We start from the raw sequence: 253,035 nt of genomic DNA, 5'->3' as shown, positions 1-253,035 counted from the left end.
ACTGGTGATACAAAATGCAAAGCTTGAACTGTGCATAATTTCTCCAATCACAGCCACGTAAGCCTATAACTTCTGGGTTGTCTGGGTGTCTTGATGGCTTTCCTCACTCTTCTTCTTCTTGCACACTCACTCAGTTTTTCAGAACTGTTCATGCAGATTTACCATAGAGTGCCATATTGTTTGTATTCTTCATAATTGATGTAAATAAAGTCCAAACCATTCAGTGGCAGCTTTACCCTCAGAGAGCCTCATCCACAACCACCACAAAAGACAGGCAGTACATGGTATTAAGAAGAGGGGTATGTAATCTTTTGATCAGGTTAATTTGAGTAGTTTGTGTTGTCATTATGATTTGAAAAGAGTAAACACTGTTGTTTGCCGGTAAATGGCTTCACCCAACCATGAACCATGAGCGAAAAAAAAGTTTTTGTGTTATTGTTCATATTCTCTGAAAAATGGCCAAAAAAAAACTAAACTTCTGCCAGGGTATGTAAACTTTTGGCCCCACCTGTATACATATAGATTCCAATTAAATAATTATTAAGAAGACTGCACATACGGCTGAGGGTATTTTATGATATCGGGGTTTATGTTCTATAATATCAAAGCTTATGGTCAGATTAGTAGCATTACTTAATTTGCATTGTACATGGAATATTTGATAAAATTTAATTTTACCTCCAGAGAACCTTTTTATTTGGGGATTAAACATTAATTTAAATTAATAATTTTGTATTTTTGTATATTTTTTTCATCGTGAATTTCCTCAGGAAATTTATTGATTGTAATATGTTTGTGTTAAACTGTTCAGTTTCGCTAACTGACTAATCTGACTGTCTTCAAATCTGCGATTAAAAACTTCCATAGGAATTTTTTCAGGGAATTTATTGATAGTAATGTTTGTGTTAAAACTGTCCACAGTTTTGCTCTTAAGTATGACTTTTATTAACTGTATGTAGATGTCTAAAAGATTGTTGTAGTTTTTGTTTCAAGTGGTGATTTATGTTTAAGTTCAATTTATTTTTGCTCCTAAAATGTGTATTATTGGTTGTATGTAGATAAATAGATGAATTATTATTATTATTTTTTTTAAGGTTTCATTATTAATTCTAGAAGAGTTATTCTTATATCTGAACATTTTTTTGGAGTAGCGTTTGTGGTTTACCGCTTAAGAAATGTTTTGTAACGTTGAAAATTTTTCATTTTATGTGCTTTTTGAGCAATGATGTTTAATTCTGTAAAGATGAATTCCTTTATCAATTAAGTGATTTCAAAAGTTTGTCCATTACTTATTTTATATGTTCCACAATATAATTCCACATTGCAAGTCACTATTGAAATAAAACCTATTGAATTTTAAAACATTTATAAAGTTTGTTTTACTTATTTTTTTTTTTAGTTCTCAATAGGAACAATCACAAAAATTGTAGGTAATTGAGCAAGAACATTGCACGAACATCATATGAACAAAGAATGAGGACAGGTAATGTTCGCATGCGAACACTCTACAAATGTTCATTTAATGTTCTGCTGCAACTGTTCATTTGGTGTTTGTGAACACTTGTGAACGTTTGTATAATGTTCATTGAATGTTCGCATGGGCTTTGAGGGTACTGCAGGTGAACTGTGCTAAGTCATGTAAAATAAATTATGTCTTAGATTTGTAATAGTAATAACAGTAGGGCGGCATGGTGGCTTAGTGGTTAACACTGTCATCTCACAACAAGAAGGTCCTGGGATTGCTTCCCACCTGGTCCTTCCTGTGTCAAGGTTGGATGTTTTCCCCATATTTGCATGGTCCCTCTGGGTGCTCCACTGTCCTCCCACATCCAGAGATAGGCAGTTTAAGTAAATTGGTGACTCAAATTGATTGTAGGTGTGACTATGTGTTTGTCTATGAGTGGGTGCATCCTGCCTTTAGACCTACTAGTGCAGTGCCCGTAGACAGGGGTGGGACAAAGTCAGCATCAAGTCACTCTCAAGTCATGAATCAGCAAGTCTCAAGTCATAATGACCACCAATTGTTTGCAAGCTAACTTGAGACTTGACTTGGGACTTGCAGATTGATGACATGAGAATGACTTTACAGTGACTTACTCTCACCTCTGCCCATAGGAAGTATGTATTCCTATCGAAAACTGGGAGCTTTGCTGACAGTCTTTGTTGAAGCTGGTGCGTGATAACGTTCCCCTTGTCTATAAAGCATGAAACATCTTTGTGTCTGTCTGTGTGTCTGCGGCACGTATATCAGACTGTTTGTGTAGTATTTATTTCTTCCATCTCTCCCCGTGAACGCGTTACAGACAGGCATCTGTTTAAGCCAGAGAGTGACTCATCTTTGTCGACGATCTTTGTTGAAGCTGGTGTGTGTGAGAACGTTCGGCCTTGTGCAAATAACGATGGTGATGACTTCAAAATAAAGCTATTGAAAATTAATCCCAAAAATTTAAATAACAAAAGATGTACATCATCGTGCCATGTGCAAGCCATATCCGAAAGCTGAGGCCGATCTGACAGTCAGAGAGACGTGGAGACACACACACAGACGCATCTTGCCTTATAGACAGGCATGCACATAAATGCCACTCATGGTGCTTATGCATGCTAAAAATAAATGACGCGCAGCAGAAAACACAAGGGAAGCGGTTCATAAGAGGAAAGCAACGAATGACTGTAAGAAGTGTTTCCTTCTGCTGTGCATCAATGATGTTTCATACACACAAGCACCATGAGTACCAGTTATGTGCACCCCTGCTTATAGATAGATAACGTGTATTATATTAAACATACTGTACCATATACATGAAGAGTAACTGGGAATTTTTATGCCATGTGTGTTATTTTGCCTCTGATTCACTGTTCTCATGGCATCCTTCAGTCTCGTGAGACGATGGTAGCACTCTGGGGCTTGTCATGGCAGGAGGCAGCATCGGGAGTGGCTTAATAGCCCAATCCTGGCATGGCAATCCCAACTGCAGTTGGTACACATGTAAGTTGAAGGTTCTGGGCTTGTTGCTGTCTCCTGGCCTCTACTTGTTTGTTTTGTTTTGCAAAAAGAACAATTGAAAGGTTCACTGGAAACACTCTCTGCAGTAACACTGCTGTCGCCTATGTAGGGGAAACCGGGGCACAGTGGATCAGAAATGTTGTTTTGTGGCAGCATAAACACATTATGCATAGGTTTATGCTATTCTATTGTGGATTTAATACAGCAAGATATTGTTTATAAGGCTGTGTTATTTATTTCTCCCCAAGTGTAAATTACAGATGTTTAAAATTAATTTTAAAATTTTTGATTCACTGTGCCCTGGACACTAATTAAATATATGTTGATGCATATACAAACTGTAATCCAGCAAACCCGCTATGTAATGTGTGAGTGTCTTATATAGTGATATAAGTCCTTTAGAAACTATTAAAAATACAACTGCCATAATTTCTGTTCAAACGTGAAAACACTTTTTTATATACACAGATTATAGAAATAATTCATGGAAAAATAAATGTATAAGCTTTAACAAGTAATATTTGTCATCCACTTGATACTGGGTCTTAGTAGATCACTTTCTAGACTGATTCACTGTGGCCCGATTCACTAGGCCCCATGTGCATGTGACACACGAGTCATGTTATCAAATAGCTGATAGTCTGGAGAAGACATAACACATACTCATCAGTTAGATGGGGTAGTCTTCTAACTAATAACAATTTTTTGGGCCACCTTTCCTCTGTTGTGAGAAATAAATACAAAGACACTGACATCCACAAAATTTACTTTTGATAGGAAAAAACTGACTTCACTTGCCACTTAGTTTTACCCTTATATTTTGCCCTGGTTTCCCTATACTTGTGTGCTTTAAGTCCTTTTACTGTATTGCATTTAAATCCAGCTCAACATGAGTCTGCAAGATTTTTGTTTCTTTTTGACAGTTTTTGTCTGTAATGTAGTGTACACATTCGCTGGAGGAGCTATGGTATGTGACATGTCATCAGTAATGTATGATGAATCTGCTGACAGATGATTCCCACCAGTTTGAGAAGCCTGTTGTCCTGCCACAGCTGTCCCTGTTAAAATCTGCCCCAATATTCAGTACTGCGGATGCGCACCCAACCAAATTTCACGAGAGTGCACGGAGAGTTGCCCGATCACTCATTTTGATTCATTTGATGGTTTTCAAGGTGACACAAATCTTGGAACACAGCATAGGAACCGGAGTTTACATTTTCTTGCTCAAGTAAGTACAACTGAGTGTTTGCTTTGGATAGGGAGAACTTTTACTTCGCTACATGATTGACAGAGGACTCAGGAGGACGACTCTGGCAGCGTTCAAAGCTGTTTGGCAGTGTTGAAAGCTTTGTGAGATCTCAGAGGGACTAACTGAGCACAACACCATATGGGCGTAACACCGGGAGCTGATTTTATTGTGTATTTTATCATAGCACCGTGTACTGTTGTGTATGTCAAACTTGCCTTCAGATACATAAATTCTACCTCCATAGCAACTCATTTAAAAAGGAAAGAAAAAAATGTCAGGTTGCTTGTATTTCGAATGAAAAATCATTGTTATTTTGCTGACAAACATAATTTAGACCTTCCAGGGGGAAAAAAAAAAAAATATATATATATATATCAATTCAATTCAATCAATTTTTTTTTTTATATAGCGCCAAATCACAACAAACAGTTTCCCCAAGGCGCTTTATATTGTAAGGCAAGGCCATACAATATATATATATTGTTTATATACAATATAAACAAGGCAAAGAACTGAGAAAAATACAAAAAATTGGTGGTAGCGATTACGCGGATCAACAGAGGGAAGTCGTGCTAGGAGCCTACATGTGGAACACACTTCTTAACTTGCTAGTTTGCTGAGTTTTCCCTCATTTGTATTTTTGGGAGATGCTCTTTATGCATTTACTTGACAACTATTTACCCAGTCCTTTCCGCAAGGAGCCTCCTACCATCGTTAAAACATAGCTTTTTGCAGTGGGTTTGGGAGACAGTATGTACTGTGTGCTAGGAAGCTAGGTTTAGAAAGCTAGCAACCATTGAAGGCTAATAAACTAGCTCCTTCAATTCAGTTGACTGCCAATTCAATTTATTTCATTTATATTGCACCAAATAATATATATATATATATATATATATATATATATATATATATATATATATATATATATATATATATATATATATATATCCAAGGTTGGGTAGGATTACTTTGAAATGTAATCCAAAAGTAATCAGATTACAAGTAATCCAAATGTATGTACATGCACACATGTAATCCACATGTATTCTTTCAAAGTAATCCTATCCACACATGCGAGTTCACCGAAAAAATCTTTTGAATATCATGGAAAAAGTTCAGGATTTTTGTCAGTTATGTCAAAAAGTTACATTTTTATATATTCCAGACTCGCATATAAACTAAGCTTATTTTTTAAATCTTAACTTGTATAATTATGGCCTTCAGCTAAGAAAAAAGAAATGAAAAAAAAAATGTATCTGAAAATTTTACAGTATTTTATAAAATCAAAGGATTGAAAATACAGAAATGTGAAACTTGTGCAAAGTACGAGTATGTTCCTTCATGCATTCACCATTGGTTGGGCAACAGTGGCTCCTAAAAAAATTCTCAGGAGGGGCAATTTTTCTGATGACAAAGGTGACCCATTCAGTAAATACATTCAGTAAGACAGTCGTGTGGATTTGCTGAGCAATTCATACAGCAATATCTCCACTAGATGGCAGCATACAACAGAAAGCTGTGGAAGAAAGTTGCATCCAGGAACGTTCACAGGCAAAATGCTCATCAAAATGAACCACAATAAATTAACCTACTTATTCACACTGAGAGCAACTGGGGATTAAGGACCTTGTCCAAGGGCCCTTAGTGATTTTCAGGCAGTTAAGCGCTGTATAGATTTGTGTGCGTGTGTGTGTGTGAGAGAGAGAGAGAAAATTAAGGTAAAATTAAGGTAATATTTCGCATGAACATTACTGAGTGGAATGGAGGCAAAATAAAGAAGCTAGAATAACTTAAATAATTTGGCAAACTAATAACACCAAAACATTTCAATTAAATTGGTTGAAATGAATTAACAGTGTAGAGGACAAAGCAAATTAAGCATGCAAAACCACTTAATTAAATGCTTTGCTAAACTTGAGTTAGTCTGACTATAACTGTCTTGTGTGTACTCATAGTCCAGTCATTTTATGGAGAAAAAAAAGGGGTCAACCTGGAACAAATTGCAACAGAAATGATTTTGGTGGCATTTGAACCCTGAAACTGTTTTATAAAACATACTAAAAGTCTAGAAAGATAAAAAAAAATCAGGAACACTCCCAAAATCCAAGATGCAAAAATTTAGTTTTTCCAAAATAAATATTTAAGCACATAAATGTATGGATGTTAAATATAAACTTGGGATTGTGGACATTTTGACACCAAAATTAGGTCTCTATCTGTAACGGTTCTTGAGATACAGCCTATATGTAGTTTACATACACTCAAGGATGGCAATTTGGTTTGTGTCCTATTACGTTAAAAATATTGCAGTTAAGGCCCATAAATATATTGAAGTTGAATATAAACTTGTGCATTGTGGACATTTTGGCACCAAAAAAATAGCTGTAGCTATTACAGTTTTTAAGATATGGTATAAAAATATATCTACATTCGACAAAAATTGATGAAATTGAGCATTGTTATGTTGAAAACTAAGTACCATTTCTGAAATGTTCATCTAAAGAAGGTAATAATAATCTTTTTGAGTCAATATTTCACTGGAATATGAATAGAGAAGTTACTCATATATTATGTATCAGAGTGGATGTCAATGCACAACCAAGGCACACTGGTGACACCACTGCTGGGTGGACAACCTGGAGAAAGCCTCAATTCTCTCAGATACAGGCGCTTTTGTGATAAGGTTGCAACAAAGACAACTCATGTGCAGCCACAGTGTTTGCCACCACTTCAGCAGCTGCCAAGTTTCATAGTCTGAGAGTTTACTTGCAAGTTCAGGAATGGAAAGGTGAAGATGAAGGTGACAACATGCCATTGCAAGAATGGGGATGGAAAGTTTCTGATAGTCAGATTGTCCCAATCATGACTGACTTGCAAGCAGCACCAGATTCTCTTCTGCATGCTGTGAGATGTAACCGCAGTACTGACTGTAGTACATTGTGATGTACATGTCGTAAACTTGACTTAGATTGCTCAGCAGCGTGTGGCAACTGCAGAGGTACAGGGTGTACAAATGCAGGCCAACTCAATGATAACCAGGATGATGAGACTGAAATTTGAACAAGTAAAATTTCAAGTGTCATGATGTACACAACAGGGGCGTAGGCAGAAATCATAAAACGGGTGGACCTAGAAAAAATCAGACGGGCCCAACCTTTGGGGTTGTAGGTAATACACCGTTTGAAAAAGTGTGCCTCGTTTGGACATCGCAAGCAACGTTATCACTTAGCCTACAGCACTGGCAAAGTGAGCACACAGACGCAACACGTCAGACACAAGTACTCTTCATGGATAATGCAAGCTGCAGTGCAGCGCCACACACACACACACACACACATTCAGTGCAAGTCTGGTAGCCTGCTTGGCTCGGCCTAAACCCAAAACGTCAATAGGTATTTAAATAAGGCATTGTTTCAAAAATGAATTCCAAGTTTAATGATGAACACATCTCAGCCAACTGCACAGATGCTGTGTGCACAGTTACACAGACACAAAGTGTCAGACACAAGCACCCCAAGGACAATGCAAGCAGCAACGCAATTCTTAGTCATGTAAAGTCCTTTAAAATAAAAATTCAAAATATATCCGCAACATGAAAACAGGTTGGCTGGGCGGCCAAATTATGAAATTGATAAACAATGGAAACCATGGCTCGGCGGCCAAATTAAAAACCATCAGAACGGACACCAACATGATTCGTGGCAGTTGCAATATAATATTAACAATTAGGCCCATTTAGAAGAAAAAAGTAATTAATGGTCTCACACTTACATTTGATCCCACCCCTGCCACATTTCTCCATGTAATGTGGAGTTGCGTCAGGAAGGGCATCTGGCGTAAAACCTGTGCTAAATCAACATGCAGATCCACCTTGGATTTGCTGTGGCGACCCCGACTGCAAACAAGGGAGCAGCCGAAGGGACTTACTTACTTACATTTGATGAATCCTTTTAATGTATGCTACAGCAAGAGACGACGGGTTTTTTGTTGAACTCTCTTACCACGTCATCATAGTCCAATGATTCAGTTTTCTTTCAAGGGAAAGCATGGAGAGTGCATTAAGTCTGTGAGTCAACATGGATGTTCTGGTGGACGTTTTTATCCATTTAACAGTAGAAAACAGACGTTCGACGGTGCATGTTGTTATTGGCATTGTGATGAGGGCCCGCAGAAGACTATTTATTTGAGGAAAAATGTGCTCCCTCGTTTATCGCGGGAGTTACATTCAAAAATAACCCGCGATAAACGAAATCCGGCGAAGTAGTCAGCGTTAGTTTTTACAATTATTCTAGATGTTTTAAGGCTGTAAAACCCCTCACTACACACTTTATACACTTTTCTCAAACAGGCATTAACATTTTCTCACTTTTCTCTCCTGTGTAAACACTCTCTTTTTTCTTCTGGGCGAGAAGATTATAAACAGACACACGCAGAACACAATGCGCGTGCTTTCCCTTCGCTCACTGGAGGTACGGATGCGGGACCCGCAAAGAATCCAAGTCCTCTCTCGGTGGTCACGGAGCTCTGCGGCTGCGATCAACATCCGGATCAAAACAGCGAGTGTATCTCTGGACCTGTTGCCAGATTTGGCGCAATTCCGCACACAGACAGGAGAAGGTGTCCCGCTGCTGCGTTTACCGAGCCCGCAGAAAGCGCATCGGAGGCAGTGAGAGCAATCGCGGTGATGCCGACCAGTGCCGCGAACGGCCCGCCTGATAAGGACACAGAACACAATGCGCCGTTAAAAAAAAAAAAAAAAAAAAGCATGCAAAATTAAACAATCTGCGAAACTTCGAGGCCACGAAAGGTGAACTGCGTTATAGCGAGGGACCGCTGTACTCTGAAAATGAATTAATAAAAATCACAGAAGATGAATCAGATTTTTTTTGACAAAATGTATTAATTGTTGCTCAGTGCTAATGCAATACCATATCATAGGAATACAATGAGGCAACAGGAAACTGTCGAGTGTTGACTCAGCCTTCTCATTGGATGGGACGGGCCTGGCTGACAAGTGGGCGGGCCCAGGCCCACCCTTGGCTACGTGTAAGGTACACAATACTGATTTCAGCTGAACTTTTATTATTATCATGCTTCATTGGTTTTACTGTAAAATTAGTGCGTGATTACATCTGTGTCATTAAAAAAGTTAGTGCTGCTGACAAGCACTAAGAATATTATTACATTCTTTAAATGAACATTTCAGAACAGTTACTTCAACATAACAATTTCACCATTTTTAGCCAAGTGTAGATGGCTTATGTGCTGTACCTCAAAAACTGTAAGAGCTACAGCCATTCTTTTGGTGCTAAAATGTCCACAAATCACAAGTTTATATTCAACTTCAATACATTTCTGGGCCTTAACTGCAATATTTTAACGTAATAGGACACAAACCAAATTGCCATCCTTGAGTGTATGTAAACTACGTATAGGCTCTATCTCAAGAACCGTTACAGATAGAGACTTAATTTTGGTGTCAAAATGTCCACAATACCCAAGTTTATATTTAACATCAATACATTTATGTGCTTAAATATTGATATTTTTTGAGTTATTTGGGGAAAAACAAATTTTTGCATGTTTTCGGGTGGCCATCTTGGATTTTGGGAGTGTTCCCGATTTTTTATCTTTCTAGACTTTTAGTATGTTTTATAAAACAGTTTCACGGTTCAAATGCCACCAAAATCATTTCTGTTGCAATTTGTTCTGGGTCAAACCATAAAATGACTGGACTATCAGTAGTGGCTGAGTTTGAATTTCTTTAAAAAAAAAAAAAAAAACATGCAAATTGCTATTTTAGGTTTTTCTTTTTAAAATTTCTTTTTAAACTGAGCAAATTCATTTTAGACTATGGAATATTCCAAAGATTATTTCACTTCTGTGGACTGATCCTCATTACATGTAAACTGAAATCAAGGTGAAACTACTCCAGTATTTTATGACCAAAACGCCACCATGGATGCAGCTTTGAACACTTTTACAAACAGCCCTGGTCTCCCCTATTACCGTTATAACTAGTCCACTGTACCAATAAAGATCACAGTTTTGACCCCCTAAAACAAATAAACAAACATCACTCATTCGTTTTATCTTAAATTTTCATCCTCATTTCCACACCAGGAGTAAATCCTAACAGCTCATGAGCTCACCTGAGCTGAAGTGGGATCCAAAGGCAAACCACAGAGACATAATGACCAGGAGGAGCAGAATCGTAAACTCCCAAAGTTCTTCAACTTACTCCAGAAAAACACACGGAGACAAAAAAAACAAACAAACAAACAAACACTAAATATGACTCAAATGTCGGAGGGGTTTCTGTTTCTGTCAAAAACAGCAGCACTTTGATAAATCCACGGGCGACCCAAGCCATTAAATTTGGCGATGCTGATTGGCCAAATATTTATTATATTAACTTAGCAACCGCACACAATTGGTCCATTGGCGCTAATTCTCTCGCCCACAAGATATTACATTTGGCTATGCTGATTGGCCAAATATTTATTATTTTCCTTAGCAACATACACAGTTAGTCATTTCGCTGCACCCCAAAGAGCTGTTGAGTGATCGCCCAAGAAGAGAAATGATCTTCTGTCGGTGGAAATGCACTGTTGAATGGGAGTCAGTTGGTGGAAATGTTGTTTTAATAATTCAGATTACATGTAGGCACATACTATTAAGTAAAACACATTGATAATACCTTTTAAAAAATGTATATTTTATCATTTTTCCCTCCACATCTGAGAGGGCGGCTCCCCCTATGGGCCAGCCGCCAATGCTTCCAGCAACACTAAAACTCCACTTGGAGTACTTGTTGCTGGGATTGCCAGCAGCAACCGGAACTCGCCCACCCGACCTCTCCTGCCAGAAGTCCAGAAGAGGCTGGAAGCGTGTCAACTTAGAGTCCCTCATGTATTGTAGCACCAACTGGCGGCTCCGTGACTCTGTATCGCCTCTGCCCGCATCAGTTTTTTATCTATCTATTTATTTATTTATTTATTTTGGCAATTTTCTGGGGGGGGGGGGGGGGGGGGGGGGGGGAGCAAAGTTTACCCAGCCAGGCTCGGAACTTGCCGCTTGTTGTCACTGATTACGTTTACATGCCATTAATATTCGGGTTAGGACAATATTCCGGTTTCAGAATCATTAGGAATAACCTGTTTACATGCTTAAGGAGACAGAGTTACTCCTGTATACATGGTCACTGGTATCATTTGGAATATCACCACCTAAACAGCGACGCATGGACAACGTCCAGACGCACAGAGAACGTCATAATGCAAATGTGCGTCATTTCCGTTTCTTCTATCTCTTTATACCGTCAATAAAAGACATTATATTCATGTCTTTCGCGATACTAATGGAGTCTTCGGTTTCCTCCTTGCTCCAAAAGTGTGGTGCTGTGCTGCCGCTTCTGGATTTCGCCATACTTGTTTACCTCTGATTCTGTGGTGTCCGGTGGGTTGCGCGTGCCACATACAAATAGTTGCCGTACTCAAAAGACTAAGAGTCCTTGCGGATAGGACATGCACAGAACACAAAATAATGTTACTTTCTATGGGGATATTCCGATGCGCGTTTATATGACCTGATATTCGGGTTAGAAAATGAGTAACCCAGTATGAGTATTCGGATTTTTAAAAACCAGAATATGAGCATATTCGGGTTTTTGCAGGTGTTTACATGGCTGTGCGCAACCGGGTTATTGCTATTATCATATACCTATAAATGATACACCAATATGATTGGATAAAACACTAAAGAATAAATAGCAATACACCCTTTTTGCAGACAGGTAATATTTTTCATACCACCCGAGTAATCAGCCAATCCGGACAGCGGAGTGGCGCCACAATGAAGAGGCGCGGTCAGAGGAACTGTGAAATACTGGTGAGTCACTATTAATAATTTCTTACGTGTCCAACCTCGTAGGTTGATCGTTAAAATTAAATTCGTTAGTTCTAAAAGCCATCATAATTATTTATAGGAAAATGTTCTTTTTTTTTTCTACTAAGGCTTGAACTTTGAGTGTTTACACAGGAGAGAAAAGTGAGAAAGTGTTAATGCCTGTTTGAGAAAAGTGTATCAAGTGTGTAATGAGGGGTTTTACAGCCTTAAAACATCTTTAATAATTGTAAAAAATAACGCTGACTACTTCGCGGATTTCGCCTATCACAGGTTGTTTTTAGAATGTAACTCCCTTTCGCAGCCTCACAGTTTCGCAGATTTTTTTAGTGCAATTTTTCATGCTTGTTCTTTTTTTTTTTTTTTTTTTTTTTAACAGCGCATTGTGTTCTGTTGCTGCACCGGTCGGCATCACCGCGATTGCTCTCACTGCCTCCGATTCGCTTACTGAGTCTGCGGGCTCGGTAAGCGCCGCAGTGGGCCACTCACACCGCCCCCCTGTCTGCTGTGCTGAGCTGCATGCAGCAACAGGTACAGAGACTACGCTCGCTGTTTTGATGCGCAGCGCCCGCTGCATTGTCTCAGTAACCGCAGCCCCAGAGCTCCGTGGCCATGACTTGGATTCTTTGCGGGTCCCGCATCCGTACCCCCGGAGGCAGTGAGTGAAGGGAGAGCACGCGCAGCATTCGGCCTCAGGGTGTATGGTTTTCTTCAGGGTGTATAAAGCCATATTCATTGGTGAACAACTTGATAACTGATAATATTCCGGTTATGAAAGGGTTATTGGCTGCACGTAAACATACTCACTGACAACCAAACACACAAGGACGATGCCATTTATCGTGATACAGATTACCGATAAGACCAAGAAGCTGAAGCCAAGGTACGGGGGTGAGCGTTCCCTTGAGGCGACGATGAGAGATATTTACAGCCAGTATACATGTGGTATGCTGGACAATGGAGGTAGCTTGGACGCTAAGTACAACTGTTGCAAGCTGAGTTTTTCCTCGCGGGCTTCTTCTTCTTCTCATGAGTTCCGGCTGCTGGCTCACCACTTAGAGTATTTTTGTGGCTTTTAATCAAATGGCAGAGCTGTGAGGCTGGTTTTGTCATATACTGAAAAAATAGTGGCTTTTAAGTTGAACCAACTTTAAAAAAGTCTTACAACTGGTAAAACATGAATGAATGAAGTTGTTTGAACTTAAGTTTGTAAGTGAGATCAACTTTAGATCAACTCTAACTTCCAAACTTAAGTTCAAACAACTTAATTCATTCAGGTTTTAGCAACTGTAATTTTTTTTTTTTTTTTAAGTTGGTTCTTTTTCAGTGTAGTTCTAACATGTATATGTAGCGGACATGAATGAGTGAAGCTCGTCAGCATCTCACCATGTCATTTAGGTCCTTCAGACTTTATTTTGAGTAAATGCTTCAGGGGAGCATTGGCATGGCAAAAACCTTTCAGCTTCTGAGGGGGCTCCCCCCCCCCCCCCCCCCCCCCCCCCCCCCCCCCCGCCTTTTTAAGCATTTTTATTTATTTGCCTCTCACATGCCTGGAAAAGCTCCTCGCCATCTAACCATGTCCTTTAGGTCCTTCAGACTTTTATCAGTAAATTGGTTCTTGAGGGCATTAGCATGATTAGACCTTTCAGCTTCTGGTGGAGGGGGGCGGCTGTCCCCCCAGACCCCCCACCTTTCAAGCATTTTCCTTATGTTGCCTTTCAGCTTCTGGAGGAGCTCTGCCCCCCATGCTCCACTCTTTCTTTTTTTTTTTTTTTTGCTTTTCAGCTGACCACCCTATTGACAGCCCTCTTAACCTCCTGCCACTTTAAGCATTTTTTTTTTAATGTAGATGTAAATTAATATTCAAAGTTTTCAGCTAGTTGTAGTTGTACAATAAGGCCAAATTATCAGATCTCAATATTGTCATATAAATTGTCATGTAAATGTCACTTATATACATGCTGTCCATATTCTTGGGCCGCTTAGGTGGGTAGGGAGAGTTCCCATGGGATAAAAAAGCTTTTCAAACTAAAATCCCTGGTTCTCAATACCAGGCACCTAAATGGCTCTACTCTCTCTCTCTCTCTCTCTCTCTCTCTCTCTCTCTCTCTCTCAAGATATTTAGGTGTGCTTTAGTAAACATTAGTAGAGTTCCACCTTGAATGTATAATAGAAGATATACCTTACTGAATTTTCATATCAGTATGATATATAATATGACTATGATTTGACACAAAGTGCAGCAACAGTGAAAATTAAACATTCTTAAACAAAACAGTAATACCACACTCATTTTGGACTCATCATAAGGTTAGGATACTGTGCCCTCCAAAAGTGGAATTTCACACATTTTAATTTGTTTATGCCATTTTAAATACAAGTAGTACAAACAAATAAAGAATTAAAATTTCTAAAATTATCTTCCTCAAACTCAAACTGAAAGCAAATCTCTAAAACTTGATAAAACCTGTAAATAATAATCAGTTTTATTGCCAGTTTTCTTTAGACAAGTCAGGGGATGGAAACATAAACATTTCCAAGTCACTGAATATGTCTTGGACTTTATTTACATCAATTATGAAGAAATACAAAAGTTTCTTTCACCAAAACATCAAATCTAGGCTTTCATCTCAAATGTAACGGAACTTTCAGGTCTTCTTTTTAAGAAAATCCTTCTCTACACCACTTCATCAGGAAGCTGGATTTTATATTTTTAATTAATTTATATCAAGTTGTTGAGATTTGCTTTCAGTTTGAGTTAAGGAAGATAATTTTAGAAAATAAAATGTATTTGAATTGGAATAAACAAATTAAATGTGTGAAATACCAAGTGTTCCAATACTTTTGAGGGCAATTGAGAAACACTGAGAAGCAGCATCTTACATCTCATATATCATGCAGCAGAAAAGGGAATATTTAGAGTGGAATCCTGCAAATGGTGATACAAACATCAAATTTGGCACAAATAATTCACAGACATTAACACTTTAAAAAAACTGATTGGTCACTGGAATTTTCAATAGGCAGCCAGGTAGGGGGTCAATTGAAGAATTACACAGGGGTCAAAATCAGGGGTGGGCAACTTGTTCCAGAAAGGGCCAAGAGGGTGCAGGTTTTCTTTGCAGCCACTGACTCCATCAGGTGATTTCACTCATTAATATCATCTTGAGCAGATGGAATCAGTTAATGAGTAGAGTGAAATCACCTGGTGTTACAGTTCACTCCTGTAACATAGATCAGAACTTTTTTCAGCAGTTCACTCAAAAAATAAGAAAGTGTCACTGTGTCTTCTTGGTAGAACTCCAGTCTGTGTGCGTCAGGATGGTACCTGGCACAAAGATGACCAAACTCTGCATACTGTGTTTGTGACAGTTTCCTGGTAAGCGTCTGCTGAAGCCTAAATGTTCTTTAAGCCCTGGTCAAAGGTCACTGTGACATTTTGTTAAAAAAAAAAAAAAAATCCACTTAGCTGCAGATGTATTTGAATCAGATGAAAAACACACACACACACACACACATACATTTTAGTTATTTCTTAAAATTTATTTGAAAACAACAGTGAAACACACATCATAAAGTTATAAAAGTGCTTTTCTTATATGTACATTTTATTCATATACTATTTATATAAAAACAATAATAAAAATAGATTTTTTTTTTGGATGGTTTATGTTGTCAGGGAGGTGTGGCGTTTAAAATATCCCGTGCCGCTGACGTAACTGTCCACGAGCTGTGAGGAGACAGAAGGACAACAAAGAGAAAGGTGTCAGTGCATTTCTATAACGAAGCTGAAACACTGATCACACATGAAGCTTCACGTGAACAATCAGGTGCAGTAAAAAGCGCTGACAGGCCCTGGTACCACCACACCACATCTGTCACATCTGATCCTTTTTTTTTACTATTATTATTATTATTTTTGCAGTGTACAGTGACTTTTTGTGTGAGTATTTTATGTGTTTTTATGAGCCAGTTGAAGAAGAATTTCTGTGACCTTTTTGAGACACACAGTAAAGTTTATTCTATTGTATCTGCTCAGGCTGCCTGAAGTGACTCAGTGTGCACGTCGCTGACAAACTGGAATCACTGTCAGTGTGACTGAGCAGCTCGCTTCAGCAAACTCCTGCATCTTATTCATGATCATTTATTCAAGATAAATTAAGATCATTCATGTTTGTCAAACTGCAAACATCAGATGTTGATGTTTGACTCAAACACATGGATGTATATTTTCATATGAATTCACACAAATTCAAAGGACATTTTTACTAAACAGCATTTTTAAAGCTTGACAGTGTTCACTTCTTTTTGTTTTCACATCGTGTGGAATAAAAACATCCCAAATGAGATCTAATCGGACTAATAACACGTGTTGTCACGCGTACAGAGAACAGATGTGGCCGTGGGAAACCCAAAGTCTGATTTCAGATTCAGAATCACATTAAAAGCATCGTGTAAACGCAGCCTGTGGATACATCGAGCACTCACCTTTCGCACGCACACGTTGACCACCAAGTCAACGGGAGGGACTGATGTGTTACAGGCTGGACACTTGTGCTGCTCCGAATCCAGGAGAATGTCACTGATACCTGCAAAAGGAGGAAAAAGAAAAAGTTCCAGCTGAAGTCTGAAGTGTGACGATTCACGAGTACGCTGAGGATCAAAGAGTGTCTGCAGTCAAACACACATCAAAGTGCTGATTTTCACACCACACATGACGTCGGCAGCTTTTACTGCTCCGTTATTTTCATGCAAACTGTTTTTGGTTTGGTGATGTTTACAATGACTCGAAAACGATGATGACATCGTATGTTGTGTGTGTTTGAGCTCCAGTGTTGGAATCATCGATTTCTATTTACTCACTAGATGGAGGACCGGGGCGATCTGCTCATTCGCTGGATGTTGCCAGAGCGCCGCCATCTTGGTTAGCGTTTAATAACCAGACATAAATAAAAATCAGTGGACATGATCAATGTTTACAAGAGAGAGTTTCACCATAAATCTGCATTTTCTGTGCTGTGACTTCGCTGTTACATTTATTCAAACTCAGTCCCACATTTGTACAGCCAATATTTGTCAAAACAAATACAGAAGATCAGACTATTTATATAATAGATTTGAATGAATTTGTTGATCCCAGTCCAGATAGAAAATAATACCATCAGTTTGTCAAACACATTATGTCTGCCACGACACCAGATACTAGTCTGATCCTTAATTAATTTCATTATGAAGTTAAAGATGGGAATTAATCACGCTCGAATCATATTAAAGATATTAATATTAAAGACTGATCTTAACACACCTGCCACACCACTTTTACGGAGCGCTTCTCCGTGAAAATATCAAATTAAATTAAACAGCCGTCAGCCAGGGTGAAAGTAAGATTATTCAACCATTTCTGGACCAAGCTGAAAGAAATGTGAAAACGCTACACTGTTTACACGGAGTATATCACAGAGGAATTAATCTCATTCATGTATATTCTTATATTAGTAGAATATACAATGTCAAAGTGACTGCCATGTGACCCACCAAACTGAGAGAAAAAACATTTCCATTCTATGAATTTGATCTTACAGAATATAAAACCTGATGTGAAGAAAAAAAAAAAACAGGCTAACTAAAAAGGGATAAATTGAGACTTATGAAAGTGAGACTTCTAATTGAATCACTATACGAATGGGGAGATATTTATCACGACAAAGCATTCAGGCAGTAAAACTGAAGTCACTACTTTACAGAATACAGATCAACACAAAAAATAAATCATTTTCTAACCTTTATTCACCAATTTTAGTTGTTTCTCCACATCATTAATATTATATATAATACACACTTATGAAAGCTCACTCAACAAATTATTATTATTTATTTTTAATTTATTTAACATTTATTAAACCAGCGGGCAGCACGGTCGCTTAGTGGTTAGCACTGTTGCCTCACAGCGAGGAGGTCATGGGTTCGATTCCCACCTGTGACCTTTCTGTGTGGAGTTTGTGTGTTCTCCCCGTGTTTGCGTGGGTTCTCTCCAGGTGCTCCGACTTCCTCCCACATCCAAAGACACGCAGGTGAAGTGGATTGATAACTTTAAATTGTCCCTAGGTGTGCGTGCAGGTGTGGCTGTGTTTGTTTGTCTATATGTGGCCCTGCGACAGACTGGCGTCCTGTCCAGGGTGTACCTGCCTTGCGCTGTATTACTGCTGGGATAGGCTCCAACCCGCCCCCCCCCCCGGCCCATGCCACCCTTAATCGGACTAAGCAGTTGAAGATGAGTGTGTGTGTGTGTACTGCTGCAAACACTCACATTGGTCACAGAAGCTGTTTCCACAGCACGGAGCGATCACAGCCTCTCGAAGCAGCTCCTGACAGATGGGACAACAGACGACCTCAGGTATCGGCTCCTCCTTCTTTGTGGTGGTGGGTGGGTCCTGTGGAAGGAATGGGGGCCTCTCCTTCTTCTGACATCTGTACGCCTCACTGCAGAGACACACACACACACACACACACACGTTTTATCCCACACTCGTCATCAGATCCACTTTTACAGCATCAGATGATGGTTTGACTGAATGTGACGACGAGCGAACACGTGACATTTGATGTGACGACCTCGCCGATTTCTGTCTGTGTGTTTGTGCAGAATCAGAGCAGAACTACTGACTGCTGACAAACATTTGGGCCAAAGATTGTCTCTGGTCTCCAGAAAGCAGATAAAGGAGCACCTTGAAGACATTCTGCTTCTGATTTAGAGTTTAAATCTGTCTGTCGTCAGTGAGAACAGATTCAATCTACTCCAACCAGTTCAAATCAAACAAAAATTAACAAATGTTCACATGAAGGAACATTTAACTGTTTGAAATTGTTTCTGAATAAATAATTAATCAATTAACAAAACAGTCAGTGATTGTTTTGATGCTGTTTGACAAATTCTTTCAGCTCCAGGAAGTTTTCCATCAAACAGAAGAAACAGTGATTTGCACACACAAACACACATCCTGACTCTTTTGTTGTCACTCACGCATCTATGGTGGAAATCACAAATTCCCCCGTGGCGGTCACCATGGCTCCTTCCATACTAGGATCATCCACCTCCATCATGAAGGAACGAGGTATACCTGAGCTCCTCTTCATCCTCTTCAGCGGCCGAAAACTTTCATCCTGCTCCAAGAGAACACAAACAGGGCGTGGCTTCAATGCTCAGCATGAACGTGTGAAACATCAATCCATAGTATGTTTATTGGATGAATCGCTGCACAGCAGCACTTTGGAGCCACTTATCAGAATGACCACAGGATGAGAATTACTGTGGAATATTGTAAATTTCAGATTTTTCGCTGATAAACAACTTGCACATTTGGTGGAGCTGAGGATGAATTTGTGTGACGGGCACTGACTCTGTTCTTACCTGATGGGTGGGACAGTCCCTGATGTGGTGACCGCCTTGTCCACAGCGATAACACACGTAATTTTCTGGCAGGCGACGATCATCCAACTGGTAACTATGGAGGTGAAGAAAAGAGCAAAGGTCAAAGGTGAATTGTGTTAATTTCATCAGATGAGACAAAATATCTTTGTCAACAACCATTTTTTTTTCATGACAAAGACGAGACGAGGACGAAATGACGTCAGTGTTCAAAAACACGAAGACAAAGTTAATATGTGTTATTGTTGATGACAAAAGACGAGACTAAAATGTTTAAAATGAAATAAAAACTGAAATAAAAACCACACAACTTAAAAAAATTAGAAAAAGAATAAACATGCTGCAGAGTAAATCCATCCATCACCAATCACAAACTTTTAATGAAGAAAGGGTTTAGATTTACACTCTGTCTCACAGTGTTAAAGTATCTGATCAGCTCTCAGGCTCAGATTAAAGTTACTGTGTATTAGTTTACATTTACACTCTGTCTCAGTGTTAAAGTGTCTAATCAGCTCTCTGAGGCTCAGATTAAAGTTACTGTGTGTTAGTTTACATTTACACTCTGTCTCAGTGTTAAAGTGTCTAATCAGCTCTCTGAGGCTCAGATTAAAGTTACTGTGTGTTAGTTTACATTTACACTCTGTCTCACAGTGTTAAAGTGTCTGATCAGCTCACTGAGGCTCAGATTAAAGATACTGTGTGTTAGTTTACATTTACACTCTGTCTCACAGTGTTAAAGTGTCTGATCAGCTCACTGAGGCTCAGATTAAAGATACTGTGTGTTAGTTTACATTTACACTCTGTCTCAGTGTTAAAGTGTCTAATCAGCTCTCTGAGGCTCAGATTAAAGTTACTGTGTGTTAGTTTACATTTACACTCTGTCTCAGTGTTAAAGTGTCTGATCAGCTCTCTGAGGCTCAGATTAAAGATACTGTGTGTTAGTTTACATTTACACTCTGTCTCAGTGTTAAAGTGTCTGATCAGCTCTCTGAGGCTCAGATTAAAGATACTGTGTGTTAGTTTACATTTACACTCTGTCTCACAGTGTTAAAGTGTCTAATCAGCTCTCTGAGGCTCAGATTAAAGTTACTGTGTGTTAGTTTACATTTACACTCTGTCTCACAGTGTTAAAGTGTCTGATCAGCTCTCTGAGGCTCAGATTAAAGTTACTGTGTGTTAGTTTACATTTACACTCTGTCTCACAGTGTTAAAGTGTCTGATCAGATCACTGAGGCTCAGATTAAAGTTACTGTGTGTTAGTTTACATTTACACTCTGTCTCACAGTGTTAAAGTGTCTGATCAGCTCTCTGAGGCTCAGATTAAAGTTACTGTGTGTTAGTTTACATTTACACTCTGTCTCAGTGTTAAAGTGTCTGATCAGCTCTCTGAGGCTCAGATTAAAGTTACTGTGTGTTAGTTTACATTTACACTCTGTCTCACAGTGTTAAAGTGTCTGATCAGCTCACTGAGGCTCAGATTAAAGTTACTGTGTGTTAGTTTACATTTACACTCTGTCTCAGTGTTAAAGTGTCTAATCAGCTCTCTGAGGCTCAGATTAAAGTTACTGTGTGTTAGTTTACATTTACACTCTGTCTCACAGTGTTAAAGTGTCTGATCAGCTCAGAGGCTCAGATTAAAGTTACTGTGTGTTAGTTTACATTTACACTCTGTCTCAGTGTTAAAGTGTCTAATCAGCTCTCTGAGGCTCAGATTAAAGTTACTGTGTGTTAGTTTACATTTACACTCGGTCTCACAGTGTTAAAGTGTCTGATCAGCTCTCTGAGGCTCAGATTAAAGTTACTGTGTGTTAGTTTACATTTACACTCTGTCTCACAGTGTTAAAGTGTCTGATCAGCTCACTGAGGCTCAGATTAAAGATACTGTGTGTAGATTTTTGAGTGCAGCAGCAGATGCTACATCCATCATATAGGAATTTGTTTTTAACATTATTTTTGACTAATATGGAAAATGGACTGCATTTATATAGCGCGTTTCCATCTGCATCAGAAGCTCAAAGCACTTTTACAATGATGCCTCACATTCACCCATACGCACTCACACACCAATGTCAGCGTGCTGCCATGCAAGGGGGGGTCACGATGCACCGGGAGCAACGAGCGATTAAGAACCTTACCCAAGGGCCCTTAGTGATTTTCCGGTCTGGGTGGGTTTTGAACCACGGATCCTCTGGTCTGAAGCTCAATGCTTAACTGGAAGACCAACACCTCCCAAATGACATATAACAATATATACTGTATGTTGATATGTAACAAATTGCATTAAATGTAAAAAAATAATGATGAAATATGAAGTGTGCATCATATCTGTATTATAATACCCAAGTTTCGTCTGTGTGCGTGCACGTGTACGACTTTGATCACAGCAAAACCGCAGAGAGCTGACATTTGCCGTTTGGTATGCTTATGTATTTTGGGTCAAGGATGGATGCTGGTCTAATTGTATCTGACAGGAAGCCTTGTGGATTTCAAATATCAGGGGAAAAAACACAAACCTTCAGCAATTCAACAAGTGTATTTTGTCAGGTCATGACAACATTCAGTATTTCAGATGTGTGAAACACTGTGTTAAATGAAATGATAATCAGAAATAATGTAATAATGTGTGTTTTATCAAAAAGACTAAAATGACTCAACTGAAATGAGACTAAAATCCATTCAGTTCTCTAACAGAATAAAAACATATGTGCATCACTAAATATGACTAAAACTAAGAAGAACAAAGGACTAAATTCAAAACAGGTGACGACATTAACATTAAAGGTGACAAAGTTTAGTCCACCAGCGTGGTGCTGAGATGAAAGAATGAATATACAGGATGTGTGAAAGTGAAAAAGCAGGGACAGAGTTCCAACACACAGCTGTGGATGAAGGACGAGACGTGAAATTTTGACAGAAGTGACTCACTGTGTGGAACCGTAGCAGGAATACGACACAACGGCTTTGATTTTTTCCTCCTCCGTCATGTCGTCAGTCAGTTTCTGAAAAAGAACACATGAATGTTCACTTCATAACAAACAAATATTCAACTTCTAATTCAAAAAAATCAGCAGTGGTGCATGAAAAAAGGTGCGGTGGGACTGGGTTTGGTTCCGTACTGGTTCAAAGGGTCCGAGCGGTTCCAGGATTTTTTCAGCTTCGCTGTTTGCACTGAAACACACAAAAACAAAGAAATAATTTATGACCGGGAGGCTTCATGGTTATTTAACACTGAAACACACAAATAAGGAAATCTTTCCATGTTTTAAAGAGTCGACACTGAATATCAACAAAAGAAACAAACGCAGAAAATCCAAATATTAAAACAGTCACAGAATGCTGGCAGAGAAACTCTAAAGTCTGCTCAGAGTTCACCAAACTGATCAATATCCTCATCATATTGATTCTGAATACATTTATAAGAACTGACATTGCTTCAGTGTCCAGTCACAAGTCCTCATCATCCAGTCAATAAATCATTCATTCATTCATTCATTCATTCATCTTCAACCACTTTTCTGGGTTCGGGTCATGGGGGCAACAGCTCCAGTGGGGGACCCCGACTTCCCTTTCCCGTGCCAGTTAGCTTAACTACAGGCTGCTTACTTTTATCTACATCCAACAAAGTTTAATGGTTAAAAAGGAAACAACAGCAAATAAATGAAAACATTAGTTACGTGTTGCGGCGCTTCCTGTCTGAGGAGGCGTGGCCTTTGACAGTGTGTCTGAAAGTCATTGTGGAACTTGAAAAGATCAGGCTGTTGTTTGTGGAGGCTGAAAAAGACAAAGATAGAAAGTGTTTCAATACATTTCAGGATGATATTAATCAATGGATCAGTTCAATGTAAAACATGAACATTATTGTAATTATAACATAAGGAGCTCCCCCAGCTATTATCAACATAAAAGTTAATTCTGTGAAAAGATTTCCACAAACACTGACTTAACAGCAACTTCATTAGTTACACAGGTATTTATTATATTTATATAATTTTAAAGTTATTGCAATCGGTTACAAGCATTGTGATTAATTAATCTAAATTAATCGCATGTATGATTTTTTTTGTAAATGTCACTTCAAATTGCAAGGTGCAAACAGCGTGCAAATATCAGAAATTAAAAAAAAAACAGTGAACAAAAAAATGTTAGTATTTCTTTATTATTAAAAGTAATTACAGAAATGATTTAATGTATCAAAATAAATTGTTGCAATTTCTAAACTTTGCAAAAATGGTGCTTCACGAACACACTGAGCGTAACTTATTGTGGCACTACAAAGAATATTTTCAAAATGTTTATCACTATAATTAAAGTGGTGTTGTGTCTGTGATAAGACACTTTCAAAACCATTAACTATATTAAAACAAACACTTCTGTTAAGTGTTGTTAAACAGTTTGTCACAGACATTTAGCATGCAGGTCTACAATAAATCACTTTAAAACATTTATTAGTTCAGCAAAGCCATGATTTGGGCAAAGTGAAGCCAATATATTTTGTGTTTTCTGAACTTTAAAGATTAACTGACAAGTGATGTTAGCTTAAAAAGCAATTAGCTAAAAATGAATAAATAAAATGGCTCTTACAAGATCAGTACACAGAAATAAAGCTGTTTTTCTCAGACAAAAATAATTTCAGACTTAATTTAAGACCAACTTTCCCTCAACTAACAAACAGCTCCTGCAGCTCCTTGATCCAAACACGATGTGGCGCTGTTGCTATGATACGACGCAATGACGTAGCAGCACCTAACGTTTTTTTTTTTTTCAGAGAGGGGAGGGCCCGCAGGAGAGGCAGCACGAGATTGGCGGCCATATTGGTAAGGGAACTGGGTCCTGCTGTGACGCCATATTGTTCTGTTGAAACACATACAAAAAATATAGATGTAGATATTTATAAAACAAACGTAAAGTCAAATTCATTAATATTTACAAATGTAATTGAGTTCTTTAGTAAAGATTGAAGCCTTTATAAACACACTTTGCAAAATAAAGTTAAACAGACCTCAGATATCCATTATAATCTGAACTCTCCATTTCTGCTAGGACATTAAATTACTGCTCAAAATTTTAATTTAAATTTTCAAAAGTGCTGAAATAACTATCACTGATTTTTCATGACAAACAGTTACAGAATGTTCATGTCTGTGAATCACTTTGATAAATTTGTTAATGAAGTAAAACCGTTACAGTGTACAATGTATTTCACGCAGTTATATGCAATATTGCTTTTTTACTTTGCCCCCATAACACACAACAAACTCACTGCATTCTGCACAATCCCTCTGCATGCCACATTTTCACCATGATGGTTACTTTGATGCCAGCAGACAGAATTATTGACCTTATTGTGATGCTGTGCTGCTTGTTAATCATCTTGTTTGTGGTGAAAACATTCAAATAAGAATTTCTTTGCACTGCGGACACCTGTTCAATGCTTACGCAGACAGGGTGTTGGGTTGTGGAAACCAGTGTCTTGGATGCTTTTGTTAATTCACATCATAATTAACACAGACACAAGTAAAAACTTTGATTTTAATTCAAACGTCATATAAAGTTATATATAATTATAATTATAAAATACTCTGTTATGTGAGAAGATTAATTTGTTCAATAAAATATGACTTTTTCTTAATTTTACAGAAACTTGAGAAACAATCACTGAGCATGGTTTTGTTCATTGTGGATCAGCGGTTTGCTCGGTCATTGTGTACTTGACGTTTTTCCCAGAGAGGGGGCACTATATCTTTGGATTCAAGAAGGATTCAAGATGTATACTGCCACCTGCTGGATTGCAGTGTTCATTAAACTTGCATAAAGCCTCAGAAAACAAATAAATAAATAGCATGTGTTTAGGTTTAGCGTAACATATCCAGACACAGGTCAGTGAGACCAATATTAGAGTAGGAGCCATTAAGTACTGGTTCTGGATCAAGGTTTCCACGTTCAGCTTCTGGTCACCCAATTTCAAGGATTGAGACAGATCAAAGCAACACTGGGCTATGTGACTGGTTCATGCCCTCATTTTCCTGATCCAGATCATCTGTCTCCTGTCAACTTTAAACTCTTGAATAGTGTTGGGGAAAAAACACCTTCCTACAAAAATAACCTTTACTCAAAACATAGAAAATCTCAGGTTTCCCCTCATGAGTCTGTGGGCAGTGCAAATAGAATACACAGACAACAATAATTTAAATTCAGTTAATCCTACCAGGTTTATTAAAACAGCAGAGCAGATCAGTCATCAAAAATCATTCATCTTTGTGCAAAAATGGGTTCAGAATGCATACACATCTTTAATGCCACAAAAACTTCTTTTCAAAAACAGAGTTTTTAAGCTTGCAGTTCAGAAATCTGTCCGGGCGGGGCGCTCAGTCCCACATGTCCTCGGCCTCATGTAAATATGTAACTCCATGAAGTCCATAAAGCAGGCATTGTTGTTAATTCTTAATGTCCAACGTTGTGATGGGAACTGATTTGATAAGTGCCCTGGGTGCCGAGGTTTACCAGTACATACACCCCCACTTTCTACCTTTTGCGGCAAAGTGTAACTAATTAACTAAGGAATCACTGTTTTCTTGTTTTCAGCTCCATATGAGAACAGGTCCATGTGTTCAGTTCAGTGGCATTAATGTCTCTACAGACACTTTCAAGGTTGCCTCCCCGATAACACATAATCCAGTCATTGTTCTTCCCTGTGGAAACAAAGTTCTTTCACAATCAAAATATGAAATCACTCACATTTTACAGAATGCAGAAGCAGCAATTAATTTTGAACAATACAGTCATTCAACTGTTCATTATTGATCAGCATGGTTCAAACATAAATGTGCACACCATTTGATTACAAACAGAGGCAACAACAATATTATTTGCAGTACACATCTTGACCTCATGACCTTTGAACATATCATGAAACATCATGTCAGGCATTAGTCATGACTTTATTAAAATGGTCAATGTCTGACATGTTTTAAACCAACATGTTACACCCTACTTAAGCATATGTTATTTATGAAAACCTTAAACCAAAACACTTTACTGATTTGAGAGTCAACACACCTGTGGCAGCAGTTCAACATGTTCAATACAATTCATCATAAGCACATATTTCAATCATTAATCAAACAGTATAATATTGTATCATTTCAAAACCATCATAAATCAGTTGAACACCTATCAAAGCATAGGCATACACATTTTCATTCATTTGACATCATGATAAAACCCTTAAACACATTATGGCACAAGTATACACTCTATTCAACTTCATTCATTCAATACAATATCTAGTTCATTTAAACCTGCATGGTGTACATACTTCTAAACATTTGTTACTTTTTGTAAATAATGAACACAAAACCTTTTATTTTGTTTGGTAACTTTTAGCATTGTTAGCATGCAAAGCTAATTATAAGTAAAATAGCATATATTTTCATTTATTCTTAACAATAGACAAGATAAACAGCTGATATGATCCAAGCAGTCAAGATCATCAAGGAACAAGATGTACTCTGATGGAACATGTGGAGTTATTGTCTGGTTATGTGAGGGTCAGTGTCACACTCTGTCCTTGAGTCAGAGTAATGAATCTGAAAAAACACTGGACTGTGTGTGGGTTAAAACTCAGCTGTGCAAAGATGACAAGCCAGTTCAGATCCATTAGTGTAAAAAAACAAACAAAAAAACAGTGTGACTTTACATTTTCAGCCTCTGAGTTTCACAGCATGAAGCCTTCACAGCAGGAACCTTTGGAGGAACTAAGCCCTTCCCACTGGGCCACACCAACTCATCTTTTGAGACAAATAAGGAGAAAATCTTTGATATAAAGATACCTGAGATTAAAAAAAACACATTAAAATACACATTCAAAAGAGATGATCCATGATGCTTCTGTCATCCATAGTTCACAGACAATGTTTTTCTCCAGTTTGTGCACCGAATCAAACTATCTGAAGAACTTTATGGGACAGAAGCCACACACACACACACACACACACACACACACAAATGAAAAATTAACATAAATACTTTAATGTTGCTGAAACATTTGGCATCACAAAACTTAAATAAACACAAACACAACAACTGGGACATTTGTTCACTGGCTGCTGGAAGGTTGCACTACGAATACAGGAACTTTGATCGCCTTTCTTTTTGTCTGGGAAACTTTTCACTGACTTTCTGACTGAAGTCAGTCATCTCAGTCAGCAGCTTTTTGTCCATTCAACCTCTCCTGGGTCCCGGTGTTTCTCCAAAATGTTTGTATTGTTTTTAATGTTGAGAAGCTCCTCTGAGATTCTGTAGAGTCTCGACAACAAAAGCTCCTCATCACCACACTCATGAGGTCATGGGTGTGGTGATGAAGACCTTTAGGAGTGTGACAGTCTCTTGAAACAGATCCACAGCACCACCACACGATCTGAAGTCTTCCTTGCTGACAATAAGACTAAACTCTGAGCTTCGGATTCACTTTTCAGTTGCTGCTCAGTGCATCCTCGTGGAAAACCAGGTTGTTCTCAACAAAACCGTTCACCCTGCAGCAAGATGGAGCTGACGAGGTGGTTTGTGAAGGAGACGCGTTCCTCAGTGTGTCCCAGTGTGGTATCACAGACGGACAAAGAGAAAGACAAAAATAAGATGATGTTGAGATGAAATGTTCAGATCACATCACCACATATTATATACAGGCAGCATTTCACTTTCTAAATATAAAACAAGACATTCTACTCAGGAAGAAAAGAATATTAGCTCATACAAGCCCAAATTAGAAAAAGTTGGGATGATATGGAAAATGGAAAAAAAAGAAAACAAACGCAGTGATCCTGACATTTACTTTGACTTCTGTTTCTTTGCACACAGGATGAACCCAACATATTTCATGTTGTGTGGTCAACTTTCATTTGTCAGCAGATCTCCCACTGCAGAGTCTTGGCCCTGGATGATGACACCGGTCTAAATATGAAGCAATCAGGCCTCATCACCCTCAGCTGTTGGCAGAAATCCTGTGTCATCCAAATGGAACCGACCACCGCCGATCACACCAGAGGGTGAACCAGGGCCACCATTGGCGCTGGTGCGTGCACCACACTGCCCATCAACCCAGTCTGACTACACAGTCACTGTCTCTGTCTAAGGTCAGTCCCATCGTCAGGTCACTGACCTCACCATTTCCACATAGGCATTTCTGCAGGGGCCCAAATGTCCGTCACACTGTGGTACGTCACAACTGGTGAGTGAATCCACCTGCACAGCACATGAACATCAACATGCAGCTGTCCCACTGCCATGTTGGACTATAAGACTATACAACACCTGCATGTGGCTGCAGTTTCAGTTTCGGGTGGCCAGAACCACCTCAGGATTTGTACCATCAACATGTGAGTGACTTGCAGAATCAATGTATACTCTGACTGCAGAGAAGCTGAGTGAGGTTTTGGAGCGTCTGGGGTTGTGACTCCTCCTGGGTCATGTGTCACGGAGATGTTGAACAAGCTGTTACATAAATTCATCTTAAATCAGGAGAACATCTGTGAAAAGACTCATAGAACTGTGATTTTGTGCAATGCGACCCCTTTAATAATTATCTTATTGGTTCCAAGACATTGGTTCTTCACCCAAAGCGATCAAATGGATTAATGTGATTATTAACTGTCAGATAACAAGGTAAAACCTTTTAAATCATTCTAAAGTCAGTTTTAAGCAGAAATCAGGCGATAAATCAGTGAGTCACTACTGACGCTTTGAAATCACGGAGGCGCAGGGAATGCAGCACTGGGAGCTCGTGCTGCTGCCACGCTCTGATTGCTTCCACCAGAGTGGCCTTTTATCGTGGGCAGTCTAAGGCACACCTGTGCACTAATCATGGTGTCTAATCAGCATCTTGATATGGCACACCTGTGAGGTGGGATGGATTATCTCAGCAAAGGAGAAGTGCTCACTATCACAGATTTAGACTGGTTTGTGAACAATATTTGAGGGAAATGGTGATATTGTGTATGTGGAAAAAGTTTTAGATCTTTGAGTTCATCTCATACAAAATGGGAGCAAAACCAAAAGTGTTGCGTTTATATTTTTGTTGAGTGTAGAAACCAGACCGTGTGGGATTACCTTTCACAAGTAAGATTGAACAATAATATGTCATCGTAACAAACGGTACTTACGTGTAACCAGGGTTGGGTAGGATTACTTTGAAATGTAATCCAAAAGTAATCAGATTACAAGTAATCCAAATGTATGTACATACATATATGTAATCCACATGTACTCCTTCAAAGTAATCCTCCCCAACCTTGCGTGTAACATTATTACAGCAGGACGTGGTATTCTCCCTCATTAGCTGTGTTTCCGCAACTCTTAAGTGAATTTTTGTTAATGCGGAAAAAGGAAGAGTGTATTTGTGTGCATTTCCATCCACTTGTTATGCGCTTTTGTTTCACGGGATAAGCCCTAGGTACCGTTAGGTGTTGCTATCTGCTGTTTCTAACAAACCAAACCGGGGGAAAATCAGGTAAAAATTCAAGGAGTTACGGATTATTGCAATTGGGGATACACTTTCCGCAGTACAAATAAATGTACTGGGGGCGCAATAGGGACCTATCCAAGATGGCGGACGCACTGATACGTCAGCTCTAGTAGGCAGCGGCAGTCCATGAGGAGTCTATGTATAAAATGTCTATGGTAAATCAGGGACAAAGTGTCAAGCTTGTATGACCAACACTTTCAACATGCTTTACATACGGGCTCCCATTGCTGTCACAGGAAAGCTGCAATAGTCTCCTGTTTATACCATCAAAGGTGCAAGTTTTGCACATCTGCTGAGTACATTAAAAAATTGCAAAAAGCCTTTAAGTGTGTCTCACTACATTCGATATGAGGACACACATAATAAGACATATCTTTTTGGTCAAGCCTACCACCAACAGTCTGGGTGAGTACATAGACACTGTCACTTCATATATCAGCTTCTGTGAGGACTACTGCATTCCATCAGGAACCACAGTGCGGTATAACGACAAACCCTGGTTCAGTCGTGGAGGCAAAAGTAGGAGGCTTTCAAGAGTCTAAGTAGACGTTTGGGAAGCCAGTCGGGGAGGTTAAGTGGCTCTGCTCTGAGAAAATCCAGCTTCCGTCCTCAACCAACAACTCCACTTCTGTCAGGAAAAGTCTCAAGACATCACCAACCACAAATCAAACCTCTCCCCCCAAAAAATCAATTGAATGAGTTTTACTGCAAATTTGAAAGACAATGGGAGTCTTACCACCATCCCCAACGACAACCAACAGCTCCAACACAGGATTCTGTTTTTGGGGTTCAGCTCTGCTTTCAACAGAATCATCCCAGCCCTGCTGCAGAACAAGCTTTCAGCTTGGCGTGAACGACTCCACCTACAGGTGGATCACTGACTTCCTGTCCAACAGAAGGCAGCATGTGAAGCTGGAAGAGCACATCTCCAATACACGGTGCATCAGTACCAGATCCCCCCAGGGCTATGTTCTTTCCCCTCTACTCGTCTCCCTGTACACCAACAGCTGCACCACCAGCCACCAGTCTGTAAAGCTCCTTAAGTTTGTGGACAACCAGAGGTGTCAAGTAACGAAGTACAAATACTTCGTTACTGTACTTAAGTACACTTTTTAGGTATCTATACTTTACTCCTTTACTTATTTTTCTGCCTACTTCTGACTTCTACTCATTACATTTTCACACAAGTATCTGTACTTTCTATTCCTTACATTTTTAAAACAAACAGCCTCGTTACTCTTGGCTTCAGTTTAATGTTTATATATATATATATATATATATATATATATATATATATATATATATATATATATATATATATATGCGCCTGTAATCAACTTTTCTGCAGCACGGCTTTGCTTTGAACCGTGAACCAATCCAAGCAGTGGTTCGCAGATTGAAGCAATGCTTCGACCTATTGCTTCGTTTATTCTTTCTTTCGCTTAATTTTCCTCCGCTAAAACCCTAAAGAGCATACTTCTGTGAGTATTATTTACCTTTTCTATGTTAAACCGACCTGTTATGGTCTTCTGAAACAGTTGATAGATGTATTTTATAACTTAAAAACGGGAGCGATGCTAACGCGTTAGCATGTCTATGGTATTTTCAATGTTAAAAGTTAGCATTAAGCAATTGCAGCTCTCATAACGTTCGGGTGCATTTGTTTTCAAATTGTAATATTTGTTAAATTTATTTTTGTTTATATATTAATAATCTGATGATTATTATATACAATTTTAGAGAAAGAGGCAAAAAGAACCTGAATAGAAACACAACAGAAAATATAGAAGCAACTAACAATGAACATACATAAATAAATACATACATACATAAGTGTTTCCTGTGAACACCTAGTGACTCTTACACCTCCACTTCATCCCTGTCTTATTTAATGACAGTTTGTTTCGGTCAAACCATATTTTCAGTTTGTTAATTTCTTCAGTGATTTCCTCCAGAACTATCTGCCAAACTAGAAAACGGCTGCATCCTAGTAAGAGCAGAATACTACTGGAATGAATTTGAATAAGGAAAGTTGGGTTTTTTCCTCACTAAATGGATGCTGCACTCACTGCAGTTTATTGTCTGGAATAGTCCCAGATTGCATTTCAGAGCTTCTAGAATTGAAACATTTTCATGCAGGTGGTGTTGGGGGGTAATTTGGGTTTTGGGTCTTGGGCCACATGTAGAACAAATCAGTTTTTAAATTAAGCTTTCAATTCATATAGTGGCATCTACCTTTTTTTTAAGGGTTACTTTATACTTTTATACTTTAAGTAGGTTTTGGAGCACATACTTTTTCACTTTTACTTGAGTAAAGAGGTCAAGTTGATACTTCAACTTTTACCAGTGTTTTTAAACTGCAGTATCTATACTTCTACTTAAGTAACAAATGTGTATACTTTTGACAACACTGTGGACAACACATCCCTCATCAGACTCATCTCTGATGGGGACCAATCTGCCTATAGATGGGAGACAGATCACCTTAAGAGAACAATCTGGAGCTCAATGCCCTTAAGACAGTGGAGATGGCTGTTGACTTCTGTAAGAACCCCTGCCAACCCAATCACCCTGTGCGACTCCCCAGTCACCATTGTAGAGTCCTTCCATTACCTGGGGATCATCATCACCCAGGACCTCAAGTGGGAGCTGAATCTCGGCTCTCACAAACAGTGCACAACAGAGGATGTACTTTCTCCAGCAGCTAAGGAAATTCAACCTGTCAAAAATGATGAACTCCAACATGGCCATAATCTCCTCCATCAGCATCTGGTACGCTGCTGCCACTGCCAATAGGACTGAAATGTAGCGGATCCACGCAGCAGAAAAGGTGATCGATCGACTGCAATCTGCCATCCCTTCAAGACTTGTACACCTAACGAGCCCTGAGGCGAGCAAGGAAGATAGTGACCAATCCCTCTCACCCAGGAAACAACCTTTTTGTCACCCTCCCCTCTGACAGATGGCTGAGGTCCATCAGGACTAAAACCTCAAGACACAAAAACAGCTTCTTTCGGTCCACAGCTAGACTTATAAAGCCCCCCCCCCCCCAAAGTACAGACTGAGCCTCCCTGTACTGTTCATCTGCATGCCTGCACAGCCCCATTCCACTATATCTGACAGTAAGCTTAGCATTTCCCATTTGTCTCCATAAGTATTTTTTTTCTTTTTATTGTCATCTGTGTACTATTATTTTTTACATAAGTAATTTATTTTATTGTTTATGCACCAATGACATCAAATTGCTTGTATGTGAGAACTTGCTTGGTAGTAAATTCAATTCTGACTGACTGAAATGACTAAAAGGTTCCAGAGCTGCAGAAATGTTCATTTGGACATAGACCACTATACTTCAGCTCCAGCAGAAACGGTGAGTTTGAACCAAATCGTGTGACATATAGAGAAAATTCTTAAGACAGAACCATTTTAAAGCAATCTTTGAACGGAGCTCATAGAAAAGTCAAAGGCCTGTGGTTCTAAAAATCCACATTGAACAAACTATTGTGCCCACTTCACATTAACCCTGTAAATAGAGGCGTGGCTGCAGTCCAAGAGTACCACAAATACATTTGTAAATGAGTTACATACATGAGTTCTTTAATTTTGCCTGTGTATAGGCAGGATTAAAACGACAATGCAGAAACAATTTACCGACCATCTTTATTTACTGACAGAGGTCCAATAGCAGGGCTGGAATTCACACATTTCTAAAGCATTTAGCTGTTCCACACAATCAACAGCTGTATTTATTTCAGAGCAATTATGCAGCGGTGCTTCAGTGGAAGCTACAGGGCATGTCAACATTGGAGGAAAACATGAGCACAAGACCGGTTTCAGAAACAAATGTAAGTTGAATTCAAGTACACACCAGTGTCAGGAGTGTGTAAAATGATTTAACTCTACGCCTGGTGCTGGAGAGCACCGGGCCAGCATATTTCAGCTTGCCCCTCTCCACCAAAAGCTAATGAACTCAGAAGACACCACCTGTTACGAATGAGGCGTGGGTAGATAGCACATATTCCTGACAGGCGCTCAAAAGGGACCAAGTTCGAGATCCCCAGAGTAAACAGTCCGAGAAGGCCTCACAGTTTACAGAATGCAGTCACGTCTCAAAGGTGTCAGAACATTTCCTCTGGACGATTCCTCAAAATAAAACCAAGGCATTAATTACAATGGTTGGTAATCAAAGATGTAATGAACAAGGAGATAGACACTTTATTGCACCCCCAATGCAATTAGGGTGCCTTAAAACCAATCCATGTGACAAGGCATCTCAGGATCAATAAAATTTTGAGTAATTACATTACGTTCCTCCCACGATTAGCCAGCTTTCCCACTTTCAAGCTATTCAGTACAAAATAGCTGCAGCCACCGTTTCATGAATACATCCAAATTTAGGCAGCATCACTTGACCAAAGTACAAGATGTGCCCTGTTTGCACCATGTTAAAGTCTTTTAAAGAATTTATGAAAATAGTTCAGATTTACAGACTGAAGATGTCTCCTATACAAAATATAAAAAGCCAACCCAGTGTAAAAGAAAAACAACCCATAAATCTCAACAAGTGACCTAACCTCATTCCAAATACTTTTTTTAATAGAGCTTAAGAGTTTGTACTGGAGCTGTACAGCTTCCATTTTAAAAAGCAAGCAAGCAATGACACAAACCAAGCTGGAGACAACTCCTCATATGCTTAGAATTAGGAAATGCATACATTCAAGCAGCAATTACAAAAAATGTATCAATGCACAATGCAAACGCATAACCTCTGAAAAAAATACTGTATGAAAACATCCCTGCTACTTTGTTTCCAAGTACAAAACCTCTACCAATAAGTTGCTCCAGAGTAGCAAGAAGTCCTTTTGTATTTTTTGTGTTTTTTTCCCCTGTGGATTTTTAAAATTTTTTTCCATCCTTGTTTTGTTTTATTGGGTAAAACTCAGTCTTCAAGTTGAGGTTCATTGTTAATGGCAGTCTTCATCATTTCACTTTGCTGAAGAATCCAGGAACATGTGAGCCTCATAGTGGAGGTGCTCAGGAGGCTCCTGTAAACCTGAAGGACAGCAGCTGGGCTCAAGCCAGTGCCGGGAAGGCCTCTGGGTCGTCCACATTGGGCACAGATGCAGATGACTGAAAGGACAAACAGCGTAGGAATTAGCTTGACCTCTTAAAAGTCAGTCACAACCAACCAAAACAATAAGGCATTTAAAAAGGACATTTTAAATGGCAAAATGCTGAGAACTCCTCAGGTCTTGAAGTGGTCATCTTCATCTGAGCACTTATGCGTTGAAAAAGTACAAAAGCATTGGGATGAAACGATTAATCGAGTAACTCGAATGATTTGATTACAAAAAATGTTCAAGGCAAATTCTGTGCCTCAAAGTTTTGTTTAACATTGTAGTACATATGCCAGGCCTGTGTGTGGCGCTGTAACGTCCCCAGAAAAGACGACGACTAGAGCATGTGCATATGATGTGTAAACACTAATGAATTTAGCGCAAAAAGGATACAGCTTTCCAATGTGACACAGAGTAAAATAAAGCCTTTTAAGAGAAAGATTGCCCACGCTGATCATCTAAATTAGCTTACTGCACATTTAAAGTGAAGCAGTGCATTTGTCTGTAAAAAAAAAAACAAACAAAAAAAAAAAACAAACAAAAAAAAACACACGGTCCACGCTACGTGGGCAGTGACTATTAACCCAGCAGCCAGCTGTTGTCTCTCTCTGCCTGGTGTGAGGGGCTCAGCACTCCACTCACACCAGGTGAGTCATAGCTCCGTCCCCGGCCACACTGACAAACAGTCTCTGAAAGAGGATCCACTCAGCAAAAGTTCGCTCTTTCTTCTGTGTTTTGCTCAGACTCGCAGTGTTTCACTTTTTTTGGGCAACACACTACGCTTCACAGACACTAACTTAAACAAAATAATGATAATAATGATAAAAACTGACTGTGAGGCTTGGATGTTCAACCTTCATCTGCTTAATTGCAGAGAAAGAGGGATATACAGTTGTGCTCAAAAGTTTACATACCCTGGCAGAATTTTTGTTTTTTGGCCATTTTTAAGGGAATATGAATGACAACACAAAAACTTTCTTTTCACTCATGGTTAGTGGTTGGGTGAAGCCATTTATTGTCAAACAACTGTGTTTCCTACTTGTATTTTTAAATCAAAATGACAAGAGAACTACCCAAATGAACCTGATCCAAATTTTACATACCCCTGTTCTTAATACTGTATATCTATATATATCTATATATATCTATATATATCTATATATATATATATATATATATATATATATATATATATATATCAATCACACAGGGACACAGCCCAGAAGATCATGGGTTCAAATCCCCGCCTGACTGGAAAACCACTAAGGGCCCTTGGGCAAGGCCTTTAATCCCCTATTGCTCCCGGTGTGTAGAGCGCCTTGTATGGCAGCACCCTGACATCGGGGTGAATGTGAGGCATGACTGTAAAGCACTTTGAGCGTCTGATGCAGATGGAAAAGCGCTACATAAATGCAGTCCATTTACCATTTTACCATTTACCTTAAAAAAAAACAAAAAAACAACACAACTCAAAAATGGTTAAATTTTCCAAGTTGGGGAAAAACCAAAACCAAACAGAAAGCCACATCCCCTCACCATTTCAGAAAAATGTCAAGACCTTGGTGCAGCACCATTGTGCCATTGCTTAGGGAGAGTCCTGGACTATTGATGTTTAACCAAACATTTGAGGGCAATGTGCCAGTCATCAACAAGTACAACATAAAAATCTTTTTTTTTTTTTTTGGTTTTCTTACTGCCAAATCATTGCACACAAAATGTTCATGACTTGTGGCAACTACGAGGTCTGTCAATAAAGTATAGGTCCTTTTTATTTTTTTCAAAAACTATATGGATTTCATTCATATGTTTTTACGTCAGACATGCTTGAACCCTCGTGCGCATGCGTGAGTTTTTCCACGCCTGTCAGTGACGTCATTCGCCTGTGAGCACTCCTTGTGGGAGGAGTCGTCCAGCCCCTCGTCGGAATTCCTTTGTCTGAGAAGTTGCTGAGAGACTGGCGCTTTGTTTGATCAGAATTTTTTCTAAACCTGTGAGACACATCGAAGTGGACACGGTTCGAAAAATTAAGCTGGTTTTCAGTGAAAATTTTAACGGCTGATGAGAGATTTTGAGGTGATACTGTCGCTTTAAGAACTTCCCACGGTGCGAGATGTCGCACAGCACTCTCAGGCGCTATCGTCAGCCTGCTTCAAGCTGAAAACCTCCACATTTCAGGCTCTCTTGATCCAGGACGTCGTGAGAGAACAGAGAAGTTTCAGAAGAAGTCGGTTTCAGCATTTTATCTGGATATTCCACTGTTAAAGGAGATTTTTTTAATGAAAGACGTGCGGACGGATTGCAGCGTCGGCTCACACCGCGACGCTCCGCCACAGGAAAAACACCTCTGTTGGAAGCCTTAAGGACAAGTTGAAACATGTCCAGCTGTTAAACAAAATTTCTCATATACTCACTCCACTGAAAGCCATCAAAAGCCGCCTGGATTTTACAAATGGTTATCAACACGGAGGTGTTTTTCCTGTGCCGCCGCACCGCGCCGGCTGCGTCCCGACGAGCGGACCCGTCTGCACGTCTTTCATTAAAAAAATCTCCTTTAACAGTGGAATATCCGGATAAAATGCTGAAACCGACTTCTTCTGAAACGTCTCTGTTCTCTCACGACGTCCTGGATCAATAGAGCCTGAAATGTGGAGGTTTTCAGCTTGAAACAGGCTGACGACGGCGCCTGGGACCGCTGCGCGACGTCTCGCTCTGTGGGAAGTCCTTAAAGCGACAGTATCACCTCAAAATCTCTCATCAGCCGTTAAAATTTTCACTGAAAACCAGCTTAATTTTTCGAACTGTGTCCACTTCGATGTGTCTCACAGGTTTAGAAAAAATTTTGATCAAACAAAGCGCCAGTCTCTCAGCAACTTCTCAGACAAAGGAATTCCGACGAGGGGCTGGACGACTCCTCCCACAAGGAGTGCTCACAGGCGAATGACGTCACCGACAGGCGTGGAAAAACTCACGCATGCGCACGAGGGTTCAAGCATGTCTGACGTAAAAACATATGAATGAAATCCATATAGTTTTTGAAAAAATAAAAAGGACCTATACTTTATTGACAGACCTCGTATACTCAACAAAAATATAAACGCAACACTTTTGGTTTTACTCCCATTTTGTATGAGATAAACTCAAAGATCTAAAACTTTTTCCACATACACAATATCACCATTTCCCTCAAATATTGTTCACAAACCAGTCTAAATCTGTGATAGTGAGCACTTCTCCTTTGCTGAGATAATCCATCCCACCTCACAGGTGTGCCATATCAAGATGCTCATTAGACACCATGATTAGTGCACAGGTGTGCCTTAGACTGCCCACAATAAAAGGCCACTCTGAAAGGTGCAGTTTTGTTTTATTGGGGGGGGATACCAGTCAGTATCTGGTGTGACCACCATTTGCCTCATGCAGTGCAACACATCTCCTTCGCATAGAGTTGATCAGGTTGTCAATTGTGGCCTGTGGAATGTTGGTCCACTCCTCTTCAATGGCTGTGCGAAGTTGCTGGATATTGGCAGGAACTGGTACACGCCGTCGTATACGCCGGTCCAGAGCATCCCAAACATGCTCAATGGGTGACATGTCCAGTGAGTATGCCGGCCATGCAAGAACTGGGACATTTTCAGCTTCCAAGAATTGTGTACAGATCCTTGCAACATGGAGCCGTGCATTATCCTGCTGCAACATGAGGTGATGTTCTTGCATGGCACAACAATGGGCCTCAGGATCTCGTCACGGTATCTCTGTGCATTCAAAATGCCATCAATAAAATGCACCTGTGTTCTTCGTCCATAACAGACTCCTGCCCATACCATAACCCCACCGCCACCATGGGCCACTTGATCCACAACATTGACATCAGAAAACCGCTCACCCACACACGCTGTCTGCCATCTGCCGTGGACAATGTGAACCGGGATTCATCCGTGAAGAGAACCCCTCTCCAACGTGCCAAACGCCAGCGAATGTGAGCATTTGCCCACTCAAGTCGGGTACGATGACGAACTGGAGTCAGGTCGAGACCCCGATGAGGACGACAAGCATGCAGATGAGCTTCCCTGAGACGGTTTCTGACAGTTTGTGCAGAAATTCTTTGGTTATGCAAACTGATTGTTTCAGCAGCTGTCCGAGTGGCTGGTCTCAGACGATCTTGGAGGTGAACATGCTGGATGTGGAGGTCCTGGGCTGGTGTGGTTACACGTGGTCTGCGGTTGTGAGGCTGGTTGGATGTACTGCCAAATTCTCTGAAACGCCTGTGGAGACGGCTTATGGCAGAGAAATGAACATTCAATACACGAGCAACAGCTCTGGTTGACTTTCCTGCTGTCAGCATGCCAATTGCACGCTCCCTCAAATCTTGTGACATCTGTGGCATTGTGCTGTGTGATAAAACTGCAACTTTCAGAGTGGCCTTTTATTGTGGGCAGTCTAAGGCATTGACAACCTAATCAGCTCTATGCGAAGGAGATGTGCTGCACTGCATGAGGCAAATGGTGGTCACACCAGATACTGACTGGTATCCCCCCCCCCAATAAAACAAAACTGCACCTTTCAGAGTGGCCTTTTGTTGTGGGCAGTCTAAGGCACACCTGTGCACTAATCATGGTGTCTAATGAGCATCTTGATATGGCACACTTGTGAGGTGGGATGGATTATCTCAGCAAAGGAGAAGTGCTCACTATCACAGATTTAGACTGGTTTGTGAACAATATTTGAGGGAAATGGTGATACTGTGTATGTGGAAAAAGTTTTAGATCTTTGAGTTCATCTCATACAAAATGGGAGTAAAACCAAAAGTGTTGCGTTTATATTTTTGTTGAGTGTATGTTCCCTCTCTTAAGTTTTACAGGGGTTGTGTTTAAGATTTGTGTGACAGGTACCTTTTCAGACCTGCCTCCGCGTGGTGTCCTGGCAGGTTCACCACGACCACGTCCACCCCTGCCACCACGCGGTCCGCCACGTCCACGGCCTGGACGACCCAAGTCTCCAAAGTTAATCTCCAGCTGGGATGTGATGTCATTGGCTGGCTTCCTGAAGTGATGCTCATCCTCTCCATGCTTTGAAGAGTGGCAGGGGGGAAAAGTTGTGAGTTACTTCCTTTATTTCGTTTTCATACATACACTCACCAGCCTCTTTATTAGATACACCTGTTCAAATTGCTTGTTAAAAGAAATCGCCAATCAGACAATCACATGGCAGAAACTCAATGCATTTAGGCATTGAGACATGGTGAAAACAAGCTGCTGAAGTTCAAATAAAGAAACCAAGCATCAGAATGGGGAAGAAAGGGGGTTTAAATGACTCTGAATGTGTTGTTGGGATACTGCGTGATTTTATCATGTCAATATGGATCAACATCTCTGAAGACTGTTACCAACACATGCTTCAATCTGTGCCACAAATAATTAAGAAAGGTCTGAAGGGAAAGGGGGTACAACTCAGGACTAGCAAGTAATAGTGGCTGGTGAATGTAAATTTGAGTTCATACAATGACAGTGAGCAGTGTATGAAACAAGGAAAAAAGAATATTACCTTGGACTCTTCACCCTCAGATTCAATCAGAACCCCTTTCTTATCCTATGACAGACAAATACAAAAAACATTAATACAGCTTAACCCAATGCAATTCCACTGTGATACTGCAGACTTACACACAAGATTGCTGCAACACACTACACACACACACACACACACACACACACACACACACACACACACACACACACACACACACACACACACACACACACACACATAATACTAGAGCAAAAGTGTGCACACACCAATCTGAAAGAAGCCCAGTCATGCAATGTGGACTATAGCAGTCTTTGAAATAGCATGCCAGGTCAAGTCGAGGAGCATCCACTAGTACTTTGTACTGCCAAATGCACGACACTACAGAACCATCTTTGGTTCTAAATGGCCACCATTCAGGCAGACAACTGGTCCACCCCCACCTTCTATTTGTCACAGCCAAGTAGAAAATGGGCATCCCATTGGTCTTCTCCAGCCACTGGGGTCCTTAACGCTGATTCAGCCACAACACAAGTGACACTGCTTATCAGAGTCTCCCCAAATAACGGCTCATTTGACAAGTCATTCCAGCAGTACCCAAGGATCCTCCAAAGATATCCAGTCCTGCCCAATAGAACCCTCAAAATCTAAGGATCTCTTTTCCTCCTTCAGGTAATTAATCAGTGTAAATATGATTTAGAATAGCTTTCTCAAGACTTAACCCAATAAAGACCCCTGTCCATGATTAAGAATTTTAATATGCTGAAGTGACAGTATAATTTAAAAATGGCTGTGTCCCTAAGCCTTTCAAATATTAACTACTTTTCCACTGCTAAAAGAGGAACACCTCCCTCAGTTCCTCATGTGACCAATAGATGGCTCCCATTGTCATTGATCTCAGAGGGAAGTTCAAAATTGTGGCCAGGAGAGTCTGATGTGTTTAATTTGTTGAGTTTCAGAGACATTCTGACCAGTATGTTTAATGTAAGTCAGACATGTTACTGAATTATTAACTTTATTGACATCGGTACTGAAAAAACTCACATCAGTGTAGAGGCACAAATAGAATAGCTGTTAGCAAAAACATACAAAAAATAAATAAATAAAAACACATGGCTTACTCATGGTAAGTGTTTTTCCAAGTTTTTGTCAGTGCTGTTTATGGTCCTCAAGATTTCTCTCTGACCAAGATATAAAGCAATCTGCTAAAGTTACAATTTTCATGATAAATGCACTGTTTAACTGTGGAATACCATGGTACTGACTCTACATCAACATTAATTGATTTTGCATTAATATAAGAGATGAATATTGGTCATATTCATACAAGGTCTGTTAGAAAAGTATCGGACCTTTTTTGTTTTGTTTTTTTTTGCAAAAACCTGATGGATTTGAATCACGTGTGCTTGCATGAGCAAACCTTGAACCTTCATGCGCATGCGTGAATTTTTTCACACCTGTCGATTGCATCATTTGCTGGCAAACAGCCTTTGTGTGAGGACGTGTGTAGTGCTCTCGGTGGATTTTCATTGCAAGGAAAAAGACGGAACGACTGGAGCAGCGCTACTGCATCAAATTTTGCCAGAAACTGGGCGACAGCCAGGTGGAAACCATTCAGAAGATTCAGACGGCTTTCGGTGACTTTTCAGTCGTGTGACTATCTGAGAAATTGTATAAGAGGTGGGCATGTCACAGCATGTCCTGTGAGACCTCAACACGAAGGTGCTTTTGCTCCGCCGTTAGCAGCTTCGCATGAATTTCACCACCACTCTTTTCATGGCCAAATCTTCTGTCACAATGGAATGTGCCGAAAAGGTGCTGATGTCCACCTCTTCCGCAATTTTTCGGATAGTCACACGACGGTCCCGGTGAAATTCATGCAAAGCTGCTAATGGCGGAGCAAAAGCACCTTCGTGCTGAAGTCTCACAGGACATGCTGTGACATGTCCACCTCTTAGACAATTTCTCGGATAGTCACACGACTGAAAAGTCACCAAAAGCCATCTGAATCTTCTAAATGGTTTCCAACTGGCTGCTGCCCAGTTTCTGGCAAAATCTGATGCAGTAGTGCTGCTCCAGTCGTTCCATCTTTTTCCTTGCAATGAAAATCCGCAGAGAGCACTACACACGTCCTCACACAAAGGCTGCTTGCCAGCAAATGACGCAATCAACAGGCGTGAAAAAATTCACGCATGTGCACGAAGGTTCAAGGTTGGCTCATGCAAGCACACGTGATTCAAATCCATCAGGTTTTTTTTGGGGGGGGGAGGTCCTATACTTTTCTAACAGACCTCGTATATAGGAAAATTTTCAATTACTGTAAAACACTTTTTGGCTGTGAAGCCAGACTGCTCTGGTTGCTGAACAGCAAATGACAGACGGAATTCTGTGAAAAATAATCCTTGGATGTACCTCCCCCGGTACCAACCGCAGTATAAAACAACAACAACAAAAAAAAAAACCCTGTAGTTGGTATAATCCAGGCGACCACAACAATTCAATATGACAGAATATTATTTTTAACCTCCATTGAGTCAAGGTTGGTAAGATTGTGCCAAATTTTCCATTGCACAACTACCATTTCTTTGACAGGATGCAACTATAATCTTCCCCTGACACTCTTCATACATTCCAGCAAAGTCCCCAGAAAAATAAGGAGCAAAGGTTTGTTGAGAACTCACGTTTTCTGTCTTGGATTTGTGCAAAACAAATCCTTTCATCCATTCAGCTCCCTCATTGGCCTTACGGATGTTAAAGTCAACCTTGGTCCGGTCCTTGTCCTGCATGGCTTTCCATTCATCTAGGGTCATCTCCTTTGGGCCTTCATCCTTTACTTCCTCCACCTCATTCTCCCTTCAAAACACAGAAAGGTGCACAGCACTAGAATTGCATCATGTAGCAACCCATACTGTCCTACAATATATATTTTACTACAAAAATGAAGGTTATCTTCATAGTTTTGTGGTCAGAACTTCAGGCTACACCAGAAACCCCATCAGATTAAAATGACATCCTTAAAAGTCTTCTTCCTTTGGCTGCTCCCGTTAGGGGTCGCCACAGCTGATCAGTCCTTTCCATCCAACCTGTCCTCTGTATCTTCCTCTGTCACACCAACCACCCGCATGTCTTCTCTAACCACATCCATAAAACTCGTCTTTGGCCTCCCTCTTCTCTCTTGGCTGGTGGCTCCATCCTCAGCATCCTTCACCCTATATACCCTGTGTCCATCCTCTGCACATGTCCAAACCATCTCAATCTCACCTACCTGACTTTGTCTCCAAACCGTCCCACCTGAGCTGTCCCTCTGATATGTTCATTCTCATCACTCCCACAGAGAATTCCAACATCTTCAGCTCTGCCACCTGTCTTTTTGTTAGCGCCACCGTCTCTAAGCCATACTACATAGCTGGTCTCACTACTGTCTTGTATACTTTCTCCTTCACGCTTGCTGACTTTCTTTGGTCACAAATCACTCCTGCAAACTTTCTCCACCCTGTCTGCACTCTCTTCTTTACCTTTCTACCACACTCTCCATTACTTTTGACATTTGACCCCAAGTATTTAAACTCATCTACTTTCATCAATTCTACTCTTTGTAACTGCACTATTCCACTGAGATCACTCTCATTCACACACGAGTACTCAGTCTTGTTCCTACTGACTTTCATTCCCCTGCTCTCTAGAGTATATCTCCACCTCTCCAGGCTAGACTCAACCTGCTCTCTACTCTCACGACAGATCACAATGTCGTCTGCAAACATCACAGTCCATGCAGACTCCTGTCTGATCTCATCCGTCAACCTGTCCATCACCAATGCTAACAAGAAAGGACTCAGAGCTTATCTTTGGTGAAATCCCACCTCCACATTGAATGAGTCTGTCATTCTTACTGCACATCTCAAAGGTGTCACACGATCCTTGTCCATGTCCTGCATTACCCTCACATAGTTCTCTGCCACTCCAGACTTCTTCATACAATACCACAATTCTTCTATTGGCACCCTGTCATAAGCTTTCTCTAAATTCACAAACACAATGTAACTCCTTCTGGCCTTCTCGGAACTTCTCCATCAATATTCTCAGAGCAAGCATTGCACCTGTAGTGCTTTTTCTCTGCATGAAACCATATTGCTGCTCACAGATCTTCACCGGTTTTCTAAGCCTACCTTCTACTGTTTCCCATAACTTCATGCTGTGGCTAACCAATTTTATGCCTCTGCAGTTACTGCAGCTCTGCACATCACCCTTGTTCTTAAAAATAGGAACCAGCATACTTCGTCTCTACTCTTCAGGCATCCTCTCACTTTCCAATTTTCCAATTATTAAACAATATGGCTAGAAACTCCTCTGCCATCTCTCCTAGACATTTCCATGCCTCCACTGGAATGTCATCTGGTCCAACTTCCTTTCCACTCTTCATACCTGCCTTCACTTCATCCTTACTAATGTACTTCCTGATTTACTCTCTCCACATCATCCAGCTTTTGCTCTCTCTCATTTTCTCCATTCATCAACTCACCAAAATATTCCCTCCACCTTCTCCTCACTTGTCAACACTTTACCATCTGGATTTATTACCACCCTAACCTGCTGCACATCCTTTCCAGCTCTGTCTCTTTGTCTGGCCAATCAGTACAAGTTCTTTTCTCCTTCCTTACTATTCAACTTCTTGTACAGGTCATTACATGCCTCTTCCTTAGCTTTTCCACTTCTCTTTTCTTGCGTCACATCTCCTTACTCTTGCCTTTCTTCATTTCTCTGACTTGCCCAATTCTTTTTTGCCAACCTCTTTCTCCTTATGCTTTTCTGGATATTTCTGTTCCACCACCAAGTCTCTTTGTCTTCCTTCAGCTGTCCAGATGTCACACCCAGTACCTTCCTAGCTGTCTCCCTCACCAAATCTGCAGTACTTTTCTAGTTGTCCAAAAACTGAGTCTTGTAAAATCCAAAATTTTATTTTTTATTTACTTTTACTTCATTTGTGCTTTTACAGACTAAGCGATTGCCCCCCATGTAGTGTACACCTTCAGCCCTGATTACCAATCAAACTATCAAAGTACACATGGCTGGCATAAACAAAGCACTTTGGGATGAGCAGTAAGAAAACAAAATCTAAACACCCCCCCCCCCCCCCCCCCCAAAACAACAACCCTCACCACTGTCCATTGTGATATACTTTTGACTACTGACAAATTTATTCATAACCTTTCATCACATTTATGCACCATTTCAATTCACTTGTAACTTTAAGAACTGAAACATCTCATAAAATGCCTAAGCTTTTAATCTTAAAAGGTACAGGGCCCCCAGGTTTTTATAAGATTTAAGACATAAAAAGAATTTTCACTGACACCACTATAATTTTATGTGTTAGCCTTTAAATAGGGGGTTCATAATTGATATTGCCAATGTGATCAAAATTTGCACTGTCTAGAAAAAAATTTAATATCAAGTTCCCCTGACCCTAACCCTGAAGAAGAAAATTTCAGAAGAAAAGACCCCCATGAACTACTTATAGTAAGGACACATACAATTTATGATAACGACCACAGCGACATCACAGACCACATGGGAGCTTCCCCAGACTTGTGGAAGGAGGGACATGGGGAAGCTGTACTAGCCAATCACAGTAGAGATGCACAGCAATATCTGCTGGCTGTTTTCTCTCTGGCTGCTAATCTAACATGGCAGAAAATGCACCAAAACCGCTGTTTCTGTATAAATCTAACACATTTCTCATATATTACGTAAAAGCTAGCAAGAAATAAACACTTGTAAATCCAAAATGCTGTTTTTGTAACCAGACCACACCTCAAATGATTTACAAGACAGCTGAAACATCACTGTGCCCGCTACATTCAAGGTCAAAGGTAATTACAGGTCTTTTAAAAGCTCATGGACTTGCACACGTACTAACAGCCAGTGTTAAAAGGAAAATAAAACATTAGTTATGGAATTCCCCCGGGTAAATATGTTAGCTTCATTAACATGAGCTGTAATTTTACAAAATCTTTCTTAAAATAAACCTACATTAGAATTCTTGGATTTCAATAAACTAAATTTAGTCCGTTTGGTGACATTTGGGTGGCCCTACAGCTTTAAAAGATTATTATTGAGTAAATTAAAAGCCAAATTTCTTACAAATTAACATGCACAAGGCAGGGCATTCTTACTTGTTCTCAGAGTCAACAGGTGGGTGCTCGTCTCCTTCAGGGTTCTCTTCAGTGACGTTTGACTGGTCAAGCTCACTATGAAAAGAAAAGCAACAAGCATCACTCTAACATCTCAGACAAAAGCTCTGTTCTGTTTCCAAGTCTGCATGTTCTTGTGCTACAACATCTGAATTGTGTATTGCAAAAGTAAAAACAATTATTGTTACACACACACACTGAACAAAAATATAAACACAAAACTTATGTTTTTGCGCTGAACTCAAAGATCTAGAACATTTTCTATGTACACAAAAGACCTATTTCTCTCAAATACTGTTCACAAATATCTCTAAATCTGATGTAGTTTTGCACCTTAATAAATTTTTTTGCACAAACTTCTGTGTTGCACCAGCATTTCTCCTTCTCTTCAAATTTGTCCTGACCTGGTTGGACTGAAATTTTGTGCTTGGCAGAAGCATAGAGAACTTTTCCTTTTTTGCATGTCTAAATCTGTTGGTGAGCACTTCTCCTTTGCTGAGATAGTCAAGCCCACCTCAGAGGTGTGACATATCAAGATGCTGATTAGACAGCAGCATTAAGCTGGCCACAATAAAAGGCCACTCTAAAGTGTCAGTTTTATCACACAGCATAATGACACAGATGTCTCAAGTTTTGAGGGAGTGCGCAATTGGCATGCTGAGTGCAAGAATGTCCACCAGAGCTGTTACCTGTGAACTGAATGTTCATTTCTCTACCATAACCTCATCAAAATGAGAACACTGTCACATGAAATAGTTTTGTTAGCCTCAAACAATTTCTCATGATTGGACTGATGAATCCAAGCGGCTTCTCTTTGGACTGTGCCCGACAACACGACCCAACGTCAAGCATAAGGGTGCTCGGAAGAACATTAACGAGATCAAAGATGACCTGAAACTCCTTAATGACTGCACCCAGAACATTCCTAGGTTTGTTTCCCAGCAACTACATCCACACTGGGTTCCACATGGGCGGCACAAATGGGGCCAATGCAGTTTTGCCCAGGGGCACCACCTGGGGCCCAGCTGGTTGGAGGCGGGATTAGACTAGTCCAGTTGGCTACCCACATGGGGCTCAACAGGGCTAGCTTGACTTGGGCTGTATGATCGGTGCCATATGCAGAGAAATTACTGTATTTTCTGCACCATAAGGCGCACCGGATTATAAAGCATGCCCTCAATTAGCGGGTACTTAACCCTTACAAAAGGCGCACCGGATTATAAAGCGCGGCCTCAATTAGCGGGTACTTAACCCTTACAAAAGGCGCACGCTAAAACATATAGTCTACAAAAAAAAAAAAAAAAAAGGTCACGGAAGCAAAACGGTGAGTTTATTTGAACTTTTTAACAACTTTGAACTACCGGTATTTAACAATATGGTACTCACATTATTTTTTATTACGGTTCTGTCACAAATCCATTGAAGTCTTCATCTTCTGTGTCTGAATTGAACAGCTGGTCTTCTAGCTGTGGCCACCTCGCTTTGTTTCTGCAGAAACTCCGTTTGGTCTTTTTAACTTGGCGCAGTTCATTTTCTTGTTTCCTCTCACAGCTGCTCTATTCCCATGAACAACCGCGTAACTGATAGCCTGCAGTTTGAATTGTGCCTCGTAAGCATGTCTCTTCGCTGGCGCCATTTTCGGGGGTCCTTAGACAAACAAATGTTTTGCAGGATACCTGTAGTATACGGTAACTACCGGAGGAGTGGCGGAGGTAAGTGTACGTAGCACGGACTCTTCGCTGATTGGTTTATCGCTGGCAGTGTACGTACTCTACGCTACCAGCGTACGTACTTTACGTATTACGTAATGTTCTCCGATTGGTTTATCGCTGCCAGGGTACGTACTCTACGCTGACAGCATACATACTTTACGTATTACGTCCTTGTGTCAGCGGGAAATGGTCCGATATTCCGACGGTCAAAGACAACGTCGGTCGTTTTTACAGATTTTGGAATTCAGTGCGCACATAAGGCGCACCGGATTATAGGGCGCACGGCCGATTTTTGTGAAAATTTAAGGCTTTTAGGTGCGCCTTATGGTGCAGAAAATACGGTAAGTAATAAACATAGGGAAATTATCATTTCACCTTCCTATTAAATGCTCAGAAACCTCAAGCTGTGAGGAATATGAATTTTGGTGACATCATTTCAAGCCATGCCCCTAAAATGAATGGAAGGAAGTGTAATATCTTTACAGTGTGAAATCAGTGTTTTTTGTGGACTTTGACAGTAAATATGTCAAATCTGTTAAAATGTTTACTTTGCAAGGATGTACTCACATGACTAGCACTGCTTATTAAGTGGACAGACTTTCCAAAGATAATATTTTGAAAAAAGTGAGGATTTTTTTTTTTTTCTTTCAGTGCATCTCATACAAACAGCATAGGTGAAGCCCAGCACAGCCTGAGAATGGTTCTCAAAACATGATGGATCTAACCACTGATTTTATCTTTTCACGTGGCCAGGAGAAAATTCTTAAAGTGCGTTTCCTCTCACAAAAGCGTGGAACCGACCATGTTTGTGTTTTGTACTGCAGCATCGCACCATGCTCAAACTAAGCCGTTACATGAGAGAGACAGGCCAGTCTCGCTGACGAAGACACTTCTGTAATCATGGAGTCAGACAGAAAGACAACGAGTGGCTGCTCTTAAAAGGACAGTCATGATACGAAGCAGCTCCCAGCCCCTTACTAGCTAAGCTGAGCTAAAGTGATGGCTAAGCTAAGCACTACCGGGAGCCCCACTGTCAGTGAGGCCGGATCTACCATCTGGGGAAGGCTGACGCTTTTCTGTGGAGCATCAGACAGCGGAACAAAAATTCTACAGGGTGGTGTAAGCATAGCAAGAGTGAAATCAAAGACACCACTTTCACATACGTAACAATTATTATTCAGTCTTACTGTTGCTCTTAGTTTTTTGTGAATACACCGCAGGTTACAAAGAGACGAGACAGACATTTGCTGACTGCAAAACACAAGAATTTGATTTGAAAGCCCTATTGCATTTGGAGACCAAAAAACAAACAGCTCAGATTGACTGCGTGCACTGGAGTAAGTCATGAAGTGGACACAGGTGGAGTGACATTCGGCAGCTAAGAGTCAGCACCTTAGGTTAAGTCACTAAACTGTGTGCATTTTTTTCAGATGTTTAATTTTTTTTTTTTTTTCTTTTTTAAAATCAGCTACATCAGGACTCACACAAGATAAAGAGTTGGAAGTAATGATTCATAATCTGGTATATTATTTTTTAAGTAGTGTTAATAGGAGTGTGATATGCCTTTTAATGTGACATGCCGTGATAGCACGAGACTGCAGCTGTACTCTGGAATCTCATGTATAGATGTGTATGCAGACTGAGTCATCCAACAGCATAATTCCAACATTAGTGAACGCTGCAGTGTGTGCAACCAGGCTTACCTCGACACTATGGAAGCACTGGCATTCTAATCTATATGTAAATATTTGAACATCTTCCTACTGTGGATTTCTGATTGTTTTTGCTCTATTTCTTGTATTTCTCTGTTTCTATTGTGCTATGGACCTTGTGATGAATAAAAGCATTGCAACACAAGTAAAGACTCACCTCCATCCACAATTTTTGCACTCTGGGTGCTGTGCTCAATTTGATCTATGGAGAAATACTTATCTCCTGACCCGTCTGTTTTTAATGCGTGTTTGAAACAGAAGTGACAGCACTTTATACTCAGATGACTACAATTCATTGTGCCCTCTGCTCAATGAAAGTGGTACTGCCTGTCCATCTCATTTGAACCAGCAATTGAATTTGAATTATACTGATGCTGAACTTCAAATATTCACAACAGAAAAATAAAAATATTGCAATGTTCTATGAGATCCGCCCTCCCCCCAAACACACACCTACTATCTATCCCTTAAGTGTGATTCGTTAAGAAAAAAATTAAGATGCATACCTTCAATATTTAATAAGAAAATATTAAGAGTTCTGCCTAACAACTTACTTCAGTTCATCCTTGACAGTACCCCAGTTGTGAGAACCACTTCCTCCCCGCTTTTCTTCACCTTTCAGACTACTGAAACAACAACAGTTTTAGCCAGGATCTTAACATGTACACCATTTGAAAAGCTACACAACAAATCTCAACCCCTTTTACATGCACAGTCAAGTCAGAAAGAGTTCCTGCCCTTGACTGGAACCACGGGATAAACATATGAACTTATGTATGAAGTGGAAAACCAAATTAGATGATGCTACTTTTGTCTCATCAGACCACAAACTCAGTAACATCGAACATCTAATCAAATATTTTTCAACCTGCATTTATACAGCAGGACACATGGAGTTCACAGTGATGCTTAGGAGTGCTACAGAGCCCCCCCCCCCCCCCCCCACAAAAATAATAATCATCTTACGCTTTGGATCAGATCATGGTTTTGTGTGAGAGATAAGATCATTTTTCCGGATCAGAGGTTACGCACACCTCTGAAATTAAGAACTTAATTTTATAACTGCTGTATGACGGAAAAAGCACTTACGATCGGTCACTGCCACTGTGTCTGTCAAATTCCCGTTTTCCTCTGGAATCAAAACCGTCACCTCGACCCATTCCACGTCCTCTGCCTCCACGCCCGCCTCTACCACCGCCACGTCCCCTCATTGGCCTGTCACCAAGAGGCCTAAAGAGAAACAGAAAAATTCCATTGAAACCACAATCACGGGTTTTCTTTTACACTACTAAAACCTATTCACCGATAGGCTAGAGGCAAAGCTACAGCTGCAGTATATATACAATGGGTAACTTTAAAAGCAACTCATGAATGATTAAGTGCAAATTACCTGAAATCCTCTGGACACCTAAAGCCAGGAGCGACTTGTTCATAAGGGCAACACACTGCCAAATGGGAAAAGGAGGGATTTTTTTTCCCTGTCTGAATCTATCCTTTACAGTGGTTATGAGTGCTCCAGACCATTTGATGTGCCTCTGAATGTCACTGCTAAGTCAGGTCTCACCCATTCTGGTGTGATTTCAGTCAGGTTGAAAAATCGCTCCACACATTTCTCACAGACTCATGTAAATCAATATTATTCACATGTTACATGTTTACATCTGTGAAAAGCACAGGCTGTGGCATCCATCAATGCTGTGTTCAAAAACCCAGAGAAGCTCAGACTCAGAGCTTAAATAGATTTACTGACGAGATGGGTGGGGGATTTTTTTCCCCCCACTCTGCTGGACATTTCTGCCATCGTTGAGTGTGTTACCGCCATGCAAACCATTTGTTATTTATTCATTTTGTTTAATTACGTTACGGTTGACAAAAAAGCATTTGTTTACATTAATCAATTACAATTACAGCACCTATAACGGGTTCCTTTAACAGGTTCCACAGTTTAAACAACAGCACCAGATCAGAAGTATCCAAAAAAAAAAAAATAAATAAAAAATAATGGCAGCAATAAAATCACGCGATCAGTGCATGAGTAGTTAAACCAGCCTCGTTAATGTTTCCTCCTGCTTAGCAAGACACGAAGGTCAAGTACATGTTAAATACTTTTCATACCAAAGTTAACTTGCTTTAGCAACTATTGTTATTTTGTCTCATATGGGAGTTTGTTTACCAACGCGTCTGCTTTAACATTCGTTAATTAACAGCTACAACACGCTCCGACAATTTAAAAATGTTTGATTCATGGTGCTTTTCATCCAGATTTTAATGTTCAACGGACAAATTTAAAAACGCAATGGTCTACCTCGCTTGGCCAGATGCTTTTTCTCTCCCTTGCTTCCTCTGACATTATTATTATTTTTTTTTTTTTTCGCTGGCTCCGACATGATTATGAACAATGTAAGAAATAAATTCTTCGTTGGCTTGTTCTTATAGCTGCTAACTCGCTGATGCCTCCATAAGGGTGCATGTGTTGTCGTAGTGCCGTGAAGCAGTCAGTGTTTCTCACGAGACTCAAGATTCTCATTCAAAGGACAGCGGATCAGCATCCCTGAAATTGCAAGCCTGGCTTTTCTACTACAAGACCCTTTGTGGGAAGGAGAGAGTTCCCCAATCTCCCCAGAACAAGTCATTTAACAATTACAGTTACTCCCAAACTGTGAAATTAAGGTAAAAATGTAGCACAGTTCCCCTTTAAAGCATCTCACAGTCAGTAATAATACTCACGTCTCCACAGAGAAATCGCTTCCTTCAGGCTTCTCACCACCTTCACCAGCAGGCCTTTCAAAACGACGAGGAGGCCGTCTATCTGCAGGCCGTCTGTCTACGGGGGTGCGCCCGTCTCCCTGGCCGCCCTGTGGTCTTGGAGCATCAGCCTCTGGCTTGCGGCCTACTCTCCTCATGCCGGGACCTACCAGTGATAATAACCAGAGGATTAGCAGACCGATGACACCCGTTTTGATGCATAATTTGATCAAAAATTGACTAAGATCACTATGAGAAACATTACAATTGCAATCATAAATGTATAATATTGCAATGCTGCAGTCAGCACCCCAAGTATTTGGACAGTGACAATTTTACAACATTACATCACACTCTGGCTGTTTCCACAGCCCGAAAAAAGTTGTGTGATCGCCATCTTGGATTTGCGATTTGCGCATGTAGAACCACGAAAAAGCTTTTAAAAAAATGGCAGTAGAACGATTCTCCCATTACCCTTTTTTTTTTAAGCTACTTTTCGGAGCGACGCCGAGCCAAGGCAGGAACGACGACTTGGTGGGATATCAATCAAACTGCGACAGCGGGCCAACTCTCATGGAACAGCCGTGGTTCAGGTCTCATTTCTGGGCAGACCGAAGCAGGCAGTCAGGGTGATGGAACAGACCCACTCAGTCTGAAATTCCTCACTTTGGGATGTATAAAAACACCCAGTTTAAGCAACGGAGGTTACTTCTACAAATTTGTCTGACATAAAATAATTTAAGAATAAATTGTGATGTGCACTTCTGAAGGTTTAATGTTAAGCTAACGTTAGCTTAGCCTTTTAGCTGCAGAATCACAGTCAGTTGAGTGAATCTTTTAACTTGTAAAATAATTCTTTAACCAAATAAAGTTGCAGCTTTTTGGTTCATTCTGAGACCACAAAAACTCAACTTTAACATTTTTATTTTTTTTTAATTATTATTATTATCTGTTTAGTGTTTCTTTATATTTTAAAATATCTTTTTTTAATCACTCAATTTTGTGGCTGAACTTTGGACTTCACCAACATGTTTCATGATCCATTAATTTAATGTTAAAATATACCATGAAACAGCTTTATAAAAATAATAAAATAGTTGATTTTTTTTTTAGAAGCAGGTGTTGTTTTGCTGGACTCTCAGGCCATTTCATTTAACCAGATGAAAGTCATAACACAATTATGACAGAGTTTGAGGGGAGAGCGAGCAGCGGCACTGCAGCAGCAGCGGCAGCGCGCAAACAGGACAGGAGGTCCTCAAACTTGGTCCCGGAGAGACGGAAGCACCACTGAAAGCGCCCGTCATCCAGATGCAGCTCCTGCAGCAAATAATGAAACTCACAGAATTGGGAACGCCTCATGAAGATGTTGTAAACCCAGGGACGGTGCCGCTGGCGACGTTTGTCAGCTTTCCACAACAAATACAGCACAGCAACTCGCTCAGTGTGATCAAGGTCCGCTATGTTGACTTGACTGACAACCAGAGCCAGCGAGCGGAATGGAAGCTCCTCCTATTTGATGCCGCATTGGGACGAATTTTCACAGCGAAAGCAGAGCAACACACCAGGCAATGGTGGCGCATCCCGAATTTGTGGCGTCGCGTGTTGTCCGGTGTGAATGCGGCATAAAGCTAAAAATAGCTCCTAGTGACTTTTTTCTAAGAAAAATCTTAGAATTCTTACACATTTCTTAAAATTTTCCCTTGGTAAGATGAAAGTTGTCTGCAAAGGACCTTAGGCCTTAAAAGAGCTCCTAAGGTGCCAAACTTTTAAGAGTAGAGAGGAAGACTTAAGAAGCCTAAGAGTGTCTTAAGCAGACAAGATGGTGGAAAAGAGAGGAAAGAGATATTCTCCATATGTAGGTTGACAGTGAGTTTGTAACAGGCTACCAGCTTGATCTATGTAATTACATTAATTTACAGCCTTAATGTATTTATAACTTGTTTAGGTTATCATATTCACACATTAATATTATTTTTATTATCAGTATTATTAATATTTCATTTTTAAATGGACAATGGAAATAAGTGTTTTCACTTTTTGTGTCATGCATTCATTTTAATGTATTTACAATTATATTATGTACTTACATTGAACTTATTAATAAACTCACGCACCCATGCACACTTTTAATATGAAGGTAATCGGCATGTGAATGAGATATGTTCAAACATCTTCAAGCTGTTTAACAATTCATTTTGTGGTGAACTGTGTGGAATAATGAAAGACAAGCAAGAGCTTTTGTCTATTTGGCACTCTGCCACTAGGAGGCACTCATTTTTAAGATAAAACAACAACGGCATCAAACACGATACAGTTTTCACTTATGGTGACAACATGGTGACACTTAACTCACTAAACCAATTGAACTACAAAAACACAATAAATCAATAATACTGTTAAACTAACATGAACCAAAATAGCAACACTGAAAACCCCAAAACCCAGAACTACCATAATGTATTGCACCACAACAATTTACATGTTTAGCAACCAGCCCGGCAAAAGCTCCAATTTAATTTTGTTGAGTATCATCATCATGACATTAAATTATTTTCATGATTACGCATTTCTTAATGCAGTTATATGATCAGGTGATTTTACTGTTCATTCATATGTAGGAGCACAGAGCACATTTATTTTTTAAATTTCCCTTTCCCTTTCTGTGACAAGCAACCACAGCTCTTACAGGACCACATACCTAGCAACGAGGTCAACCCCGCCCCCCTCTAAGACAGGAGTTTCTGTCAACTCCTTGCCCAAAATTGCTCTCAGACATCTCTTGAGTCTCTGAGGCTCGGAGTCCTTGCCAAGAAATTTTAGGCTAAGTTAGGAGCTCTTTGAGAGGGCTTTGAGATGTGCAGAGGATATGGGCCAAGGATGCCCTGAAGTTGTGCTATTTCCAGTGGCAGAAATCACATAATGAAGGAGAAGACCACACATTGCAGGGCTCGAAGTAGTACATGCATGTGCTAGTTTGTGCACTTAATTTTATACTGCACTAGCACTGGTGCAAGTAAATTTATCCAAGTTTTATCAACTATAAGCACCAGTAAAATGAACCAATAAAGGAATAAATAAGGAAAAAACAATTTCCAGTGTGTTGTCTTCCTCTTCCCTGCGTTTTATGACTCAGGCACATGGAGCGAGTTGCTGTGCCTATTTGTTGTGTTCACGCGCGCACATGTAAACAAAGAAAAGGGGAAAAAAAAAAACTGTCTGCAGTTCCTCTCTCTCTCTGCTCTCAAAGTCTGTCATCATTGCATTATAAACCAGTCACCATTTGTTTTATTATACATCTGTGTAGTTAATAAAATTATCTTTATGGACGATTAGTTTGCGCGCGCACATGGAAAAAAACAAAAAACAAAACTGGCGGCCGCTGCAGTTCCTTTACGGAGCCGGGAGACGTCACTTAAAGTGATATTTTTTTCTGGCCATAATTTGTGCGCACGTTTTCCTTTAATTGAGCCCACAAATTAATAAAACGTGCGCACAATATCATAAAATGAGCGCACATTCTCTCCACATGCAAAACATTTTGCGATGGCACTTCCAGGGCTCCGTAGTTTCTCGCTCTCTCTCTCTATTTTGCGATGGCACTTCCAGGGCTCCGTAGTCTCTCTCTCTCTCTCTCTGTCCCGAAACTCTGTCATAATTGTGTTATAAACCAGTCACCATTTGTTTTATTACACATCTGTGTAGTTAATAAATAAATTAATCTTCACGGACTATTCGCTCACGCGAGCACGTGACAGCAGGGGAGAAAAAAAAAAAAACTGTCCTGCCGCCGCTGCTGCTCTCCCCTCAAACTCTCCCCAGAGAGGAAGACTCTGACACATCAGAGGAGTTTTAAGGTTGATATAAGACTGACTTTTGGTTGTGCAAGTAACTTTTTCTTGGTGCAAGTAATTTCTTTGTTACTAGCACCAGTGCAAGTAGGTTAAAAAATGTATTTTGACCTCTGTATTGTAAGGAGTCAATTGTGGGGTGCCGCAAAAAAAAAAAAAAAAAAAAAAAAAAAAAATCTATTCACGTCTGAATCGCGATTCTTATTTATTAAGATTCTGAATCGATCCAAAATGTCCAAGAACTGATTTTTAAAAAGCATGTGTTTAAACATTTTCTTACTTACCCGCTACTGTTTGTCAGGCAACGGCCTCCGTACTACAGCATCCCCGCTAGGGGAGGGTCCGGAGTGCTTCAACATTGAACTGCAGCTTAGCATGTCGGATGAAGAGCTAATTCAGCCAGCACCGTCTTTGCTGAAGGCAAATGTTTGGGCGCATTTTGGATTTTATTATTTGCTGCATAAGGAGCTTGACATGACTTTGCAATGTGCATAATTTGCAAAATGAAAGTCAAGTACTTTGGAAACACTTCAAATCCGCAAGCCTACATGCTACGCCATCACCCGGAGCTGAAAGAAGCGGAGCAGCGGTCTCTGCCGATTACTGACTAGTGCACACTCCATCACTTCACTAAACTGCCAACCAACTATGAACGAGCAAAGCAGATAAGTAAATTTACATCTTTAGAATCACTTGATTAACCTTGTAAAGCTGCGTTTTCTTAAACATAAACATTTTTTAATAACTTTTTCTCAGAGCTCTTTCAATCGAAAATCGATTCTGAATCGAATCGTGAGTTGTTGTAAGATTCACATCCCTCGTCAATTGTATTAATTGTATCCTGTAATAGGGATACTTCCTGTGACGTCATGAATCTGGTGGGTTTGTTGACTAGCGTGGAAGGCAAAAAGCCACTGCGTGACAATAGTTTTAACAGGCATTGCAAAGTTGTACAATATTAATTGATTTACACCATATATTTACATCCATTCTTGAAAAATGTATGCGGGCTGTTCAAGGCAATGATGAGCTCATCTGTCTATTTAGACAATTAAATTTATGTCCAACTTAAAAATTAAACATGAATCCATCAAAAAGCCAAGGTATCCCCATTTTGCACCAGCATTTAAGCGCAGCACATTTTCCTGAGGTACGTGGAACTGAACATTGTAAAAAGGGTATTTAAACTTCCAGCAACCTGATCTATGCATAAATATTCATCTGTAAATAAATACAAAATGATGCCACAATTTATCTTTTTAAGAACACATTTAAAAGAGGCCGCCAAATTGTTTTCTGAACTCGCACCACGGTTTCTCTCTTTCGTGGTTCTCTATTTACATGCGTTCTTGCCAATCACGTCAATGGGTATGCTTGGATGTGACGTCAATGTTTGTAAACAAGACGTATCCCTATACAGTGCGCGCACAGAACGCCAATTTGACTTAACAAAACTAATCGTTGTCTTTACAAGGAACACAAGTTGTTGTTACAACTGCTTGCTGCCAATGAGTAAAACACTTGCATGAAATTAATCCCCGCACTGCTGTGCAATTAGTCATGCCGATGCAACCTGCTTTGTGCTGCTGGACACCACGTTATGTAATTCATTCATTCATCTTCTACCGCTTAGTCCATTTAAGGGTCGCGGGGGGCTGGAGCCTATCTCAGCAGCCATAGAGGGCGAGGCGGGGTACACCCAGGACAGGACGCCAGTCTGTCGCAGGGCCACAAGCAAACAAACAGACACACCCACACACACACCTACGGACAATTTAAAGATTCCAATCCACCTAACCCGCATGTCTTTGGATGTGGGAGGAAACCGGAGCACCCGGAGGAAACCCACGCAAACTCCACAGAAAGGCCACGGGAATTGAACCCACAACCTTCTCGCTGTGAGGCAACAGTGCTAACCACTAAACCAGCGTGCTGCCCGTTATATAATTGTATCTGTAAAATTATGTTTACTGTGGATGTAACATCTCATCATAAACGTTAAGATGTGCTGTGCTGCGACAGTGAGATGCACTGACTCGCAGTGATACACAGTTCATAGTGACATCACCCACTGCGAACTCAGCCCAGTCCAGGTGAAGTCACCCCACTCTAGTAACACAATATTTAAATTCTGAATTGTTCATGTTATAAATTATTTATATACAACATTGGCATAATATACTGTTCTTACTCAAGTTTTTTTAAGTGAGACAATGTTTTAAGGTAGGGGAATGTAACTGTCAGGTAAAAAGCCCACTGATGGGAGAAGTAGGGCACACTGCCCAGTTCTATACAACATACTGGCAGGTCCTTAACTTTAGTCATTCTACCACCTGCCTCATTTTGGCTTGTCAGTATCTCACAAATAAAAAGTGAAATTTCCCATCAATGGGATATACAGGCTTAGAAGAGGTTAAGCAAATAAGCATGAATAGCTGGAGTGGGGTGACTTCACCTGGGGCAAGTTTGCAGTGAGGTGACTTCACTCGCTACCTGACACACAGCGTTTTTGAATCGAATGCGCAATGTTCACGTCTAGTTCACAAGATTAATGCATGGCAGGGATTTTGAACATTTCAAAGTTTTCTTTGCGCATCTGCACCCTGTTCATGCATAGTTTACTCTCCCGGGGATCAAATTTGTGCAAGCGTCAAGGCACCTTAAGATGAAAACCCATTGGTCCCTCTGAATTGGAGCTCATTTTAAAACTTTACAGCATGCCACGAACATGGCATTAGCAACAGGTCTCCACAAACTCTTATTTGACCCAAGTTTCTAAGTTGAAGCACTAACTTTCAATAGCTTTTGAACGTAGATCTTTGAAAAGTCAAAAATCTGTTATGAATTGTCAGGAACATAAGTTTCGCCAGCAGTCGACCTTCCATGGCAATATTGCCGCATAGCTGACTGCCTCAAATCCCTCCCACCCACTAAAATAGACGGGCTTCTTGACACTCCAGCAGCTGGGTGCACTATGTTCTGCGCACCTGTCTCATCATCTCTCAGACACACACAAGTCCACTTGGCAGAATGACATGTTGATAATGGCCGACTGTCATACGGGATGCTTCGATCCTTAGCATTTAAACTGAAAGCTCAAATAAGTGTAATTGCAAGTTAAATGGAGGCAACAGCTTTTTGCAGATGTTATCATGTTTAGTTCGTGTGCTGTGCGCCGCCAAAAGGGAAGAAACAGCATGTGGCGGCTTTAACACGCTTCACCGTTCAGCCATGAGGCTTATCACTATCACACACTGCTGCTCTGAAAAACCCAACAAATTATTAACTCAAATCTACGTTTGCACGTCAGATTTCATTCAGCCTCGCGTCAAGTACCTTAAGTAAATAAACAAACACTTGTGCTCTCGTCAATTCTGTGAAGCAGATTAATGACAACACCAAATAGTCGGCAAAAGTGGTTTGCACCGATCCGTGGCATTTATCCAGCAGCAGCTAAAACGAGGTGACTATAAAGGATCCGTTTAAAGTCCCAACAAAAGCAACCACGAGGTTCGCACGAAAAGCGCTAGCTAGCGCACAAGCTACTTAGCCGGTTAGCTTCCAGTCTGAAAACAGCGAGCTGCAACAAAACAACATTTTACCATCTTTCTTAAGCGGGACGGGCGCTTGGATCTCCTCCTTCTTATCGGCCAACGGGGCCTTTCTATCTTTTTGAGACTCCTTTTTGGGCTGTTTGGCAGCCTGGGCAGCAGACTTGGCGGCACCAGGAGCAGAAGCCTCCTTCTTCTTCTTCTCCTCGGCCTGCTTTAGCAGCTCAAACGGATCCGACTCGTCGTCAAATAACTGGTCGAATCGATTGGTTATGGCACAGCCAAAACCTTCTTGCATTTGTCCGGGCATGATGACGCCCCTTCAGCAGGATTTTCCTCCGATTCTACGGGGATTAGTGTGCGCACTTCGATAGATGAAGCCACAAGATGGCTGTGAAAGGAGCTTCTTCTCTTCCGGCGCGATAAACATCCGGGACCTCTGCTTTGGCGCGGATGGGTCGTGTAGTCCTTTAAAAATGAGCGGCAATTACTTTAAAAATGGAATCAACTTCTGAGAAACTACATTACCCACAATTTCGGTGCAAGCGTGGATACCTCCACACATTTCATGCTGTTGTTTTGAGTGCTGGAAAAAAAAATCCCGTTAACACAGTTTTCATTCTCAAAAGGTACAAATGCTGTAATAGATGGTTTATACACAGAATACTTATGGAATTACAGAATCATGGTATATAAATTACAAAAACACGGGGTATATCAGTTATGAGAATTCAGAAGGCAGCAGGTTAAACTTAAAGGACAAATCCGCTTTTTTAAAAATAACTATATAATTTTTTTGTAAATTGCCTTCAAAGGAAACATAAGTATCAAGCACTAAAGTAGCTCAGAACAGTGTTTGGTTTGTTTTTTGCTACTTGTGTGATGTAGTTAGGACCACATTCTTGCATTTTATTATTACTTAGAACATAGTGATATTTGTTTATTTAAGATAGAAAAGTTCTTGTGTGCTGCATGATTCCAGGGGCGGCTCTAGTGGCCAGGTAGGTAGGTGGGGGGGGGGGGGGGGACTTGGTTGGATTTTGTCAGCATAGAAAATAAAAAAAAATCTATAGCCTTTTCCCTTCATTTTAAGGCAATGTGAAACTAAATATGGACTTTCTAGTTTTCAACAAATAATTTTTTATTCTAAACAGTGGAAATCTAATTCTGCATGCAGCAGATTTCATCTGTCAGCCTTTATTTATACAAGATCTTTCCCATGTTTTGTCACACTTTGATCTGGGGCTTGCAAAGTCTGCCCTTAGAGTCAGAGGTGGGAGTAAGTCACCATCAAGTCACTCTCAAGTCATGAATCAGCAAGTCCCAAGTCAAGTCTCAAATCGTAACGACCACCAAGTGTTTGACAGCTGACTTGAGACTTGACTTGGGACTTGCAGATTGATGACTTGACAGTGCCTTACTCCCACCTCTGCCTAGAGTTCCTTTATAGTCGCGACATAAAAAGCTTAAAAAAAAAAAAGCTCACGTGACTCATGGTGCCATCTTGGGGCCAGAATAGCATTCACATTTAAGTTGTCTGCATGTAAATCAATCTTATTTATTATAATTATTTATTTGTTGAAAATCCCGGGTTATTGTACATTTGGGTGCACAAAGAGACACAACAAGAGGTTCAAGTTGTACATATTCCCTTTAGATCTGAACAGAAAGAAAGGGAAAATAAAATCAGCCATATGGGATGGAAGCAACTTCATCAAAGTATTGCGACTTAGGTAAATTTAGTGTTCAGTCTCATGTACTGTAAAACTCGCCTAAACCATCATCATATAAGCCGACTGTTTTTGTATGGTTTGTATGTAATAAACACTGTATATAACATATTTTGTAGAACAGATTTTCACTCATGTCAGTTAAAATGTCCTGTCCAATCACAATGTATTTCAATTAAAAACCCCTCGAATGTACTGGACAGAGCAGTCTGGATGTGCACTTGTTAAATTAGACACCGCAAAAGACTGTGATTTGACACTTTTCTGGTTTCACTTTTTCCTCTCATATTTTAATAGTGTTTGCAGTGCACACGCTGATAGCATAATGGATCAAATTTTGGCAGAAAAGTCTACAAATTTACAATGAGTCAGAAAAAGAGGAAATTGTACACTGTAGCGATCAGGCTACATCTTTGAGACATAAATTCACTACAAAAACCTTTCAGTCACCAAGCACAAAATCAGATGTGATTTCACTGTGTTGTTTCGGCCTGCAGCAATATCCTAAATTAATGTATGTCGACAGAACTTGCGCTTCATATATGCTAATGCCTTTTCATGTCTGACCAGGTGTTAACACGCTGAGAGGCAACACCTTACCTTTGAATTGGAAGTTGATTAGAAAGAAAAGCTTGTTGAGGGACAAATTAATCCAGAATAAAGTATAATCCAGTGACAGAGGATGTTAAAACTGTCACACATGTCAATGTCACATCATTGAATGACACAGAGTTACAGCTGCAGAAGCATAAATCAGGCTTTAAATTAATTAAATAAATCGTCATAAATTCAAAATTTATGTAAGATTAACTATTTTTATATTTATTTTGATAGTACTTGTACCTGGATGTGTTGCTGTATGTGGATAACCTATAATAAAAAAAATGTTGAAAACATAAAAGCTTAGTTCAGTAGTTCAGCACAATTGGCCCCAAAATGGCACCGTGTTCTCAGTTGTCACTCCTCTCTGAATAAAGGACATCCAACCCCCCCACATCCAACCCCAGATACAGTTGGGGGAATTTAAAAAAAAAACAACGAATTTCTTTTCACATTTTATGCCATTAACATACCAGCAAGTCAAAAAGTAGATTGCTGGTATTACAGCTTTACTATTTTCAGCATTTTGTTGCCATGTTCCCTTCCAAGGATTAACTTCTGAAACTAAATTTTCAAAAAAGGATTTCTCTGAAACAAAGCGTTCGTCTTGAGTACAGCACTGAAGAGGCCTGACAGCTAACAATGGGATGGTACAAAAACCACTTGTATGAACAAGTGAATTTGTAAGTGGCTGACTTCGATGATTTAGGAGATTTCCTACATTAACCAATTTTCTTGTATTATGTGTTTTCTTGTTGGTGTAATATACAAATAATGAATGAATGAATGTCTATGCTGGAAGAACGCATGCTCAACAAGAACATGGTGTCTGCAGAGGAATTTAAAGGGCATATCTCAGTACAGTCAATAGTTTTAAAAAATTTCAATACCAAAATATAAATGATTTCTTGAGAGTCTTTAACTTGTGCGGGCACTGATATATCTGATAAGAATAAAAATATAATGCAATGCTAAAATACCCTTAGCCATAGGAGCATTGTCTTCTTTATAATTGCAGTTGTTTAACTGGTATCCCAGTGCAAAGTATATATATATATATATATATATATATATATATATATATATATATATATATATATATATATATATAAAGTGTGTGCGCAATTATTTAATTATTAATTATTTACATTAATTATTAAGACCCTATTGTCTTATAAACAATATTTACGTTTTAACGGCATCTGCAGGAGGGTGTGTGTGCGCATACACGAGCTTTTGACATGAGCGGACGTTAGAGTGAAAAATGGAACAGAATGAAACAGAATGTGACTTTAACCTCTTAAATTAACTCTTAAAATAGGTCAAAGTTAGCCATCTTTGAACTTGTCCAAGGTCTGAGTCACCAGGAATGTTCCCTGTGAATTTGAAGACCCTGGCAGCAATAGGACTGGTTCTTATGGTGAGTACCCAAATACCCGATGGCCATATTGAATGAATGAATGAATGAATTTATTCGGCACACACAGATCCAAAACAACAAAACATACAAAGAAAGAAAGAAAGTAATCCAATAATGCACGCATGTGCCTGAAAGGGTGTAGGCAGAAGCAAAAGCTTGTAAACGTCCACACCTTTAGCCAAAGATAAAAATCATACATATGTATATAAAATTATACATTTACCTAATACAAGTATAAATTGATCCCTGAAATACAATTTCAAAACACAAACTTGCAAGCACCAGTACACCAAAAACAAGGTAGCCAGCGGTCTATAAACTTATTAAACATAATTAAAGTACGGTAATAAAAGTGTAGCAGGTTCTAATCTTATATGACATGTCTCTTGTTGATGCAGCTTCAGTGTGCCCTTCTGTTAGGGCACACTAAATGGGGAGGTGAGGGTCTAGTGGTTAAGCGTTGGGCTTGAGACCAGAGGATCCTCGGTTCGAATCCCAGCCTGACTGGAAAATCACTAACGGCCCTTGCAAGGCTCTAAATCCCCTAGTCTGTGCCGGCGCCAGGAAATTTTTGTTGGGGAGGCTGAGGGGGGGCTGGGGTAAAAGTTGGAGGGGCGCCAAAAAATGTCATCGAAATGAAGAATATATAGTAATTGTTTTATAAATACAAAGGTATACGTTTTAGTCACCCATGCTCCTCTAACATGTAGTATCAATGCACATACACATCACTTAGAATGACTGCAAGTTCAGTAAACGTGCACATAGGTATACAAACTGAATTCAATGTAATGGTGCTCAAGACAATGCATGGAATCAACTTTACACAAATCGTCTATATCAAAGATTTATTGCCAATTCACATTACTGGCAGAATTATTGGGGGGGGGGGCTGAGGGGGAGCTTGGCTCATTATTGGGGAGGCTTAAGCCCACCCCAAGCCCCCCCCCCCCCCGGCGCCGCCACTGCCCCTAGTTGCTCCCAGGGTGTAGTGAGCACCTTGTATGGCAGCACCCTCACATTAGGGTGAATGTGAGGCATTATTGTAAAGCGCTTTGAGCATCTGATGCAGATGGAAAAGCGCTACATAAATACAGTCCATTTACCATTTTTCTGGAATCAGCTTTGTTTGTGAAAAATATTACACACAAAAAGTACATGCAGTGTTTGTCAGTGTACACATATTGAATTGTTGTGGACTCCCCCCCCCCCCCCGCCCGCCCCATAAAAAAGATAAAAATGAAGTAACATTTTGGGCTTCCAAATTTAAACGTCTGATCAGAAATAATAAGCAAGTTTTGCTTTATTCTTCATGTTTTTATGACTCACATGGGAATTGCAATATATATATATATATATATATATATATATATATATATATATATATATATATATATATATATATATATATATATATATATATATATATATATATATATATATATATATATATATATATATATATCACCGCAACCAAGCATCATTTGGCGTGATGAGATCATTGATTTACGATCACAAACAAAGAAATGGACATCTCGCGTTGCTGAACTTGGCAGCGATGATGCCACATGACGCGGGTCAGTGCGCACTGACAGCTCGTCCTGAACGCGCCCCCGGGAGTCCGTCCGTCCGTCCCCGCCCTGAAACATGACATCCGCCGTCACCAAAGCCATGATCGAGGCCTACGCGCTCATGGTCATGGTCATGGGCACGTTTTTCCTCTATTTCTGCGGCATGGTGTGGGCTTTTTGTAACCCGAAGCTGAGCGAAGCGGAGGAGGAGGGCGCGGCGGCGCACGGAGACGACCGCTGGCTTTGCGGCGCGCATCCAGGGGAGAGGAATGTGACGCGTGCAGGTACGCAGTGCAGCGCAGAGGAACTCACACACACAACCTATGTCAACTTTTGGGAAGACACCGACAGCCTGCTGTCACACTGCACTGGAGTTTGCCGTGAGGACTTTGGAACAATCAGTCGCAGCGCGGACGACTGAAAACTTATCACGTCACCAATCACAGTTGGGGGGGGGGGGGGGGGGAGAAACTAAACAGAAATTCACATTTTATTGTAGACGCGTCTACAAATCGCAAGAGGGCAGAAACTGCGCCTTCCAGACAAAGCACCCCTGATGAGAAAAGTTAAAACAGAGACAAGCATCATATCATGGATGTTCTTGCTTTTCCTTCAAGTTCTTCCTCACTTCATCCTCAAGTTGCAGCAATTTTTCATAAAAAGCTTCCGAAGTGTCCAACTCAATGTCCATCTGCAAAGACACAATACAAACTGTAAATGTCACTGTGCTGGCTGTCGATAATTTGCAGTATACCTTGCAGTGTACCTTGCGTGGCTGTGTGTAGTTGTTGCCAAGTCCAGATGTTAAGCTGTGGTACTTGGCTCGAGGGTCCAGTGATTCAGGATTTTGTCTGAACAGCCAGAGCTGCAGGATGAATGGAATTTGTGAGTGAGTATCTGCCTCTGCAAATGTCAAATTTGTTCAGTGTTTTTTTTAACTGACCAGTGCTTCAGCTCCATTATAAGGTGTCAGGGTGAAGGTATTGGTGAACACTCTTATCTATCATGAGGGGAAAATAACAAAAATCAAAACATCCATTCAGAAGCAAGCAACATAATTGCAGTCCTTTTTTTAAAGTCTGGAGGCCTGTTTCTAAGTTTTCACCAATAATGGAAAAAAGACAAGTCACAATTAAAGGTGTTATATTGTGCAAAACCTGTGTGTGTCATCAACCTTCTGCAGTTTCATATGGTTGGTATTTTATATGGAAAATATCCAAAATTACACACTTCTCTGATGTCCAATATCTCCTGCTGCAAGAAAAGTTTAGGTCTGAAACAGTTTGTTTCAGGTTTATGTGACATATGTCGAGGAAACTCATATCTACACTCCTGTGTAATCTGTGAGACTCTCTCACTGATGAGATTGTGCTGTTTACGGTGCGTTCCATTTTGACTCGGAGGTTGAAATGTCCCTGAAATTGCATTAGATTTGATAGAACTTTATTAATCCCTTGGGAAGACTCCCTCAGGGACATTGAGGTTTCAGCAACATTGTATAGCAGCACACAGGGTAAGAAGCACACAGAGCATCAAAAGTAAAAGTAAAAAACAATTTGCAAAATGTAAATACAAATATAAATACCAGAAATACTGCTCGCTACTGGTTTACTGGCGACTATTGTTCCTCTCCTTCCCGTCCTGTCTTCCTGTTACTTCTCCTTCCCTGTAATTCCAACTCATTTGAACTCCACATATTCAGAGTTCATATTCCAAGTCATAGCTTCCTGTAGCAGTTATAGCTATCTCCAGCAGCAACAACAGTGAAGGCTATAGTTTTTAATGTTTTTTTTTTTTTTACAGCTGGCTTTTTTGTGTTCAATTTAATAAATCATGCACATAGTTCTGTTGTGCTGTCAGTAGACATGTTGTTGTAGCACTTTTATGCATGAAATACTGCGTAATATGTTGTTTAACAACTGGCACAGCTAATACTGGATAACACGGTAGATGTAGTGAACAAGACTGTCTACACCGTGCTACAAACCAAGCAGCAAATTAAAACATTAATGAAACTTATGAGTCATCTGTTCTCTTCCATGAGGTCTCTTTGGTGGACTGAATATTTTTTGCAACCTTCTATAGTCCAAAATCTTGGAAGCGTCCATATTATTTTCTGACTTGTGGTACTGTGTGGAAAATGAACACATTTACTTCAGTTCTGATGTTGTTCCCAGTTGCGACTTAATTATGACTTCCAAGGTAACTGGAATGCAGCATTAAATTATACAGAAAGTCTGTGGTAGAGAGGTTCACTTCCTCTTCTAAACACCGCTCATTAAAAAAGTGTCTATATCCAAGCATGTTTGTTGATTGTGAAGAACTGAACTTGCCATCTTGCTCTTGACCTTACTATCAGGCGCTGATTGGCTCAGAGCTCCTACGTTACCATAGTGACCTTGTTGTTGCAAAAGCAGGGGGGCCTTGGCTCAGAGCTCCTACGTTACCATAGTGACCTTGTTGTTGCAAAAGCAGGGGGGCCTTGGTGGAGAAAATTATTTTGGGGCTGATAAAGCAAGACTCCATCACCCAATACCATATGATTTAAAATAAAAGTCAACTCAAATGCTGATATCTTCAGTCACAACACAACTGCATTTCCACAGCACCCTCTGATGGTCATAAATTAAAAAGACGTGTGGGTGGGTTTCCATTACCGTCCAAATTGAGCAATTTGAAGTAGGGAATTTAAAGCACGTTTAATGGAAACAAGTGTATTTTGTAAACACTGCCCCCCCCCCCCCAAAACCATTAAAATATCACAGGTCTTTATGCTCGCATGTGGTGGTTTTCCCAGGCAAATCAAAGAAGCCTTATTTAGCATAAGTGCAACAGAAACAGTTTTTTTTCCTGTTAATAAAACAACTAAATGGCAGTATTTTGTGGGTTTCTGTCCCCATGACTACTGTAATTACAGTTCTGAAGAGAGCCTTACTGAAATGAGGACAAAACCCAGCAGTCACATTCCATCACTCAATAAAAATGCTGTCATTTTGCATTATATAATGCCTGGATAGGTCCTTGTCATTTGATTGGTGGTTTGTATGTCACGTCATATTGATCATTCTTTCCATTTGCCATTGTACTCCATTTACCGTACAATTTTGGTTCCATTTAGCGTGCAAATTTGGTTCCATGTTTTGTATCATTGCATTCTGTGACCACTGCGTGCGCACACTAGTGGCTACGGCGCTTAGCAGCTTATTGATGCTGCTTGTTCTTATAACACAAAAGAAAAGGAAATCTAGTATGCCATAAGCCATCTGGAGGCTTTTGCAATATTTGCTGGGACGAATCTAGCAAAAGTACAACCCCAATGAAGTTGGGATGTTGTGTAAAATGTCAATACAAACAGAATACAATGGGGGGGGGGGGGGGTGCTCTAGTCTGAATATTGTGCTCTGCAGAAAACACTCCACTTAACTTATAGGCTTTTGCATAATGGCATATTGCCATATCATGATGGCAATGCACCAGTAGCGCACCTGACCACACCTTATTTTAAGATCAACACACCCATGGGTGCATAGAATGGTGCAAGTACATTTGCTCGTTAAACACCATTAGCGCTGCAAATGAAAAATGAAAGATCAAGTACAAACTAATAATTTATGTTGCGCTGTGCCCTGCCATGTTTCTTTGTGAACCTAAAAGTACGAACATGTACTACTACTTACACAAAATTATTAGGTATGTGTGAGTCGAAGAATTGTAAAGTGACTCTCAAGTTCCACAAATGGCTGTCATTAAATTCAAATGACAGCAGTATCTTCCAGTAACACCTGGCCAGCAGAGCTTAGCAAGATTATTTACTTTATCAATGATTTTAACTGAAGATACCCATATTGTTGTGTTTTATTATTTTATTTGGAACACACTTAATGGTCCATCAGTAAAATTCCTCCAGGCACAAACTTCCTTTTCGTGGTGATTGTACATCTGTTGTGTTGTGGTGATTTGCAGTGTGTGTGTGTGTGTGTGCTATGTGAATTTGCTGCAGACACGTTACCCATTGAAATTGTTGCACATGTTGTAGGTTATATTTGTTTTCTCTGTGTTTTGCAAGCAATTTCTCATTTTGCAAGAATTTTTTTGGATGCAGGTATTTTGAATTGGGAAATGCTTTTGTGCATTTACGAGTGTTGTGACGTCTCAGCTTCTTCCACCTCTGCAGAAACAGCCAACAGCCAGTGCATTCTGCTCAATTTATGTCATAAAAATAGACATGATTAAAAACATTGTATTTCAATACAAGTGCTCTTACAAGCCAAAAGATGGGCATGAGCAGAGTCCACAGGAAGGTTGGGAAGGAGGGCAGGATGCGATAGGTCATATTAGTCATCACAAAACCCGGACAAATCACAGATGAGTACAAACCCTAAAAAGCACAAGATCATAAGATAAAAGAAAAAGTTAATCTCATGGATTTGTGAAGTTGTAGCCCAGGGTCCGGTTTCATAAAGTGGTCTAATCTTGTTTAGTCAACTCAACTCACTTCCTCGACTAATCTTTTGACTTTAGAATTTGCACAAAGCGCTTAGTCGGCTAAAGTTTCTCATTAGCCAACTAAAGTTTTTAGTCTGCTACAGAGGAGGCTAATCTTATTTTAGTTGACATAACTTCAGTGTCGTACCTCAAAAAATGGCAGCTATCATGTACCACCACTTGATGGAGCAGGAAAGAAGGGGAGCCTTGTGGCGGGAGTGGGTGTTCTGGGACCTGAATAATCCACTGGAGATGTTTACGGACGCCGAAGCCAGGAGTGCTTCTCCTCGGGGTCTGGTTCTGGCCATGATTGTAGAAAACGACCAACCCGGAACAAAACAAAGCTCTCGCGCGTTGGAGACATTTCTTGGCAACAGCACTGGCGAGGCTGCTTATGCTCATGAAAATCGTTGACTAGCGTTAGATGGCTAATCTACAAGTTTAGCCGTCAATGTGAAACAGAGATTAGAAGGCTAATGATGACTAAGAAATTTTGGAGACTAAAAGATCAGGCTGCTTTATGAAACTGAGCCCAGATTGTGATGGGTGTAGCAGGTGTTTCAGAGGTCACCTGTCGGTTGTAGCGAGTGTTCAGTGCCAGGCTGAGAAGGTCAGTAGCGTACTTGGACGAGCTGTACGGCTGAGTGCCTTTCCGGTGCTGAAAATCTTCAAGCTGAAACGCTGAACGGTGAGCATTACTGGAAGAAGTCCAGATCAGCTGGGAGGTCTGGTCTGCACGGCACAGGACTGACTCCAGCTCCCGAACCTGAAAAACCGCAGTATCAGAGAACATAATTTTTAAATAATGTGTAAGGTCAATCCATGTTCAAAATAGAAGAAAATAATTCTGAAAGCTCATTAAAAGTGCAGAAGCTTTCAAACAAGAGGATCATTGTTACCTTTTATGCTACTTTGTATTTAAACTCTGATATGATTTGGAGGAATATGTTGCTAAATGCCATTGCAGTTAAACAATTAAATCATAAAAATAAATAAATAAATAAATAAACAAATAAAATCACACTTTTCCACTGGGAAAGTTCATCTGTAGTGCGGATCCACTTTAAAGAAACACCACGGAACACAAAATCTAATTTAGAAAAACACAAACTGACAAAACTCTCCACTTAAAAACCAGAGTTCGATAAGGCCCCCTTTATACAGGACGGTGGCAGTTTTGAGTGTGTTGTGTGACTTAAAACATGCCAGATCCGCAGAGGTGCATACGAAAATACCTTTCTGTGTAACCGCTCTAGCGACCCTAGTGCATTTTGTGCTCACATGGTGTGCGCTACAGATGACGTCACATTTCCACAGAAATCTGCCACTTTTTTTTTACATATTTGCTGGATTTTGAGCCGTTTCCCATCATATTTCCTCAATGTTTGTATGCACTGAAAGAGAGAGAGAGAGCGACAGAGACTGAGATTAATAGAGAGAGCGGACAAAACAAGCTAAATATTAAACAGTTAATTTTTCATGCTCATCATTTTGGAATTATCTCATGTGCGTTCTGCAGAAAAATTACATCACTGTATAATTAACACCTTTCACTGGAATTTTTATGGCTGGAAAACAATTTAGCCATGAAAAATATAAACAGTTCTTTTTAAACCACTGCAGGGACTAAAAAAGTCACATGACTGTTCTCACTTTTTTTGTCCTCCTCTGACTGGAGCTCCATACTGAACTCTATGAGTCAAACTCTGGATTATACAATTGATGGAAAAAAGGACAAAACTGTGGCGAGTCCACAGTGAACTTAATGTACCCAATTATATATTAAAATGTTCCACACAAGGTGTTTTCATGCAGGTGTTGTCAGTCACGCACGGCAGTGGAAAAAAAAAAACCCTGCACATGCACACATACAGTAATCCAAACTGAATGTTTTGACTTCCATGGTGACCGTTTTTTAGTTAGTTTGTGCTACAGGCTGACATCATAGCAGTAATCGGGGCACAGATTACTTGTCTGATGTGTGACGTGACACATCCTTTTGGTGACAGTTGAGCTACATGTCCGCTTGTGAGGAATTTACAATAGAGCATTCTGAATCCCAGGATGAACCATCAGCTGCAGGAAAAGTAGAAGACAAAGCTCTCCGCCTGATCTCTAGTCAAGGTTTTTAACATGCACAAAAGTTTCTGATGAACTCCGCGGACATCAGCTAACAAGGAACTAATTAAGCGCTTTATAAATTGAACTTTATTCATAAGAATGACAGCACTCGATCATTGCATGCCTGTTGGCTGTGATATTGAAATGATATTGCTCTTTTTTTTCCTGAGTTTATGTCCAATCTCACGTCACTCCGGTCATGTTACAGTCGATGATCTGCTGTTGCCACGGCAAAAATGCGGCGGTCATTGTGCGCCTGTCGGGTGGTCATGCTGTGGTCTGATAGGTGTTTTTGTGTGGCCTGTGTGATATTTGTGTGTCTTTTGGGTGACTCTTCTGTGGAAATCAGGTTGCGATCATTGCGATCATTGCGATCATTGCGGTTTGTGAGCATATACCCAGCGGACCTTGTAAGGTCCTGACGGCAGCTGAACACCTCTTTGGTGTGATGCAGCATTCAATGCAATTTCATGACCGCACAAGCACCGCTGGATAGACCCCGTCCCTGTGTAAAGGGTATTCAACCAGCCCTGGTGTGTGCTGTGGAATCTGCTCATATTCAAATCAATTATTCAAAACACATTCAGAGTGCAGATGGTGGTTCAGGGACTACCACTGTTGCCTCACAGCAAGAAGGCCATTGGATCACTTCCCACCTGGGGCCTTTCTGTGTGGAGTGTGCATGTTCTCCCTGTGTTTGTGTGGGTGGGTTCCCTCTGAGTGCTTCGGCTTCCTCCACCTTCCACCAACATACAGCTAAGGTGAACTAAAAGCTTCTTGGAGTCACTATGTGTAATACATGTACCGTGTTTGGTGACAGTCGGGCCAGTACAACTGAAGTAATCTTGCTCACAAGTGAAATGTGAAATGCCACTCCTGTAGTTCAATAGGTTTAGTCAGTTTAGTTAAGTGTCATGTTGCTGTTACCATGAGTGAAACGTGTAGTGCCTTTGATGTCTTCTGCCACCATCTCTGTTTGTGGGTGTGTAAAAATAAAAGCATCTGCTTGTGGCAGAATGCAGAAAAGACAAAAAGCTCTGCATGCATGTGTGTGTGCGTGTGTATAACTTCAATCATGGACAAACTGGGGAGAGCTGGCATTTGCCATTTGGTATGCTTATGTATTTTGGGTTAAGGATGAATGTCACCAAAATGGAACGTTGGTAGTACTAATAATTTTTGGAGAAACTACCAATATTAGCTAACAACACTGAATAATCGAGGTTGATAATTACATTCTTGACTCACACGCCATTCCAGCAGGGGGTGGTAAATCATGTATATATTAAAAGCATGCATGGATGATTTTATTTAGTAAGCTCAATGGAAGTACATAATATAATTGTAAATACACTAAAATGCATGGATAACACAAGAAAGTCAAAAGACTTATTTCCACTATGGTCCATTTATAAATCAAATAATAATGATAATAATAATAGTGTATATGATAACAAGAACCTAAACAATTTCTAAATACATTAAGACAGTAAATTATGAAAAAATGACGTAATTATCAGGAAATAAAAGGGTTGAGTTCTTCTTCTTAAAACTGTTGAGATCTAAGGTTCTAAAAACATTCTGGACTCACACGTGGTTGCAACTCATTACGGAAATTTTGCATAATTTATTACCACCCTTGAAAAATGTCAGCTACCTAATTTATAAACAATACCCAATCCAGAGCCTGTGGATCCCCACGGGCAATGCGCCAGTATACATATACACACATACACTTTGTCCAATTACTTTTGCTACTTTGAATACAGTAGGTATGGTTGCAATTGTATTTGTAAAAATAATTTATTTAAATGTAAACACCCTGATATTAAAGTCGTTTTACTGCATCCTCATATGTACATTCAGACAGGTAAAGTAAGCAGACTGTACTGTCCGCAGTCACCTTGCAGCTCGGCCTGTGTGCACTGTTAATTTTTAATGGGTATCGTTGCTTGGTGACAGAGGGATCCAGTATCACCTCCCTTTTATGTCACCATGGTGAAGCAGTCAAGGAGAATTTACTGCAGCAGACGTAACAATACAAGCTGGTGTGCTATGATGTGTGTTTGTGTTGACAAAAGAGTAAATCATTTGGGAGGGAAAATGATCAGTGACTCACAAAAAGGAAGTGACCAAAGAGGTTGGTTGCAAAAACTTCTTGCAAGCCGTCAGGAGTGACGCTGTCCTTCTGCATCAGAATCCCCTCACCGGTGGCAAACATGGTGATGACACTGCTGCAGAATTGGCATGAAGGAAATGTGAGAAGTGAACACAACGTGTAGGAACGAGACTGATCAGGAAAGCAGGTAGAGGAGTTCAGAGTATACCTGGAGAACAGGCCAATGAAAAAGGCTTTGACATCCAACTGTGGGCTTGGCATGATGCCCGCATTCAGGTAGAGGCAGTCCAACTGGTTGTACCTGCAATCGACACACAAAGCCACATATGAACGTACCTTTTCATTAAGAAATACACTTCAACTCAATCTGACATTTCCTCTGTCCTATGTTAATGACTGCTTCAGTATTTGAGTGTGATTTTGGGGTGTGTGCCGCCGTGACCTGTGCTTGAGCTCCTCTGCGGCGCTGATGACTGATGTGATGCTGCTGGTGTCCATCTGCAACAAGGACACCTGGGCAGTAGGGTGAGAGGTGAGGAGCGCGTAGCGAGCAGCCTGGGCCCGCCGCAGGTTCCTGCAAGCCAGACAGAGCTGGAGACCCCCTGTGTTCTCTGACAGGAGACGTTCACAGAGCGCCAGGCCAATCCCACTGCAGGGACACACACCAACACATACACTGCACTCTAACTTTGAAAACAGGCTGTTTTTGTTGCAGTTTGTCTGTCTGTTAGACAGCCAGCATGACGTCTCAAAAAGACACAAACACATTTAAAAGAAAAGTGGTGGAGTGGTAGTCCAGGGATCATGGAAGACCTGACTAAATTTTGTTGGGGATCAAGAATAAGATGAACTTTATTATCCCAAAGGAAATTATTTTGCCAGAGTACCAAACATTTTTTTATACAATAGGTACAACAAATTTATGACTGAAGACATTTTTACAAGATGTTTGCCAATACTGCACGTAACTCAGTAACTGAATACGCCTGAATAACTCTGTTTGTTTGGTATTCATCTTGCAAAAGGGGGAGGAATTACAGAGTCTGATTTCCACAGGTAGGAAAAAACTCATGTGGCATTCTATGGTGCACCTCAATGGTCTCATTCTTATGGCTGACAGGACATCAGCGTGGCATGCAGGGAGTGGGAGGTGTTGTCCTGGATGCTGCGCAGTTTCCTCAACATCCTCCTCTCTGACCCCTCCACCATCAACTCCAGTGGTGGTCATCAAGGTAGCGGTATCAAGGAGGGGATCTTCCTTTTGTTCTTTGATCCTGATTCTTTTGATCCAGATCATGCCATTCACGTTTGATTGTGGTTGCTGAACTAGTAAAACTGTAGGATTGAAGCAAGACAGCCAGCAAGACGGATTCTACTAAAAACACGTCCTTTGTGGCGAAGTTCAAAAATCAAAACTGAGTGATCAAGAGCAAAGTTGAGCACTCAGAATCTATGATCAGGACAAGAAAAGAGTGATCAGAATTAAAGGCCAAGCATTTAGGATCAAAGATCACTGAAATCCAGTTTCACTGTTAATGGTTAGTTTTGTTTTATCAGACCACCTCATTCATCTGTGTGTGTCTGCAGGGGAACTTTATTTGGTGGATGACTTGTGTTTTGTGGTGTTCTCTGTGTAATGAAAAGATTAAAAGATAAAAATAAGATCGCCAATCAAAGATGATTAATCAGAAACAAGGATCCAGATTAAATGTCAGCAACAGAAATAGAACAACGTTAGAGAGCAGATCAAAGGAATAATCCTCTCAGAATGGAAAAGAGCTAAAATGGAAATGTCAACTGGGGCATAAGCAAAAGATATAATGAACCTAAAAAAAATGGATTTTAATATTTACTAAGAAACAAAGGCTTGACCCTCAAATCCCTCTTCGTTTGGGCATTTTTACACCTCCAGGGGATATTGTCCTCACCCCGGCAGTTGGGCGGGCGGTATCAAGAACTGATTGTTAGTATGATTAATCTGGAATGGAGAGGGTTCAGGTCAAGGTCACAGGCCAAATTTCAGATTTTCTCATTAGCACGATTGCTCTGGGGTGGATAGGACTTGGGCCACCACACTTAAAGGAAAAGTGAATCAGGTCAATACCTCAGGCAAGTTCAAAAATGGATGACCTTGACGTCAAGGTCACAGGCCTAAAGGTCTTGCTAACACCACAGGAATTCTACCACCCACGGATTTCACAGCTTTGTAGGCTGTGGGGTATCACTGACAGCAGCCAGTATTTTTAACTTTGCAACCGCTGATCTATTCAGGTCTGCATGTTGAACAAGGTTTTACTGCTCCTACTAATTTACAAGAAAGCCATAAATAATACAACTTTTACTTATTTTTGTTTGTTACTTAAGTATTTTTATGAACTCAAACACTGCAGCGTTACCTTGGTTATGTTTTCTCTCCTGTTTGTTTGTTTGTGAACAGCCCGGAGCCCACAATTTTTCATATATCATTATTAATTTTTTACTTAAGATTCATATCCTGATAGGCAAGAACTGATTCAATTTTCAAGGTCAAAGGTCAAAGTCAGGAAAAATCCCTATCTTTAACGTTGAACAAATTTTCAAAAATTCATAACTCTGTCAGCAAAGATCAAATTTCTTGCATATTTGATAGCGTTATGTAGGATGGTATCCTTTATCGACTGACTAAGTTTGATCCGGATCTGATCCAGATTACAGATTTTGTGGCCATTTTAATTTAGCTTTGAAACAGCTTTGAAACATTCAGCTCTGAAGCTTTGAAACATTCCAGAACAGCGTTGGGTATTTGCTATGTCTAATTTTTCTGTGCCGCTGAAATGTTTTGTGGTCGTCTCCAGCCACAAGTTCAATCCATTTTTTGATCCAGGTCTTACTTTCCCACTCTGTTGTACGTATATTTTACTTTATTATATGGTATGGGATTTTGCCAACTTCTGATTGGCCCATTCCCCACTTTCTGAGCTGTACCACATGCCGAGTTGACCGCTGGTGGAGCCGAGTACACCTCGCGTGCAGCGTAGCGCTAGCTAATCGAGCGACACCTTCTATCGATAATGACCAATTAGATAACGCGATACAACACCTACTCTGGCTGTCAGTTTGTTGACAAGATGGCAGAAGACAGGTTTGCGTCTGTTAGCGACGCTGACTTAAAGCAAATTTTACATGAAAAACATGCGAAGAACACCCGCAGAAATACACAGTCAGCAGCCAACCTGTTTCGCAAGTATGTCACTGAAAAGGGACATGCGCCCAACTTCAAAACCTATGACAGACGGATGCTTGATGGATTACTTGGTCGATTTTATGCGGAAGCTAGACAGGCGAATTCGGAACTTTATAAGAAAACAAGCCTGATGACTCTTCGTCACGGTCTTAACAGTGATCTCCAGTCGATCGATGGAATGTCAGTTGGTGCAGTATGACAGTAATAATAAAGAGTTGAAACTTGAGATTGATTTTTCAGTTTTATTATGTTTGACAAACTCCCAGTTTTCTTTTTTACCATATAATAAAGCAGTTATAGACTTTTGATTTCAGTGTACCCATGATTATACAGACCTGGTCAGGATGGGGTTCACCGAGGCCATCAAAAGCCTATAATTGCATAGTGTATTTGTGCACATAGTGGGCCTTATTTATTCTCCCAGTGGTTTCTATCTGGTGGAGCAGGTGAGTGGAACACTTCTATGAACACATGAAGTGTCCAGCAGGTGACAGACAAACCACAGAGAAATTCAGCCACAACAGTTCTTAATTTTCTACGACTCATCCAGCATTTACTAACCATCCAGCAGGTGGCAGACATATCTCGGGGATATTACATAGGTAAAAAAAAAAAACAAAGTTTACCATAGTTGAAAGGGTTTGTCCTCATGATAAAGATATCCCTTGGTGATGAAATACTGCCATCTAGTGGTCAGCCTCTTGCATTAATCGCATAGTGGTGTCATTTTTGTGAATTTTATGCAGATGCTTTCCAGTCCGACGTCTTTAGAAATATAATGAAATGTGTCATGACTGTGTTGCTACCACCAGATATTTACTTACTTTATACTAACACTGTATATAATAATACCATTCTCCTATTTGATCGAGACTCTACTGAAAAATATATTTTGCATACAATATATTTCCAATGACGTTGCCAGCAATGGTTAAATAAACAATATATTTGTAAAATACTACTACTACTACTAATACCTTGGAAATTTGTTGAAAGATCATTTCATTTAAGAAACGAATCATTTATCAAGTTCTTTGCCAGTGTACTTACTGTCTGGCACATGACAACAAAGATATATTTGTAAAAGATGGATTAAATTGCAAACTGATTTTGGGAAAAATTTCAGAAACCAAATGAAAAATATTCACATTTCATTTTACGCATGTATATTTTATTATACATTTTATGTGTTTCGCAGCTTTTCATTCCGTAAAATGCTCTCCTGGGATTCAGCACATGGAAATAACAAATAAATACATTTTTTACCTGTTAGCTCCAGTTACTACGACCACTCTGTCCATTTTTCTACACCCAAACTACACAAAGAATAACTTACAAAGTCAATTTTCACAGGAAACGCGATCTGCCTATGATTCCTTTTCCGTGGAGTCATGTTCTGCAGCCCGCCTGTGCACCGTGATTGGACGCTGCGGCAACACTTAACCAATAAGATCACGAGGTCAGTCAGCTGAGTTTTTTTTTAAGGTCAGCCCACACCACGCTTTTTTAAAAAAAGGGTTAAAAATTAATTGAGTCGTCTACAACGTACAATACATGGAATTAACAATGTAATACTTATAGAACAAGAAGAATCAAAATAAAAATGTTTTTTCCCTGTCTACTTTATGTAATAGTAAATAATGCTTCTTTTTTGCAAGTCCGACAAAGCATTTCAAATGCACATCTTCTATCCAGAAGAATTTAACATAAATATAATTGTGAAACAAATCTACATTTGTTTCTGTGTCAGTATTACGAGTCAGGCAAATCAGTTCTAAATGTCCTGAAATAGTTGTAGTTTGTTTGAGGACAGCATGGTGAGCACCGTTGCCTCACAACAAGAAGGTCATAGGATCAATTCCCTCCTGTGGCCTTTCTGTGTGGAGTCTGTATGTTCTCCCTGTGTTTGCGTGGGTTCACTCCAGGCACTCCAGCTTCCTTCCACATCCAAAGACATGCAGTTCAGGTGGATTGGAAACTATAAATTGTCCGTATAGTGGTGCTGCTTAGCTAAAATTTCCATAGCAGTTGTTTGTTTTGTGACTAAAGCACCAAATTTGACTAAATTAAGTAATATTCATTTTCAGAAAATGGTATACCTTTCAATATGACTGGAACAAACTGAGACAATCTGTTAATACACAGTGTAAAATATTTGCTGATGATACAAAGGTTTACCACCCTGTATTATCTCTAGTCTAGTTGATTATAATAATTTACAAATGGACTTAAATAATTTAATTGATTGGTCACTTGAATGGTTAATTGGTTTTAATAGTACAAAATGCAAAGTTATGCACTTTGGTTCCAAGAACCCTTGTTATCAATATAAAATGAGGGGAGTTACTTTAAATACTGTAAGTGAAGAAAAAGACCTTGGAATCTTAATTACGAATAATTTGTCATTTTTAAATTTACTTCTTCATTGACCCCTGTAGGTCATGGGAGGTCAGCTCCAGGATGCCACCACATCTGAAAATAAGTATTAGTTAATTTAGAATATGTGTACCAAATTTCATGCTTTAGCCACAAAATGCACACTCATTTTGTGCACTAGCACGGCTGCGTGATATATATATTTTTGTCTATATGTGGCCCTGCAACAGACTGGTGTCCTGTACAATGTGTACCCCGTCTCACACCCTATGATGCTGTTTCAAGGCATTTGGGGGCCCCAAGCAAAATGGACTTGGAGGCCCACCTACGCCTCACCACCTGCTCCGTCTGCCTAAAGCCTACACAAACCATAGCATAGACACACCATTTAAGCTCACATGTTTTATCAATAAAATATTTCACCATCCCATAATAGCCAACATATAAAGAGAGTGCAAATTATGTAGTGACTTGTTTGTTTAAAGATGTTTTTCAGTGTATTGGTCCATACATTGCTGAACTTGTGAATGCTTCTCTATCAAGTGGCTGTTTTCCGTCAGCTCTTAAACATGCTGTAGTCCAGCTGCTCATCAAAAAGAACAATCTTGACCCAAATGTGTTGTCCAACTATAGACCGATCTCTAAATTGCCATTTGTGTCTAAAGTCTTAGAGAAAGCTGTCTATGACCAATTGCAGGCTTATCTGGATCTTAATGAAATACGGGAGAAGTTTCAATCTGGTTTCAAATTAAGACACAGTACTGAAACAACCCTTTTAAAAGTTTTTAATGACCTTCTTTTAACTGTTGATGCTGGGAACTCTGCGGTTCTTCTGCTTTTAGATTTATCTGCAGCCAGAGGTGTCAAGTAACGAAGTACAAATACTTCGTTACTGTACTTAAGTACACTTTTTAGGTATCTATACTTTACTCCTTTACTTATTTTTCTGCCTACTTCTGACTTCTACTCATTACATTTTCACACAAGTATCTGTACTTTCTATTCCTTACATTTTTAAAACAAACAGCCTCGTTACTCTTGGCTTCAGTTTAATGTTTAATGTTTATATATATATATATATATATATATATATATATATATATATATATATATATATATATATATATATATATATATATATATATATATATATGCGCCTGTAATCAACTTTTCTGCAGCACGGCTTTGCTTTGAACCGTGAACCAATCCAAGCAGTGGTTCGCAGATTGAAGCAATGCTTCGACCTATTGCTTCGTTTATTCTTTCTTTCGCTTAATTTTCCCCCGCTAAAACCCTAAAGAGCATACTTCTGTGAGTATTATTTACCTTTTCTATGTTAAACCGACCTGTTATGGTCTTCTGAAACAGTTGATAGATGTATTTTATAACTTAAAAACGGGAGCGATGCTAACGCGTTAGCATGTCTATGGTATTTTCAATGTTAAAAGTTAGCATTAAGCAATTGCAGCTCTCATAACTTTCGGGTGCATTTGTTTTCAAATTGTAATATTTGTTAAATTTATTTTTGTTTATATATTAATAATCTGATGATTATTATATACAATTTTAGAGAAAGAGGCAAAAAGAACCTGAATAGAAACACAACAGAAAATATAGAAGCAACTAACAATGAACATACATAAATAAATACATACATACATAAGTGTTTCCTGTGAACACCTAGTGACTCTTACACCTCCACTTCATCCCTGTCTTATTTAATGACAGTTTGTTTCGGTCAAACCATATTTTCAGTTTGTTAATTTCTTCAGTGATTTCCTCCAGAACTATCTGCCAAACTAGAAAACTGCTGCATCCTAGTAAGAGCAGAATACTACTGGAATGAATTTGAATAAGGAAAGTTGGGTTTTTTCCTCACTAAATGGATGCTGCACTCACTGCAGTTTATTGTCTGGAATAGTCCCAGATTGCATTTCAGAGCTTCTAGAATTGAAACATTTTCATGCAGGTGGTGTTGGGGGGTAATTTGGGTTTTGGGTCTTGGGCCACATGTAGAACAAATCAGTTTTTAAATTAAGCTTTCAATTCATATAGTGGCATCTACCTTTTTTTAAGGGTTACTTTATACTTTTATACTTTAAGTAGGTTTTGGAGCACATACTTTTTCACTTTTACTTGAGTAAAGAGGTCAAGTTGATACTTCAACTTTTACCAGAGTGTTTTTAAACTGCAGTATCTATACTTCTACTTAAGTAACAAATGTGTGTACTTTTGACACCACTGTCTGCAGCCTTTGACACAGTGGACCACAGTGTCCTTGTGACTCGCCTCGAGATGCACATAGGTATTAGGGTTCAGCACTAAATTGGTTTCGGTCCTATCTTTCTAACAGAAGTTTTTCTGTTAATGTAGGATAGTACTCTTCCTCTGTTTTAGCACCACTTCTCTTTGCTTTGTTCATGATCCCTCTTGGGTCTGTTTTTAAACAGCACGTCTACTTTCATTGTTTTGCAGACGACATTGAGGTTTACCTTCCTGTAATTTCCTGTGATACCCAGGCTGCTGTAAAAATACTACAGGACTGTCTGAATGATGTACAAGTCTGGATGAGAGCTAATTTTCTGAATCTTAATAAAAATAAAACTGAGATTTTAGTGTTCGGGCAAAGTAACCCTCTACAAGGACAAGACAGTGTTATTGGTCCTCTGTCCACTTTTTGCCACCCTTTTGTAAAAAATCTAGGGGTGATAGTTGACCCATTGTTCAGGTTTGATAATCACATCAGCTCTGTCATCACGGCCAGCTTCTTTCAGCTGAGGACTCTTTCCAAGATTAAATCTTATTTTACTCGAGTTGATTTTGAAAGAGCTATCCATACATTTATAACATCACGTCTGGATTACTGTAATGCTCTCTACATTGGGCTGGACCAGCGCTCCCTACAGCGCCTGCAGAGTGTACAGAATGCTGCAGCCCGCCTTTTGACTAAAACAAAGAAGCATGAGCACATCACCCCTGTGCTCTGCACCTTACACTGGCTCCCTGTCGGCTTTTGTGTTAAATATAAAGTTTTGCTGATTGTTTTGTTGTGTGGGCTGCTGAAGAGGAGGTACTGCTGGCCCACCACCACAAGATGGCGCCCTGCTTGAAGTGCGGGCTTCAAGCACGAGAGGGCGTCGGAGCAACCAGGAGTGACAGCTGTCACTCATCATCCGTACCAGCTGTCACTCATCCACTACTCATCACCACCACCATAAAGGCCGGACTGCAACTCCACCTCCCCGCCGAGAAATCAGCTACCATTCAGGTAACTTTCTCTGCTGACTCAAATCATTGAGTGATAACCTGAACTTCTTTTGCAGCCGTTATCCTGTGGTGTTCTGCCTTATCTGTGGGATTGGCGTTTGGTGTGATCAGCGACGGCTTTGCCTCACACCCCAAACCAAGATAAGTGGTTAAACAGGAGCTGCACGAGTGTGTGATTGGAGGTGGAGGTTCTCCCTCCTTTACTGAACACTGACTGTGGGAGTACTGAGTGTGCGAACTCACACTCATCAGGACTGTCTCTGTTTTCTGCCATCAGTACCGGGTCTGACTGCTGAAGACAGCGGCCACCTGGGGCGCAGGGCTTGGCGGCTCCGGTGTTCTTCAGCTCCGTTGGTGGTGGAAGCTGTGTGGGGATCCAGCTCTTCTCTCGCCAGGCGTCTTCTATCGTCGAGCCTGCCCACACGTCACCTGGTGTATGATTGACAGTCCACCATATTGTTATTGTCTGTACGTCGTTGTGCGATTCACAACATTAAATTGTTACTTTTGGCTTATCCATTGTCCGTTCATTACCGCCCCCTGTTGTGGGTCCGTGTCACGTCACTTTCACAACAGGATTTCTCGGCCAGCGTCATGGATCCCGAGGGGCGTCAACCATCGCTTGAACAGCAAATGGAAGAGCGAGGTGCACAGGCGCCAGCAGGAGGCGTGTTGGGTGAGCTGCAGCACATCTTAACCGCCTTTACCGCTCGGTTGGACTTAGTTACCAAGCAGAGCAGTGTTCTAAATCATAGGATAGAGGCTCTCACCGCCCAGGTGGAAGCGCGTGCTCAGGGCGCTGCTGCAGCACCTCCTCCTGCTGACCGTGTGCCAGAAACAGACATTCCGCTGGTCGTTCAACGAACCCCCCCACCGTCCCCTGAAGCATACATAAGCCCTCCGGAGCCGTACGGAGGCTGTGTGGAGACATGCGCGGACTTCTTGATGCAGTGCTCGCTCGTCTTTTCACAGCGTCCCGTCATGTACGCGTCAGACACTAGCCGGGTGGCTTACCTTATAAATTTGCTTCGAGGAGAGGCACGCGCCTGGGCTACAGCGCTTTGGGAGCAGAATTCACGGCTCCTAACGGTTTATACTGAGTTTGTGAGGGAGTTCCGACAGGTGTTCGACCACCCTCATAGAGGCGAGACCGCTTCAAGTGTGCTGCTGTCGATACGGCAGGGGCGTCGGAGCGCAGTGAAGTATGCAGTCGACTTCCGCAGCGCGAGCCGGCTGGAATGCTGTTGCGCTCCGCACCGCCTTTGTAAACGGACTGTCTCTGGTCCTTAAGGAGCACCTGGTGGCGAAGGACGAGCCGCGGGATTTAGATGGGCTTATCGACCTGGTTATACGGTTAGACAACCGATTAACGGAACACCGACGGCAGCGAGACGAGAGGCGTGGTCAGGTACACGCTGTCCCTCTTCCTCCCGGGTCTGAAAGGGAGCCGACTTCCCCACGCTCCACTGCCAGGGCTCTCCACGTGACAACAGCTCCCCCTGCTGACGTTGCTATGGAGACGAGCAGGGCCAAAAAACGATCAGATCAGAGACAAAGGAGGCTGATCCGTGGAGAGTGTTTTCTCTGCAGCTCTACTGAGCACACACAGAGAGAATGCCCCAAACGGTCAAAACAGCAGCACTCGTCCTTAGAGACTGGGCTAAGGGTGGGTCACAACACCCACGTGGGGAAACCCCGACGATCTGCACGAATCCCAGTCACGATCCTGAGTGGGGATCTAACCCTTCACGCCCCAGCACTGGTGGACACGGGGTCGGAGGGGAATCTGCTGGATAGCAGATGGGCAAAGGAGGTTGGGCTCCCTCTAGTGGCCTTACCGTCACCATTGTTGGTGCGGGCACTAGATGGCACCCTTCTTCCACTAATCACACACCAGACTCAGCCAGTGACATTGGTGGTGTCTGGGAATCACAGGGAGGAGATTGTGTTTTATGTAACACCTTCTACCTCCCGAGTGATTTTGGGTTTTCCATGGGTGTTAAAACACAATCCCTGGATTGATTGGCCGTCTGGGGTTGTGGTTCAGTGGAGCGAAACCTGCCACCGGGAGTGTTTAGGATCCTCGGTTCCACCCGGTGTGACAGCTAAGGAGGAGGTTTTAGTCCCCCCCAATCTGGCGGCGGTGCCGGCTGAGTACCACGAACTTGCTGACGTCTTCAGCAAGGATCTGGCACTCACGCTGCCCCCGCACCGTCCGTACGATTGTGCCATTGATTTGATACCGGGCGCTGAGTACCCGTCCAGCAGGCTGTACAACCTCTCACGTCCGGAACGCGAATCAATGGAGACCTACATCCGGGACTCGTTAGCTGCCGGGTTGATCCGGAACTCCACCTCCCCGATGGGTGCTGGTTTCTTTTTTGTGGGCAAGAAGGACGGCGGACTCCATCCATGCATTGATTACAGAGGGCTGAACGAGATCACGGTTCGCAACCGATACCCTTTACCTCTGTTGGATTCAGTGTTCACGCCCCTGCATGGAGCCCAAATTTTCACGAAATTGGATCTTAGGAATGCTTATCACCTGGTTCGGATCCGGGAGGGAGACGAGTGGAAGACGGCATTTAACACCCCGTTAGGTCACTTTGAGTACCTGGTCATGCCGTTCGGCCTCACCAATGCGCCCGCGACGTTCCAAGCATTGGTTAATGACGTCTTGCGGGACTTCCTGCATCGGTTTGTCTTCGTATATCGAGAAGATATACTCATCTTTTCTCCGGATCCTGAGACCCATGTCAAGCATGTACGTCAGGTCCTACAGCGGTTGTTGGAGAACTGGCTGTTTGTGAAGGGCGAGAAGTGTGAGTTCCACCGCACGTCTTTGTCCTTCTTGGGGTTCATCATCTCCTCCAACTCCGTCGCCCCTGATCCGGCCAAGGTTGCGGCGGTGAGAGATTGGCCCCAACCAACGAACCGTAGGAAACTACAACAGTTCCTCGGTTTTGCACATTTCTACCGGAGGTTCATCAAGGGCTACAGTCAGGTAGTTAGCCCCCTGACAGCCCTGACCTCCACAAAAGTCCCCTTCACCTGGTCGGATCGGTGCGAAGCCGCGTTTAGGGAGTTGAAACGCCGGTTCTCGACTGCACCGGTTCTGGTGCAGCCCGATCCCAAGCGCCAGTTTGTTGTTGAAGTGGATGTCTCTGACTCAGGGATAGGAGCCGTGCTATCCCAGAGCGGGGAGTCCGACAAGGTTCTCCATCCATGTGCCTACTTTTCCCGCAGGTTAACCCCAGCTGAACGGAACTATGACGTCGGCAATCGGGAACTTCTTGCGGTGAAGGAGGCTCTTGAGGAGTGGAGACACCTGTTGGAGGGAGCATCGGTACCATTTACGGTTTTCACGGACCATCGGAACCTGGAGTACATTCGGACCGCGAAGCGTCTGAACCCCAGGCAAGCCCGCTGGTCGCTGTTCTTCGGGCGTTTTGACTTCCGGATCACCTACCGCCCCGGGACAAAGAACCAACAATCTGACGCCCTGTCCCGGGTGCACGAAGAGAAGGTCAAGACCGAGCTGTCAGACCCCCCTGAAACCATCATCCCCGAGTCCACTGTCGTGGCCGCCCTTACCTGGGACGTGGAGAAGACCGTCCGGGAGGCCCTGACACAGAGCCCGGACCCGGGGACCGGTCCGAAGAACAAACTGTACGTCCCACCAGAGGCCAGGGCTGCGGTCCTTGACTTCTGTCACGGTTCCAAGCTCTCCTGTCACCCAGGGGTGCGAAGGACCGTGGCAGTGGTCCGGCAGCGCTTCTGGTGGGCGTCTATGGAAGCCGACGTCCGGGAGTATGTCCAGGCCTGCACCACCTGTGCCAGGGGCAAAGCCGACCACCACAAGGCCCAAGGCCTCCTCCAGCCTCTGCCTGTGCCTCATCGCCCCTGGTCTCATATCAGCCTGGACTTTGTCACGGGCCTCCCGCCGTCCCAGGGAAACACCACCATCTTAACGATAGTGGACCGGTTCTCCAAGGCGGCCCACTTCGTGGCCCTCCCGAAGCTCCCGACGGCCCAGGAGACTGCAGACCTCCTGGTCCACCACGTCGTGCGTCTGCATGGGATTCCATCAGACATTGTCTCGGATCGTGGTCCTCAGTTCTCCTCCCAGGTCTGGCGGAGTTTCTGCAGGGAACTGGGGGCCACCTCTCGTCTGGGTACCACCCCCAGACGAACGGGCAGGCAGAGCGGACTAACCAGGAACTGGAGCAGGCCCTCCGTTGCGTGACCTCCGCGCACCCGACGGACTGGAGTGACCATCTGGCCTGGATTGAGTACGCTCATAACAGCCAAGTCTCGTCAGAGGACAGATACATTGGACCTTTCCCCATCCTCAAAGTCCTCAGTCCAGCCGCAGTGAAGCTGAAGCTGCCAGCTTCACTGAGGATCCACCCGGTTTTCCATGTGTCACACATCAAACCTCACCACGTTTCACCCCTCTGTACCCCCGGACCGGCGCCGCCTCCTGCCCGGATCATCGACGGGGAGCCGGCTTGGACCGTGCGCCGGCTCCTGGATGTCCGTCGGAAGGGCCGGGGGTTCCAGTATTTGGTGGACTGGGAGGGGTATGGACCCGAAGAACGCTCCTGGGTGAAGAGGAGCTTCATCCTGGACCCGGCCCTCCTGGCCGACTTCTACCGGCAGCACCCGGACAAGCCTGGTCGGGCGCCAGGAGGCGCCCGTTGATGGGGGGGTCCTGTTGTGTGGGCCGCTGAAGAGGAGGTACTGCTGGCCCACCACCACAAGATGGCGCCCTGCTTGAAGTGCGGGCTTCAAGCACGAGAGGGCGTCGGAGCAACCAGGAGTGACAGCTGTCACTCATCATCCGTACCAGCTGTCACTCATCCACTACTCATCACCACCACCATAAAGGCCGGACTGCAACTCCACCTCCCCGCCGGGAAATCAGCTACCATTCAGGTAACTTTCTCTGCTGACTCAAATCATTGAGTGATGACCTGAACTTCTTTTGCAGCCGTTATCCTGTGGTGTTCTGCCTTATCTGTGGGATTGGCGTTTGGTGTGATCAGCGACGGCTTTGCCTCACACCCCAAACCAAGATAAGTGGTTAAACAGGAGCTGCACGAGTGTGTGATTGGAGGTGGAGGTCCTCCCTCCTTTACTGAACACTGACTGTGGGAGTACTGAGTGTGCGACCTCACACTCATCAGGACTGTCTCTGTTTTCTGCCAGCAGTACCGGGTGTGACTGCTGAAGACAGCAGCCACCTGGGGCGCAGGGCTTGGCGGCTCCGGTGTTCTTCAGCTCCGTTGGTGGTGGAAGCTGTGTGGGGATCCAGCTCTTCTCTCGCCAGGCGTCTTCTATTGTCGAGCCTGCCCACACGTCACCTGGTGTATGATTGACAATCCACCATATTGTTATTGTCTGTACGTCGTTGTGCGATTCACAACATTAAATTGTTACTTTTGGCTTATCCATTGTCCGTTCATTACCGCCCCCTGTTGTGGGTCCGTGTCACGTCACTTTCACAACATGTTTTTAAGTGTCTAAACTGTATAGGCCCAATGTATCTGAGTGAGCTCCTGCAGCTGTACACTCCACATAGGGCTCTGAGGTCAGCTGACCAGTTTCTCCTGGCTGTTCCTAAAGCCAGGCTTAAATCCAGAGGTGACAGAGCCTTTTCTTTGGCAGCGCCACAACTCTGGAACAATCTTCCACTGACTGTCAGGTCCTCAGAGTCTGTGGGACAGTTTAAGTCCAGACTGAAAACCTATCTCTTCTCCCTGGCTTTCAGCACTGGCTAAGTGGTGTATGCTTTGCTCTGTATTTTAGATTTTTTATTTATTTTTATTCTTTTCCTTTGTTAATATTTTACACTTTTGTATTGCTATTATTGTGAAGCACTTTGGTTAGCTGCAGCTGTGTTTTAAATGTGCCATATAAATAAACTTGAATTGAATAGTGACTACAAAAATCCAAAATACTTAGAAAAATGTGCACAGTAACTAAATCAAACATACCTTAAAATGGTATTAAAAAATACGTTAAAAATTTAAATTAAAATAACTAAATGTGAACAGGTGAAAGTTGTTAACTTAAGGGGGGATGTGGTACTGTAGCTATTATGTTTGTATGCCTACATGAGTCCTTGGGTGTTATGCTCATAAGAGTCCAGCAGAGGGTGATGTGAGACCGTTTAGTTGCCAAGTGTACATTGCCGAGGAAGTTGTCTGAAGGAGGTTCAGTAGATTACTTTTTGGGAAACTCAGTTCACAAGTGGACATTAATCATTTATGAAGATGCAACACTGTTAATATAACACAGCCAGGCAGGTTGCTAATATGAACATTGTATTTTATTAACACATAGGTCTAAATTATCCAGTGTAAATTTTCGCTTACCACTCTCCTGTTTTTTCTTTTCTTCCTCTTCCTTTCTCTTCTTTCTTTTCTGGTTTCCTGACAGATAACTCTGCTTCGTAATTACTGAAGTTTTATATTTTGCCAGTGTCCCGAGTCCCGTTGAAATGAACTCGTACCCGTCGAGATGAGCGCCAGCGTGCAACTGCACTGTGCATCTCTTTCTACCCCAGACTTTACACTAGAGGTGGGCGGATCGATCCTAATATCGATAATATCGATACTAGTGCTGGTATTGATTGAACGATCCTTGTGTAAAAAGATCGATACTCAAGCTTTTTTTCTCTCCTGCACGCACTGACTGCTGCGCACGCAGATTCATCAAAGTCTACTCTCTGTCTGTAAGAGCAGTGCTGCGCTGTGTCACACAACACGGAGCAGAGCACCCTTGTATTGTGGTTTGTCAGCCGTCTACCTGTGAAATTTTTTTAAACAAAAATGTTGAGTGTGATAATAAAGTATTTTGTTGTCACGTACAATGTTTGACGAAATTCTATCCTAGGTCTTTTGGATCCTTTGGATCTCTGAAGCTTAAATATGAAAAAGCAATGTTGAGAAGATGGAAAGGAAAATGTCTGTTCGAATTCGGAAGTGGCTCGGCGTTCGACCTTGTTTGACGAATGTGAGTTTTTACGGTCACAAGACAAAGCTGCTACTGCCCTTGTCAGCCCTAACCGAAGAATTCAAAGTCGAGAAATGCTGCTTGTTCATGACTCTGTCCATGGATGCCTTGACGCTAAGATTCTTGGTAGGGTCCGTGTATGACATGTTACCATCACCACACAATCTATGCAAGTGGAAGAAGATTGAGAGCGATAAGTGTTCGTGCGGCAAAGTGGGATCACTAAGGCATATACTATCTGGTTGTAATAAGAGCCTTGTTGAAGGGAAGTATACTTGGCGACACAATCAAGTATTTCGAGTTATTTCGAATGCGCTGAAAGCTGAGGTTATGCGTGTGAACAGTTGTGAGGATAGTATTGTTGGTGTGAAGAATGGTATATGTTTTATAAAGGAAGATCAGAAAAAGACGTCAAGTTCAGAGCGAGCGTCACCGCGTGGTCTTTTGTCAAGCGCCTTGGAATGGAAATGCGAGGTTGACCTCGATGAGAAGCTGATATTTCCCGCAGAGATCTCAGCAATGAACTTGCACCCCAATATCCTGATATGGTCAAGATCGAGTAAAACACTACTGATAGCGGAGCTCACTGTACCCTGGGAAGAAAATGTAGAGAGTGCCTGTGAGTTAAAGATGAGGAAATACGCTGAGTTAGTGGAAGATTGTAAGAGAGCAGGCTGGAAAGCCCACATGTTTACTGTCGAGGTTGGGTGCCGAGGGTTTGCCGGGAAATCACTGGGTTATTTCCTGCACAAGATCGGTATGTCTTGTAGGAAGAAGGTGAAGATTGTTGAAGAAGTGTCAACGGCTGCATTACTTGCTTCGTTATCAATCTGGCAGCGTTTCAAGGCTGACCGGGGTTGTGTCTGACGAGACACTGCTGGCCCCACTCACCCATTTGGTCGTTCTAGGTTAAGGGGCCGAAACGACCGGGTGAGATTCCTAGCTGATGCCGGTCAGTGAAAGCGCAATAACATCTTGCGTTTCGATTCTTCTACGCTAGGTTAAGGGGCCGAAACGAACGGGTGAGATTCCTAGCTGATGCCGGTCAGTGAAAGCGCAATAACATCTTGTGTTTCGATTCTTCTTCTGAAAAAGTGTCGGTATCGATATCAGCGATACTGGGTCTGTATTTACTTGGTATCGGATCAATACAAAAACTCCCGGTATCGCCCACCTCTACTTTACACCTCACCCGTCAAGTTGAGCTGCATCACGTAGCTGACTGCTGTGGGTGGGGCCCCCTTGAGGGGGATTCCGATAACAGTGTCGCTGCACTTTCCTACATTGACTGTCACAAATTTTAAAGGCGTGCTCACACAGTTTGTCGTTGCATAAAATTCACAACAAGTTGTTGCCTGGGGCCCCAGGTCAGGTCGGGGCCCCCAGGCAATTGATTGTTCTGCTTGCCTTTTTGTAATGAGCCTGACTGCTGGGATAGGCTTCAGCCCTGTGTGACCCTTAATTGGAGTAAGTGGTTGAAGATAAGTGAGTGAGAAGTTTGTTGGATGAATTAAATGAACAGTTTGAAAATAAACTTTATTCACTTGCAAACTAAATATCTGTTGTTGTGCAAAGGAACGTTAATGCTTTGCTACAACAGGAAATGTAAATGTGGAATTGCTTCCGGACTGCAAAGTAGTGTTGAGGTTGAGCACACCCAGGACAACACTCCATGTGACTGACAGACTACCAATACATCTGAAGATGCTTTTCACTTCATTCACCTTAAGTGGCTGTAGCCTTGCCCAGGAAGGGTTGTTGTCATCAGGCGGTACCCATCGTTCATTGGGTGTTTCAACCCTCATCCACAACACCCTCCCAATGGTGGGTCGGCAGTGGTGGCAGAGTCACTACCCATCTTCCCCTCCTGGTTTCCAGCTTACCTCCTCTCTCCTGCTCCATAACTAGCAAGATGTTCTTTCTGCTGCCTCCCCCATCCTGTGAGCTGTTGTCCTCCTTTCCTTCCCTGTCATTCCAATGGCTGTGAAATAACATTTTTGAGGTATTGCTTTTGAGATAGATGCATAATAAGGGATCTAATGGAAAAGAGACAAAATATTAGGTGCGAATGTAGATAGAAGTGGTCTGTGAGTTCAGTTAATTCTTCACAGCAAGATTATATACAGTATATTAAACTCACCACAAAATGTTACACCACTGTTAAATGTCTTTGTCTTGTTTGAAATATTGGCTACTCTGCTCCGGATGATTACCGGTGGTGCTTTTCTGTTTCATCCGTATCTATAGTTTATCAGAAAATAAACACAAATATGGATAAAATGGATGCAGTGTTGCAAGTAAAGTAAAATAAAGGCTTAAGAAGAAACCTGGATTGTGTAGATCCAAAAGTGTGCTCTGGAAGCCTTGATGTAATGCTTTATATATTTTCCACCCCGCTCTTAAAACCAACAAAGAACTGTTGGATATGTAGTATATGCACGGAGTGGTGTGATGCATTTCCGTTAAAATCTCTGATTGCTGTGTCGTTTCCGGTTATGGCGGATGCCAGTGTTTGATTCTGTTGGATATCTGAAAACAATCAATTTGCATAATTTCTAGTATTTTTTTTTTTTTTTTGTCATTGTTCTTATTTTTGTGGTGTTCTTGACATTTTCTGCCTTCTGATGTGATCCAGCCGTCAACCACAGGTGTGCTATTTTTTAAAAAAAAGGAGCCACCCCCATTCTTTTCGAGTGGAACAACTACTCCATTCCTGCCCCTCGTCCTGGCGTTTGGGAGCAAAGAGAGCGACCAAACCATCTCACTGATCATCTGGAGGAACCAGCGATGGAGGTAACTTTGCCTGACCACGACTACTGCTCTTCTACGGCACCAGCTGCAGTGGATCTGGCGTTTGACGAGACCGAAGCACTCCAGTCAGAGGTCGATGAAAATTAATGTTTCAAAAATATGTTAGCATAGTAGAGCAATACAATGCAAATAAATAGCGAACACCATTGACAGTCGACAACGATTCTATATGTGTATGCAGCCCTATTTTTTTTTTTGTATTTATATACCGCTATTGATTATTATAGTGACGATTAACTATTAAGGTAATAATCCATAATGGTAGTGACTTTGGGCAGACTTTGGGAAGCTCCAGTTAATACAGTGGCTTGCAAAAGTATTCAGCCCCTTGGTATTTCATGCATTTTAATTTGTTTATGGCGTTTCAAATACAAAAAGTAAATCAGGCTTCTCAATATAAGAATTTCTAAAATTATCTTCCTTAGACTCAAACTGAAAACAAATCTCTACAACTGCATATAAATTCATTAAAAATATAAAAGCCAAGATGATGGGTTGTAATCAGTAATCAGCCCCTTTGGTATAATACCTGTAAATAATCAGTTTAATTGCCAGTTTTCTTCAGACAAGTCAGGAAATGGATACATGAACATTTCCAAGTCACTGAATATGTCTTGAACTTAATAAAACTGATTGGGCCCATTACTTATGCAACCCATCATCTTGGCTTTTATATTTTTACTTAATTTATATCAAGCTGAAGAAATTTACTTTGAGTTTGAGTTTAAGGAAGATCATTTTAGAAATTTTTATAATGAGAAACCTGGTTTACATTTTGTATTAGAAATGTCATAAAGAAATTAAAATGTGTGAAATACCAAGAGGCTGAATACTTTTGCAAGGCACTGTAGCAAGTAAACTCAGAGGACTCAGCCATATTCACAGCACAGTGCCCTCCGCTATAGTGTCCCCCGCACTGGACGTTCGGGTGCCATCAGGCATAGAATGCGGAACTAATGCGTGCATATAGTCCACAGGCTACTGAATCTACAGGTATACCCATAAATCCTGCCAAATATTCCACAGTTATCTCTTAAAAGTGCAAACTATGCATTCAGAAGAATTGAAAAGTAAATCACTTTTTGAAATCTTCTGGAGTTGATCCTGTTTAAAGAGGCACTCCTATGTAAACTGTTGACCCACTGTAAATCTGACATACTGAACATAAAGTGAAATAAATGTATCTTGTAACTATTATTTTAAAACAGCTGTACATAAAAAAGCAGACATTTGACACAGTGGCATATGTGCAGTTAGGTAAAATCGTGTTTGAATGTTTTAGCCAAGGTGTATCTAAACTTATGTCGGCAACTGTAGGGCAAAACGGAAAGAAAAGGAGTAGAAATAATCCAGCATATATGAATAAAATGAAGGCGCTTTGCTATTGACACGGGAACATTTCCGTGATTCTAGTGGATTTATTATTTGTCTGGAAAATGATTTCCGTACCCATACCGATAGTACCATACCTACCAGCGATGCAATTGGCTTGTATGAAGCCAAATGAGAGATGTTTCTCACTTATGGACAGGTACGGGAGACCACATTATTACCCATACTAACACTAAAATCCTCTTGCTGTACCTTTTATTCACGCTCTGAAGGTACGGGAAAATATGCTGTATCTTTAAGTTATTGCCAGTTGGTACAGGAATTGTTCTGTACCTATTATCTTGATGCACATGATTTTTCTCCTGTTACGCCCCGATCGCAGCTTCCAATTCACTTAATGTGCCAAACTTCGCCTTCACTTCTAAACAAGGTGCCATCATGTGCAAATATTCGTGTAGCATGAAATTTGAAAGTTGCCACATGACTGCGCATGTGCCAATATTCCCATGGCCTTTCGCGTAAGTGGTATTGATACGGTAACATGACTGCGCATCGCAAACATTCCCGTAGCATGAAATTTGAAAATATTCCTGTATCATGTAGGGATGGTGGCCAAGTGGTTAATGCACTTGGTTTCAGTGCGGAAGGTTCCCGGTTCGAATCCCACCCCTACCACATTTCTCCATGTAATGTGGAGTTGCGCTAGGAAGGGCATCCGGTGTAAAATTTGTGCCAATTCAACATGCAGATCCACCTTGGATTTGCTGTGGCGACCCCGAGTACAAAACAAGGGAGCAGCTGAAGGGACTTACTATGAGTAGCATGAAATTTGAAAATATTCCCGTAGCATGAGTAGCATGAAATCTGAAAATATTCCCATAGCATGAGTAGCATGAAATCTGAAAATATTCCCGTACCATGAGTAGCATGAAATCTGAAAATATTCCCGTAGCATGAGTAGCATGAAATCTGAAAATATTCCCGTAGCATGAGTAGCATGAAATTTGAAAATATTCCCGTAGCATGAAATTTGAAAATATTCCTGTAGCATGAGTAGCATGAAATTTGAAAATATTCCCGTAGCATGAAATTTGAAAATATTCCTGTAGCATGAGTAGCATGAAATCTGAAAATATTCCCGTAGCATGAGTAGCATGAAATTTGAAAATATTCCCATAGCATGAGTAGCATGAAATCTGAAAATATTCCCGTACCATGAGTAGCATGAAATTTGAAAATATTCCCGTAGCATGAAATTTGAAAATATTCCTGTAGCATGAGTAGCATGAAATTTGAAAATATTCCCGTAGCATGAAATTTGAAAATATTCCTGTAGCATGAGTAGCATGAAATCTGAAAATATTCCCGTAGCATGAGTAGCATGAAATTTGAAAATATTCCCGTACCATGAGTAGCATGAAATTTGAAAATATTCCCGTAGCATGAGTAGCATGAAATCTGAAAATATTCCCGTAGCATGAGTAGCATGAAATTTGAAAATATTCCCGTAGCATGAGTAGCATGAAATCTGAAAATATTCCCGTAGCATGAGTAGCATGAAATCTGAAAATATTCCCATAGCATGAGTAGCATGAAATTTGAAAATATTCCCGTAGCATGAAATTTGAAAATATTCCTGTAGCATGAGTAGCATGAAATTTGAAAATATTCCCGTAGCATGAAATTTGAAAGTTGTCACATGACTCCTGTAGTATTTCACGGAAGTGGTATTGATATGGTACTGTATCAATAATTACCGTTCCTATTGGGCCGGTACTGTCCCTATAGACACTCCGTAAAATTAAAGAGAGCAAGAAAATATACTGGCATGAACAAAAATCTGAAAAGAGTATATATTTGTATTACTTTTCCTGAAAAATGAAATAATACAAACCACTGAGGAAGAAGCACCAATCCAGTCACACAATTTAATATAACTATTCCAAGTTTATCTACATTTGTGATTAAAACAGCTTTTTAGTTTCACTTTCAATGGAGACACAACAATCAGTAACATCTGTCCACTGATGCAGACGGAGTACAGTCAAAAACACAATTTGGTTTCTTCACCGCTACACTGCAACATCTGATAAACCATCAGTGTCGTGCTAAATTATTGATGCATTTGTGCACTTATAATAACAGGGTTTTCCCTCCTGAAGCAATTTGGTGTAAAATGGCTATATGAAATAAAACATGATACACCAAAGTTCAACATGAAGAGAATATTCATTCATACATACTGTATATCAACAAAACATGAAAAGAATAAAAATTTATACACATATAAATACTCATACAAAATAACATTTGAGATTTAGAATACTGAAAATACACACTCATGTATGGTTGAAATTGCTGTCTGAAAACTGCAGGAAGATAGTTATTATGCTAAATTATATAAAAAACCAAACAATATTTGTATTTGTTTGAAAAAAAAAATCCCAGAGTTTCAGAAACGGAGATGAAAGTTTGTTACAAATAAGTGTGACAGTGATATTTTGCTGCACTTTTCCCCTCTGACACTCAAGCAATCTCTCAAAAGAAAACAAAAGTTATTAAATCTGCTATCACTACTTCTGACATGGGTAACTGAATGTCATTAAACATTACATTAAGATTATATTAATAAGTTCACCTTTTTTACAACCCTGTTAAACCATTAACAATTTGGCCACTGAAAGTGATTTACTGACCTTTATAGAAATCTTTATATATATATATATATATATATATATATATATATATATATATATATATATATATATATATATATATATATAATTTCATTTGGGAAGGAATTAATTTAATGAACAGGGCAGTTTCCATGGAAATCATGAAAATCAACAGCATGCTTAAAATTGCAATGTAGTAATGTTAGCAACCTACTTTTTAATCATTAATATCTATAATATCGTTATATTTTTTCTAATATACTACAAGTAGTTTGCTCTTCAGCCACAAAGTGCTCCTTCCCAAGTAGCCATCAGACTGTACTACTCCTCACTCAGGGGGAGGAGTAGTAACAGGAAGACAGGGGATGGGAAGGAGAGGAACAGTAGTAGCCAGTAAACCAGTATTGATCAGTATGTCTGATATTTATATTGTGTATTTATAATTAGATTTGCAAACTGTTTTTCTTTTTTTTCACTTTGATACTCTGTGTGCTTCTTACCCCATGTGCTGCTAAACAATGCTGCTGCATGAAACATCAATTTCCCTGAGGGAGTCTTCCTAAAGGATCAACAAAGTTCTGTCTAATCTAACCTAATTGAATCTAATCTAACCTAATCTAATCTGCTGTATATTAAATAAAGTGTAAAATGGAGCAAAACCACAATCAGGCAAAAATAAATAACACGTAAAACACAAAATATACTGTAAACCTCAGAGGTGGTTGTAGCTTGCATGATGTCCTGGGGGAACCCCCTTCTCAGCGTACACCCCCAACTCCAACACAGACACACACCCACAGACACACACACACGTTAATATGTTATGAAAAATGTAGTAAAATTGAATTGTTCATGATGTCTGTTTTGAACTGAATAGGCCATATAGGCTAAAAGAGTTGAGTTGAGACGGCCGGTACATTAATGCATTGCATTTGCATTAGAAAAGCCAAATCAACATGTGGAAAATGAAAATCCAGTGCGATCAACAGAGCAAGCAGAGGCCCCATGCAAATAGAGGGTGTGCCCTTTCCCCGCCAGATTGTCTCGACGTGCAAATAAATGATAGAAAACCAGTTTATGCAAATGAAAACAGATTTTTTTTGTTTGTTTGTTTTTGTGCCACCCCCTGTAATATGCTACCCTGAGCAGGTATATAAAGATCAGCCTCTGGTAAACCAGTTTTTCCTTTGCCACTGTTGCTCTGGGGGTTAGTAAGGTTAGACTTTACTTGTGTGAAGCACCTTGAGGCAACTCTGTTGTGATTTGGCGCTATATAAATGAAAATAAATTGAAATTGAAATTGAAAAAAAAAAAAATTGAACCAGCTACCACACAGCTCCCCTATTGCCAGAGTTTACTGAACAATGAAAAAGAAGGGCAGTAATGTACCTATAGAACTTTAAAGCTGTTGGTACAGCCTGTGGGTTTTGTAATAAGTCATAAGGGATTCATAATATGATGTATTGCCAGTATAATCAAAATGGAAACAATTTAAAATTTCTTTCCCTGAAAGGGAGAATTTCAAGCGATTAATTGCCAAGTCGAATATTATGTAGCGACATCATAGACTGTGTTGTGGCTATGCTTTGGCTTCCCTGATATGCGTGAGGGATACTGGTAAGCACACGGCGACAACCAATTGGAGTAAAGAAAGGCAGCATGACATCAGCTAGCTGTTCGCTGGAACAAAATAAACCAAGATGGTCAAAAATCATCTGAAACAGCTTATTTCTGTATGAATCTAATATACTTCTCATATATTTTGTAAAAGTTGTAAAAGGAGAAATACACTTGTCAAAGGTAACTAAAATTGTCAAAGGTCAGTAGAGTTCTCAGAGGCTTTATTGTGAACAATTTTTTAATACGACTAAGGCTGTAAACAAGGGAACATCCTTTAGAAAGTGCCAAATTGTTTTGCTACATTAAATTTTGGTTTACACAACACATAAAACCATAGGTCATGTCGTTTGGTGATTACAGTCCCTTAAAGCAACGTTTTAATATGTGCATGCCAACACAACATGTTTCCCTGCCACACACTCCAAATGTCTCTGGTAGCCCATAAGTTTAGTGTGTACGTCCGTGAAACAGTGTTTCTCAAATCATGGCTTGGAGTCTCGCATTGTCTTGGCTGGAGATAGCTTAAACCTGGATTGCAAAGGAAACACTGTGTTGTTATGTACAACGTCTATCAGAGATGAACAGACTGGGAATAATCATAGTCGATTTTGCCCAGTTTAAGACGGTCTTTCCAGGAGGGCTCTGTGTATTTCCTGGAAGGATGGTCGTTCCTTTGTGTTCCTCCTCCAGCAACCCAGCATGAGCTTGTACAGCGAGTCTGGACACAGCATTGGCTGAGGCAGGTAGATCTGCACCACAGGGAGCAACAAATGAGGAACGTGTCGATTTTTAACTGCAAGAAGAAGTGTTTGTAATGTAGCCTACCTGTCTTTTCTGGTCCCTGAAAAACTCCCCTGTGTTCTCGATCACTTGCTCATCAGTGAGCTGAGAGTACGGCTGCTCCTTGCAGAAGGTCAGTATTTCCCACAGGGTTACTCCAAACGCCCATACATCACTAGCTGTAGTAAACTTTCCCTGCATAGAAAAAGATGTTAACAGTGAAAAGCATCTTTCTAGTCTCTACCTGCAAGTATATGCACACAGTGCACAAATAGTCCTTGGCCTTGGGGGTGTTTTGTTATCTTGTGAGACCAAAACAAATGGCATACGGACCTTACGCACTTCTATTGTAGATAATGGATTAGAGTTTTATGACATACTTCCGATTTCAATTAATGCTGCTTGGATTGTTTCCCGTCTAGCTCTTGCCAATAGTATTTATGCTATTTCAGCATAAATCTCAGGAAAAAAATTTAAAACACATTTTCAAAAACAGGAGAAGAATACTCCGAGCATTGCTGTGTCCCACTTTGTTCAGCTTCATCCAAATTTAACTGAATACTAAGTTTTTATGGCTTTCTGACAAGTCAACACACACTGGCAACATTTTTAGCAGCAGCACGTAGTTTCTCTCCCTGGTCAAACAGCCTGTTAGGCCCCATAAAAAAAACATAAGTTTATCATCCTCGTCTGCATGCCGAAATCGGCCCGCATCAATTTTTTTATATGTTTTTTGGTGGGTGAATTTCATTGTCAGGCAGCGGTACAGGTGGTGCAAGAACCAGCACCTCCGTTTAGGTGGCAAGTATGCTTTGGCCAAAGTCGGCCCAAATTTACCAAGTCAGGCCCGGAACTTGCTTGTTGTCATTGACATCCACACACATGAGAATGATGCCATTTATCATGATACAGATTGCTGATAAGGCCAAGAAGCTGAAGCCATGTTTTCCTATGGGGCCTTAGCTTCAGCACATATACTCAACAAAAATATAAACGCAACACTTTTGGTTTTGCTCCCATTTTGTATGAGATGAACTCAAAGATCTAAAACTTTTTCCACATACACAATATCACCATTTCCCTCAAATATTGTTCACAAACCAGTCGAAATCTGTGATAGTGAGCACTTCTCCTTTGCTGAGATAATCCATCCCACCTCACAGGTGTGCCATATCAGGATACTGATTAGACACCATGGTTAGTGCACAGGTGTGCCTTAGACTGCCCACAATAAAAGGCCACTCTGAAAGGTGCAGTTTTGTTTTATTGGGGGGGGGGGGGGGATACCAGTCAGTATCTGGTGTGACCACCATTTGCCTCATGCAGTGCAACACATCTCCTTCGCATCATCCGTGAAAGAGAACACCTCTCCAACGTGCCAAACGCCAGCGAATGTGAGCATTTGCCCACTCAAGTCGGTTACGTCGACGAACTGGAGTCAGGTCGAGACCCCGATGAGGACGACGAGCATGCAGATGAGCTTCCCTGAGACGGTTTCTGACAGTTTGTGCAGAAATTCTTTGGTTATGCAAACCGATTGTTTCAGCAGCTGTCCGAGTGGCTGGTCTCAGACGACCTTGGAGGTGAACATGCTGGATGTGGAGGTCCTGGGCTGGTGTGGTTACACGTGGTCTGCAGTTGTGAGGCTGGTTGGATGTACTGCCAAATTCTCTGAAACGACTTTGGAGACGGCTTATGGTAGAGACATGAACATTCAATACATGAGCAACAGCTCTGGTTGACATTCCTGCTGTCAGCATGCCAACTGCATGCTCCCTCAAATCTTGCGACATCTGTGGCATTGTGCTGTGTGATAAAACTGCACCTTTCAGAGTGGCCTTTTATTGTGGGCAGTCTAAGGCACACCTGTGCACTAATCATGGTGTCTAATCAGCATCTTGATATGGCACACCTGTGAGGTGGGATGGATTATCTCAGCAAAGGAGAAGTGCTCACTATCACAGATTTAGACTGGTTTGTGAACAATATTTGAGAAAAATGGTGATATTGTGTATGTGGAAGAAGTTTTAGATCTTTGAGTTAATCTCATACAAAATGGGAGCAAAACCAAAAGTGTTGCGTTTATATTTTTGTTGAGTGTAGCTTGTCTTCCCTGTCAAACAGTCTGTTAGCTTTAGCACATAGCTTTTCTCTCTGGTCAAACAGCCTGTTAGCTTTAGCCCATAGCTTTTCTCCCTGGTCAGCCTGTTAGCTTCAGCACATAGCTTCTCTCCCCGGTCAAATAGCCTGTTAGTGTTTTCTTAACTTCGTAGTTGTGTATAGGGTTCTAACTAGGACCATTTTAGTGCCGGGTAAATTATGTAATCGCGGCTCATAGCGGACCCTGCAGACCACTGAAGCTATAGGGGTTTTATACCACTAAAACATTATTGGCAAGCCCTATATTAACTAATACTGGGTGGTTTTAGATGCATTGAAAGCAAGAATAATAATAATAAAAAAAAATTCTATTTATGTTGCAATATGTGTAAGATCAAAGTTCGTTTTTGGATGTTTCTGTCAAAGTCTAGGTTAATAAATTAAACAATGTTGAAAATGTAAAAAAACATTAATATTTTATAGACACAGCATTCACTCTCTTCTTTAAAAATGACAAACAGTAGATTTTAATCCAGTGAAGCAGGCATTTTTTTTCTGTTATCATGACAGGTTTTTTTTGGGGTGGGGGTTCAACATTTTTGAGTGGACTGTGTTAATTTTTCTTTTTAAACAATGTAACACCTAATTGCCTTGTTTGAACAAGAGCTGAACCTGGACTGATTTGTCAATCCTGGTCTTTCAAATGAAAAACTTTGTGAATCAGTTCACTTTCCTCTTACTGATGCTGTGCCCCTCCTCCTCTCCACTCCTCCTCCTTCTCTCTCTCTCTCTCTCTCTCTCTCTCTCTCTCTCTCTCTCTCTCTCTCTCTCTCTCTCCTCCCCTCTCTCTCTGATCACTCACTCTGTCTGCTGTTTTTCAAACTCTGAGCTTTTTGGAAACACGAAGCCTTTCAACTGTAAAATAAACTGTAAATTTCTAAATGTGTCATCAAATACGGACACAGAAGGACCTCTGAATTTTTTTAATGTAGAATTTTCATGGCGGGGTTTTTTTTTTCTTCAGCTCAGAGCAGAGACGCTGTTTTCAGCTGCTGCCCTTCACAGCGTGGTGGACACAGAACATGCTGACTCTCTGATCTCTGCTGTTTGCGATTTGATACGAAGAAAATGAGAAATATATTTCTTATTACTTTAATTATTGGTTTAAAATAGCAAAACTACAACTCTATAAGCTTGAAATATAATCGAATTGGTACATTTTCAGCAACATTTCAGTTAATTTTTCAGAAATTCTGTGCAGGGCGGCACAGCCAATTTGAACCCGAGAGCCAGGGGGAAATTTGCAGTACCGGGCGGAGCCTACTGTGGCTAGAACCCTGGTTGTGTATATATAGCAAAACAAAATTTAAATTCTTTATGTAATTTGCTTGGGCTTTCATCAACCTGTAAAACAGATGAACACTGGTGATGATCAGTTTTGGGAGCTCTTGCAGGCAGCAGGTGTTGAACTTTGCCATTGTTGGACCCAAATCAGTGGAGCAGTTGTTAAAAGATTGTGCAAGAAGCCCAGTATTGGCCAAAGGGTATAAAGGCTGTTCTATAGTGCACAAACGTTTTTGGCGTGACAGTGGTAGATGCAAAAGATAGGGTGAGATGGAAACGGTTGATCTGCTGTGGAATCTACCGATTCCCTGTCCCTGTACCCAACTCACTTTATCTTCCTTTTTCTTTACTTTCAGCCTCCTGCAGCAGCTGTACTACAGGCTGAAATGTAGGTGTGATGATGGGGGCTGAGTCCAGATAATCTCTTACAGTATAATCAGACAATTTGGGTTACTGGGCTGTTAGCAGCCTGTCCCAGTCTGAGCAGGGCCATTGGAATGCCTGATTTGACTATGACCCTGGGGGATGATTTTCAGGTGAAATAGTTTTAGGATGGCACACTGCACTGTGGATTGAAACAGGTGGCCATCACTAACAATCAGCTGGTCTCCCTTCACAACAAACTGTGTATCATTTTGCCAAAGAGCCACCTGGAAATGATTTGTGAGGCAGCTCATCATAATCCCATGGCAGGACCCTTGGATATGTAAAATCATTTTGGGGAATAGAAAATCATTATCTTTTGGCATCCATGGAGGTGGAGGCATATGGAGGTGGTGGACCACCTCTCTGAAGTATCAGCTGGTGAATCCTCTTTTTGTGTCCCAAGTGCTGTTACACTCTGTCCCTTTGATGGATGTCCCATGGAAGTGCATTGTACAACCCCAATTCCAATGAAGTTGGGACGTTGTGTAAAATGTATATAAAAACAGAATTGCAGATTTGCAAATCCTCTTCAACCTATATTCAATTGAATACACCACAAAGACAAGATATTTAATGTTCAAACTGATAAACTTTGTTGTTTTTGTGCAAATATTTGGTCATTTTGAAATGGATACCTGCAACACATTTCAAAAAAGTTGGGACGGGGCAACATAAGACTGGGAAAGTTGATGAATGTTCAAAGAACACCTGTTTGGAAACATGTGAATGTCATGATTAGGTATCAAAGGAGCATCCCCAAAAGGCTCAGCTATTCACAAGCAAAGATGAGGCAAGGATCACCACTTTGTGAACACTGCATGAAAAAAATAGTCCAACAGAATTTAGGAATTCCATCATCTACAGTCCATAATATAATCAGAAGATTCAGAGAATCTGGAGAACGTTCTACACATGAGCGGCAAGGCCAAAAACCAACATTGAATGCCCATGACTTTCGATCCCTCAGGTGGCACTGCATTACTAACCAACATCATTGTGTGAAGGATCTTACCGCATGGGCTCAGGAACACTTCAGAAAACCAATGTTAGTTAACACAGTTCATCGCTACATCTACAAGTGCAAGTTAAAACTCTACCATGCAAAGTGAAAGCCATACATCAACAACATCCAGAAATGCCGCCGCCTTCTCTGGGCCCGAGCTCATTTGAAATGAACAGATGCAAAGTGGAAAAGTGTGCTGTGGTCTGATGAGTCCACATTTAAAATTGTTTTTGGAAATCATGGACATCATGACAAAAGAGGAAAAAGACCATTCAGATTGTTACCAGTGCAAAGTTCAAAAGCCAGCATCTGTGATGGTATGGGCGTGTGTTAGTGCCCATGGCATGGACAACTTACACATCTGTGATGGCACCATCAATGCTGAAAGGTACATCCAGGTTTTGGAGCAACACATGCTGCCATCCAAGCAACGTCTTTTTCAGGTACGTCCCTGTGATTTCAACAAGACAATGCCAAGCCACATTCTACATGTGTTACAACAGCGTGGCTTCGTAGTAAAAGAGTGCAGGTACTAGACTGGCCTGCCTGCAGTCCAGACCTGTCCCCCATTGAAAATGTGTGGTGCATTATGAAGTGCAAAACATGCCAATGGAGACCCCGGACTGGTGAACAACTGATGTCGTACATCAAGCAAGAATAGGAAAGAATTCCACCTACAAAGCTTCAACAATTAGTGTCCTGAGTTCCCAAACGCTTACTGAGTGTTGTTAGAAGGAAAGGTGATGTAACACAGTGATAAACATACCACTGTCCCAGCTTTTTTGAAATGTGTTGCAGGTATCCATTTCAAAATGAGCAAATATTTGCACAAAAACAATAAAGTTTATCAGTTTAAAGATTAAATATCTTGTCTTTGTGGTGTATTAAATTGAATATAGGTTGAAGAGGATTTGCAAATCATTGTATTCTGTTTTTATTTACATTTTTCACAACGTCCCAACTTCATTGGAATTGGGGTTGTACATGGGAAGTAATTAATGCTTGTTCTTGTGGATTGCAGCTTGCAAGGAGTGGAGCTGTGTAACATTTCAGTGATGTACAGATGGGGAACATGGTGGCTTAGTGGTTAGCACTATTGCTTCACAGTGAGAAGGTCCAAGAAGTTTCTTCTGACCTAGTTCTTAGTGTGGATTTTGCATGTTCTCCCCGTGTTTGTGTGGGCTCCCTCAGGATGCTCCGGCTTTCTCCCAGTTCCAGACACATGCAGGTCAATTGGTGACTATAATTTAACTGCAGGTGTGAATGCATTTGTCTGTCTATATGCATTGGCCGTGTAACAGACCGGCGGCCTGTCCGGGGTGTACTGCACCTTTGGCCCATTGACAGCTGCGATAGGCTCGTTTCCCTGTGACCCTCAGCTGGAAGAAGCAGGTTTTAGAAAGTGGATGGATGGATGGATGTTGAACAGGCTCTGTTTGGTGTTGTGTCCTGGGTAGGAATGCCAAAGGAAATTCGATAGCTCAAGGCAAGTAATTTATGTGACTTATGGTGTCAGAGCTATGTAAGCTCCTGACAATGCACTCCATAAAAACCAGAGTCTGTCAATGGCAGATGGACGGTCTTGCCATATGGTCACATAGCAAATGAGCTATTGAGGGACAGCTATAGCTGAGGGAATAGCTATTGACACCATTTTTTCTACAAGAAGGTCAGGACCGGGGGATCCTACCTGCCCAAATGGAACGTATCCTGCGGGCTATGTCCTCGACCCCTGGGGGTCTTGGCGTGTTGCATGCTTGGTGCCTTTCTCCGTTGAGGACGTTGAGGATTTATTCATTTTTGGACTCATGGCAGCAGGGCTGGTACTTTTTGGCTTATGTGCTGCCCTGATCTACCGGAAAATTGGCAAGACGGTGGCATCAAGAACCACGGGCCCTCGCTTGTCCGTCATGATTAACGAGGTTGGCAAGGCAGTGCATTCTCAGACTGCATTCACTCTTGAACTCAGACGCAAATTGGATGACACCTTGGAGCTGATGCGTGCCTTGCAGTTGAAGCTGAAGGTTTCGGAGGCTGGTGAATATTCTTAATTCATAATTGGGAATATTCTTAATTCATAATTGGGATTTGGTTATTCAAGTGGAACTGTTAAAAGTGTTTTTCACTGCTCAGCTACAACACTCCAGGCTTATCTAGCCTCAAATTGTCCACTGTTTACCTCCAGAGGAATTTATTCAGGCCTTGGTGAGATTATTCGGCTCTACTCTTATCTCAACCCACAAAGACAATAAACTGACTTACACATGGACTGAAGCATGCTCCAGCTTTTCCTTTTACCTCCCTTCCTGCCCCCCCCCCCCCCTCCTGTGGCAGGCCCCCTTTATTCCCAAGCTGGCAGGCGGCGCGACTCCAGTTGCAGCGGCTACCACACACACACATCGCCTCAATTTGGAAAACAGACTGTTTCAGGTTTAGTGGACATAAACTATGTCAAATGTATATGTGTTGTCTTAATTCTGATGTGTGCCATTATTACGGTAAACAATAATTGTGGATTAATTGCTGTTTGCCTGTGGAATGTGAGTGCGGAAATCTCGTTGTTGTAATGACAATGATAATAAAAGCTATCCATCCATTCCGTAGAGACATTCAAGTCCAGACTAAAGACGCATCTATTCTCTCTCTCGTATAAGGAGCATACCGGTGTAGTATGGAATTATGTATCCTGTCTTTTTAATTCATATTATGAACAACAGAATGGGCCTCAGTCTCACTACATCAAATTCTGGGTCTGAAGTGCAGGGCTAGCTGCTGGTGACCACCTTAGTAATTCACTCTGCTTCTCTACTGATTTACTGCTGGTAAATTAATGTCTTAGGTGCAGTTATTTCTGACTGACTGATTCTGCTCTTTTTCTCTCTGTCCCAGGCACTGACAAGACCTTTAACAGATGCGAGCCCTACACCCCAGGGTGTTGGACTGACCAGAAGAGTCACTACAATTACAAAAATGACCTATTCAACCACCTGAAGACCCATGATGGATTGCTTTTTAAATTTCAATTAAGGACTCTGTTTTGGTTGCTTTTCTGTTTCTTCTGTTTCTAAGGGAATTCTTGTAAAATTTGTAAAAACCTTGTAACTGTTAGAATGGCCTAAGCAGTGGGTCACCCCTCTGAGTCTGGTGTGCTTGAGGTTTGTTCCTCATTAGCATCAGGAAGTGGTAAACAGTTTTTCCTTACCACTGTTGCCCGTGTGCTCGCTCAGGGGGTTGTAAGTAGACCTTTAGGCAGGGACTTTCTTTCTGCCTGCACCGCCACTGTTCTTGGTGTTTTTTTTCCTTTTTCTTGGCTAATTTGTCCCTCAACAAGCTCCACTTCTTTAAACAATCATCAACCCCCAAACCAACGTTACGTGTAATTTCCCTTCATGAATTGCAGGTAATTTGAGCGGTTTTATAGTTTTTGGACTCAGTGCAGGCCCGGCGCCAGAAAAAAATATTAAGGGGGCGATGAGTTTATCACAGGGGGCGGGGTCGCCCCCCCCCACAAAAAAAGTGCACACCGGAGGGTACCTGCCTCTGAGCGTGCATAATGAATTGGGTGCGCTCCTAGAAAGCTCGTGTATTTAGGCTACACCGTTGTAAGAGACTGACTGACTAAGAGTAAAGAGTGATGACAGTATTTTTTAATTATTATTTGAACGTATAGACCCTCGGTCCAGTGATCTCCTGCATACCACAAAACCAAACCAACAACTGATCTGAGAAACGACACGAGACAGTAGATTAACCCCACATACAGCCCTCCATCACAAGCGCAAACACAGCGCAATTGGGCAAGACAGTCACACATCGGGTCAAAGATAAACCTTTCATGTAGATATACAGTGGTCCCTCGTTTATCGCGGGAGTTACGTTCTAAAAATAGCCTGCAATAGGCGAAATCCGCAAAGTAGACAGTTATTTTTTTATAATTATTATAGACGTTTTAAGGCTGTAAAACCCCTCACTACACACTTTATACACTTTTCTCAAACAGGCATTAACATTTTCTCACTTTTCTCTCGTGTGTAAACACTCTCAAAGTTCAAACCTTAGTAGAAAAATAAGACCAACCTGTTTTCAGGCCCAAACATTTGTTTGAGAAATAAAAATAGAATGTTTTCCTATAAATAATTATGATGGCTTTTAGAACTAACAAATTTAATTTTAACGATCAACCTACGAGGTTCGACACATAAGAAATTATTAATAGTGACTGACCAGTATTTCACAGTTCCTCTGATCGCGCCTCGTCGTCCTGGCGCCGCGCCACTGTCGTGCCTTTTTCCACTCACACCTCACTGCAGGTGTCTTTTTCCGAGTGAAGAACACAGTTATGGGTAGTTGTTGGCGCTCGTTTTTCTTCTGGGCGAGAAGATTCTTATAAACAGACACGCAGAACACAATGCGCGTACTCTCCCTTCGCGGTGCCGCAACAGGTGTCCCGTCATCTCGACAGAACACTGGCCTGCTTGATGAGGACGCAGAGCACAATGCGGTTAAAAAAAAACAAAAAACATGCAAAATTGGACTAAAAAAATCAGCGAAACTGCGAGGTGCTATATTTTCCAGTATTTCTTAATCTTTCTTTTTTATTTTTATTTTTGATAACTCTCACATCCGAGGGGGCGAGGTTGATGACGTGAGGGGGCGTCGCCCCCAAACGCCCCCTTGTGGCGCCAGGTCCGACTCAGTGTTGTAAAGTTAGTCATATTTGTGGACTTTTCTGCCAAACATTCTTTTATTTGATCCATGATCAAAACGTAATAGGTGTGCAAACTGCATAAACTTATGAATATGACGGGAGAGGAAGGAGTGAAACCGGAAACGTGACCAATTACAGCCCTTGCGGTCTGCATTGTTTTGACATGTATTTTAAGTTTTTGGAGGTGCACGTCAGTCTACGAAGAGAGGCTCGGAGAGGGTACGCAGTGACGCACAGGGCTCTACATCACTACGGAGCTGGACAAGTATGAATCAGGCTTTGCTCATGTGAAGTGCCTTGAGGCAGTGATGTTGTGTTTTGGCGCTATATAAATAAAATAACTGAATTGAACTACAGGGTATGTCCACTATGCCGGCTTGTTGGAGGCAGCTGTCAAGGTTGTTAGGCGACTGGGTATAGGCAGGATAAGCTAATGACACAATTGTAAAATGTTCCATGGAATAGACATCTCATTTCAGAATAGTAAGTTCAGCATCCGCAGTCTCTGATGGCCAGATCTTCGTAGAATGCAGCCTTCAAAGGTTGCAGCCCTTGAATTGAGATACAGCCAGAGCGTGAATGTGTTCATCTGTCTGTACGTTCACCCCTGCAATAGACTGGGGCCTGTCCAGAGTGTACCCCACTTTTTGCTCAGTGACCACTGGGATAGGCTCCAGTCCCTCTGTGAACAGGCCATAGCTGGTTCAGAAAATGAATGAATGAATGACATAATCTGACAAGTGTTTTGTTGGTAGACTGCAGACAGAATGCCTGTATTTGCTTGTGTTGCTTAATGACTCTTACAGATGCACGCATGACATAAACACATCTATTTCCAAACCCCACAACTGTCCTCACAATTGTTGCTATTTAACTGTTGCCCCTGAGAGGTAATAACAGCTGAGTGGGCAAGTAGACTCAACTAATATCAATATGAGTAGTTGTCCTCACCAGCAGGATGCTCTCCCAGGACATCCAGCGTATTGGCAGCACAGCTCTGCCTTGGATTCTGTAGTAGTCACCGCTGTACAGGTTTCTGCTCATGCCAAAGTCTGCTATCTTTATAGTGTAGTTTTTGCCCACTAGGCAATTCCTTGTGGCCAAATCTCGATGAACAAAGTTTAGAAAGGAGAGGTACTTCATCCCGGATGCTATCTGATTGGCCATGTAACACAGGTTATTATAGCTGCAGAGGAGAAGGGACACAGCTGTCAAGCATCGGGAAAAGACAAACGCACAAAAACACGGTATTTCGTAATTGCTCACCTGACAGTAGGTGCATTGCTGAGCAGAGCGAGTTGTCCCTCTGGTTCATGACGGGACAGAAATTGGTTGAGATCTCCATTCTCCATGTATTCTGTGATCATACAGAGAGGGTCGCTGTAGATGCACACAGCTAGCAGCCGAATTATATTGGGGTCCTTCAGGCGTGACATAATCTTTATTTCTTTCAAGAAGTCATTCCTGCAATGCAAAAAAAAAAAAAAAAGATGCACAAACAAGCCAGAATCATAGTAAGGCATTTGTTTTAACGTTCAAGTGCAAGTGCTGGTGACCGTGTTCATACCTTGCATTCTTATCAGCATCTGAGCGGAGCATCTTGACAGCTACTAAAACTGGCTGGTCCTCTGGAATGTCAAATACAAACTCTTTATTCATGAACTCCTGCATTCCCTCTGCCTCGCACAGGTGTACCTGACAGGGAGAGGAAGACAAATGGTTGAAGAAGAGCAGAGGCCTATGCATGAATAATGCAGTCAAGCCTTTAATGCTGATAGAGTGGAAAAGTGCACGCACCTCTCCAAACTGGCCCTCTCCAAGCTTTTCTTTGAATGCCAGCAGTTTCCGTGGGAACTCCTCTATGGCAACATCCTTCCCTGACAGCAGGTCCATAGTGACTGCAGGCACAGCATATGTGTTGCTTCCGGTCACACCTTGCAGGTTTACAATGTCGGCCTCTGCGTAGTGAGGGACGCCATCTTGGACCACAGGAGCTGTGGTGGATTTAGAAGTTGCAGTGCTGGTATTAGCTGAAACAGAATAGAATGTACAGTTCAGTCCAAAAGTATTTGGACACTTGGTGTTTCACACATTTTAAATTGTTCATGCCATTTTAAATACAAAAATCACCAAAACAAATTCTAAAATCATCATCCTTAAACTCAAACTCAAAGTAAATCTCTACAACTTGATATGAATGAATTAAAAATATAAAAGCCAAGATGATGGGTTGCACAAGTAATAGAACCCTTTGATATAATACCTGTAAATAATCAGTTTTATTGCCAGTGCTCTTCAGACAAGTCAGGGGATGGATACATGAACATTTCCAAGTCACTGAATATGTCTTAGACTTTATTTACATCAATTACAAAGAAATACAAACAGTATGGCACTCTGTGGTACAACATCTATGACAGAATTACAATTATGACAGTGATTCATTAAGACTGCCAATGTTTATACATACTGTATGTAGTACGGCGTGTGCCCACCTACCCGGCTCTTCGGAGTTGTGTGCAAACTCTGGCAGCTTGCATATTAGTCGCGAAGGCTCCTGATAGTCTGGGCCAAGGGGGAAGATGCGCTCGTAGGTGGAGTTTGACTCCTGTTCGTTAGTGGTGCCCGACTGGTTGTGGGTGTGGTTGTAGGCAAACGTCTCACTCTGTATTGACAAACTAACAGTTAGTTCATCATCCAGCATCCGGCGAGTGGCCTGGAATGAAGCATGCCATGGTGAAGATACCAAACCAAAGGGAAAATGTTCTCAAAAAAAAAAAAAAAAAAGCAGCACAACAGTGGACTCAGTCAATCAGTGCTGAGCTCACCTTCTCCAGCATCTTCTGCCACACCTGCCTCCACAAGATAATGATAATAATGGCCACAAGGATGAAGATGATAGCCACTAAACAGCCAATCAGAATCCTTGTGTTGCTGTCATCCACTTTGTGGGTGGGGTCATCTTCTGGGGAGGGAAAATGAATCGATAACTTTTGTGGAATACTGTGAACTATTGGGTAAATGTGTGTCCACAATTTGAGCTCCACCTGAAACAGTCACAAATTCAATTCAGTTTCAGTTCCAAATCACAACAAAGCTGCCTCAAGGTGCTTCACACAAGTAAGGTTTAACCTTACCAACCCCTACAGCAAGCACACAGGCAACAGTGGTCAGGAAAAACTCCCTCTGATGATTTCAGGAAGAAACCTCAAGCAGACAAGACTCAGAGTGGTGACCCTCTGCTTGGGCCAAGACACCCAAGCATTGATCATTTGATCAATTGAGCATTTGATCGTTCTAACAATAAGACTTGAGGTCATATTTGAATGGAATGTAAAACATTAGCTCATTCAGGGTTTTCATGTATCCCATAATCCCTTTCGCGCCAGAGAGTCGTTGAGTCAAAACAACATAGAGAATCCACATGATGACAATTGTAAATGAATATTATACTACAAAATGTATTTTTATGCTTTTCATCACGTTAATAAGAGACTGCTGCATGATACCCTGAAAACCTGCTAAAACAATTATAACAAATAATCCGTGTCTGCTACGTTTAATATGCATGGAATTTAATAAACGCAAACCAAATTTCAGACATATTATATACACTCAACAAAAATATAAACGCAACACTTTTGGTTTTGCTCCCATTTTGTATGAGATGAACTCAAAGATCTAAAACTTTTTCCACATACACAATATCACCATTTCCCTCAAATATTGTTCACAAACCAGTCTAAATCTGTCATAGTGAGCACTTCTCCTTTGCTGAGATAATCCATCCCACCTCACAGGTGTGCCATATCAAGATGCTGATTAGACACCATGATTAGTGCACAGGTGTGCCTTAGACTGCCCACAATAAAAGGCCACTCTGAAAGGTGCAGTTTTATCACACAGCACAATGCCACAGATGTCGCAAGATTTGAGGGAGCGTGGAATTGGCATGCTGACAGCAGGAATGGCAACCAGAGCTGTTGCTCGTGTATTGAATGTTCATTTCTCTACCATAAGCCATCTCCAAAGGCGTTTCAGAGAATTTGGCAGTACATCCAACCAGCCTCACAACCGCAGACCATGTGTAACCACACCAGCCCAGGACCTCCACATCCAGCATGTTCACCTCCAAGATCGTCTGAGACCAGCCACTCGGACAGCTGCTGAAACAATCGGTTTGCATAACCAAAGAATTTCTGCACAAACTGTCAGAAACCGTCTCAGGGAAGCTCATCTGCATGCTCGTCGTCCTCATCGGGGTCTCGACCTGACTCCAGTTCGTCGTCGTAACCGACTTGAGTGGGCAAATGCTCACATTCGCTGGCGTTTGGCACGTTGGAGAGGTGTTCTCTTCACGGATGATGCGAAGGAGATGTGTTGCACTGCATGAGGCAAATGGTGGTCACACCAGATACTGACTGGTATCCCCCCCCCCCCCAATAAAACAAAACTTCACCTTTCAGAGTGGCCTTTTATTGTGGGCAGTCTAAGGCACACCTGTGCACTAATCATGGTGTCTAATCAGCATCTTGATATGGCACACCTGTGAGGTGGGATGGATTATCTCAGCAAAGGAGAAGTGCTCACTATCACAGATTTCGACTGGTTTGTGAACAATATTTGAGGGAAATGGTGATATTGTGTATGTTGAAAAAGTTTTAGATCTTTGAGTTCATCTCATACAAAATGGGAGCAAAACCAAAAGTGTTGCGTTTATATTTTTGTTGAGTATATATTAGCCTGGAACAAAGAGGACAAACAGTGTTGTAAAGAACAATAATCAAGATGTTAAAGAGCAAACTTGACTTTCCCCCAGAACGACAGGATCAGGAAGCGATCTCCCATTGAAAATAACAGAGAGACAGCCTGTGATTCTCGCATGTTTACATAAAACAAACGCAATAACGACGTCTATAAACCCAGAAAATATATTCATGAGAGTTTTAGGCACAATATAAAAATAGTTTTATGTTGCGATGTTAATGGTGTTGTCCGTGTGCAGCGGTTAAAGTGCAGCATGATCAGAGCATCTCAATGCAGTTTTCAATGTTACTGAGATCTCGCAGCGCAGCAAACTCTTCAAAGTTTTGCGGGATTTGAAACCTGAAAAGGGTGGATGAGTGCAGGGATTGTATGTCATATGGCACTAAATCTTGTTTCTCTTCAAGTTTTTGCCATGTTCCTTTGGGGTTAATATGTTGGATGGACAGCTTTGAGATTGTCTTGCTCAGCTATGCAGCCAAACTAGTAATGAACTAGAAGAACATTCAAAAAGCATATACGTCTGTATTCAGGTGTAATCTGCACTATCTGGCTGTAATTGGTATGCTGTATTATGATGCACAAATTTGGAGTGCAGTTGGGCTTGATTTTCTTATTTCTGGAGTTGAGAAGCTAATCGGTGCCACAAATCAGCAATGAAACACCGTCTTAAAGCACTTTCAACATGTTCGCAATATTTATAGGTTGGATGTAGCAACAAGTTTCTGTGCTCAACTTGAATTGTCCAAAATTGTGACTTTATTACTTTTATTACACAGGTTTCTAATTTTCATCTGTTATACATCTGTCGTCTCTTTTCTTTCCAATAACATGGTGTGAAGAAAATTAACAGAAAAACATGGTAAAGCTCTTACAGAACTGAGAAATAACTTGTATGTTGTTACTCTGTGTTGATTGATGTCAGTAGCGGGCACAGTTCCACTAATCCGCAAATGTTTTCGTTAGCGGATTAGCTTTCTAGATAACTTTGAAAACCATCAGCGGACCATTTAGCTTCCAATAAATTTAGTTCTGATAAGTTTTAGACTGCTAACATATTTTTGCAGACATAGTGAATAAAGCTTAACAGTTAAAAACATTTGTGAAGTCTGAAATCAAAGATTTTAGTGCCCATTTGTTATTTGTTTTGTAGCAGACAGACAGCCATGAATGGTAGAGCTCTATCCTCTGCAGGCAGAAGAGAGCTGATTACCAGAGAGTAAGGAAGAGATAGGGAAAGGGAAAAAAAGATCATTTCTCTTCACATCATACAGATCTGCCGGTCATTTCACTGGAGTCTTGCACAGGCAGACAGTTTTGACTTATGATTAGAATTTTAAACAAACTAATTCCGGACAAGTTATTGAAATCAATCATCACGTCTGTCATATTACAAAGTGAAAATCTCAGCTATATGTTTTAGTTTTAAAGTAATGCACTACTTTTGAAGGTTTTAGCATTTAGACACACATGCCGCAATGCATTGTGAGTACATTAGTTTCCTGACGTCAGTGGTTGGCCGGTCGGGATAACACACAGTTACTGAAACGTGTGGTGGGTTTTACAAATAAATATGTATTTATAAATATGTCTTTTTTTTTCATTTGTAAAAAAAAGGCAATTTTTTCAAATTGAAAATTATGTTTGTTAAGTGATTCATCACTTTTAGCGAACGAGTGGCACACTGCCAGGAACACTGCCATCTATTTCCAGTAGATGACAGTGTGAGTGTGATATTCTTACTGTTTTGTTTAAGAATGTTTAATTTTCACTGTTGCTGTACTTTGTGTAAAATCATAGTCATATTGTATATCATATCGATATGACAATATTGCGATATGATAATTTGACCATATTGTAGGCAAAAAAAAGAAAAATGCCTAAAAAGGTGGGGGGATCTGAAAGCTGAAAGGGTGGAAAAAATGAAAAGGCAGGGGGTCTTGGGGGTGGGGGGTGGGTGGGCAAAGCCTCCCCAGAAGCTGAAAGGGTTTAGCCATGCTAATGCTCCACCGAAGTGTTTACTCAAAAAAAAGTCTGAAGAACCTAAATGACATGGTGAGATGCTGAAGACTTTCGTCCGTCATGTCCGCGACATACAAGTATACATGTTAGCAAGCATACCAATAATTTGTTTATTGCAACGAATCAATGAAAATTTAAGGATCTTGTCGACTGAAAAATTACACTTATTATGTGGAAAGCTAAGCAAAGAACTTTGCTCGATGATTTATTTAGTTTTGTTCCACAGGCCGTTTGCCATAGAAGAAAAATAGAATTTTTCGGACTATGTTCGCACGAACAACTATGAAATAGAAGTTATGCTTTGGAATGCACTGAATGAAGAAATTGTTGTACAAATGTTTATAAATGAAAAAAAAATGTATCAGGACAAAATTATGAGAATATAAAAAATGAGAAGAAAAATGAATGTAACTGCTGAAGTTTAAGACAATCATATTACTGTGAATGATGTTTACATGATGCTTGGTGACTTCACAAGGAGATGGTGCTGGGGTTGGAATCGAAACAAATGGATTTCTTTCTTTTTAAAAAAAAATTCTATAAGGAGCAGAGAATACAAGATTTATCTTCTTTCTGTCTCTTTTTGTTCCTGAAAAATGCTTATGTAAGATGGCAGTGAATGAATGAAATGAATAAATAAAGAAATATTTCTGTAGTACTAGTGTGTGTGTGTGTGTGTGTTGTTACTGACCTGGTTGCACGTTGGTCGGTAGTCTGGGTTTGGGTGGAGCCAGTGTTGTGTTGTACATAGCTGTATCTGAAAGGGAAAATCCAAAAGAAGTGACCACAAATTTCTATTTAATTGTTTCTTTTTTGTTGCTATGATACTGTAAATGTGTCAAAACGTAGAGTTCCAGGGCCCTATCTTGACAACCTACGGTGCACAGTTTGAAGTGCATAACATTTGGTGCATGTCCCACTCCACTTTGGTATTTCCACAGAATATAATCTGAGAACAAGATAAGGTTCACAGTGAAAAGGAGCCATATTTAGTCACTTAGTGAGTTATGGACATGTTTTGGGTGTAACATGAAATAGATTGTCATCTATCATTCCTGCTATGTTCACACTGCAGACTTTAATGCTCAATTTTGATCCACTGCTCAGATACGATTTTTTGTTGTCTTGTTCACATTATTCTTTTTAATGTGGCCAATATCAGATTCCAGTCTGAACTATTCATTGTTCTGAACATTGTCCTTGACTGTATGTTTTTTTCCTTTCTTTTTTATTGGCTGAGTTACTGTCTGCAGCATCTCACTGAAAGTGCACCTGCTGTTGAATGTTTGATCAACTTCAGAATAAAGATATACAGTAGTGTTCAGAATAATAGTAGTGCTATGTGACTAAAAAGATTAATCCAGGTTTTGAGTATATTTCTTATTGTTACATGAGAAACAAGGTACCAGTAGATTTAGTAGATTCTCACAAATCCAACAAGACCAAGCATTCATGATATACACACTTTTAAGGCTATGAAATTGGGCTATTAGTAAAAAAGTAGAAAAGGGGGTGTTCACAAAAATAGTAGCATCTGCTGTTGACGCTACAAACTCAAAACTATTATATTCAAACTGCTTTTTTAGCAATCCTGTGAATCACTAAACTAGTATTTAGTTGTATAACCACTGTTTTTCATGATTTCTTCACATCTGCGAGGCATTAACTTTGTTGGTTTGGAACCAAGATTTTGCTCGTTTACTAGTGTGCTTGGGGTCATTGTCTTGTTGAAACACCCATTTCAAGGGCATGTCCTCTTCAGCATAAGGCAACATGACCTCTTCAAGTATTTTGACATATCCAAACTGATCCATGATACCTGGTATGTGATATATAGGCCCAACACCATAGTAGGAGAAACATACCCATATCATGATGCTTGCACCACCATGCTTCACTGTGAACTGTGGCTTGAATTCAGAGTTTGGGGGTCATCTCACAAACTGTCTGCGGCCCTTGGACCCAAAAAGAACAATTTTACTGTCATCAGTCCACAAAATATTCCTCCATTTCTCTTTAAGCCAGTTGATGTGTTCTTTGGCAAATTGTAACCTCTTCTGCACATGTCTTTTATTTAACAGAGGGACTTTGCGGGGGGATTCTTGCAAATAAATTAGCTTTACACAGGAGTCTTGTAACTGTCACAGCACTTACAGGTAACTCCAGACTGTCTTTGATCATCCTGGAGCTGATCAATGGGTGAGCCTTTGCCATTCTGGCTATTCTTCTGTCCATTTTGATGGTGGCTTTCCGTTTTCTTCCACGTGTCTCTGGTTTTTTTTGTCCATTTTAAAGCATTGGAGATCATTGTAGATGAACAGCCTATAATTTTTTGCACCTGTGTATAAGTTTTCCCCTCTCCAATCAACTTTTTAATCAAACTACGCTGTTCTTCTGAACAATGTCTTGAATGTCCCATTTTCCTCAGGCTTTCAAAGAGAAAAGCATGTTCAACAGGTGCTGGCTTCATCCTTAAATAGGGGACACCTGATTCACACCTGTTTGTTCCACAAAACTGACGAACTCACTGACTGAATGCCACACTACTATTATTGTGAACACCCCCTTTTCTACTTTTTTTTAGCCCAATAGCCCAATTTCATAGCCTTAAGAGTTTGCATATCATGAATGCTTGGTCTTGTTGGATTTGTGAGAATCTACTGGTACCTTGTTTCCCATGTAACAATAAGAAATGTACTCAAAACCTGGATTAATCTTTTTAGTCACATAGTACTACTATTATTCTGAACACTACTGTATAATTACATACTCGCCATCATCATTATTATTCTCGCCATGTGAGTCACTGTTCTCCTTGTGAGGTTAGTAAAAGGGCAGAGCAGAAAATGTGACTTTCTTGCAGTCAACAGCAGTCATATGACTGTTTGCAATCACTCAAATGGTTTAAAAAATGGTATTCAAAAATTTAAGTTTAATCATTTCTATAGTGCCAATTCACGATGAGATCGCCTCAAGGCGCTTTACACAACACAATACCGAAAACAGAAAAAAATTGAATAAAAAGTTTAAAACACAATAAAAAGACAAAACATGAAAGAGCACAAGAATAAAAACACATAATAACACAATAAAAGTAATGATAAAACAAGGAAAACAAATGGGTTTTCAGACTTGATTTAAAAGTCTCCACATTATCCGACTGCCGTATATGTGCCGGGAGATCATTCCATAGAGCTGGGGCACGGTAGGAGAAAGCTCAGTGACCGGCAGACTTTTTATTCACTCTGGGAACGCACAAAAGTCCTGCAGCCTGCGAGCGGAGGGCTCGAGCCGGTACGTAGGGCTTGACCAGGTCAGCCAGATAGGGAGGTGCAAGTCCATGAATAATTTTAAAAGCCAATAACAGAACCTTAAAATCTGATCTTGCAGCAACAGGAAGCAGTGAAGGGATGCCAAAATGGTGTAATATGGTCAAACTTTCTGGTATTGATATTTCCACGTGTGTGACTTCATTCACTGTCATAGACAGTCCAGTGAAAGGTGTTAATTATTTAACGTTAATGTATGATGATGGATGATGTGATCAGACACAAAAGTAGGGGAAACATGCAGGAGTGCAGACAAGGCTCCCAACCCGACCAATCCGACGGATCTGTCAGTTATGGTAGCCAGTGTTCGATCACTGGACAATAAATTGGACCATATCAGATTTATACAAGCTTCACAACGGAAGTTGAGAGACTGCTACGTCTTTGTGTTTACTGAGGCGTGGCTTAACGACAGCATTCCAAACACTGCGATCCAGCTGGAGGGGCCACAACTAGAGCGGACAGGGTAGCCTCGCTATCTGGTAAGCTTCGTGGATCTGGCTTGGCTGTATATGCAAACAGAGCATGGTGCCAGGACACACAGGTTGTTTCCAAACTTTGTTCCACCCATCCAGAGTTCGTGATTGTAAAATTCAAACTTGCCGTGGGAACTAAGTGTTTTTTGTCATCGCGGGAGATTTCAACCAGGCATGTCTCAAGTCTGTTCTTCCAAGATTCTACCAGCATTTGAACTTCCCAACAAGAAAAAAGAACATTCTAGACTTAATTTACACAAATATGAAGAACTCCTACAAGGAAATATCCCTCTCCCATATTGGCATCTCTGATCATCCTCCTGTTATGGTAATGCCAGTGTACAGACCAAGAGTGAAACAAGGAAAACTGGTTCTCACAGAAGTGAAACTGCTTTGAAATTACACCATGGGATGTGTTCAGTAATGTTGCCACATATGATGACATCATTGACTTGGAGGAGTACTGAGTTTGTCTTGGACTATATTCACAAGTGCTTCCAAGAGGTGACAATAGTGAAAACTTTCAATTCAGTTTAATTTAATTTCAATTTATTTCATTTATATAGTGCCAAATCACACAAGTTGGGTCTAACCTCACCAACCCCTAAGCACACAGGTGACAGTGGTAACAAAAAAACTCCCTATGATGATTTGAGGAAGAAACCTCAAGCAGACCAGACTCAAAGGGGTGACCCTCTGCTTGGGCCATGCTACCGACACAGTTGACAATATGAATATACAGGAGATTTTTGGAGTCCATGCTGGTACATAGGATGGGATTCCTGCAGAAGAAGACACCCACTACCACCTCTGGATGGAGCCGCACCTCAAACAGAGAAAAAAACAGAATCAGGTGGCAGAAAGACAACAAATACAGTATCTGAAAACTTGCGAGACTGCTGGGAGACTTCAAGTCTTGGATCAATCAGAAATCCTGACTAACCAGAGTAGTCAATGGACTGCTAAAGGCTAAATCCTGCATAATTATTGTACTCATCAAGCAATGAGCCAGCTTACAGGATGGAAGTGCAGTGGCTGGCAGAGTGGTGCAACAAACACAATCTCTTCCTGAACATCGACAAGACTGAAGAAATGGTCATAGACTTCAGGATGGCCTGTGCTGAGTAAATGGTAAATGGACTGCATTTATATAGCGCTTTTCCATCTGCATCAGACGCTCAAAGCATTTTAAACATCAATGCCTCACCTTCACCCCGATGTCAAGGTGCTGCAATACAAGGTATTCACTACACAATGGGAGCAACTAGGGGATTAAGGACCTTGCCCAAGGGACCTTAGTGATTTTCCGGTCAGGTTGGGATTTGAACCAAGGAGCCTCTGGTCTCAAGCCCAACGTTTAATCACTAGACCATCACCTCCCCAAAGCCTCCCTGAGCACCACCTCCTGCTGACCATTTGTGGCATGTTGTGGAGAGGGTCAACATCAAATTCGTGGGTGTACACTTAGTGGATGACCTGTCAACATCAGTCAACACCATACCCATCATTAACAAGGTGCAACAATGGCTACACCCCACCAGAGGCTCAAGCAGGCTAGGCTACCCATCTCAGCCCTCACCACCTTCTACAGGGGCACCATGGACAGTGTTCTGACCTACTACATCACCGCCTGGTTTGGATCCTGAAAAGTACAGCTAGACAAGCTTGTGAGAACAGCAGGAAAGATCACTGGTGCTCCCGTCCCATCTCTGCTGGAAATCCTCAACCAGTGCCTCATCCTTAGAGCTTCAAACATCATCAAAGACCTCTCCAACCCTTTACATGAACTGTCTTCATGTTTGAATCCCCTGTCACAGCTCTCCTCCCACTCTTGTTATATATAATGACACTGATATTTCCCACTCCTCCACTGAGCTCCACTAGTGCACTACGTAACTCTCATACTGCACAGGGCACTTTACACTCCTCCAGTGCAAGTCTCACGTACTGCTGTTTGCACCTTATGTCTGCTTCAGGATGTTTGCTGCGCATGTGTGAATGCGTGTGACTTGAATATGTGTGTGTCTTTTTTGAAGCTATTTTCTTTTTATTATTACTTAAGGACACTGCTTGTGCTAGGAAGAATGACTGTACAGACTGCAGGTAACAAGGGACAATAATTATATCTTGGAGTGCGAACAGCTCCCCGAGTGATGAGACGAGCGGAAATTCTGATCACTTGCTGTGGTCGGAGTCGGGAGTGATGGAATCGTGAACTGAGCTTGATTTTGTAAGAGTGTTCCATGATGTATATCAGAAAATAGCTGACGCACATCCAAAATGTCCTTGTAACTATCTGATCTTAACCTAACTGCTTTTCAAAATGGCTGACACACAAAATGTCCTTGTATTTGGTAAAACTACCTGGTCTTTTTGCAGCTGTCTAATTGATAAAACCATCTGAACTCTTCATAAATGTTTAATTGACAAAACCAAAGTATTCACGTCTATTTGGAAAACAATCAGCATGATGGAACACTAATTTATTGCACAAACACGCACACACAAACACTAGAAGATTTTACATAACAACCTTGAACGCAACGTGAGCAGATACCCGCCTATAACCACCTAGTACATTTTTGCAGCCAATCAAATAGTCGCTGATTCACAGTAGGCTATGGACCGCCCAGATGGGGCTGGCTGGAGGAACAAAAGTTAGTGTAGAGGGAAAATCTGGGCTCTTTGTCCAGATGTTTGCATGTGATCTGGTCCTAGACCCCAGCGCTGTTAGATGACTCTGTGTATCAGGGTTTGAACTTTTTTCAGTAGAACAACTAAACTTTGAAGTCTTCCTGTCCAATTCTTTTTGAGGTCACTCACCACAATAAATGAACCTAACAATTTCATCCACAGTTTCAGGATGTCAAGGGCATGGACAGATATTTATGCGGAGATATCGCACTGCAAAAAAACAGACCTGTATCTGACTCTGGACCATATATGGAAAATTACATTCAGACTGCATGTCAAATGTGGCTCAAATCTGTTTTTTTTTTTTTTGCTCGTATAGAGCACTGATCACTATATAATACTGGATGGCTCATTGGCCAATATTTCTGAAGCAAATCGGCCTGAACGCTCTTTTCTATTGATCTTTAACCACATCGGCTTTGCCTCGTTCAATGGTACGTTCCATCTTTCACCTCATGAAATATTCGTACCATTGAACTCATAAACTCATGATTTGTATATTATATTTTAGATTATGAAAAGCCACGTCTAACAGGACTTTGATCTTGAAAATTTTTTCCAAGGTAAAAATTTGTGGACTTGGAAACTAGTATTGGGGGAAGTTTGCACTCTGTGGGCGCGGTGCGCTAGTTCTCTCAGTCATCGTGCATTAAGTGGACCTAACAGATGAAGCTACAGACAGCTGCATTTCTAGCATATCACAATAGTTAGTGTGGGCATTGCACTCGACCGTACCACACTGTACGAACAATAGATCCATGAGCTCACAAATGAGCACAATTGTACTCTATATGTTACACTGGTTTACAGCCAAAATGCTTCTGAAATAAAGATAGTCAAACTTTACTAATTTTGGGCTACGGAGAATGAAAATGTTTGAAATTGTTGATTGGCTGTAGTTTTAAGAAATGCTACTACTGTGCTACTAAGGATTGATATATAACCCTTTTGCTGATTTTTAAAGTGTTTCAAAAAGAGAACAGGTGAAATATACACAGTCAGAGAAACAAAAAATACCTATATTTATGATTTTTCATGAAAACTCTACTGTTAACACAATATAATTATGTAGACGCAAAATGTAAAACATTGTATATCTTGGAAAAAGCAGCTAATTAGCCATTATTATTGTCATATTTGAATTCAATACGCCAAAATCCATATAATAAATAGCTCATTTTATTTCTGAAGCAAACAACTTTTAAATATTTGGATACTAGCGTTATCCATCATGGCTGCTGGACATGAAAAAGACAACTCTGTTGCGTGAATGTGAGTATTGGCCTGTGAGGTGCACTGTGCGCTGTTTTATGCCGATTGGAAGATAGGGCCCTCAACATTTATTAGAAAATATGTTTCCAGATTGACAAATCATAACAGTGGTTGGATTTGCTTCAATTTGCAAAAGTGCATAAAGCACCAAGGGTGAAGAGAACTAAATATGTAACATTTGTACCAAACATGTGATATTTGTCCACAAATGATTTGTAAGTCTACCTGATTGAAAGGTGATTTCACTGAACAACATCCAGGCATCAGAGAAGTAGAACTGGCACTTGATGGCACTGGCCATTTGATTGGCCAAGTTGACTGTGACAAATCGGACACTCGGGTTCTTCTCATCCACCACAGGGCTGAAGCGAAGGGGCGTGGTCTCCCAATCCAGGTCAGACCTGAAGTAACACGTGACTTGGCGGAAGGCTTTGACGTGCCGCGAGAACATGTTATTACAGTGGACCTGCACATTGATAAGGACACACAGGGAGAATTTTTAGCCCCACTGAGCTGTAACAGAGACTCACAAACTGAAACACTGCTGACAAGTGACCTCACCTTCATGGTGGTAAAGTTACGAGTGCGGTCGAACTCAAACATGATTTCCACATATCCACCGGGGAAACTGTTGTTGCTCCAGCCCACATAGTCGTATCCTGGCCACACATTGTAGACGTGACTGTGTGTAAAATCATCTAGACCGCACATGCCGTCAGTCAGTTGACCCAAACCCTCCGTCATACTAACAGAGAGAGATTGTGGGGAGAAAAAAAAGATGTACAGAAGCAGAGAAAATACAAACTGCCAATGCAATTTTGACCACTCATCCAAGCTCCTGTCAAAAGGTTTTATGGAATTATTATTTTTCCCACTAGGTGGCAGCAAAGGAAAATCAGTTTCTTACATCTGCTTTTGTCTTTGATGCTTTAATGTGGGCCATTTTCTTTTTCTTCTGCACCCATTCCTCTACAGAGACATGTCATGGAGGAAAGTATTCACCCAAAACCATAAACCAAATAAATACCAGCATCAACAATGGGCTGTGATTGGCTCAATCCAGTCCTCAAACTTTGTTCGAATGGTTATAGTCAGTTATTCCCACGAGGTATTGCAGTAAACAAGTATGACCCACGGCCACGGTCCCTCTTTGTTTTCACCATGGTGACCAGGCAACGACAAAGTGAGGGGAAAACACCGATTGCAGCAGTGCTGGCACGCACTGTGGTGTGTGTGTTTGTGTGTGAGAAAAGAAAGAGTGAAGACTGTACAACGGTCACCTGTAGGTGATGGCTCCATCATAGACGGAGTCGTTAAGATAAACAGGAAAACCGGGCAGGTTCATCTGTTCTCCTGCTGGAGCGTTATACGACACCAGGCCATCTACAAAACACACGCAAACATTTTTAATCACAACATTAATACCCTCAGCTGAATATTTGACTCTATTATTCCAAACACACAAGAACAGACTTATTATGCAACTGGTAATAAAGCCAGAAAATTGCAATTTTTCCTTTTTTTTTGGTTGCTTGCATTTTTATTTGATGTTCTATTTGACTGGTTCTCATTTAAAAATAAATCTTGCATTTTAACAGCCACAAATAGTTTTCACAAATACATTATTAGACTTTAACCCCTTAAGCCCTAGAGCCTATTTCACCAAAATCACATACCCATACATTATGATTTATTTCTCAACTTGTACAAGGTCAAAAATGCAAAAGTTTGGATCATCTAAAAGACAGACCCTAGGGGATGTTGTGGATGCAAAAAAAATGAAAGTAAATAATACTTGGTAGGAGTAAATGTGTTTTTTCCCCCCAAAATGAATTCTGATTTATGTCTTTATTTGCTTGGTGTTTCAGCTGTGGTTATTTGATATGTGATTGAAGTGGATACTTTTGTAGAGGAGACTTCACTTGACATTTTGATGTATAATAAGTGTATGTTGGTGTCAGCATTGGTTAGTTATGTGTTCAAATGTTCCAAAACAGGGCAAGTCCCCAAATTTGGGGACTCTAGTGTTTAAGAGGATCACACACAAAAAAAAATGCACTGAAATTAGTTTCAGTGGTTCTCAAGTTTTTTTTTTTCTACCACATTCCTGCTGTGCAGTGGCTGGGAAGTGCAAACTGAATTTACATGTTGGAAAAAAAAAAAACTAGTTTGTTGCTCGTGGGGATCCACAGGTTCTAGAATGGAAATTAGGAAATTAAAATGAGAACATTTTGTGAGTAATTGGAGTTATTATTTGTCACATTTAGCTGATGTTATGTTTTGCAACTGGCAAGGTTGACATATTTCTTTTATTCAGAGCTTGTCTGGTTACCAGTGTTGTATAGTAAAGAAGTAAAAATACTTCACTACTGTACTTAAGTACGTTTTGGGAGACTTTGCACTTTACTTGAGTTTTTTTTAATTCAGCTTACTTTCACTTTTACTTCACTACATTTCCTACTCCGATACATTTTCTATGCGCCATGCCGTTACAAAAAACAAAAAAACAACAACAAAAAAACACAAACACACACACACACACACACACGAAAAAAGTCGAGTTTTCACCCAGAGACTTCACTGATTATAGTGACTGCAACGAAGTCAGACCGATTTGTCATGAGGCATGTCCGGTAGACTTTTTTGCAGTTGTGCACTTGGGGGTGTTTATCAGGAAAATGATTATTTCTCTACATTGATGACAGACCTGCAGTGGGTCTGTAATCAACTTTTCTGCAGCGCAGCTTTGCTTTGAACCTTGAACCAATTGAAGCAGTGATTCGCAGGTCGAAGCAGTGCTTTGATGAACGATTTGTGGATTTTATATTGCTTTATCCTAATTTTTTTCCTGCTAAAACCCTGAAGAGCATATGTCTGTGAGTAATATTTAATATTTTTATGTTAAACCGACCTGTTATGCTCTTCTGAAACAGTTGATAGATGTATTTTATAACTTAAAAATGGGACCGATGTGCGTTAGCATGTCTATGGCGTTTTCAGTGTTGAAGTTAACATTAAGCTGTTCGCATCAACACATTTGTGTTGATTTGTTTTCTGTATAATTAATGGCTCAGCATTCGTTGTCGTAAAAGAGTCAAATTGTAATTTTTTTAATTTATATTTATTCATATATTATAGCAACAATAGTCTACATAATAGACAATAATAGACAATAATAATAGACTAATAATGTTACAATACAATACAATACAATACTACCAGTCATTTACAAGCCTAGATAAACTTTTATTAAAAAATCAGTCCGTTTTTGATTATAAACATTTACTTGTACTTTTACTTTCAATACTTAAGTACATTTAGTTGTACATTACTTGTCATACTTAAGTACAATAAATACTAGATACTTTAAGACTTTTACTTGAGTAGCATTTCAATCAGTGACTTGAACTTCTGCCAAAGTAATTTTTTTAATGGGTAGCTTTACTTTTACTTAAGTGTGATTTTACGGTACTTTATACAACACTGCTGGTTACCATGGACTGATTAATGGTGATAAAATGCCCATTGTTCACTGTTGTTACCTAATATCCCTAATCTCTCCAAAAATATTAGTCCTATCAACGTTCTGTTTTGATGGCGTTAATCCTTGACCCAAAATTCCTAAGCATACCCAACAGCAAATGCCAACTCTCCCCAGTTTCTTGGTGATCAAAGTTACACGCACACAGAGCCCACGTGGCTTTTAATATATAAATTTGATAAAGTTGTTGCTTGCAGCTGCTCCTGTTCAGGGTCACCACAGCAGATCTGTATTGGGATTTTTCCAGTGTATTTGTATTGTCAATTGCGTTGGTAGCATAGCCCAAGCAGTGGGTCACCCCTTTGAGTCTGGTCTGCTGGAGGTTTCTTCCTCAAATCATCAGAGGGCGTTTTTCCTTACCACTGTCACCTGTGTGCTTGTTCTAGGGGTTGGCAACATTAGACCTACTTGTGTAAAGTGCCTTGAAGCAACTTTGTTGTGATTTGGTGCTATATAAATGAAATAAATTGGTTTGAAATAAATAAATTGAATTTGGCACACATTTTATGTCCTTTCTGATATAATTCCAGTTTTAAACCCCCCCACACACACGGCCTTTGAAAATGTTCTTCCATCCAAATACTAACCAGGACCCACTCTGTTTAGCTTCTGAGAGGTCTGACAGGACCAGGCTTACACAGAGCTGGCTGGCTGCCTGAATTTCAAAAGTAAAAACCAATTTACATTTGTTTTTCAATATATTTTCAGCCTGTACATTTGTTTTCTAAATGTAAATTTAGTTTTACTTTTGCAAATGTGTTTCTCAACTTGTAAATTTGCTTACTAACACATAAATGTGTTTTTACTTTTGTATACATGTTTCTCAAATCTGTTTTCTAAATGTAAATATTTTCATGTGTGCTCTGACTTCCAAAGACATGCAGTTTAGGTGAGCTGGTGACTCTAATTTGACTATGTCTCTGTATGGCCCTGTGTTCAGCTGGCATCCTGTCCAAGGTACAGTGCCCTCCAAAGGTATTGGGTCCCTTGGTATTTCATACATTTTAATTTATTTATGCCATTTCAAATACAAAAAGTAAATTGGGCTTCTCAACATAAACATTTCTAAAATTATCTTCCTTAAACTCAAACTAAAAGTAAATCTCTATAACCTGATATAGATTAATTAAAAATCTAAAAGCCAAGATGATTATTTGCATAAGTAATAAGCCCCTGTGGTATAATATCTATAAATAATCAGTTTTACTGCCAGTTTTCTTCAGACAAGTCAGGGGATGGATACATGAACATTTCCAAGTTACTGAATATGTCTTGGATGTTATTTACATTAGTTATGAAGAAATACAAACACTACGGGACTCTATGGTAAATCTGTGCGGAACAGAAAGTTCTCCAAAATTGAGTGACTGTGCAAGAAGGAAAAGCGTGAGGAAAGCCAAGAAGTTCTAGGCTTCTGTGGCTGTGAATGGAGAAATTGTGCATATAGTGCATGTTTTGCATTTTATATCCCGAGTCCCCTGTTTCTTTTAAAGAAAATTTTCACATGTTACAGCCTTATTCTAAAATGGACAAAAATCATTTTTTTCCCCCTTAAAATTCTACACCCAATACTGTATAATACATGTTTGTTAGGGTTTGGGGTAGTTTGTTTTAAGATTTTTGCAAATTAAAAAAAAACCCTCAAAAAAACCAACAACTAATAAATCACCTGTACATCAGTATTCGCAGTCTTTGCCATAAACCTCAAAATCGAGTTCAGGGGCATCCTGTTTTCACTGATCATCCTTGACATATTTTTACAGCCTAATTGGAGTCCACCAGTCTAACCCTCAATTCAATTGATTGGGCATGACTTGGAAAGGCACACACCTGTCTACATACTCATACTACATACTCATACTCACTCTGGTCTGATAAGACAAAGATTGAACTGTTTGGCATGAATGCCAGGTGTCATGTTTAGAGGAAACCAAGCACCATCCTTTCAGTGAAGCATGGTGGTGGCAGCATCATGCTGTGGGGATGTTTTTAAGTGGCAGGAACTGGGAGACTAGTCAGGATTGAGAGAAAGATGAATGCAGTAATATACTGAGACATCCTGCATGAAAACCTGCTCCAGAGTGCTCTTGACCTCAGGCTGGGGTGATGGTTCGTCTTTCAGCAGGACAATGACTCTCAGCACACAGCCAAGATGTCAAAGGAGTGGCTTCAGGACAACTCTGTGGATGTCCTTGAGTGCCCCAGGCAGAGCTCAGACCTGAATCTGATTGAACATCTCTGGAGAGATCTGAAAGTGGCTGAGCACCAACGCTCCCCATTCAACTTGATGGAGCTTGAGAGGTGTTGCAAAGAGGAAAGGACAAAAGTGCCGAAAGATAGGTGCACCAAGCTTGTGGCATCATATTCAAAAAGACTTGAGGCAGTAATTGCTGCCAAAAGTGCATCAACAAAGTATTGAGCAAAAGGTGTGAATACTTATGAACATATGTTTTCTTTGTTTTTTTTTTTTTTTTATCAATTTGCACAAAATTTCAACAAAACTCTTTCATGTTGTCATTATGGGGTGCAGTTAATAGAATTTTGAGTGGAAAAACATGAATTTCATCCATTTTGGAATAAGGCTGTAACATACAATGTGGAACAAGTAAAGCACTGTGAATACAACCACAAGTTATAATTATGAAGACTGGCTCATTGCAGCTCATATTCTCAGGAAAATAATAAAAATATGAGGGTGAATACAGCTCTTACCCAGCCATTCACAGCCGTAAAGCTCCACTCTCATGCAGACGTTCATGGAGTGGTCTGTGACAGGCATGAAGCGGACAAAACGAGCAATGATGGGTGGCTCCAGGTCCTTGAGTACAATGTCATATGTGTTCCTGTTTCCGTCAATCACCTGCACACACAGACAAAAAAAAAAAGAAACAGGCCAGTGAGTGAAACTAATGTACATATAAATTACATCAATACGATATGATGTATATTATGTATGTATACATGTATACATACATAATACATATACATATGTATACATGTATATTATGTATATGTATATCGTATATGAAGAATATGAAGGACATCAGGGGGCTGATGCATACCCTGTGCACTGCAGACACCACAATATAAATGTACAAGTAAATATACTGTAATGGTGACTAAAGGTCAGAGCCGACTGTGCTTCCTCAGGAGTCTCAGATCTTTCAATGTCTGTAGAAATATGTTGCAGATGTTATGGTCTCCACCGTCATCTTCTATGCTGTAGTGTGCTGGGACAGCAAGCTGAGGGCAGCTGACATGAACAGATTCAACAAGCTCATTGGGAAAGCTGGCTCTGTTTTGGGGGTTGAGGTAGAGTCTGTGGTAGAGGTGTCAGAGAGGAAGATGTTGAGGAAACTGCTCAGCCTCCTGGACAGCACCTCCCACCCCTGAATGCCACACTGACATCCTGTCAGAGCATCTTCTGCCAGACTGAGACCACCGAGGTGCACCACAGAATGCCACAGGAGGTCTTTCCTACCTGTGGCAGTCAGACTGTATAATTCCTCCCCCTTCTGCAGGATGAATGCATAATGAACAGAGCTATTAAGAGTTATTTAGTTACTCAGAGTTATGTGCAATATTGTTCAACATCTTGTGCAAATGTTTTAAAAAAGATTGTTCACTGTTTTCTGTTACTGGTTTGGTACTCAAGCAAAATAATTTCTTTCAGGATAAATAAAGTTATCGTATCCTTATTCTTATTATGTATAACTTCATCATATGACTTCTGTGCAACATCATTATGAAGTCATTCATACCAATCGATCACAAATATTTTGCCGAAGCATAGATGCATTACATCAGGGGTGGCCAAGTTCGGTCCTCGAGAGCCACATTCCTGACACTCTTAGTTGTCTCCCTGCTCCAACACACCTGAATCCAATGAAAGACTCGTTAGTAGACTTTTAATGAGCCTTTCATTGGATTCAGGTGTGCTGGAGCAGGGAGACAACTAAGAGTGTCAGGAATGTGGCTTTTGAGGACCGAACTTGGCCACCCCTGCATTAGATCATCCATCTAATCCATCTTAGTTGTTGAGATAATACAAAAAAGGTGTTAATTTGCACAATATTTTCCTTGAACTATACCAAAAACTATCACCTCGAGATATCTATCCAATTAATATTCCATTGAGGTTTGATTCATTTGGGCTTCTTGGTTGTTGTGACACACCACACACACACACACACACACACACACGTTTGCACAGTAGTCTTGGATCAAGATTAAGATCCAGGCTTCCAACCCCTTCCTGGACTCGGCCATCGGAAGTCACTCGGCTAATATAATAGTCATCATTTTGGATGTTACCTATTACTTCAGATCAGGGGAACCCTGCAGTTTGGTTTCAGGGATCATCGAAATATACACTGACAATTGTAAAACATAGATCTCATCATCACAACTGATTCAAAAAGCTGTCTTGCCTGCTTGCCCTGCCTGTTCCTCCAGGAGATCCAGCGGCTCCCGTCACGGCTGTATTTAATCTTATACATTTGGGCAAACTCATTGCCGATGCCTCCTGCATGACGACCCTGGGTGCCCACAAGGGTGATGAAATGGAGCGAGCGCAGGTCAATCTGGAGGAACTCGTTCAGGTTGTCAGGCTCAACGGTTATCTCCGGACACCACGCTCCATCGCCCTCCTCGAAGTCCAACCTGGGAGAAAGACACGAGCCAAGGGAGGAAGAGACACAGAGAGAAAACATGAAATCACAGGGGTGGATGTTCATGGTAAATGAGGAGAGAAAGTAAGACAGGGCGGTGAGGGAAAGGTAAGAGTGAAGTTGGCGTGAGCACGGTGGCAGATTTCAGTTCTAACAGCTTCTTATAAAAACACCTCAGTGGCAGGGACTGAAACCACAGCCAGGCTACAGGGAGAAATTGTGTTACATCATTATCCTGATACTGAAGGCCACCCAGGTTCTCCCACAAACAGCAGCACCTTAGTGCTGTGGTTCTAAGTACATACAGCTGATAGCCCACTTTGTGGTTTAGTGCAAATAAACCAGTACAGGTACTTTACAAGATAAACCGCTCACACATGTTCATCATCAGGGTAAACACGAAGCACCGCTGTGACTGCGTGTCAGGCCTACCTGCCATATCTGGCAGCGGTGGATTCAGACCACTGGCTGGAAGCTGAGATGTCCTCATCCTGTATTTGTCCTCCTGACATGCCCAGAGGATACCGACACACACCTGACACACAACGACAACAACAACAATGACAAGGGAGTGTGTCACTGACAGCTGGAAGAACAAAACATTCAGTAAATAAATGCAGATCAGTGGAGGCCAACAAAACATCTGTCCAATGTGATGGTTCTCTGATAAAATAGTCATCCTGTAATTACAAGAAGTGATGGAAACAACATAACTGTAATTAAGTACTTTTCCCCTTTATACATGTTTTGTGAGAAAGATCTGAAATCAGTGATGGAATTTTTCAAAAAGTACTTGATTTTTTTTTTTTAAATCTCTCCCAAGGTAGTTGATTATTATCATTATTATTATTATTATTATTATTGAATGAACGAATGAGTTTATTTGGCACACACACATAACAAAAAATCTCTTGAAACAAAAAACTCAAACAATTTCACAGTTTTGTGCGGCCAAAATGGTGTAGGCAGAAGCAAAAGCTTATATATATATATATATATATATATATATATATATATATATATATATATATATATATATATATATATATATATATATATATATATATACACACACACACACACACACACACACACACACACACACACACACACACACACACACACACACACACACACACACAGAGGAAAATAAGTATTTGAATACCCTGTGGTTTTGCAAGTCTCCCACTTAGAAATCATGGAGGGGTCTGAAATTTTCATCTTAGGTGGATTACGTCAAAACTACTTCACGGATTCCCAATTTTGCACCACAGGTAGATATTAGGGCATGGAAGACTCCACTGAATGTTGGAGGTGATCTGGAGGGGCGGATGCCAGAAATCTTCATTTGCTCTTGTTCAAAGTGGTTTTTGGGAGGGTTTGGTTTAATATCTGTGCTCATTTGTAATTCAAAAAAGTGTTTTTTGACAGCCTGAAAAGGGACTATTTTGTATAAGGTCAATCTACTGCGAAATAATAAAGACCTGAATTCCCTTAAACCACATTTACAGTACATTGAAGTAAGTCACTATTGCTCTGACAAATCTTTGAAAGAACTTCTTTTTGTACTTTTAATCAGGATATTACTGCTGCTCCCCCTTTGGTATTATCACACTCATTCCTGCTTCATGGGGCCTTGCTCTCAGGCCAAGCAGATCGTTGTTTGGCATTGAAAATTCAAAACCACATTCCAACATTCACCAGACATTCTCAGCACTTTCTGCTTAACCCTCCAGGATTTGTGGAAAGACGTGAAAAATGTGATGGCTGATGCAGGGTGAAGGGGGTGAAGGGGTGAATGGGTGCAAGTGCAGCTTTATTCAGAGCGTGTGGTTATTTTATTGAAATAATAAGCCGGATCCCTTCAGTGTCTCTGCCAGTCCAAACAGCACCGCTATCAGGCACGTGCAGCCGTTTCAGCAGCACACGTATCTGCCCCCACCGTGCGGTCAATACCGCCAATATACCCTCTGTTTCCTGTCAGCTACTCCGCCCTTTCATCTTCTCATCTGTCTCCTCTTGTGTGGTCTCCCTTACTCACTCCTGTTTCTGTCCACTTCAATGATGAGAGGTGATTAAAGTTAATAACGTGCTTTAGAAAATTTTCATCTCATTAAGGATCAGTGGGTAAGTGGATAACTGAGCGTGACACAGTGGACATGGTATCTATTAAGTTTACAAGGCTCCAAATGGATTTTCTTGATTTCTCTCTTTGAGGACAAAAATAAAGTTTCCATCCAGACTTCAGGGACCTTAAACTGGCCAGGACGTCCTCTCCTATTGGACTATCATGATAAGACTGTACTGCATTGGGATCTGAATGCAACAGCTGCCTGTTGCATTCAGTTCTCCATAACATATTGGCAAAAAAATTACCCAGAATGCACGGCAAAATTTTGCCAGTCAGCTAAACCTCCAGTTGACATATACAAATAATGAATGTTTATGAGTTCAATGGCACAAATATTCTTCACCTCGTTGAATGGTATGTTCCAGGTTTCACCAAATTAAATATTCGTTCCATTGAAAGAATGTAAAAACATTCATTATTTGTTTTATATAACAGCTAAAATAGATGCTTGTCATTTTATATTATATTAATTTACCTCCTCAGTGCAGTGAAAAAAATGTCCTGCACCTCAGCTGGAGAACACACACTGCACATGTGTGTGCAGGCGCTCATGCCCTCATGAGGACTGGCCAGCGTCTGAGCGCGCGGCATGGTGTGAAGTCGGCCGGTCGGCCGGCTGATTTCTCTTCCACCACATAAATTGCAGTTTACATGACAGACAAAAAGAGTAGAAATTAAATCAAACAAATAAGGGTGACAAAGGCGTGAACTCATTTTTATATGATCGCTTTGCTTTGGACACTAGCGCCCGTCAGCTGACCGCCAGCTGACTGACAGCTGGACGTGACCATGCTAGCAAGGTGTTAAATTACAACACAGACAAAAATACGCTGTAACAAACACCGTTTTGTCAGTTATTATGGCGCTTTTTTCTCTCTCTCTTTTTAAAAAAAAATATGTTTATCTCCTTCTTGATTTTAGGCATTTTATGCTTCTGTTAGAAACAGTGATTGTAGTGCAGTGGTAAAGTTTCCGTCTGGTAATCTGAGCTTTTGTAAATCGCAGGTTCAAATCCTGCAAGTGGCATTTATTTTTTATTTAACAGGGGTTATTTAACCGCAGGGTTCTGTATTACATCTCCTTTTATTTACTATTGATTTCAACACAACAAAACCCAACAGTTTTTAGCAAACCAACATTGACTGGTTTGCTAAAAACTGCCATTTAAGAAATAAGTTGTTTACTGTCACCGCTACATGTGGATTTACTCAGGTCATTAATAGGTACGTAGGTAGACCTGGACCCATAGTGATATTCAAGAGGTCATATAAAATGTTTAATGATGTGAAATTTGTTGATGATGTGAAAGCTATTCGTTGGTCTGAGGTGTTATCTATTCATAATCCTAAAATTGCACTTGCAAGATTTAATAGTTTATTCATGCCTTTCGTTGAAATTTATGCTCCTTTGAGGAAGTTTACTGTCAGGAACATTGTCACACCCTGGTTGGATGATGAAATTAAAGACTAAAATTAAAGATTAAAATGAGAGATCAGATGAAAAAATGGCAATTATAGCAGGAAATAAATCTGACTGGGATCTTGATCGTAAAATGAGGAACTGTCACTAAACTTAATAGAAAGGTAACAAAAATGTTTTTTGTGGATCAAGTTCAGAAAGCAGGAACTGATAGCAAAAAGATATGGAATGTTTTAAATCAGCTGACCGGTAAGAAAAATAGAATCAAGTTGTCCTTTCTTGAGGTAAATAATAAATTCATATCAAAGCCAGTAGATATTGCTAATTATATTAATGATTACTTTATAAGCAAAGTCAATAAATTAAGAGAAACTATGCCTAATTTGAGCAATGTTAAATCCTATCTATTGATAAGAAATATGAAGAATAAAAACATCAGGTTTAAATTTGAAGAAGTAAGTATTAATAAGGTAAAGGAATATTTGAAATCCTGTAAAGACAAGCCCCTGGGTGTTGACGGTCTTGACAGTAGGCTTCTCAGACTAGCAGCCGTCGCTCCTGTTCTTGCTCATATAATAAACCCCAGTTTTGCTTGCAACACATGTCCACAAGAGTGGAAACAGGCTAAAATTATTCCACTACCGAAAAACAAGAAAATTCAGTTCTTGACTTTAAACAGTCAACCCATAAGTATTCTACCTGTGTTAGGAACAATTATGGAGTCTATTGTATATGAGCAAAATAGTAACTATTTTTCGTCAAATAATTTATTCACGGATTTCCAGCATGCATATAGAAAGAGTCACTCCACTGCCATGGCATTGAAAAGAAGAATATAGCTGGTACTGTGTTTCTTGATTTCTCTGCTGCGTTTGATATCATTGATCATGATTTGCTATTGGAAAAACTCGCTGGTTATGGTTTTGAGCTATCAGCTCTTACTTGGTTTTATAGTTATCTATCTAACAGGACACAGACAGTGTTTTTAATGGCTGTTTCTCTAGCACCAGGAGCGTAGTATGTGGAGTGCCACAAGGGAGTTGCCTCGGTCCACTATTATTTACAATTTTCACAAATGATTTACCATATATTTTTGATAAAGTTTGTAGGGGTGGTGGTCAAGTGGTTAATGCACTTGGTTTCAGTGCGGAAGGTTCCGGGTTTGAATCCCACCCCTACCACATTACATTTCTCCATGTAATGTGGAGTTGATGTATGCAGCTGATTCAACTGTTTATACATCAGCAAGCTCACACAATGATTTAGAAGCTGTTTTAAATGTGGAACTGCACAAGGTAGTTGACTGGGTTAAGTCCAATAAGCCAGTGTTGAATATAGTAAAGACTAACTGCATGATTATTGGCTTTAGTTGTGTTATTATGAAAAAGCCCGTATTAAACACTAAAATGAATAATATGAGAATAAATCAAGTACAGGAGACTAAGCTGCTGGGTGTAACAGGTAGATTCAAAATTATCGTGGAAAAAACATATAAATAATATTTTTGGAAAAATGAGCAGGGGTGTATTGATTATGAGAAGACATGCAAGGTTTTTAAGTTGTACAACATTGAATTACGCTAATAAAGCATTATTATTAGTATACCTTCATTATTGTCGAGCAGTTTGGTCAAATGCTTCTGGTGAAATGATCAATAAATTACAGATTATTCGAAATAGGGCTGCTTGTGTAGCACTTAAATGCAGTTATAGGACTAACATTATTACAATGTACAAAAGTTTAAACTGGCTGTTAGTCAAAGACAGACTTTTATATTCACTAGTTAAATGCAGTTATAGGACTAACATTATTACAATGTACAAAAGTTTAAACTGGCTGTTAGTCAAAGACAGACTTTTATATTCACTAGTTATTTTCACTAGTAAGATTATTGTCACTAAGTTACCTCGTATTTTGTTTAGGAATTTCTCCTTCAGAATGTTGGGATGGTGTCGTAACACGGACCCACAACAGGGGGTGCAAAAGAACGGACAATGGATAAGAAAAGGAGTAACAATTTAATGTTGTGAAGGCACACAACGGAATACAGACAGAAATAATGGATGCCAATTGTACACAAGAGGACTGTGGGCAGGCTCGAAGATAGGAGACCTCTGATGATCGAAGAGCCGGGGCCCACACCGCTTCCACCACCAACGGCCTGAAGAACACCGGAGCCGCCAAGTCCCGAGTCCCCAGGTGGTCTCTGTCCTCCGTTGTCGGCCCTGGTACTGCTGGCAGACAAGAAACAGATGATGGTGAGTGTGAGTCCTCACACCCAGCAACCTTTACACACAATTCCTCCGGGAGGGCAAACCTCCAACTCCAGATACGTTTTCACTCGTGCAGCTCCTGTTTGTCCCTCTTCTGGATGGAGTGAGAGACGATGACCGTCGTCTTCTCACTATCCGCCAATCCAATCTCCAAACTCAATCTACAGGAATGCGGCTGCACACAGAACAATATTAGACAATGATAATTCAGCAGAGAAGGTTACCTTTAGTGGTAGATGATTTCTCGGCGAGGAGGTGGAGTTGTAATCCGCTTCTTATGAGGTGGTTGATGAGAGACAGCTGGTGTGGTTGACAAGTGACAGCTGTCACTTCCAATGGCTCCGGCGCCCTCTCATGCTTGAAGCCCGCACTCCAAGCAGGGCGCCGACTGGTGGTGGTGGGCCAGCAGTACCTCCTCTTCAGCGGCTCACACAACAGGACCCCCCCCTCAACGGGCACCCCCTGGCGCCCGACCAGGCTTGTCCGGGTGTCGGCGGTAGAAATCGACCAGGAGGGCCGGGTCCAGGATGAAGCTCCTCTTCACCCAGGAGCGTTCTTCGGGTCCGTACCCCTCCCAGTCCACCAAGTACTGAAAACCCCGGCCCTTCCGACGGACGTCCAGGAGCCGACGAACAGTCCATGCCGGCTCCCCGTCGATGATTCGGGCAGGAGGTGGCTCGGGTCCAGGGGTGCAGAGTGGTGAGGCGTGGTATGGCTTGAGTCTAGAGACATGAAAAACCGGGTGGATCCGCAGTGAAGCCGGGAGTGTCAGCTTCACTGCGGCCGGACTGAGGATCTTGGCGATGGGGAATGGTCCAATGAAACGGTCCTTCAGTTTCTGGGATGTCACTTGGAGCGGGATGTCCTTGGTGGATAACCACACCTCCTGCCCTGGTTGGTATGCAGGGGCCGGGGATCGCCGGCGATCTGCATGGGTCTTGGCCCTCGTCCGGGCCCGCAACAGGGCAGAACGGGCGGTCCGCCACACCCGGCGGCACCTCCGCAGGTGGGCCTGGACCGAGGGTACCCCGACCTCTCCCTCCACAAGTGGGAACAATGGGGGCTGGTAGCCCAGACACGCTTCAAAAGGGGAGAGGCCGGTGGCAGATGACACTTGGCTGTTGTGAGCGTACTCGATCCAGGCCAGATGGTTATTCCAGGCCGCCGGATGCGCGGAGGTTACACAGCGAAGGGCCTGTTCTAAGTCCTGGTTCGCCCGCTCTGCCTGGCCGTTCGTCTGTGGGTGATACCCGGACGAGAGACGTACGGTGGCCCCCAGCTCCTTACAAAAACTCCTCCAGACCTGCGAGGAGAACTGGGGACCACGATCCGAGACGATGTCCGATGGTATCCCATGCAGACGCACGACGTGGTGGACCAGGAGGTCTGCTGTCTCCTGGGCCATTGGGAGCTTCGGGAGGGCCACGAAGTGGGCCGCCTTGGAGAACCGGTCCACTATTGTCAGTATGGCGGTGTTGCCCTGGGACGGCGGGAGGCCTGTGACGAAGTCCAGGCCGATGTGGGACCAGGGGCGATGAAGCACAGGCAGGGGTTGGAGGAGACCCCTGGTCTTGTGATGGTCCGCCTTGCCCCTGGCACAGGTGGTACAGGCCTGGACGTAGTCCCGGACGTCGGCTTCCAGTGACGCCCACCAGAAGCGCTGCTGGACTACTGCCACGGTCCTACGCACTCCGGGATGACAGGAGAACTTGGATCCGTGGCAGAAGTCCAAGACAGCAGCCCTAGCCTCTGGTGGGACGTAAAGTTTGTTCTTCGGACCGTCTCCCGGGTCCGGGTTCCTTGCCAGGGCCTCCCGGACGGTTTCCTCCACGTCCCAGGTGAGGGTGGCCACGACAGTGGACTCGGGAAGGATGGTTTCAATGGGGTCCGACAACTCAGCCCTGGCCTCCTCTTCGTGCACCCGGGACAGCACATCGGACCGTTGATTCCTAGTCCTGGGGCGGTAGGTGATCCGGAAGTCAAAGCGTCCGAAGAACAGGGACCAGCGGGCTTGCCTGGGGTTCAGCCGCTTGGCAGTCCGGATGTACTCCAGGTTCCGGTGGTCCGTGAAAACCGTGAAAGGCTCCGTAGCTCCCTCCAACAGGTGTCTCCACTCTTCCAGAGCCTCCTTCACCGTGAGGAGTTCTCGATTGCCCACGTCATAATTCCGCTCAGCGGGGGTCAACCTGCGGGAAAAGTAGGCACAAGGATGGAGAACCTTATCGGACTCCCCGCTCTGGGACAGCACGGCTCCTATCCCTGAGTCTGAGGCGTCCACCTCCACTACAAACTGGCGAGTAGGATCAGGCTGCACCAGAACTGGCGCAGACGAAAACCGGCGTTTCATCTCCCTAAATGCGGCCTCGCACCGGTCCGACCAGGTGAAGGGGACTTTAGTGGAGGTCAGGGCAGACAGGGGGCTAACAACCTGACTGTAACCCTTAATGAACCTCCTGTAGAAGTTTGCAAAGCCGAGGAACTGTTGCAGCTTCCTACGGCTTTTTGGTTGGGGCCAATCCCTCACCGCCGCAACCTTGGCCGGATCCGGGGCGACGGAGTTGGAGGAGATGATAAACCCCAGGAAGGACAAAGAAGTGCGGTGAAACTCACACTTCTCGCCCTTCACAAACAACCGGTTTTCTAACAACCGCTGTAGGACCTGACGTACATGCTGGACATGAGTCTCAGGGTCCAGAGAAAAGATGAGTATATCATCCAGATATACGAAGACAAACCGATGGAGGAAGTCCCGCAAGACGTCGTTAACCAATGCTTGGAACGTCGCGGGCGCATTGGTGAGACCAAACGGCATGACCAGGTACTCAAAATGACCTAACGGGGTGTTAAATGCCGTCTTCCATTCGTCTCCCTTCCGGATCCGAACCAGGTGGTACGCATTCCTAAGATCAAGTTTGGTGAATATTTGAGCTCCATGCAAGGGTGTGAACACCGAATCCAAGAGGGGCAATGGGTATCGATTGCGAACCGTGATCTCGTTCAACCCCCTGTAATCGATGCATGGACGGAGTCCGCCGTCTTTCTTACCCACAAAAAAGAAGCCCGCACCCATCGGGGAGGTGGAGTTCCGGATCAATCCGGCGGCTAAGGAGTCCCGGATGTAGGTCTCCATTGATTCGCGTTCCGGACGTGAGAGGTTGTACAGTCTACTGGACGGGTACTCAACGTCCGGAATCAAATCAATGGCACAATCGTACGGTCGGTGCGGGGGAAGAGTGAGTGCCAGATCTTTGCTGAAAACATCAGCCAGATCATGGTACTCCACAGGCACCGCCGTGAGATTGGGAGGGACTTTAACCTCCTCCTTAGCCGTGATCCCGGGTGGAACCGAGGATCCTAAACACTCCCGGTGGCAGGCTTCGCTCCACTGCACCACTACCCCAGACGGCCAATCGATCCGGGGATTGTGCTTCACCATCCAAGGAAAACCCAAAATCACTTGGGAGGTAGAAGGTGTCACGTAAAACACGATCTCCTCCCTGTGATTCCCAGACACAACCAGAGTCACGGGCTGTGTCCGGTGTGTGATTAACGGGAGTAGGGTGCCATCTAGTGCCCGTACCTTCAAAGGCGAAGGCAGAGCCACTAGAGGGAGCCCTACTTCTTTTGCCCATCTGCTATCCAACAGATTCCCTTCGGACCCCGTGTCCACCAGTGCTGGGGCATGAAGGGTTAAATCCCCACTCAGGATTATCACTGGGATTCGTGCTGATCTGCGGGGTCTCCCCGTGTACATGTTATGGCCCACCCTTAGCCCAGTTTCTAAGGACGGGCGTTGGTGTTTGACCGTTTGGGGCAGTCTTTTAACATGTGCTCACATGAGCCACAGTAAAAACACTCCCCGCGGGCCAGCCTCCTTTGTCTGACGTCAGATCTCACTTTGGCCCTGCTCGTCTCCATAGCTTCGTCAGCAGGGGGAGCTGTTGCCACACGGAGCCCTCTGGCAATGGAACGTGGGGACGACGTCGCCCTTTCGGACCCGGAAGAGAGAGGGACGGCTTGTGCCCGGCCACGCCCCCCAGCCTGCTCCCGACGGTGTTCATTTAAGCGGTTGTCTAAGCGTATAACCAGATTGACAAGCCCGTCGAAATCCTGCGGTTCGTCCTTAGCCAGTAAATGCTCCTTCAGTACTGGAGACAGTCCGCTTATGAAGGCAGCGCGGAGCGCAACGTCATTCCAGCCAGACCTCGCAGCTGCGATGCGGAAGTCGACAGCGTAATCAGCTGCGCTCCGACGCCCCTGTCTCATTGACAGCAGCACGGTCGAGGCAGTCTCGCCTCTATTGGGATGATCAAACACTTGTTTGAATTCCCGTATAAACCCAGCGTATGATGTCAGAAGCCATGAATCCTGTTCCCAGAGCACTGTAGCCCAAGCGCGTGCCTCACCTCGAAGCAGATTAATTACATAAGCCACCCGGGTGGCGTCTGATGCGTACATAACCGGACGCTGTGCAAAAATGAGCGAACACTGCATTAGGAAGTCTGCGCACGTTTCAACACAGCCTCCGTACGGTTCGGGAGGGCTTATGTAAGCTTCAGGGGACGGTGGGGGGGGTTGTTGAACGGCCAGTGGAACGTCTGTATTAGGCCCCGGGCCAGCAGGAGGAGACACTGCAGCGACGCTCGACTCGCGTGCTTCCACTCTGGCGGTGAGAGCCTCCATCCTCCGATTGAGGATTGCATTTTGCTCGGTTACCAGATGTAACTGAGCAGTGAAAGCGGTAAGGATTTGCTGCAGATCACTTACCACGCCTCCTGCTGACGCCTGCGCTCCTTGTTCTCCCATTGGCTGTTCAAGCTGTGGTTGACGCCCCTCGGGATCCATGACGAATGGCCGAGAAATCCTGTTGGGATGGTGTCGTAACACGGACCCACAACAGGGGGCGCAAAAGGACGGACAATGGATAAGAAAAGGAGTAACAATTTAATGTTGTGAAGGCACACAACGGAATACAGACAGAAATAATGGATGCCAATTGTACACAAGAGGACTGTGGGCAGGCTCGAAGATAGGAGACCTCTGATGATCGAAGAGCTGGGGCCCACACCGCTTCCACCACCAACGGCCTGAAGAACACCGGAGCCGCCAAGTCCCGAGTCCCCAGGTGGTCTCTGTCCTCCGTTGTCGGCCCTGGTACTGCTGGCAGACAAGAAACAGATGACGGTGAGTGTGAGTCCTCACACCCAGCAACCTTTACACACAATTCCTCCGGGAGGGAAAACCTCCACCTCCAGATACGTTTTCACTCGTGCAGCTCCTGTTTGTCCCTCTTCTGGATGGAGTGAGAGACGATGACCGTCGTCTTCTCACTATCCGCCAATCCAATCTCCAAACTCAATCTACAGGAATGCGGCTGCACACAGAACAATATTAGACAATGATAATTCAGCAGAGAAGGTTACCTTTAGTGGTAGATGATTTCTCGGCGAGGAGGTGGAGTTGTAATCCGCTTCTTATGAGGTGGTTGATGAGAGACAGCTGGTGTGGTTGACAAGTGACAGCTGTCACTTCCAATGGCTCCGGCGCCCTCTCATGTTTGAAGCCCGCACTCCAAGCAGGGCGCCGACTGGTGGTGGTGGGCCAGCAGTACCTCCTCTTCAGCGGCCCACACAACACAGAAAATCATAGATACATTACCAGACATGCTGTGGTGGGAAATTTTTATGTTACCTGTGACCAGAACTAATGCCATAAAGAACACTGTCATATTTAGAGGTATGAAGGAATGGAATTTATTACAGGAATGCATTAAACTTATTTCAAATGAATGTTCTTTTAAGTGGTTAGCACTGTTGCCTCACAGCGAGAAGGTTGTGGGTTCAATTCCCGTGGCCTTTCTGTGTGTAGTTTGCATGTTCTCCCCGTGTGTCTTTGGGTTTCCTCCGGGTGCTCCGGTTTCCTCCCACATCCAAAGACATGCAAGTTAGGTGGATTGGAGTCTTTAAAATTGTCCTTAGGTGTGTGTGTGGGTGTGTCTGTGTTTGTTTGTCTGTTTGTGGCCCTGCGACAGACTGGCGTCCTGTCCTAGGTGTACCCCACCTCGTGCTCTATGACTGCTGGGATAGGCTCCAGCCCCCCGCGACCCTTAATTGGACTAAGCGGTAGAAGATGGATGGATGTTCTTTTAAGGAACTTCTAAAACAGTATGCTGACCTAGCTAGCAATCTGGGTTTAATTTTTTTTGATAATGGATTGACTAGATGTGATGATTAATTTGACTGGAAGTTGATTGGTTTTGTTTTATTTTTTTTCCCTTTGTTATTTTTAAAAATTATTTTTATATATTTTTGAATGCATTTTTGATTTTTGATTATTGTATATTGTGGTTGTTGTTTTGTGTGCACCCCAGGAAGAGTGGGGATCTTAATAAATAAACAAATAAACCCACTGATTTTCACTAATTATACAATTATATTTTTATTTTATTTTTCTGGTGGGCGATACTGGGAATTTTGGTATTGATCCGATGCCAAGTAAATACAGGCCCAGTATTACCGATATCAATACCGATACCGATACTGTTTCATATTTAAGCTTCATAGATCCAAAGGATCCAAAAGACCTAGGATAGAATTTCACCAAACATTGTACGTGACAACAAAATACTTTATTATCACAATCAACATTTTTGTTTAAAAAATATCACTCAACACAACTTAAAATCTCCTGAGGTCGAGGGCTGACTCAAGGAGAGTGCTGAGTGGGCAGGCCAGGCTGAGGCTACCTGCATGGCTGTTGGCTGGCACCGCTGAGCCACGTGAAGGCGCAACAACAAAAGACCAGAGGGGGGAGGGCGCGCTGTTCCGTGTTGTGTGACACAGCACAACACTGCTCTTACAGACAGAGAGTAGATTTTGATGAATCTGTGTGCGCAGCAGTCAGTGCGTGTGGGAGAGAGAAAAAGTTTGAGTATCGATCTTTTTACACAAGGATCGTTGAATATCAATACCAGCGTTGGTATCGATATTATCAATATTACGATCGATCCGCCCATCTCTACTTCAGATTGCTCCAAGTATGAAAGCATGCTCTGGTGTCACATGTCGCCGCATCCACAGCACCATGGAACCGTCCCATGGCACACATAGCAACCACACAAGCAGACAACCGATGCATCTGACTGATCTAAATAATAATAATCAGAACAGGAAGAAAAAAAATATCAATACAAACTGCCTTCTCGGTATAAGAACAAAGGTGAACATTTGGTGAGAGTTATTAAATTGGCTCATGGGTCAAATCTGAGCCATGGACCCATATTTTGGAAACCCTGAGCCTCAGGGATTGATGTAATCTTTTGGTTTCACATGGATAGCTCCACTGAACAGGATATGAGGTAGGCAGGGTCATTTACAGATGAAAAACTCTTTGGAGAGATCTGACTTCTGTGGATGTCATAGCGTCCAGGCGTACATTTCAGTGGAGCCGTAGGTGGAAGTTAAGAGAGACTGACCCTGTTAGCTTGGCCTCCTGTCTGACCGAAAAACCTTTGAGAAGACGCCAGTAACAGCAGAGCTGGAGGTTCAAGGCCTTCTCTGTCCCTCTGTTGCCCTTTCTCTCCTTCTTTTCTCTCTACCTACAATTTTCTCTTCATCGTTATTGATCTTGACTAAACATTTGCTTTAATTGCAGGTAAGTTATTGGTATTTCAGATTTTTAAGTGCACAATTTAAAATATGCTCTGAAACAAACCAGAAACAGCAACAAGAACAATTACAAACACCATCAAATACAGAAATACAGATATAAAATGTACACATGATGGGTACTAATTTGATTAATTAAAAAAACTTTTTCACAGCCAGCTTTGTTGAGACAAGTCAGTGGATGGATACATGAACATGTTCAAGTCACTGAATGTGTCTTGGACTTCATTTCCATCAATCATTAAGAAATACTGATGGTATTGTACTGTGTGGTAAATCTATCTGAAGGTACTGCTCAAAAAATGAGCGACTGTGCAAGAAAGAGACTCGTGAGGAAAGCCACCAAGAGACCCAGAAGGAGTTATAGATTTCTGTGGCTGTGACTGGAGAAACTGCATCGTGCAGTTTTTGTTTGTTTGTTGGCTCTTGAGTTCCACTTAATATTTGGACAGAGAGACAATTTTATCTCTGTATACCATCATGATGATGTTGAAACAATCAAGATGTGCTTGGAGTGAAGGCTTTTAGTTTTAATTCAAGGAGTTTAACAAAAATATTGCCCATTTACAAATTAGATTAGATGAGATTATAGAGAACTTTATTAATCCCTTGGGAAGACGCCATCAGGAAATTTGAGGTTACAGCAGCATTGTATAGAAGCACACAGGGTAAGAAGCACACAGAGTATCAAAAGTGAAAGTAAAAAAGAATGATGTCCATTTGCATACATACTGCCTCCATACTGTTTTTTTACTTTGATACACTGTGTGCTTCTTACCCTGTGTGCTGCTATGCAATGCTGCTGGAACCTCAAATTTCCTTATGGAGTCTTCCCAAGGATTAATAAAGTCCTATTTAATCTAATGTAATACAAACAGTACAGCACTGTATGGAAAATATGTCTGGAGTAGGCAGTTCTAAAAACTGATCGACATTACAAGAAAGGGACAAGTGAGGGAAGCCATCAAGGGATTCTCGCACAAGTGGTGGAGTGTAACAAAAACAACTGCCTTTTTCTAGAAAGCACACGGGACACTTGGGATAAGATATGATTACTTTTCGTGCATTATCAGATTGGTCTACTTGCATTTAGTTCTGAACACATTTTATATTTTCTTTATAAAATTCAGGATGCCAACAATACTGACCGGGATTCTGAAGGTTTGCACAGGGCTGATGACCTGATACATTACTCGCATTTTTGTGCAGACATGCTCCTTTCAGACACACGTCCATGCGTAACTGCAGCCACACTCACACATGCAGGCTTCAACTTAGCAGTGGCACAGTGGCAGTTTGAAGGAGGCACAAACAAAAACTCTTCCAGATGTCTGCATTCACCTCCTTTCATCTTGTCCGCTCTAACCGCTGTTCCAGTATGCCCTCTTCTCATCATTTATTCTCTTCCCACAAATGTTTACGCCCACTCCTCCACTCATATTTCCTTCCTCCCACCATATCACCTTGGCTCGGCCGCCAAAACTATCCCACTTTTCTCATATTCTCAGAATATTAGTGATATCCTTGGCAGCATCATTATGAAACTATTTCAATGAAAGGTGCGGTGCTGGATCTTCAGATCGAGCTTCAAAAGAAACAGCAGAGGTCTCCAATAAATGATTCCAAATCAAAACAGAGCACAGCAAGGCCAAAAAGTAAAACCACTCCAGATGGAACACAGTCCAAAAACGTTTCTATTTTATAACCTGCCAATTTGTGACTTGCTTTTTTGGCCGTGGCTCAACAAGGACCTGAGTTCGGATTGAAAAACAGCTTTTCAGTATAGTTTTCTTAAGCCTGACCTTGTATTAACTATGTGACTGTAAAAATGTTGGAGAGGACATAATGCTGGAGGTTTTGCTTTTGTGTGGGTATTGTAACTCAGTTCGGCCTTTCAGAAATCTGTCTGCAGGGTCAACTGGAGGTAAAATATTTATACCAATAGGTGGCGCATGAGGTACATTTGGTGAAATCAGTCTTTTGACTTTACTTCTGCCCTGTTTTTTTTCTCCTGCAAACATGACAGAAAATCCCCCCCAAAATGTACTCATTATAATGCATTCACATGTTAGTGGTATGTGGCAGATATATAAGTATTTGGGCCACTTGCTGCAGCAACAAGAAAAAAACAGATTACCAACAAATACAGTATTTTATTGCTGCGTATTAGATTCTAGAACGTTGGCTGGAAAATTTCTATTCATACACGTGGCTCATTCCTTTCCTGCATATAATGCCAACACGGTGTAGTGTTTGTCCCAACTTACAGTAAAAAAAAAAAAAAAATCAATCATTTCCCAACTCCTTCATTTGAGAAATGGGGATCTCAGAAGAGTCTAATTAGAGACAGATACGTGGTCAAAATGAAGGCGAATTTCAAAGCGGTACAATGTATTTTCATACTATGATCACAAGCAACCACGTTGTTTGATTCTGTGTTGACGTCTCTTACAGTTTTTCAGATCTTGGTGTGTCAAAGTGGAACAAGAAGGTGCACGTGCACAAAGCAATTGCTATTCAACTGACGTGCTGGCTTGATCACTTGGGAGGAACAAGCCAACTTTGGAGATGTTCGCTAAAGCAAACCTTTTGTTTTCTGATACTATTTTGGGAAATAATAATAACCAGCTGTGTTGCTCACAATAGTAAATTTTGTTTTGGATGAATAAAATATTAGCAGTTCTTGTTTTTAAAAATTAAATCTGGGAAGCTTATAAGCTTTGTACACCAAATATTTCACTATTTTTTGTGGCTTATTGGGTAGGGTATGGATATGAACAAGAGTCAGCTCATACTGACACTCTGATCCAGTAGATGGCAGTGTTCTATGCATTTTGAAGGGGGGAGGGGGTGATGAGAGGAGGCTTATTTCCCATAATGCCTTTTTGGTGTGTGTGTCGGTTAATGCTCAAACCTTCAGAATTAGTGCATTACTTTAAAAGATATGTGCAATATTTTCACTTTGTAAAAATGACAGAGTTGCCGTTAATGTGGATAAACTGTCCGGAATTAGTTTTGTTTATAAATGAAAGCATGAGCGAATCTCCTCTTCCACCATCTGTATTGTTGCGTGCAAATTTTTTTTTCTTTTCAGGAGCGGCAGCAACAGCGGGCAGGGTGCATAAAGACAAAAGTTCTGGCTTGTTGATTGTTTTGGGTTTGTGATCGCTTTTGAATTTACTCAGAAGTCTCTGCGGTGCTTAAACTCAAAAGTGGCTTATCAGTAGCTGACAGTGTGCCAAGTTAGCTGTAACTTCTGCAATTTTTTTTTTAGCAGTTTATCAGTTTAGTATAAAAGTTAACTTTTCAATTAGCGGATTTGCGGTTATCGAAGCTAACTTTTTGGTTAGCTGTGCCCAGTATGATGCAAATCCACACACCCATGCATGCACTGACAGCTGCATTTCAATATCTTTCTTCTGACTTTACCACTGGTGGAGGATCGATAGGGATAAAGGGAAAGTACAGGTTCCAGAAATTGCAGGAGTTGGTCATAAGACATGGACAGCTTGAGTGTGTGGGAATGGGACAGGGGCATCTTGAGGCGGGTGTGTTGTGGTGACAACACATGTCCTCTCTGGGGGTAGGTGGAGCTAATTCATACTATTCCTACCCAGGTTGTGGGTGCACTGTTAGACCCATCTGGAGATCATGTGATTGGTGGCATGACATCATGGGTATGTTTTTTGGCCTTCCTCCTCTTGAGTGCAAACTGGGTGGCCCCAGCGGTACCCTGGCCTGTTTAGCGTTAGATCAGAGCCTGGATATGGAATTTCTTGGCATGTATTCTGATCTCACAGGTGGCTCTTGCACTATCATGTTTGTGTTACAAATCCAGTGGTTGGCCTTAGTGGCCCGTGGGTGCCTATGGGTGTTGTTGTCAGGGGTTGGCACCCTCCTGTGGATCTGAGGCTCTTCTATGACATTGGGGTCTTGAACACTATGCGCTCTTACATCTTAGGAGCATGTGATTGGCTCGAATGCTGTTGTGGAGCTGTAGGGCCTCTAGTTTCTTGGTGAAATCACGTTACTGTTCTGACTGAAGGTATTGATTCTAATTGTAACATTCTCTTTGGTGACCCTAAGACACAAGAAAGTGTGCTGCCCAATGCACATAACATGAGTATACACTCAAAAGTGGCCTTCACGCATTGCGGTGGTAGTCAGACCAATGCCGTTCCACACATTATGGGGTTTGAGGTACAGTTAACAATGAAAAAAAACAAAAAAATCCCAAGTAAACTCAGTCTGAACACTCAGGTCATTGTGTGTAATGACGTGGAAACATCACTCTCTCACTCATCTTCAACAGCTTATCCGGGATCGGGTCGTGGGGACGTGGAAACACAAGTCATGTAATTTTTTTTCTGTGAAGTCTTGGCAGACAACATAGTGACACAGACCACAGACAATGCAACATCATAGTTTGTAGAAAACCTAGGATGTAATTGATGAAAATAGGAGTCATTATCAGAGTTTTTCACCACATCCTAAACAGAAAGAGAGACAGGCTGGAGGATGTTGTGCCGGATGTTTGACCACACTTCCAAATGTTGGTTTTGGCTGTGTTTATTTATCTACCCAACCCACTCAGAGGTGACCCATGGGGTTAGCAGTGGGGCAGGTCGACCACCACCCATGAGCCTCCACATTTGGCCACAAGGTCTAAAAATATCACTAGAAGAAGAAGAAGAAAAATACCCACCTTGTGCGGTAGAGAGAGAGAGAGAGAGAGAGAGAGAGAGAGAGAGAGAGAGAGAGAGAGAGATTATGGAGCAACAGTCCAAACCCTCTTTCTCACCTCTCGATTTTTACCGCACCCTGTCGACTGAAAGGTACGTTTGTTCTGCAGTGTTTGCTGTCTAACCACCAGCTCCAAATTCACACACACACACACACACACACACACACACACACACACACACACACACACACACACACACACACACACACACACACACACACACACACACACACACACACACACACACACACACACACACACACACACACGCTCTGTCGTAAAGCAGAAAACCTGTTGCTCACATATGGTCCACAATGTGTGTCCTTGGTGCCTCAGAATACTGCCCATTAACCAAATCCTCCATTTATTAAACAGTGCTGCTTGTTGGTTAACCTGATTACTACCAGGAACACTAAAAATTATTAAACTGTATATTATAAGCCTTTAAATAAATAGTGGCCTGGAATATGAATAGATTTTTCAAACAGATGAAGATGAAAATGAAAATGAATCCAAATAATTTTTTGGTCCAACATGTGCCATGCCTACGACAGCGTTTTAGGGCCACATAGAATTTTTTTTTTTTAGACTTCGAGAAAAAAGTCGTAATATTACGAGAATAAAGTTGTAATATTATGAGAATAAAGTCGGAATTTTAAGACTTTGAGAATAAAGTTGTAATATTACAAGAATAAAGTCGGAATTTTACGAGAAAAAAGTTGTAATATTATGAAAATAAAGTCATAATATTACGAGAATAAAGTCATAATATAATATTTCGACTTTATTCTTGTAATATTACAACTTTTTTCTCGTAATTTACGACTATATTCTCGAAGTTCAAAAGAAAAAAGAAATTCAATGTGGCCCTAAAACTCCTTGTTTTTCCTTATCATCCTTGTTACGTGTTTTGTTTCAAAATTCTCCCCACATTCTCTATTAGGTCCCTGTCACATCTTGACCATTTAGCCAGCGTATGCTGACTTATGAGAAATTTGACGAATACGATGGATACATTGAATAAGTTATGCAGCTGTCACACCATGATGGTTTAGCCAGCGTATACCAACAGCCCCGTTTCCAATGAGTGGTCCGGGTCGTTACGACATGGTATGATATGGGTCTGGCTTGATCTGCGTTATGTTTGGCAGACGGTGCAAGGTAAGATAAGATAAAGTTTATTGATTCCACAGTGGGAAAATCACTTGTTGAAGCAGCCAGAGTCATGCAGCAGTAAAGAAAAGAAAGATATTTACATTAAAGAAAGGTGACTAAAGTATATTGTGTTTGCTGGTGAGTGCATAAATACTAATGTGAACAGATTACGTGAAAATAGAATATAAGTGAGTAAATATATGTATAAGAAGTCAGAAGTCAGACTACCACAGCAAGAATTTTAGCTGAGGAAGCTTCTGCGATTTGAAGCGAAATGGCCTCGCATCAAGCAACCCAGTCCAGTTGAAGATTCAAGCTTCTCTACAACTAGTCAAGAGGGTTTGTAAAGTTGCCAGATTTAGCGAGAAAGTCACCAAGTTGGGAATACTGTTCCAGAGCTGCCAGCAGCTTATTTTTTATACTCTGAAGATTTCACATCACCCATTGGTTCAAATGCATCACATGAAGCATTTGCAAAAGGTGAACTCTGATTGACTATCTGCTCCTGTTTCAGCTCCGTTCCCATGTGGAATCACAGCACTGGAACTTAAAGAGCCTTTTCCTGAAAATGATGCATTCAAGCAGCCTCCATGCACAGAGGAATACTGTGCGCAGAATGATGAGCTGAGCAGACGCTAACTCAGAAGATGACTAATGAAGCATTTTGCAGCTCCATGCCTTCAACGCTTAAACGAGACCAATTAAGCACCGCTCTGTGACATTTCTCTTTGGCTAGCACTTATTGTTACTGACCAACAATAACATTATATTATAGATAGCTAAGAAAAGCAATACAAAGCGATGCTTCATAACAGTTGGATTCTGCTATACGAAGCGATGCTTCATAACAGTTGGACTCTGCTAATGCAGGTGTCAAACAGATGCTGGATAATCACTGTCCCTCTGCAGTTTTTTTTTTTTACTTTTTATTTATGAACTTTTTAAAAGTTCAAAAAATAAACATCTAGTGTTGCCTAGTGCTTGCTCTGGGGGTTGGTAAGGTTAGTCCTTACTGGCGTAAAGTGCCTTGATTCGACTTTCTTATGATCTGGTACTATATAAATATAATTATAAGTGAATAGTATATTGATGTGTATGTCTGTGTGTCGACATGTAGTAGTGAATTTATATTTATGTAAATATGACTGATTAGAATTGTTGGACTTGTACTAGCAGGGGTGGGCGCTAATAAGCTTTGCTTCAGCCCACACCCTTTCGGACTCACTAGTTTTGTCTGTGTTTGTTTGTGGAATTGTTCATTTTTTTCTATTTGAATATTTTGTGTGCCGAATTAAAAAACTTTGTCAAACTTTGTCATATTAATTGTACTGTTCTTACCTTTGATGAAAATGGAGGAAATCATTTGCAAATTTTGTATTGAAAAACATGCGCGGGAAGCCGATAGTAAAGAAGAAATGGATGTATGAGGTCTGTTAGAAAAGTATCAAATCTTTTTATTTTTTGCAAAAACCTGATGGATTTGAATCACGTGTGCTTGCATGAGCAAACCTTGAACCTTCGTGCGCATGCGTGAACTTTTTCACACCTGTTGATTGCATCATTTTCTGGTAAGCAGCCTTTGTGTGAGGACATGTGTTGTGCTCTCGGCGGATTTTCATTACAAGGAAAATGGCGGAACGACTGGAGCAGAGCTACTGCATCAAATTTTGCCAGAAACTGGGCGACAGCCAGGTGGAAACCATTCGGAAGATTCAGATGGCTTTCGGTGACAATGCTATGGGCATCTCACAGATTAAGGAGCGGTACAATCGGTTTAAAGATGTCCGCACAACTGTGGAGAGCGAGCCACGCTCTGGGCGGCCATCAACATGCTGAAACGACCAGATCATTTCCAAAGTGAACGCTGTGGTGATGCGGGACCATTGTGTGACTGTCTGAGAAATTGCGGAAAAGGTGGACATCCGCACTTTTTCAGTACATTCCACTGTGACAGAAGATTTGGCCATGAAAAGCGTGGCGGTGAAATTCATGCTGCTGCTGACGGCGGAGCAAAAGCGCCTCTGTGTTGAAGTCTCACAGGACATGCTGTGACATGCCCACCTCTTTCACAATTTCTCGGATAGTCACATGACTGAAAAGTCACCGAAAGCCGTCTGAATCATCCAAATGGTTTCCACCTGGCTGTCGCCCAGTTTCTGGCAAAATTTGATGCGGCACTGCTCCAGTCGTTCCGTCTTTTTACTTGTAATGAAAATCCGCTGAGCGCACTACACATGTCCTCACACAAAGGCTGCTTACCAGAAAATGATGCAATCAACAGGTGTGAAAAAGTTCACGCATGCGCACGAAGGTTCAAGGTTTGCTCATGCAAGCACACGTGATTCAAATCCATCAAGTTTTTGCAAAAAATAAAAAGGTCCAATACTTTTCTAACAGACCTCATATGTAATCTATTGTAGATAGAGGCACAAACTCCCCAGCTCAGTTGCCATGTGTTGGAGTTCACTCCGGTGAATGAGAGGGTCGCGTCCCTACGCCTTCGGGTCGGGGACAGGTCTCTCACCGTTGTCTCGGCCTACGGGCCGAGCAGCAGTGCAGGGTACCCGACCTTCCTGGAGTCCCTGGGAGGGGTACTAGATAGTGCTCCGACTGGGGACTCCATTGTTCTGGGGGATTTCAACACCCACATGGGCGGCGACAGTGAGACCTGGAGGGGGGTGATCGGGAAGCACGGCCTCCCCGATCTGAACCCGAGTGGTGTTCAGTTGTTGGACTTCTGTGCTAGTCACAGTTTGTCCATCACGAACACCATGTTCGAGCACAAGGGTGTCCATAAGTGCATGTGGCACCAGGACATCCTGAGCTGGAGGTTGATGATCGACTTTGTAGTCATATCATCTGACCTTCGGCCACGTGTCTCGGACACTCGAGTGAAGAGAGGGGCAGAGCTGTCGACCGATCACCACCTGGTGGTGAGTTGGATCTGCTGGGAGGGGAGGAAGCCGGTCAGACCTGGCAGATGCAAACGTATTATGAGGGTCTGCTGGGAATGACTGGCGGAACTCTCTGTCAGCGAGGTCTTCAACTCCCACCTCTGGGAGAGCTTCTCCCAGATCCCAGGGGAGGTTGGAGACATGGAGTCCGAGTGGACCATGTTCTCCACCTCCATTGTCAATGCGGCTGCTTGTAGCTGTGGTCACAAGGTCTCTGGTGCCTGTCACGGCGGCAATCCCCGAACCTGGTGGTGGACACCGGAAGTAAGGGATGCCATCAAGCTGAAGAAGGAGTCCTACTTATCTTTGTTGGTAGGTGGGACCCCAGAGGCAGCTGACAGGTACCGGCAGGCCAAGCGTGCCGCAGCCTGTGCAGTCGCAGAGGTAAAAACTCGGGTCTGGGAGGAGTTCGGGGAGGCCATGGAGGAGGACTATCGGTCGGCCTCGAAGAGATTCTGGTAAACCGTCCGACGCCTCAGGAGGTGGAAGCAGCTCTCCACCAGCACTGTTTACGGTGTGGGTGGGGAGCTGTTGATCTTGACTGGGTATGTTGTCGGGTGGTGGAAGGAGTACTTCGAGGATCTCCTCAATCCCATTGTCACGTCTTCCGAAGAGGAAGCAGAGACTGGGGACTCAGAGGCGGACTCATCCATTACCCAGGCCGAAGTCACTGAGGTGGTTAGAAAGCTCCTCGGTGGCAAGGCTCCTGGGGTGGATGAAATCCGTCCTGAGTACCTTAAGTCTCTGGATGTTGTGGGACTGTCTTGGCTGACATGCCTCTGCAACATCGCATGGCGATCGGGGACAGTGCCTCTGGATTGGCAGACCGGGGGTGGTGGTCCCTCTGTTTAAGAAGGGGGACCGGAGGGTGTGTTCCAACTATAGGGGGATCACACTCCTCAGCCTCCCCGGTAAGGTCTATTCCAGAGTACTGGAGAGGAGAATTCGACCGATGGTCAAACCTTGGATTCAGGATGAGCGGTGTGGTTTTCGTCCTGGTCGCGGCACACTGGACCAGCTCTACACGCTCCATCGGGTGCTCGAGGGTTCATGGGAGTTTGCCCAACCAGTCCACATGTGTTTTGTGGATCTGGAGAAGGCGTTCAACCGTGTCCCTTGGGGCACCCTGTGGGGAGTGCTCCGGGAGTACGGGGTCCAGGGTCCTTTGCTAAGGGCTATCCGGTCATTGTAAGACCGCAGCAGGCACTTGGTTCGCATTGCCGGTAGTAAGTCAAACCTGTTTCCAGTGCACGTTTGCCTCCGCCAGGGCTGCCCTTTGTCACCGGTTCTGTTCATTATTTTTATGGACAGAATTTCTAGGCGCAGCCAGGGAGTAGAGGGGGTCTGGTTTGGGAACCACAGAATCTTGTCTCTGCTTTTTGCGGACGATGTAGTTCTGTTGGCTTCGTCAAATCAGGACCTTCAGCGTGCACTGGGGCGGTTTTCAGCCGAGTGTGAAGCGTCCGGGATGAAAATCAGCACCTCTAAATCCGAAGCCATTGTTCTCGACCGGAAAAAGGTGCTTTGCCCTCTTCAGGTCGGTGGAGTGTCCTTGCCTCAAGTGGAGGAGTTTAAGTATCTCGGGGTCTTGTTCACGAGTGAGGGACGGATGGAGCATGAGATCGATAGACGGATCGGTGCAGCATCTGCAGTGATGCGGTCGCTGTATCGGACTGTCGTGGTGAAAAGAGAGCAGAGTAGGGGGGCAAAGCTCTCGATTTACCGATCAATCTACGTTCCGATCCTCACCTATGGTCATGAGATTTGGCTTATGACCAAAAGAACGAGATCGCGAGTACAAGCAGCCGAGATGAGTTTCCTCCGCAGGGTGGCTGGGTGCTCCCTTAGAGATAGGGTGAGGAGCTCGGTCACTCGGGAGGAGCTCGGAGTGGAGCCGCTGCTCTTCCACGTCGAAAGGAGTCAGTTGAGGTGGCTCGGGCATCTTATCCGTATGCCACCTGGACGCCTCGCTGGAGAGGTGTTCCGCACACGTCCCATTGGCAGGAGGCCCCGGGGAAGACCCAGGACACACTGGAGGGACTACATCTCTCGGCTGGCTTGGGAATGCCTTGGGGTTCCCCCGGAGGAGCTGGGGGATGTGTGTGTGGATCGGGAGGTCTGGGCGGCTTTGCTTGAGCTGCTGCCCCCGCGACCCGACTCCGGATAAAGCGGAAGAAAATGGATGGATGGATGGATGGATGGATATACGAGCGAAGCACTGCGCCTCTGTCTACCACAGTGCACTCGCTCTATGGTAGACAGAGGCACAAACCGGAAATGGCATAAAAATTCAGCGCAAGTGGAGGAAAAAGCCACAAACTGGACAAAAACGTCGCAGAAACCCAAACCAACAAACCAACGGTAGATGAAGCCGCAAACCGGAAAGGACACGGTGAGATGCTGAAGAACTTCGCTTGTTAATGTCTGCGACATACGTATACATATTAACTGTTAAATACAATAACCTATTAAAACTAATTGTGGAAATTTCACCTTATACATCATGAACACACAGAGTTGATAGACTCTATGTGTTTAAGGCAAGCTGACTCCAAGTCTCTTCATTACCAGTTCACGGGAGCCAGCACGGCCGAGCAGAGCATCAAAAAAAAAAAGACCCTCACCTTGCTTCAAGACAATTCCTCGTGTATTTCCTCACAGGTTTGGCATCCTGCTCAAGAGCACACTCCTGCCATCTGATGGTCAGGAGTACAATTTTTTCAAGTATGTGGGGAAATTGACTGTCTTATGTTATTTTTAAATGATTGAATAAATTAAAAGTTATGCAGTTGAACTCCATGCAAATATTACATGATTTATTCACGTTCATTTTGTAAACACAATATTATATAGTAGGAAATGTATGTTACACTATAGGATAGGATCCTGCAGTTCATTGCATTCAGACTAACTCACATGATGTGGTACAATAGTGGTGCAAGCATTTAGTGTGCTTGCTTCCGATTCTCTTTATGTCTGCCAAGGATGTAATAAAATCATCTGCATTTACGTATTTATTCATTTGTTTGTTAGCAGGATTATGTCAATACTACTGCACAGAATTTGCCAAAATTTTCACCACAGATAGATATTGGGCCATGGAAGTGAAGAATGCTGAATTTTGGAGGTGATCCAGATCTGGACTCTTGATCAAGATTTCATTTTATATAGGCTTTGAAGGATTACATCAAACTACTTCACAGATTCTCACCACATTTGCACCACGGAGAGATATTAGGGCATAGAAGACTCCACTGAATTTTGGGGGTGATCTGGATCTGGATTCTATATCAAGATTTCACTTTATATAGGCTTTGAAGGATTACATCAAAACTACTTCACATATTCTCACCAAATTTGCACCACAGAGAGATATTAGGGCATGGAAGACTCCACTGAATTTTGGGGGTGATCTGGATCTGGATCCGGATTCTATATCAAGATTTCACTTTATATAGGCTTTGAAGGATTACATCCAAACTACGTCACATATTCTCACCACATTTGCACCACAGAGAGATATTAGGACATGGAAGACTCCACTGAATTATAGAGGTGAACTGGATCTGGATTCTATATCAAGATTTCACTTTATATAGGCTTTGAAGGATTATATCAAAACTACTTCACATATTCTCACCACATTTGCACCACAGAGAGATATTAGGGCATAGAAGACTCCATTGAATTTTGGGGGTGATCTGGATCTGGATCCGGATTCTATATCAAGATTTCACTTTATATAGGCTTTGAAGGATTACATCAAAACTACTTCACGCATTCTCACCACATTTTTACCACAGAGAGATATTAGGGCATGGAAGACTCCACTGAATTTTGTAGGTGATCCAGATCTGGATCTGGATTCTGTATCAAGATTTCACTTTATATAGGGTTTGAAGGATTACGTCAAAAGTACTTCACGGAGTCTCACCACATTTGTACCACAGAGAGATATTAGGGCATGGAAGACTCCACTGAATTTTGTAGGTGATCCGTATTTGGATTGGCGGACAAGAGCAATCTCGGATTGCTCTTGTTTTCTTATTTTTTTGTAAACTATAGTTTTTGTGACATACAACAGTGTTATACTATAAAATGTTCATTTTTCTATAAAGGTATTTACATATTTTTTCTGTATTTTTGACAGAATTATTCTTGCAGCCACTGCTGTAAAATCTGTAAAAGCAACAGAATTTACAGAATTTTTGTAATTTTCTTTTTAAACATTGAAGGTTACATGTGGAAAAATAGTAAAGATAGATTATGAAGCAGCTTGGACTGTGTACTGAAATGCGTTTACTGTCTATTGCATGCAGTAACTTATATGTGAGATTTAATGTTATTCACAGGAGAAATTCTCATTCATTCATTCATTCAAGAGGTAAGGCACTCCACATGGACAAGAAACCCACATAATAACAATTGTGCGCAACATTTGGATACTCCACAAGCCTCCTCTCTCGCCACAGTGAAATAAAGTTCGCCCACTCAGGAAAAAAAAAAAAAAAGGGAAAGGCAGGGATGGTATAACTCCATTGCTTGGGAATTTTAAACAGGGGAAAGTTGGCATCCTTCAGCATCTCAGCTCCACTAAATTCAGCCATAAATATTTCCATGCTGTGGAAAAATGACGCTGCTCTCAATGCAGCAGAAGCAAAGCCTTAGAAGCACTAAATCTTGCTTCATTGTGTCAGAACAGGTTGAGATTCAAGGTTTTAGTGAAGCTTTAAGTGATTTAAAAAAAAAATATTTGAATGTATCAAAACAGAGAACTCATGGTTTTCATATCGAAGCCAAAGTGTTTCTTCACTTGTGAACTTGATGAACTTTGACCATGACTAGAGGTACAAAAAAGTATTTACACGGCTGTTGAGCAGTCAAATACAAGGGTACACACACACACACACACACACACACACACACACACACACACACACACACACACACACACACACACACACACACACACACACACACACACACGCACACACACAGAAACACAAAGCCCAGAGACAAAGACAATCTATCCCAATGGACTTTCCTGCTGTCAGAATGTCTGGTATGCATTAGCCACAGACTCCAGCGGGATAGCAGGATCCACAGTGTGCGTATGCATGCATGCGGGTGGATGCACGTGATTGGACGCGCACATAGAGCCACAAAAGAAAAAAAAAGAGAGGTGTCAAAACTCTTAAAGTTCGACATGTTGGGAAGATGCCTCATGAAACCCATGTATAAGGAATCGTTATGCAATCTGTGATTCTATAGAAAAGTTTAATGAACATCTGACGTTACAGTCACATCTGGTTAAATAGGTCAGGAACTATTCTAGTAACAGATAAAACAACATATGGGTGTAATGTACAGTATATTACAGTACAACTGTCTCTATAAACACTATGCTCCAATGCACTTGGTCTCCCCTCAATTTCTTTATCATCCTCATAAATCTCTGTTTTAATCCTGTTCGCACTGGCATAAAAAAGGATTAAATGAATAACAAGGAAAAGGATATGAGGTGTGCGTATATCTGCACTCTAAAAAATGAACCGCTGTCTCAATAAGAAAAAGTGATGTAACAATTTGCATGATTTTTTAAAAGTTATTTCAACTTAACTAAAGTTATTTCAGCTTAACTAGAGAAATCTTGTGGCATTAACAGTTGAAAGTTGAAATAACAAAGTTGAAAATCTATGCAAATTGTTATGGAGTTAAAAATTTTGACCTCCTGCTTTGGCAGGGACACACAGCCGGACAGATGCGACTGATACTGCAGCGACCATCTCATGCACGCTTGTGCACGCGCACGTACACAGTGCGAGCATGTGGAACGTGTGGGACCACATTGCGCTCCCACAGCAGTAGTTAGATGCTGGACATATGTACATAAATCAGCGAACATATGGAAGCCCACAACAATGTGAAGCACAGATTCAGAACATTATAGGAGCAATGAATGTACTGTTTAAATGTAACACAGTCATGTTACTGGTCATAAATCTGTTGTCAGTGTAAATAAAAAGAAAAGAAAAAGAAAACACTACAGTTTCTAATAATTAATTCCTGTTATGCAGAGTGGACAATACAGGTATCCTCCTGTTCCTCTCTGTACTTGGCCCATGGTCATACACGTAAACAAGCTGATGGACTGACATAACTGAAGCTGTGTGCTCATATCGTATCATATCGTCCAGCGAGCGGCGCACCGAAGGACACCACGTCATATGGCCCACAACTCACGTGGTAGACGTGACAGTCCGATTGCCAGCTGAGTGCTCACATGATCACACGGAGCTTTTCACATTGGGCAGCCTGCCTGATGTTGTGCCCGCTGACGTAGTCACTGTTGCAAAGGCGATATGTGTTTTTATGTATTTCCATGTGAGGACAGCATGCCCACGCACGCGCCTCACGGTGAAGTGTTGTAAGGTGATGTCCTCCATAACACAAAATGTGTTCTCCAGCTGTGACTTGCGAGTCTACAGAACCCAGCAGCTGCTGCTGTCACGGACACGCCCACCTTTTGTTATGTAATTATGTATGTAGCTGTTGTCGTATTTATTTATTTATTTTTACTGGCTCTGTTGTCTGTGTTTTAATGTAACATGTCATGTGCTCTGAGTCACTGTCATTTCCAGCTGACAGTGACTCGCTGGACAGTGATCACCTGAGAGGAACCGTGTGTCCACAGCGCTCTGTGCAAAGATGAATGAGTTCACACCTTTCCCCATGTTTTATCTATTTTCTACTCTTCCTGTCTGTCAGGTGGACTGCAATTTATGTGGTGGAAGTTTCATTAGCCAGGCTGGCTGGCTGATAACAGAGTTCACACCGTGCTATGCCCGCTCAGATGTGGCTGGCCGGTCCCCATGTGATCTTGTCTGTACATCAGCATGTAGCATGAGAGGCCGCCCACACATGTGCATTATGTCAACATATGTTCTCCAGCTGAGTTGCGCGTACACAGTGGTCAGCTGCTGGACATTACAGCTGTCCAGATGCACGCTGTGCTGAACAGTGATCGTACTCCAATGAGCTCAGCCACACCTGACAATGTTGGTTCATAGTGGGGGGGGGGGGGGGGACACACCCGCATGCCACATATGTTGTGGGGGGGGGGCACACTTGCATGACATATGTGTTGCTTGGTAACGGCACACTTGTGAGGCATTTAGACATTGTGGGGCCATTTGCATGGCCGGCTCGAATGTGGTCGCCTGCCCTCTACTGTCATGCGGGCTGTGCGGATAGCCCTGCCTGTTCTAAGTCCCCCGAGAATGTTATTGATGTTCTGGGTGGCACCTGGACTCCGACCGACACCTGCAGAGAGGGAGTCGAATGGGCACTCACAGGGCACTTGCTGACTTTGGGGAGTTGGTGTGAAGGCTGCCTCGATCACGCCACGGTGCGACATGGGCAATCATTTCATGCAGCATATTGTGCCGCAGCACAATATGTCCCACCTGCGTACGACATGCTATGCGAATGCTGTGAACACGATCAGCTGACAATGTGACATCATCTTGCCCACCGTTTGAATGGGTTACCGGTGCGAGTGGCACGCAAATGTAGAGTGCATGTGCTGTGCACAAATGGTTGTGGCAACAGCTGTATGAGGCAGTCGAGGCGGCTTCAGTTTTTCATGAATGGTATGTGATTCCTCCTTCATGCACCAGTTGGCTTCAATCATGTTATGTGTGAAGGGGCCCTTAATCACTGACTAACCCTAATCAAAATAAACTAATTTCTTCACATCATTAGGCCCTATATACCTATCAGGTTTGATAAAAAGACCAAGGTGATCACATGAAAGTACTCAAATCACTATCCGGCCTTTGTGACCTATTCATGTGGCCACTGTATGGTAATAAAAGTGAGCCTGGTACTAGTGGGTGGGTCTGGCCCATCTATTGACAGTGACAGTGTATTGCCCCCAAATCTGATTCCAAATAATATAAAGAAAAAAAACTAATATATTACAATGATCATTTCTCTACAAATAAATTATGATTGTGGTTTGCATGAATAACTTAAAATAATTTTAAGCTATATAGTTCACCTGGAATTTGTGGATTTTAGTGAGTGCTGTCAGATGTTACATCTCCATTTACTTGGTGGGACCATTACGATGCAATTCATTTAGAATGTCAATGTAGTCAGCTGGATGTCTGAAAAAGATTGTGCTGCCGTCAGTGTTTAATGTTAAATCTAGAAGTGGCATGCCTCACACAAAATAAATGAAAGAAACAAAATGTTAGTGTTTAGTGGAAATGTGGCCATCAGGTAGCAAATCTTGCACCGATGTTAGTAGTGAGACGACCATCCATGATAAAAGCTAGGACTAAACTTAATGTTTATGCTGGATTTCAAGGAGAAAAACATATATGTTTTTTCTCACACCAGTGAAGTACCATGTAACACCCAAGAAAAATGCATATGATAAAACGCATTAAAAAACAACTTAGCTCACAAATACACAAATGTTTGCTCAAAAGGATTCTCTGGTCACAAGTCCAGAGCCCTGGATTTTAGCCTTCTGTCATAACAACACAACGTAGAGTGCTGTGCAGCTGCTACATATGTACTTTCATGACATTAGGTCATTAATCCATGATTACTGAGGAAATATATGGGGCATAATTTTTAATTCCCACTCCAAGGCAAAACCGTTGTGAGAACTACTGCTCAGCCCCCAAAAATATGATATAATAACTGAGTCAAACCAACCTAGCTGGGCTTAACCTGTTAGGTGAGCTTGTCTGTGTATGTGTTATGTGTCGGACGCAGCTCGAAGAACCGACCAGCGTTTGAAGGACCCAGTATGAAATAAGCAGAGCACGGTACAAAGGCTAACTGAATTTAATACATAACAGTGATGTGATACAAAACAACAAAAGAGTGTGCGGTCTGGCGTGGTGGTGATACGGTGCACTCCCAGCAACGCTAACGGTCCGGAGCCAGAAGCCGTTCGGACCCAAGGACCCCACCGACACCCCCCAGGTGGCCGCAACAAACCGAGTCTGTGAAAGAAGGAACCATTATGTGAGTCCACACTCTACACACAGAGAGACCACTCAAAGGTGTACATAAACAGCAAACACTTCCTGGCTTAATTACTAATCAGCTTCCCAACCTGCAGGCATGGAACATCCAGTTCACAAAACTCCACTGCAGTGGAAGCCGATACATGACTAACGTACAGCTCAATATAATAAGGTGTGAGGGACACCACATTTACTGACTGTATAAACGTTAGTCACAAAATCTAACGTACCTCAGGAAGTGTGCTGACCTCACCCCCTCCTCTTTCACAGACCGTGCATCAAACCCTGGACGTTCTCTGCATCCACTGATGATGAGATGGCTCCCGAGACGACGATCTCACCCGTCTGGTCACAAGGTCGAGTCTCTGGCAAATACACACTGTACACTCCAGTCTTAAATGCCACCATGTTCCAATCCATATAGATGCACCACAGCTGTGAGTCCTGACGAGCCGCAGGTGATCAGGGTGAGGTCCTGATAACCTCAGCAACACAGCCACTCAGTCCCAAATGCAAGCCACCTGGAAGGAAAAACAAAAGACAGAAACAAAAAGGCAGCCAGGCCCCCCAGCCATACAACAGTATGGAGGCGTCATTTGTCCCACCCAGGACATGCATTCATTTCTTCTTATAGTCCATGAACCAGTCATGAATTTTGACCTAATCGGTACCATTTAAGGGGAAAAAAACAACACTTAGAATCCAGCCTCAGTGTATCATGGCCTACACAAAAATGTATGATATCCATCCAAGGGTGGTAGCTGTAGCCAGGTCGGGGTCAATGAAGAATTACACAGAGGTCAAACTTTAAAAATGCTCCAATCATGTTGAAATCTATATCAGATTACTTGTCTGATCATAACGATTCCAAAAAGGTATAGTTTGGACTATCTATGATGGAATGTTCTGGAGTTATGGGGTCAAAACAGCAAAAATGGTGACAAAGGTCAATTTCAGCTTGTACAGGGGTCAAATATTAAAGTCGCTCCAATTTCAGTAAAAAATTATGCAAATTATGGTTGAAATAAAAGGATCAATAAATGGAATAGTTTTGACTGTGTTGAATGATTTGTCTCCAAAGTAAAGGTCAAATAAGGTCAACATCCATTGAATTCTATGACATGTGACGTTACCCTGTAACATGAAAACTAAGCATGACAGATGGTGCAAACTATTCCTTTTTAGAACCCTATTAACCTAAACAATAATTTGCACATTTTTTTTTACTGAAATTGGACCAACTTTAATATTTGACCCCTGTAAAAACTGAAATTTACCTTTGTCACCATTTTTGCTGTTTTGACCCCATAACTCAAGAATATTCCGTCATACACCTTTTTGGAATCGTTATGATCAGACAAGTAATGTGATACAGTTTTCAACATGATTGGAGCATTTTTAAAGTTTGACCTCTGTGTAATTCTTCATTGATCCCTACCTGGCTGCAGCTACCACCCTGGGAGGGCTATCATACATTTTTGTGTAGGCCATGATACACAATGGATGTATTCAAAGTGTCGTTTTTTTTTCCCCTTAAGTGGTACCGAAAACCTGCTTGGCCCACGGACTATTAAAATTAAGTTTCAACTTTGTGGTATTCTGGAAGATTCTGATGCTGCAGTAACCAGAGTTACCTGCAGGGGCACTAAGCGCCAATATAATAGGCTGTGACTGCAGTGCAGGCAGTGGTAGAGCGAATGGAAGGAAACAAGACGGTTGTTCTGAGCATTGCTGTAAATAAATGTTGATAGTTATTATGCAGCATCATCGTCTCTTCAAGCTTACTGAACCAAAATCGAGCGGTACACGACAGAAATTGGTGAGTAGGAGTGGATTTAACTGTGAAGAAGAGTTTTACGTTGAAGACAAACTCCGTTGAGATGAAGCAAGGACACGAAGAAAGGAGATGGAGTAGGTGGAGGCCTTCACCGCCTCCGCATTCGGTGGAGGTGAACACCATCGTTTTGACGAAGTGGAGAAAGAATATGATGCTTATCAAGAATGGCTAGAAGAATTCTTTGTGGGCAACGGACTGAAATATGATGCCGAAAAGCCGAAAGCACTGTTTTTGACAGTGGCCGGAAAACAGAACCACAGCCTGCTGATGGACTTATATGCACCTTTAAAGATGTCTGAATGTACACTCAACAAAAATATAAACGCAACACTTTTGGTTTTGCTCCCATTTTGTATGAGATGAACTCAAAGATCTAAAACTTTTTCCATATACACAATATCACCATTTCCCTCAAATGTTGTTCACAAACCAGTCTAAATCTGTGATAGTGAGCACTTCTCCTTTGCTGAGATAATCCATCCCACCTCACAGGTGTGCCATATCAAGATGCTGATTAGACACCATGATTAGTGCACAGCTGTGCCTTAGACTGTCCACAATAAAATGCCACTCTGAAAGGTGCAGTTTTGTTTTATTGGGGGGGATACCAGTCAGTATCTGGTGTGACCACCATTTGCCTCATGCAGTGCAACACATCTCCTTCGCATAGAGTTGATCAGGTTGTCAATTGTGGCCTGTGGAATGTTGGTCCACTCCTCTTCAATGGCTGTGCGAAGTTGCTGGATATTGGCAGGAACTGGTACACGCTGTCGTATACGCCGGTCCAGAGTATCCAAACATGCTCAATGGGTGACATGTCCGGTGAGTATGCCGGCCATGCAAGAACTGGGACATTTTCAGCTTCCAAGAATTGTGTACAGATCCTTGCAACATGGGGCCGTGCATTATCCTGCTGCAACATGAGGTGATGTTCTTGGATGTATGGCACAACAATGGGCCTCAGGATCTCATCACGGTATCTCTGTGCATTCAAAATGCCATCAATAAAATGCACCTGTGTTTTTCATCCATAACAGATGCCTGCCCATACCATAACCCCACCGCCACCATGGGCCACTCGATCCACAACATTGACATCAGAAAACCGCTCACCCACATGACGCCACACACGCTGTCTGCCATCTGCCCTGAACTGTGTGAACCGGGATTCATCCGTGAAGAGAACACCTCTCCAACGTGCCAAACGCCAGCAAATGTGAGCATTTGCCCACTCAAGTCGGTTACAACAACGAACTGGAGTCAGGTCGAGACCCCGATGAGGTCGACGAGCATGCAGATGAGCTTCCCTGAGACGGTTTCTGACAGTTTGTGCAGAAATTCTTTGGTTATGCAAACTGATTGTTTCAGCAGCTGTCCGAGTGGCTGGTCTCAGACGATCTTGGAGGTGAACATGCTGGATGTGGAGGTCCTGGGCTGGTGTGGTTACACGTGGTCTGCGGTTGTGAGGCTGGTTGGATGTACTGCCAACTTCTCTGAAACGCCTTTGGAGACGGCTTATGGTAGAGAAATGAACATTCAATACACGAGCAACAGCTCTGGTTGACATTCCTGCTGTCAGCATGCCAATTGCACGCTCCCTCAAATCTTGCGACATCTGTGGCATTGTGCTGTGTGATAAAACTGCACCTTTCAGAGTGGCCTTTTATTGTGGGCAGTCTAAGGCACACCTGTGCACTAATCATGGTGTCTAATCAGCATTTTGATATGGCACACCTGTGAGGTGGGATGGATTATCTCAGCAAAGGAGAAGTGCTCACTATCACAGATTTAGACTGGTTTGTGAACAATATTTGAGGGAAATGGTGATATTGTGTATGTGGAAAAAGTTTTAGATCTTTGAGTTCATCTCATACAAAATGGGAGCAAAACCAAAAGTGTTGCGTTTATATTTTTGTTGAGTGTAAGTTGATTGATTTAATGAGTCTCTTTGGCTGCAGCACAGCCAGTGGCAGAGGTCGAGTGAATGGAAGGAGACAAGACGGTTGTTCTGAGAATCGCTGAAAATAATGTCGATAGTTTCTGTGCTGCTTCATCGTTTCTTCAAACTTACGGAACCAAAATTAAGCGGTATACAACAAACCTCTCAAATATGCATTTGAAGTGTTGGGCTTCTTGCACAATGATTTTAAAGTATTTGTGGAAGTGTGATTTAATTGTTTATCACTTCAGGTATGGTGTATTAGTATTCTTATGAAACCTAATGCAACAGTTCCTTCATTCATTCATTTTCTGTACCCTATCCCAGCGGTAATGCAATATTTGTCATATTAATTTTTCTTTCACATGACGCCAACTGCTCAAGATCACAGTCGATCCGTAACAGATCTGCATTGGGGTTTCACAAAAGTTTGAAACAGGATGCACTTCAGGTCGACATGGTGTTCTCAAACAGTCTCCCAGCCACGTTCGACTCGAGATCTGCTCGCATTCACTTCTGAGAGCTGATGGGATCAGGCGTGCTCACAGTGACATGGCTGCAGCAGTTCTTATCCTCTTATTAACTACAAATGGAAGAGTGTAAAATAGTTGACTTTGCTTTTTATTGCCATACAATTCAAAATTAAAGATTTAAATGCACATTATTGTTATGTCCTGTAATTACATTGGTTTTGAGAGTGAGGATGGGATGGAGTTATGAGAGAGGATGTGGACTTGAGGGGACTTTTTGTTGTTGATTTTTTTTTTTTCTTTTCAAGCTGTGCTTGGCAACATGACATAAAAGCTCTGCTGCTTTTGAATGTTTTGCCAAAAAAAAAAACCCAGCTCATTACTCTTTTAGTCAGAATATATGTCATGGTTTTTCCCATGAAAAGGAGGCAAATGAAAGTATTTACTGACACTTATCTGCTATGTTACCTTTTCTTTTTTCTTGTTTTTTTACGGGTTGTTTTTCAGTCCGCCCACCGAATGCTCACATAAATTGCAATAAATGTATTGGTCCTTTTTCCTTGAGATCAAACAAACTACCCATACAGTGGAGGCAGAGCTGCATGCTGGAATTTAAGAGGCCAAACCAGATCAGACTGAAGTGACCACAAAGCAGCACTTATCCACCATCTGAATTAGACTGAGACAGTAAAGTCATGAAAATAAACCATAATGCACAATTTAAAAAGAAAAAAACACAATGTAAAAAGAAAAATAATCCACATGCTATTAGTTTACACCAATGGAAAAGGTCTTTTGTTGTTAAAAAGCACAACAAAACTGGATAATGTGATTCAGTAAGGTTTTTGGCAGTGATTTTACTGCTATTGCATTAACCCATGTGTGCCTATGTCTATGATGGTTGCCACAAGCAGGAGGCACTATAGAGAAAGGGAGAAAATGTTCTCCACCCATGTTCATTTATTTGTAATGCCACTGGAAGATGTTATTCTGACATATCAGTTGGCATGACAATTAGTAGATACATAAAATTTGATTTGGCATTTTGCTTGCTTCCAACGTGTTAACAGATATGAAATGCTTCTGCAGGAGTTAAATGTAAAACATAGATGGATGAGCCAACTAAACTGTTTAAGGACCCGTGGGCTACACTTGGGCCCACTATGTTGACAATTATTAACTGATTAGTAATAATTGTTAGTAACAGTAATTAGTAATAATTATTACTAATCTTGGGGTCTGTTTCTACAAGTTTTAAATCTGCAGTGATCAAACTTCCTAAAAATAACCTCTTCGAGCCACTGCAGTCCAGCTTTAGAATGCACCACTCCATGGAGACAGCACTTACTAAAGTGGTGAATGATCTTCTGCTTGCAATGGAGTCGTATCACACCGCAGTGCTGCTATTGTTAGACCTTAGTGGTGCTTTTGACATGGTCAGTTATTACATACTATTGGCTTGCCTTCAGAATTATTTTTGGATTACTGACAATTTTCTCATGTGGTTTAACTTATCTACTCACTCTCAGTGTGTCTTGTGTAACAACATTAGTTAAAATTTTGCTCCAATATCATATGGGGTACTGCAGGGGTCCACATTAGGCCCTCTGTTATTCTCTCTCTATATACCACCTCTCAGTCAAATATTACAAAGTTTTGGAATTACTTTTCATCACCATGCAGATGACACCCAGTTGTACATGCTAATAGCTGCTGATAATCTTACCTACACTAAGACTTTAGAGGACTGCCTGGCTTATTTTTTTATTACTTTTAAACTCTGATCATTGGCATCAGTTTAACCAGCTAATATTAACTTCGGACTAGTGTGTTATTCATCAGAATGATAAAGTGAAAAATATTGGGGTGGCCTTTGATCCCACACTGTCCTTCAACGAACACATCAGAAAAGTAACTAAGAATGCTTTCTATCACCTCCATGATATTGCGAGGATTCAAACTTTTATGTCTATGGCTGATGCAAAGACAGTGATTTGTATCTTTGTCTCCTCTAGATTGGATAACTGAAATGTCAAATTTTGTATCTTACCGGAGTCCAGCATCAGTGGTATTCAGTTGGTTCAGAATGCTGCTGCTAGAGTTCTGACTAAGAAAAGAAAATTCAACCATATTACTCCAATTTTGGCCTCCCTTCACTGCCTTCCTATATGGCTGATCCAATTAAACCTTATGTGCTGGCTCGTGCGCTGCATTCTCAGGAGGCAGGATTACTGTGTGTTCCAAAGGTTAAAAACAAGTCAGCAGGCCACAGAGCTTTCTTTAGCTGATATAAAACAGTCTGAAAAAACAGTCTCTGTACACATTCAAAACCAGATTAAAGATGCATCTGCTCTCTCTTTCATATGAATATGATACTAGTGTAGAACTGAACTATTTCTTTTCTCTCCATCCTAATTTTGTTACTAATAATTGAGCAGGTCTCAGTCTCATCATATCTAAATTCTGGGACTGCTAGTGAAGCAAAGGGCGAGCTGCTGGTGATCACATTAGTGTCCTGTCTGTAACTGTGTTATTTTACTGCTGAGAAATAGGCTTTCTGAGAGTTGTTAGTTCTGGCTGATTGATTTTGCTCTCTCTTTCTCTGCTTGACATGTGATTGTTGGACCGCTTTTGTGGATAGGTGTGGTGGACAAAAGGACCCTTGTAGCAATCCCCTGTCTGAGGGTGCAGCCTGCATGAAGAAGATTTTTTGGTGGAAACTGCTGAAGGATTATTACATGACTGTAACCTGACTAGAATCTTTCTGTTCTTGTTTTACTCACTCACTCACTCACTCACTCACTCACTCACTCACTCACTCACTCACTCACTCACTCACTCACTCACTCACTCACTCACTCACTCACTCACTCACTCACTCACTCATCTTCAACAGCTCCAGCAGGGGACACCAGACTTCCCTTTCATGGGCCACATTGACCACCTCTGACTAGGGGATCCCGAGGCGTTCCCAGGCCAGTGTGGAGATATAATCTCTCCACCTAGTCCTGGGTCTTCCCCGAGTCTCCTCCCAGCTGGAACACCTCCCGAGGTAGGTACCCATGGGGCATCCTTACCAGATTAAATTCAAATCAAAATTATTAGTTTTTATAGCGCCAACTCATGATGAGATCGCCTCAAGATGCTTTACACAACACAATACCGAAAACAGAGAAAAAAATGTAATAAAAAAAAAAATTAAAAACACAATAAAAAGACAAAATATTAAAGAGCACAAGAATGCAAACATATAATAACACAAAAAACTAATGATAAAACAAGGAAAACAAATGGGTTTTCAGTCTCAGTTTAAAAATCTCCACATTAACTAACTGCGGTATATGTGCCGGGAGATCATTCCACAGAGCTGGGGCACGGTAGGAGACCGGTCTGTGACCGGCAGACTTTTTATTCACCCTGGGAACACACAAAAGTCCTGCACTCTGCAAATGCAGCGCCTGAACTGGTAGATAGGGTCTGACCAGGTCAGCCAGATAGGGAGGTGCAAGTCCATTAACAATTTTAAAAGCCAATAACAGAACCTTAAAATCTGATCGTGAGCGACAGGAAGCCAGTGCAGGGATGCCAAAGTAGGCATAATATGGTCAAACTTTCTGCCTTGAGTCAAAAGTCTGGCAGCAGCATTTTGAGCCAGTTGAAGACCCCTAATGTTGGACTGCGGCAAACCAGAAAATAGAGCATTGCAATAGTCCAATTTGAAAAAAAAAAAAATGCATGTATCAAAGTCTCAGCATCAAAGTCTCCAGATGCCCAAACCACTTCAGCTGGCTCCTTTCAACATGAAGGAGCAGTGGCTCTACTCCGAGTTCCCCATGGATGACCGAGCTTCTCACCCCATCTCTAAGTGAGACACCAGCCACCCTCCTAAGGAAACCCCTTTTGGCCGCTTGCACCTGCAATCTAGTTCTTTCGGTCATGACCCAACCCTCATGACCACAAGTGAGAGTAGGAATGAAGATTGACCAGTAGATCGGGAGCTTTGCCTTTTGGCTCAGCTCCCTTTCATCACAACAGTATGGTAGAGTGAATGCAATACCACCCCTGCTGTGACGATTCTTTGGCCAATCTCCCCAAGGTACTTGAACCCCTTCACTTTGGGGAAGACCACATTCCCTACCTTGTTATCTTATTTTAAAAATTGTTTGAAAATTCTTTGTTGCACTTTGTTTATTTGGGTTTTCTTATTGTTAATATGGCCTAAACACTTGGTCACCCCCCCGCCCAAGTCTGGTCTGGTTGAGGTTTCTTACTCAAATGATACTAGAGAGAGTTTTTCCTTACCATTGTTGCCTATATGCTTGCTCAGGGCGGTTGGTGAGGTTAGACCTTACCCATGTGAAGTGCCTTGGAGAGACTTATGTCGTGATTTGGTGCTATACAAATAACTTTAACTGAATTGAATTGACATGAATTGATGAGGTCCAGAATATTTTGCATTGTCTTTGACTAACTTCATAGCAAGTGATACAGACTTGTCTGTATAGTGCTTCAAGTTATTTTACTGTGACCAGCAGTTCCAACAAATCACTCTCCCACCCTGCCCAAGTGCAAAACTTTGCGCAGTCCTGCTGACTCCTTAATTATTTTGTCGACTTCATAAATGTGTTCTCTCCAGCAGTAATGTTTGTGTTGTTAATGTATTTCTTACCATTTACATTCCACACACTGAGTCTTGGCTTGATGCCATAGGAAAAGGGGCTGTTCGAGACAGCGCAACTTTCTGTCATAGTGCAACATCCTGCTGACTAATTTAACAAAAGATTTTATTTTTAATCTGCACTGCACCGCAGAAGATGCACAGTGCCGGAAGGTGCTGGCATGATCATGATCACATAATTTCAGGCATGGCATCCATGCATACATATGTGTCAACAGTGTGATAAAAGATATGGAACAAAAATGTAAGCATGTTAAATTTCTGTTGCTGCACACACACACACACACACACACACACACACACACACACACACACACACACACACACACACACACACACACACACACACACACACACACTGATGTCAAGGTGCTGCCATGCAAGGCGCTCACTACACACCAGGAGCAATCTGGGGATTAAGGACCTTGCCCAAGGGCCCTGTGATTTTCTGGCCAGATGGGGGTTTGAACTGAGGATTTCACTTGTCTCAAGCCCACTGCTTAATCACTAGACCATCACCTCCTCACAGGGATGCACATCAGCACATCAAACTACAACAAAACTGAAGTGAAAACAAAAATTTAAAAAGACAAAATACTAAACACGAAAGGAAAAAGCAAAAGTTCAACTTAATGCATGACTGTTTTACCTCAGAGAGCTTTGGTGGCTAATTCTGTGAATGATCCACTCAGACTCTTTGAAGCTTTGCACGCAGATCCATTTCCTTGCCAGACAACCTCTCACTCAAGTTTGCCTTCTAAATAGCAATAGACCAAGGACAGGGCTCTTAAAGGTAATGACACACGATAATCTCATTGATTAGATTCACATTACGCCCAAAACACAGTGATGATTAATGAAGAGAATTAATTCAACCCCTTTGCATCTAAATTTGTGCTGGGATTATGCACCATATAAAGAGCAAAGTAAAGTTGGACATGTCCCAAATCCACTTTCACGATCTGTTTTGTACAACTTTAGAGCATCAAGATAGCATTCAAAATTCTCATTCGGTGTTTCGCAGTTGTGAAATCTTGCGCCGTCTGGCAGTTTGTGACTCACGCGAGAGGTAGAGTTCCGGTTTAGAGCACAATTTAAACAAACGTCGGGGTACAGCAGAAGTTTATCACAGGTGCTACACCTCCTCTAGATAACACTCTCATCTTGAGAGAATGTGTCATCATTATAATCACTCGTGAACTCACTGAATCGGCCCCATTCACATCCTGGCTTTGCCATTGTCTATATGCTCTGTGAGACAGTGGAACTCTGCTGGCACCGCGGTGCATTCTGGGCAGTGTAGGCAGCCGCCAGGGGCACTATGGGAAACTGTGAAACATCGAATTATCACTTCATTCATTCATTCATTCAGTCAGTCATTCATTTTCACCCACTTATCTGAGCCGTGGTGACTCTTCCATATCCTCAGCCAAGTCCCGTAACTCTTCCCAGGGGATCCCAGGGCATTCCCAAACTAGCTGGGAAATCTCTCCAGCATGTCCTGGGTCTTACCCTGGGGCCTCCTCCCGGTTGGACGTGCCTAGAAGGCCTCCCTGGGAATGTAACCAGGAGGAATCCAGGTGCTCAAACAACCTCAGCTCGCTACTTTTGATGCAAAGAAGCAATGGATCGACTCCCCCCCCAATCCCCATGAATAGTCAAACTTCTCATCTTGTCCAGAAATGTAAGACCAGATACCCAACAGAAGAATCTCATTTATGTTTACCTCACTACAGTCTAAAGTCAGTTTAAACTGAAATGAAACAGAAATACAGATTATATTTTAAAGATAAAAACATATAATTACATATAATAATATATTTTATAATATAAGTTACAATATAATTTAATGAAGTTGGAGGAGATTACAGTTTTCCCCTGTTTGTTTGTCAGTTTGTTTTTGAACAGCCTGGAGCCCATAATTTTTCATATATCTTTCTGAAATTTTTACTGAAGATTCAAATCCTGGTGGGCAAGAACTGATTATGTTTTCAAGGGGAAAAGTCAGAAAAATTGGAAATATCCTTATCTTTAACATTCAACAAATATTAAAATATCCATAACTCTGTCAAAAAAGATCAAATTTCTTTTATATTTGAGACCATTATGTAGGATTGTATCCTTTAGCGACTGACAAAGTTTGATACAGTTCTGCACCAGATTACAGATTTTGTGGCCATTTAAATTTAACATCGAAAACCTCATTTCATGAATAGTTTACATTATATCCTAAGCAAACGTGCCCCAAACTCTCTCAAATTTGAAAGTGGGGTGCACTATCACCTGACAAAGTTTAATCTGGATCTGTGGACATTTTAATTTACTATTGAAAAGCCCATTTGATGTACATTTTGCATTATCATTTGTGACAGTGAGGTGCAAACTGGCACTCTCAATAAATGGACTAAGGTTGATCCGTATTGCGGATTTAGAGGATATTTGATTTTAACATTGAAAAACCCTTTTGATCTATATTTCCTATCATATTTTAGCTTATGAAAAGCCACTTCTAACAGGACTTTGACCTTGAGATTTTTTTCAAAGGTAAAAAAAAAGAAAGAAAAAAAAGTGAAAACTAGTGGAAACTAGTGTTGGCAGAGATTTGCGGTGTTCTAGTTTCCTCACTAATCATGGACTAACTGGACCTGTCATCAAAAATTTCACTTGATGGAAATACCAGTGCACAGACATCTCAGATGATTCATCAGGGAAATTAACCACGCAACAAACTATTATTAAATATATTTGCAGGAAAATGCTCAGAATGCACAGGAATGGTCCTCCATAACAACTACTAGACACGGCTAGGAACCTCTGTATGACCTTTTGCTCTGAGCTCCAACAAGTGGCACAGACCAGCTGTAAATCAAAGTGACTACACCCTAATTATGCATAACTTTTCGGCTTAAAATATCACAAAACTAATGTAAGTCCCTTCAGCTGCTCCCTTGTTTTTTCACTCGGGGTTGCCACAGCAGATCTGAGGTGGATCTGCATGTTGAATTGGCACAAGTTTTACACTGGATGCCCTTCCTGACACAACTCCACGTTATATGGAGAAATGAGGCAAGAGTGGAGTTTGAACCAGGAACCTGCACTAAAACCAAGTGCAGTAACCACTTGTCCACCACTAAAAAATTCCTGGCCTGTACACTTGTCAAAGATGGTTAAAATTGCTACAGAGACCAAAACTTTTTTGCACAAGGCTGTAAAAATGTTTATTTCTCCTCCAAAGTAAGGCATTTTAACATGGACTTCTATGGGCATTCAAGGAACTGCAATTTCTTCCCTCTTTCAGGTGTCTTCATTTTGGAGGGCTAGTGCGTACTGCTTGACAAGCACATCCTCCCAAACATGACCTGCTGCTTGCCCATGTGACTGACCTGGGTTGACCTGTGAAGTAACGGCTCCTAACAGGTGGAGGGTGATGAACAGGAGGTTCCACAGGTCCTTCATCCCAAACACGTGCACAGAGATGACCCTAAAAAAGAAGAAGAAAAAAAAATGTCGGAAACAGACATTTTAACAATTATCTCAAATGTTCAATCATACTCCATCACAAAGGCTAAAAACTGAAAAATAGCCAACTATTTAATCTTATATTACTCGGTGAGACATTTGATGTTGTATTTGCTCTTCTGTATTCATGGGAACCAAACATTTGTTTGGATATATGAGGGGAAACGGAGTTTAATAAGATTCACGCTTTTATTTCACACAATAAAACATGCTATAATTGCCACTGAACAGTGGAATTTCCATTTATTTCCTGCTTTATCACTCTGTGAGACCAAGCCTTATAAACCCTAATCACAAGAATGGCTCAACATATAAAAAAGAAAAATAAAACAATATTATTTCACATAAACACTACAAATGCATCAAGAAATGAATGAATGAAGATACGAACAATAGAGAGGGCACAGTGAGAGTCAGACATGACATCAGTTGGACAGACAGAACACCAAACAATATGCCTCCGAACCATCACTTGAACTCTAAAAATTAACATGGCAATGCAATATTCAGAACATCTGGAGTTATTGCAACTTTTTTTACAACAACTTTTTTCCATCAAGTTAATCCAACATCATAAATTTGGTCCTATATTTCTCCAGTTTAAGTTAATCCAACCATGTTTAGTTGCTGCAGTTGCAATATTTGTACCTACGGATAAATGTTTCTGCAGTTCAAAAATGTTAAGTGGCCGTTGTGTGCAAAATGAGGCTTTATTGATCGTTTACGCAAAGCGTGAAAACCCGAACCTGAATTCCAGACATCTGTGAAGTCCAGTTGGACTCCAGAGGGTTTGTGGGAGAGGGGTGGAAACAACAGCAGCTCCTTCCCATTTAAAGTAACAACCACAGAAACATCATGTTTTGTAAAAAATAAATAAATAAATAAAATAAAATAAATCACCTCAGTGTGCAAAGTCAGCCATACACAACATGATGATAGAATGTGACAGTGCTGTAGCATTGTAACCCCAATACCATATTCCGTTATTTATATTTATATTTGCAAGTTTTTACTTTGACTTTTGATACTCTGTGCGCTTCTTATCCTGTGGGCTGCTATACGATGCTGCTGGAACCTCAGTTTCCCTGGGGAAGTCTTCCCAAGGGATTAATAAAGTTCTGTCTACTCAAATCTAATTGCAAAATGCATGCACATTACAGTGTGCAGCTTGTGCAAAAATGCTGCTGCGCCTCTTTTAACGAACACTTCCAGATGTGAGCTTTACTGTACTTAACTCACTCCACTGTCTTCCAGTTTGTTGTAAAATTGATTTTAAGATTTTACTGTTTGTTTTTAAAGTGATTAATGGTCTTGCCAGGTCTTACCTGTTTGAAATTTAACTCTCTGCACTTAAAGTCAGGCACTGTTCAACTTTATTTTGACATTATGAGGTCAAAATACAAGCTTTGGGGTATCGTGCTTTTCCGATAGCTGTCCCCAAACTGTTAAACAAGCTACATTCTGATTTATAAACTATTTCAGACCCAGCACGTTTCAAATCAAAGCTCAAGACTTATTTATGAAATTGTGTCCCCGTCATGAGAACGCCCCATTTTCATGTCCCTGTTACAATCCCTGAGATTAATGTACTTTTCGTAATGCCACGAACTGCCATGAGACTGGGTTGAAACTCCACGCAGAAAGGGTGGGAAGCAATCCCACAACTGTTGTGTGGGCCGCTGAAGAGGAGGTACTGCTGGCCCACTACCACCAGAGGGCGCCCTGCTTGGAGTGCGGGCTCCAAGCACGAGAGGGCGCCAGACCCAGAGGAAGTGACAGCTGTCACTCATCACTCCAGCTGTCACTCATCTACACCACTATATAAGCCGGACTGCAACTCCACCTCCCCGCCGAGAAATCGACTACCAGTACCAAGGTAATCTCTCTGCTGACTAATACGTTGTCTAACATTGTTCTGTGTGCAGTCGCATTCCTGTGAAGACCCAGAAGAGGGACAAACAGGAGCTGCACGAGTGTGTATGATTTGGAGGTGGAGGTGCTCCCTCCTAACGGTGTCTGGACTGTGAACTACTGAGTGTGCGGACTCACACTCACACATCTTATCTCTGCTTTCTGCCAGCAGTACCAGGGTCGACAGCCGAAGACAGAGGCCACCTGGGGACTCGGGACTTGGCGGCTCCGGTGTTCTTCAGACCGTTGGTGGTGGAAGCCGTGTGGGACGAGCCTTCTCTCTCGTCGGGCGTCTTCTATCTTCGAGCCTGCCCACACGTCACCTGGTGTTTATTGACTGTGAAAATTACGACACGTTTCGTTGTGTATTATCACAACATTAAATTGTTACCTTTTGGCTTACTCATTGTCCGTTCATTTGCGCCCCCTGTTGTGGGTCCGTGCTACGACACCTTCCCAACAACAACCTTCTTGTTGTGAGGCATCAGTGCTCACTACTAAGCCATATTCCTGATTGTCTGTTTTTAATCACTGTTACATATGAACTTAATAATCAGAATCAGGTTTATTGTCACTTCTTAATATGCATCTCAATATATATACACTGGGAAAAGAGTCAGTTGGATTTACATGATTTAAGAAAATGATGTTATTTGGACAAATTATGATCATGTACAATCAATGTACATTATTTATTTTTCCTTTGTTTTCAGTGCAAAGGTAAAATAATTTCAGTTCAATTTTATTAATTTCTATAGCGCCATCTCACAACAGAGTTGCCTCAAGGCGCTTCACACAACACAAATTCACAAGAGAACAAAATTAATTAAAATAAAAAAAGGCACAATAAAAAGTAAAAACATAAAAGAATAAAAAAAAATACAAACCACACATAAAAACATAATATATTAATGATAAGACAATCTAAAAAAGTGGGTCTTTAATCTTGATTTAAAAGTCTCCACCGAGTCCGACTGCCTTATAGTCGCACGGAGATCGTTCCACAGAGAAGGGGCATGGTAAGAGAAAGCTCTATACCCCACAGACTTCTTATTCACCCTAGGAACACACAAAAGTCCAGCACCTTGCGAACGCAAGGCCTGAGCTGGTACGTAGGGCTTGACCAAGTCAGCCAGGTAACGAGGTGCCAGTCCGTGAACAATTTTATAGACCAGCAACAGAACCTTAAAATCCGATCTGGCAAAAACAGGAAGCCAATGAAGGGATGCCAGAATGGGTGTAATATGGTCAAACTACTTTCTGCAGCAGCATTTTGCACCAACTGAAGACCCTTAATGCTGGACTGCGGCAAACCAGAAAATTGATTCATGCATTTATCTCTTCTAGATTGGATTATTGCAATGCTCCGAGTCTCAGCGTCAGCCATACATAGGATGAGACAAATCTTCACCATTTATTAAACAAGATGAATACAGAAACTTAAGCCCCAGTCACACATCGCAAGAATGTGCCAGAAGCATGCCCGATACGGCAAATATTGTCTGCAGTGTTGGAGTGCAGACAGACTGCCTTGTCCACACGTCAGATTGCATCCAGAGCGTATGTAGATGACACAGACTGCTGTCAGAAATAAAAGTCGCTACAGACTGCCTGATCTCCAAATGTCTGGATGGTAAACACGGGACATGTGCACATATGCACATAGGGCTGCAATTATTACTCAGCCAAGTGTGTGTGTGTGTGTGTGTGTGTGTGTGTGTGTGTATGCATAATGCTGCATGGGCCACTAAGCACGCGCGCGGACCACTGGACAGCTTCACTCCAAATTTTGCTGGCATTGGGCCATGCAGTCCCTCAGATGGAGCGCCTTCCAGGGAACTTTCTTTTTTCATGTTTGGCCAGTTCAGGCACACAACGCACCTCTGGACACCGCAATGGTTGGATTATCACATGGAAGTAATGTCTTTTTGGAGGAGAGGATTTTAACCACAAGCAGCAGCCCCGGCTTCATGTCCATGTGCGCGCTGTGAAACACACCTGGACCGCTGTTGGAGGTGAGATTCATGTTTATTAATGGTGTAATGGCCTGGGACAAGCTTAATGTTATATCTCCTACAGAGTTAGTAGGTGAACATTTATTACAGCGTGAGATCTGTTCAGCTCCAAGCCTGTTGCCTGCAATGACACATTACTGCGCACCACAGAAAAGGGCAGCTGCCCTTGTTATGATGGAGACGACAGTTCACATTATTTGCGTCGCCCATGGGAAGGAATGGATAAATATCTGTACTGTAAGGTCTATTGTGGATATAATAGCCTGTTCAGATTTGCGGCAGTGTGTGCACAGTAGCGCACGGGGCTTTCGGTTTGATAGCCGGTGTTCACATTCACTGTACATGATAATAATTCATAATTATTATCATGATGAAGCGTGCCACATACATACCAACAGTTCCTTTGCACTCCAGAGGGGTGGACATTATTATATGTGGCACCTCAGGTCATACCAACAGGCTTTGCCTTGCCCGAGCCATCTCGAGGTTCCCCCATATGCATTCAAGTAATTTCGGATCCTGTTTTTCCGCCATCGGAATATGTAAATTGCGGTCAGATGGTCGTCAGATTACACATGGACCACCGTCAGATAGGTGTCCCATCTCGACCGCAGCCAATTTTGACCAACAGTGTGGCCTTCCACATATGGCTGTCAGAACATTTTGGAACTGAAATCCAACACTTTTCAGATGTGCGCCAATTAATAAGTATGACGCCACTTTGCGTGATTCTGGCTATGTGTGACACGGGTATTAAAATCTGAGAAATCTTCAGTGACATATAAAAATGGTCTTGTCAACATACCGTAGAAGCACAACTTACAGGAAATAACATCAAATAAACCAAAAGCAGAACAAAAGCAGAACAAGGCAAACTGTAATGCAAACTAACTATAGAGTCGCTGAGGTCTGACATAGTTCTTCCACAATATTTAAGAGATTGATTGATTCAATTTATGAAGTAAAATTCAAAAGCACATACCAAGGTTTATATATTAAAAATACATGGATGACATATGAAAGTGAAACCACTTATATCCATTGCGGTCCATACATAAAAACAAATAAAAACTAAAAGCGTACAAATAACAATTAAAAGAAATACAAGATAAATGAACAATTCTAACAATATTTAATATATCAGTGGTTTTAGCTTAGTGGTTAGCACTGTTGCCTCACAGCAAGAAGGCCATGAGTTCGACACAGGCTGCCATCCAAGCAGCAGTGGTAAACATACCACTGTCCCAGCTTTTTTGAAACATGTTGCAGGCATCCATTTCAAAATGAGCAAATATTTGCACAAAAACAATAAAGTTTATTAGTTTGAACATTAAATATCTCGTCTTTGTGGTGTATTCAATTGAATATAGGTTGAAGAGGATTTGCAAACCATTGTATTCTGTTTTTATTTACATTTTAAACAATGTCCCAACTTTATTGGAATTGCGGTTGTATTAAGAACAGGGGTATGTAAATGTTTGATCAGGGTCATTTGGGTAGTTTGTGTTGTCATTATGATTTAAAAAGAGTAAACACAGTTGTTTGACAATAAATGGCTTCACCAACCACTAACTATGAGTGAAAAAAGTTTTTGTGTTATCATTCATTTTCTCTGAAAAACATCCAAAATACCACATATTCTGACAGGGTACATAAACATTTGAGCACAACTGCATATTAAATGGGGTTTTCAATGTTAAATTTAAATGGCCACAAAATCTGTAAACTGTATCAGATCCGGATCAAACTTTGTCAGTCGATCAAGGATACCATCCTACATAAGGCTCTCCACAGTGAAAGAAATGTGATCTTTTTGACAGAGTTATGAATTTTTGAAAAATCATTCAATGTTAAAGATAGATTTTTCCAATTTTCCAAGATTTTTCCTGACTTTGACCTTTGACCTTGAAAATTGAATCAGTTCTTGCCTATTAGGATATGAATTTTCAGTAAAATATTTCGTAATGATATATGAAAAAATTGTGGGCTCCAGAGCTCTGCATTCGTCAGTGCAGTCATAAACATTAAGTAACAGTGAATTAAGACTGAACTTTGTTAATAATAATTTGTTTAGGGTGTTCATGTTAATGAAGGCATTCATTTATATATTATTTAATATTTGATAAAGATACTGACCACCATTAAGTCTTAATTAAGTGTTAGTTAATGAGTATTGCTGCATCAACCAATGTCAGTTAGTCACTTTATAATAACTATGCACTTTGAAGCATTTGTTAAGTAGTTGTAAGCTTTTAGTTGAAGCTTTGTTCATCATTTGTAAAGCATTGGTCATACATTAATTCTCATTACTAACTCATTTGTAAATACAGTTATAAATACTTTGTACATGGTGAATAAGCCTACCGAAAATGTGTTTATTCATTTATTGACATAATTTTAAATGATGTGTCAATCATTTCTAAATGAAGTAATATTTCAGTTATTAGCCATTTGCTAAGGAATTGTCTATGGTTTATAAGATCAGTTACAATGTGTAAGTTAATGATTAACAAACTTTCTCACCTAGATTTATGCATGCCTTTATAAATGCAAAAAGTTAGATTAATAGTGAGTGTGTTAAGATATATTTTACAGACATTTAGCACAACTGTAAAAAAGCACTGTCATGGTGCATTTGGAAGACTTGTCCAATATATTTCCAAAAAGATACAAGTAGGAGTAGGTTATAGTTACATACTACATTCACCATTAAATCTTGCAATGAATATACATATATGGTTCTAAATTGCTGTTATTACATATGTCTAACTTACATGAGTTAATTCTGTCTTTGAGAAAATTGCTCACTAAATATTTTAACATTTTGTAGGACTTTGTTTGATATGTTATCCTTTTCGTTGAAGAATACAAAGACTGCATGCTTTTCAAAACTACTAACCTTTACAACTCAATTGTAAATGCTTCGTAAAGCACAGAAAACCCTCACTTTTAGACAGACTTCAGACAATACACTTAACTAATGACTCACAACTTCTGAATTTGTCATGAATTGCAATATTTTGTTTGCAAAAGATGCATTAACACACTCACTTAGTGAATTAATTACTGAAAAAATAACAATAAACAACAAAAATAACAAATAGTTAATGAATGATTTATTTGGTATAAAAATCAATTTATTAACACCTCTTAGATGAGCACAAAACATCTATAACTGTGTTTACAAATGATCTACTGAGGAGAATTAAAGTATGAGCAGTGCATTACAAATGATGAACAAAGCAGTAATTCATAGCTTACAAATGCTTAGAAATGTGTACTTATTGTAACGTGGAACTGTAAAGGGTTACCCTGAAGACTTTGGGTAAATTTGGTGGACATTTTTCATGATTTTTGCACTTTGCATTTGAAAATGTATTTAAAAAAAGTAGATAATAGATGATTCATATTGCATAAAAACAAATTTGCCTGAACCCACAGACAAACAGCATGAAAATAATGTGTGAGAGCCTGTGGGAATTTGCTCAGACAGACCTCTGGTTTCCTGGTCTTCACCTCTGGCCAAAAACTACACTCGCCTGATATTTCATTGTAGAAACAACTGAAAGCTTAACAGTGTACCGCTGAGTGTTGTAGATGACAGTTTGTTCAATCTGCTTCCAGTCACACCACACAACTGTCAAACTGAATGTCTGTAAATGAAACGTCCTCACTATATGTCCTTCACGTTGCTGTTTCTCCATAGGGAATCTATACGAGCAGAAAATCAGCAGTTTCGCTCTAAAGTCAACATCAGCTGAAGAGTTGTAATATATATGAAATGCAGATTCACATACGCTGCACTGCACCCGTGAGAAACAAATCCAGATTTTGAACTCGTGCCCAAGTTCATTTTTTTTTTTTTTGCCCAATCTAGTAATTTCTAAATATAATAATATTAGATTTAGAACACAATTTTCCTCACTGCCTGAACACTATGATGTGCTGTCTTTATATTGAAATGTAAAGAAATAATGGGAAACAACAACAACCCTCGTTGTGTAGTGTGGAAGCACCTTGGAGCGACATATGTTGTGATTTGTCAAAATATAAATATACTGAATGGAATTGTGATTTGTGTTTTTTTGTCAACATGCAACAGCAGGCTTTGTGGCCACCAGGACCCTCTGATGATCTACACGTATTCATATATCACATGAAAACAAAAGCCCTACTTTTCATCTGCCTACCTGAACAAGTGCAGATATCTCCCAGCATGCTTTGTGCAAAGTGAAGGAGTATTAAACCATTCTTCTCATGGATACCATATCCATGAGGACTGTTGCAATCCTCAGCACCAGCCCTGTTAGTGTGAGTGGTCACATTGAAATCACCCATGACCAGTAGTCATGACAGTCTGATTGCTATAATTCATGTTTCCTTCATTTGGGAAATCCATTTGTATTTCTTTTAAATGGTAAAGTAAGTCCATTTGGCTGTTCCAATTTGTTTAAATTTTCAAATTATTTTCATTTATATAGCACCAAACCACAACAAAGTTGCCCCAAGGCGCTTCACACAAGTAAGGCCTAACCTTACCAACCCCTAGAACAAGCACACAGGCGACAGTGGTAAGGAAAAACCTCCCTCTGATGATTTGAGGAAGAAACCTTAAGCAGACCAGACCCTTTGCTTTGGCCATGCTATCAACACAATTGACAATTCAGGAAATTATACAGGAAATTTTGGGAGATTTTGGGAGTCCAAGCTGGTGCACAAGACGGGAGGCCTGCAGAAGAAAACACCCACTCCCATCTCTGGAGGGTTGTTCCCTTGTTTGCACTCTGGGCCACCACAGCAGATCCAAGGTGGGTCTGCATGTTGAACTGGCACAAGCTTTACGCCGGATGCCCTTCCTGATGCAACGCCACATTACATGGAGAAATGTAGCAGGAATGGGGTTTGAACAGGGAACCTTCCACAATGATTAACTAACTGGCCACCACCTCTGCCATCTCTTTTAAATGGTAAAGATAGTATGAGCTCATGGTACAGGGAGCCCGAAGCAGGAAGTGTCAACTTTTGGGTCCACAGTGAAACAGAAAATGTCAAATGTTGAACACTTCCTGACTCGTCACTTGCTAGATTGACAATAGATGAGATCTCGTGGGGTCTCATGGGAATTCAGTGGTAAGTTGACACTGAAACAGGAAGTGCCAAATTGTGAGCCCACAGTGAAACGGGAAATGTCAAATGTTGAATACTTCTTAGAGCTATAGCAGAGCATATCAAGCTGCTTTTCATTATGTTGTTTTTGCGCTGCTATCTTCATCCCCTGTAAGGTTTTTGTATACTTTTTTGTTTGTCTCATTTTTTAAATCAAAGAAAAGAAAATTAAAAAAAGAGAAAGAGGAGATCTTGCGTGAATAGAGGAAATCTCGCGGGAATTCAGTACAGAGTTGATGCTTTTTTTTAGCGAATGCTAATGCTGCCCAGATGCATTCACTGAAAATAAAGTGTGAAGGACCTAAATGAGATGGTTAGGACTTTCCAGGCATGTGAGATGCAAATAAAGAAAAATGCTTACAATGGCAGAGGTTAAGAGGGCCATAGTTGGGAAGGGGGCTTTGCCCCCCAGAAGATGAAGGTTTTTAGCCATGCTAATGCTCCCCAGAAGCATTCACTGAACAAAAAGTCAGAAGGACCTAAATGACATGGTGAGATGCTGAAGACCTTCGCTCGTTCATGTAAGCGACATAAGTATCTTTATTTTATGATGACATGCACCCCCCCCTTTGAACTATACCTTGATTGTGATTCTTCACTTGTAAGTCGCTTGGAAACCTTTGGAGTAAATATGACCTCTTTGCTGCCTGTGCCTTGCTTTGCACACAGAGTTAGATTTACCCTCAAAGGATTGTGCCATGCCATCTTTAGACTACACTCTAGACAATCAAGACAGACCCTTTAATGAATAATCAAGCCCCATGTGGCGTCACCCGCCATTTTAAAGACCCAAATTACAGCGCTGGGATTTGGTGTCATTCACCCTGACTTATGCAGTGCATGTGCACACAGAAAATTGTGGGACAATGGGCATCACTTTCAGATTTAAAAAAGTGCAACTAATGACTGAGTTTCTGGCAGCCATTTAGAGAAAACTGCCAACACTGCATGCAACAATGCAAATGTAGCATTCTAAAATTTTAATTAGTTCTCTGTTACAAACATCTCTGTTACAAAAATCTTGAACTGAGTCACTGTTGTGATAGGATCATGTTATACTTTTGAATTCTTGTAATTGATGTTGATGTTGAACCTTCAGCTATTATTTAAATCTTGAAAACGCTTTTCTGTGTATCACTCCCATTGCTGTTGGCCGTCCTGGTTCCAGCTGTGTTCCGGATACCTGTATGAAGCAAACAGCTGTTATTTCCTAACTGGGCTCTGCTACAGTAACACCGGATCACTCAGCAGCACTGGAGCTGCAGGGACAGAATCACACGCCTGGAAAAGTCTCGCTAGTGTCGTCTTACAGCGACACAGCAGGAAAAACTTATTCATGCCCTATCTCACATTCAACATACTGCAAGGCCAGAAATTCTTTCCTTTTCACTTTCGAAAATATAATTTGTATTTTGAGAAAAAACTAGATCACTCAGAGTGCACAACATGTCTGAGAACAATTCATGTAAATTATTTGTTAATCAGTTGCATGACATATGAGTAATTCTGTCAAAAAAATTGGAACAACTTTATCCTTGACTAACACATAACCCTTCCTAAATGTTGAATCTGTATTGGCTCCAGAAAGTTTGAGTGAAACAGTTCTGACCTTGATTTTGACTTTTCAAGGCCACTCAGAGTCAAAGGGTTTGTGACCAATAGAAAGGTAATAGTTTAATAGTTGCTATAGGTCTCTTCAAAATAGTCATTCTAAATGAGTTCAACCTTTCAACGTCTCCTAAGGTAAAAGGTCATTTGACCAATAGGATGGTGATGTATAACTTCTTTATTGGTGTTTAGTATTAATAATAGGTGTATCATTAAGCAATTCCTTGATAGCTATTTTAAATACACCCTACTAGCCGATTACCTGCCCTGGGGTGGGTTTGATTAAGAGACTATGGAGTGCATTTTATATAGCGCTTTTCCATCTGCATCAGACGCTCAAAGCGCTTTACAGTTATGCCTCACATTCACCCTGATGTCAGGGTGCTGCCATACAAGGTGCTCACTACACACCGGGAGCAATAGGGGATTAAAGACCTTGCCCAAGGGCCCTTAGTGATTTTCCAGTCAGGCAGGCATTTGAACTGAGGATCTTCTGGTCTCAAGCCCAACACCTTAACCACTAGACCATCACCTCCCCCAAACTGAAATGAAAACTTCATCATCATCATCAATCTAATATCTGTCTTAATTTGATCCCTTATTTGATTTAGAATCCCGATATTTAGCCTCCAAATAGGGTTTTTCTTTTCAAAGCCAAATCTCAGATTCATAAAAATAAATATTAATATAAATAAATATAATTTATAATAAAATATAAATAAAAATTGGTGCATCGTCTGATAGGTCTATGCTCACGATACTGCAATTTATTACGCTATATAAATCTTTTTGAAACATAAAAAAATAATCAATCCTAGAGTATACATAGTGTGGTTAAGAAAAAAGTATAGTCCCTCTTTGTTGGATCTCTCCATATGTCACATAGACTGAGCTCCCCCATCATTAACTTTATATTTTTGGCCATTTTCTTCTCCTTAGAGCGATGAGGTTTTGATGTATCTACAGTTGCATTAAGTCTAAAACATTAAAGTCTCTTCCACAAATAAAGATGCCCTGCACCTCTGAGATCAACAAATCAAAAATACATTTATAGAGTTTCCACTCAGATCCCGGAGGGGCGTAAATATTCAAAAAGGTAACCAAGACACCCTGCAGGTTTCCCCAGATCAGTACAAATCTTCCATCTGTGTCCTACTTTTCATATAAACCCTCGAAGTTTAATTTACTAACAAATAATGTAGCCACCCCTCTTTTAGAGCCCCGACTACAGGAGGAGGAGGACTGGTTAAATCTCCTTCTCTAAAGTTTTTCATGTTCGGTTACTGTTAGGTGAGTCTCTTGGAGGAAAGCCACATCTATTTTGTTCCTCAAAGGGAAGCTAACAAAGCTATCACCTCCCACCTATTCCGGATTCCAGAGAACAAGTAAGGCGTGACTAAAGCTGCCTCAACAGGAGAAAGCTCATTTTCAGCACCAGTGATATTATGGTGCAGCTGTTGGATGACACTGCAAGTCCCACTAGGACGCCAGTAGCTTATGTCACTCCCCGCATGTCAAAGTATAGGTGTGCCAAATTTGACTCAATTCTGAGCTGCCGTTTGGACAGGAGAGGGACACACACACACACACACACACACACACACACACACACACACACACACACACACACACACACACACACACACACACACACACACACACACACACACACACACACACACGCTAGACTCTTATTATATAGACATTTAGGCATTGGGGCAGTATTTTGACCTTGGTATATGACCAGGGGTGGGGCAAAGTCACCATGACGTCACTCTCAAGTCATGAATCAGCAAGCCCCAAGTCAAGTCTCAAGTCATAATGACCACCAATTGTTTACAAGCTAACAGTGACTTCATCCCACTTCTGTATATGACCTTATCATTTATCCAATTATCCTCCATATTAGATCACTTTGTCCTTGGCTGACTTACATTCCAGCAACATAATATCAGACGATTCAGACAATCTGGAGAACTTTCTACACGTAAGTGGCAAGGCTGAAAACCAACATTGAATGCACATGACCTTCGATCCCTCAGGCAGCACGACATTAAAAACCGGCATCATTGTGTAAAGGATCTTACCACGTGGGCTCAGTAACACTTCAGAAAACCATTGTCAGTTAACACAGTTCGTCGCTACATCTACAAGTGCAAGTTAAAACTCTACCATGCAAAGTGAAAGCCATACATCAGCAACATCCAGAAACACTGCCGCCTTCTCTGAGCCCAAGGTCATTTGAAATGGACAGACGCAAAGTGGAAAAGTGTGCTGTGGTCTGATGAGTCCACATTTCAATTATTTTTGGAAATCATGGACATCGTGTCCTCTGGACAAAAGAGGAAAAAGACCATCCCGATTGTTACCAGTGCAAAGTTCAAAAGCCAGCATCTGTGATGGTATGGGGGTGTATTAGTGCCCATGGCATGGGCAACTTACACATCTGTGATGGCACCATCAATGCTGAAAGGTACATCCAGGTTTTGGAGCAACACATGCTACCATCCAAACAACGTCTTTTTCAGGGACGTCCCTGCTTATTTCAGCAAGACAATGCCAAGCCACATTCTGCACGTTTTACAACAGCGTGGCTTCGTAGTAAAACAATGTGGTCACTAGACTGGCATGCTTGCAGTCCAGACTTGTCATCCATTGAAAATGTGTGGCGCATTATGAAGCACAAAATACGACAACGGAGACCCCGTACTGTTGAACAACTGAAGTTGTACATCAATCAAGATCAGGTCTGGTTCCACAGAAAGGCTGGACACAAATGCAGGACTCGACAACAGAGCTCTGTGAGTAAAAGCAGTTTACTGAAGCAGTAAACGGGGTCCAGCACACAAAAAGGCAGTCCAACAAGAGCAGAAGTACATGGAACATCAGGCTTAGGCATGGTTGATAATACAGACAGGTGGTCATAACACATGAGAGGGAAGCAGGTCAGGAATACACAAAAACAGAGCTCAAGAGAAGGCACATCAATCTGGCGAGGGAGCAGGGCAAAATGAGGGGCTTAAGTACACCCAGGTGATGAGGTGCAGATTGGGAGCAGGCGTGCCTGGAACGCACCAGAATGAGGGTGTGACCAGAGACAGGAAACCACCCACTACCAAGCGACAGGAGAGACAGACAAGAGGGACAGGGACAGATAAACCCAAGCAGGAAAACCCCAGCAAGAAAAACAACTGAACAATACAAAAATTGACCAAAATATGAAAATAAAACAAGACAAAACCTCACATCCTGACAAGCAAATATGGGAAAGAATTCCACCTACACAGGTTGAACAATTAGTGTCCTCAGTTCCCAAACACTTATTGAGTGTTGTTAGAAGGAAAGGTAAACATACCACTGTCAGAGCTTTTTTGAAATGTGTTGCAGGCATCCGTTTCAAAATGAGTAAATATTTGCACAAAAACAATAAAGTTTATCAGTTTGAACATTAAATATATTGTGTTTGTGGTGTATTCAACTGAATATAGGTTGAAGAGGATTTGCAAATCATTGTATTCTGTTTTTATGTACATTTTACACAATGTCCCAACTTCATTGGAATTGGGGTTGTAAATGATGAATAAATATTCACAACCAGTGGTGGCCACCAGACTGTTGCTTTGGAAATGTAAAAAACTACATCTTTAAAACCACACATACGTTGAGAGCAGAAGTGCCTAAATGCTAACCCTAATCCTAATTCTTCATGTTATATTTCATGAATCAACAGCTGCCTACTCATTTAAAAATCACTGGAAAAACACGCATATATAAGGCAACCCAAATTAAAGGAGAAATGCCACTTTTAACAACCTGGACCTCATTTCTGGCACAAAATATAGTCATTTACTCACCATATAACTTTGGTGTCATTTGGAGTCTGTGGGTCAAACATTTTTCTTCTTCTACTAAGGTGCATTAGAACTTTTTGTGGTACACAGCACCAGCTACTGTACTGGAGGGCCCTAGCAGTCAATATGTGTCACTGATTTCAAAATGCAGCTCTTTCCAACCAGATGTGTGGTGCTGTGACATGTCAATCATGTATGTCCAATCAGATTTCAGGGGAGCCCAGTGCAACCCTGGCCTCCACTCTAGCTCGACCCATGCCAGGAAGTGTTCAACATTTGACATTTCCTGCTTTACTGTGGACTCAAAATTTGGCGCTTCCTGTTTCAGTGTGAAGTTGCAATTGTATTCCCGTGTAATTCCATGAGATCTTGTCTGTCAGTCCACGAAGTGTCATTCCAGGAAGTAGTTATTTGTCAGTTATTTGTCTGTTTGTGATGAGCATGGAGCCCAAAAAGTTTCATATATCATTATGATTTTTTTTATTGAAGATTCATATCCTGATAGGTAAGAACTGATTCAATTTTCAAGGTCACAGATCAAAGGGCAAAGTCAGGACAAATCTTGGAAAACTGGAAAAATCCCTATCCTTTAACATTGAATGAATTATCAAAAATTCATAACTGTCAAAAAAGATCAAATTTCATTCATATTTGAAGGCTTTGTGTAGGATGTTATCCGTTATAAGTTGACGAAGTTCGATCCATATCTGATCTAGATTACAGATTTTGTGGCCATTTAAATTTAACATTGAAACCCCCATTTAATGTATATCCTACATTATATCTCAATTGAATGTGTCCCAATCACTCTCATATTTGAAGGTGATGTGCAGACTGGCACTCACTATCACGTGACAAAGTTTGATTTGGATCTGTTCAGGATTTTGGATTTTGTGGACATTTAAATTTAAATTGAAAAGCCCATTTGGATGTGTATCTTAATCAAACGTGCCCCAATCACTCTCATATTTGAAAGTGAGGTACAGACTAGCACTCGCTATCACCTCACAAAGTTTGATCCAGATCTGATCCGGATTATAGTTTTTGTTGATATTTGAATTTAATATTGAAAAGCCCAACTGGTGTCCATTTTGCATTACATCTCAATCAAAAGTGCCTCAATCACTCTCATTTGTGACCATGAGGTGCAAACTGGTGCTCTCAGTGAATAGACTAAGTTTGAACTGCATCTGATCCATATTTCCTATTTAGCGGATATTTGATTTTAACATTGAAATGCCCTTTTGATGTATGTTTTGCTTTATATTTTAGCTCCCCAATTTCTCTGAGGGTGCCTTCCCAAGGGATCAATAAAGTTCTGTCTAGTATGATCTAATCTTATAAAAAGCCACTTCAAACAAGACCTTGACCTTGAAATTTTTTCCAAGGTAAAAATTTGTGGAATTGGAAACTAGTGTTGGCAGAGAGTGTGATGTTGTTGTTTTTGAGTTACTGTACAAACAACCTGTGTGGAACTGACTCATTCATTCATTCATTCATTCATTCATTCATTCATTCATTCACTGCAGCTTAAAGGATACATGCACCAGGCTTTTTCAAAGCCTAGGAATCAATAAAAAAACTCAAGCTGTCCCCATCATCATGAACTATACTTCATAATAACAACTTGGTCAGGATGATGCACAGCCTGTGTGTGAACGCTGGCTATTCCTTTAAAAAATTAATTTCAACAATCAGCAGTAACACTGACAGGAAACATACAACACGCAGTGTATGTGAAGAAAAGATGGTGATTTTGGAGGAAGAGGCCCTGAAAGAGGACGAGCAGCACAATCGTCCTGCAATGAATTTATTCTCTTTGGTTCTGAATGACAGGAAGAATAGAGGCCACTTCTGCTGCTTGCCAGACGAGAACACAGAAACGCATGAAGTGGGTTTGATGTGAAACGTTTTTTTATTCAGCAGGCTGCCTCACGTATGAAACGATGACAAGAATGCGCTTTTTCAATAGCCTCCTGCCATAGAAGAAAAAGCAAAGGAGCATTATCAAGTATAAGTACAAAGTACAAATAATGCCAGAGACCCTCACTTACCCTGCCCCCCTGCCCCCACTCTCACAAAATACAGATTGATCATCCCTGCACTGAAACGTACTGTACATCTGCATGCCTTTGCACAGCCCCATTCCACTATGTTACACTGTTAAAACAAAGTCTGTGAAATTAACGATGAAATCCTATGAAATCACGAAAAAAAAAACTGTATAAAGAAAAACAACTGAGTAATGTCTAATTCAGCAGTAATGTGTAAAATGTGGAACAAAACAAAACAAAATTTAACAGTACAAATATGTTAAAATAATCATATACCATTGTAGAATTTACAAATGACCGTAGTTTAAACACAGAAAAACCATAATACCAAAAACTGTACACAGTCAGATTTTACAGATGAGAATTTTCCACAAATACAGTAAAATACTAATAATTAAAGGTTTGAAAAAAGAGGTGACGTGTGTGTTTTAACTATATTTTGAGGATAATTAAACATAAGGTGACTGGTTTGCAGAGATTTTATCTTCTAAATCGCCAAAAAACAACACGTTTACACTATAAAATTTACATATTTTATGTAAAACATGTTCACTGAAATTTTTACAGAATTCTCCTGGTAACCACAACTGCCAGAATTTTCCTGTAAAAACAAGGGAATTTCTTTTTTTTACAGTGTATATTTACTTGACAGTGAACATAGTTTTACCCATTTTGTCTATTTAACACCTTAACTTCTTACAGAAGTATTTTTTCTTTTCTTTTTATTGTTGTTTATGCACCAATGACACCAGATCAAATTCCTTGTATGTAAGACCTTATTTGGCAATAAATATGATTTTGATTCTGATCAACATTAACAACAAAACACTGCAACAGTTATATCTACTCCAGTCTTATCTGGAATTTTATAGCTCATTTCTTTACTGGATGTTATAAATCTGCAGTAAACACATCTGCAATATCATGCAGGCAAACTGGGGTTACCTCCTTATCTCGGGGGAATCAAACTCAACCGTTTATCACAGGCTGCTCTATAACCAACAAACCACAGCAAACAGGCCAAAGCAAACAGGTGCAAGGAAAAGCATCAAGCGTGCACACTCTGAGGAGGTCGATAGAAGCCAGAGGGAGGTTTGTGATGCTGAGAGTAAGTGTGTCCCTCTGGGCTTTAGCTGGGGGCCGTTGCAGTACAGCAGGGTCACTATAAACTCTAGCGGACACTCTGCTTACAGAGCCAATCAAGTGTAAACCCCGAGTGGGTTTCACGTGTGCTTTTAAACCTCAAACTGTGGTCTAGAAATGCACGGGGATCTATGAAGTGAGACACCTGCATCACTGACATTGATAAAGTGCACGAGGTTACTAAAGATCCCTGCAAAGAGAAACAGAGCTGAATTCTTCAGATTTCATGCCGTGCTTAATGAGGGACAGACACTATTTTTTACTACTGCATACTCAATATTGTTGACCTTGACTGGGGATGTTGTCGAGCGGTGGAAGGAGTACTTCAAGGATCTCCTCAATCCCATCGTCACGTCTTCCGAAGAGGAAGAAGAGACTGGGGACTCAGAGGCGGACTCATCCATTACCCAGGCCGAAGTCAACGAGGTGGTTAGAAAGCTCCTCGGTGGCAAAGCTCCTGGGGTGGATGAAATCCATCCTGAGTACCTTAAGTCTCTGGATGTTGTGGAGCTGTCTTGGCTGACACGCCTCTGCAACATCGCGTGGCGATCGGGGACAGTGTCTCTGGATTGGCAGACCGGGGTGGTGGTCCCTCTGTTTAAGAAGGGGGACCGGAGGGTGTGTTCCAACTATAGGGGGATCACACTCAGCCTCCCCGGTAAGGTCTATTCCAGAGTACTGGAGAGGAGAATTCGACCAATGGTCGAACCTCGGATACAGGAGGAGCAGTGTGGTTTTCGTCCTGGTTGCGGCACACTGGACCAGCTCTACACGCTCCATCGGGTGCTCGAGGGTTCATGGGAGTTTGCCCAACCAGTCCACATGTGTTTTGTGGATCTGAAAAAGGCATTCGACCGTGTCCCTCGGGGCACCCTGTGGGGAGTGCTCTGGGAGTATGGGGTCCGGGGTCCTTTGTTAAGGGCTATCCGGTCCCTGTACAACCACAGCAGGAGCTTGTTTCACATTGCCGGTAGTAAGTCAAACCTGTTTCCAGTGCACGTTGGCCTCCACCAGGGCTGCCCTTTGTCACCGGTTCTATTCATTATTTTTATGGACAGAATTTCTAGGCGCAGCCAGGGTGTAGAGGGGGTCTGGTTTGGGAACCACAGAATCTCGTCTCTGCTGTTTGCAGACGATGTGGTTCTGTTGGCTTCATCAAATCAGGACCTTCAGCGTGCACTGGGGCGGTTTGCAGCCGAGTGTGAAGCATCCGGGATGAAAATCAATACCTGGTTCTCGACCGGAAAAAGGTGCTTTGCCCTCTTCAGGTCGGTGGAGTGTCCTTGCCTCAAGTGGAGGAGTTTAAGTATCTCGGGGTCTTGTTCACGAGTGAGGGACGGATGGAGCGTGAGATCGATAGACGGATCGGTGCAGCATCTGCAGTGATGCGGTCGCTGTGTCGGACCATCGTGGTGAAGAGAGAGCTGAGTAGGGGGGCAAAGCTCCCGATTTACCGATCAATCTACGTTCCAATCCTCACCTATGGTCATGAGATTTGGCTCATGACCGAAAGAACGAGATCGCGAGTACAAGCGGCCGAGATGAGTTTCCTCCGCAGGGTGGCTGGGTGCTCCCTTAGAGATAGGGTGAGGAGCTCGGTCACTCGGGAGGAGCTCGGAGTCGAGCCGCTGCTCCTCCACGTCGAAAGGAGTCAGTTGAGGTGGCTCGGGCATCTTTTCCGGATGCCCCCTGGATGCCTCGCTGGAGAGGTGTTCCGCGCACGTCCCACTGGGAGGAGGACCCGGGGAAGACCCAGGACACGCTGGAGGGACTACATCTCTCGGCTGGCTTGGGAACGCCTTGGGGTTCCCCCAGAGGAGCTGGGGGATGTGTGTGTGGATCGGGAGGTCTGGGTGGCTTTGCTTGAACTGCTGCCCCCGCGATCCGACTCTGGATAAAGCGGAAGAAAATGGATGGATGGATGGATACTCAATATTTCAGAAGGTGTTTACGAAAACTCAAGCTTCAAAAAGTGTCAGAAAGTAACAGACTTTATACTGGACCAACCTTTATAACACAGATGAGGTGTGAAGTGCAAATGGAGGCAATTTAGTATCAGGATTTCAATTTGTAGGCTTCACTTTGTCAGAGTTTGAGGATTACGTCAAAACTACTAAATGGATTTTCACCAAATTTTCACCACACATTGGTGTTAGGTCTTGGAAGACGCCATTGTATTTTGGAGGTCATCTGGATCTGGATCTGTATTCTGGATCAGGATTTTACTTTGTAGACTTTTAAGGATTATGTCAAAACTACTTCACAGATACAACATCACAATGTAAAACCAAGATCAGGAAGACACTATTTTGTTGCAGCCTGTGAGGTAAATATCAGACTGCAACATCTTGATCAGTTGGCCCACTGTGGATCAGCATGCAACTATTGCATTGTGTTGTGGAATCCAGATCCAGGTAAAATCCAGGTCACAAGATTGCCTTCTTGCTCTCAGTCGAGACGGTCACATTTTTCCTCCCTCCTCCCTCTTTATCTTTACTGCTTCTGTAGCGTGTTGTCTGTGAGGCTGCCAGCTCTGCTCTTCTGGAAAATGGCAAAAATGGATCTGATCAAGTGGTCTCTGAGCGCAATTGACACTATTTTTTCTACAAGACACTCGGGAGCAGAGGACCCGACCTGTCCTGCCGGGACACATGTGGCGGGGTACGTGATGGATAGTTGGAAGAAGTGGCAAGTCATGTGCCTGTACACGTTGTCTGTGGAGGACGTTGAAGATGTCTATTTATTTGGAGCTGTGGTGACTGGGTTTCTGCTGTGTGGAGCGGCCATAGCACTGGTTTACCAGAAAATTAAGAAGGTAGAAGCGGCACTAATTGGCCCGTCCAGGCTGCCCCACATGAGTGATTCGATTTGAAGGGTAGTGTCAGCTCAGTCGGCGGGTGTTAACCGCACGTTGGAATCCATCTCGGGGAGAATGGCTGCACTGGAAAACCCCTTTGATCATCAGTAATGACCACATCTCCTCTTCTCTATTCAGATGTATTGGAAGCCACTCTGTTTCAGACTGTGGAATCTTTCAGGTGTCTGCTAATCTGGATATCTATTTGGTTCCCAAACACCAGCTGCTCTTCAAGGCCACTGGGATAAAATCCTCCTCAGAAGAACACTTCTGATGCCTCACTTCCTTGTCTTCCCCGCCTCTCTGTCTCCTCCCAGTCCTGAGATGTTGACTGTGGGACCTTGAGACTCTGGTGGACTGATTCAGGACTGGGAGCCCCGCTTCCCCCCATTATGGACACATAAGGCTGTTGATGGCGCCAAGGGTGGCCTTCCGGGCTGTCTGTCTGAACACTGGACACATTCAAGTCTCGGCTGTTGTCTGTTTTTGTGTGATTGTCATTGTTTATCTGTGCAATGTTTTTTTTTTTTCTTCAGCGCTGCTGTGTGGTTCGATGCAGCAGCCGTTATTGCAGTCAATAACGGATGAACACAAAGTTAAAAGTTGGATCAGGGTGTCAAAATGACTGTAAGCCGCTGGAGAAATAAAGCCAATCAGATGCAGTGCAGAGGCGACTGTCTAGGAACCCGTGGTTCGGTTCTAGCTGGTCTGGTGCATTTAGTGAGTCTGGAACACAGGTGAACACCAGCCTGGTGCACAGATGCACACACCGGCCAGACTGTACTGGACTGGAGCGTCTATTTTTGGACTGCGTTTAAAAAATGTTACATCTTGAATGGATGCTGTGAATTGAAAACCCACACTTTAAAGGGACCAAGTGTGGGAGGACTGGAGGTTTGGACCAAACTCATGCCTAAATGTGCACCAACATCGCATTAACATGGCACGATACGGATCATATGCGGCGACATGAGCCAGTCAAGGCTGGATGGGGCTCAAATGACAGGTCAGTCGTGGCTCACTAGAGACTGATACGTGGCACATGTGAGGTACAGAAAGGCACATAGAGGCATCTTCATGGCGGATACGTGACGGCTTAAAACGTGGATCATTCTTTGAATAATCACTGACACACCTATGCGTGGCTCATTATTCATGGCTTATTAATCGGTGGAACCAAGGCTTTAAGGTGTCACAAAAAGACAAAATGTGAAAATGTGCTATAAATCTTTCACTTGTGTTGCATTAGCATTGGCTAGACTGAGTACACTCACTGGAAAATTAAAATGTTTAGGAACATGATACATACTACATTAAATTTACTCTGTACCTTGCCTGACCACCTCTCACACTCTCCTTTTCCTTTGTGGCTAAATGTATACAAATTTATTTCTGCAGGGTTGTGTTTTGATATAATCATGTTATGACATCCGCCAAGAATGTAATAAAATGATCAGCATTTCTTTATACGAGGTCTATTAGATAATAAACCGACCCTTTTATTTTTTTTTTAACTATATGGATTTGAATGACGTGCGATTACACCAATCATGCTTGAACCCTCGTGCATATGCGTGAGTTTTTTCACGCGTGTCGGTGATGTCATTTCCCTGTGGGCAGGCCTTGAGTAAGATGTGGTCCCGCCCTCTCGGCTGAATTCCTTTGTTTCACACGCTGCTCGAGACAGCGCGCGTTGCTTTATCAACATTTTTTCTGGAGCTGTGAGGAATATCCGAGTAGACACTATTCGAGAAATTAAGCTGGTTTTCGGTGAAAAGTTTAACGGCTGATGAGAGGTTATGGGGTGTTTCTGTCGGTGTAAGGACTTCCCACAGAGCAGGACGTTGTGCAGCGCTTCCAGGCGCCGTCGTCGGCCTGTTTCGACCTGAAAACATCTTAATTTAAGGCTTAATTCACCCAGGACGTCGTGAGAGAACAGAGAGGATTCAGAAGAGGCCGGCATGAGGACTTCATGCGGACATTCCACTGTTTAAGGACATTTTTTAATGAAAGACGTGCGCGCAAATTTGTGCGCGTTTTTCCTATCGCGACCCCCGCGGTCGGGTCCGGCCCGACATGCGACTCTGCCCGCACGTTCTTTCATTACAAAATGTCCGTTAACAATGGAATGTACGAATAAACTCCTCATGCTGACTTCTTCTGAAAGTTCTCTGTTCTCTGACGACTTCCTGGATCAACAGAGCCTGAAATGTGAAAGTTTTCAACTTGAAACGGTGAGACGCTGCCGCCTCGAAGCGCAGATCACCGTCAGGCACCGTGGCCCGTCCTTACGGCGACACTACCAGACCAAAATCTCTCATCAGCCGTTAAAATTTTTACCGAAAACCAGGCTGAATTTATCGAATGGTGTCCACTCAGTTGTGCCTTACAGTTTTGAAAAAATTTTGATCAAACAAAGCAGCAGTCTCTGAGCCATTCCTAAACAATGAAAAAACGACGAGAGGGTGGGCGACTCCTCACTCAAAGACTGCCCACAGGCGAATGACGTAACCGACAGGCGTGAAAAAACTCTTGCATGCCCACGAGGGTTCAAGCATGTTTGATGTAATCACACGTGATTCAAATTCATATGGTTTTTGAAAAAAATAATAAGGTCGGATACTTTTCTAATAGACCTCATATATTTATTGGTCTGTTAGCAGGATTATGTCAAAACTACTGCACAGATTTTGACACAATTTTCACCACAGATAGATATTAGGCCATGTAAGACTCCATTAAATGTTAGAGGTGATTTGAATCCCGAGTCTGGATCAAGATTTCTCTTATAGGCTTTGAAGGATTACTTCAAAAATACTTCACAGATTCTTGCCAAATTTGCACCACAGATAGATATTAGGGCATGGAAGACTCCACTGAATTTTGGAGGTGATCTGCATCCGGATCCAGATCCAAATTCTTCATGGCTCAGGATTCATCCCGATTCTGGCTCAGGATTTCACTTTATAGGCTTTTAAGGATTATTTCAAAACTACTTCATAGATTCTCACCACATTTGCACCACAGATAGATATTAGGGCATGGAAGAGTCCACTGAATTTTGGAGGTGATCCAGCTCTGGACTGGTGGATGTCAGAAATCTCTAATTACTCTTGTTTGAGTTTTATTTTGTAATTGCTCTGAAACATAATGCAAGGTTTTATTTCTGCAGTACATTAGTGCATTTCTGTGCAAAAATGTTGCTGTCAGTAAGGTTTGTGTCATAAACTGGATTTATTACAGCATCAAACGTCTGTTTCTACTGTGTGTGGAATGTGGCAAACTGACTTGAATTAAATGTATGTACAAAAAAAGCAGAAAATGCAGAACATTCATTTACACAAAATAAACCAACAATCATTGAAAAATGTTCTCTGAATAAGAAAAAGAAAAAAAAAACTGAGCCAGAAATGTACAAAGCAATCAACTCAAGGTCTTTTTAAAGTACAGCAGTATGTTTGAAAGGTTTTTGTCATGTCCTTGGCAGTGTTTTATTGTCAAAGAAAACTCTGTTAATGGATGTTCTATGAGAGGGGATTCAAACTAAAAGACAACTAGAAGGAAACTCAGCGTGTACGTATTCCTCCATGAAGGCCCCTTTCATTTAAGCCCTAAATTAAATTCCAGTCCTTAGTCCACTTCAGTGGATCACCCTGGTCCACAAGTATGTATTTTTTTTTCCCTACCAGACATGCATTATTATCTGGATATGGCCCAAAAGCACACCTATGGACATAGAATCAAAGGATCAATGAAGTGTTACCTTTGATTCTGAATGATGACCTTTGATCTTGATCACTCACCTTTGATTTTGATTGCATTCCTGATCACTGAACTCTGATTTTAATCACTGATCATAAGTTATCTTACATCCTGATTGCTGACTTTGTGATTATTCATCAGTGGTCTTGACTGGTGAACTTAGAATGCCTGATCAGCCAAGATCAAGTCTGTCTTTCTTTGATCCTGTAATGAGGCTCAAAGGAATAAAGCTCAAGAGGCAGCTTGTGATCTTTGATCCTGATTGCTGAAATAATTATCAACCTAATTACACAACTGATTCACCTTTTGATCCGGATACGCAACAAGAGTAAATCAACCATTCACTCACCCACCAGCAGTTATTAAAACTCTTTCATGCAATTTTGACATAATCTGCTGACAAACAGATAGGTAGGCAAAAAGCTAAAAAAATATAATCTCTCTGAGCGAGGCAATGAAGTATGAAAATGAGAAAACAGTAGAAAGTGAGAATGAAAGTAAGCAAATAACTGTTAAAAATGGAAACTCAACAAATATTTTACTTTGTAAGATCCTATCAATCCAATTTTCATTGTTCTGTGCCTCCACATGCTTCACACAACCATCCGTAACTGTTTGAAAGAAAAAACTCATATGATATTATTACGGTGCTGTGACTTTGCCCCCCAAATTACTTTGTGTCAGATTGACTTCATTTCACTTCACAATTTTTGACACTGGATTTCGGTATTAATCCTTCAAATGCATAAAACTATGCAGTTGTACGCACACACGGCAAAAATAAAAACAGAACAGGGGCTCTCTGGGAGTCTGCCTTGTTTATGTGTGCAATGTGATAATTTGACATCAGCTATCTGGGAGTCAGATCTTGTCAATTTCTTACATGTCTCATGTGGCAGTTTTCATATGAGACGTCTGATGCAACGTAAGACTTTACTCACACATCAATCAATCAATCAATTTTTTTTTATATAGCGCCAAATCACAACAAACAGTTGCCCCAAGGCGCTTTATATTGTAAGGCAAGGCCATACAATAATTATGTAAAACCCCAACGGTCAAAACGACCCCCTGTGAGCAAGCACTTGGCTACAGTGGGAAGGAAAAACTCCCTTTTAACAGGAAGAAACCTCCAGCAGAACCAGGCTCAGGGAGGGGCAGTCTTCTGCTGGGACTGGTTGGGGCTGAGGGAGAGAACCAGGAAAAAGACATGCTGTGGAGGGGAGCAGAGATCGATCACTAATGATTAAATGCAGAGTGGTGCATACAGAGCAAAAAGAAAAAGAAACAGTGCATCATGGGAACCCCCCAGCAGTCTACGTCTATAGCAGCATAACTAAGGGATGGTTCAGGGTCACCTGATCCAGCCCTAACTATAAGCTTTAGCAAAAAGGAAAGTTTTAAGCCTAATCTTAAAAGTAGAGAGGGTGTCTGTCTCCCTGATCTGAATTGGGAGCTGGTTCCACAGGAGAGGAGCCTGAAAGCTGAAGGCTCTGCCTCCCATTCTACTCTTACAAACCCTAGGAACTACAAGTAAGCCTGCAGTCTGAGAGCGAAGCGCTCTATTGGGGTAATATGGACAGAAACATAACATAAACTTAACTCATCTGCACACGACGCATGTCTCCCTCCCTCCATCCCTATCCCCCCCCCCCCCCCCCACACACACACCTTGTGTCTCTCCACTCCCCTCACCCTGGCTTCCTCCCTGCCACCTTGAAAGCAGCGCGGTTTTTACTGCTGCAGCCTTCAACTCCCCAAGCTGGGCGGCGCGGGCCCCTCCTGCTGCAGCCTTCACCTACTTTGCCTCAATTCAGATGACGGACTGCTTCAAGTTTAGTGCACATAAACAATGTCAAATATATATGTGTTGTCTTTAATTCTGATGTGTGGCATTATTACGTTCAACTAGTAATAATTGTGGATTAATTGCTATTTTGTGTCTGAGGTAATTGGAGTGTAAACGTAATTTCATTGTTGTTGCACTCGTGTAATGACATTGACAATAAAGCTCATCTTATCATGGAGTACTGCAAACATCACAAAACACATTTTGTCAGAATCAGAATCAGATTTAATTGGCCAAGTATGAATGCACATACAAGGAATTTCTCTCCGGACTCTCCTTGCTCATGCTGCACAACGAACATAAATAGACATCAACAGAAAACAAACCAGACATAAGCAGACATAAGAAAATATAAGATATTACAAATAGCAATAAAAACTATAGGAACAAAAGCAATCTATTTCTGACGTCCGTAGTTTTGACATAATCCTTTAAAGCTTAAAAAGAGAAATCCTGAATAGAATCTGGATCAGGATCACTTCTAAATTTCAGTGGAGTCTTCTATGGCCTAATAGGTATCTGTAGTGCAAATTTAGTCAAAATCTGTGCAGTAGTTTTGATGCAATCCTGCTAACAGACAGACAGACAAATAAATAAATGCTTATTTGCACTTCACACCCCATCTGTGTTATAAAGGTTGGTCCAGTATAACGTCTATGATTTTCTGACACTTCTTGAAGCTTGAGTTATAGTAAACACCTTCTGCAATATTGATCTGCAAATTTGGTGAGATCTGTGAGGTAGTTTTGACGTAGTCCTTTAAAGCCTATTTAAAGTGAAACTTGATCCAGAATCCGGATTCAGATCCAGATCACCTTGGCAGACACAATAAAGAAAGACGAAATATACACAGTTCTATAGGTATTTTTATGAGGTTCTACAAGTGCCAGGTGTTTGAAGGCCAAATTCATCAGCATTTACAGTTTGTGTCTCACAGTTATAAAACAATATTGTACCAGGTGATTTAACACATGGCTGGAGATGACAAATGTGTACGATCTGCTGGATGACTGTTTTACACTTTTGCATGTTGATGGGACAGGTTGTGCTTTGCTGAGTCCAACATCTGTCTCAAAGAGCAGCCTGGACAAAATCATAAAAAAGTAAACATAGTACAATCATAGTTAATGCCTGTATTTCACTTATCCTCAGAATTCTTCAGGATTAGTAACACTTGATTTGGTGGTGGAATGAGGAATTGCAAAAACAATTATGAAAAGGAAGAGGGTGGAGGAAAAAACAATAGGGATGGCCAGAGTATGATGAAAGTAGACAGGAGTGCAAGGAAATATGGCACAAGGCAAACAGAGAGGGAGCAAAAGCTAAGGAAAATGCACATATGGAGTTCAGCACAAAAGAAGGAGAAACAGGTGGAAAGTAAATGATTTGCATTTACAGAGTGCTTTTGTGCTCAAAGCACTTTACAGTCACACCAATGTCAGGGTGTAAATTTGCATTTGCACGGAATGCCGTGCAAGCACATTAAAGTCAGTCTAATGTACATGCTTGGCAATTTAACTGCTTTGCCATCCATTAAGAAAAAACGCACACATGCGCACACACACCTTCAAATCAAGCTCCTCCTTGAGGTTTATTTATTTATTAAATTAAGTAAACATTATTTTTTTATTCAAATCCAATTACATTTTTCCACAAATCTGATTGGTTAAAGTGGATATGACACGTAAACAAAACTGATAGGTAAAACTGATATACACGTAAATATAAAAAATATACATACAGTATAGAAGTTGAAAGTGGTTTTAATCATTATCACTGAGAAATAAAGTTTGTACAGCTTCTCAAAAGTGTGTTTCTTGGAAAGCGAGCGGTCATGTGATGCCGTGACGTCACAGTGTGTAGAGTCCCGTCTTTGTCTGTTCAACTGACAACAGGAACAAACAGACCTCAGCATGGACAGTGATGATATCGAGAAATTTTCTGACTCCTCTTCAAGTGTGGATTGTTTCTGTGAGATTCGAGCCGTATCTTTCGGATGAACATTCAAACCAGGAGCATTCTGGCAGCAAAAATAATGCAGATGGTGCTTATGGCGGAGCCGAAGCAGAGGCAAGAGATGTGCCAATTCCCATGGATTTTGAAAGGCTGCAGAATACGGAATGGTAAGGAGGCTTTGATTTTTGTTGCTGCTGTTTATAACACTATAATTATAGCATTTTTGATTCTAGCGTCTGTTTACCGCCTTTGTTGTTTTTACGGAGCCGCGATAGTGTAGCTACTACTTGCAGACCACCGTCATTATCTTCGGGTTTTTTCCGTTTTCGAGTGTCAGGCATTGCATTCATCCATGTTTAGTTATGTTATTTTCACGAAAGAATAGGAAATAAACGGCGAAAGTTTCGAAAAAGATTGCCAAAAACAACAGTGAACATGCCGCCGCCGTGTTTACTCCGTATTGCACTGATATTTTTACAAGTTCCTTGACCATTTCAAGATTATTGTGAACATATTATTTGGGGTTGACATTTTAGGTGTTCCTGTGAGCGGTGAGAACATGGAGACGGTAGAGGAAAGTGTCGGGAGCAAATGCAGGTGTGCGAGCGGAGGGAGCGGCAGCCTGACATTTCGTGCATCACACAACACTGCGGCTTTCGATCAATCTGCCTGGACTTGAAAAAGGTAACAACTTTCACCCTTATGTTTGTGCAAAATGCTGTGACACACTGGTCGGGCATATTGACAAACAAGTCCCTGAGAGCTGTGTTTAATCAAAGTTTCTGCCGCTGAAAAAAGTGTAAACAATGGCCACCAAGCGTGCAAGCCGATACGGTCTACACGTAGTGACGTATTTCAGGTTTGGTGCTTAGTGGGAAGCTGGTCACGGGGCGTGCACATTTTTCAGTGGCGGGATGTTCAAATGTTGTATATAACGGAAGAACGGCGTCCATTTCCCCAAAATGCTAAGGTTGACCAAATTATATAACCTTTGTTACATGTAATAAGACTATGATGTCTTTAAGTGTCATATCCACTTTAATCGTGTGACATAATCAGGTGCATAATATCTGTGGAACAGAACAAAATATTAGACCGGTGGGCAAAGATGTATTACTGTGCGACCTGACCGGTGTTCTGACGAGATGTCATTACTGTTGAATGTCATTCCTGTACTCCGCGCGCAACAGCACATGCACACGCAACAGCACATGCAACTGCGCGTGCAACTGCGCAGTATTGTCGGGACGTGGAAATCTAGACGTGGAAAGCAGAAATGTACCAGTAAAACGTGGGTACAAATTAATGTTGAGTGAAAAACAGTTTTGTTGTTAAAAATATAATAATAATAATAATAATAATAATAATAATAATAATAAGGGAGGGCAACAGACACAATGAGAAAAAAATTGTATTGATGTGGAAAGCCTGACTTCAAAAGGTGATATCATATGTCAAATTTAAAGCAAAGGAAATCCAGAATATCTTTTTAACACTTGAACCACGGGTGCACTGGCTGTTTTCCTGTTGATGAGCTGTGTGGATGAAATAGGCTTGTTGTGTAATTAAAAAAAGGAGAGTGTTCATGTGCTTTTAAAACATGCTGACTGGCGGCTCGTTCCACGAACACCGTGCATATGGAAACGCGCACTGATTTGTTGACTCTGATTTAACTTATATGATAACGATCAATCAAAAAAAACGCAATGATTGAGCTGATTTTGAATGCCTTGATCAGGTCAGGACTTTCCTTGTTATTGGCATTACTTATGATTTATTTATTATTTATTAATATTTTCTCCTCCATTGTGAGCACAGCCAGCGTCCTACTCTAAACGTATTGGCTACATGTACAAAGTTGGACGTATTTAAATTTTTAATGCAGAATGCGATGCGTGTTTGTATATGACTATCGCTACGCATCACTTATGCAGTACTGAAGAAGTCTGATTTGCTGTGATTTTTGAACATAGCTTCTATAAAAGATTTAGATGGTTGCGGTACCTTTATTCCAGGTTTTGGGTAGAGCCCTGTAGTATGACACTTTAAGAACAGATGAAGAGGAATGTAGACCATTTGCAAAGCCTTAAATTGCTTTAAATTACTATATATTGCAAGATTTAGCTTTTGTAAAACATATGAAAATTCACTTGATTCTTTTTGGCATTCCATCACATCATTTCGCTCTACTTTTCTGTGTCTCCAAATATTTTCATATTAGAGTATGACAGCTATGCAGGGGTGGTGGTCAAGTGGTTAATGCACTTGGTTTCAGTTCGGAAGGTTCTGGGTTCAAATCCCACCCCTGCCACATTTCTCCATGTAATGTGGAGTTGCGTCAGGAAGGGCATCCGGCGTAAAACCTGTGCCAAATCAACATGCAGATCCACCTTGGATTTGCTGTGGCGACCCCGAGTGCAAACAAGGGAGCAGCCGAAGGGACTTACTAGAGTATGACAGCTATGTTACATGGTATTATTTTCTTCACAGAGGATTAAATGAAAACCATACGCCATACGCTGAGTGAGGAGTTGTACAGTCTGATGGCCTAAGGGACAAGGGAGTTTTTCAGTTTGTTGGTCCTGCACTTGAGAAGGAGCAGTCTGTGGTAGAACAGAACAATCTTAATGAGAATCCTTGAGAAAAATAGTAAGTTTGAGATGGATGTGACATTTTACATTAAAATGTTGTTGTTGCCCTTTTGTCTGCTCCGGTTTTTATTCGGGATCACCGCAGTGGATCCACATTGGTATTTGGTACAAGTTTTATGCTGGATGCCCTTCCTGACACAACTCCAGTTTTACCTGTCAAAACACACGCAACCGCTAGTGTTCCAAAGAGTAGAGGTGGGCGGATCGATCCTAATATCGATAATATCGATACCAACGCTGGTATTGATATTGAACGATCCTCGTGTAAAAAGATTGATACTCAAGCTTTTTTCTCTCCCGTGCACACTGACTGCTGCGCACGCAGATTCATCAAAGTCTACTGTCTGTCTGTAAGAGCAGCACTGCACTGTGTCACACAACATGGAGCAGCACACACCTTGTATTGTGGTTTGTCAGCCCTGTACTTCAGGAGATTTTGTTTTAAGTTGTGTTGAGTAATATTTTTTTAAACAAAATGTTGATTGTGATAAAGTATTTTGTTGTCACGTACAATGTTTGGCAAAATTCTATCCTAGGTCTTTTGGATCCTTTGGATCTACGAATATATCTTAAATATGAAAAAGTATCGGTATCGGTATCGATATCGGCGATACTGAGCCTGTATTTACTTGGTATCAGATAAATACCAAAATTCCCGGTATCGCCCACCTCTACCAAAGAGGTCTCCCAAGTACTACCCAGGTCCCGCACAGCTTAGCTTCTGATATCTGATTGATTCAGGCTCACACAGAGCAGACCGGCTCCAAATTTTAGATTAAAATGAAACTTTTAAATAAAGTTGTTTGCTGAAAGCATGACAGGACAACAATACCTACGACCAGTCGGATTTTGGGACCAACTATGTCAACTGCTCGTTCAAAAGATAAGTGAGAATTAGAGAGCAGGTAAATGTTTTCATGCCAAAAACCATTTTATTGAGGATTGCTAAAATAATTGGACTGGAGGAACAGAGTTCAGCAGGGGTGATAAATTGCTTTGGTTATTTTCCACTTTTGCAATGACAGTTTTAAAAGAAAATCCTGCCAGGATTTAAATAACAGATAAAACAAATGTGGCTGCTGAAGTGCAATTCTGGGTGATGATTATTTTAATAACAGGAAGAAGTCGTCTGTGTTTGCCACCTGAGCAGCCTCTTGGTATTCACCTGCCCTGCATGTCTTTAGAAGTGAGAGGAAGCCAAAGTACCTTGAGGGAACCTATGCAGATGCCACAGTTAGGATCAGGTGGGAATCAACCTTCTTACTGTGAGACAACAGTGTTAACTACCAAACCACTGTGCTGCCCTAATATGTACATTATCTCTCGATATATGTGTGATTTCATTAGTGAAAATATATGCATTATCTCTAAGAAATTTCATGAAAAATGCCAAATGTCTCAATGTTAAAGAAAGTTAAAAGAAGAAATCCTGGATCCGTCCCTTAATACAATCCATTCCACCAATTAATGGTTTCTTCCTTGGTGAATACTCCACCCTTTCAAAAGGTTTCAAGAAAAGTTCAGTCGTTTTTGCATAATCCTGATAACACTGATCTCTAATAGTTGCAACAATGTGTTGATGGAGGTATGTGCTGTCTGAACGCTTACTAGTTACAAATTATTTGCTGACTTTTACTGACGGCATTTATTTATTTATTTGTGTCTGTTAGCAGGGTTCTGTCAAAACTACTGCACTGATTTTCAAGAAATTTTCACCACAGATAGATATTAGGTCATGGAAGACTCCATTAAATTTTGGAGGTGATCTGGTGTCGCCGACTGAACGTCCCCCTAAAAATCACCAGGTCAGACTCAGACGTGCTGCTGCGTTTACTGAGCGTCAGTCGCGATTGACCGATTATCACCTCATTTCTGCTTAAAATGGCCTTGTTTCATGCTTAAAACTGACTTTATTTACCATCAGATGACAAATTAAAACCTCTTAAAAAACTCTAATCACAATATTCCCTTTGATCGCTTTGGGTGTAGAGAGTCAGACTCAGACGTGTTGCTGTGATCCTAAATGATGCATGCACAGTGAAGGCAGGGCGGTGACACTGGATCTGGATTCTGTATCAAGATTTTGCTTTTTATAGACTTTGAAGGATTGTGTCAAAAGTACTTGCGCCAAACTACTTCACGGATTCCCACCAAATTTGCACCACAGATAGATATTAGGGCATGGAAGACTCCACTGAATTTTGAAGGTGATACAGATCTGGATTCTGGGTCAAAATTTCACTTTATATAGCCTTTGAAGGATTATGCCAAACCTACTTCACGAATTCTCACCCAACTTGCACTACAGATAGATATTAGGGCATGGAAGGCGCCACTGAATTCTGGAGGTGATCCAGATCTGGATCTGGATTCTGGATCAAGATTTCACTTTATATAGGCTTTGAAGGACTACATTTGAACAAAAACTACTTCATGGATTCTCACCAAATTTTGCATGGAAGATGCCACTGAATTTTGCAGGTGATCTGGATCCGGATTGGCGGACGTCAGAAATCTCGGATTGCTCTTGTTTAAGAATGACATCATGTCTCTCACCTTATTTCTTTGGAGATATCCTGGAAAGTGTGTGTGTGTTATTTTTTTTTAATATATTATTGATGATCTTAATGTTGACCAAAAGTAGCAGCCGGTCTGCTTTGTGTCAGCCTGATCCCGTCAGATCTCAGAAGCTAAGAAGAGCAGGATCTGGTTAGTACTTGGATTGGAGACCTCTTTGGAACACCAGCGACTGTGTGTGTTTCTCCAGGTAAAACTGGAGTTGCATCTGGTGTAAAACTTGTGCCAAGTACCATGTGGATCTGGCTGTATCCGTTGTGGCACCCCGAACATATCGGGAGCGGCCGAATGAACGACAACAAATGTTGACCAAAAGTAACTCATCTGGAGACACTCACCCAAGGAATTTTCCTTCCAAGTTTGGTGAAAATCTGCTCAGACCATTCTCTGTTAATTTTCAAATGCACATGCGAGAGATTACAATATCTTGCTGGCTTCTTTTAAAAATGAAGCCCAGTTTGTCAGTTCCAATATGAGGTGGAGGGGAATCAACACTGCAGGTTTTAGGAGAGGCTCCAAAGGCAGTAGAGGACATTCCAGCAGAGAGTGGATTAAGCTAAGGAGAACAGTGATCAAACACTACAAAGTTATGATTATAGATGCAAGGATGTGCTATCTTAAGGTTCGGAACCAGGAAATCAGATTTTAAAAAAGCAAACCCAAAATGTAACCCAGTTTGTGAGTGGGTCCTGTGCCACGCTGGGCTAAATTAAAAGGTCACACAGGTATGCCACAGAGTTTCATTTCTTTGCAGTATCTGGAGTTGCATCAGAAAAGACATCTGGTGTAAAACCTGAATCTAATCCTAATGTGGATTTGTACGAGATCCACCCTCGACCCTGAACTAATGAGGGGAGCCGAAAGACAAATAATAATGACGATGCACTACCACCCTGTTTCCACAGCTGAAAACAAGTTTCATATCAGGAAGTAAAACAATATCAGTGGAATCTGACAGTTCACTTCTACTACCTGAACTCAGAGCTCATGCATCAGAGCAGCAGCTATAAATCTGTCAGCTGGTGCTGCTCACCCTAATTGCAGCAGAGTGTGCCCATATGCTACGCACCATAACTTGCACATGTGCTTTCTATTTCATCCTCTTGTTCCTCCCTTTAAGGCTGTAACACAGCATCATATATATTTTACTTTATGGGACTGCATGAAATCCAAATCACATTTCTAAATCAAACCCAGGTAGAGTCATCGCAGTAAAAATGCGAGAATATGGCACACGTGCACACACACGTGAAGGTACACATTAAATCACAAGCAATTAAATGTGCATGACTGGAGGCGAAACCACCTGAAAAACAATCACCTATTGTCATGACATGAAAGATGTTTTTTTTTTGGTCTACATGCTTACGTAGAGCATATATTCCTTCACATACACATGTGTAACAATGGATAAAGTATAATTGTACGACACATCAAACATCCTCAACACATCAGATTCTATCAATTAGTTATACCAATTAGAGTGTCATCTGTTGCTGTAATTAAGAGATGTCTGTACTTCAATTTGGTGGTCAGGTCATGTGTGGGAGCATGCACTGGTGCTGCTGCATCCACCAGACTGCAGAACCATCTTGGTTTCTGGATGGCAAGTGTGCAGGCATTCCCAGCTCTTGACGTACCCGCATATCTGGTGCAACATAGGCATCCCTGTTTCCTTCTTCAACCCTTAGGATCATGCTCCGAAATATGCACCACATCCTAAATGTCATTGCTGACACTCCCTCACAATGCGAGTGATACTTCACATCTGAATCTCCCTCAGTTACTGTTCGCTTGAGATAAAGTCATTTCAGTGGTACCCAAAGATCCTGTGAAGAGGCTGAATGTCAAGGATATCCAATCTTTGCCTTAGGTCATAGGTAGTATGCACTTATATACTTTTTTATATAAACTTGATGTTTGACTTCAGCATCTTGTGTCGATTGCACCTGGTTGGATGCACCTGTTTGTTTCTCTGTTTTTCGTTTTTCTTCTCCTTTTTTGGTGTATTTATTATTATTTTTTTACAGTATTTTATGATGTTACATACCTGATGTTTATACTGTAAAAGGAGTGTAAACGTGTGTGTGTGTTTTTTTTTTTGGGGGGGGGGGGGGGATGGCTGAGGTAATTTACTTGACAACATGCATGGTTGTTTTCGGATTTGTATATGAATTATTTCGTTCTGTTTGATGCTTTGGAACTGTGCAGAGTGACACAGACCTGTTTTTTGGCAGCTTAGGCCCATTTTCTCTGCAAATTTGGGGCTCTTTAATCATACTAACTTTTTTTAAAGAACTAAGTCGATTATCACACACAGCACATTTTCTAATGCTGTGGATTTCATCCATTCAATAATTTTTTCATTCTTTTTGGATTTAATCGAGTTTATTGGTGAACATGTATAGCTGTTTTTAATCGTATATATGAATTTATTAAATTATTTAATTACTTCATTTTTAATTGATGAAGAGTGGTACAAATTTGCAATCGGTAGTTCCGGCTCATTTGGCAGCGCATTCCTTCCAGTTGAAATAGACACTTTAAGAATCATAGTTTTTTTTTTTTTTGTGAATGAAATTTATCTGAATTTAAATTGTATTTAAATCTTTCTTTTTCTAATGAAATAGATATTTTAATGGATTCAAGTGGACCATCATATATAGTATGAACCCATCCTGATGATCATGTTTATGTTAAGAGTTTTTTTTTTTTTTTTTTTGCATTTTCACACATGTTGTCAATTAATGTTAATTCATATACAGGTGCGTCCTGGCACTATCATGATGTGTGATGAAGGGCGAGGCCCGAAACGTCACTATCGGTGTTATTAAAGGCTTGTTTGGGAGCTAACTGGCTGTGTGGATCTCTTTTTCGTTTTTAGTATGCACTTTTCACAACCATACAGTAAGACAGGAAGCTCAAGGACCCAAGGGACATGGACCTTTGTTCTCCTGCAAAGATATCGACATTGCCAAACATTTGTCTGGTGACCTCATGACTCTATCAGCTCCTCCCAAGGCATCTTTTGATTTCAAAGACAGAGGAATCAGAGAAGTTCACCACCTTCACTGTCTACATATTCACTTCTCATGGCCAAGTTCTGGAAGTCATCGATAGTGTGGATCTCCATCTTGATCCAGAAATGCAAACTCAGATGCTCTGACTCCTCACTAAGTTTATCAAGTACTGCAATCAGGGTATTCATTGGTTCCGCAAAGATCATAGCATTGTCCATGAAGTCACGGTCAGTTAACCTTTCCTTAACAAGAAAGGCACCAAAAGGCTGCGTGACAGTGAGAGGGATAGAGCAAATGGATTAGTTACGTATTCAACTATTTTGTCGGGTGGCAAAATCACATAATCAGTCGGTCTCCCGTGGATTTGGGGCTCTGATGGACAGATAACATCACGTTTCCTCTGGCAACACAGAGAACTTGTTGGGAAAGTGTAGGTACATGGACCCACAACAGGGGGCGCAAATGAACGGACAATGGAGGAAGTCAAATACAACACTTTACTGTTGTGAAAGGGCACAACAAACACAACAGATTACAATAATAGACAAAAGGTCAAATCGCAACAGGTGTCGTGTGGGCAGGCTCGAAGATAGGAGACGTCTGTCCAAAGTAGAACCGGAACCACACGATTTCCTCCGCCACCAGACCCCGGGAATACTGGAGCCGCCAAGTCCCGAACTCCCAGGTGGCCACTGCCTCCGCGTGTCGGATCTGGTACTGCTGGCGAGGAACAAAAAAACAATTAAAGGTGGGCGCGTATGCACCCAGCAATTCACACGGCAGGAAAACCAACTCCACCTCTTGTTGGAAAAAGAGTCTGTTACACGATACACAAAAAGTCACAAAAGGTTACTGTCGAATAAATCTCACAGCCAGCTGAGAACGTTACCTTCCTGGTAAAGCGATATCTCGGCAAAGAGGTGGAGATGACGTCTTGCTGATATACTGATGATGATCAGATGAGTGGTGACAGCTGTCATAGGTGATGAGTGTCAGCTGTCACCCCGGCTACTCCTGTTAGGCGGCAGCGCCCTCTGGTGCCTGGAGCCCGCACTCCAGGCAGGGTGCCCTCTGGTGGTGGTGGGCCAGCAGTACCTCCTCTTCAGCGGCCCACACAACAGAACTGCATTCAGCAGTAAGATTCACCTGGTTTCAAGATGCATGCTGGGGGCAGCTGGATTTGAGTGGAGTTTGTTGAGGTCTTAATGCAAATGATGAGAAAATCCGGCCAGCTCCGGGAACAAGATGTCATACTCCCTCATTACATTTGCGCACTCATACATTGTGCCACTATCCAGTGCAGCTGCAGCAGTGAGGGCATCAAACAATGCTGTGGTGCCTTCTCACTAAAAAAAAAAAAAAAAAAAAAAAGCACACAGCTGCACTGTCTTTTTCTTTACTCTGACCTTGGCTAAATGAACAGCAGTACTGCATGTTGCTGCATTGGGTCTTCCCTCTGCTTGTGCAGAATTTACACCCTACACCAGAGCTTTGGCCATTCACAAGCCCAGTCTGAAGCATTGGCCAGCCATAGGAGATAAACACATGAGTATCATAAAAGTAAATAAACAAGTACAGGACAAATCTGCAAACAAATATGCAGGCACCGGGAAAGATATCTGCTCCTTCAGAGCTTTGAGCAAATGCAGAACTTTCCAATGGACTCAGTGGACATCAGCGGATAAGGAACAAAATGAGTGAATGTGAAGACTTTTGCAGGACAAAAACAGATATCCAAAATGTATCAGCTCATACGCTTCCTTGATATGTCGTTGTGTGACTGGCACTTTAAATCGCTCGTTTCTACATCCCTACTCAACACCTAGTACATGCAAACATTGAACCTGAGCACTGATAATTATTCAGTAGGTGACTGAAATGAAATGTTTTCTGGTGTGAAAATGAACAGCGCAGAGAGACGGTTTAAGGAAGAAGCAGTCATACACCAAAGCTCAGATGAAACAGTTGAGAAGCTCATTCCTTTGACACCTCTGACTCTCTGCCCTCACTCTGGCCTCCTTCATATCCCATCAGGCAATAACAGACCTGTGGCTGGCCCTACGTGTCTGCAAACCCGTAGAGGAACCAGAATGATTAAAGTTTTGTATTGTTCCATTCCAGTTCCCTCTTATTTCATTGTAAAATTTTGTTTTCAATCCAGTTCAATTTTATTGTGATGAGCAGAGATGAGGGGTATGTGTGCTAATACCCATCCTGTACACAAGCAGAGTGAACCATCTGAATGTTGCACAGAAAAGCTGGACTTTCATCTAAGATTTTGGCGATCTAAGGTGCAATAGTTTTCTTTTGCCTCATGGCAACAATGCATTCACACTATGCCTGACCAAACCTAATTTCAAGACTAACACACCTATGGGTAAATAGACATATGGGTCGGAAACAATAAATGACATTTGTTTGGAGCTGTTTGCTGCTTTGCATTCCAGTTTTAGCCCAACACCTCAAGTCGGAAAACAAGGTGGCCTCATCGAAGAGACCTCATGGAAGTAGACAGATAGCACAGAAGTTAAATTTTAATTTACTACTCAGTTTGTATTGCAGTGCTGCCAGTCGTTTTTAGCAAAATTACCTGTTCGTCAATTTTAGTGCCAACTGTTGATACTGAACACATTTCATGGAAATTCAAGCATAAAATGCCATAGCAACATGTCCACAGGCAGCAGTAGGATAGTACCACATGCGTGATTTATTAAATTGAATCAAATGGATAGAAGAGCTAACACCCCCCCCCACACACACACACCTCCCCAGCAAAAACTACAGCTTTCATGCTCTTAGCACCCATCTTGGATTATGAACTCAAGGAATGTCGGTTCAAACAAGGGGGACTTCAAGGGGTGTTCGTGGGGAAGGTGAAACTGGGAAATTAAGGTGCACTGACACGAGCATGACTTTGATTCATGCAGTTGCACACCCTTCGTCCTGACGATCTCACCCGCTGTGTTCTCAGCTGGACGCCGTGCTTTGTTCCACTGCCTGCCATGTGCTCTGTGCTGGATGCTGTATATATAAAATAATTATTAATCATCCTCTCTGGAAGTTGGAAGCTGAAAACGGCTCTAATCGCTTCCTGAATCACAGAGGACCGCTTCAGCTGAAGCCTAACCAGCTGGAGAAAGCATTTTGAGCCGTCTAAAAAGGTAATTATTTGTCATGTTTACAATGTCATGGCTTGATAAAACAGTTGTGTGTTCTTTCATCTTGTGTGCAGCTGTTAAAGTATGTATTTGATGGATTTAACATCTTGTTATAATCCTTCAGAGGAGTGCTCTCTTATGCGATCCGCTGACGTCACTGTAAAAATATTATGGCGATTTTATTCTTTATTAGTTACATTTTCTTTTTCTTATGCTACCATGTCTTTCTATTGTGACCTGAATTAAACCACTGTGCCTTTGCGTGCCAAAATTTCTGATAAACCAGTATTGAGACGGGATGTGAAAACATGTTTTTCTATTTTTCTGATGATTCATGTAATTGAGACAAGGCTAAGTTTGTTTGTCTTATTGGGCAATCAGGAGATGAGGTCAAGTTGTTTTTCTCATTGAGGCAGGGGTGACACATGCAGCTCAATCAGGATGGCGGGGGGTTGTATGATATTTCCTTTTTAGGCCATGATCAGCGCTGCGATACAAGAAAAAACAAGACTGCACTGCGCACAAGACGAGAAGTGGACCAATCAAAAACGAATACAACATCTTTGTGTAGTGACGCAATGTTTAGACAAAAACTCAGATAGTATATATGGGTTCAGGGAGACATAGATGGGGTTCCTGCTCAGAGCCTGATTGCTAGGGCAAACTAAGTGTGAACCCAGAGACTCTCTGTTATTGTTACTTTGGCTCATTCTCTGTATTAAAGGCAGGGTCAATCTGAGAACTGGACTGAGTCCTTGGTCATCTTTCTCATCAACGGACGTGCCGGGTGTGACCGAGGTAAATTGTTAAACAATTTCATGTTGATGTTTTGGGTTTACAGTTGTGTGATACTGTAGTAACAAAGTCTGCACCAACATCACCACTTGCTCTGTTCGCTTCTTCTTTACTCCACTTGACAAGCTGCACATCGTGTTGGCGATTAGATCGCGCCACGTAGCATGACATTTATGTGAGAAGGATTTTTTGAACATTTCAAAATTCTCTTTGCGCAATTGCACACGCCGGCGCCCCTCTCTCGTTCAGTCTGCACCAGTTAAAGATGAATTTACTCTCCCTCATGACACAGATTGTGCAAGTGCGTGAATCAAAGTCATGCTCGTGTCAGTGCACCTTTACAACCTCAAAATGCAAATGGAATGCACCATTAGGACACCATCTGGTTTGTGCTCTGTGCTCCTTTCACATTCCTCTCTGATGGTGCCATGAAGGACCTTTAATGGTTGATGATACAGTATGAACTGCCCAGGCCAATACACAGGGACTTGGAAAGGCTCCCTCTAAAGCCGGGGTGGGCAATCATTGCCATGAAGGCCCAAGACACTGTAGGTTGTCCTTGCTACCAATCACCTCAGCAGGTGATTTCATTAATGATCAGGTGTTTATGTTCAGGGGAGAAGCTCATCAGCAACCCACCAGTGCAAGGAAACCCTCTTGGCCCTCGCTGCCCACCACTGCTCTAAAGCTTTAAGAGCCATAAGGGAGACCAAACTAAAGAAAATCCATTCATCCATTTTCTATTCCCAGTTACTCCAATTAAGGGTCACAGGGGGGCTGGAGCCTATCCCAGCAGTCATGGACAGGCCCTGGACAGGGCGCCAGTCTATCCCAGGGCCACATATAGACAAACAAACACATAAACACCCACACGCACACCTACGGTCCAATTTAAAGTTTCCAATTCACCTAACCTGGGTGTCTTTGGATGTGGGAGGAAGCCAGAGCACGTGGAGAGAACACGGGAAGAACATGCAAGCTCCACACAGAAAGGCCCCAGGTGGGAATCAAACCAACAGCCTTCTTGCTGTGAGGCAACAGTTCTAACCACTAAACCACCATATTGCCCAAACTATGAAAATGCACAGCTTTAAAAAAGGTGAGGAAACCTAAAATGTCAAGGCAACTGGCTACTTTTTGGAGTTTGATCAACTCAGAAATATGAACTTGATGTTATGATTATAGGTTGAGCAAACTTCAAAATGTCTGTCAGTTGCTCTCAGATCGCCCGTTAATGATCAGGTTCAATACTTTACTTTATACACCTGCTAACATTACTACATTTCAACAAAGATTCATAACACAGGCTACATTGAAAAGAAGCAAAACTGAAGGCTGTTTTTGTTATGTAAAAACTGTATCCAAGAATTGGTAACTGGAAATCTATTTTGATTGAATATCCAGGGTCTGAACTTTACAGTTGTGCTGTCAAATTGGAAAAACAGCAGTGTGGGCCAGGGTGCTGGTTTGTTTTTTCCATTTCCATCCATTAAAGCAGAGGTCCAACCTCCGCACAATCCAAATGAAGAGCCCTCTGTTAGATTTCAAAAGAAAAAGCAGTACTACATTGTCAAACCAAAGACATAATAAATATAAAGAGCTGCCCATTACATCTTATAACATTGTTTAGGTAAAAACCTTCACCATTTGTTAATCTACAGAAATGAGGTCTTTATGAGCTACCATGTTGTTATTCAGAAGTTCTGTTTTGGTTGAGTGACTAATTAAGATATATGGTAAACCAATGTGTTGCCCATGGGGATTCATGGGTTCAAGATTGGGTAGTGTTTACAAAATAGGTAGCTGACATTTTTCAAGGGTGGTAATTATGGAATAACCCTGTTGTGTCGGATGATTTGTGGACAGTCATGCTGGTTATATGGTCGCAAATTGAGCTTTACCAGCGACGCGTAAGTGGAGCTGGTAAAACGGCTGTTTATGACCGTATAACAGCATGAACATCCGCAAATCACCAGACACAAGGGGGTTATTCCCATTTTAATTCCATAATTTGCACGGTTTATTTTTCTGTAGGTAATTCGGTCGGTGAGGCAGCGTCGCTCCAACAACAGTCAGGGCGCGGAGTAATCCATCAAATGTGAAAATTCATCATATGTGAAATGGTAATTCTGTATCAGAATCCACATCGATACTTTCGTATGGTAGCTTAAATTCACCCATTTCAGAGGCGGCGGCGGTAAGCGACTTTCTCTCGCACTCAGCTAACAGCGTTAATAGCTAGCAGCACACACAGCTGGTGTTGTGTCGAATTGTGCGTCTACTTGCATAAATTGACAGTTCCACGTCCTGACAATATTGCGCATTGACATTCGATAGGAACAACATGTCGTCAGAACACTCGTCAGGGTGTGGAGTAATACATAATGTGAAGTGGTCAAATATTTTGCCACCATTAACCCGATATTATATGGTCTGAAATCTCACACGCTAAACCAGTCAGATTCACAGAAAAAAATGTTATTGGATTAGAATATATTATGCAAAGTTTCTATAATTATTTTAATTGAAAGTGTAGGAAATTAAAAGTTTTGTGAATAATTGTATTCATTATTTGGCGCATTTAGTTGATGTCATTTTTTACAACTGGCAAGGTTGAAATATTTCCTTTGTGGAGAGCTTGTCTGGTTGCTAGGGACTGATTAATCATGCAGGGATTGATTAGTCATGGTTTCCATAAAGTGGTCGGAAGCTCCTAATAACTGCTACCTTCCTGCCCTTATTGGACTATGGCGATGCTGTGTATAGGTGTACCTCAACCAGTTGTCTACAGTCCTTGACCCCGCTGTATCATTGTGCCTTGAGATTCATCACTGGTTGTAGCTGTCTCACCCACCATTGTGAGTTGTATGTCAAAGCGGGCATGCCCTCTTTGTATGTTAGGCAATATATGCTTTGGATGACTCTGGTTTACAAATCTCTTACTGGACTGATTCCGACTTATTTATCCAGTTTACGTCAGAGATCAAAAAGCCGTTACGCTCTGTGCTCAAATGACATGTTATGCTTTTGTGTACCTTGTGTCCGTACTAAAGTGGGAAATAAAGCCTTTAGTTGTTCAGCTCCTTCTGATTGGAACATTATCCAAACCAAACTGAAACTGTCTGGACTGACTTCTTTGAACACCTTCTGGTCTATTTTACAAGATCGTGAATGGGGTTCTTTTGTGCAATGCCTATGTTTCTAATCTGTTTGACACTTTACATCATTACAGTGTTACTATGACCAAGACAATTGTATTTTATTTATTTTCAGTGTTCTGAAGTTGATGTTAACCTGTCCATTGTGATGTGTGGTGCCGCCTTTCTTGGCCAGGTCATCCTTGTAAATGAGGTTTCAATCTCAATGGGTTTTTCTACCTGGTTAAATACAGGTCATTGTATTTATTATATTAATGGTAATATCAATGTTCATTGTTCACTGTCGTTACCGAATATCCCTCGCTCACTCACTCACCTTCAACCGCTTACTCCAATTAAGGGTCACAGGGAGCTGGAGCCTATCCCAGCAGTCATAGGTGTGAGGCGGGATACACCCCGGGCAGGACAGCAGGCTGTTGCAGGGCCTTAATATCCCTAATTTCTCCAAAAATATTAGTCCTATCAACTTTCCATTTTCACGGCGTTCATCCTTAACTCAAAATATAGAAACATACCAAACAGCAAATGTCAGCTCCCCAGTTTTTCTGTGATCGATGTTACACACACGCATACACGCACACAGAGGCCACTTTTCTTTTAATATATAGATGTGTCGCTGCTGAAAGCAGCTCCCAGATGATAGAATCAAGAGGCCTTTCCACAGAAAGGCTACAAACTGCTACAACTTTCATATGTCACTCTGAAATAACTGAGCCAGAAGGATTGTGGAACATCTGCTTTGGGTGTTTTGGATAATATATGATTACCTGATTCCATTGCTCACATTAAAAAAAAAGATCAACATGCACAAATACACAGTATGTGGGTGTAATGTGTTGATTATCAATAATGTTAAAGTTCACAACTAGAGTTAATTAAGCCTCCACCCACTGTAGCCATATGCTAACTGGGTTGCTGTCAGGCTAAGTGAAAGAAAATGCCATTAGCATCACAGCTTTAGCATCTTTTACATCAACTTTAAGATAGCAAAAACTACCTTGTTAACTTTACTTGTGTTTATACTAAGACTTTTAGGCAACATGTCAAACCTGCAAAGAGCAAGTACGCAAAGATGAAATGCCTACGAGAGGACTGCGTAAACAAATAAATTCAAAATCTGATCACAGAATGGACTGATTTATTATCATGCTGAAGCTTTAACAAGCAAATGAACCTGTTTTAAGTGACGACATTGCTATGGATAACTAATGGTTAGCTTTTCTAACTTGCTGAATCTACCACAGAATGTGATTTTGCATGTTATGAAGTTAACAATATCTTGTGAAGGAAGTTCCCACCCAATACGAAAAAGATATGTTGGATTTTTACAGCCCAAGTCAAATTGACTATTGTTGGAAATATTTGCAAATAGTATGTGCTCGACACACTCCTTGAAATCTCCATTAAGTTTTGATGATCCATTGGTGGTTCTCTGTCACTTCTCTCTTGGCTAGTTCACCAGAGAGTTTTACAAAGTATTTTATGCTGTAAATGTGTTATGGATAATATCTATGTATTTTTAGTTTCATTCTATTCTTTGGTATATTTATTAAAGTCTCCTTCAGACAGCATCTTTTTTAATATGCGATCAGGTCTGGAAGCATTGGCTTGCCCCGCGCATTGACACATCTACTACCACACTATGGAAATGCCTTGGGTCCTGGATAACGTCCACCCAGGCAGACAATCAGTCCATCCGCACTTCTCAAAAGCAGCCATCTATTGGCCATGGCTAAGTGAAATGTGAGTGTCCTCTTGGCCTTGTCCAGCCAGGCCAGTCCTCAGCACTGAGGACCCCATCTGTGTGCTGGATCATGCCCACAGAAACACCCCATATAGCCAAAATGTTGTAGTTGATGATCCCTCACCCTCACATTTTATGTCTGACTCCTCATCCCAAAGATCCTCCAAAGAGATGTAGTACCAAAGACATTTCATCATTCACTTAATTCAGTGGTTGCCATTTTCCCCCTCAAAACTGATTAAGCAATGAACAATGAAAGCGGGCATTGAAATTTATAGTATGTGTATCACCAGTGTGTAAACAGATCCTACACAATATTCACAAGCAATATACGAGGGCTGTCCATAAAGTATAGGTCCTTTTTATTTTTTTCAAAAACTATATGGATTTCATTCATATGTTTTTATGTCAGACATGCTTGAACCCTCGTGCGCATGCGTGAGTTTTTCCACGCCTGTCGGTGACGTCATTCGCCTGTGAGCACTTCTTGTGGGAGGAGTCGTCCAGCCCCTCGTCGGAATTCCTTTGTCTGAGAAGTTGCTGAGAGACTGACGCTTTGTTTGATCAAAATTTTTTCTAAACCTGTGAGACACATCGAAGTGGACACGGTTGTAAGGATCAAGTCAAATTGATTAGATTGATACTGGGGCATTGTGGGTTGGCAGCATATTTAAAAGTGATTGGAAAACATCCAGATGGGTTGTGTCAGTGTGGTCAGTTGGAAAGTGTTCATCATGTTTTAATGTGCTGTCCTATGTATTCTAGTGATAGGCGGAAATTGTTTAAAGATTTGTCAGACTGTGGATTGACTGAGTTTTCTTTTAGGTCAATTTTTTCTGAGGGCAGTTACTCGCATTTAGTGGACAAAGCTGTGATTAAGTTCCTCCATTCCACCAACCTCTATTTGAGAGTCTAACATGAGATAAAGTATTTAACTATTACCTGTGGGGGGCATTATGCTACGCCAGCGTATAGCCTGCCGGAATCTATTAGAAGAAGAAGTGGACACGGTTCAAAAAATTAAGCTGGTTTTCGGTGAAAATTTTAACAGCTGATGAGAGAATTTGAGGTGATACTGTCGCTTTAAGGACTTCCCACGGAGCGAGACGTCGCGCAGCGCTCCCAGGCGCCGTCGTCAGGCTGTTTCAAGATGAAAACCTCCACATTTCAGGCTCTATTGATCCAGGACGTTGTGAGAGAACAGAGAAGTTTCAGAAGAAGTCGGTTTCAGCATTTTATCCGGATATTCCACTGTTAAAGGAGATTTTTTTAATGAAAGACGTGCGGGCGGATTGCAGCGTCGGCTCGCAGCCGCCGCGACGCTCCGCCACAGGAAAAACACCTCTGTTGGAAGCCTTAAGGACAAGTTGGAACATGTCCAGCCTGTTAAACAATTTCTCATATACTCACTCCACTGAAAGCCATCAAAAGCCGCCTGGATTTTACAAATGGTTATCAACACGGAGGTGTTTTTCGTGTGCCGCCGCACCGCGCCGGCTAGGTCCCGACGCGCGGACCCGTCCGCACGTCTTTCATTAAAAAAATCTCCTTTAACAGTGGAATATCCGGATAAAATGCTGAAACCGACTTCTTCTGAAACTTCTCTGTTCTCTCATGACGTCCTGGATTAATAGAGCCTGAAATGTGAAGGTTTTCAACTTGAAACAGGCTGACGACGGCGCCTGGGAGTGCTGCACGACGTCTCGCTCCGTGGGAAGTCCTTAAAGCGACAGTATCACCTCAAAATCTCTCATCAGCCGTTAAAATTTTCACCGAAAACCAGCTTAATTTTTCGAACTGTGTCCACTTCGATGTGTCTCACAGGTTTAGAAAAAATTTTGATCAAACAAAGCGCCAGTCTCTCAGCAACTTCTCAGACAAAGGAATTCCGACGAGGGGCTGGACGACTCCTCCCACAAGAAGTGCTCACAGGCGAATGACGTCACCGACAGGCGTGGAAAAACTCACGCATGCGCACGAGGGTTCAAGCATGTCTGACGTAAAAACATATGAATGAAATCCATATAGTTTTTGAAAAAAATAAAAAGGACCTATACTTTATGGACAGCCCTCGTATGTTTTAAGTAATTACAAGACAGCAAGAACAAAAAACTGCACAATGCAATTGTGATGTTCGGAAAAATGCATTTTGAGTTCATTTTTCGAGCAGCGTTTCTTGAACATTGTCAGACCAAAGTCCACTTAATCAATAAAAAAGAAAATCTTGTGGGCTCTCTAATGCTCCAAATATTCAAAAAGAATAACACTGGTCAACAAAAGAAAAAAAAAAAAAACTTGCATGGACTTTGAGAATTGGTTTAGGGTAATTTTGGGAAGTTGAATCCCAATCTGAGGTCAGATTAAAAAACGAACACTAGATTCAGATTTGCCACCCCCAAATTACCCAAAATCCTTTGAAAAACACCATGCAATAAAAATCATGTTGACCAGTGTAATAATTTACATTTGAGTTGAGTTAATGAAAGTAATAAATATTTGCTACTGTCAAAACGATGATGGAGTAATTTTTAAACCGTTTGAGAAACACTTTTCAGTTAGAATATCTGTTTTATACCCACTTGCTCCAATCAAGGATGATGGGGGGAGGGGGGGCTGGAGCCTATCCCAGCAGTCATAGGGCGTGAGGCAGGGTACACCCTGGACAGAACGTCAGTCTATCGCAGGACCACATATAGACAGACATACACATTTCAGTTAGGATACGATATTTCAAATATTATTCTGATAATATATTCCAGGACCAGCACACAACAGTTTGAGAAAGGCTGATTTAGAGTGCTGCTGCAGACGCCCTATTAAAACACATTTTCTTTTCGGCAATTTGTAGAAAAAGATTTCACTTGTATGATGCAATTGTCAGAAGTGAGCTTTCAGGTACTTAATTGCTAAAAATGACTGAATTTGTTTAAAAAAGTGAGGTTTTCTGGCACTGTTATTTGTCTCATGCCATTGTGGTTAGGCTACATTGTGGCTCCATGACACTGTGACTTCAAACATGTTTTCAATTAAATGGGACAAATTTGAAGTACGAGGTCTGTTAGAAAAGTATCCGACCTTTTTATTTTTTGCAAAAACCATATGGATTTGAATCACGTGTGATTGCATCAGCCAAGCTTGAACCTTTGTGCGCATGCGTGAGTTTTTTCACGCCTGTCGGTTGCATCATTCACCTGTGAGCAGGCTTTGTGTGAGCAGTGGTCCACCCCTCTCGTCGGATTTTTATTGCGAATGAACGATTTGGAGCTTTGCTGCATCAAATTTTTCCAGAAACTGTGAGAGTCTGCCAGGTGGACACCATTCGGAAAATTCAGATGGCTTTCAGGGATGATTTTATGGGGATTACACAGATTAAGGAGTGCTCCAGCCAGTTTAAAGACCGCCCACAACGTCTGAGAGCGCGGCGCACTCTGAGCGCCGATCAACAGGCTGACTCCCCGCTGAAACAACCAGATCATTTCTAACGTGAAGGCTTTGTTGATCCGGGACGTCGTCTGACTTCCACAAAAAAGGCAGAAGGCGTGGACATCAGCACTTTTTTGGCACATTCCACTGTTACAGGAGTTTTTGTCATGGAAAGAGGAGCAGAAGGATGCGCCACCGTGCCGCTCATGGCGCGGCACAAAACCACTTCCGTGTTGGTCTCACAGGACGGCTTTCAGACGGCTCAGACGGCTTTCGGTTGCTTTTCAGTCGTGTGAATATCCGAGAAATTGTGCATGAGCTGGACATGCCCCAACATGTCCTGTGAGGCTTCATCACGGCGTTGCTTTGCGCCATGCGGAAACGTCCCGACGTGCGGAATTCCTCTGCATGTCTGTCTCAATGTGCCAAAAAAGTGCTGATGTCCACGTCTTCCACAATTTCTGTGCTAGTCAGACGACATCCCGGATCAACACAGCGTCCAGTTTAGAAATGAATGGCACATTCCACTGTTACAGGAGTTTTTGTCATGGAAAGAGGAGCGGAGGAATTCCACGCGTCACGGCGGAGTTGCATGGTGCAAAGCAACGCCGCGATGAAGCCTCACAGGACATGTTGGGGCATGTCCAGTTCATGCACAATTTCTCAGATAGTCACACGACTGAAAAGCCACCGAAAACCGTCTGAGCCATCTGAAAGCCGTCCTGTGAGACCAACACAGAGGTGGTTTTGTGCCGCATAATGAACGGCTCCGTGGCGCGTCCTTCCACTCCTCTTTCCATGAAAAAAACTTCTGTAACAGTGGAATGTGCCGAAAAAGTGCTGATGTCCACGCCTTCTGCCTTTTTTTGTGGAAGTCAGACGACGTCCCGGATCAACAAAGCCTTCACGTTGGAAATGATCTGGTTGTTTCAGCGGGGTGTCAGCCTGTCGATTGGCGCTCGGAGTGTGCCGCACTCTCAGACGCTGTGGGCAGTCTTTAAACCGGCTGGAGCACTCCCTAATCTGTGTAATCCCCATAAAATCATCCCTGAAAGCCATCTGAATTTTCCGAATGGTGTCCACCTGGAGGTCTCTCACAGTTTCTGGAAATATTTGATGCAGCAAAGCTCCAAATCGTTCAGACATTTATTCGCAATAAAAATCCGACGAGAGGGGTGGACCACTGCTCACACAAAGCCTGCTCACAGGCGAATGACGCAACCGACAGGTGTGAAAAAACTCACGCATGCGCACGAAGGTTCCAGCTTGGCTGATGCAATCACACGTGATTCAAATCCATATGGTTTTTGCAAAAAATAAAAAGGTTGGATACTTTTCTAACAGACCTTGTACAAATCAATATAAATGGATATCATTGTGTGAATTAAATTAATACTATTAGGTGTACTCTGCCTCCTGTCTTTATGTTAGTGCCATCATCTCTAAGCTGTACAACATACAGTAACTGTACACTTGTAAACTTTCCACTTCACTCTTGCAGATATTCTTTGGTCACAAATCACTCCTGCCATTTTTCTGCACCCACTCCACCCTGCCTGCACTCTCTTCTTCATCTCTCTACCACACTCTCCATTACTTTAGACAGTTGACCCCAAGTATTTAAATTCATCTACTTTCACCACCTCTACTCCTTTTAACTGCACTATTCCACCGGGCTCCTCATTCCCCTGCTCTCCAGAGTATATCTCCGCTGTTCCAGGCTAAACTCATCCTGCTCTCTACTCCCACTACAGATCACAATGTCATCTGGAAACATTATAGTCCATGGGGACTCCTGTCTGATCTCATCAGTCAACCTGTCCATCACCACTACAAACAAGAAAGAACTCAGAGCTGATCCTTGGTGTAATCCCACCTCGACCTTGAATGAGTCTGTCATTCCTACTGTGCATCTCATTGCTGTCACACTATCCTTGCACATGTCCTGCACTATCCATATAGTGCCACACTCAAAAAACTGATGCATTGGATGAACTCAATTCAATTATGAGCAGGATTTCCGGCCCATAATTGAATTGAGTTCATCCAATGAGCCATTTGTTTGAGTGATACACTCAAAAAAACTGACTTATTGAATTGGATTCTATCTAATAAATATATGTAGCCCCAACTAAATTAAATTAAATTATCATGCATGGATGCCCTTTATTTGAGTTGGGACTGCATACATTTATTAGATGGAAATCCTGCTCATAATTGAATTGAGTTCATCCAAGGAGTCTTTTGCTACTCAAAAAACTGACTTATTGGATTGGATTCCATCTAATACAGTTTCTTCAGTTGCTAACAAGCGTGCGTCCAGCCATTTGACACATTTTCAAAACTCTTCACACAATTAGCAAAACATCAGACTTTTGTGGCCATACCATTCACACATTTCATGACATTTTCACACAATTTGCAGTCAGTAAACACATTTCCACAATGCTTACATTTTCATAACAGACAAGATATGCCCCTCAACAAAATTATAGATTATTTTTGTATTTCTTATAATTGTTAACACACAACATCCCACAATAGCAAAAACAATGTGCCAAACCATAGATACAGCATAAAAGCACCTCCTTCAGCAATGGTATCAGTTCAAAAACAATATATCTCAGCTGATTGACAAATAATTGAATAATTGACAGCTCACTTCTACTGGGTAAATGGGACCAACCACAGCTGATCATAGTATGGCTTAAATTTAGACACTTACAAAAGGAGGCCTTTGTGGATTGATGTTTTTGGAAGTAGAAAGAGAATGTCTGGATGAGGAAGGCTGAGAGTGAGGGGCCCAGGAAGAGGGGTAGGTGCAGGAAGAGGGGCAGAAGCGATGAGAGGGGCTGTTGCAAGAAGAGGTGCAGGCCCAGTAAGAGTTGCAGGCCCAGGAAGAAGAGCAGGCCAGAGGAGAGGGCATGGTAGAGGGGTACGGATGCGTGGTGGAGGCATTCAAAGACCTGCAAGAATAGTGGTGACTGATGAAATCTGTGCCACTGTAATTGATCATGTGATAAACCATGAGAGAGGCAGGTGAAAGGGTGTAGCCCAATTTGCCACAATCAACAGTCGCCAGCATTGTTCGCATATTTCAACAAACCAACAGGTAAGTATTTAATTTTACATGGATTGTTTCTATTCTCACTGGTAAATAATGTCATATAGTAATTTGGTGTTTTGTATTATCCCCCTAAAGGGTGCAACGCCTTCCTCGCTCTGGGGGAAGAGGAAAGCTCCTAAACAATGAGCAAGAGCTGGCCATTGTGGCAATGGTTGTTGCCAACAACGAAATAAAGCTGCGCGAAATTCAGGCCAGAATTGTTGATGACCAGGAACTCTTTCAAAATATCAACAGCATCAGCCTGACCACCATTACACGCACACTGGCAAAACACAGAGTGCGCATGAAGCAGCTCTACACTGTACCATTTGTCAGGAACAGTGATAGAGTGAAGGAGCTGCGAAGGCAGTATGTGCAGGTACACAGTATATTCAATTCTATGTCCAGTTCTGTTTGCTGAGCACTTTGTGAACAATACAGTATCACAGTAGATTACAATACAGTATGGTATACAGTAACGATTTGATTTGCATGAACTTTGTTTCAGAGAGTAATGGAATTGGAGGCCAACCAGGTTCCTCATGATTTCATCTACGTTGACGTGGCCGGCTTCAATTTGGCAAAAAGACGTCACCGTGGAAGAAATGTCATTGGACAAAGGGCTACAGTTGATGTACCAGGGCAGAGGGGGGCCAACATCACTATGTGCGCAGCCATTGCACATACAGGTTTACTCCTGCACAGGTCTCAGGTGGGGCCTTACAACACAGAGCGCCTCCTCGCATTCCTGAATGACCTCCACCAGCGCCTGGTTCCACAAGAGGATGATGAGAGTGACAACATCAGGACCTTCATGATCACTTGGGATAACGTGGCTTTCCATCACTCACAGGCGGTGACAGCCTGGTTCTGGGACCACCCAAGACTGTTACGCCTCTTCCTTCCACCATATTCACCCTTCCTCAATCCAATCGAAGAATTCTTCTCGGCATGGAGGTGGAAGGTGTATGACGATCGGCCACACGATCAAATGACCCTCCTAGATGCCATGGAAGCTGACTGTAGGGACATTACAGTGGACGATTGTCAAGGCTGGATCCGCCACTCAAAGCGGTTTTACCCCAGGTGCATTGCCTTAGAGGACATAAGATGTGATGTGGATGAAAACATGTGGCCAAACCCAGATGACCGTAGAGATTAGATGCACATTTTTGTTTTTTTGGTTGGTTTCCCCTCTTTATCTGGATATTTTGCTGTATTTTGTTTATTGGGAAGCATTGCTCTTTTGTGTTTTTTTCATACTGTAAAACCTTTGTGTTCTGTCACAGTGTATACAGTATTTCAAATATACCTACAACAGTAAAATAAACTGTTTGTAAAACTCTTTGATTTTACTGAAATGCTTTTGAATGTGACTACTACATGTCAACATCCAACCAAGATATTTGGGGTAAATCAGTGGATTGCATGTTTTGCATGCAAATACATGTAAAACTGAAACATAAATGTCTATGTAGTTATTAAATGTGAAAAGTACTCAGTATTTTGAACCCTGGTGTACTTTGACTGACTTCATATACCTTGTGAAGTGAAAACAAGTGTTATTTTCTGACAGAAGTATTTCATTTTGAGTCATATATCCAGTGTTTTGGTAACATCAGTATGTGCAGAGAAAGGTGTGTTCTATTTTGAAATGAATATTTAGTATTTGTTTAACAGTGTGCTTTTGAGAAGATAATGAACCATTTGGCCAATTGTGTTTCCTAGGTGTCACTCTGTGTTAAGAGTTTAGAAAAAGTATCCAATGTATGGGTAAGCGCTTGTTAGCATGTGAAAAAAACTGTATATATATGTATATATATATATATATATATATATATATATATATATATATATATATATATATATATATATATATATATATACTTTATCTTGCATGGATGTGTTTTATTTGAGTTGGGGCTACACTCAAAAATAGCTCATTGGATGAACTCAATTCAATTATGAGCAGGATTTCTATCTAATAAATATATGTAGCCTCAACTCAAATGAAGTGCATCTATGCAAGATAATGTAACTTAATTTAGTTGGGACTACATATATTTATTAGATGGAATCCAATCCAATGAGTCAGTTTTTTTGAGTAACTAATGACTCATTGGGTGAACTCAATTCAATTATGTACAGGATTTCCATCTAATAAATATATGCAGTCCCAACTAAATTAAATTATCTTGCATGGATGTGCTTTATTTGAGTTGGGATGACATACATTTATTAGATGGAAATGCTGCTCATAATTTAATTGAGTTCATCCAATGAGCCATTTTTTTGACTGAACCTTCATATATGTACTGCATATTCCTCCATGAGGCATGAGGAGTGACAGCTCATTCACTGCCCAGTCTTTCATTTGTGCACATAGGCTGACTGCACAGCATCATGAGGTTCTTCTGATGTTGAAATATTTCCTCAGATGTTCCTGACAGCCTAATTATAGGCTGTGGAGAGACAGATAATGAACAGCAGACAACCAGAAAGAGACTGCCACATGTAACCAGGACAGCCAGAATGAAGAGTGACTGAGACACAAACACAAAGGAGGGTCTGTTTGTGTATGTGGCTTGATTTTTTGGATTTGGCTCTCTTGAGATTAAGATTGCTGACCATCAGCATGTTGGAGAAGACTTATTTGGGCTGTAAATCAAAGCAACACACTTTGACATTTATTATACTACAGCGTCAGTGAAAATTTCAATTTGTTGGATTTGCCCAATTCCAATTCAGAGAAAAGTGGGACAAATGCAGACTTCTTTGTGGTAGCTGTAACTTCATCTCCCTGAAACACTAGGTGATGAGTGGGCTACTTTGGGCGGGTTCTGAGTTCAACTGTATGCTTGACGCAAAGTCAACAGTGGCATATTTTAGGCACAAGGATTTTTTTAAGATGCTATTTATACCAAATTACAGCAAGAACCTGAACTCTACAACATGCAGCTGGCTTTCCTTCACCAGCAACATTGATTTGAGAGTTCCAATCAAACAACACCGGGACAGTGTTACAGTTATCCTCGAGGAGCACCGAGTGCTTCCACTGCTGTGTTTTGAATGTGGGGTTGAAATTACAGCCTTAGCTGTGGCGTGTGATTAGGGGCTATACGTGAGGACATCTGTCAGCTTCCAAAGAGTGGAGCGAAGGCTTGCTAATTTAAATGACATGTCTGAAAGATGTGGTGACAATGCAGGCCTAATGCGGTTCATATCTGGGGTCAGTAGCCACAGCCAGAAACAACTCCCTTTCTAACTGTGTTTGAGCATTTGTGTGTATATGCACTCAAAAATGGCTCATTGGATGAACTCAATTCAATTATGTGCAGGATTTCCATCTAATAAATATATGTGGTCCCAACTAAATTAAATTACATTATCTTACATGGATGTGTTTTATTTGTGTTGGGGCTACATATATTTATTAGATGGAATCAAATCCAATGAGTCCATTTTTTTGAGTAACAAATGACTCCTTGGATGAACTCAATTCAATTATGTGCAGGATTTCCATCTAATAAAAGTATGTGGTTCCAACTAAATTAAATTATCTTGCATGGATGTGCTTTATTTGAGTTGCGGCTACATATATTTATTAGATGGAAATCCTGCTCATAATTGAATTGAGTTCATCCGATGCATCAGTTTTTTGAGTGTGTGTGCAGTTTGTGCACATGGTCATACACAAAATATCAAATTACAAATAATGATGTGAAGATCTTGAATCAATTCTCCTTTGAAATTTCTCTGCAGATGTGTATTCCACCCATGTGCACAAAAAGAATACTACTAATAACACTACTACTGCTACTACTAATAATAAAATCTCTCTAAATCTGTTTTGAAAAATAACCAATTTACCCCGGTAAAGCCTTTAGAATAATGTTTTGACCTGAAAGAAAAAGAAAAATACATCTTTGGTTGTATTGTCATAAATGACTTGTGTTGAGTGCAGTGACCTCTTGAGGTTTACATTAAAAAAAAAACTAGCTTCATTATATTAGAATATTATAGCATGATGAATTAGGCTTTTCGATTTTGTTTCGTTTTTGGGATTGTGCATTGTGCACTGTTTGCTTGGTTGCATCTTGAAATTTTAGTTCAGTGGTTAATTTATACTTTGTATTTGTTGTCATGAGTATATGCATACATTTTTTTAATTTTTTGGTTAAAGGGGTGGGCGTTTATAAGCTTTTGTTTCTGCCTACACCCTTTCGGCTACATGGGTACATCGTTAAATTGTTCTCTTTATTAATTTTTTGTTATTTTTGAGTCTGTGTGCCGACTAAATAAATTCATTCATTCATTCATTCATTCATTCATTCATTCACAAACTGTATGATACTGTGAGACTAATACAACTGAATTGTCATTTTACAGACAGTTTTGTTTAAATAACCAAAGAAATGAATACATGAGCATTTTCCAAGTCACTGAATATGTCTTGGACTTCATTTACATCAGTCATTAAGAAATACATCAGTGTACTATATGTAAATCTGTGTATAGTGGACAGTTCTTAAAAACTGAGGGATATGCAAGACTTGTGAGGGAAGCCACCAAGTCACTTATGAAAACTCTGAAAGAGTTAAAGATTTTTGTTACCAGTGAAAGTCTGCAGGATGCATCTTCATTGTGAAGAAAACAGAAGGATTTTTCTGCATGACAACATACTGAACGTGACTTAAATATGTACACCAGTTGCACATGAACAGAGAAAATCATCTCAGCTGGCCACATTCTGTTCATTTTCCAACTGGTGCACATATTGAAATCATGTAAATCCAGCAGACCTTTTCAGTCCAGATCAAACCCAGGCATAATTCAACCATGTGTCTTCTGGCAAACTGAAGCTGAAATGTTACATATTCTTGTTGAATTAAGTATTTCTTTGTTCAACCCCCGTGATAACGGCTACCTGCTGCTAGAGGGACCATAAGCAGAGCAGAAATATGGTTATTAGAATTTTGGTTTTCACTGTTTGTCACTTTAATATTTTGTGTTCAATTCAGTCCTATGGTCCTTTGGTCTTACGATGCATTATTTCATGTCCTTGTGTGCAGTGTGCACGCTGTGGACTTGCCATGTGAGGATTTCTGACTATTGTGCCCATTCATCACAAGAAATAGACTGTACTGTGTGCCGGTTTGCACATTATAGAAGATAGCACAAGTAGGCATTGAGGTGGTTAAAAAGTCACGTGTACAATTTTTCTGCACAACCGATCCCAGGCAGAGAGCAGGGGTGTGCCAGATCAGTTATCCGCTGTTGATCCTCCTGATTTCATTGAACCACTATCAGGCCCCAACTATCAACATGCAATGTTGTGTAAAACAGATCAACTTAGAAGCAGCTCTTCAACTACCAGTTCTGTAATTAACTGATAAGATCCAGATGGGAAAGCTCCATTAAATATATGAATGAATTAATACATATGAAACCAGAATACGTTCAAACAGCGTAGACCTCTTCCAAGGCCACATGTTCCTGAATGCTTAAGCCTTCTTCTGGATCCTGGATCTAAAATATGTTCCTGATCAAACATTATCTCGCACATTATCCGTCAGCTCTGGAAAAAAAAAAATGTCATCAACATCTTCTCTCACCTTTTTGAGTTCAAATTTGTTATGTGTCAGATATTCTTCTGGATCTCAGTTCCAGAACATATTCTGGATCACCAGACCATCTGCTCACCAAATCTGATAGAAATCCATTTATTAGTTTTTGAGTCCTGCTACCAGACAAACAAACAGAGAGAAAAAAAAACCCCAAACAAACAGAAAATTACTGGTGAAAACATCACCTCTTCTGTGTAGGTAGTTAAAAATCCACTGAAATGAAAAACATATGTTGCACAGAGGTTTAAGTGCAGGTTATTGTTGTGTCACTTTTCAAGAACAAAAGAAACTCTATGCAATGTGGCACTTTCTCAGTCGTCCAAAACTGTATGAGCATTGAGTACCTACATTTATAGAGTATGTTTTTTGCTCAATTACTCATAAATAATTAAGAATTAAAGAATGTGGAAAAATTGTAAGGGACCAGAGCCCAGTAATATTTTCAGAATGTACTTTATATATATATATATATATATATATATATATATATATATATATATATATATATATATATATATATATACAAATCTGTTGTCATACAACTGAATGATCAGCTAAATGTTGCACTCGTGGTGTATTTTTTTTTTTTTTTTTGCTGTAAACTCACATTGTTGAAAAGGTCAAAGTCCATGTGTATAAAGTGTGTGGACATATTCACAGCCATGCCCTTACACCCGCTCCCAAAATGACCTCAGACTCACTTTGACCCCTCCATAACGACTTCATTGATTCCGTGCCTCCTTTTCCGACCCTGCTGCTGATGGCTGCAGGTCACAGAGGGCTGCTTCCAATCTCACAGCTGTGAGCTCCTTCTTAACTCCTCTGTGTAGAGCAGAGCTACTGAATAAGTTGAGCGGGGTTGACACGAGGCCTCTGTGTGAATGCCTGTCACCTACGTACCATAGGAGCAGGCCGTCATCCCACCTACGTAACACCTGCATAACACCGAAGATCATAGAGCACCGCCACGGTACATAAGAACAGCTCAACAGAACGGATCTGCTGGATGATCCAAAAAGAGTCTGTAAAGTCTCATCTGGAGTCGAGTCTCCAGATGGCAGAATTATGCTAATCCTCAAACCAAGCTTAAAAACTTAAAAAAAATATATAATTACAGAATATTTTGCATAATGTTAAATACTCAAAGTGCTCTTGAGTTTTGAGCGAATTTCCACATCAATCCTTTCTTTAATTTGATCACATTTGAAGTGAAAATCTGCTTTAAACCAGCTAATATAAAGTTAAGCTGCATTCAGCGACTTGCTGTAAACATCTGGATGTGCTGCAGATGAACTTGGCATCACTTTAGTCCACTGCCATGCAAACAGCAACTCCTTCCCACTAAAGACAGACCGAGTTCAAACGTGGAACGTCCACACTGACGTTCTAATCTGATCCACAGGCTTCAAGAAGCTCACTGATGTTTGGAGTCCCAGCTTTTTCTTGCAAATGATGAAACAGAAAACAGACAAATTGTTAGGCCACTTACTTTTCTGTGATGTCTTTTCCGGTTTTCAGATCATTTGTTCAGAGTTGGTTATAGATTTAGTCCAGTAAGCGTCAGACGGCTGCAGCTCTTCTGTCTCTGTCCGTTAGTTTCTTTCCCCAGGACTCACTGAGCTGTTGTAAGACAACCCCTCAAATCGGAAAAAAGGGATGGAACGAGTATAGGAGAGAAAAGGAGAGAGAGAGAGAGAGAGGCAGGAAAAAAATCCCGTTCACATTCTGTGGATTCCTGGAAGTGTGCCAAAGTCCCAGAATTCCACATGCCACACATACGGTTTCAATTAAGGCCGAATCCTGCATTTGATCAGAAAGCTTTCTTCCTCCTGAAAAGAGCCTTTCTTCTGACAGCTCGAGGCTGCAGCGGCTACAATTCAACGTTTGTGCCGCCGTTACGATCAAATTACTGATTGTTGCTTTACCGCTTATAAATGGCACTACGTTTTATGTAAACAAACTCTTAAAAATGATGAAACCTTCAAAATATCTAATATTTATGAATACACAAACGCATGTAAACTGGTTCAACAATTTTCAGCTTTCAAAAAACATAATTAACAAGGTAATTAAGCTTCATAATTACTTTTATTTGGCCTCCTGTGATTTTAATTAAAAAGGGCTGTATTTAATCAAAAGGTTTGCATTTATTTTAACTGGAATATGTGGATGGATGGATGGGCGAGCGTCTTTGTAAACAAAAAAGTTTAAATGGCTGTTTTTTATTCTCAAAGTGAAAACTCAAACTACTGCATGATGAAAACAAAATAACAAGATCAAGCAAAACTTTTGCATTTGTGCTAGCCATTTGGATACCACAGACAGCACATAGTTTAGCTGATTAGCTGTTCATCGCAAGCTAATTCACCGCTACCCACTGAATGGATCACAATACGTTTACTGTCTTCTTCATAGAAAACCTTAATTTTAAATAGAAAATAACTACATGTAAATTATCCAACATTTACTTGCTGATTCATGATTGTCGGTTAAAACTTTGCATTAGCTTGCAGCTAGCTAATGTTGCTATAAGTTCAAGTTCCTTGAATAATATTCCCTAGATTTCTGTTTCCTTCTCTTATTTCCACTCTACTCACGTTTCTTTCCTACTTCCCCTCCCTCCCCACTTGGCATTTAAGATTTTTTTTTTTTATGATTTACAATGAAGAGGCAGGAAAGTTTCAGCTCACATTTGTCATAAAACAATAAAGGGATGTAAATTGACTGTTAAATCTGTGTTGCTGACATTATAATTGTTCACAGCTTTAATATTCACACCAGGCCGATGAATAACTAGTGTCATGGAGAGTTCACCTTCTGCTGACGTCAAACGTTGCGTTTTGGACCAAAGGCTTTCATCTGATTGAAGAACTCAGTACACTGTTGGGAAATATGAAAATGTGGTTTAAAAAACACTGTGATAGCAAACAGCACTCTATAGTAACACACAGATTTCAGTTGGTGGAAGGAATCGTAATAGAATTACAGAAACTTTTATCTGTCTGTCTGTTTGTCTGTTCCCTTGTCGCTGACCAAACGGTACCCCCTAAAAGTCGGCCCGCTTTTGCATCTGTGGCTAATGCGTCATTAGCCGCGGTTCAAAGATTAAAACCTTGTTTCTGCTTCAAACTGCACTCCAGTCATCATCTATCTCAGCGACAGATATCTGAAGCTTTTGTACAACAATCATTTCCACATAAATTCAGCATTATTTCATCATAAAAGGTGGCGGAAGTGATCAGAGCGCCGCAGCTAAACAAGCTGCTAGCTGATGTGTTCACTGCGCATCGGCCATTTCAAAGTGTCATGGAATTTTACAGAGTTTCTGCTTAAAACGGCCTCGTTTCAGCTTAAAACTGACTTTAGAATGATTTAAGAGGCTTTACCTTGTCATCTGATCCCATTATCCATTTGATCACTTTGGGTGAAGAGAATCTGTCTTAAACTAGCGGCAGAGCTCCGGATGATGCATGCGTAGATGCAAAAGGCGGACCGATTTTTAGGGGTGGAACGTTTGGTCTGCAACACCCTGACTCGCCAAACCTTCACTCCCATAATTGCCCTTAAAGGTTTTGTTTAGCAAAGCTCAAAGTCAATGTGGTCAAAAGTCAAAATTTAGGTTTGCGCTGTGGTGTCAGTCAAACCTGGCACACATAGGTGGGTTTTGGAATTGCTCAGGACAGAACAAATTTTTGGTAAAGGTCTATCAAGGTCATTGGGGTGAAAGGTCAAATGTAAAGTTTTCACTCCAGTTTGCACAAATTGTGGCACATATATGGAGGTGGGTTTTGGAATTGCCCAGACTAGGTCAAATTTACCTCAAGCCAATCACTGGGGTTCACGTGATTGAAGTTGAAAGTCAAAATTGTCAAAAGGGCGAATCACTGGAGTTTAGTTCATATCTGACTCTCCTTTTGTTGGCCTGATTTTTTTTGCATCCTTTTCCTCATTTCTGTCAAACTAGGTGTGTCAATGAAGGCTGATCCTGAAATTGCTGTTAAAAATTAATTTTATGACACAATACAATACATTATGACACAATATGTTTTATTATCCCAAAGGGAAATTTGTCTTAGGCTCATGTACTGCATACATAGGCCTGTACAATGAAAACAATAAAAAAAAAATTAAAAAATAAATAACTAAAAATAATTCCCTTTGTAAAACAGACAACATGGCATGAATTACAAGAATTACACCCCCCACCATAAGCAGTAGGCATTAGCCATATTGTACACACCCCATAAACACCATGAAACCATTCCTATAGCTCAGGCAACATCATTTAAAAGTTTGATTGAAATGGCCAGTGAAGGTCAAGGAATTTCATTTTCAACCTGATTGGACCACTTAGGTGGATTCCAGAATTGTCCTTGCAAGGTTCAGCTACAGGTCAGTAATTTAGGTGAAAGTCAAGGTAACTGGGTTCAAATGTCAGACTGCAAAACTATATTGATGCTCATGGGTACTATTACCAAGAGTGTCGCACTTTGATCTGAAATCTGCATGATGTTTGCCACTGCTTTTGCATACTGTTACCAGAATTCATATTTCAATTTCTTATACATTTACAGAGCATGTGATGATAACCACTTTGCTGCTGAAGAAACACCCTGCATTCATTTGCACCATGATACAGTAGCGAAGTGAAAGAGTGGAAAAAAAAAAAGAAAGAAGTCCAAAAAGAGCCACAAAGAATATTTCCTGAATAGTTGTAGCGATACTGCAAGCTCTTGACCATCTTAAACAGAAACCATGTGCTGGAAACTCTGACTCAAGACACCCAGAACTATAATGCTAAACACACACACACACACACACACACACACACACACACACACACACACACACACACACACACACACACACACACACACACACACACACACACACACACACACACACACACTGCAGTTACAGTGTGCGCCAGCGAATCTCACTTATTCATGAAGTGTTCAGAGTATCAATTGAAAGCAAAACCATTTTTTACATTTAAAGGTGCATGCATGTGCACGTACTCCACAGCTGACGGTGCACGCCGTGCAAAAGAGCAGGAACATTTTCAAGTACGAATGACAGTCATTAAAAAAAGTGTCTCTTCAAGCTGAAAAATGAATAAATGCCCCCACAGCCCAAATTATAATACACTCTGCCCAGTATAAAAAAATATTGCAGCATAAAATATGGAATCATCTAAAATAAAGCAGGAAAGATGCACCTTAGAAGGTTTTCCTTTGTCTCACACTGTGCCCAAGTGTGTTTGAAAAATCAAAAAGGAGGAAGAAGAGGAAGGTCTGTCTGTTTCCAACTGGGTCTAAAGTTTTACAGATGAAATGTATTTTAAAATTCTTTGGCTCTACCTCTGTTTCAGAATAGGAATTGAATTTATTGCCAAGTAAGTTCTCACATACAAGGAATTTGATGTCGTGTCACTGGTGCATATACAACAATAAAAAGGAAAAAATGTGTGTATATGTGTGTGTGTGTGTGTGTGTATATATATATACAGATACAGATATATACAGCAACCCAGTCCAGTCGAAGATTCAAGCTTCTCTACTATGGAAACCACCTGGACAACTGAGAGCCTACACAGAAACTTTCCTCACTGTATATATATACGAGGGCTGTCAATAAAGTAACGGTCCTTTTTATTTTTTTCAAAAACTGTATGGATTTCATTCATATGTTTTTACGTCAGACATGCTTGAACCCTCGTGCGCATGCGTGAGTTTTTCCACGCCTGTCGGTGACGTCATTCGCCTGTGAGCACTCCTTGTGGGAGGAGTCGTCCAGCCCCTCGTCGGAATTCCTTTGTCTGAGAAGTTGCTGAGAGACTGGCGCGTTGTTTGATCAAAATTTTTTCTAAACCTGTGAGATACATCGAAGTGGACACGGTTCGAAAAATTAAGCTGGTTTTCAGTGAAAATTTTAACGGCTGATGAGAGATTTTGAGGTGAGACTGTCGCTTTAAGGACTTTTCACGGTGCGAGACGTCGTGCAGCGCTCTCAGGCGGCGTCATCAGCCTGTTCAAGCTGAAAACCTCCACATTTCAGGCTCTATTGATCCAGGACGTCGTGAGAGAACAGAGAAGTTTCAGAAGAAGTCGGTTTCAGCATTTTATCCAGATATTCCACTGTTAAAGGAGATTTTTTTAATGAAAGACGTGCAGACGGATCCGCGCGTCGGGACGCAGCCGACGCGGTGCGGCGGCACAGAAAAAACACCTCCGTGTTGATAACCATTTGTAAAATCCAGGCGGCTTTTGATGGCTTTCAGTGGAGTGAGTATATGAGAAATTGTTTAACAGGCAGGACATGTTCCAACTTGTCCTTAAGGCTTTCAACAGAGGTGTTTTTCCTGTGGCGGAGCGTCGCGGCGGCTGCGTCCCGACGCGCGGACCCGTCCGCACGTCTTTCATTAAAAAAATCTCCTTTAACAGTGGAATATCCGGATAAAATGCTGAAACCGACTTCTTCTGAAACGTCTCTGTTCTCTCACGACGTCCTGGATCAATAGAGCCTGAAATGTGGAGGTTTTCAGCTTGAACAGGCTGATGACGCTGCCTGAGAGCGCTGCACGACGTCTCGCACCGTGAAAAGTCCTTAAAGCGACAGAATCACCTCAAAATCTCTCATCAGCCGTTAAATTTTTCACTGAAAACCAGCTTAATTTTTCAAACCGTGTCCACTTCGATGTGTCTCACAGGTTTAGAAAAAATTTTGATCAAACAACGCGCCAGTCCCTCAGCAACTTCTCAGACAAAGGAATTCCGACGAGGGGCTGGACGACTCCTCCCACAAGGAGTGCTCACAGGCGAATGACGTCACCGACAGGCGTGGAAAAACTCACGCATGCGCACGAGGGTTCAAGCATGTCTGACGTAAAAACATATGAATGAAATCCATATAGTTTTTGAAAAAAATAAAAAGGACCGTTACTTTATTGACAGCCCTCGTATATATATATATTCTATTTCTACCTCATTTCTTATGTCTTGTACTGTTACAAGCATTATTATTATTGCTTATCCTTACACACGCTGTTTGATGAACATTTTCCTCTACTTGCACCCATCTTGTGTGTTTTGTAAGAGCTGACGTAACATGTGAATTTCTCCTCTGTGAGATCAATAAAGTTTATCTTTATCTTTACAAAGTAATACGTGCATATACAACAGTAAAAAGAAAAAAAATGCTTATGTAGAAAGGAATTGGTTCATATACAACAATAAAAAGAAAAAATGCTTATGTACAAAGGAATTGGTTCATATACAACAATAAAAAGAAAAAAATGCTTATGTAGAAAGGAATTGGTTCATATACAACAATAAAAAGAAAAAATGCTTATGTACAAAGGAATTGGTTCATATACAACAATAAAAAGAAATAAATGCTTATGTACAAAGGAATAGGTGCATATACAACAATAAAAAGAAATAAATGCTTATGTACAAAGGAATTGGTTCATATACAACAATAAAAAGAAAAAAAATGCTTATGTAGAAAGGAATTGGTTCATATACAACAATAAAAAGAAATAAATGCTTATGTACAAAGGAATAGGTGCATATACAACAATAAAAAGAAATAAATGCTTATGTACAAAGGAATAGGTGCATATACAACAATAAAAAGAAAAGGAAAAATACTTCTTTAAGAAGTAAAGGAGCTACAGTAAATAGACAAATGGGCAAAACAATGTTTACTGTAAAATAAATATAACATAATGGAATGGGGCTGTGCAGGGATGAGGATGAACAGTACCTTTCAGTGCAGGGATGATCAGTCTGCACTTTGTGGGAGTGTCTATGTGTGTGTGTGTGGGGGGGGGGGGGGGGGGGGGTAAATGGGGGTTTTGCACCAAATTGAATGGTTCCTATTTCACGTTAGACAAAATATTCTCAGCAAGTTTTGCGAAATCTGGTGTTTAGTAAATGATACATTATTAAATATATGCCCCCCCCCCCCCCCCCCCCCCACACACACACACCCCACCACCTTTATATGGCTATACCCCAACATGCTATGTGGTCCAGGACTGACAAAATACTTCCAACAAGCTTTTTGAAAACTAACTCTGGTTACACAATTTAACAATGAATGAATGAAATTTCATATCATTCCTAAAATAGACTATTGTGCTCAGAAATGTATTTTCCTATACATCACATTTCATTAATCCTCAAGTGACCAAGTGGGGTTATTTATGATCCCAGGCATATATTTTTGTGCACCACTTTTCTAATTTTATTTAGAAAAAAATTTCTGACCATGAATTTGTCAGTCTTTTTGTCCTGCATTTGTTCATAGAATTTTGCAAGGATCAGCTGATCCATGTGGCAAGTATAATCCAAACTTGTGCAGGGTCACTTATGACCCCCAGGGAAGATCTATGAGATTTTCGACATTATAGCTTCAGATGGTATTGTAATTTGTCAACTCTAATTGTTATATTTTACTGTTTTGCAGGGAAGCATAGCCAGCAGACCTAGAACAGCAAGATTTACAGCTGCACAAGCGATGAGACTGCCAGAGTGAGGATGAAAATAGCTCTATTGATGGAGATGAGTCAGCATCAGGCACACCACCCTGATATAGACTAATATAATAATAATAATAATAATAATAATAATACATATTGTACTCAACAAAACTTTACTTTTTATGATGTATTATTTTCATTGTTGATGCAATGACATAAAACAAAAAGAAATAAAGCCAGCGTACATTTTACATGATGTAACCTACAAGGTAATCAGTGTGTTTTTTGCCTACTTTTGGTAAAATAAATATCAAATTCCATGCCTTACTACATTCAATGATGGACAACTATACTAGGGAGTGTACTAAATATGAAGAATCCTAAAACAATTGTTTATACAGACATATTCCAATGTAAAGTCATCAGGATCATACTGTAAATGACCTCACTCGATGATACAAGTCTCTAAAATAGCTTGGTCATTGGAGGGTTAATTTCTTGGTATCTGTCTCAGTATGTTGGGGAATCGACGACAGATTCGACAAGCTTACTCATACAGCTTTGCAAATGTATTTGTTTTCCAACAGTTCTGCTAAAATTTTCAACAAAAAAACAATACAATTACTAAAAACTAGAGATGTGTGAGCAAGCTCACAATATAACAACCTGTTCTCCATACCATTGCTCACGTATATTATGGTAGAAGTATACCTCTTATGATGAAACACCTGAATTAGCAATGCAGTGAACCTCTGCACTGAAGAGACCATGGAACTGACAAACATAATGCATGAAAAAAAAATCCATTTATCTCCTCTTGAAGATGTTGGTCTGGAAATATTTTCCTCCATACACATCTTTATATGGTGTGCCAGTACTGTGTGAACTTTGAAAGTTGCGCTAAAAAGACGTATAGACAAATGTACTGATATGTTGGAAATACATTTCTATAAGTGAAGAGTATTGTCATGGTCTAGGCTTTTCCATGAGTACACTAGTAATGTACAGAATCGGCAGTAAATATCACTATAACTGATAAAGTGCACAACTATCACCGTACAATAGTCAGATAAAACATAATTTCTTCAGTTATAAGAAATAAAACAAGGTCATTCCATGAATGTTTCTTAATGTCACTGACAGTAATTAAATAACAGACAGGTGACATTGAGAGTGTGCTCCTTGATAAATGATTTTACACCAAAAATAATCAACACATTCTTGCTGTGTTGAGTTTCCAGTGTTTCACTGAAAATGTGGTTGCGCCCCATTTCCCAGCATGCAATTACTTTTAATTAGAAGCAAACATCACAGGTTTAAAAACACAAACCAACAAATGATTTTGGCTTTACATCATATGATTGTGGGAGGACTGCAATGAAATTATTTTTCTCCTTCTGAGTACGAGTGAAAGAAAGCCACAACTTAGTGACGTCAAACTAGAAGCCTGCCGAGAGGCTTTTCTAACAAATTAAAAAAAAAAAAAAAAAAAAAAAAAAGCATTGACGTTTTGCAACTTGACCAGTGCTCAACACTGACATCTAGTGGACTGTAAGCAACAGTCACTATGTGACACCCTCTCTCTCTCTCTCTCTCTCTCTCTCTCTCTCTCTCTCTCTCTCTCTCTCTCTCTCTCTCTCTCTCTCTCTATATACAATAATGATATTATTAATTTACTGCTTTCTGCAAATTAAACCTTTTTAATATGACATTTTTCAATAGAATGTAGTACATATTAATATGCTCTTTCAAATGGTTGAGTTGATCTTTAAAGGGTTAAAATATTTTGATGAAAACATTGGAAACCTTGACAATATTGAATGGAAGCTTGAATATATTGAATGAATCTTGAGAAAATTGAATGAAAGCTTCAATATACAGAATAACAGAATTCAGATTAGCCATTGTAGAATTAGTCAAACCTGATAACCTTTATTGTTTTTGTGCAAATATTTGCTGATTTTGAATTGGATGCCTGCAACACATTTCAAAAAAGTTGGGACAGTGGTACAGGAAAGGTGATGTAACACAGTGGTATGTTTACCACCTTTCCTGCAATAAAGTTTATCAGTTTGAACATTAAATATCTTGTCTTTGTGGTGTATTCAGTTGAATATAGGTTGAAGAGGATTTGCAAATCATTGAATTCTGTTTTTATTTATATTTTACACAACATCTCAACTTCATTGGAATTGGGGTTGTACAAGTAACACACACACACACACACACACACACACACACACACACACACACACACACACACACACACACACACACACACACACACACACACACACACACACACACACACACACACACACACACAAAACGTGCCACAAAATCATTTGACTAATTCTGCAACGGCTAATCTGAATTCTGTTATTCTGTATATTCAGGCTTTCATTCAATTTTCTCAAGATTCATTCAATATATTCAAGCTTCCATTCAATACTGTCAAGGTTTCCAATGATTATATTCTCAGATTTTCCTGTTCGGCATGCAATTATATATATATATACGAGGGCTGTCCGTAAAGTATAGGTCCTTTTTATTTTTTTCAAAAACTATATGGATTTCATTCATATGTTTTTATGTCAGACATGCTTGAACCCTCGTGCGCATGCGTGAGTTTTTCCACGCCTGTCGGTGACGTCATTCGCCTGTGAGCACTCCTTGTGGGAGGAGTCGTCCAGCCCCTTGTCGGAATTCCTTTGTCTGAGAAGTTGCTGAGAGACTGGCGCTTTGTTTGATCAAAGCCTGTTTCAAGCTTAAAACCTCCACATTTCAGGCTCTATTGATCCAGGACGTCGTGAGAGAACAGAGACGTTTCAGAAGAAGTCGGTTTCAGCATTTTATCCGGATATTCCACTGTTAAAGGAGATTTTTTTAATGAAAGACGTGCAGACGGGTCCGCGCGTCGGGACGCAGCCGATGCGGCCCGGCGGCACAGGAAAAACACCTCCGTGTTGATAACCATTTGTTAAAATCCAGTTGGCTTTTGATGGCTTTCAGTGGAGTGAGTATATGAGAAATTGTTTATCAGCTGGAGATGTTCCAACTTGTCCTTAAGGCTTCCAACGGAGGTGTTTTTCCTGTGACGGAGCGTCGCGGCGGCTGCGAGCCGACGCTGCAATCCGCCCGCACGTTTTTCATTAAAAAAATCTCCTTTAACAGTGGAATATCCGGATAAAATGCTGAAACCGACTTCTTCTGAAACTTCTCTGTTCTCTCACGACGTCCTGGATCAACAGAGCCTGAAATGTGGAGGTTTTAAGCTTGAAACAGGCTGATGACGCCGCCTGAGAGCGCTGCACGACATCTCGCACCGTGGGAAGTCCTTAAAGCGACAGAATCACCTCAAAATCTCTCATCAGCTGTTAAAATTTTCACTGAAAACCAGCTTAATTTTTCGAACCATGTCCACTTCGATGTGTCTCACAGGTTTAGAAAAAATTTTGATCAAACAAAGCGCCAGTCTCTCAGCAACTTCTCAGACAAAGGAATTCCGATGAGGGGCTGGACGACTCCTCCCACTCCTTTCTTTTTCTTCCCTCTCTTCTCCTCTGGCTCCAGCCGGGTGAGCCGTAGTGTCGGCGTTGCTGGAGTGGTGCAGTTTGGTTATACTGGGCGTTTCCCGGGTAACCTCTGCACCTGGGGGGGGGGGGGGGGGGGTTTGATTCCCTGTTCCACCTCCGGCTTCAGCACGCCTTTGGCCGTCTGCCATCGGCGTGGCTGAGGTTTGGGGCAGTGGGATATACCCGCAGCTAGTGGGTGGTGTAGAAGTCGGAGGAGTGGCGCCGTTTTGTGCCGTTTGCCATAACCGCTGTTCCACTCCTCCCGGTTGGCTTCTGGGGTATAGTCACGGTTGGTGACACTGGACGTGCTTCCAGTTTCCACTGCGCCAAGGGGGTGGGGTTGGGGATGTTTTGTTTGTATGTTTTTTTTTTCTCTCTTCTTGTTTTCCCCCCAGTTTCCGCCCTCAGGGTTTGACTGTGGTGTCCTCTGGGGGGGAAAGGGCTGTGGGTCCATCTAGCCATAGACGGCCGGGGCTGGGTCCGTTGGTCATGAGGGGAGGCGTCTCCTGGGGTTGACGAGTGGTCCTCTGGGAGGCGCTGGGAGTCCCCGTGGGTGACGTTGGATCCCAGAGGGACCTCGGCTGTGGTTATTACTCCTGGAGCTGGCGGGAAGTCCTCTGGGGGGTGTTGGTCCCTACATGTCGTTTGGGGGGGGGGGGTGTTTTAGCACTTTTATTTGTAAGCTTAAGTTTGGGGTTTTTCTTTTCTCCTCTTCCCGGGGTTTGATGGGACGGTCCCCTGGGGAGGGGGGGTGTTTTGGTTGTTTGTGTTTGTCTTTTTTGTTTTATGACTAAAGACCAAACATGGTTGGATAAAGGCTGACCGCACAGGTTTAAGAACTCCTGGCCACACCTGTGCTAAGTGACTGACTGAAACAAAGGCAAGGATGCAGCCAGAGGAGAGGACATCTACCATTCTGTTGGAAGACGAATGCAGATGCGGTTTCCAGCCATGGTCCCTGGAGGGGGGTGTTTCTCCTGGGCCAGGTTTGTGTGGTCGCCGGGAGGCTTCCCGTGAGGGTGGGGTACTGTTGTATGGCTGGGGGGCCTGGCTGCCTTTTTGTTTCTGTCTTTTGTTTTTCCTTCCAGGTGGCTTGCATTTGGGACTGAGTGGCTGTGTTGCTGAGGTTATCAGGACCTCACCCTGATCACCTGCGGCTCGTCAGGACTCACAGCTGTGGTGCATCTATATGGATTGGAACATGGTGGCATTTAAGACTGGAGTGTACAGTGTGTATTTGCCAGAGACTCGACCTTGTGACCAGACGGGTGAAATCGTCGTCTCGGGAGCCATCTCATCATCAGTGGATGCAGAGAACGTCCAGGGTTTGATGCACGGTCTGTGAAAGAGGAGGGGGTGAGGTCTCACGCTCGTCAGCACACTTCCTGAGGTACGTTAGATTTTGTGACTAACGTTTATACAGTCAGTAAATGTGGTGTCCCTCACACCTTATTATATTGAGCTGTACGTTAGTCATGTATCGGCTTCCACTGCAGTGGAGTTTTGTGAACTGGATGTTCCATGCCTGCAGGTTGGGAAGCTGATTAGTAATTAAGCCAGGAAGTGTTTGCTGTTTATGTACACCTTTGAGTGGTCTCTCTGTGTGTAGAGTGTGGACTCACATAATGGTTCCTTCTTTCACAGACTCGGTTTGTTGCGGCCACCTGGGGGGTGTCGGCGGGGTCCTTGGGTCCGAACGGCTTCTGGCTCCGGACCGTTAGCGCTGCTGGGAGCGCACCGTATCACCACCACGCCAGACCGCACACTCTTTTGTTGTTTTGTATCACATCACTGTTATGTATTAAATTCAGTTAGCCTTTGTACCGTGCTCTGCTTATTTCGTACTGGGTCCTTCAAACGCTGGTCGGTTCTCCGAGCTGCGTCCGACACATAACAATTTTCCACTCAAATGCACCTAAACTCTCTTTCTGAGGACCACATGATGTGAAAATGCAATAAAACTTTCTTACCTGTAAATTTGGTCATGTTTTCTGCATAAATAAATGTTATCCATTCTTTGTGCTCAAACGCCAAAGCAGGGGCAAATCCAGATGGAATGGGGTGTGGGGCAAGGATGTGCCCCCCACAACACCCCTAGATTAAAGGTCCAGTTTTGAAGCCTTTTTTTTTTTTTAACTACAACTACTAATACTATTTATAATAATAATAATTTCAACAAGTAAAATGTTTGGAGAGAATTTAAATGTTAGAAAAATGTTAGAAAGAATTTAATAGTTACATTTATAAACAATGTAGGTTAGAAATTGCAAGTTTTACTGTTACAGTGCTGTCAACACTTAAATATGAGGTCAAGAAAGAGGTCTTTATTTTACTTTTTATAAAACAAGTATTTATTTTCATTGAAGTCAAGAAAGGGTGACTATAAAGTGAGTTTTGGCAAAACATTGGTCAACACAGGTATCATTGTCATGTTGAGGTGGGTTGTTGTTGGCAGCTGGGCAAAGTAACTAAAAAAATAACTAGTAATCTGACTTAGTTACTGTTACAATTGAGTAATCAGTAAAGTAACTAAGTTACTTTTTCAAGGAGTAATCAGTAATTGGATTACTTTTTCAAAGTAACTGTGGCAACACTGGTCCCATAACACAACAAACAGCAGTGTCCTCGGTGGCCACCAGACCTTGGCTTTGGGAATGAAAGAAACTGACAAGCTTATTTTAAGCTGCATATAACTTCAGCCACACCTGCTCCTAATTTTCATCATGCATGTGATGATGATATTAATCCCTTAAAAAAGCCCAGATGTTGAGCAGAAGACATGCAGCTATAGTAACATACTACAAGCAAATTAAAGTTGCTTTTGGGATTAATCTAACACCTCATGCACAAAATGTGCGTAAAAACGTGGCATACGTCCACCATCTCCACGCTAATGTTCAGATGTATCAAATGTGAAATGACAGGAAATGTGCGGTGCATCACGCAAAAATCCTGGCTGGCGTACGCACGTTTCTACAGCTACTGTTGCACATGTACAGTAGATGTGATGCTGGGAACCGTTAATAGTGCATGTTTTGTATTTTGTATCCCCAGTTACACAGCTTCATGATGAAGTGCTATAGAGGTGTCATGATTCAAGGAGGCTTGGCACAGAATGACTTAGGATGCAAAATGTGTTTGTCTCTTCTAGATTGGACTACTACAATGTTCTATTTTCTTGTTTAACCGCAGTCCAGCATTAGGGCTCTCCAATTGGTTTGAAATGCTGCTGCCAGACTTTTGACAGGAAGCAGAAAGTTTGACCACATTACACCCATTTTGGCTTCTCTTCACCGGCTTCCTGTCCTGTGAGGTCACATTTTAAGGTTCTGTTACAAACCTATAAATTTGTTCACGGGCTGACACCTTCCTACTTAACTGACCTAATTAAACCCTAAGTCCCTGCCACGGTTCTGCGTTCTCAGGGTGCAGGACTACTTTGTGTCACTCTGGTGAATAAAAAGTCTGCAGGTCACAGAGCTTTCTCTTTTCATGCCCCTGTTCTGTGGAATGACCTCCCTGCATCAATAAAACAGTTAGATTCTGTACAGACTTTCAAGTCCAGACTTAAGACGCACTTATTTTCACTTTCGTATGGCTAGCGTACTGGCATAATATGTTACTATGTTTTTTACCCTTTTAAATTCATTTTATTAGGAAACTGAGCAGGCTGCAGCCTCAACTTTATCTAAAGTCTGGGTCTTTTAGTGGAGCTTAGGGCTAGTGGCCGGCGATCACCTTAGTATTTCTTGTTGCTTAATGCTGACAAATGATCCTGTATTTGTTGTCTTTCCAATGCCTGATTCTGCTTTTTTTCCTCTCTGTTTGAAGTGTGGCTCCATCCAGAGATAGCACTGGTGTCTACTTCTGCAACCCTCCTGTCCTGTGCACCGACAAATTTTCCTGTATATTAATTTTGTAAATTGTTTTGTAAATTGTGTCAGTAGCATGGCCCAAGCAGAGGGTCACCCCTTCGCGCGTCACGACCGATTCGCTGATGAAGCGAGACAAAGGAACACCTCCGTTTCGGAGTGTTAGAGGACAAGTTGGGACATGTCCAGCTCTCCACAAGTTCTTTTATACTCACTCGACTGGTAAGCATTGAAAGCCGAGATAGACATGTCCCAACTTGTCCTCTAACACTCCGAAACGGAGGTGTTCCTTTGTCTCGCTTCATCAGCGAATCGGTCGTGACGCGCGAAGCCTCCGTGCGGCTTTCCATGACAAAATCTCTTGTTAAAAGTGAAATCTGCCGGAAAATGGCTGATGTCCAGGTCTTATGATAACCAGAGAAAGAGCACATCAATCAATCAATCAATCAACTTTTTTTTTATATAGCGCCAAATCACAACAAACAGTTGCCCCAAGGCGCTTTATATTGTAAGGCAAGGCCATACAATAATTATGAAAAACCCCAACGGTCAAAACGACCCCCTGTGAGCAAGCACTTGGCAACAGTGGGAAGGAAAAACTCCCTCTTAACAGGAAGAAACCTCCAGCAGAACCAGGCTCAGGGAGGGGCAGTCTTCTGCCGAGACTGGTTGGGGCTGAGGGAAAGAACCAGGAAAAAGACATGCTGTGGAGGGGGGCAGAGATCGATCACTAATGATTAAATGCGGAGTGATGCATACAGAGCAAAAAGAGAAAGAAACAGTGCATCGTGGGAACCCCCCCACAGTCTACGTCTAAAGCAGCATAACCAAGGGATAGTCCAGGGTCACCCGATCCAGCCCTAACTATAAGCCTTAGCGAAAAGGAAAGTTTTAAGCCTAATCTTAAAAGTAGAGAGGGTATCTGTCTCCCTGATCTGAATTGGGAGCTGGTTCCACAGGAGAGGAGCCTGAAAGCTGAAGGCTCTGCCTCCCATTCTACTCTTACAAACCCTAGGAACTACAAGTAAGCCTGCAGTCTGAGAGCGAAGCGCTCTATTAGGGTGATATGGTACTACGAGGTCCCTAAGATAAGATGGGACCTGATTATTCAAAACCTTATAAGTAAGAAGAAGAATTTTAAATTCTATTCTAGAATTAACAGGAAGCCAATGAAGAGAGGCCAACACGGGTGAGATATGCTCTCTCCTGCTAGTCCCCGTCAGTACTCTAGCTGCAGCATTTTGAATTAACTGAAGGCTTTTTAGGGAACTTTTAGGACAACCTGATAATAAAGAATTACAATAGTCCAGCCTAGAGGAAATAAATGCATGAATTAGTTTTTCAGCATCACTCTGAGACAAGACCTTTCTGATTTTAGAGATATTGCGTAAATGCAAAAAGGCAGTCCTACATATTTGTTTAATATGCGCTTTGAATGACATATCCTGATCAAAAATGACTCCAAGATTTCTCACAGTATTACTAGAGGTCAGGGAAATGCCATCCAGAGTAAAGATCTGGTTAGACACCATGCTTCTAAGATTTGTGGGGCCAAGTACAATAACTTCAGTTTTATCTGAGTTTAAAAACAGGAAATTAGAGGTCATCCATGTCTTTATGTCTGTAAGACAATCCTGCAGTTTAGCTAATTGGTGTGTGTCCTCTGGCTTCATGGATAGATAAAGCTGGGTATCATCTGCGTAACAATGAAAATTTAAGCAATACCGTCTAATAATACTGCCTAAGGGAAGCATGTATAAAGTGAATAAAATTGGTCCTAGCACAGAACCTTGTGGAACTCCATAATTAACTTTAGTCTGTGAAGAAGATTCCCCATTTACATGAACAAACTGTAATCTATTAGACAAATATGATTCAAACCACCGCAGCGCAGTGCCTTTAATACCTATGACATGCTCTAATCTCTGTAATAAAATTTTATGGTCAACAGTATCAAAAGCAGCACTGAGGTCCAACAGAACAAGCACAGAGATAAGTCCACTGTCCGAAGCCATAAGAAGATCATTTGTAACCTTCACTAATGCTGTTTCTGTACTATGATGAATTCTAAAACCTGACTGAACCTCTTCAAATAGACCATTCCTCTGCAGGTGATCAGTTAGCTGTTTTACAACTACCCTCTCAAGAATCTTTGAGAGAAAAGGAAGGTTGGAGATTGGCCTATAATTAGCTAAAATAGCTGGGTCAAGTGATGGCTTTTTAAGTAATGGTTTAATTACTGCCACCTTAAAAGCCTGTGGTACATAGCCAACTAACAAAGATAAGTTGATCATATTTAAGATTGAAGCATTAAATAATGGTAGGACTTCCTTGAGCAGCCTGGCAGGAATGGGGTCTAATAAACATGTTGATGGTTTGGATGAAGTAACTAATGAAAATAACTCAGACAGAACAATCGGAGAGAAAGAGTCTAACCAAATACCGGCATCACTGAAAGCAGCCAAAGATAACGATACATCTTTGGGATGGTTATGAGTAATTTTTTCTCTAATAGTCAAAATTTTGTTAGCAAAGAAAGTCATGAAGTCATTACTAGTTAAAGTTAATGGAATACTCAGCTCAATAGAGCTCTGACTCTTTGTCAGCCTGGCTACAGTGCTGAAAAGAAACCTGGGGTTGTTCTTATTTTCTTCAATTAGTGATGAGTAGAAAGATGTCCTAGCTTTACGGAGGGCTTTTTTATAGAGCAACAAACTCTTTTTCCAGGCTAAGTGAAGATCTTCTAAATTAGTGAGACGCCATTTCCTCTCCAACTTACGGGTTATCTGCTTTAAGCTACGAGTTTGTGAGTTATACCACGGAGTCAGACACTTCTGATTTAAAGCTCTCTTTTTCAGAGGAGCTACAGCATCCAAAGTTGTCTTCAATGAGGATGTAAAACTATTGACGAGATACTCTAACTCCCTTACAGAGTTTAGGTAGCTACTCTGCTCTGTGTTGGTATATGACAATAGAGAACATAAAGAAGGAATCATATCCTTAAACCTAGTTACAGCGCTTTCTGAAAGACTTCTAGTGTAATGAAACTTATTCCCCACTGCAGGGTAGTCCATCAGGGTAAATGTAAATGTTATTAAAAAATGATCAGACAGAAGGGAGTTTTCAGGGAATACTGTTAAGTCTTCTATTTCCATACCATAAGTCAAAACAAGATCTAAGATATGATTAAAGTGGTGGGTGGACTCATTTACTTTTTGAGCAAAGCCAATAGAGTCTAATAATAGATTAAATGCAGTGTTGAGGCTGTCATTCTCAGCATCTGTGTGGATGTTAAAATCATGACGGTCTCATATCCACAGAGCCATCAGCTTAGAAATGATCCAGTGGTTTGTGCCGCATCATCGCAGCTCGCAGCGTGGCGCACTGACCGTCCTTAAAGGGGTCCTTAAAGCTGTAGTTAAAGTCCTTATTCTCTGTGAAGCCCGTAAAATTTTCACTGAAATCCAGATACATTTTTCGAATGGTTTCCAGGTGCCAGTCTCTAACAGCTTCTGAAAAAATTCAGATGGAAAAAAAGTCCTTTTCATTCCGCCATTTCCAGACAATGAAAATCCGATGAGGGGGCGGGACCACTCCTTCCACAAGGCGTGCTCACAGGCGAATGACGTCACCGACAGGCATGGAAAAACTCAGGCATGCGCATAAGGGTTCAAGCATGTCTGACGTAAAAACATATGAATGAAATCCATATAGTTTTTGAAAAAAATAAAAAGGTACGATACTTTATGGACAAACCTTGTATAGTGAATTCACATTTTTAGTACAGCATATTGTTATGTCTGAAACGACATCTTACCTGGACAAATTGATAACA

The 253,035-nt window shown here is 41.4% G+C and overlaps 3 protein-coding genes and 4 long non-coding RNA genes across 12 annotated transcripts; 2 read left to right on the top strand and 5 right to left on the bottom strand.

Annotated features, from left to right (window-relative positions):
* Positions 1 to 33,747: 33,747 nt before the first annotated feature.
* Positions 33,748 to 60,929, bottom strand: LOC117519067 (plasminogen activator inhibitor 1 RNA-binding protein-like). 5 transcript variants are annotated; one of them, XM_034180372.1, is made up of 9 exons: positions 60,557 to 60,929; positions 53,089 to 53,272; positions 51,451 to 51,591; positions 50,916 to 50,987; positions 46,920 to 46,994; positions 43,428 to 43,602; positions 40,765 to 40,809; positions 40,113 to 40,286; positions 33,748 to 35,236 (listed from the first exon to the last, which is right to left on the bottom strand). In XM_034180372.1, exons 1-9 carry the CDS (start codon positions 60,813 to 60,815, stop codon positions 35,180 to 35,182), a joined length of 1,182 nt encoding a protein of 393 aa, XP_034036263.1. In that variant the 5' UTR covers positions 60,816 to 60,929; the 3' UTR covers positions 33,748 to 35,179. The 5 variants fall into 5 exon arrangements, with proteins under 5 accessions (XP_034036263.1, XP_034036260.1, XP_034036262.1 ...); XM_034180369.1 differs by having other exon boundaries at positions 40,113 to 40,289; positions 60,557 to 60,927; XM_034180371.1 differs by having other exon boundaries at positions 40,113 to 40,289; positions 50,916 to 50,984; positions 60,557 to 60,927.
* A 5,382-nt stretch (positions 60,930 to 66,311) lies between these two features.
* hsd17b7 (hydroxysteroid (17-beta) dehydrogenase 7) lies at positions 66,312 to 79,121 on the bottom strand. The gene is made up of 9 exons (XM_034180368.1): positions 79,041 to 79,121; positions 74,994 to 75,200; positions 74,760 to 74,852; positions 74,552 to 74,666; positions 70,883 to 71,077; positions 70,091 to 70,204; positions 66,770 to 66,826; positions 66,593 to 66,691; positions 66,312 to 66,517 (listed from the first exon to the last, which is right to left on the bottom strand). Exons 1-9 carry the CDS (start codon positions 79,073 to 79,075, stop codon positions 66,416 to 66,418), a joined length of 1,017 nt encoding a protein of 338 aa, XP_034036259.1. The 5' UTR covers positions 79,076 to 79,121; the 3' UTR covers positions 66,312 to 66,415.
* Positions 79,122 to 86,933: 7,812 nt separating this feature from the next.
* LOC117519064 lies at positions 86,934 to 100,397 on the top strand. The gene is made up of 3 exons (XR_004563160.1): positions 86,934 to 86,943; positions 99,080 to 99,083; positions 100,158 to 100,397. It is a non-coding gene; the product is annotated as an uncharacterized LOC117519064 (long non-coding RNA).
* On the bottom strand, positions 96,489 to 97,286 carry LOC117519063. Its single transcript, XR_004563159.1, has 2 exons — positions 96,714 to 97,286; positions 96,489 to 96,666 (listed from the first exon to the last, which is right to left on the bottom strand). It is a non-coding gene; the product is annotated as an uncharacterized LOC117519063 (long non-coding RNA).
* On the bottom strand, positions 99,303 to 234,891 carry ddr2a (discoidin domain receptor tyrosine kinase 2a). 2 transcript variants are annotated; one of them, XM_034180365.1, is made up of 17 exons: positions 234,758 to 234,891; positions 175,702 to 175,799; positions 132,437 to 132,539; positions 131,765 to 131,996; positions 130,047 to 130,194; positions 125,074 to 125,176; positions 124,355 to 124,538; positions 124,019 to 124,259; positions 116,714 to 116,779; positions 112,065 to 112,201; positions 111,736 to 111,952; positions 111,034 to 111,266; positions 110,804 to 110,931; positions 110,503 to 110,700; positions 110,188 to 110,422; positions 99,701 to 99,850; positions 99,303 to 99,624 (listed from the first exon to the last, which is right to left on the bottom strand). In XM_034180365.1, exons 2-17 carry the CDS (start codon positions 175,772 to 175,774, stop codon positions 99,493 to 99,495), a joined length of 2,580 nt encoding a protein of 859 aa, XP_034036256.1. In that variant the 5' UTR covers positions 175,775 to 175,799; positions 234,758 to 234,891; the 3' UTR covers positions 99,303 to 99,492. The 2 variants fall into 2 exon arrangements, with proteins under 2 accessions (XP_034036256.1, XP_034036257.1); XM_034180366.1 differs by having other exon boundaries at positions 111,736 to 111,901.
* On the top strand, positions 103,625 to 126,111 carry LOC117519065. The gene is made up of 3 exons (XR_004563161.1): positions 103,625 to 103,635; positions 110,777 to 110,787; positions 126,005 to 126,111. It is a non-coding gene; the product is annotated as an uncharacterized LOC117519065 (long non-coding RNA).
* On the bottom strand, positions 151,882 to 174,577 carry LOC117519062. The gene is made up of 3 exons (XR_004563158.1): positions 174,450 to 174,577; positions 152,157 to 152,172; positions 151,882 to 151,892 (listed from the first exon to the last, which is right to left on the bottom strand). It is a non-coding gene; the product is annotated as an uncharacterized LOC117519062 (long non-coding RNA).
* Positions 234,892 to 253,035: the final 18,144 nt, after the last annotated feature.

The sequence above is a fragment of the Thalassophryne amazonica genome, chromosome 10 (genome assembly GCF_902500255.1).
Source record: "Thalassophryne amazonica chromosome 10, fThaAma1.1, whole genome shotgun sequence".
NCBI classification, from domain to species: domain Eukaryota; kingdom Metazoa; phylum Chordata; class Actinopteri; order Batrachoidiformes; family Batrachoididae; genus Thalassophryne; species Thalassophryne amazonica.
Note: the sequence above shows the minus strand (reverse complement) of the source record. Positions and strands in the feature narration are given on the sequence as shown.

What these genes read in the sequence shown, in the direction of transcription:
- LOC117519067 (XM_034180369.1), bottom strand. Translation starts at nt 60,815, where the DNA reads ATGCCCGGACAAATGCAAGAAGGTTTTGGCTGTGCCATAACCAATCGA. An exon ending in CACAGTGGCAGTGACCGATC is followed by an intron (nt 50,988 to 51,450) that starts GTAAGTGCTTTT and finishes TTGTTGTTTCAG; the next exon opens with TAGTCTGAAAGGTGAAGAAA. An exon ending in ACAAATCCAAGACAGAAAAC is followed by an intron (nt 40,810 to 43,427) that starts GTGAGTTCTCAA and finishes TGTCTGTCATAG; the next exon opens with GATAAGAAAGGGGTTCTGAT.
- hsd17b7 (XM_034180368.1), bottom strand. Translation starts at nt 79,075, where the DNA reads ATGGACAGAGTGGTCGTAGTAACTGGAGCTAACAG. An exon ending in GTAGTAACTGGAGCTAACAG is followed by an intron (nt 75,201 to 79,040) that starts GTAAAAAATGTA and finishes GTGTCCCTGCAG; the next exon opens with TGGGATTGGCCTGGCGCTCT. An exon ending in TTCATTGGCCTGTTCTCCAG is followed by an intron (nt 74,667 to 74,759) that starts GTATACTCTGAA and finishes CCAATTCTGCAG; the next exon opens with CAGTGTCATCACCATGTTTG.
- ddr2a (XM_034180365.1), bottom strand. Translation starts at nt 175,774, where the DNA reads ATGAAGGACCTGTGGAACCTCCTGTTCATCACCCTCCACCTGTTAGGA. An exon ending in ACCGACCAACGTGCAACCAG is followed by an intron (nt 112,202 to 116,713) that starts GTCAGTAACAAC and finishes TTCCCTCCCCAG; the next exon opens with AAGATGACCCCACCCACAAA. An exon ending in CCTGGGAGAGCATCCTGCTG is followed by an intron (nt 99,851 to 110,187) that starts GTGAGGACAACT and finishes TTTTCTATGCAG; the next exon opens with GGAAAGTTTACTACAGCTAG.